Source organism: Acanthochromis polyacanthus, chromosome 20 (genome assembly GCF_021347895.1).
Source record: "Acanthochromis polyacanthus isolate Apoly-LR-REF ecotype Palm Island chromosome 20, KAUST_Apoly_ChrSc, whole genome shotgun sequence".
NCBI lineage: Eukaryota > Metazoa > Chordata > Actinopteri > Pomacentridae > Acanthochromis > Acanthochromis polyacanthus.
Window position 1 is genome coordinate 12,197,181 of NC_067132.1, and position 243,793 is coordinate 12,440,973.

The 243,793-nt window shown below is 40.3% G+C and overlaps 2 protein-coding genes across 13 annotated transcripts; both read left to right on the forward strand.

Moving 5' to 3' along the window:
- The first annotated feature begins 108,391 nt into the window (after window positions 1-108,391).
- Window positions 108,392-109,757, forward strand: prmt6 (protein arginine methyltransferase 6). Its single transcript, XM_022220491.2, has one exon. It carries the CDS (start codon window positions 108,490-108,492, stop codon window positions 109,537-109,539), a length of 1,050 nt encoding a protein of 349 aa, XP_022076183.1. The 5' UTR covers window positions 108,392-108,489; the 3' UTR covers window positions 109,540-109,757.
- An 11,161-nt stretch (window positions 109,758-120,918) lies between these two features.
- ntng1a (netrin g1a) lies at window positions 120,919-243,143 on the forward strand. Of its 12 annotated transcripts, XM_051940755.1 has the most exons (10): window positions 120,919-121,304; window positions 134,618-135,279; window positions 179,982-180,625; window positions 210,051-210,223; window positions 223,205-223,231; window positions 228,001-228,045; window positions 229,102-229,161; window positions 230,736-230,903; window positions 233,235-233,369; window positions 241,432-243,143. In XM_051940755.1, exons 2-10 carry the CDS (start codon window positions 135,031-135,033, stop codon window positions 241,686-241,688), a joined length of 1,758 nt encoding a protein of 585 aa, XP_051796715.1. In that variant the 5' UTR covers window positions 120,919-121,304; window positions 134,618-135,030; the 3' UTR covers window positions 241,689-243,143. The 12 variants fall into 12 exon arrangements, with proteins under 12 accessions (XP_051796715.1, XP_051796706.1, XP_051796707.1 ...); XM_051940746.1 differs by lacking the exon at window positions 230,736-230,903 and having other exon boundaries at window positions 120,929-121,304; XM_051940747.1 differs by lacking the exon at window positions 230,736-230,903 and having other exon boundaries at window positions 120,929-121,304; window positions 229,105-229,161.
- Window positions 243,144-243,793: the final 650 nt, after the last annotated feature.

The window sequence follows — 243,793 nt, forward strand, 5'->3', positions numbered from 1 at the left end:
TGCATTCTTTATTACACTGAGTGTGAAATGTCTTTATGGTGCCCTCCTGAAAACCCACTTTCTGATTGTCAGTTTCCCTGACAAAAATGAGGCCACAGTGGTTACTAATGGTAACTATTGTTGCCATTAATAACTACTGTTGCCTCATTAATGGTTACTAATGGTAACTCCAGATCGCTGAGTGGAGAAGCAGAGGTGAAGCTCTAGCAATGAACAGCACACCGCAAGAGAGCAGCTTATTCTTTGTGAACATGTCACACTGGCCATTAGGCAGGCATTATTTAGATGTGCTATGTGGTGATGCAGATGAGTAACAGAAGAAAAAGCCTATACGTAGACATTAGACTTAGAAAACATTGTGAAGGAACAGCAAAAATCAATAAACACAGCATAGGCGCTTGTAAAATTTTGAAAATCAGCAATGACGTTCCTTTCTGGTTATTGATTAAACCCCTAAAACCCCATTTCAGTGTATGGAATTACATATTTAGACGTTTTTCCATGAAAACAATCCCTTTCTAGTTTATAAGTTAGATGGAACTTTAGCCTGTTGCTTCCTTTAGACTGTGTTCCTCTGTGAAGTACAGGCCTCAACCTCAGTTGAGGTCCTCCCTCATTGCAACTCCAGCACACCAGCTCACCTGCGACTCTGCTCATACCACTCTGTGCTACACAATGCAGAGTTTGAACTCAAAAGCGGTTCTAAAGAAGAATAATGATAAAGGAAGACCCACCCTGCCAGTTGAAGGAATTGGTTCTAAAGGTTTGTTATGAAGAAAAGTCCAGAATTCTGTCATCTGTGCACCACAGTTTCAAGGGGAAAATGCTTAGCCATGGTGTTTACTGTGTATGTCAATTAAAATGTCTTCCAGCATATTAAAAAGCCATATGGACATGTTAACAAGGTAAAAAAAAAATAAAAAATTCACTGGAGGGGGTCTTTAAAGAGATGAGCTATCGCTATTTGATGTTTGCATCGTTGCCACCAAGATTAGCAGTCTGTCGGCAGATTGAAGCTGTCAATAGTAACCGTATTGTGAGAGGCTAAACTTAATGTTGCCATATGTGGAGACTGAAAAGCCTGTCAAAATGACCAATCACTGAACCAAAAGAGCACAGCATCTTTTACAGTTCTGTGGAGAATTCAAGAGCACTAAAATCTGCAGTATCAGCCGTTCTGACTGTTATATGAGGTTTCTGGACAGATGAGTGTTTAAGACGGAGTCAGCAGCTCCTCTTAAGTGTGGAACTCACATCAACAGTTGTGAGTTCATCTTCGGCATTTTTTGCTCTGAAACCTAAAAGCATTATCAAATATATCACCCTGGGAATCCGATGTCAGGTAGGATTTGTTTTTCTTTGAGATGTTTGATTATTACAAGCCTACTTGTCTCCGTGGAATCAGAGACAACGACTAAGAAGAAGCCAGAAACAAGACTGCCTGACAGCAGGGGGTTTGAGGACACGCATTGTAGACATACAGCATGTAGAACTTGCAAACAAAAGTATTACAAATGCGAAAGGACAGGAACCCTTGGGGAAAAAATAGAGCTGTAAGGCCTAATATTATGACCCCCTACCTAATATTTTGTTTGTCCCCATTTTGCTGCCAAAACAACCCTGACCCATTGAGGCATGGACTCCCCTAAACCCCTGAAGGTGTGCTGTGGTATCTGGCACCACGATGCTAGCAGCAGATCCCTTAAGTCCTGGAAGTTGGGAGGTGGGGCCTCCATGGATCAGACTTGTTTCTCCAGCACATCCCACAGATGCAGGATTGGATTGAGATATGAGGAATTTGGAGGCCAAGGCAACAATTCAAACTCATTGTTGTGCTCCTCAAACCATTCCTGAACTATTTTTGCTTTGTGGCACGACGCATTTTCCTACTGAAAGAGGCCACAGCCATTAGGGAATACCGTTTCAATGAAAGGGTGTACATGGTCTGCAAATGCTTAGGTAGGTGGTACATGTCAAAGTAACATCCACATGGATGGCAGAACCAAAGGTTTCCCAGCAGAACATTGCTTAAAACATCACACTTCCTTTGCCGATTTGCTTTCTTCTCATAGTGCATCCTGGTGCCATGTGTTCCCAGGTAAGCGATGCACCCCGCCGTCCACGTGATGTTTAAAAAAAACATTCATCAGAGCAGGCCACCTTCTTCCATTGCTCCATGGTGCAGTTCTGATGCTCAAATACCCGTTGTTGGCACTTTTGGAGGTGCTCAAAGGTCAGCATGGGCATCCTGACTGGTCTGTGGCTATGTAGCCCCATACGCCAGCCTGTCCTCGAACTAAAAGCGACCACATAGGTCGTCTGTACACGCCCGTATTACGACCGAGTGTTACGTTTTGACTATGCGACCTCTGGCGGTTGAGTAAATATCGACACTCCGGTGTCGCAGGTGAAACGTCACCATGAACAAAGTTTTATCTAACACTATCCCTATCCCTTACCCTAACCCTAACCCTAAACCCGTGCTGAGAAAGTGAGGAAAAAGACGTTTCGCAAGGGAAAAGCTGTTTCTCGAATTAAATCCCATAATGCGTTCCTTTTCCCCGTAGGGGCGCTAACGTAAATACGCTCTCATGGGTCGTATTCCGGTGCACGTTACATACGACCGATGTGGTCGTATGAATTTGAGGACTTGTTGCCATACGCAGCAAACTGTGATGCACTGTGCATTCTGACATCTTTCTATCAGAACCAGCATTAACGTCTTCACCAATCTGAGCAACAGTAGCTCGTCTGTTGGATCAGCACAGCCTTCCCTCCCCTCGTGCATCAATGAGCATTGGCCGCCCATGACCCTGTCTAGGTTCACCACTGTTACTTCATTGGACTACTTTTGATAGATGCTGACCACTGCAGTCCAGGAACACCCCACAAGAGGTTTTGGAGATGCTATGACCCAGTTATGTAACGGCACAATTTGGTCCTTGTTAACCTCACTCAAATCCTTGCCGACTTTTCCTGCTTCTAACACATCAACTTTGAGGACGAAATGTTCACTTGCTGCCTCATATATCTACTTACAAGTGCCATGAAGAAGAGATAATCAGTGTTATTCACTTCACCTGTCAGCGGTCATAATGTTATGCCTGATTGGTATATGTCTAACTTTAATGCGCACCCAGTTATCCTTCCATGTCAGAGACCTGTAAGTTTAAGGTTGTGCAACCATCTCATAAAGTATTTTTAACATTTGATGTCATTGTTAATGTCCATTGTCTTTTATCAGCTTAACCAGTAGAGAAGATAAAGGTCACACAGACCTCTGTGGGTGTTGGCAGGCGATGATTATGAGATGTGTGTGTGTGTGTTTCCATGTGCAAAATGTATGGTGTGAGGATTAAAAGCACAGTCTGTGTAAAAGTCAGGAGTAGAGACAATCCCTCCCTTCTGCTAATCCAGTCATGTGATGTGACCAGATGATGCAGTGTTGCAAAGTCACTTTAATCAGTTATAATGAAGTTTGAATAGAAAGGATGCAGCCCGAGCACCGACCGCCTCTCCAGCTGTGTCTCTCAGCTTACATCAATAGGAACGCGACCGTCTGTGCTGCTGATTCATCCAATGAGCGATTTAACTTTCACTTTGGTCACTCGGGTTAGTTTCAGCGTACGAATAGAAGTAATTAACGCTGTTTCTCCACAAGAGGATGGGGGTATCCTACCTTGAGCAGATATGTTGCCTCTGGCTGTCTTCACCTAACACCTTCAACCGGATTAGGAGGAAATCATGATCAAAGGTGGAGGGATTATATTAGACGTTTGGGGCTGAAGGGTAGGGGCAACATTTGGGCCTCGGCGTGCCTATCATTCACAGTACGGCATTGACCTAATTATTGAATGTCAGGCAGGGAGAGAGACACCAGAGGAAGTCAGAGAAAGGTGGCAATAATTGTGCTTAAAAACATGAGAACATCCTCTGCCATGGCTTCTCCAAGATACCTGGGTGTGTAAGTATGACACAAACAGGTCATTAATCAAATTATTGCAAATATACAGCTTCAAGCCTTTGACGCCAAACCTTCAGATCCAAACAATAATTGAAGTTTGGCCTTGACACACCTCCAGGGTTGTGCCAGGTTCCTTTTAAATAATGTGAGTGGGTGACATGTCATATCAGCATGACAAAATTTAATCGTCTTCCATGCGGGATGCAGGAAGAAAGCTTTTACTGTAATTCAAAATCAAAGGAATAGCTTTGTTGTGTGGCCGAAGCTTAGAGAAAGATTTTCCTGTAAAGCTCTGAAAACATTAAAACAATGTTGCTACTGTACCATCTCCAAATTAAAATGTTTCTGTCCTGACTATCCTCTCATCCCCGAGTACGAAGAGGGATTAACTTGGCAGAGAGGAGAAGAAATCTGACCATAACTCACCTCAGCCAAATCCCATCCCATCACTGAAGGACACAACATGATTTATCAGAGATAATAATACCAATGTTGATTTGAATTATATAACGTACTTTTGGGGGGGGGTTTGTTGTTTTTTTGCAATTGATTAGCAATTACCTAAATAAAATGAATATGATCATCCAGTTGATTGTGTAAATGAGGATAGTGCGGACAGAAATGAGCAAAAATCAGTTTCACAATGACAGCAAAATCAGTAAATGAGCAGAATGGGTGCTTTCTGCACTGAGAATGAAAGGTTGTGATGTTGCTTTTTTGCTGTATGAATACATTTTATTAGCTGCAATAAAACCCCAAGTACAGAAGCACTTAACATGAAAAATGGCAAAGCAGAATTTACATTAGAGCTACTTTACTAGGCTATCCTCTTTTCTTACTGCTTTATATTTGTGCTACAGTACTTTTTAGAGGAAAATATTGTACTCAACAGAAGTTGCTTTACACATTGAGGCATTAGCACAAAAATTTAGAAAGATACTGTGAAGTAAGACGTTAGCTAATTGGGATTGACGGACATGTTTTTCAGAGCCGGTATCAATTATTATAAATCAATAAGGCTAATATTTTGAACGCAAAAACTGAAAGCTAAATATAGAATACCACTCCAACAGAAAACTTATTTCAAATGCCTTTGTTTGTGTGTTTTTGTTATGCATGATGAAGATAATTTTTTAGCATGTGTCCTTCAGTGTTGATAGACTAGTAGTTGTTATGTGTGACCAATCAAATAGGACTGTGGGTGGGACATTGCTCAAGACAGATTGATGACTATGGATAGAGAGGGGTAGCTGCACAGAGCCGATGTTGAATATTTTATAATTCTGATTATTTTTAGTCAGGAATAGTTTGAAAAATAACAATACAAATGACCTGCCAAGTCTGTAATCAAACGACCCCTTGTAGCTTACAAGAAATACTAATAGAAGCTTTTTTTTTTAAATGCAAAAGCATGCATTTGATTTTGTTTTTAAATATTTAAAACAATAAGCTCATTCAACTACAGCAATAACGTGCTGCTCACACACTCATGCAAAGTAATAATTTTGAAATGATCTAATCTGTAATGGTATCACAGTCACAGGTACTTCCAGCACCACTGCATTTAGCTAAATATCAAATATGTAACTAAGAATGTTTGTTTTTTAAATGTCAGCCGTGAAATTGAATCCCTAAAAGCAATAGTTTGACACTATGGAAAATCCCCTTTTTGCTTAAGTATTTGGTTTTGAAACACCTACATAGTTTGAGTAAAGGATGTGGAAGGATCCAGATGAAATGCAAGGATCCCATATTGGATTTAAATGAAATTCTATTTGACCTCGTTCTTATTTTGGCACATGTGCCTCCCACGACCACAGTAAAAAGAGATAGAAAGTCCACTTCACACACTGCTGGGAGTCTCCATTCATGCCTGAGGGCAGCAGAATAGATTAATTCAGAAGTTAACCACAATCGCGGCTGCTCCCTTGAATCATAGTGGATGAGAGCTGGTTCATCACAATGCAATATTTAACTGTCAACTGAAGACTGAGGCCGTTGTGTATCCAGAGAACTCGCACAGGGCATTTGCAGCAAAGTGCAACACCACAACATCAATAAAATATGAGCTGTGCACGACACAGTAGCTGACGTCTCCTGGAGTTTGCACCAGTATTGTCAGATGATTTCCTTTATCTTAAATCAATTTCAATAATGGAATATGAAGATTGGCTGCATGCTTCACGTTATTGCTAAATCTGAAGCCACGTCTGCTCTGGAAAATGTTTTCTTTGAGGATTTTACTGTATTTGGCAGCATTTCTGAAACTCTGACCAGCCTTCTAGTCCATGTACTGACACCGTACCTCCACCATGCTTCCCCTTAAGGATGGTATTACCTTGATGGTTTGCCAGAATTCACATTTTCATCCAGGCCACAGAGTTCACTTCCTTTGTCCTCATGCCAAACAACCTTTTTCTGCCATTTTGCAAACTTCAGACAGACTGACATATGCATACTCTTTTTTTTTGTCCTTCTTTTTTTCCCTCCTTTTTTAAAGCGTTGTTTCTGTCTGGCCACAACACAATAAAGGCCAGATTGATGGATTGCTGCCGTGATGCTTGTTTTTGTGAAAGGTTTTCTCATCTCTGCAGAGGAACGAGGCTCTCAGTTCTAAGTCACCTCCTTGACCATGGCTCTTGTTGCCTGGTTACGGAGTTTGACCAAACGGACAACTTTTTAAAGTCTTGCTGGCTCTTAACATCAAATGTTTTCACAAAGATGTAGCTTGCTACACCCCAAACACCTGGAGCGTATTAGCAAAACTGGTAACTCAATACAGACAATTTATAGTGTAATTCTGAACATTTAGCATGTAAATCCTACAACATAAATGTGATTTCATCTTTAATTAATCAGTACATATCAAGTAGTTACATACTCTGACTTGAACTTAAAGGTAGGTACAATTTAAAATGGGAATAAGAACTGGATATTTTATTGAAAATGAGAAATAAGGTATAATTTCAGTATTTTATACTGGGTTTGTGCATGGTAGGCTTGGGCGGTATTACGGTAATACTATATACCGTGTGTGTGTGGCTGATGGGTTAGCGTGACTGTATGGTTCAGCCGCTGTTAATTTCCAATAAAGGCTGCAGTATTCTTCAATAAGGCTGGGCTCCTGTGTCTTTGCCTTCTATGACTGCTGAGGAAGTGAAGGGGGTCAACCCCGAAGTAACAACAATAACTTCGGCCCTGGAGAACTGTCCTCTCCTGGGCTTCCTGACCACGGTCGAGAGCTGAGCAGGAAAGGTTACCATAAGGATTAAATATTAAATAAAAGTCATTTCATGCCTAAAAATGATTCTATGTCCAGTAGCACTTATGTGCGGTTGAATTTTCAGTTTTTACTTAAACAGTTGTGTTGCAGGCCAAGCCTGCCCCTTTAACCTAGGCACGTAGCGGTGGGCGTGTGTGTGAGAGTGTGTGTATGTGTGCAAGTGAAGAGTATGTAATGGGGCCCGCGGCGGGTGTGTGTCGGTAGCAGAGATGGAGATATGTTGAGCTGCACATGATGAGACAGAAGTTATTGAAAAGAAGTGTGAGAAGTCGATGTATGCTCCAAGCAGTAAGTGTGGACAGTCGCTGCCGTTAAATAAAGTGCCCTGTTGTTCCCAACTGCAAAGTTTTTGTTGGACTATATATTGGCTGTTACCACCAACGAGCCGTGCTAAGCTAGGCGGGCTAGCACTACCCGAGACCGCCCAACCACGGTTTGGCGTCTGAAAAAAAAGGGGTCGGTAACATATGTTTTAGCCTACTTTCGGAGACTTTCCATAAAGTTTATGAACGTGACGTCGAGATGGAAACACCTCTAATCTAAGCACGCATCTCCAAATCAACCACCCACTCACTGCTGCGAGAATTCAATTTCCGCAACGTGAAGGCACAAGCCAGTAACAGTAATAGTCACGGTAATACCGTATACCCTGGTAAAATATGAAGGAAGTTTGACGGTATCAAAATTTGGATACCGCTCAAGCCTAGAACATGGTACAGTTATTTTAAACAGAACTGAACAAGTGACAACGACCTCTGCTAATGTCTCTTCAGTAATTCTGGTAAAGTATTTCCCAGTTGTTATGTAATAGATGAAGAACAATAAAAACAAATGCTTTCGCCCTTTTGTCATGACAGTCGTTACAATTATTTTCTACAGGTGTGCCTTAGGCAGGCCAGCTACACCTACAATACAGAGATTTATCATACGTACACGGCCATTCAAATGTTTGGGGTCAATCAGACAATTTCATGTTTTCCATGAAAACTCACACTTTTATTCATGTGCTAACATAACTGTACAAGGGTTTTCTAATCATCAATTAGCCTTTCAACACCATTAGCTAACACAATGTAGCATTAGAACACAGGAGTGATGGTTGCTGGAAATGTTCCTCTGTACCTCTATGGAGATATTCCATTAAAAATCAGCCGTTTCCACCTAGAATAGTCATTTACCACATTAACAATGTCTGGACTATATTTCTGATTAATGTTATCTTCACTGACAAAAATTGCTTTTCTTTCAAAAATAAGGACATTTCTAAGGAGCCCCAAGCTTTTGAAAGGGAGTGTATGTTTTCTACTTCATGGTATGAGAGAGAAGTGAGGTTCCACATCCCCAGAACACGTCTACGATGCCAGAATGCCAAACCCCTCTGCCTATCCCTGCAGGTGGTTGGCCCACTTGTCGGCGGCTCTCTGTCATTTCTTCCGGCTGTGCCCAGCGTGGCCTGATCCAGATGAGGTACAGAAGCTCCAACTGATTCATAGCACTCTTAGTCTGACCTCTCCCCTACTACCAGTTTGCTTTGGAAGACCCTACCAGGGACTATTTTAGAATCAACACTTGTACACAGTCCAGTGCACAGTGAAATGTTTTATGTACCCGGTCCAGCTTTTGCACACAATAGCAAATACGATAGGGAATGGTCAAAGAAAGACATGTAACAATATTTCCAACCTGTAGGATAAAGTATTACCCTGGCAACAAGGCTCCCAAAAATTAAGGGGACACATGACCCCCTCCAATGTAATAAGGAGGCAACTGTCTGAATCATTTTCTGCAGATGTGCAGTTAGATCACAGACATGTCTAATGTACTGGGGTCTGAGGGGGGTCCTGATACACTTTAAGTGTTGTGATCCATTTTTAGCGCATTGATTTTAAGATGTAACTAATAGTAATAAGTAAAAAGACATTTTCCTAATAGGTTTTTGAGGCATTTAATGGGGAATAAGACAATTGTCAAGCTTTGACCAATGAAGTCCACCTATGACTATAACCTGTTGGTACCCAGTATTAAATACCTGCACTATGATGTTTTTGCTCTTGCTTTTAAAATGTCCCATAAGCAGGAGTACTGATGCACACACTTCTGTTCTGCTGTATTTCCATTTATGTACTTGTGAGCACCATTTGACACCTTATAAAAACTGATCCTGACATTCTAATTACACTGTAAATCACAAATGGTATCATGCAGTGTTTCCACAACACCTGTCCCCAGATCTACAGAATTCCCTTCTGGTTCTATTTCACTTTATGTATGATAAATGAGCATGAATACTTTCTGAAGTTCTTTATCTGCAGAAAAAAATAAATATGAAAAAAGTGCAAATGTCATTAAGTGATGGCTCATTTAGTTCTGATTCTGATAAATCCACATTTATGTGTAGAAAAATATCAAGAAAATGCTTTTCTTTCCTCGTTATCTCATCCCATTCTTGTATCTACTTGAACTGTGTTGACCTGTAGTTAAGTGTTTTTGAGTTCTAATTGATAAAGTGTTTAAAAATGCTTTTAATTAAAAATGTTTTTAAATTCTGAACTAAAATCTACAAAAAATTGCTTCTCAGTAGGATCCACACTCTGAAGGATAAGTGGATGAATAGTACAGAAAACGTCACTTCTCTTCATCCGTCGCGCGTCTTCTGCGTGGTTGCTTTGTGACTGGCGTGTGCTGTGATGCTACACGCGTGAAGAAAAATGTCATTGGAGAGTCTGTTCTTCACCTCTCTGTTTACCAGCCTGCTGTCATTAGGACACTGCACATAAAAGGCATGACAGATATGAAGGGAAAAAAAAACCTTCTGAAATGGAAGATTGAGTTTGCCTTCCTCCCCCGTTACCCTTTTGTTTGCCTTCCATTCCTCAAAAGTCAGCGTAATATCCATCTGGCTCTCTCCCACCTCTGCTGCACCTTCTTCCATCTCACAGCTTAAAAGACAGAACAAGAAATGATTATCTTTGCCCAGAGATATCAGGCCCTGACTCCAGTGTAAACTCATTTGGAAAGCAGATGCTCATACATCATATTTCACTCACCAGAATACAAAACTGATTACCATGACACCAGCTGAACCATGAGTGGCAAACTTAGTTTGAGGACTTCCTACTTTGTTGATGAACCGTCACACTGTAGTGTTTTCTACCTCCACTATTGTGAAATCTCAGCCTATCCATAAGGACAGGACATTACCCTGACATTCATATATTCCATAGAAGTATGACTTTCTCAATTCAAATAGTCGCTTAAAGAAGCGGCTGTTTCCACAGACTAATATCATTCAGATTGTCCCCGAGGCTAGTTCATGAAGCCGTCGCTGGAGGCCTCTCTGTAGTATTTTATGCACTCAGGAACCACTTATCACTTATTAAAGCAATTGGAATATGTGGTAAATTTAAATAGCGGAAAAGTGCTTGTATCTTTGATTAATACTTGAGGATGAAATTGTCCTATTAAGGATGAAGGCCTACTGTTTGTTTTTGTGCTGCTTTTTCAGTTTCCTTCATTTTTTTGTTTTTGCACCTAACTTTGATGTTATTTTTAAACAATTTTTATTCGTCAGTCTGCAAAAATCAACATAATACATTACAATGCACAAATTATGTTGTTCCAGATTCATGTTTTTTCTTTAATTTTTATGAACAGCAGTTGCCCTTCCCTCCCCCTCGCCTTTCCCTCAACCATTCCTTCCTTACTCATACTTTGATATTTTTGCATGATGGGAGTAAGCTAAACCCAGTGACATATAATATAAGCAACAAGATCTTACATTGGAAAATACAAGAACTGGTATTGCATTATTTATGTACACTGTAGCTAACAATACAAGCTTCTAATATTGCAAATAAGGAGAATACACTACAAAGATCCTGCTTTACATAATGAGATAGACAGGTTGACTTTCTGAAAGTTATCTTTAATGTATCCATTTAATGTTTGTCTGCAAAGATTTTCTAAGTGACTTGTTTTAAATGACCCATTTTGTGTTTTTAAACTAACAAAAAAAGCTTGCACCTAAGCACTGCCACCATTCTCCAGTGATTTAATGTCTTTACACTATTCCAACAAGCCTGCAATTCTGAGCTTTAAATAATAAGGCCTGAGGTTATGTCGTAATAAGTGGGCACACGCTAACAGGCAGTAAACATGATATAACAAAGCCTGAGTACGCTCACTGCACTTCTACACTGGAATTACAATCATACGCCAAATCAAAAGTAATCACATCAGGAAGCTTTTGTATATCTTCACCATTACCTTTTCAGTTACATGATACAATCTTTTTTAAACATTGCAGCCAAACAATATCTAAATCTGTACCTAATGTGGTTAAATATGTTTTTATTCACTGGATTATTAAGACAAAATGATATATACTTATTTGCTATTAATTTGACTTAATTGCTGCTTGTGGGGATGTTGCATCTTAATTTGGATCCTGTCACACTGTTGCTGTGAGGGTATTTCTGAGAGACAAGAAGAGCTCTCTTATCCCTGGGAAATATGCATCCACAGAAGGGACTTGTATGCAAAAGGCCAAACATGGATTTGTTGGCAAATACAATGTTGTATTTTAGTTTTGTGAAATGCAATGGAATGTCATTCATGGATGCCGTAGGATACACAATCTAGCTACACTGTATGAAGAATCAAGGAAGTGGTCCAAGCCTTAGGCTGGACTCCAACTTAATTAGGTGACCATGTCCAAAGTCTACATGGAAGCCATCACTCATAAAGGTCAAACTACACTGGAAAACAAAATATAACCAAAAATATTTCTGAATAAAAGAAAAGAGATGAAAAGATGGTGAAAATATTTTATCTGTTCATGGTGATGGGATTACATAGATATTCTCACAGGGGAAATCTTTAAAGTCAAACTGAAATTTGGATTTCTGTCACATTTTATGTAAGGACATACAAACTATGATAATCATGAAGGTATAGTGCTTTTTTGATATGGTGGAGGTGGGGGTTTCCGTGGCAGCAGTGGACTGATACTTGCAAACATTGCAGATATGTTCTTCTATGTTTCATTACTGATGGATCATAGCAAGTACAGCTAAAGAACGTGACACACAACACTTTCTCCCATTTTTCAACAAGTATGCAACGCACATTTTCAGTGAGTGCAGTCAGCATTCCTGATGTAGCCGTGGGTTATTTCTGTACCAATCACAGCACACACAGTTGATAAGGTTTGTTCATGATTTAACCAGACAACAATATGATTTCTCTGGAATTCATGGTCATTTTATAAACTACCGCACCCTCTGATTGCTCCAACCTACAGTGCATGGACAACTTGTTGTAGTACTTGCTTTAATTAGCAGAATTTCCGTTATGTTTAACATTTGAGATGCTAATTAGCTTACACTAGAAAAGTGAAAGCTTTGCTTGCTAACATTAGCAATAGCTCCCACTAGATGATACATTTAGTCAAGTTATATCACCACCTATTGAGTCATCAGCAGCCTCTGCAGACTCAGTACTGTGTTCGATTATGTAAAGGAGAAGGTTTAAGCTGGCATACGCTGTCTTTCTTTTGCATGTTCAGTTGTGGTGATTGCTGAAGGCCAGGCTGTCAAAACAAACATCACTGGGTAGTTATCCAAGTGACATGGAATTATCTGTGGAGTCATGGAATAATGGAATTAGCAGCAGGGACTAACAACATTGGTGCAACCAGCCCTGACTGCTTGTTTGTGAACTGTAAAAACTCAAGTGATATAATAAACAATTTTTAGTGGCCACCTACACAGATTATGTCCGATATGATTACTCCTACCTTCAGTCGAGCACTTACGTAGGGGTAGCAGTGTGCATTAACAAAACAAATAGAAATTGTCTACCCCCCCCCCCCAAAAAAAAAAAAAAAAAAAACCCCGAGGATATACAGCATTTGTTTTCCTCAGTTCAACTGAGGAAAAACTAATTTTTCTTGTTGTTTGTGTATGTTTTTTGGTATTTTTATGACAACAGTAAACAGTAGCTCAAACAGCAACGCAAGCCAAAGCACCAATGATATAGAGTTTGATAAAGATATGAAGAAGTTCTAAATACTGTATCAGCTTTCTATTTATTCAGTGCAGCACACCATAACTGACAGTAAAAGGAGGGAAGAAGAGTGCACAATTAATTACACAAATCATTCATGTTTGTTAAGTCGGTGTGTCATTGCCACAAATGTGCTATGGAACAGTGCAGGAATTGGACTTCCTCTTGGCTTGCTAGTAAATCATTATCAGGATGCTTCTGAGCTACCAGTTTCTTCCCGTGATATATTTCTTCACTAATTGCAGTGTATTCCAAGATGACAACACTTTTATCTGTAAGATGTAAGTGCAGTGAACTGAACAGCATGATAATGATGTCGAAAATATACCAATTTATTCTCTATTCCAGGGATCCACACTGAGTATCAGGGGAGATTTTTCATTGGCGTTTAAAGGAGCTTTTATAATATTATCACACTTTTACTGACAATGGGCAACAAAGGTAAAGTGGCCTGACTCTTGTTTTGGCTTTGATAGGAAGTAAAAAGCTGAAAGAGTTCAAGGAAGGAAAACGGTGTGTTGTTGGTCGCCTTAGAAAATGTTCTTCTTGATCAGAAATCATGTATGAACTGCAAAGCTGCTGTTGGTAAAGATATAAATTTAACAAGAATCTCTAAAAAGCTAGATGTTGAGACCACCAGATTCCATTATCATCACGCATCATTACCATACATATGGGCCTGTAGGACCACCTTTATCTTATATTAGGCTCAGTTTGCATCCATTTTGATCACTGATAAAGAGAAAGAATTCCTTATAAGTGTATGTAAAATCACTGTTGGAGTCATCACCTTGGCAACACACATAATGGTGATTTGTAACATGTGATTATTGAACCAAAAGGATACATTTTAACCCAAATTACGATAACATTGTAAACCTAATCAAGTAGTTTTGGTGCCACAACTTAGCTAAACACCGACTTAAAAATGAAAGTCAAAACAGGAGCATGTTCTAAGAGTAGCTTGAACTTGTGGCTGCTAGTGAAGTGATCGCAGAGCTCTGTAATGGGGCGATAATGGCCTACTGAACCTGGCCTCTACTGGCTTATACATATGGAAACGATGTGTGATGATAACAGCCGTTTAGCGGTGGCTAACATTTAAAATGGAAGTTGAAACAGAGCGAGATGAGCTCAGTGACAAACTGCAAAGCACACTACCCTAATTCTGGTTACACTTTCACACATTAAAGTCAGAAGTAATTGGATGTGTAAATATACTTTAATTACCAGTGTGTTCAACTCGCCACACATTCTTCTCTCAAAACAATGATCCTTTCCAGATGCCTAGAGATGTTTAAAGAGGCTGTAAAGTTTAAATAGAAATACACTGTTTGAAAGTACCTCAGTGGTTAGTTGTTTTTGCCTTTAACTTATAAAATGCAGTTCAATATTTTACCCCTTGCACATTCAGAATCTTTAATGACAAGAAGGAATTGGCCACTGCGCCTCGTATTGGAAAAGGCAAACTCCCAGACAGTAAGATAGTACTTCAGCCGTCTAAAGGCAAAGTTTAGAAAACTTTGCTCAGGCCTCTGTTCAGCTGCCCTTGTCTCTTTCTCTCAGGCTCTGTTAAAGGGTATTAAGGGGAATCAGGTATTCTTTGGTGCCTTTGTAGTCGTAGACCAACTTCCATCTAATTCCAGGACCAAAGCTCAAATTCACCCCTGCCTGCCCCACGCTTCCACCAGCTGAGGTAGGCTGCTAAACCCTGCAGAACAGTACACCAAAAGGATGCCGTTGTTTATATTGTTTACTTTATCTCCCCATTTTGAATGTGGAGATCACATTTCTACTGGCCAGAGACTGTGTGAGCATATTTGTTTTTGGAGTTTATCGCTTTCTTTCTTGCTGTAGACTTGTACTGCGTGCAGCATAAATTCTCTGCAAAGCCGAGGGTTTCTTTGCGATGTCGACACACAGAAAGAAAGACTGGGTAGCAAAGTGTACAAGATAGGCATTGTGGAGATCTTTGGCCCCTGTTGTCTTTGGCTAGACGCTTAACTCTAAGACACTGAATCAATTTATTGACCCTTGAGTGACAGAGCAAGATGCGCAAAACAAAGACAGTAGGAAACCAAATGTACGGAAAGACAAGTGAATGATTGAGAGGACAGTGAAACTTGCAAAGTATTGACAGTACAGTGCAATGATACAGAAACATTTAAACTCAGTGGCCTTGAAAATATTGTGAAACCGCTCGATAGAAATCACCTGAAAGGTCACAGATTCACTGACAAACCGTGATATGATGAAATTGGTATTAAAAAAAGGTAATGTGCTCGACCAGTCCCCTGTGCCGAGCCCACGGACAAATCATTTAAGCGATAGTCACTTATCTAATCTGTATTTATATTTTTTATGCATGGCTAACTGCTATTAAACAGTGTGGCATACTGCAGGACGGCCAGTCACAACAGTTTCCACTAGTCATGTTCTGAATAAGCTCTGCACTTTCTAACTTTAACTGCAGCGCAAGGTCACACACCAAGGACCTCTGTGTCAGTCGCAGATCGGTTTAAAAAAAAAAAAGAAATTGTGGATAGAGAGTTGTTATGAATAAGAAATGATAAATTCATGAAACGATTTAGCCCTGTCTATACTTGAGATTTTAGATCTGACTTTGTGTCACTTGCAATGTACCGTAGCCTCAGTGATGACTTCAGGGTGGTGGCCGAGGAGCTGAGACTTCCTTCTTTCTGCGCCGTAAGCAAAATGTCGTGGTACATCAGTGGGCAAGCAGGACAAGATGACGAGGTGAAGGTGTGTCTCTGACTCATAGCTGCACCGTCACTGTGAAAGAAAGCCTGTTTCTCAGAACGCCTGTGCCTTATTTCTGAATTCTGACAGCAGTGTACAGTCTCAAATTGACATTTTGGAAAATTCAGTTGTAACTCATGAAGATATGACAAGCACTGAAATCTGTCCAGTGGGAAAAACTAGTCCTCACATCAAACAGTCAACATGGCCAGGGCTTTGTCAAATCCTGATTGAAGTGCTCTTAGTTAAAAGAATGACTCTACATCAAGCCAAGGTTAATTTATACAGCTCTTTAAAAGTTAGAATATGATAAGGTTTGTGTTGTCAGTGAAACTTAACCCTATGAGCCCGAGGTAATTTTCAGGGAAATTTCTCTACTTTTACTTTTAGGCCTTTATCTTCATCAATACAATGATGAGCCATGCATGCTGTCTTGTTTTTTTTTCAAGACTGTCTAGATATGATGATACTTAGCAATAAACCAAGGAAAAAATACTTAATAGTATGAAATTATGTTTTTACCCCACAAAATGCAGCAGTATAGATATCTATATAGGGAGGAGTATGGAAATGGATGAATAATTTAGTCGAGATGTTTCTCTGTGGAAGTTTGGTGTGTTGAATAGAGAGCGCAGTACTCCGCTAAGGCTGCTCAGTCATTGTATCATTTCTGATGGATAACATTTTCAGAAAAAAAAAAAAAGACCTGCGCTGACACAGGCGTGTGTTATGCATGTACGGATACTGAATCGTGTGACCTAAATATGTAGCAGGCAGCAAATGATGGAACTTTGAAAACTCCCCTGCAATTTAATCATTGTTCTTGTATGATTTCTGGCAGATAAGTTCAGATAAGCCAACAACGGTTGATTTGTAGAATGATCACATCATGTGATCATCAGCAGGCAGCTGACACAGTGTGCACTTGTTACAGTGACGCAGTGCCACCATCTCGCAATGATACAGAAATCTTTACCAAATCCGTGGATACACACTATAAGCCACATCACTGCCAAGCTCTAATCATTTGGTCCTTGTGTCATTTCTAACCTTCCCTGAAAATTTCATCCCACTCTGTTTTTGCGTAATGTTGCTAACAGACAGACAGACAAACTTAAGCTGATCATCATATAATCCATCACGTTCCTTGGCAAAATAAGAATGTGTTTACAGTTTGTAATCACCATGATTACAAAGCTCAAGTTCTGCTCTTTCTGGTGATACAGTTGCAACATCCATTCATCCATTATCTACATACTGCTTAATCCTATTATGATCACGGGGGCTGGAGTCTATCCCAGCTGACTTGGTGTGAAGGCAGGAAACACCCTCACAGGTCACAGGTCTATACAGACAGACAAAAAGTCACATTCACATCTATGGAGAATTTAGAATCACCAGTTAACCTCAGCATGTTTTGAACTGTGGGAAGAAGCTGGAGAACCCGAAGAAAAGTGACGTACAGGAGAGCATGCTAACTCCATGCAGAAAGACCCAGACCAGAATGTGAACCAGGGATCTTCTAGCTGCAAGGTGACAATGCTCGCCATCATGTAGCCCCACAATATCAACATATGCTTGCATAAATGTTGGCATATCTACACAGTATCTATGCTATGATGAGCATATGATCAATTCAAATAGTCATGTGTGTGGAGGTGGCCACACAGCTGTGTGTAGGTTGCAACATACACTACATTTGGTTCAAGTTCTTTTTCTCACCAACACTTTGTCACATCGACAAGCAACTAGCATTGTTGGAAAGGTCAGGTTGTGTGGTTTTATTTGATATTTGTCACAACTGGCTGCAGTCAAGGAACGCCTTGTTTTCACACAATTTGGTCTCTCTGTAATTCATACTTGAGGCGAATGCCAGAAAAACATAGGCGGAGTTGTGCTCATCGGAGATCACCGAGGCTTCCATAGGAATGATTCATGTTCTGCTTATTGTATACATACACAGAGTTATGTGGAAACAAGGCAGTAAGGGTTCAGATCTCACATCTCAATAAAACATAATCTTTTCTTGGATATATGGGTTTAGTAGCAAGATCTGGCAACCTTTAAGGGGTATTTGGCAACTGTTTCTTTAAAAGATGCCAAGCCAAAAGTTTAGTGACTTTAACTCTGTTGCCTTGAGAAGTTTCTCAGTGAATGTGCTTTCATGTGAACCAGGAATGTGCCCACCTAACAGTCACCAATGACTTTTTCTTTCTGTCTTTCTTTCTTTCTTTCTTTTTTTTTGTCCTATAAAAGTTAGGTCAATGCTTATTTATTTTGGTGTCTGGATCTTGTCTACAGTCCACAGTCCGTGAAACTGTCTGCGTCCATTCTTTTGAAATTAGGGGTAGATTTAGATGCATATTTATGTAACAGCAGCAGCTTTTAAAAGAATCACTCATGATAAAGTTGTAGTAAATCACATTAAGTTTGACTTTGTTTTCCCCCTAACATTCTATAAATATTTTATGTAAATTATGTGGTTCCTTTCCAATGTCACTATTGGCAAATTAGTGTGTGACAGCATTTTGCGATATCTAGTGACTTTTCTGACTAGTTTCCATTAAAAATGCTCCACGGCAGTGCCTTGGGCACAATAATGGCAACAGCATCCAAGCTGGTGGGCATTTCCAAAGGCAGCCGTTGATAGATGTTGGCATTTGCTCCCACAAGATGATACTCTTAGTTCATGTTCAAATGCCTAAAAACATGTCTAGCATTCTGACAGACAGAACCATTGCCTTTATGACTTAATAATCTGCTTACCAAAATTTCGCAACCCTAAAGCTTTGTCTAGACAGAAGGCATTTTCAGCTGCATTTTTCAGTAGTCCTTCTCACACGTGTTTGACTGCGGCTTATTTTTTTACGCTTTCAGTCAATTTCCTGGCATTTTACGCAATTGTGGGTGACCTACAGGTCTATACTGTGCCTGTACGCCTCTTTATGCAGACACAGATGGAGCACTGGAGCTGCAGCTGCTCTGCTAATGTGCTGCCCATGCCTTCTGTAAAGATAGAGTAAATGTTTATAGGTGAATAATCATTACGGAGACCAGCAGAAAATAACAGCTCCGGTGTCTACATTCTATTAAGTTGTTGCATGCATGAAAATCCATTCATTATTGAATATCTATTTCAGGATGTGTATTTACAAGATTAAAACAGTTCCCAGAATGCTTTGAGAAATGTATTAACACTCTTTTGTAATTAAGATAATGCATTTCCCTTTATAGCCTCTCCCAGTTAGCAGTTCCATAAATGCTGCTTTATATTTGTCAAAGTTGACATACTGGTGCAGACCTACATGTGGTAGGAGTGACACATGTTGACACACGTTTATGAACCTTCATCTTCTAAGCAGGTGTTTATTTTCTTTAATTATAATCATGCGGATATGAAGTGAATAGAATTGAATAAACAAAGCCTTGAGCCAAAGCGTGGATTCTATTTACAGTGGATAATTGGTATGGGTATGTCTAGACTCTAGCCTATTAGACACAGCTTAGCCGACCACGCCGCCGCCGATACCATTGCTCGTATTAATCTGAGCAAATAATGAAACGGAGAATGAAAAATGCACCTGAGGCAAATCTGTGGATTCTCTCTGAGAATAATAAGCGAAAAACAAAGATGACAAGCACACTGCAGTGATGCATCAAGGAAGGAGCGTGGGTCATGCACTGATATTCATCACATCTGTTAAAAGATAGATGGATCTCTCTTCTTCCTCTCTCGGCTCTGTCTGTGTTTGTGAGGAGGACATACGGAGCGTGGCGTACATACACAGTGCTTTGTGTGCAGTTATGTAAGTGAAGCTTTGTGATTGGGCGTATCTGTTCTGTTTACACCCACATCTGCCCGTAATCTTCCCATATGTTCTCCAGATTTTTTTGTCTTGTTTTGCACCAAGCCAGAAAACTAGATGGGTGCAACAGTGCTGAAAACTCTCAACTGAAAAACCCAGATATGTACAAGCTTCTCTGCCTCCAGTATCAGAGATTACCTATCCTATACGAGATGAAAAAAGTGTGACAACCTTGGTCTTATGAAACTCTTACAGAGTCATTAGCATAAACTCATAGATGCATGGTGGCCGAGCTGAAAGCTCATGTTTTTAAGTGGCATTGACAGGAGGTTCAGCTTTTTCCTTGTCGATGTGAAACATGAACATTAACATTCTCTGTATCAAAGCTGATGACTAGAGAACCAACCAAGCACAAATTTTGGCAATCTGCAGATACTGATGCATTTGCTTGCACTTGCAAACACAACCTGTGTAAAGACAGTTCCAAAAGAGAGTTCTCATCTGTCTCCCTGCATGCATCTTTTATTTATTTATGATTTGTTTGACTGGATTACGCCAAACAGAAGTGATCCAATCACAGTCTTAGCGACCATCCTGTCATGGCAGACCCATCAGGCTTTTAATTTTTCTCCTGATTAAGGGATGTTCACATGGTTGTTGCAGAGAGAGATAGTTGAAATTTAAAGTGTTGGGGATGGAGTTTTTTTGTCTTTTAGGTTTTGCAAAACCGCAAAAGACTAAGGAATGGCAGAAACTGTGTACATGTGCAGAACAAGTTGCAATTGTTAGCATGTTCAGCTTAGCTTTCTATTTACAGTCGTTACCAAGGTGGGCCAAGGAGCCATATCCTAACTTCACGCATCACTTTCTGGAATCTCAGATTATGTGAACTCTGAGCCCTTGACTATTTTCAAGTTAATTTCTAACTACTGTTACTTTTATCTTTTATCTTATCTTGCTCATTATGAGAGCTAATTACACATGCTGTATCTATTTTAGAACGGTCTATCCAGATCTTCCATCATTCTATCAATAATAAATTGTTACATTTTTGCATGTATCTTACAATGAAATGTTGGCATTAGAGACATTTTTTCATATTTGTGGAGGCGTGATTGTCACAATAATGACGGTGGATACTGTATGACTAATAATTAAATTCTCTGAAGTGTTTGCAGGTCTCCTGATATTTTGGTTGCTTTGGAAGCCTAGTGTTATTCTTGCTTCAGTTCAACTAGGTGTCTTTTTGTAAAACTTGCTGGCTGTGGATAGTTTTTATTTGGATTTTAATGCACAGATTAGTTTGGTCCCATTGTGAACCTTTTTCACCCATTCAGTAGCTATATAACCTCAATTGGAAATCAAGGTAATTTCACTCACACATAGGGCTGGGTATAAATCTAAAAGTTTCAATAACGGTACCAATACTGATACCTTCACTTCGATACCGGTTCCTAAACGATACTTTTTTTGATACCAGTTTTACAATATATACTCCAACAGAATGAAAATTGCATTACACATTACTTTTCACATCTTGAGTTTAATTTTTCAGTGATTTCCAGTGCAAAAGAACATTTGCAAGCAATGTACAGTTCAGTACATACTGAGCCACCTTCGCCCCCGGACCCTTCCTGGCCGACCCGGAGCCGGTCGCGGCTCACCGCCGCAGAGGAAATGCGCCCGGTGGGGGACGGCCCAGGGGACCCTCCCGCACCGAGCGGCCGCCCCTGGCCCGCCGAGTTGAATCCACCCGCGCAGTCTGCGCAGCTTAACGGTTTCACGCCCTCTTGAACTCTTTCTTAAAAGTTCTTTTCAACTTTCCCTTAAGGTACTTGTCGACTATCGGTCTCGTGCCGGTATTTAGCCTTAGATGGAGTTTACCACCCGCTTTGGCATATACTGCACCGCGCACTATTGGCGTCCATTTTACAAAGTAGAGCCACATTTTAGACCTCAGAGGCATCTTTTCCCACTTCGACGACACGCTACACAACTGCAGTAAAGTCAATGTACCTAACATGAAAACTGTCTGTGAATGTGGGAGGCATGCCACAGCATGTTTTTTTTTTCCAGCTTGCTGCAATCATGTGCAGTGTTACAGCTAATCACAGGTTTGCTTTATCATAATCACGTGATAAGTACCGGAACATGGAATCGAAAGATGAGGCTTATTTTGATACTCATTACTACCGAAACATTTCGGTCGGTGCCATTAAAGAACCAAAGTTCGGTACTCAGCCCTACTCACACAGCCACATAAAACACAATGGTAAGGTTGGCCTTAGAAGTAAACTAAATAAAAAAATGTTGCCAGAAATAATATGTTGTACCTTGATCTATAATAATACACAATACTCAATCATCGCCAACAGCCATGATGGTGGAATGCTGTAAGACTGTTAATAACTCTACTATATTGTTGTATAATGTAAGCAATCCTACATGTTTTACCACATTGCATTGGAGGTAGACTCTACTGATCCATACTGGATATATAGATACAGACTCGCAGCCAGGAAGGGTACAGCTGCTGCCAGATAGCCTGGAAGTGCAGATGCTGTCTCTCAGAAGTTGGATACAGTCAGCAGAAATACAGATGAACCAACAGCTTGGAAGACAAACCAAGATCTGGGAGTCCAAGTGTTTCTTCAGCAGGAAATGACCGTGTCCTGATCCACATGTGCAGAGAAAACCACTGAATGACATCACAGGAGCTTCAGCAGCAGTGGTCAAACCAAACTGGTGTCCAGTGTTCCCCCTGAACTATACGGGGCCGGGGGCTGAAGGTCCTACAAGGCTGTCAAGAAGCCCCTGATCAATGAGAGACAGAGGTTAGCCCGGCGTTGTTGAGTCCAAGCACACGAGCTGGACAGCCAGGAATTAGAAGAAGATTCTGTGGTCAGATGAGTCCAGTTTCCAGCTTTATCTTCCTGCTGCTAATGTGAGGGTACGCAGAAGGACAGGAGAAGTATTATCTCCAGCATATACAGTATCTACTGTTAAGCATGGTGGAGGCGGTATGATTGTTTGGAGATGTTAATGAGTGCTGCTAGTGTTGGTCATCTCACTGTCTGTGATGACACAGTGAACTCTGCCAAATATTGTGCCATTCTCCAAACCCACATGCTACCTTCTGCACGTACTGTTTCGTTGAGGTCAAACTGGATGTTTCTAAAGATAATTGAACACATCCAGGACCAGCAGAACTTGACTGCAGGAGTTCAGTATTCAGATCTTAGAGTGGCTAGCTCAATCCCTGGACATGAGGCCCACTGAAAATCTGTAGTGGATTATCAAAAGGTCTGTTTCAAAGTGTAAACCAAAGAATTTAAAGCAGTAATTCAAGAAGAACGGGACAAGATTAAGATCATCAGTGCGAAAGGCCCGTGGGGAACATGCTTGCCATGATTAGAGCTCTACTGCTGCTAATGACAGGACTACTAAATATTAATTTGATGATTTGATAGTTTGTTTGTTTTTTGTTGAGTTTTGAAGACATTCTCTGTTATTTGTTGACTTTGATACCAACAATGTTGAGAACTAACATATTGAAACTGCCAAAAATTTAGTGTTTGTCTAATGCAACCACACCTTTTGATAAACAAAAGATATTTTCCCAAAAATATTTCATGATAATATTTGAGATTGTGTAACATTTCAAGAGTGTCCGAAAACTTTTTTCCACTACTGTAGATACATTTTGGCCAAATCCATACACACTGCTATTATTGTAGGCAGTTTTCAAACACAATCAGATTCTCACAGTTAACATTAATTTATTTGAATTAATGAGAAACAATGATAAGTTAGCAAAGGAATTAATGGAACTGCTGTTAACTAAATGCAACTAAAAATAAACAGTGGCTGTCTAAAATCAAGAGAACTAAAAGCAAGTCCTAGCAAACTGTCAGTGAAATCTTTTGGAATCATTTGCAAAATAGTTTGAATATGTTTTTTTTGTTTTTTTACTTTTATCCTGTAAAAGTGTTATCTCTGCCTGGATTCATGTTTAATTGGTCTTGTGTTTAAACCTCAAATGCTCGCTGAAAACAGCTTTCTGATCTCACCTTTCATTCTTCTCTGTCTGATGTCAAAGCCTTTGCAACAGTTTCTTTGCTGAAGGTGAGAAGTGTGTGAAAGCTTGAAGGCTGTCACAGCCTCGGCGTGGACGTCCCAGAGGGTAAACCCTGCTGCTCGGTGACGTGGCTTCACTGCCATCACAGTGAGTGTGGGAGTCCGCTTATTGACCCTGTATATCTCAGTGGGCTTTAGCATGTTGGTTTTGAATAGTGTGGCTTAAAGTCTTGGCTGCCGTCAGACTGGCTGAGTAAACACACAGCTTGTTCATTTGCTCATGGGAAAGGTTTATAATGGATTGACTGTTAAAGAGCTATAATTAGCTGTAGATGGACTGAAAGGATGGCTCGAAATTATTATAAATTATCTCTTTCATCTTGTATTTTTCTCATGAGTAATGACAGATACATCAGAACCATACAAATACACTGATGTAATTTAGGGAGGAATGTCAAAATTATGGACATTTTCTAAAATTTGTAATGGCACTGCACTTCTGAATAGTCTTGCAATATTTACCGATACTAGAAAAGTACCGCGATACCTTGCTGTTAAACGCAATATGAAATTCTTTTTTATTACATGCTTAAGCTGATCAGCAGTATTTGCTTCGAGCAACATTTCTGGTCATTATCGTCGATGTGTAACAGCAGGGCAGTGAGCGTTTGCAGCTCTGCTTCCCTGCAGGCAAAGTGGGCGTGACAACTGCTTCTTTTTTCTCTGGCAGCTTTGGGGTCCAAAAACATGGCTGCAAATACAAAACGCTGCTGCTGATGGTCCACAGCTTGTGTATAAGGCAGACACATGAAGCCTGTCGGCAGAATAGGTTTTAAAATACCATGGTCTATGCACAGTGGCTCGATGGTTAGCATCGTCGCTGTTGCGAGAAGATCCGGTTTGCGTCCCAGCCTGGGATGGAGTTTGTATAATCTCCTTGTGCATGTGTGGGTTTTCTCCAGGTACTCCAGCTTCCTCCCACAGTCCAAAAACATGCTGAGGTTAATTGATAATTTCAAAATGCCCCGAAGTGTGAATTTGAAAGTGCTTGTTTGTCCCGATGTGTGACCCTGTAGTAGACAGGGTTCCCTTGCCTTCACCCTAAGTCAGCTGGGATAGACTTCAGCCCCCCGCGACACTAATGAAGATTAAGGGAGCCAACTCATCCAAATAAGTGAAGCATCTGGGGGTGCCCAGATAGCTCAACTGGTTGAGCGGGTGACCCACAAACATGGGTTATAGTCCTCAGGTCTTCCCCCCCATTCTGCTCCCCTGCTTTCCTTTCTGCCTCTCAACTTAACCTGTCAACAAAAGCCAAAAATGACCTAAAAAAATTAGTAAAAGTAAAGCATCTTGACATGCCAACTTCTACGAAGAATTCAAAGAGTAACTAGTTGGTGAATGTGATAGATAACATGGTCAAACATAATTTTATAACATCCAAACGTTTTTTCGCCGTCAGAAATTGACAAGATAATTAGCTACAAACATTGATGACTGTTAAACCTGGCTTTATCTTTATGGTAAAGCCCAAACCAATGTGGTCTGTATGAGCAAACACCGCCTTCGCTCTGGTAACAACTTCATCAGAGCTCACGAGCAGCTAAAAGTCTGATATTCATAGAGAGTAGATCAGCAACACCTTTTTAATGATCAATTTATACTGATGACCATTTTAGTCAGTAATTTCAATTACTAGAAAATGCTGTCAGTAGAGCACAAACCTGAAAAGAAACTGTGTTCGACCTATTTAACACTGTTTATTAAGTGATACCGGGTAGAAAATATGAAGTCAAGTACGAAATAAATTCTGTATGGGAAACATTAGATCAAGTCAGGACTGTCAGATTGAACATAAATGGCTGAAGTCAGTACATGTTCACTGCAGAGGTGGGTCCTCTGTGAAAATTTTGAACTCAGTCAAATTACATTCAGAAATTAAAATGAATGAGAGCAGGCTCTCGCAAAGCTAGTTTACAATCTACATTGATCTAATAAATATTTATTGCTCTAATAGCTGTATTAATGTGAGTTGGTCGAAGCACTAAAAGCAACACACTGGTCAAGTGGAAGAGGCTCTCCTGGAATCAGAAACAGCCAACAGACCTTTAAGCAACTTCAGTTCCTGCAAAAGAGTCGAAATAGGTGATTAAAATGTGCACTAAGATTCTTTTCGATTTGGTCCAGAAAAAGAACTTTAAGTTTCGTGTTCCGTCATATAATATTTCATTACTTTCCCTGATGTTTAAGGTTTTTGCTGTGGCATCTTTTCAGTGTCGAGTAGTGTTCTTTTTAGGCTGGTGTCATTTCGAAGTCGGAGTTTTGATTTCGTGACACTATTTCTGAATTAGTATTTTGCTGAAGTGAGACAAGCTGCAGTATTTTGCAGTTATTAAAATTCTGCATGGTTGGGTCTAAGTCTGACTTTGTGGTATTTTTCATTTTGACTCTTGTTCTTTTTCCTGAATATTTAACACTTTAAAACAGCATACTTAACATAGCACAGACAGGACACTTAAGAACTGCACGGGCCTAATGGAAATCTGTCCTTTGATACGCCACACACTCCATTTCCCTCTAAAATGATAGCGGCGGTGGCTGGTTTTGCTTTGCCTCCAAGGGTCCAGTAACATAAGCAGTCACTTGGAGGGGATGAGGAAGCTGTTTTTAACGATCCCCAGAGACGGCCAGTATATTTACCATAATCCCAAGCCTGAGGGAGCATCAACTGCTAATCACCTCCATCTTCCCTCCTCACTGCAGATAGAGATCAGTGGCCATTATAAACCTCATAAAGTACCAGGCTTTAAAATGATTGTCTCCCCGTACAGAATGCCTTATACATTCTGTAGCAAACACTGCTTTGTAACTAAGTGTATTCAACATTTTTCACACCATTTGTTTCCAGAGACGTATGATGGTAATGATCCCTTCAAGCATTGCCGCATGATCGGTACATGCTTCAAAATATCATGCCTTTCTGTTTTGCGGCTTCATGTTGGAAAAAACAACAGTGCATCATGCGGGATGACTAATCTGTATTTGCAAATAACTTTGGAAAGAAACTTATTTTCTCCCAGTAAGGTACCACTGTGATGTAATAGGAACTATTTGCACTTCCAAAGAGTCACAATGTCCACATTGTGGGCTGATGGCCTTAAAGCAGTACAATAATTGGCAAATACATGCTGGCTAGAACTTTATTTGTGATATGTCACAAATACAGTCCTGGAGAATGTATGTTTCCCTCAAAGCGTGATTGAAAATTCACTTTTGTTGTTCAAAAATGTCATTTTTGGGAGACACATCTCACCCTCCTGCTGTGCACTAGTGCATTATGGGTACTGCCACAGTTAGAAGTGTTTAAATTATACAATAGTGGGATTAAATCATTCAATGTGAGGTGATTTTATATTCACAAAATATGTCGAGACATTGTTTAAACTTCTGCTTGACACGCCAGAATAAGCAAAACTACCGTATATAATATTATTCTTCCTGACATTAGCCATTCTATTTCTGAAATTTTTTTGCCACCGTTCAGCCAATCAGTCAATACTAAGTGATGTATCGGTACTCTGACATCATTTTCAGTTCACATGGAAGCTGCTGCCAGAAGCAGTTAACCTCATTTTTGCTATGCTCAAGCATAAAACCTTGTTGACAGCCTGTATGGATCAGTCTGTTCTATTAACACTTCATATATCACCATTTTCATGACGATTTTTCTGTTTTACGTTGGCACTCTACCTTACTCCTACAAGGCTCTGAGTGGCTTTGATTTGTTTTCTAAGCATGGGAGCAGCCACTAAGTAGAAATATTTGAGACAAGGCTAGCAACGTTAGTAATGAGTTGTGTGATGCAAGGTTTAGCTCAAAATGTCTGCCGAGATAAGGTCTATTGTTCCATTAAGGGGCTATTAAGGAGACCTTTAAGCATAGATTTGGATTTAGGACAGCATCCTGATTTATACTTCTTATATCGAAACAACAAAACTTGCTTAGTTATGGGCTCAAAAGTCAGGCTTTAGGTACCATGGAAGATGATAAGGGTCAATATATATAATTACAGGATTTTTTGTAACATAGTTGACAGGTATCATAGTTGGCATTTTGCTGATTCAGGCCTAAAATCAACATGGCCGCCTATAACCAAACCCCACATGGAATTTTAACAAAGATTCTTCTAAAATATTATATATACAGTTGAGTAAAATTGAAATTGAAATTTATTTATAAAGATGTTGCAGTAAACCTGTTGGCATGCCATAAATCCACACTTGACTCACAGACTACTTTATATTAAATAAGTCAGAAAGCCTTGGAGTCGTCCAGGCTTTTCTTCAGGAGGAAATGACATCATGTGCAGCAGGTCATGTGATCTGGAATTAACACACTTCTTTGAGAGGAGTTTTTGTAATGGGGAACTTAATTGAAAGTGATTTCTCGGACGCAGATACAATTTGTTATTTTCCATCTAAAATTTGATATATTGTCAAAAAAGAAATATCTTATCTCAACTTAATAAAAAGCATACAATCAAAATTGTTTTTGAATTAGCTTTTGTTATTGTTTACATAATCATGAAGTGGCTGTTATTAAATTCGGACGGTTATTTAGTTGACATTTTAGTGATATTCGGTCATTTTTTTATAAATAAGTGATTGTTTCCATAATAAATAATTACAGAATTTGTAAAGACATGATTATAAAGAACATAAAAAGCATTTTTTTACTTTTAATAAAAATGTATGCAAGATATATCCCATGGACTTCAGAAGTCCCTCATTTACACACGTGGACAAAATTGTTGGTACCCCTCAGTTAAAGAAGGAAAAACCCACAATTCTCACTGAAATCACTTGAAACTCACAAAAGTAACAATAAATAAAAATTTATTGAAAATTAAATAATCAAAAACAGCCATTACTTTTGAATTGTTGATTAACATAATTATTTAAAAAAACAAACTAATGAAACAGGCCTGGACAAAAATGATGGTACCTCTATAAAAGATTGAAAACTATTTGACCAGAGTGACATGATTAACTCAGGTGTGTCATTTAATTGACATCACAGGTGTTTCCAAACTCATAATCAGTCAGTCTGCCTATTTAAAGGGAGACAAGTAGTCACCCTGCTGTTTGGTGAAAAGGTGTGTACCACACTGAACATAGACAACAGAAAGCGAAGGAGAGAATTGTCCCAGGACATCCGAAAAAAAATGATAGACAAACATCTTAAAGGTAAAGGCTATAAGACCATCTCTAAACAGCTTGAAGTTCCTGTGACAACAGTGGCTCATATTATTCAGAAGTTCAAGACCCACGGGACAGTAGCCAACCTCCCTGGACGTGGCCGCAAGAGGAAAACTGATGACAAATTGAAGAGACGGATCGTTGGAATTGTATCCAAAGAGCCCAGAGCAACCTCCAAAGAAATTAAAGGTGAACTCCAAGGCCAAGGTACATCAGTGTCAGATCGCACCATTCGTCGTTGTTTGAGCCAAAGTGGACTTCATGGGAGACGACCAAGGAGGACACCACTGCTGAAAAAAACTCATAAAAAAGCCAGACTGGAATTTGCAAAAATGCATGTTGACAAGCCACAAAGCTTCTGGGAGAATGTCCTTTGGACAGATGAGACCAAACTGGAGCTTTTTGGTAAGGCACATCAACTCTATGTTCATAGACTCAAAAACCAAGCATACGAAGAAAAGAACACTGTCCCTACGGTGAAACATGGAGGAGGCTCAGTAATGTTTTGGGGCTGCTTTGCTGCATCTGGCACAGGGTGTCTTGAAAGTGTGCAAGGTACGATGAAATCTGAAGACTATCAAGGCATTCTGGAGAGAAATGTGCTGCCGAGTGTCAGAAAGCTTGGTCTCAGTCGCAGGTCATGGGTCTTCCAACAGGACAACGATCCAAAACACACAGCCAAAAACACCCAAGAATGGCTGAGAGAAAAGCGTTGGACTATTCTAAAGTGGCCTTCTATGAGCCCAGATCTGAATCCCATTGAACATATGTGGAAGGAGCTGAAACATGCCGTTTGGAGAAGACACCCATCAAACCTGAGACAACTGGAGCTGTTTGCTCATGAGGAGTGGGCCAAAATACCTGTTGACAGCTGCAGAACGCTCATTGACAAATACAGAAATCGTTTAATTGCAGTGATTGCCTCAAAAGGTTGTGCAACAAAATATTGTTATGGGTACCATCATTTTTGTCCAGCCCTATTTCATTAGTTTGTTTTTTTAAATAATTATGTTAACCAACAATTCAAAAGTGATGGCTGATTTTGATTATTTAATTTTCAATAAATTTTTATTTATTGTTACTTTTGTGAGTTTCAAGTGATTTCAGTGAGAATTGTGGGTTTTTCCTTCTTTAACTGAGGGGTACCAACAATTTTGTCCACGTGTGTATGTATTGACCCACATGTCCATGGTTCTCTTTATGTTTTCTTTTTCTTTTTAAAGGAACCAATTGGCATAAATTAGATCCAACAGAAGGTGCAGCAGGCTATTATTGTGTGTGACACTCTGTTTATGGTTTCTTGATGCAGATACGTACACTCATCTTCAAAAATTGATATGAAAGACTTTCCAATGATGAAATGCTCCACGTAGTACCTTTTTAATAAAACCACAGTGTCTCTCAAACACAGTTCGACTCAGTGGTCCATTTTGACTTTGGGAACTACACTTTCTTGATATTATCATCTATCTTTTTTTCCCCATCCACTTTTCTGCATTCTACTATTTTTACATTCAGGACTTCACCTTCACTTGTGGTGCGAGTCATTAATCATAAGTCTGAGGCCCTCCATGTCATTTCCATCGCCTTACATCAGTGAATGAATGCCAGCCATTTTAGTGTCTGTTCTGCTGGGCCACATGGTTTTACTTGTGCTGTCATTTCCCTGTTCAATTAGTGCGACCTCACTTTACATTATTACAGATCTAGGTAATGACTCCATCACACGTGTGTCATTTTGATCATCCAGATGATAACAAGTGTTCTTGATTTTGTGTTGTACATACATTTGGAAAAATGTTACATATCATGTGACCGGGGCCTTTCAACAGGTGACAGACTGTGTAAGGATGTGGAATATCACCAGGTCAGGGCCACTCATCAGAACATGATGTGGCCAAATTAAGTTTCTTCAGAGAATAGTAATTGGGTTATACTTAGGTTTGTACAAGGAGGAGAACATATCACTTCCTGGGGGGAAAATTGTTGGTCCACCATATTGGCAGATCAAGCGAATTAATCCCTTCTTTATTCTTAATCCCTTTCCTTATCATAAGATTATGAAAATCCAGATCCCTCCCTCCTCTCAGATATTAAATTGCACCCATAATATAACTCCTGGCTTAAAGAGAAAAAGAGGACGGGGGGGAAAAAAAACAGAAAAAAGAATCAAAACAACTCAGGCCTACAGCCCTTGCAGATCGTGGCTCAAGTGCTCTTTGTTTTGAATTTCTTTCTCTATTTTCTAATTCCTCCAGCCTGTGAGCTTGGTCCACTGCTCCGCGAATAATGTCGGGGGGGAAGCCGGGCTTTGGTATTCAGTAGTTGACAATCTGCTTAAACAGAAGCAAATTGGGAAAAAATAGCTTTCAAATGCACTTTCATTCCTGTGTGCGGGGGAGAGGTTGAGGCAGGGTTATTTTCTCAGCAGAGGGCGTTTTGCTCTGACAACACGTCAGCCTCTCCCACTCTCACCCCTGTGTGTGAGCGTGTGTCTTTCTGTGTGTGTGCTTTGGTTTTTTTTAGCCATTGCAGCTTCATTCAGACGTTGAAAATGTTTACTTTTTGTCACGCATACATCCTGTGTTTTTGTCATGCTACACTGGTCGTATTTATGCAGCTTTTTCTTTCTGGAGGTTCTGTTGATGAAACTGGGACTTTTGTATCATTGCAGTAATGTTGAATTGTAGGACACGGGCAATTATTTTCATCATTATTTTCACATTTAAGTGATGAATCACTTTGTCTGTTTTCTACCTGGCCAAGTTCTACTATCACACAGGACAACAAGGACTAGCACATCTTCACGTTTGAGGGACCTTGAGACAAAATATATTTAGCTTTTTTTCCTTGAAAATCATCCAAAAGTATTCAACTATTAACAGAATAGTTACATTTGTTACTTGCATTTGGTCAGCTAATTAACTAAGCTTTTAGGGCATGACTTTACCAACTTCTGGCATCCTTGGCTTGTTTCTTGTCACCTACAATTACAAAATGCTGCATTTTTATTACTTCACCATGACTACAACTGTTCTCTTATCTTTATCAAACTTTTTTTTTTCTTTCCAGCACCGCCCCAAGTCAACACTTTGAACTCTTTGTCATGTTCCTCAAACCATTCCTGAACAAGCAGTGTGACAGGGGGTGTTATCCTGCTGAAAGAGGCCACCACCATGAGGAAGTACTGCTGTCATGGAAGAGTGGAAATGAACGGCAACCATGTTTAGGTAGGTGAGTTTCTGCTTCGTTTATGCCTATCGTCACACTTCTGTAGATTTTTAGGACTCTTAAACCCTGTGGAATCCCTCCTTACTCTGTTTTAGATTGAAAACTCTCAGGGTTGTATTACTACATTGGTCAGGATGGGCAGAAAGTGAGACAGATTCCCTGATTCATCACGCTCCTGTTGCATTATCATTTTCCCGAAGAAAACAGACACATGTTTTGACCACCAGCCATTAATTCAAAGGAGAAGACAAATTAGGCTACATGTTTAGCTTATCTTTCTGTTTCTGCTAGCGGCCCTTGTGCACCTCTTAGCTCTCTCTTTTTGTCATTGCCGTTTCTCATTTTCACTTTGAAAAAGAAAGAAAAATACAATGAACGATGGCAAACATCCCACTTGTGGATCTGTGACTGCACAAGCAATGAAATCCAAAACAAAAGAGCCAATGATAGATATTGATTCATAAATAAATAGCACAAATAAATATATAATAGCAATGTTGAAATCATGAACTTATAAAGGAATATATATATGACTGTCCAGATATACATTCTTAATCAAATACAACAGCTTTAACAGATCAAAAATATTACAAAACAAATACAAAAAGTATCAAAGCGAACTGAGTTAGAAAATAGACCCAAAAATGTTAGGACCAACATAATTAGCAATTAATACAACAAAGCAGGGCTAGTTATAAAAAAATTATATACTTGAGGAAATACTGCTAGTAATTAAAAATATATAAAATTTAAAAACAAAACAAACACACAAAACTACTAAAACCTTCATTCACTCTTACATAGGTTTTCATTTTAGTTCAGTCCACCAAGTTTATGCTGTAAATGATGACTGTATTTTCTACAACTAAGCAGCAAACCTGCTGCTTCAGGTAAAGGCCCAATGTACACAATGTGCCAGGCTTTTTTAAGCATGCCAATGTGCATGGTGGTTATTTCTGAAAAGGACCTGAAACATTTACGTGGCTAGAGCTGCTGTTTTTTTAAATATCATTTGAAAATGAAAGCTATTAATGGGGATGCAGCTAAAGTCACACCCACATGACTGTTAGGACTTTGGTAATAATAATACTTTGCCTTTATTCGTCACAAATACATTGCAGCACTGTGAAATGTTTCTTTTCACATTTCCCAATCAGAGTCAGCCATAGTACAGCACCCTTGGAGCAGGAAGGGTTAAGGGCCTTGCTCAGGGGTCCAACAGGGGCCACATCGGGGTTTGAACCTCTGACCTTCCAATCAGTAGTCTAGAAACTCAACCGCTGCACCACCTGACCCCATCGTCTTTCCATTGTAATTTAGCCCCTGTCAAAATTGCTTAGATTTTTCCTTCCTGCTAATAACTTATCAGTCTCAACAACCGGCAGATCTGTGTAAATGCACTATATGTACAACATTCAATTTCTATCCGAGAAGCTGAATAGAATAGAGATTGAGTGTATTTCCCTCTAGACTAAAATAGCTAATTCAGATCATTTAAATATCAACATAGTGTGCTTTGTCTGTGCCAACGCTGGAGTCCCTGTTGTGTTCTAACAGTCAGGGATAGAGAGCAGCAAAGAGCCGCATTCTCACTGTGTGCCTCGGTTTCAGTTCACAAGGAAAATGCTGCTGACGAACCACTTTTGGGATAGTGAAGGACAAATCTGTGCTTAATGCACAGTTCTGCATAACATACACTAACCAAATAACATTCAAAGCACTCAAGTACATATGTAAATTCTATTTCTGCGCTGTAGAATACAGATTACGACTCAGTCTGACTAAAGAAGGGTTTCAGATTTTTGAGGGTAAAAGTGTTTCTCTAGATTTTTTTTGAAAATGCATGAACACAAGCTTCAAATTCACAGCACTATCTTTAAATAGAAAAGCAAAAATGATCTCTTAAACCAAAATTGATCTCACCATCAGTTGCTTTTAACGCTTGGCAGCCAGTTGGCACCGAAGTGACAAGAAGACCTGACTATATTTCAGATCATATGAACCCATCCTCTGCCACCTTTTGTCTCGGGTTAAGTTGGACATTAATTAAGCGTTTGACTCTTTACAGAGGGCAAACACGAGAAAGCAGCACTACCTGCCATTGGTGGCATGAGGCGGCTCTATGAAAATACTGCATCATTAGCACATTATTAGTGTTTCTAAATGTCACGCAGCCACGAAGGGGATGATGAACTATTGGGGGAACAGCCTTCATGTACAAGCCAAACTCTTATTTTGTGTCGGAGTCCACCGTGACCTCTCAAAGTCACACCGGAGATCATTATTAACCTTCTGCAGAGGGTGGCAGGCGGTGGAGTCTGCGTTTTTCTGTGTGCGTGTGCGTGCTCATATTTCTGTTTTTGTTGTACTCATGTGCATGCACAATGATGCAGGGGAGGGAGAGGGGAAACACCCAGAAAGAGAGAGAGAGAGAGAGAGAGAGAGAGAGAGAGGGAGAAATAAAAAGAAATGGAGTGCACTCATAAATCAAGTCAAGGTCCAAGCCAGTTGCCAGTGCCACTGCAATTTCCCCCCCCCCCACCGTGTTTCCCGACATTTGACGCTTCCATCTTCTGCTCTTTTAATCTCATCAACCTCAACAAGTGCAGGAGGAGGGGGCAGCGTGGCTCTGCGGCGGGCTGTCCGCTGTGTCAGATGAGGTCTGTCGATATCTCTCATCAAACAGGAGCTGATCAAAGGCCCGCCTGTGCCCATGCAGGCAGAAGGATTAAGCCACATCATGCACAACCTCCTTGACAAAAAAAAAAAAAGCCTCTCTGCACGAATAAAGAGATTAAGTCAAGAGTGAAATCTAATTCAAGGGAATTGTGGAAACGGGGGCCTCCGCATTGTGCGCTACACCTGACAAGATCTGTGTATGAGCGCGATGCATTTGTAAGCTTTGTTGCACATTAATAGTAACAAGCTGATGTTTTCTCAATGAGCGTACACGGGAGATTCAACCAGATAAATCTGATTTGTTTTCAACTGTTGTAGTGGTTTAACAATGCATTGTGGCGAGGCACAAGGCAAAGTCTGCTCTTTTTTCTTCAATTTGGAATACAACAGACTTAATAGTACAAGTGCATGTGATCTAAATGCTGTATCAGAGGCTTTAGTCTGGAAAACCTGCATTGATGCCATATGTTTACAATTACAAGTTCTATTACCTTTTGAGAGACGATAGCGAAATAACCACACTGATGCAGAATTTGTTATCACCTCATGGCAGACATGCAACGCAAAACTACAACTTTGTCCTGCATTAACAAGGTTTAAAGAGCCTGCATGCATATTTAAGTTGCAATGCAGGCAGTTATCCTTGAAACCCTTCCAGCAATGGCAGACCACGACTCTCTCCGGGCCAGTCAAAACATTATCATTACAGGGCCAATCAGCAGGTGGGATTAGTGAGGCTTTGATCCGAGGTCTGGGCTTTGCTTCTTCTGATCCACTCCTCACAAAGCATTTACAGGCTTTGAATTGCCAATCATGTTCCTGTACAATATCACCCTCGTGTTGTAGTACGTCGTCTTTCATGGGAGAGCTTAATTGCAACATGTGAGTTTTGCAGTCACCCAAACCAGTGCACTGGAGAGGCCTCTGACTGTTGAACTGGATCGGTTCTCATTTGTTCCGTGGCTATAATATTCTCTTTAAGTGTGATAGATAAACATGGGCTACTGTCAGCGATGGAGTGAGGGAGGTATTTTACTACAATGCACTCACCTTATTGATTTGTTAAATACACTTTACACACTTCTAGCTCAGTTCTAAATATTAAGAGTGTATATTCATGGCAACGGTTGCTCCATTTCTGAATTAGATTCATGCTCTCTGTCAAAATGTAAGTGGTTGTTTATACTATGACAATCACCTGGTCATAGTCAAATAATCAAATTTAATTTTGAGACATCTGGGAGATAATTAAAAGACATGATCAGAGTTTTTCCAGTAAACTGGATGTGACTTTGAAGCTGTCCCTCTTTGATGTGAACAAAATGTACAACAAGTCAAAAGCATGCTGGTTAAATTAGCTTAATGGAGAGCAGATGACCCTAATTTTGCTTTGCTATGTGATATGATGCACATTGCCATCCTTTTGACTCAGGTAATGAACATTACAGCTTTTATACAGGTTTCAACATTTTGTTATACATTATATCCATAGATATAATATTGCTGTAGCAAACAAGATCCTAAAATTTGCCCTCAGCCCATTTAGGAACTAAACTCGTTTATTAACTAAGTTTCCAAACATTAACAGAAGGGAACTGTTTGGATTCTGTTCAAAAAATGTGCCATTTGTCATTTTTGCCTTCTTTATTTATTTATTTTTTTAAATTGTTCAGAATATACTCTTTAGTCTTTTTCTGCTTATGCAATTAAAAATCAACTGCTGTTTACTGAATCGGCAAATGCACTAAGGACAGTTGTTTCTCTAAGACGCTGGCAGATTCCAGTAGAACGACATTTTTTAAATATTTCACAACTTCACAGACATTAGTCAAATAGTAAACTGCATGACAAACTGAACTGTATAAATGACAACTCAGCAGAGTTAAGTCTACAGCTGGCATCTCAGTGGGGTTGTACACAACAGCACTTGGAGCTAAATGTTATTTTTTGTGACGTGTACATCACAAGAAAATAAATTAAATATATAAAATAAAATAAAGAGAAATGCAGATTAGTCTTGTTCCAGTGAACTGCCTTAGAGAGAATAAACTGGGTTGGTTGTCAGAAGGTGGTGGTAAAGGAGGCTGTGTTGCATATAGCTGCATTAAACAGAATAGAAAAATAGAAAAAAAATATGTTATTGAAGAAGAAATAAACTCATCTGGGAAAGAAAAATGCACAGACGTCTTTAGGAATTGTTTTAAGATGGTCGGTGTAACTATTCATTAATATGAGCTGGTGATTGTGGTGTTTCATGCCATCCAAAGACGCATACAATGAAAGAAGCTGCAACAGCTGATCTGTCATGTGAGTTAAATGTTCACTACATCAGAACTTATTCTATAAAGCTACATTAAGTGGTCACCCAGTCATTAGGATATGGAAATATGTGTCTGTACCAAATGTTTAAATCCATCCACTCATTGTTGATCATTTGTTCAAAATCACAGATCAGTCACTTTAGTGTGGCTCTTTGAAAACTTACAATCCATCCTTTGGGAACAGTGAATGGCTGCTACCATATTCAGCGCCCATTCATCAATTAGATGCAGTGATGTTTTACTTGATTCATTAAAACTTACAGAAATGCCCAAGAATCTCCAACAGTGTTAGGATTCATCCTCTGGGCACCATGAATATGACAACCAATGGCATGAGTAAAATCGGATTCTACACTGCCTGTCAAAAAAAAGTCACCACCTGGATTTAACTCAGCAAATAGGTAAGAGCCTTCCATTGAATAATTACTGCAGTGAACACATATGTTCCATATGTTTCAGCTACAACAACTTATTTAACTCTAGCTGATGCAGTGAGGAGTTTCTCATTTCTTAAACAACCATGTTGGAAAACAAATCCTGTAGTCGTGGAAAGGATGTTAATCTGTTTCAGAAAGTGAAATTATTGGCCTGCATCAAGCAAAGAAAACGGCTAAGGAGATTTCTAAAAACTACTAAAAGTTGTATTAAGAACCGTCTAACGTCCTTTAAACTTGGAAGGATAGTGGAAAACCATCATCTCTGAGGAAGAAATTTGGTTGGTGATGTGATGTGATGAGTTCAAATTTACCCTATTCTGAAGTGATGGGGATCATCAGGGTAAGAAGAGAAGTAGATGAAGTGATGCACTCATCATCCCTAGTGCCTACCAGCCTGTGGGGGTTAGGGTTATGATCTGGGGTTGGTCAGATTCAGCAACGTTATGTTCTCAAAGAATGAGGTCAGCTGATACCTGAATATACTGAATGACCAGGTCTTTAGATCAAAGGAATTTTTCTTCCCTGATGGCATGGACATGTTCCAAGGTGATGATACCGCGATTCATGGGGCTCACATTGTAAATGAGTGGATCAGGGAGCATGAGACGTCATTTTCACACATGGATTGTCCTCCACAGAGTCCAGACCTCAGACCCATTGAGAATCTTTGGGATGTTCTGGAGAAGACTTTGCACAGCGGTCCGACTCTCCCATCATCAATAGAAGATCTTGACAGAAAATTAATGCATCTCTGGACAGAAATAAATGCTGTGACTATACACAAGCTTATCGAAACGATGCCACAGTGAATGTCTGCTGTCCTCAAAGCTAAAGGTGATACACTGGCCATGGTTACATGAAGTTTTTTTTAAATTCGGAATTAACTCATTCGGAATTAAAGTTTTGTGCTTCGCGTTTACATGGAAATATCAATTCCAAATTAAGGTTTACATGGACCGCATATTTATTCCCCTTCCTTAATTCCGCTTTAACGCTTAGGCGTTAAAGGATTTTGATTGGACAGAGAGTGGACATGACATATCCCTGTTTACCAGAAGAAAACAAACTCCATTTGCCGCGGCATTTCTTTTCCCCAACAACATGGGGGAACAACTGATAAGCACGCTTTTCGCTTTGCTTTTTGTTGTCGTTTTGAAGCAGCAACTCAACAATGGCGTACTACTTCTGTTGCAGAACATGTACGTCGCTACATCGCTACATGAGGAGCCAAGCATGCGCAGAATGACCGCAATTAACTAAAGCAGAATTAACTGTATACATGAATAGAACGTACACACACAGGAATTAGTTTATTCAGAATTAACATCAGAATAAACCCGGTAGTTTATTCGGAATTAACTTTTTAATTCGGAATGAAGTGTTTACAAGGAGATTTTAAAGCGGAATTAACTTTCTGAATTAAAGAGGAATTAAAGGTCTCATGTAAATGTGGCAACTGAAATATTAGAGCATGCAACTTATTTTTTCCAACGGTGAGTGCATACTGGGGCTTTTTGCAGACATGAAATGCGTTTTTGAAGCTACTAGATCCTCCTACCAACAGATAATGTACAAACTGCAAACATTCCAACCATGCTGAAGTCTTATCAAAGAAGAGTACACAACAAACCATACTGTGACTAATAGTCAACACAAGAAGTATGTCATCTTGGCTGGGGAAAAGTAAAATCTCATGTGTATAATGGAAAGTGTGCACAGAACTTATTCCCCCCCCAAAATGTTGGCTTGATCATGGCTGCTATTTGTCAAACAGTTGTGCAGAGATGTATTCAGATTCTTCTCTGGTATCTTTTACAGCAGCACTTCACTGCATTTTTTTTTCTTTTTCAGATTTTTATCTTTTTTTGCACTCATCTTTCTATTTTGGCCTTGCCATGCAATTATAGCACCCATTAATGTCTCCATTCTCTCCCCTGCCCCCGATAAAATGCCCCAGATCAGTGTCAGATGGGGAGGAGGACTGAAATAATCTTCATATGACATGCGTGTAATATACCAGCCTTGAAGGATGATTCAATATTTATTCACAGATGTTGGAAAGAAAATGACTTTAGAACTAATAGTGTTTCACTTGTGTTCTTTGGTTACATACAGGCCAAGGTTAGCTGCACTTTATAGGAGTCAACATATTGTTCCATAGAAATCAGCAACATTCAGGCAGTTAGATATCTGGCAGACAGGTCAAATATTTTGTCAGCGGAGGTACAAGTGAACATCTTTTATTTATCTGTCATTAACTGCAAAGAGGAGAAAATATTTCAGATGCAACAGAAGGAAGCTTGACTTTGAAGGACCGTTTTGCGGTTTTATTCTTTGCCGTTGCAAGATATTGTCTGGCAATCCTTTTTCGCTCAGTATCATCATGCTTCGTTTTTGTGACCTTCAAAGGCGTCTTGACATAAAGAATGTGTTCATGAAGGGATGTTTACTGGAGATGACGGAACATGCTGAGGTGTTTGCGTGATATTGCCATGGAAGGAAACTGAGTGATCATGCTGTGGTGATGTGTGGGCGACAAAACATGGGCAGGCAGTTGCCAAAGGAACCGGAGTCTGTGATATAATGATGCATCGCGCCAATACAAGACATGGGATATAAAAAGGCTTTTGCACCTCTGGCTATATGTCAAACTTGCACCTGAAGAGACAATCTGGGGTTTTGATCCATTCAGACCACAGTACAGAGTGGTCTGTCCTCAGCTAAGTGGATTTAGCAGATGCTGTCACATAAGGCTGTGATCATGTTCTTTCATGTCAGCCCAAGAGAGAATCGTGTGAAAATGTAATGCTAAAGAGAAGACACCTTAAAGAACCAAAATAACTTGAAAAAAGAACTACTTTTACCTTAGTACGGATGCTTTTTCCTCTTGGCAGTGCAGAGTGCGAAACAATCAGATCACTCAATACACTGTCCACAGAAGCCTCAATACATTAAGACAGCAGATCCACACGAATACCAATCAAGATTTTAGAGTGCAGGAATAAAAATACTACAGGGAGAGAAAATATCAGCCCATGAGCTATAATGACCTCAGAAGCCACAGGATCAGAGATGATTAAACATACAGATGACTACAGCCTGACACATGATTATCACACGTGCACTGCCAGCTAAACAACAGTTGTATGCAAAAGTTTGAGCGACCCTGAATAAACGATGTGACAAGAGAACCATGTTCTACTAGTTCAGGAACATAGCAGACAAGAGCATCAAGAAAAATCCTGGAATCTAATGTTCATCCGGTTGTCAGAAGGCTTCGTCTGAATGGAAGAGACTCATCATGCGAGCCCTACCTTTTAGAGGGTGGCTGACACTAATGAGCAGTCATTCATCATTGTAATAAAACCAGCAGGAAGATTATTCCTGCGAGTTGCCGTACTGCTGGTGAATGACCAGTCATCAGTATGAGGCATGGATGAATCTCGGGTGGCGCTATGGGCTGAATTTTTCTCATGATTGCACATCAATCACCAGGTCCATTGACTTGGTCTTCATTTCCTGACAGTAAATTGTTGATTCTATTTATAAAGAAGTGTTTCTTTATATGAGACATCCCTTGTTTTCTGTTGCGTATAGTGTGTGTTAATCAGTGCTACTCTTTGCATTTTCATATGTATTTACACTACCAGTCAAAAACTTTGGACACACCTTCTCATTCAACCCTTTTTATGTATTTGTATTATTTTCTACATTGTAGATTAATACTGAAGATTAACACTTTTTTGTTTACGACATAATTCCACGTGTATTCTTTTATAGTTTGGATGTCTTCAGTATTAATTTACAATGTACAAAATGATTAAATAAACACCATTGAAATAGGTGTGTCCAAACTTTGGACTGGTTGTGTATATTCACAAAAATATCTTCAGTATTTAGATGTGCGGTGATCCCTCGTCTATCTCGGGGGATACGTTTCAGACCCCCCCATGCCATAAACAAAAATATATGAAGTAACGACTATATTTTATTATTTCTGTATATTTTAAGGCTTTATAAACCCCCCACACACACTGCAGAGCAACACTATGTGCAGCGATCAGACATCTATGTGAAATGGACAAGGCGAGACGCTGAATGCTGCTCCACATGGGAGAAATGCACGCCATAGATGAATTTTTTTTCTCTCAGAAACTGTATTCCTTACCTCGCTGAAACACTTAGTGTAAATTCCAGCTTGTTTCATTACTTATCTACATCACTATGTATCATATTTGCATAACGGCTGTTTGGCACCTGGTTTTACACTGCATTAAAGAATGACTAACTGCCTTACAGTCCACAATTGTGTCCTCACGAGAGCCTCTTCTGTGGGAGCTGTGTTTATACATTTAGAGATTTGGGGTCGCGACATATTGACAATGTAGCCTCACCTCAGAGCAGACTGGCTTTTTGAAAGAACGGCCTTAAAGAAATGGGAGGTAAAATGGAGCGTCTTTGACAGAGCAAGAGAAAAGGTGCTACATTTAAGTGCAACATAAGAAAAATAAGGAGCTTTTTGAACATAGAAGCATGTAAACCCATTCCAATAAACCCTAGAAATACAATTATACACCTTTACATGTGAACAATATGGGCTCTTTTTAATTGATTGTATTGACACAGATCTGACTGCATTTTATCAAAAGAAATCGTAAACATTTCTGAAAAGTGAAGAAGTTAAAAAAAGGTCAAGTCTGGTTTATTTATTTAAGATACAGAGGTGACTGAACACATTTTTCTTTCATTGCTCCAAATTTTTCAAAATGAAATGGAGAAGAGTCACAGAAAGCAGCCTGTGGGTGGGGCGCTGGTTGGGCTTTCAGTCTTTCTGGAAAGAGTTGGAGATGGTGGGCTGCAGAAAAATTCATCCACTGATATAAAACAGATAAATGTGTACATACGGCGAGAGGCCTTGAGAGGAACCTAAATTCATCAACTAAATAAGCGTGATTTGTATTTGAACCCCAACTAAAAAGTTAGAAAAAAGCTGTGTAACTGTTAAATGGAAATGTTGAAACAGAATTGTAGAATTTACCATCAGATGTCAGCAGGGCTCATCTGGCCGTATTACCTCACACTCCTCTGAAAACAGGAGGCTGTATATAACATGGGAGGGGCCTAAAATGGTGTGAGGTACCCGTGATGATATAAAGAGAAACTGGCCATAGAAGCTCATTAGACGGCATGGTATGCAAAGGGAGGAGGTGCAGATGAAAATACAGTTTGAAGTTTGGTGAATATAAAGAGCTTTTTAGGCTATTTTACATCCACGTTACCTTGTCAGTACCTGATACCATTGCCTGGCTTCAATATCTGATCATGAGGCAAAATTAACAGCCCTGAAAGCTCAATGAACTTAAAAATGTCCATCCAGGAATTGGCTTTGCCCATTTGATCCTGCAGAGGGTCGCAGGGGGCTGGAGTCAGTCCTAGCTGATGCTGAGTAAGGAGTGGAGGAGAGGCTGCTAGTTAACAGGAAGCAGGTTAACACAGAGACACACAACCATACTCAAACTTACAGTCAGCTTAGAGTCACCAATTATGGCACCATGCATGTGTTTGGACTGGAGGAGGAGTCCAGCAATCTGGTTCACTATAAAACATGACAACATTTAGTTTGCATCCATCCATTATCTATATAGAACCATTCAGAGGCCTAAGGTCATCTTAGCCGACCCACATCACCCTCTGTATGCTGAGTTCGGAATTTTGCCGTCTGGAAAGAGTTATGCCTTCATTAAGAGGGCCAAATCAAACAGATACCTCAGATCATTTGTTCCCTCAGCTGTAGGGTTTCAAAATAAGCTTTAGGTTTGTGTTCTTGCACTGTAGGCTACATGCTCATGATCTCACCTGACATTTATTACATATATCTGTTTCTATGTATTGTACTGTTGTATGGTATGAATTTCATTATCAACTGCTGTTGCAATTCAAATTGCCCAAACTCGGACAAGAAACACTTTCTAAACTAATCTATACACCGCTTAATCCTCATTCGAATCGTGGGAGTCCTGGACTCTGTCCCAGTTGACTTAGGGTGAAGACAAGGGACACCCTGGACAGGTCACCAGTCTGTCACAGGGCTGCATATAGAGATAAATAATCACACTCCCGTTCAAACCTACGGACAATTCAGAGTGACCAATAAAGGAAGCCGGAGTGCCCAGAGACAATCCATGGCATGCACAGGGAGAACATGCAAACTCCATGCAGAAAGATCCCATGCCAGGATGTAAACCAGAGATCTTCTAGCTGCAAGGCGAAAGAGCTAACCACCAAAAACCAAAATTTATCTAATTTATGTAAATAATTCAGTTTTACTTATCTCTACTTAATTAAACTTAACATGTCTTTTTATGTTTTTATTTCGATACCATTTTAAAACCTAAAACCATAAGTTCTTATAACTTTAGGCATTTGACTTAAAATGAAGAGTTGAATGAATTAGTTATAATTCATTTGTAAGAAACAAAAGCTAACATATAGGCAGCCTTCTGAAGATACATGGCTAGAGAACAAAAATTTGTGTTTTTTGTAGTTTGAGAAAACATTCATGGTGGAAGCTTGCTGTGTGTGTTTGATACACATGAAACACTACATGGGTGAGTAAATTGTTTTTTTTTTTCTCATAATAAAACAAGACTTTTGGAAACAATAATGCAGATAACACATACATTTTTTTCTTTGGTTGTTAATTACACCCCTAAAAACTCATCTCAAGTTATCAGATTTTGCATTCGTATCTTAAAATGGCTCAAATGTAACACCATTGCTTTCTTTATAACACGCAGGTCTGTTAAGTTCTTGCCTTTCTTGCCCTCGGGGCAACTCAAACACACCAGCTCACCTACAAATCTGCTTGAATACTGAAAAATACTTTGAACAATGCCACATTGTAAAATTGGAGTAACTCACTCACACATGTTCCAGTGTGACAGGGGAACAGTTACAGTGGTTAGTTTTAAATTGAGTCTCTACACCTGTAGACTCCATATTTATCTCAATGTAACCGGGAGCAGCCTCACAGATTGTATTTGTACTGACTCAAGTTTTCCGTGTTAAATGAAGAAGAAAGACATTGATTCAATTTCAAATCTTGCATTTATTGGACTTGTTTATACACCATCAATTAATTTCAGTTTTTGTTTTTTACTAGCTTTACACTTTCACAGCTTTTCAGATGACGTGGCACTGTTGAACTAACTGAAGTGCAGTTATCTCACATCTTGAAGCAGCAGCGTTTCTAGGTTCATACACCTAAAATTATTGACAGTGTAGTTGGGTATTTCCTGACCTTGACGCTCCCTTTGCCCATCTGCATGGTATTTTGATGCTCAGTGTGCTGGACAGGGGAGAGGTGAGGTGAGTTGATGGTATTTTGATAGAAATTGGATTTTAGCGCAGACCCCTGAGATTAATTAAACATTCCACATCCAGAAGATGCATCAAGAAGTAAAGTTTAATGTGATTAAAGCAAGAAGTTGGTTGATTTAGACAGAATTTGCAATAAATGTGTTTGTAGCCCAGCTGTATTTTTGTAAACTCACTAATTGGACTACAGGTAAATATTAATCAGATCAGTAGGGATGCTCTAGATTTTTAACATTTTCATCATCAATGTATATAAAAATCCTCACTAACCTGTTGATGTAAGTGGAGAGATTTTTTATCAGCATTCTTGCGCACCGCCATACAAACATCAGAAAGTACAGATGGTTAGAATTCATGACAGAACCAATTTTTCAAAGATAGCCTGCTCAGAAATGTGCATCCTAACGCCAGAGAACTGTACATGCATGTGCATAAACAGTCTGCTGAGTTTCTGCTCCCTCTGAACATTTACACAGAGGGGAAAACATTTCCTCATCAAAGCCACTTCTCTCTTTACTTCTGTCAAGCAAACCCAGTGGGATCCTGTGGAGGAGCAATGCTCTAAAGTGAAGGTTCATGCTGCCGTCTGGCTTTCACAATGAAAAGCAAATTGTTCATATTTTCTGGACGCTGCTTTCCTCGCTGTTGTATGGAAATGCCATTGTGTTTTAAGTTCTTTGTTTTGGATAAACAAAAAGGACTGCGATGGAAATGAGAGTTTAAGATAAATGCTGCAATGCCTCAGGGAATGCTTTCAAAAGCCAGCCCATTGAAATAAACGCCTTTTTTTTTTTCTGCTTTTATTGTAGAACAAACTGTTCCCTCATGAGCCCATTAAAGTATCTATTTTCACATGTACAGTTGAACAAAATATTTTTTTGATGCTAAAGGCTCATTGTTGTCAATACTTTTTGTTCTGTTGTCTCTGCTGCCTTCCTTTTGAAGTTTAAAAACTCAACCAAGTAGTGGGAGCTATATTTTTAATGTTTTCTGTAATAAATCCAGTGGGGGGTAAAGTCTTGTTTTTCTTTTATCAATCTGCTTGCTGATCTTTTTGTGCCCGGGCCAGTGAATCCAATCAGGATGCAACCCTTAAGCTCTTTGATTCAGCCAACAGAAGTTGATGGTCTCCCACCTCGTAAGCTGCCTATCAGATAATAAGGGGGGCTTGAATACTTGCTGGTGTGCCACAATGCGGGTGGTCCTGGTGTTTTCACCTGACGTCCAACGTGTCTTTGCCGGCCCTGTCTTGCTGTTCTCTCCAGGGAAATCTCCCAAGAGCAGCTGTCCTTATCAATGTACCGGCTCTCCCTTCACTGCCTGCCTGTGCCGCATTCTCCATGACAGCAGCACTGAGGTAGCGGTAATCTGCCAAGACTTCAACAAAATTAAACCGCCAACCAGGCCACCGGGGGAGAGGCAATGGGGAAAGATTTCCTGCTCACCGTGATATGGCAACAGAGGCCGCAGACATTAATATGGCATTGCATCTGCAAGAAACAAGCACTGCTAAGCGTACAAATCTGGAGTGCTTTTTTACCGCAGCTTTCCTCTTAAAGATAGTTCATCCAAAATACGATTAAAACATTATTTTTTTTCACATGACTATGGACTGCCTCTCTAGATAATGTTGCTATGATTTGACTTGCTTTGTCAGCTGTCACCTCATGATGGCTCTTAATGGAATTTGGTAACTGTAAGGCCGGTGTCACTTGCATTTACCAACACAATCTGCTAAGAACACTTCGAATGAAAACTGCTTTTGGCTAAGGGTTCCTTAATTGATAGTCAACCGCATCTACAAACAGCAGATTAATAATTCAGAATTAGCCTTCGCTGTTAGAGTTCATCACATTTGTTTTAACTTTGTTGGAAGCATGTGTAATTAGAGTCCCGCTGGTCCTGAATGTTAGCCCTGCAGCTCCACTGCTGCTCTCTGAAAATGCTAGGTTGGCATAGCATGAGCCGCACATAGCTATTAAACCAGAAAGCTGCCAGACAGCAACTCAGAGGGATCTTCACAACTTCATGTTGCTGTGTTCATCAACAGGACTGTCACGGTTTGTGAAGGAGTTGTGCTTGTTTTACAATTTGTTTGGCTCTTACGGGCAGTCAGCAAACACACCAATAACTCTGAGTCATCAAACTGTAAGACGTATGGAGAACTGGTGCTACAGCAAATCTACAGTATTAAATACACATCAAAAATACAATTTTCATCATTTAAAAAATGTTTTTTTCATGTCAATACTCAATATTTTAGATAGATGTAAGTGAAATAAAACAAGAAAAGCACTCAGAGAGCACAGTACGCCCCCAAGGCTGCTCAGTCGTCGTATCATTTCCAACAGCTGAAATCTTGAAAAAATTAGTGTCAGAAATCACAGCACAATAGAATGTGGTCGTTTAGTAGAGATGTACCCACAAACAAAATGACCTTGTACTGAGCACAGGCGTGTGTTATGCATGTGTATGTTATGTATGGATACCGATTCACATGACCTAAATATGTAGCGAGTGGCAGGAATTGATGGGACTCGAAAACACCCTCAGAATTTAATCAATTGTGCATTGTATAATTTCAGACAGATCAGTCCCGATATGTCTGCAATGGTCGATTTGTAGTAGGTTCACAATCGTCAGCGGGCAACTGACGTAGTGTTCATTTGTTGTCATAGTTAGTGACACCATGCTATCTTACAATGATATAGAAATCTTAAACAAATCCGTAGATCCAGACTATAAGCTGTGTCACTGCCAAAATCTAATCAGGTGGTGCTTGTGTCATTTCTGACCTCCTCTGCCAAAATCTAATCAGGTGGTGCTTGTGTCATTTCTGACCTCCTCTGAAAATTTCATCCAAATTCATTAGTTCGTTTTTGAGTAATGTTGCTAACAGACAGACAAACAGACGAACCAATACCTATCGTCACATAGCTCTGCCGAGGCTCCACCTCCCTGGCGGAATAATAAATAGATTCAGACAGCTGGAGCTTTACACATAACAAATCTAATGACCAATCTCATCAACTTGCAACTCAGTCTTTATAAAATGACATTTTATTACAACTAATGTGCATTCTCAGTTACATTTGGGGGAAAAAAAGCTATTTATATGTTTCAATGTTTGAAAAATAGGTTTCTAATCGACATATCTTTGCCATGTTTTTTTTTTTTTTTTTTTTACCACTTCCCAGTTGCTCCTTTTAAGCCATGTATTCCATAGGGTGGGACTTTTCACCGTGGAAAACCAGAAAATAAAGAAGATGCTTCAGAAATGTACTGCAAGGGTCATATTTTAACCTTAGCCTCATAGTTTTGGTGCCTGACACTCACCAAGCTTCTCAAATGTAAAGGTGTCTGTCAAAGCTGATATTTAGCCAACCACAAATTGAGTAAAAACTGAAAGCAAACAACAACAGAAAGTTAAACTTAATCCTTAGCCTGATGGTCTTGATGCAAACTCTGATCTTCTGGATAAAAGTCTGTCAAGTTTCTTTCTAAATATTTAACTTTGATACACAGGGAGTAGTTGAGAAGTTAAGTTTTTGAAGTTAAGTGAATAACTGATGTGGGACTTCAACAGCATTTATGAGATAAACAGTGAATCATTAATGTCCTTATTTTGCTGATTCAAATACAGTGTTTTGGCACCTTTAAGCGCCACCAAACTTCAGTTCATTCCCTTACACTGGTGTGTTGGCAGAGACTTCTACAGCTTCAAAGTTCAAAAAGAAGAAATCTGAAACAAAGAAAGCATACACAGACACAGTCAAAGTATTTGGACAGCGATATAGACATATACATTATGGAATTAAATTTCTATTTAATCTAAAATAATCCTTTAGGGTTTAAGAGAAAAGCTGAGCAAGAGGAAACCTTGGTGCAGCAGTTTAGCAAAATGTTACTATTGGATGCACAAATTTCTAAATGTGACAAATAAATCTCAGAAATACAAGATGTTTGAGAACAACTATTGAATATAAAATAACAACTAAGGAAAACAGTATAAAATTCATCACATAAACCAGCATGTAATGATTAGCTATTGAAATAAAAAATATTAGTAAATCTGCATCTAGACCACTTTCCAAATCAATCATTTCTGATGCAGAGTGAATTAAAGGCAAAACAACAAAGAAGAGCATTCAATTATTTGTTCCCAACTATCTACATGACATTTGTTGTTTTTGTTTTACGTGTAATTTTCCTTACATTTAGCCCCTTACATTTTTGTATTAATGAATCCATGTCAGATTCAATTCCCCGACTTACAGGGGAGGTTGTGCTTCATTTTTTATTTGTTTTGAGTGAAGTGTCGAGCTGTGCAGTCGACAAAGAAAAGAGCTCCACCTGCAGAAACAAATGCTTTAAAATCAGTACATTCGTAGTATAATCACTGCTGTTTGGCTGGAGAAAAAAGGAGAAAAAGATGCATTTTGAAAAAAATTACTTTCCATAGATTATGATTTAATAAAATACTTTTAGTAATGTATTGAACCACAGGACTGCATGGCTTCCTGCAGACTGTCGTCTGCATGAGCTTCTTGTCATCCTACTACCGGCCTACTTCAAAGTAATAGTCCCCTACACTTTTAATTGAATCACATTAAAACAATCAATACCATTAACCTTACACACTGAAGACAGGAAAATTGAAATGATTCTTGTTTTATCAGAAAAAAACAGTCCCAAAAACTAGTTTTACATTATTTATGTTACTATTAAAGCAACACTGTCTCCCAAGAATGCCGTATATTCAGCTTAACTGTGTTCTCATTTACATTTTAAATGTATCTTCTCACATCAAGGTAAGACTGGGACAAAGCAGGAAAAGCTACTAGTTTGAAAGACCCAAAAAGTGGAAAGATGGAGGCATAAGTCAACAACAGGACCCTCACCCAGGAGAGTGTGGCTTACATCCCACGTGGGATTATCACTTGTAGATTTAAGTTTTGCTTTTTCGCTCGTTTACTTTAGGTTTTCACTTTATATATGCATTCTATAGATGAGTGGTTGGCTGAGAAGGAGCAACAGTAAGCAAGAAAGTAAATGGCAAAGACGTGTTGATTTATATTTGTGAAATGTCTCACACCAGCAGGAAATAGATTCCCCTCAAAACATAATTTAAAAATCCAATTTCAGTGAATGGGTACAGAATTTTTGTAAAACAGGGCTGATTAAAGGCATATGAAGAAGAAACTTAGCAGTCAGGAAGGTATTATTTATCGATCATATATAGAACCAGTCTCATATTTGATATGTTTTCCTTCTTCATAACAGTAGCTGATACATTAACACAAATGGATTCACTTCCACAGCAACCAGTCTACCAAAATGTGGTAACACAGGATTGTGTATAAATAGCACACTACTTCAGGCACATTTCATGCCATGTCTACATATTTTAAGTGTAAGTGAGTGTATTCTCATGTGTCAAAACGACAGATTATGGTTGCGACAGGGGTGTTTGTCATTGAGACTGTATGGTGTGAAACGGTATGGGAAATAACCAAAAATCACTGTGATAACTCCTGAAGTGACTTGTCGTGTTATTCATACTCTACTCCATCACACCAGGACGCTCACCAATTTTTAAAATCCATCCGTATTTTAAAAATTAAATCAAAAGCTATCAGAAACATCAACGCATTGGTGGACTAATGTATCAGTCCCACTAGAGATGGTGACATTTCTCTGCTGATGGATGTAAAACTCATAATGTTTTCATAATGTGCTCCCAATGACACTTGTGTGGTGCGATTGGAAGTAGCCACGTTTCATGGTTTGTCATTGCTGCAGAACCAGAGGCAATTTCCAAGTTCTTCCAGTAGCCTTTAGTTAGACCCCTATACCGTTAAACCTCCTTGGGATGCCATAAACATTATGAGTGGTTTATGGTAAAATATAGCCAGTTATTGCATATGAAACCAAATTCTCCTTCTCCTTATTTGAAGTATCTTGGGAAAGCAGCGCAGCTCATTGAGGGCTAAAACAAGGAGAGGGAATAGAGGCATGAGGATTAGATAAAGTCTGGCACATACTGAGACGATAATAAGCAAGGCAGGAAAGTGAGGGGAAAGAGAGGGAAATGGCGCGAGAGAGAGAAAAAGAGAGAAAGACAGGGAGAGACACAAAACAGATGAAAACAGAGAGGGGGTGGTTATAAAATGATTAAGGGGCATGCTATATAGAATTTCATGATTTGAAGAACACAAACAGGTCTGTCAGATGGCTCTGCCTCACCATCTGTTCTCTGCTGCCAAAATGTACAGCGGGGAAAGATTGGTGATGCTTTGCCGTTTTAAACTCTAAACGTAAATAGCTCTCTGATCCAGCATTATTGAAATAATATTGGCCTCAGAAAGTTAATCATGTTGGTACATGTGCAAACAAGCATATACAGGGATGCGCAGTAAAGTGAATGTGTGGAAATATGAGGTAAGCAACGTATTAGGGCTGGGACTTTAGTGCACTAATTTTGATTAATTAATTAAAAATAGCCCCCCCCGCATTAAATTGTACCTTTCTTAATTCCGTAATTTCTGGCACACCGGTTACGCTGATGAACACTCCAGCCCGCTACGTGGCAGTAATGCACCTAAAGTCTGTTTGCCAGCCGTGAAGAAGGTGTACAGGAGTGCTGTCAGCGTACAAGAAAGTTTGTGGAACAGTGAAGGAAAACGAGACCACATTGAGCTTGTTGGGCGGAGGAAAGTTTTCTTTTAAAAGATCTCCCCGTTGGCAGCTTGGATGAAAGTGTGGTTGTGTGCAAATTATGCAACAAAGACTTTTATTACCGCAGCACTTCAAGCTGATGGTATCACCTCAATGTAAAACATGTTGCTGTTAGCACCAGAGCTAACTTTAGCTATGACAGTCCTGGGACTGGCTAGCAGTATAGCCATCCCATAATAGACCACTTTAGAAGACACTGAAAGTGCTTGAGTTTACAGAAAGTCTTAAAATGTTCAATATAATCACTATATTTGCACTTTGAGTTTGCAGTAATCTGTGAATATAGTAGAAAGATGAAAAATGCAGATAAATCAAAAAACAAACATTTTTGTTGTTTAAATTCTACCAAGGAGGCACAGTGATATTGGTTTGTCTGTCTTTGAGTAACTTAATTCTAAACGTTTAGTTTATAAATAAAAAGTTTATATTCCTAATCGAAGAACCATCCCATCAAGATTACACCTTTTATCAGAAACAGAAACGATGACAACAAAATCTACGGATATTCAACTTTTTGAAGGTCCTAGAACTGCTGCTTATGTTAAATGTTATACAGTGGATAACATAACTAAATCCAGGCTTTTCTATTTGTCCCATTCTAAATTTGTTTATAATTTTTAAATTATAAACACGTCAAATATCTCTGTTTGACAAAAATGTGATTAATCGCAAAGCCTTAAATTAATTAATTAAATTGTTTTTTTCAATCGTTTCCCACCTCTAAAATGTATTTAGATATCCAGATTTTTATTCAAACATTTTGACTAAATGAACTAAATGAAGCTGTAGATTGTGTTGCAGCCTGGAACTGTTGTCATGTCGCTGAGTAAAGGGTTAACAGTGTCCATTCTGTAAATACTCTGCTGGTATTTTTGCTTCATGGAGCCTCTGGCCCCTTCTTGTCCGGAGCCTGAGAGTCTGGACACACAGACTGAGGGCCAAAGTGCTATTGGCTGGCTAATGCTGCGTGGACACACACACACACACACACACACACACACACACACACACACACACACACACACACACACACACACACACACACACACACTCTCTCACTAAAAGAGGGACATTTCTTTTACAAAACCCTGTGGCATGTAAAGTGCACTTGGTTTTGATCACATATAATGCATACAGGACAATAGGAGAACCCGATATCGCCTCACAGCGTCTTTCAAAAACTATTGATTTTTAACTTTTCATAAGAGGACGGTACATTATTGTAATATGATGCCTGCTCATTTCTGTGCTATGATGAATGGTTGTGGAAAACTCTTCAATCACTGGAGCTTCTGCTTGCTCCTAATGTGCACAGCCTTGAAGGTAATTATCTGAAATGTGTTTATTTAAAGCTCCACGTGTGGCGTTTTACCATGAATGAATTATTGCCATAGTTATTGTGATCCATGGCTCACTCTGTCCCTGACTCAGTGCGTGACATTAAGTCAGATTTGTCAGAAAATGTACTCAACAGCTTTACAACGCAAAACATGACGGAGGTTTCAGATTTGCTGGCAGTGGCAGAAGGGGAGGGAGAGAATGACAGAAGGATCATTTTCAGCAAAGCAAAAATCCTTAAATGCACCTTTGACCACTAGTGGTGCTGTGGAGCAGTGTTTGTTTATGGAGGGTTCCCTATTTTATAGTATTGTACATGTGTAGAATCCACATGTTCACATGTGAGTGGGGAAAGTAATAAAGCATTATAAATCTAAACAAAGTACAGGGAATGGAAAATGGCAAGGTAAAGTAATGGACTGCCTCAAAAGTGCATTGAAATTGGCAAAAGTGCTTTTCAGATTTTGGTCAATAAATGTTTGCCTTTTTCAAAGGCACTTAAAACCATCTTTACATTCATTGTGCCTGCTCATTGCATACAAAACCTCCTGTCTTTAAAGAAAAACACCTGCAATGTGGCTGAAAGTAGATGCTTGTCGCCACATAGTGCTTATTGGAGCTCAGTTTCAAATAGGATTTAAACACCAGAAAACATTTTAACAGCATTAAAGCACTACAGATAATTTTAATATCCCTTGGTATAAATCACACCCACTTCTGGTGCAGATCAAATCAAAGCAGAAACATTAAGACTCAATCTGTGTTGCATGTTATGGACACGTCAACGTCTGTAGCTGTTCGTCAGGCTCACTGAGTGTTTACTCAACCAGTCAGGTTAAACAGTCCTGCCACAGGGGAGTTGTCTTCAATTAATTTCAGTTTGTTTGTCTGTCTGTCAGCAAGATTACACAAAGACTAGCAGGCCAGATTACATGGAATTTGGTGGAGAGGTGGAGCATAGGCAAAGGAGGAACACATTAAAGACTCCCTCTGATGAAAATGTTTTTTTTTAATTTTTTAATTTTGTGTGTTTTTTTTAATATACTGAAGAAAATAAATGGTTAATGTCATGACTTATTATTTCCACCTTAAAACTGCTGTGTACCATTTTCTGTCTTATAAACACAGATTCAGACTTTGGGGGTTTCATATGTAACAAACCTAAAGAACCAATCCTGCCAGCTTGAAGAATGGGGATTTCTGTATCATGCATGGCTGAATTACTCTTCGATGTTACAACTTGTTGTTACCAATGTTACCATTGTGTGAAATGGTAGAGTAGTACTACAGTGTTTTAGCAGAGGGTGGATGAACAAAATGATTGGGACTTCATAGATTTACACATTCCCGAAGAAGTGATGGTGTTACATGTAAGTCATTTTAAGACATGAATGGATTATTTTCATGGAAAACAATACTTCTAAATGTGTAACTTTGATTCACACAGATGATTTTCTATGCTTTAAATCCATTAACAAAAAGGGAATCAATTTTGGTGTAGACGAAAACATTTTCTCTGAAATTGCGAGAAGAGTCATTGACCTTGGTGGAGGCATGTGCAGTCCAAGCTTCCTTCGAGTCAAACATATTGTTCCTCAGTAAAACTTAATGAATTATTGTGCACATTTTCCAAAAATAATTCAGAAACAAATCTGCATTCTAAGCAGTACTGCAAGCCAGTACAATCTGTGCATAGTCACTTGCATCTGCATAATCAGAGCGATTTTAAATAAAAGGCTCTTACTAAGCAGTATTAGTTTATAAGACATTACAATGGCTGACATAAAAAGAGAAAGGGAATGACTATCCCCATCATATTACAAGGGCTATTCTGATGCTGTTTTACCTTCATAGTCCTCCTGGATGATTACAATGGTGGCACAGTGGGAGGTGAAATAAAGCTGTACGGCTGGCTCTATAGCTAGCATCAGATGACTTAATCAGGCCATAAAGAAAGCCTCACTTACAGATGCTGTGTTGCCCCTCTGCTCCGCATTTCATCAGCCCGGGGGAAGGGTGAAATATGCTTCCTCTGAAGGTAATGTGCCCTATCTCTGTCCAAGCGGTGACAAATTTATCGCCCCCTCGACTATTTACAATCCATCCGAGCCGTGATGATCTGGCTTGTGTTATTTAAGCTGCAGAGGTACAGCCATGTTACTGCTGTTGTGAGGTGCCAACAAGGGGGCACAGCAAAAAAAAAGAAGAGGGGGGAGTAAAAATATATTTGTTTCATGTGTGAGGGTTTGTCGTCCCCACGTGAGCCACCTTAGCTGGTTTACCATGGCGTGATAAAAATACACCAAAAATGGCATGCATTAAGGAGATGAATTCAAACAAGTATTGTAGCTTGAATCAGAAAAGCAAATGTATTCCAGGCAGACTACCTTATATAAAGTATTCAAGGTGGGATAATCTCATGTTTCTGCCACATTTCCATGATCTTCTGGAGCCAAATGGTGCCGAGGTAACGCTGCAAAGATGTTAGTGTTTCATAGGAGGACACTATCAGAACTCAAGGTTTGGTGAAGATCATCTACAAGCCCTTTTTTTAAAAATTTGAGCCGTATTCAAGTATTCACAGAATGAATTAAAGGTTATTTTGAAAAAAAAACCATATTTTGCCTGCAGTATAAATCAACAAACTTAATCTACAATTCTGTCGAAGCTGACCATTTAACATACATACATGTTTCCAAAATCTTGTATTTGATCTGAAAAACTAAGTGCTAAGTGTGTGACTACACTGGTCAAATAGGGCTTCTTGAAAGCAATTAAAATCAAACCAGAGGGAGGTGATATTTCTCTCAAACACAACAAATTTCTCTCAGAAAGCTAATTAGCTGGTCACATTTAATGAACCTAATTAGCCACCTTCAAAACCACTGCTCACAACAGAATTAAGATATTGATTAACTAATATGTCCAAGATGTATACAACCGTAATCGATAAAAGCTCATTTGCACATGCTAAAATATGAATGGCCTCAATGAATATCCAACAGTATTTTTGTATAATGAAATGCATCTTATAAGGCTGAACTACACGGGGCACTTTAAATGTGAGTGTGTTCAATCTGCCTAATTTATTTTAGTCCAATTTGTTTTCAAAAATGTGTAGAAAACAGTGAGACATGTAGGTTTTTAAATTTGACAGGCCGGCGTGAAATTAGCTTTGTATGTCCATGCTGCGAAGAAGTAGAACAACCCAAAGTGACTTAGCTATTCGATGCACACATACTGGACTACTTACACATATACACTCAATGCATTCTTTGCAAACCATCAAATTATCCACCTCGGCTGGTGTGCAGACATGTCATCACTTATATGTGCTCCATTATGCTGAACAAGTCCAGTTTGCATGTTAGCACTGCATGACCCAACCTGCTGGATAGACAGTAAAGAGGAACTCTAGGGATGGCCTGAATGGCTGTTTGAGCAATTCTGCTGGGCATTTACCGTGAACTCAGTGTCGTGAGATGGTGTAATCACAACACCCACCCATTCTCTCACACATGCTGTCATGCTTACATTTTTAGAGAGGCTACTTCTTTTTTTTTTTAAATTTGTTTTGCTCTCTGGTTTTTGTGTAATTGACTTGTCGGACACGTGGATCCAAACTATGCTAGTATAATGCAAACCATAGCATCACAAAGTCATCAGATCCCCTCAATGTCAAGGTCAAGGATTTAGTTTCTTTTAATTTGTCACCAATCTGTAAGTCTCATCTGCCATGCTAGCTGTTTTCCTTGGACTACATGCTAATACCATCATGATCCATATGATCCATATGAAGTCACTGGGATTCATTCTCTCATCTGTACCAGGTTTAGTAGCAATCCGCCCAACAAATCTTGAGATTTTAGTTTGTACCAAATTATTGAACTCACCAGCTGACCAGCATTGTATTAACTCTGTTCAGTTGCTTTTCATGCTAATGCCAGGGGCACTTTTTGAAATGCACTGCACAACAATGTCCTGTTGGTTTGACAAAGGATGTACAGTAATGGAAGGAAATCAACTTATTTCTTAATTGTAGTCATATGCAAAATGAAGCCTGAGGAGCACTTTAGAAAAGAAGCTTGATTTGTAATTGATGGCTCAGATCTTTATCATGGCTTCCAGATCTCTTGTCATGCTGAGCCTCTGGAAGATGATAGGGTCAAGGAGTATACCAGCTGCCTACACGCTCCCTTCCTAATCTTTTCTCCTCTAGCTGATTGAACTGTTCATGAGATCAATTTAATTAGGAAAAATCTGGTCCTTTGCATCAATGACCAGAAGAAGTGACTGAAGTCTAAACTGACAACAAACCTTGTATGAGACCCTGCAGAGACTGTAGAGACTGCTTCCTTCACACTGCTCTTTTTGTCTGTTCTTGTAGATGCTGTGATCAGATCAGTATTTGCTAAACTGTACTCCCATTTCTTTAATGCTGTCTTATCTCAAAGCCTTCGTTCCTTTGATGTAACAGGATGCCAGCTGGATATCAGCCATGGGCTCATATTGTTGTATTTGAGTGTGAGAACATTGCAGAGTTAGCGTAACTAGAAGCAATAATATTCCTCTTCTAAAGGGCAATACAGAAATGATGAAAAACTCATACCTTCATGGTAAAAAAAACCCAAAAACAATAACAAAACAAAATGAAAGCGTTGGTATCCTTAAATACTTTTTCAACATATGTTGAAACTAGTTTTAAATCAGCCAACATGATAATATGTCTGAATATATGTTGGATGGACGCGAGTCTGCACATCATTAGTTATTGACTGTCTCCATTCTATATCTGAATGTTTGCTGGAAACACTTAACTTACACTATTCACATTATTACAGCTTTTAAAATATATGTTGCAGGTGTGATGGTCATTGTGATTACGCGATGCTATGTTTCAGTCATTTTAACCCTTAGAGCCTGATGGATGCAGTTCACATTGATATTCACGTCCCTTCTTCTTGGTTGAAGTATTTATTGTGGTGTGGTGCGGTGCTTATCGAATGAAAGTGCCTTGTCTTTTTGAAAAATGTGAGTTGCTTGTTGATATCAATAAGAAAGATATTTGGATTTACATTAAGTTTAATCTTAGCCTACAACTTGCAGAGGGTTTGGGGTAGGGTTAGGCTAGCCCTAACTCCACACCCATTGCCTTTGTTAGAATGACTCATGAACTCATCATTGCATAGATACATTAAGATCTCCATATGTTACTATCTGTCCAATGCTATGCAGCAAACGTGTGTCTGGTGTGGGATCTCGGCATCTAGACTACTGTATGTTCACACTTCAGAGAATAAAATGGCATTTATTTACATGAGACACTCAGCAACTTTTTTTCAGTTTCTAAGCTATCCCTAACCCTTTATCAAGTTTCTATTGCCAGACAGTCTGCTGGACAGTTCCTCCTGCTATACAGTTCTAAGCAGATGTCTGTACTCATAGTATTTATGGTGAAATACATTTAAAGGTATACCAATGTCATAACACTTCTTTTTAATATAAAGGCTAGCATAAAAAAATCTGCAATTCATATTGTATTAGATGGTCAAGATCTGGATCGTCTAGACTGGTCTAGAAAGAACAAGATTCCGCATGTATGGTTACCCCAACCAAGAGTTCAAAAGTGAAGGTAGTGAAATTACCCTCAAATAGCTTACAGCTAACAGGGCTAACCCTTGACACTTTGCTAAGTGCTATCTGTGTTGTAATATTTTATTATTCATTGCCCTGAGTCATTATCGTCCCTAATTTTACATATCAGACCAGCTTAAGAATCAGCTCGGATTGAAACTCTATTCAGATTCATTACTCTCATTTGGACGCTACAGTCACTCGAGTGTACTTCAGATTGCTTGTTAAGTGTGTCTGAAATCACTCCCTTGTTAATTCACACACGACTACTCCCTATATAATGGACACTCAAACGTTTACTCAGTAGTGAGCAGGAAATTTAGATTCCAAACGTGTTTTACTGTCAGTTTGTGTTAATCAGTCTCAGCTGCTGGGTCAGAAAATGCTTACATCTTTTTGGCATCTGTAAAATGCAGCACATTGCATTGTGGGATTTCAGAAAGTGTTGTTTATGCCGTTGAGTAGGGATGCTCTGCTCCAATCTCGATCAAGATCGGGGCCGATTGTTAACTGATCTTATCCTTTGTTAACTTCCACTGCCACACAGTTGTCATGAAAAGGGAGCACAATTTGTGGCAGGTGGCAACTGATGCATATTTTGAATAGTTTTCAAAATGAATGATAAGCAGCATTATCAGTTATGATGGGATTAATATATAATGCAAACTGAACACATTTGTCTGATATAATATTTAGTCAACAGACACATGAAATAGTCTGCTAAGTTAGTTCTGTTACGTATGCCACAAGGATGCAGAAAAACTGTCCTAGTCAACCCCAGCTTGGATGTAGAGAATGCAGATTTTCACCCTCTTTAAGAATTTACTGAGCCATGGTACAATTTACCCTGTTGACTCAACTGGACCTTTATGATAGGGTTGGTCACCACATATGTAACAATAAGGAACAGCTTGGATACATGGATTGGAACAATTCAGTCATCAAACACATATACTGAATTTACTTTTGGTCCTACTGAAAGCAATTTGTCAGTTTAGTAAACTGGATCAAAATCTCACATCTTGTAGTCTGACCCCTAGTGAGTCTACAGAACATTTTACAGAAATGTTGATAAAGCTGGTTGAAATTATAGACGTCCCACTTCTATTAGACTATAATTAACATAATCATACACAGTACTATTTACTGTAGATTGGATAATCCAAATCGGAGTCTCTTATAACTTCTTATTACACATCCATGTACCTTCTGATAAAGATGACCTTATGGGGTGTGTGCTGGCATTTGAGAGACATTTCCATCCACCATCCCAGACATCTGCAGTTTTGATTCTCCACAGTGGTTCCAACTAACACGCTTGGCCATGTTTGTGGGAGGGAACAGAATGAGGATCTTGTCCTTGTCGATGCACCAACAAGTCCGACTGGATGGTTGAGTCGCCTGCACAGTGGGATTAGAACTGAGGTGATAACGTGAATCTCCGTCACATATCACACTCTCCCAGTGACGGTCCTCTCTGGTAGATAAAAAAAGGAGCCGCTCACAACGTCTTATCTGATGGAGGCACACAGCTGCCTCACCCTCAACAGTGGAGTTAACTATGACAGAGTCTTGGCAATTCAAAGTGAATTGTGCTTTTTAAATTGGACAGAAGGTGGGATAAAGAAACAATATTACCTCAAGTGGGACGACATTTTCCTCCGATTTCATAGTACATGATAGACACGAGAACAGCCAAGATTGTTCACTGTGTCACCCGTCAAAAAGGCACAAAGAAATAAAATAAATAAATGTTAAAAAAAATCAATGACTGGACCTCAGTTGAATTTTCCAGTGTTTTAACATCCCTTCTTGGTTTCTCAGCCTCTCTAAACACGTGGGTTCCCAACATCCTTTGCCTCATCCCTGTGTCAATACGATTCCCTTCCACTTGTCCTGCTCGCCAACTTCTCTCGGCAGTGGCTTAGAAATTATGATTGCTTGTTGTACTGTGACTTTCCCAGCCACTGCCTCTCAGCCACCTACACACACTTTCTCTATTGTAGCCTCAGGTCCCTTGCCTCCCTTGCTTTCTCCGTCTAACCCCCCAATTCTCTGCTTCCTCTTGCTCTTCCTCTCTATCCTCCACTCACTTCAGTGCCTTTGTGATCAGAGTGACAGGCTTTACAATATGTCGGTGCAGATCTGCCTCACCTTTAATATTTCAATATAATGTCAATGCAGGGTGGTGTAGGACCCGGGGGACTGACTGGTGGAAGCCTGTTCTGTCTTTTCTCCCTTCCTGGCTCTCATTCTCTCTCATCTACCCTTTTCAGTCAAGACAAAAGGCTAAACAAACAGCTGCAACTAGTAATTATCATAGACAATAAAGGAGGAAGATGGATCCGTGTTCAGTCATAGCTGAGGACAAAAAGTCATGGAGCCCACTGTGTGAGTTGTTGTTTAGGAAGCTAATAAAGAAAGGCAATAAAAATAATAATTATAACCAGCTCCAAGGACCTTTAAGGAGCTCTTTAAAGGTTGAGTCTCAAGAAGCGTGTAATTGGAGGTGGGAAATTAAATATGAAAGCCACATTTTGACTAATAGGAAAAAGCACATTTCTGCAAATTATCAAATGAAGTAAATGCATCTACAGTCTATAATTATTACTTAGTAGTGAATCTGTAATAAGTAAAATGCAATGTTACGTTCACTCACATCACTCTTTTAGCCACTCTAGTTTGGCTTGAAGGATGACATTATCTGCTGGTTGGTCTCTCAACAATTATTGGACATTTTATCATGAAATTGCCAAAAAGGAATGGATTTCATTTACTTTGACAACCACAAAATTAAACTGACTGTATTTAATATTGATAACCACCTAGATTCATGGTTTCCAAAAATGAATACAAGTTACTTGGGTGATCCACAAAGTAATTCTATCGCACAACCAGCAGGTTTACATTTTTGATTGAGAGTGAAAGGGCTATGAAGTGAAGCAAGCATTGAAGCCATTGATTGATGATACGGATAGGAACCGGATTTTGACTTTTAAAATATGCTTTCTGTGGAGCAAAGGTTGCTGCTTCTATGTAGAGATGAATGTAAAAGCAGATATTTGTTTGGATGTGCTTTCAGACAAACGTCAGTACGATACGACCTCTTCAGGTTTTGCTGGTATGGAAGTATCTCTTTGTACACGTCTATACTTTTACACCTGACTGTTAGTCACTTGACCACCTCCATCACAGGTCACATTGCAAAAAAAAAACAAACAACTCACCTGTATCATGTTTAGGACACTTCTGGTAGTGGCTCACATCAGAATTGAAAAGATTAGTTTTAATGTGACTTCTGCTGTTCATGCTGTCACCAGATCTTAGTCGCAGATGAGCCAAAAAAAATACTAATTACATTTGGGCCCCTTTTGCCTGCAGTGACTGTATTCTTTGTGTTGCGCAGCCAGGAATTCCCTTGGATATTGGCCTCACTGTATTGCACCAAATGAAAATTGCAACCTGAAAAACAATCAAGGTACCTCCAAGTGCCAAGTCGTGATTTGTTATCAATAACCTCAAAAGGCAGCAGTTCAGTAGCGGAGCAACTTTTTGTCCCAGCTTTCACTTCTACCGCCAGCAAATGAAACCAATCCACCTCCACACTACACAGATCTTTGAATTAATGCCTATTATACAGGAAAATTAATATTTATCAGGGACTTATCTGAGGCATCTTTTAAGCTAAATATGGGTAAATCTCCTTGAGGAAACTCCTGATAACAGATGATATCTACAATAGATGACTAAGCACCGTGACTAAAGAGCATATTTTCTTTTCCGTCATTATCTTCTATCAGCATGTCTCATTATTGAGTTACTGTAAAAATCTTTATTTGGCTAACATGTGATCTTATATTTTTATCAAAGAAGATAATTTAAGATCTTCAGTTATTTTTTATAGTGGATTTACCTTCAATGCAAAGGGATGATGGCTGTCAGAATTCCCATGTCTCCTGTATAGTAACCACATTGAAACAAGGCTTTAGAATGAGTCCACAGGCAACATTAGGACACAGTATCCTGACACAGATGCAGCAAGTGTGTGTGTGTGCATGTGTGTGTAAAAGAGTAAGAGAGAGAGAGAGAGAGAGAGGCAGGATATGTGAGCGAGACAATGCTCCAATCTCCAATATTAGAACATGGCCTGGGGATAATGGTTAGCACTGAGGCCTTTGAATTCTTAATCCAGAAGACAAGAGACACTGATTAATCACAGAGAGAATCTATCTTAGCTACAGGTCAAGTATGTTTGCTAGACATTAGCAGGGGGCAGGCTGTTAATATGCAAGGTTAAAGAAAGTAGCGATTTGTGATCACTTTAGCGGACGTTTTTGAAAATGCTTTCAGTCGGCTTTAATAGTTGTGGAGTGATAAGGGCATTTTAAAGTGTCCATTGGACATTTTGTACTGGACCATAGTCAGGAAAGACAAGGTGAAGAAGATGCAGAAAAGCAACAAAAATAGTTATGGGTCAATGGCAGACACCTCTGAAAATACCAATAAAATAAAATATAATCAGAGGTGATATTAAAAGATCAGGTTAGAGTGAACAATCATGTATAAAAGACCCACTTCTGCTGTCGTTTTTACACAAAATATTTATTTACAGAAAATGCATCATGTAATTCAGTGTTTTTCATCGTCTTTGCAGATTTATTTCACCGATATCAGCGGGTTTACTGCTGACAGCATGTAAGAGCCTTATAAAGTTCCTGTTAATGCCAACTCAACATTTCCTGCTGCTGTTAGTTCATATTAAAGTTCCAGCCCTGTCTTCCAAAAATTTATGTTCCTATACAGCTAAACTGCTTTTCTCAATTTCGTTTTCAGGGAAGCATATTTTCTGTCACATTATGCTTGTTTATGACGCATCACACATATCCATCAATCAATCAAAGTCTATTTATATGGCCCTTTACAACAGCCTAAAGGATGACCAAAGAGCTTCCGAGTAAAAAACCTTGAACACAAATCCATGGATCCAGACTATAAGCCGCATCACTGCCGAAATCTAATCACTTGGTCCTTGCGTCATTTCTGACCTTCCCTGAAAATTTCATCTGAATCTGTTGGTCCATTTTTAAGTAATGTTGCTAACAGACAGAAGGACAAACGTACACCAATCATCACATAACTCTGCCCATTCCTTGACGGAGTAACAATACAACAACTTAAACAGGCACAGCAGTAAAATATACAAAAAACCCCCACTAAAAATAAATAGTAATAAAACCACACTAAAAAATACATCTAAAAGTTAGTACATATAAAAAGGAAGAAAAAAAGTCACCATGCTGCTAGGTGTTAAAATCCATTTTAAACAGAAAGGTTTTGAACTTTGATTTAAAAGGGCCAATGTCAGTGATGGTGCACATATTGAGGGGTGAGATTGTTGCAGAGCATGGGTGCAGCTACAGAGAACACCCAGTCACCCCAGTGTTTACATTTTGACCGAGGTAGCCTACTTTAAGCAGACGCTGATCAAATGACCTCAGAGCTCTTTTTTGGGCCACATGTTTCAGATTAACATGTCTTTGCCATTTCTTGTATTTCTGTGCTTACTTTCAGCCATACAATGATATTCTAGAAGGGGTGGGACTCATCACACCGGTAACTTTGAACATGCCTTAGAAGGTGTTGTCATCAGGTTGTATCTTTGCCAGAGCTATGCCACTTTCCTAAACTTAACCACATGATTTAAGCTTAATTAAACTCAACCAAGTATGATATTCCTCAGCCTAGCCACTTATTTTTGGTGCTTAAAGCTAACCAGATGGCCTAATGGGTAATGGGTTCCACCCAATCTCCTGATGAAAGCCATGTTTTTTACTTATGCCACCATATTACCCCTGTACAATTACGTAATTGTAAACTTTGCAGGGGTGTTATGGTACACAAAAGTATTGCTTAAGTATGTACTTTTGTTTTAGGGTTATAATTCTATCTATGTGTTTTCAGTACAGCAAAAACAAGAAAAACAACATTAAACTGCTTCATGTTTCTTTTTTATTTGACACTGATTTAATGAACAGACTACAGCTGTATCTTTCTTAGAGAAGCTGTGAATACTGCTGCAGCTGGCTACAACCTACTAATACACAAGTAAAATGTACACAATAAATGAATCAAGATAAATAGTGTTGCTAATAAATAAAAACTAATATCAGTAATCCATTAACGTTCAGCATTTGGAAATTTAACTGTTTAAACTGCTTTCAGCTCCATGTTGTATGTGCTTTACAAGCATCGTCTGAAATAAAAAATACACAAAAATCGAGCAAGTTTGACATACAACTCGTGAAATACTCAATTAGTGCAGGTAACTGAAAAACCGTAGTGTTTTCAAACGGCCATATTTGATGACAGTGGAGAATCTTGGTTTAATCGCCACGACAACAAACTGCACTCATGGATAAGTTCTGTATATGCTCTGGTTGCATTTGTTCAGTGCACCTGCTTGTCAAACAGAAAAGCCCAGACCGAAAGTTTTTGGTACAAATCCACGCGCCGTTGCACTCCTAGGACTTTGTTGCTCCTTTAAACTGGAAGCTTTCCCAACTATCTTAAATTCTTACCACTTGAGGAGATGTTTTATTCAGAATGCAAATGAGAATGCTCTTTAATTGGAAAGAAATGCAGTTTTTAAGACACATGGTTGCAAAGTTCATAGTTAACTGTTAAAAGTGGATTTTATGGTGCAGTAGACACACAGAAACTGTGGTGGGTAGGTTCCTAATGAAATTAACGTGCTGCAGAATTTTAGGGCGGAACTTTCTCTCCCAGCCAGCCGACATTCTGTTCAAACCTTGGTGAAGTAGTGAGTCTAAAGTCTGTGGATAACTCTGGAGGGGAAAGGAGATAGCCCTGTCGCCTTCCCTTCAGTTCATTCAGACGTGAGCTTGATCAATGCTTTGGCTCTGTATAGACTGGAACTGGTGTTTCTAGGCGTCACTGCACTCGTTTGTGTAGACTGCCCCACCCTCCCTCCCATTCTCCACCGGTTCAATCACGCTTCTGAGGCTTTTAAACAGAGAGTTACAGTAGTTAACAGACTCACTGATTCCTGATGACATGCTACCATTTTTTTCTACTGTATCCATGTAGCTGCTTCATCCTTTACCCTCTTTTTTTCCAGCTCCAGCAGTACTTCGTGTTCCACTGCGTGCGACCTTAGTGACAAGATAAGCAGCAGCTAGATCACCAGTCGCAGTCGCTCAATTGTTAAGTGATCAAGCATCGAGATGACATCATTATGCACTGAAATATTAGCCCGCCGCTATCTGCCCAGTCCCACATTCTTGTCACTTCTCCCTGGCCCCTTTTTTGCATATTCACTGACGGTGTAATCTCCTTGACGTGTACCCAAGGGAATCAGGGGGATAACCTGAAGAGTTCATCTGTGCCCGTGTTTATCCGGTCTGCTGCATGGGGGCGGGTGTTAGGGTGCAGTGCGGGTGAGCCAGGGCTCAACTGGGTGTGTGCATACATGATTTATGTGGCTTATACACGGAAGGCGGAGATAGAGACGACCTTCCTCGGTGTCAGAGCCAAAGCCTTGTTCCTGCGTGTCACGATGCACTTGAGTATTGCAGGCATGACGTTACTATACGAGAAATGTCACATTAAAACATACAAGATGGGAGATGCATTGCTTTAAAAATTCAATCAGTGTCTCTCTTTTATAGCTGCCATCTCAGGTAGTATGCCTGGACCTGAAAGTGCTTCAGCTTTAACAAAAAGGTCTAAAACTTTTTTTTATGTAGAAAGATGTGCATTTCGCTGCAGTTTGTTGCTGATTGACAGAAGAGTCATTCAGTTTATAGCCAGTTCATGAAAGGTTTTACTTCTGCCCTTCTAAAGCTCTGCTGCAAAGGTTGCAAGGTATTTGACATCAAGGATGCAACAACATGAAATCTTTGAGAGTAATTATTAAAGCAATGGGAAGCATTAAACGCTGCATCATTGCCGTATGAAGGGCCAGTGCTAAACTGCAACGGAATAAACATTTGCCATTGCGACAGATTTTCTTCAGATCAAGAAAGACAAACAGAATAAATAACAAGTGTTTTCTAAGATTTGTTGGAGGATACCTGCAGGAACAGAACAATAATTATTAGGATTGGGACTTTAATGTGTTAATTTCGATTAATTAATTACAGAAAGAAACACGTTAAAAAAATGACTCAGTTCCCTAATTTCTGAAGCTAAAGTCTGTTTGCCAGCTGCAAAAAAGATACACAAGAGTGATTTCAGCGCACAAGAAAGTTTGGTGAAGAGTGAAGGAAAACGAGGCCGCATAGAGCTTGTTGGGTGGAACGTTTTCTTGCAGCTTGGATAAAAGTATTGTTGTGTGCAAATTGTGCAACAAAGAGTTTTCTCATCACCTCTAAGCAAAACATGTTGCTGTGAGCAGCAGAGCGAATGTTTGCTAGGATGGTCCTGGTTCTGGAAAACGGTGGAGCCACCCCATAATAGACCGCTTGTCAACACACTTAAAGTGCTTGAGTTTACAAAAAGACTTAAAAGTGTTGAATATAATTGCACTTTCAATTTGCAGTAATCTGTGAATGTAGTAGACAGATGAAATATGCTGATAAATAGAAATGAAACAGAAACATTTTTGTTGCTTTAGTTGTTACTCCTCTAAGGAAGCGAAGCCTAGGTGCAGTTATGTGACTATCACCGTTTGTTTGTCTGTCTTTTAATAACTTCATTATTAACTTGTAGTTGATAAAAAAATCTAAATTTTTATAAATTTAAATTTATATTTCTAAAAAAGAGCCATCAAAATGACACAATTTATCAGACCCAGAAACTATGAAAACAGAATGAATCTCTGTATTTTCAACTTTTTGAAGGTCCTTGAACTACTTATGCTTATGTTATGTGCCATTCAGTGAAAAAAAACGACTAAATCCAGGCTTCAAATCATCAAAATCACTTTTTTCTATATGTCCTATTTTTAAATTTTATAAACTTTAACTTGTGCACGCATATGTCTATTAATTTATTAATCTGTCAACCAATACTTATTTGAATTGAAAAACTTGATTGTGTCAAGTATTGCTGTTTGACAAACATACGATTCATTAATCACAGAGCCTCTAATTAATTAGACACATTTTTTAATCATGTCCCACCACCAGTAATTACATGTGTCCATTAATCACTTTAGAATACCCCCTAAACATTGAACCACCAGTGAGCTGCTAATGCATGCAGTGCTCACAGGCGATTTTACAAAATGAACGTAGCTCTGGTTGCTCTCTGTGCCTTTTGGTTCACTTTGACAGCTCACTGCAAAATCAGTTGTGCGCCTGACCATGAGGAGTTTTTAACCCCTGTCAAAACAAGAGAAGCTTTAGTAAATGTTTAGTTCAATTGTTGTGGTTTCACCCTTGTAGACAAGTTCAAAGTGTCATGATTGCAAATAGGACCATTGATTTGTGTTTCCAGTTGTATCTGACATACAGGCCATGAGGATGTGTCTAACCTGTCGCCTAGCTTCCCATTGCTCTCTGCCTCTGAACAGCCAGTATATTGTATGTAAAGCAGCCCTGCATGATCTGTGCCAGAGCTCACTTTGTGTCCTTCCAAATCAGCTATTAATTCCCTTTGCCACCGTCATATTATGTTCCTGTACTCACAATAGCATTTCATTGAACATTATTAAACGTATTATTTGACACCAATGTGGATGACAGCTTGTTAGTGCAGATTAAAGCCCTCCTCCCTGTTGTGTGTACATTTTGGGATAAAGGTGTGGAGAAAAAAAAAGAAACAATTTACCTGTCCTTATTAAGACTGAAGTAATCACCCGCTGCTATAAAACACATTGGCTATGCTGTATTATATGCACTTGTTTATGTGACAGTTCTGTCACAGCTGTCAAATACAGGCTATGTAAAACCTCGACAAAATGAGGACGCAGACAGCATGTTTCCTCAGACGAGATTGCTCTGCGGAGGTGGTAGGTGACATGTTTATCCTTAATTTATGGGTGAAATATGTGGCTGTGTGTGTTCACCTACCCATCCTGCTGGGAAACAGCTGGCGTTAGTAGCGTTAATCTGTACATGGGCAGTGTGGGATTTTACTTCTCCAAAAGCTTAGCATTTCTCGCTTTTTTTTTTTTCGTTCCCTGGGCCAGCGATGTTAGCAGCACGCTAATCTAGCTTGTTAATGACACTGGCACGAGAATCACAGTGACAACAGAAAGCAGCCAGGCCAACAACAGACAGAGAAAAACAATCAGGAGTTGAGATGCGCAATTCTTTGAAGAAGTACTTTGTGGAAAGAAAGAGACATCCAATAAAAAGCTTGTACTGTATCAACAGGTGGACCTCCAGCTATGAGGACGCCACTCACATTTATTGCCCAATGAAAGGTAGACCCAGACTCAATTCAGTTCTTATGTGAGGTTGAACTGCAGCTTCAGTGTCAGGCGTTTGGAGGTGGAGATCAGATTATAACCTACCAAACAATGTCCAGTTACAATCTCAGCTGCATCCACATCACTTCTGAAACCTGAAAGAATCTTCAGCGAGCAGCTTTAATCCGCATCTGTACACTTTTGTGGATAAGTTTTTTTTTCTGACACAAATGTGAGGGAATCTAAATTTAGAAGACTGACGGATGAGCGTTTAAATGCTGTTAAGAGTAAACCTGGAAACACTCCAGCACGTATCTCATTCACCACAGGAAGCACACAATTCATGTGAACTATAAAGAAAAAGAATGGGGATAAGAAAAAAGAAATAATAACAAAATCCTGCAATGTTTTGTCTGAGTCTAATGCGTCGCATTTTGTAAACGTTTTTCTCAGAAATTCACACATGTATTGACATATTTTTGGTACAGAATTAAAGTTTTGGATGTTGACAGATAAAAATGAACCGTATCCAGCTGGTCTGCTTTATAGATCAGTTTGAGTATTTGGGTACAATATGTGTTAAAGTGAGTAATGGAAAGCATCAGTAGTTCTGAATAACACTTGTCAAAGTAGCTGTCAATGACTATTTTACATCCACATTTGTGCCCCATAAATATATATATATATAAGCCTTATTCTGGCTCTATCATACAGGGATACGTGTAACTGTTCCCCCGTTCTTGTGCTTTTCTTCCTCTCCGGTGCACCTGTTCTCTGTATTTTCTGGTTGGTTCTGGTCCACAGACTATTTAAGGGAGTCTGGAGCTAAAAGAGTTCTCTCAGATGAAGCAGCCCTTCTACAAATTCAGTCCCCCTGCCTGTATTTCTTTTGCTTTATGTATTTTGTTGTTGTTGGGTTTTGTTTTGTTTTTTCCTTCCTGTTGAGGATGTTTGTCTAGTTTTTGTAGCTTTTTAATTCGTGCAACTTTTTGGTCAGGTCGGGGAGCAGCTCTGTGGCTCCATAGCTGACCCAGACTCCCTCCATCCTTTTGTGTGTTGTTTAGTTTCTGTTAGAAGCGGGCATTATTTGGAAACTGAATAATTTTGCTTTATACGACCAGTCTTGGGTGTGGCATCCTCAGGTACGCTGCTTGTCACTGGGTTCAGCCAAATGTCTTTTCTGAGTGTGGCACATAAACCTTGTTATTCATATCCCTTATCCAGGTTACTGTATATTTATCTTTATGTCCTGAGGTGCATTGGCATTGTGCCATTTGTGAATTTCCTGATCATATTTTATCATCCACTTTCTATGTGCATTACACAGCTTACACATTACATTCACTCTACAGTGGGCCTGTACTGAAAATAATGTAGAAACAGTTTAGATATGTGAGATAAATTGCTCATCTAGACCAAAACATATAATACCCCACAGCTTTACCTTCATGGCTACCTGCAGTATTTTGTATAGGGTTGTTTAGTAATTTCTGTGTTATACATAATGGATGTTAGAGTTGTTGTGACGTAGTTTGACTTTAAATGATAAAAATGTCATTCCAATTTGAGGTTGCACTCATGCACATAAGTGTAGAGTGTCGTAGTTATGAATCTTATCAAGAGTATGATTTTTGCAAAGAACATTAACATCTTACTCTGGTTATTTATGTCAGTCATTCTTTTGCAGCAGTGTGAGCAAATAAATAGTTTGGATCCCAAAAAAAGCGACAGCCAGCAGTTTAAATTAATGATATGACAGCGAGTGTCATCCCCTGTAGAGTGTCCTGATGTAGAGTCTGTCTGCATTTGTATACTGCAGTGCTGCTGCTGGGTTTCTTTAAGAGTGTAATCCAAACAGTGAAGCAACTTTTGTGTGCCTGAAATTAAATGTAAAAACAAAACAAGTCAAATGACAAGACCAGGTTAACAATTTAGAGTGTAGAAATAAAAGCATTTTCTCAGGTACCTACCAGTGTACCTGTACTTCTAGCACGCATCGCTAGGTGCAACTCTCTTTTGTAAGATGGAAATCCCTAACTGGGGAATTTAACGTGAGGCCAATTCATGTTCCTGAGACCTTTTTGGCATTCTAAATGTCTCCCCTTCCCTATTTATATACCACCATCCCGCTGGCTGCACCTGCCCATGTCCACACACCACGTCAATTTAATAAGGCACGCATAAACAGCCTGCTATTATTCAGCAGCATGAGACTGACTACATGTAAGCATGTTCATGATTTATATTCACGGTCACACTCAGGCCCACAGGCTTCTCTGTAATTTTGGTCAAATGAATTGGCAGTGTGAGCCTGCAGTTAGCGAGGCCGTCGTGTAGCCAAGAGGTCACAGCTTTGATCTCTGCGAGTGTTTCTGCCTGTTGACAATTCACTGTAAGTCATTCTGTGTTAAGTGCATGGAATATAAACATTAGAAGTGTGTTTATGATCATTTATACTTCAGTTGAAATGCATGTCTCTCTGTGTCGTCGTCAGTGTTTGCAGTACTCTTCATTCATTCACTGGTCTCTGCACTTTGGCAGTGGCTGATAGTGGAAGAAGGATTCAGACAAAATTTTCTGAACTGGTTTTCATCTAAAACATTTCCAAGCTGATTCTTTTAGAGATTTTGGATTGACGCTGTTGCTGTTTTTCACCCCAAAAAACTGGCAAATACTTTCAAGGAGCTCTCTCATTTTTATTGTTGGCATTATTGAAAAGCCATGAAGACAGCATGTTGACTAGGATGTGACATTCAAATCCTCCACTGAAACTAATTAAATTCTACTTGAGATGGTTCTTAATGGACAATTCTGCTTGTTTTAAAAAAATAAAATCTCTCTTCCTCTACTCCAGAGCGATGAGCTGTATTCATTGGCCAGAAGTTTGACTCTGTCCAATGCCTGCTGGCTTGCTGGGCCCTTCAGGATCAGATCACAACAAGAGCTTTCAGTGCCTTGGGCACTAATTTGACATGCTCTCTGTCAGAGGCACTTGGCATCTAAGAATTAAATATGGTAAATTTTCAGGCCAAGGTATTACTTTTTCTTGAATGTCCCCAAATGAATTCTGAAGTCTGAAGACTGTTATTATGCAGAGGCGCCTCTAAGCGGGGTCAGGAAGGGCCACGGTGACCTCTGAAATCCCATTGGCTGGCCCTGTGGCCACCCAGAATCTAGTCGGTCAATTTCATTCACTGAATGTCCAATCTAGTTTCAATGAGTGCAACTACAATGTCTGAACACAGGTGAAAGCGCTGATAGATGGCGATTACAGCGATGCCCAGTAGTAACTAGATGGCCTGTGTGGTCGGTCCATAAACATCACTGAGAACACAACGCAGACCTCTGCAAAATTACAAAACATCTTTCATGCATCATGAGTCTTGCCTGCTTCCCTACAGTTTCACATCAACAACAAACCTAAATGTCCTTAAAAATCAACAAGGACAGACTTGAACTGCAAATTATCTTTATTTTGTTGCCTCCAACTGTTTTTAGAAGTCTTTCATTTGAGTTTATTAAATAACTTCAGCATCAGAAAGCAGCAGGATCCAGATGTTTCCAAAACAAGACAATTACACAAGTATCTATGTGACCCGTTGCTATCCGCTATTTGGAATTATTAACTTTTCCCAACGTGGAGACAGGATTCATCACAATCTAACTGTAAATTACAACGTGCACTTCCCTGCATTGTAGACAAAAAGTAGCAGTTACTCAAGAACAGATAAATCATTTGTTACACCCTCCATCCCAGCTGGATGTTCTTTTTCATCAAAGTTCAACTAATTTTCTTTTAGGGACATTTTTCTGTTCCACAACAGGATATTTGCAGCAGTGACATTGTTCATATGGATGCAGTACAGAACAGGACCTCTACAGTCAATAAAGTAACTAGCATAGTGTGACAAAAGATCTCCTTGTAACAATACAATAGGTTGCTGTAGTTTGATAAATTATCATCACTCATGGACAGAATGTTTAGAATGTGGTAAACCATAAATACACTGAGGATGTCTTGCCAAAGGGTGAACCTTTCTCCTTAAACACACCCCAGCATCTCTTCTACTGAGCTATTTTGAAATGATGGTCACCCTAATAACCAAAACACCAACTGTACCGCTACTCGTCTACCCATGTCAGATAAATCATTTCTTATTTTACAGGTATATAAATATATGATTCCTGACTCATACTTGAATAGTTTTCAACTTGCCTGTATGCCACACCAGCATAACAGAATTCCAAAAATTCAGATGTGGCTTTTCCAGCATTTTTCAGTGCCCCCATCTTGACACCCTGGTAAAGAATTTGTGGAGCTGCTACTGGTATTATGTCTGGTTCTGTTAATTTAAAAATGATTGTTGAGGGTGAGAGGTTCCTGCACTTAGCTGTCCGCACAAGCATGGCATCGAAATATCAGTTAAATAGAGAATAATTACAGTCTTGCAGTGTAAGTGCTTTTGATGAGGAAGTAAAGGCGTATACTGTAGTTATGAGATCATGAGGATGGAACGTCAGCTCCTGGTCTGCTCTCCTATGGTTTCACATGTTAGATTTTATTTTGCTTGACTGTGAAGGAGAGCATCAGAGCACCATCAGAGGTAGTCAGGTCCTCCGTGTGACCTGCCTCAGCTGGATGCTGCTGTTCATGCTGTGGCTGAGACTTTTTGCCTGTAATCACAGCATTCCCCAAGGGGATAGACTGCGACGTGTTTACTATTGACAACCCTGGAGCTATTAAGGAAAATCGGAAACTCTCCTTCATCATATCTGGGGATCACTGACTGATCTCATATTTTTATTTAAAGGTCAACATCAGCAAACCTGCAGATATTTCTTCTCTCGCCTTTCCAACACTAAGTAATCACGTGCATGCATGCATCCATTAAAGGAGTATGCTGACTTCTCCAGCACCTCTGATGAAATGAATATATCAGCTCCAATACTCCATCATTAACAGAGAAATATTCACACTAAACCCAGCTTTTCTGTTAAACTACACTGTTGATTCCTGCAGAATCCCATCCCCCTAGGAGCTGAGTGAATAGAGAACAGGCGCATAAAGAATACTGAGAGGCTGTTGATGTGAGCGAGGGAGGATTATCCATACAGACCCGCTTTCTTCAGGCCATATTAAATCACCTGGCATTCTGTGGCTAGTGGTTGAAGCGGCTCACAGGGCCATGGGCAACTCATAATGGTATGAGCTCTCTGGCTGAAACCTCCAGCCTGACGGTGCTTTAATAGGCTGTAGGCTGACACTCAGAAGAACTCCAGTGCTCTCTTTGGGAAAGACGCCTCACTCTCACTGACGAGTGAATGTGTGCAGTGGTTATGAAGAAGGCTGCAGAAACATCCCGGCTGAGGTGAAACCAGAAGATTTTAAATGAGATGTCAACATTCATGCCGATGACAGCCGAGTTTAGAGAGCCACTGTTCTGTGGTTTGTAATATGTAATAGCATACTTACACACAATAACCGTAGATTGTGGAATAACAGCTCTGTTCTATTGTAAATGGTTCGGCTGTGTGGTAAATCTTAAACTAGTTTGTTTGAGTGAAGTAGTGCCTCCTCATTTTATGTTGGTGTTCCCACACAGTGATCAGAGCCTCAAGCAAAACCAATCTCATGATGGAGGGATAAATAAAGTAGTAAATTTACATTCAAGTCACCTGAAAGTATCAGAAAGCCCTTTATTACTCGAGTCAGGGCAATAAGAATGCAGAAGAACTGTTAAAGGCGCTGCGAATAACATTAAAGAAATGGAACAAATGAAGCCGCTGCTCATCTAATTGCATGCGGAGATAGGCTGCCTGTTTAGGAGCACAGACTGCAAATCCTGCAAGGAAATTACCTGACTGTATGCATTTCATGAGCAGGACATTTTTAAATCCTCTCCTAGAGAGAGTATTTGAAACAATCTGAGGTTTATCAACAACTGCTTTTGTTCTTTGGACTTCTACATCCTATTTCCATTTTGGATTGTGTAGGAATCTCTCACCAAGGCCATCCCACAGAGCACTGGAGGGAACTTACTGTACATCGATGAAAAATCCAACTGTTACTGCATCAGGTTTTTTTAAATGTAGTGGTTTGATATGATGGGTGTCAAGGTTAGTGGTGTCCTGAGACTTCAAGTCCTGTCATGCAAAGGGACCTTATGCTCCGCAGAGCTTTATTGGAGCACAGATATTGTTTCCAGTTTGCCTTTCCTTGCCCCTGTGTCTAAAAACGCACCCCTGCACGACCCTCTAAAATTGACTCGCCACCCCTTGCTGCTGCCTTTTTATCCCCATCCAGATGAACGACTGCTACGGCTGTGGCCAGTGGAGCTCAGAAATAAATGCCCCCCATTTAAAGATTATTGCTATCAGCTGTCCCTGCATTGACTCAGCTACTCGCCATGTAAAAGAATGCCACTGCCTGTCCGCGATTAGAGCCCTATCGCACCACGTTTCCATTGCCGGGCAATAAAATGTAATATACTTGGCTGTCACTCACAGGTCATATCCTGCTAAGAGAATATGGAACTGGCTGTAGAAAGGTGGATAGATAAACAGGCTGTAATATTGCAGGTGTGGCTGATTTGGTAGCAGGTGTTGGAGAATATGTGGCAAACCCGTTCCTTGTAAACGATTAATGTTGTCAGTGTTGCACATGGTCTTTCTGGACTATACACACTAAACTACAGGTAAAGTAAAGCAATCAAGTCCTTGCATCTTTGGGAACGATGATAAATATGTCAGGGTCACACATTTTACTGTGTTCAACCAGTTCACCCTGATGCTCAGTGTTTATACTGACACCTTGTACCCTGACACAGATGACCGGTTAGATCCAGAGGCAGTGTGAGACTGAGTGGAGCTATGCTGGAAATTACACAGTACCACTAAATTCTAGCAAGCAATTACAGTGTGTTTAGTTACATTTTGCCTGGGCACTTCTGTAAACAGGTCTCCATCCATCCATCCATTACCTATACCTGCTTTATCCTGAGTTGCCTATCTCAGCTGATATTTGGCAAGAGTTGGGGTAATCACAGGGCTAACACAAAACAAACAGACACGCTTTGACCACATATGGCCAATTTAGGAGAAAATCCGTACAGCCAGCCAACAGGTTTGAACTCAGAGCCCCACTATACCGCAGAATGTAAACCAAAAACTTGAACATATCTTCTCTAAATTATGTTTCAAGCCAATATTTTATATGAATGCATGCACCAGATGAAGACATTTAGACAGCAGAGCGACCAGATGAAACGATATATACAATTATACATAGCAGTGCATTCTTATATGTCAGATAATTCAATTGAAAGCCCGACTAAAATTTAACCCCTTAAGCTTCAGTGTACCGCCGGCGGTACACCTACTAATTTGCATAGGAATTTCAAGAATGTCCGACGGCTGCAAACACGATTATACAAACACTATACGCCGATGGAAAGCTTAGATTCTCATGAATCCGCCGGTATAAACCACTTTCAGATGTGATTACCACAGCGGGTGAGAAAAACACATTTGTCCGACAAAAACAAATATTCATCCATCCGTTCTCTATACACGGCTTCAACACACACAGCGCGACTCACATTTCCGGGTTTATTATTACACACACAAAAAAAGATTCCACAAAAAACGGCCATAATCCAACCTTTTACATCCAGATGACACAAGCCAGTAAACTATTTTATCCAAAACATGTCCTGAAGTCGGTATAAAATCCCCGAATCGGTCATTTTCAAGGAAATGCACCTTGCGATGCCCGTCCAATATTCCTTGTATTTTTCGTAATTTTTTTTATTTAAAAATAGAATATTAGCGATTTTTTTGTACTGAAAACGGCTGGAATTGACTGAAGCTTAAAGGGTTAAACACAAAATTGCATTTATAAGTCTTACTAAATAAGTTTCAGCAGGGCTGAGCGTTTGATATTTTGTTAATCTGAGACACTTTCAGTGGCGTCACCTGGTTGCAGTCCGTGTGAAAGCATTCTCTGATTACCTGTGTAACCTGATTTCTGTGAGTAGCCTGGTTTACTGAGTGCACGTAAATGTGCTGAATGACACAGGAGTCTGGGTGCTATCGCGGCTGTAAACACCCACATGAGAAGAGAAGAGCCAGCTTCTGCTCCAATAATAAAACTAACCCCACGGCTTTCCCTGCCAGAAACCGGTGCATTGCTCCTTTTGGGTTTACTGCCAGTTGCTTCTCTAAGCAAAGAAGCATCCCGAGATCTTGTTTATGAGTGACATGAAAATGCTGAGATGAAGAGACACATTGGGGTAGTATCAGAAATAATGTGGACCTTGTGCCGGACCATTTTGATGACCAGGGAACTGATCCAGAACGCGGCGTACTCGGCTGATGGTTGTGGGTAGTGAATGAAAGAATTAGATGTTGGGTACAAGAAGTTGAAACAGGTTTCCTCCATAGGGTGGTCTGGAACAGACTTACATATCATTAGACATCTGGAGTGAGCTTCAAGTGGATTCTTCCTCATGTTTTAAAGAGCCAGCTGAGGTGGTTTGTGCATCTGATTAGGATGCCTCCTGGGTGCCTACTTTTAGAGGTTTTCCGGGAGGAGAGTCTACGAGGGTAGACCCATAACTCACTGGAGGGATTAGATATCTCATCTGGCCTGGGAACCTCTCAGGATTCTCCTAAAGGAGCTGGAAAGGTTTGTGGGGAGCAGAATTTCTGGAATGCTGTGCTCAGTCTGCTGTGACATGACGCTGGATAAGTGACAGATGGATGGATGAATAAAACTAGAATATCTGATTATTTTACTCCGATGACCTAGTGATTTTCAGGACAAATACTTACATGGGATAAATATATATAACAGTGCAAACAGATTCATCAACAGGAAAAAGTCACTTCATACCTTTTTTTATTACCTGGAGCTTTTGTCAGGTACAAGACATAGGAACATCTTCTGCCAAAGGTACTGTGTCACCCGAAATCTATTTTTTACCATCGTATGTTCACCCCTGTGGGCTTGAAAGGTGGCTGTTAAAAGTTGACAGTTTCATTCTTCACAGAGAACAGCGGCTGTGGTCAGCTTGAATTCATGTCAGCTGGATTATTGCTGCAGCTACATTTAAAGCCTACAGGGGTTGAGCATTTGATACTGAAAAAGAACACTTTAAGGCACCAGAAGCACAAAGAGTAAGTCGGAGGAGAAGGTTCATTAGTGTTGTGCCCTAGAACCCAGGAAACAATGCATACTACAATAATGAAGACATCTAACAGCTGAAACTAAGACATGACAGCGTCTTCTTGTGTGGTCTTAGTCCGATTCAGATTCTTGACAGTAAACGATAGATTCCACCCAATTAAATAGGTTGCCAACTCAGCTAAGTTGGCTGTGCATAACTGTAATTGGTCACAATTCAGTAGATGAAGTAAGAAAAATGATTTAAACATCCTACTGAAGCGTCTTGTGCATTTTATCCTTCTTCTTTCCACAAATCATGCAAAAATATCTGGTCCAAATAATTATCCACATCAGCTACATACTGTCAAAACAAATGGGCCATTAGCTGTGACACACCGACTAATGCAAAATATGATTTTAGCTTTAGACACAGAAGTACTATTTAAAACTAAGTAATCATCTGTGCAAAGGTTAAAATACAAATGCTTCTTGGCAATGTGTGCCTCATCTTAAAGATTCTCCATTTGTGCAGTTTAAAAGAAGTCTCAAAATAATATTGGTTTAATAGGAGAAATATTATACTGTGCTAAATGTTTTAGCGTCAATCCCCACAGAAATGTAGCCTTGAAAATGTTACCTACAACCCACTAACGCTGCATATGCTACACATACGGACTGATGATGACAGACGAGGCGTTGTGAAGGATGAACAGAGAAACTGTGGAGCTGAAGCTAACTGATGCCTGTGAGCTACAGTGCAGCACACATCTTGCTAGTAGCATTAATTTTATGTCAGTAGAAAGGCAGATTGTTATCTGGTGTGTGTTCAGATCAGTAAAACAGACAGATTCAAATACATTTGGATGTAGTTCAGCATTTGCTGTGCAGGCTGCCAGACATGAAACTCCCAGTGCTTTTCAAATGCAAAGACACAAAAACCCTTGCCTGCCATGCAGGTCATTGTCATAGACAGGCCTTTTGTTAAAGACACTCTTCCCGTGGGTAGCACACTATACATGGCCCACAGTAATCTCACAGAATGCAAAGGAGAGCGGAACAAAGAACTATAAGCTGGCATTTTCCTTTGTTAATAAGGTGCCTTTTTGGGGGGAGATAGCGAAAAAGTTACTGCTTTGGGGAATTGAATATTACATTTGTGGGTGATCATGTGCTCACTGTTCTAGGACAGAGTTAAAACTGTGACACTGTCAACCTTTGTTCACCATCAGGAGCATCTTTAACATTAGCTGTAGATGGTTGGTATCATCATGTCCGTTCATCCATTATCTATTACGCCGCTTGATATTCATTTGGGTCGTTTGGGGCTGGTGTCTATCCCAGCTGACTTACGTTGAAGCAGGGGACACCATGGACAGGTCACCAGTCTATCACAGGGCTACACATAGAGACAAACAATCACACTTTCGGACAATTTAGAATCACTGATTAACCTCAGCATGTTTATAGACTTTGGGAGGAAGTTAGAGAACCCAGAGAAAACCCATGCATGCACAGGGAGAACATGCAAACTCCGTGCAGAAAGATCCTGGGACATGAAGTGGTGATCTTCTAGCTGCAAGGCAAAAGTGCTAACCACTATGCCACCGTGCAGCCCCAGTATCATCATGTGTATTTTTCATTAAAGGGAATTATTCTGAAAGAAAAGGGACAAACAAAAGTTCTGGGCTGAAAGTAAAAACCTTGTGAGTGACATTTATCACAAACTTCTTAAGTTTGAGTGCAACCTTTAGAACCACTGGTTGTCCCCAGAGCATGAGCATCTCAGACCAAAACAAACTGGCACTTCAGCCACAGCTCCTTTTTCTTTCATTTTATGTTATAACCAGAAAGGCTGTGAACACCGGAACCAACAAAAAATAGTCCAGCCACAGCACTTTATCCATGTTAGCAGTGTGAAGAACATGGCTTTAAGAAAATTGTTGTCAACACAAATAACATTATCTTCATTTCACATGTTTTCTCTCATTCTCTCGTTTCTGCTCCGCTCCATGTATGTCTGTTTCCATGGTCGTTTGGACTGGAGTGGACCCATGTATGGACCAGAATAACCATCCGTTCGTCCATTATCAATGCACAGCTTAATCCTCATTAGAGTGACGGTGGGGCTGGAGTCTATCCCAACTGACTATCACAGGGCTACATATAGAGACAAACAAGTACACTCACATTCACACCTACTGACAATTTAGAATCACCAATTGACCACAGCATGTTTTTGAACTGTGGGAGGAAACTGCAGTACCCAGAATATGTGAAAATAAATACAGAAAGAGCAGCAGTAATAGAAACTGTCACACTGAGTTTAAATGAGTTCAGAGAAATTTAAAAAAAAAAACATAAAGAAAACTGACTTAATGCTTAATTACACATTTGTTTTTCCAGTGTGGCGTGAGAGGTCACTTTTAGTCTTTGGATAAGTGCAGAGATGGCCAGCAGTTTTAAAGAGACTGATTCACATGCATGGCTGGATCAGCTACCGAAGCATATAACAGAGAAACTCAGATCACAATGCACACAGCGGAATGTGACTTTATTCTTTGTTTATGATGCCGTTACTGCACTGTAACTTTACACAACCAATTGTAGTTTGCAGCTATATTAATGCTATGTTTGTTTTATTCTTGCACAATACACCTTTAATAAATAAGCAATGCTGAAATCAAGTAGGCAAAGGACTCATAGAAAAGAACGCATGCATGCATTTCATCTTAAATTTATCTCTTTGCAAACAGCCTGACTCTTTACATCGTATCAGATCTTTGATGGAATGAAGAAAGCAAGAGGGAAAAATGGCAATAAGATGTAGCAAACAAGCAAACATGAATTTGCTTGTCTGTACTGTAAACAGAAAAACCAGTTGTATTCCTGATGAATCAGATGGAATTAAGAATTACAACTTCATACCACTCTGAAGATAGTATGATTTAATTTCTACTATATATTATGTGGATGAGAATGTTCTTAAAGCTTTTCAGAAATTCAAAGAACCACCTCCTGTGGCTATTTAGAGCCACCAGTGTGAAGCTGCTGGAAGGTGGATTCTGTGATTCTGGAGAAAGATTGCTGATGTTTTCCTTGTTAGCATGTTTATTCATTTCATCCTCCCTTTCCCCCACCCTGTGCATGAACACCAGCATGCCCAGGACACACTGGAATAGTGCTGTTTGGATCGGTGTAAACCGCTTTGTTCCCTCATACACAGAGCCAGGGTTTTGAACACAAACAGGATTTTTTTTGTTGCTGTTGTTAGCGCCCACATGGAACAGACAGTTATTGAATCATGAGGAGATACTGAATTTGACGAATAGTAAATGGGATTCGAATCAGTGACTTTACCCTTAATGCAGCTATTAAACAACTGCTCAGTGCAGGAATATGTGGTCATGTGATGTGTAAAATCATTTCTGCACTAAACTTCATGTTCTTTAAGCTATTCCTTTTTTGTGTTAGTTAAGTTTTGAACATGATAGAACTTTATTAATCCTAAAGGAAATCCTTGACTCAGATATTGCTCTGTAAACAAAATTACATAACATGAAAATAAATAGTGGCTAATAGAAAAGCATCAAGATACAAGTGTGCAAGAGAAGATTCATTAGATGAAGGCTGCAGTAAATGTAGTACATTAGTGTTGATTTCATTAGAGCAGGGGTGTCAAACATGCGGCCCGCAGGCCAAAACCGGTCCGCCAGAAGGTCCAATCCGGCCTTCAAAGGGTAAAAATTACAGAGAAGACATTAACTTCAAATTGTAAATTTGTAAAACTATAAATTTAAAATCATTTCAAGAACATGACAAGTTGTTTTGATCATAAAGTGAAATACTAGATTGCTCATGGTTCTTTTGTCATTTTGTCTCATTTTTGAAATAATTTGTCTTGTTTTTTTGTCTGACCTTGTTGTTTCTCATGTTTTTGTTGTTTTGTTCATCATTTTTGTCATTTTCTGTATCCTTTTAGTCTCGTTTGTGTTTATTGCCTTATTTTTTCCGTTTTGTGTTTCGCTTTATTTGCTGTTTTGTGTGTCGTTTTTGTCATTTGTAGGGGGTTTTGTCTCCCTTGTGTTGTCTGTTTTTTTCTTATTTTGTTTCTTTTTTGTCATTTTTTTGTCGCTTTGTAACTTTTTTATTATTTTTTTGTTTCTTTTGTTTGTTTCATGTCAGTTGTTTCTTTTTATGTCATTTTGTTTCTCGCTTTTGTCATTTTGTGTCTCATTTTTGTACCATTTTGTCTTGTCTTTGTTGGTTTTTTGTCATTTTGTGTCTCATTTTTGTACCATTTTGTCTTGTCTTTGTTGGTTTTTTGTCATTTTGTGTCTCATTTTTGTACCATTTTGTCTTGTCTTTGTTGGTTTTTTTGTCATTTTTTGTCTGACTTTTGTAGTTTTGATCATAAAGTTAAATACTGTATCACCCAGATACTTGTGACTAAAAATGTTGTTCCTTTGAAGACACTCTGTGATCTTGTTAAGTGTAAATGACAAACTGAGGCTGCTGTAATTTCACGGGTCTGGCCCACTTGAGATCAAATTGGGCTGAATGTGGCTCCTGAACTAGAGTGAGATTGTCATGCAGAAGTCCTAATCAAACTCTCACATATCCTCTATTCGTGGTTGGCTCTGGTGTCTTCAGTCATACAGGACAAAATCGGGAGTGACCCTTTGATGTAGCTCATAAAACTTGTTAATATCTGTTTAAAGTTTCAGGGGACTCCCAAACCCTCGGCCACGAGCGTTTTACACAACTGCAATATATTGTCTCGTAAGGCTCCTTCATCCGTTCCCTCCATGGTGACCCTCAGCCACACGCGAGGATCTCTTTACAGCTCACTTCACATTTCATCTGAGAGCCGGGAACATAAACCAGACCGCTACACTTGCTCTGTTTGCTGCAGCAAGTGAAGCAAAGGGACAGGAAATCATTGGCATCAAAACAACTCTGGCAAAGGTCAGTCAAATCAGGGAAATTAAATTAGTCACCTTGAAGAAAAGCAGAGACTCTGTAACAGATGTGGTGTATAAGAGCGGAGGAGGAGTCGCTCTGTAAACGTCGCATAGAGGAATGGACTTGTTTGTGGTTGACTGTGTGTGTATGTATGCGTGTGTGTTTACTTGTTAATTAAGGTGTGTAATTGGGCCGTTCCCGTTTCTTAATTAACATGAAAATAAAAAGGATTAAAATGATTAATACAGCTGATCGCTTACATTTGGAAGTAGATGACACAACAGCGGGGAACTTGTAAAAAAAAAGAAAAATCAACCCATCTACTCTTTTGTTGCATTACACAAATCACTACCGAGCACTGTAGGGAATACTGTAGAGCCTGTTTATTGTCGTTTAATGCTCTGATCCAGCCTTTCCTGGCAAAGCTTCATGCTTTTCCGCACCAGTTCCAAAGAGATGAGAATGTAAAACGAGAGTTTGGAGCTGGAAGCGGAGTTATTTTGTGCATAGGGACATCTTTTAATAGCAGTTGCATTTAATTTACAGTCAAGCCAGCGCAATCTCATCTACCAGAAAGGTCTCGTCCGTGCTATCACAGGGAAATATAGGAAAGGTTGAAAAGGTCACTACTGGCAAATTTGTTCCTATTGTGGAAGACGCAGAGGAGCTGCTGGGTCTTTTCAGCAAGGGGATTCATTAGACGAGCAATTCATTTGGTTGTTAGCGAGGTCTCATTATGTCAGGTAACAAAGGCTGCAGCTGCATTCAGCGAGTCATCCAGCGTGTTTGCACTTGTCACACACCCCAGCACACAACACGGTGGACCTATAGAGAATCTGATCAGGCATAGAATAGTCATATATTTAACTTTGCCTGAAAACTGAGCCTCTTTCATTTTTTTTAGTGAGTGTGAACAAAGTATAATAAGTGATGCTGAAGTGATAAAAACAGAGCTGTCTTCAATAGTTGTCATAAAGCTCATGTAATTGTCACAGTTGTCACAAGTTATTGAAGGAAGAATTATCTTGAGATACAATGTTTTGCATCACGGAAAAATGTAGTTTCAAACTCTTCTGTAGTTTACTGAAATGAGATACCTGCTATGAATCCAAGGCAAAATTCAAGCTATACGTTTGATGTAGATTTGGCCTTTTACGTTGGATTGAGAGGCAAAGAGCAAAAATCAGCTCAGCAGAGCCCAAAATATTTGAATGAATGTGTTAATTCACAGCTAAAAATGCAAAACTGTCACAAAGCAGGTGGTTAAATTGTAGTGTTCTTAGATTTTTTGGGGGTTATTCATGTGACAGAACTTACCACCACAGAAATGTAGTGACCACAGCATTGTTGTTAGCAAGGATGGAAGCCAGGACCTTTTCCGAAACTTTGCCAAGTAGCTTTGGTGGCTAAGCTTAAGCAAGTATTTCTGTTGTGTAAAGAAAAGCAAACTGTCAGATGACAGACAGCAGGGACTGAAAATAAAAGTAAACCGCAACCAAAAAGCACTGGAACAGGTGTACGTATATTAATCCAAACCATGGTCTTTTCCTAAATCTTACCAGCGCTTTTGGTGCCTAAATGTAACCAAATATTTCTATTCCTTTGCTGACATAATTACACACTTAGCCTTTCAACAGCATTAGCTAACACAATGTAGCATTAGAACACAGGAGTGATGGTTGCTGGAAATGTTCCTCTGTACTCCTATGGAGATATTCTATTAGAAATCAGCTGTTTCCAGCTAGAATAGTTATTTATCACATTGACAATTCATTTATTGTTATCTTCATTGAAAATAAATGTTTTTCTTTAAAAAATAAAGACATTTCTAAGCAACCCTGAACTTTAAAATGGTGGTGTATAACTGTGAAATTCACTTTTTAAATTGTATTTTGTTTCTTTTCTTGCTCAAAATATGAATGTAGGGAGGTGGAGAGAGTCTGTGAGAGTCTTCATGTAAGAGTTTAATATTTTACATATTGTGGTTATGTCCAATACCAGTAGTTCACAACACACTAAATCATGATGTGCATGATGAACATTTCACACGAAAAAGTCTCACAAAAACATCATCACCAGTGTTAGGTAATTAAAATGTCAACACTTACTTTGTACTACTATTACTAATTATACTGGCTTACTTCAGTGTTGTAGTTAATGTAATTTCAATAGGACTAAATGCTCTTCAAAATAAAATATTATAATGCGACAGATTTCTTACCTGTCTAACAGCTGTGGACGTGAGTGAATCATGAACAGTGAGTACCTCTGTTTCTAAAAGCACCGTTGTTGTTGTAAACATGATTTTTCTACCTTTTGAACATAGTTTTTGTCTAATTTATGTCATGGAATCTAATGTAAAAGCAAGATATTCTCAGTGCAACACAAGAAGCAGAACAATATTTTGACAAAGTTGTTATTAAATGTAAGCATTTTAAGCGTTTCAGCTTGGGTTGTAGTTCACAAATATGATATTTATGGTGTGTGTGTGTGCAGGTCAATATATCAAAAGAATATGATTTTTAAAAATTTCCCACTTCAGTGTTTAGAAGAGATTGAATTATTTCACATGAGAGAATGCATTTACATTTGGGTTTTAGTAAGTCTGGTGTATTGAAAAAAGAAAACTTGAGCTTTCCTCATTAAAAATAAATGATTCGCAGGCCAAACCTTCAAGTGCTTAATCATCAGTATGTACTCAGAGACAGTTCTGTGCTGGATACAATGACGTTTTCATTAATGCAGGCGCCGAAAGCTGCATATGACCCAGAGTGTGAAATTAAATTCTACCGGTCTGATCCAACTTTACATGACATAAACAGGACGCTGAGTGCAGCATTCTGTGTTTCTTAAAAATGAAAAGCCTCCTCCTCCTACATCAAGAGCCATTAACAGCTGCTGATAAAAGCCAATATGCGATTGACAAGATAAGCTGATGTCAAGTGGAAACCATGCAGTTAAATTAGTGCAACTGTGAGAAAGTCACATATTATCTAAAGCAAGGACGTTTAGTTTCCCTTATATGTGATGTATGCCTGAACAAACACATTGATCTGTGGTGTGTTGCTCCAGCTATAGCCCCTCCCTCCTTCTCTGTGCTGGATCGGGGAACTTACACATCTTAAAAGCTGTTGCCCTCCTCAGAAACCCTCTCAGCACCATCTTCTGGGAATAGTGATGCTATTTTTAAGAGAATTGATTGGTCAGAAGGCAATGTTTTAATTAATTAACACGTGTTTGTCTGTTATCTCAAGTATTGCCTGCTGTATTTGAGATGTCTTTATATATCTGAGACAGCTACGTATGTGCCCCTGTGAGAACCGAATCACCAACGTTGTCCTGCAAACCCAGAGTTAAACCTGAAGCTGCAGCGCCAAACCCCAAATCCTGTTTCATAGTTCAGGCCTCTGGAGAGACTCACTTCCCGCACTGAGCTGAGTCTACGTCAGCACCTTCCTTAAAGGGGATCTACAGTCAGGCTTCAGCTGTCCTGACCTCACTGGTTAAAAAATCTAGATACTTTATTAGTTAATTTAATTATTTGTTAACTCTTTGTTTGCCTTGGTGGACAGAGATGGGTAATGTTGATTCAGCCAACACTTGGATCTTTTTTGAACGCGATCTCCGTTTATTACAGCCCTTTGCAGTCGATAGAAAAAACACACAATCCTACAGAAATTAAATATTGCATAACCATATTAGAATGGGAAAGTAAACTCAAGTAGAATTATAATACATTAAAACACAAACATTACAACAGCACAAACTCGCTTACCTCTCAAAACACAAACAAAATGGCAGCTGCGTAAGGCGGGAAACATTCAATGCATGTACAGTAGATGTACAGTACATGATGAAGCACATACCTTTACAGTCAATAAAAAAGACACACAAAATCTTCCGTCACACAGAGTTGTACTCTTAAAGAAATGAAATAATGCATAACCATTACAATGGGAAAGTAAACTTATAAGAAGAATTTTATTACATTAAAACACACACATTACACCTCTCTTAGAACACATAAACAAAAGGGGAGAGGTAAGGCGGAAAAAACTCATTTATAGGACAGCGTGGAGCAGCTAAAAGTGTATGTAATGGTAGATGGAAACCCCCCAGCAAAGGTTCCAGACAACAACGAGAGACAGACCAAACTTTGTGTAATTATAGCAAAAAAAGAACAATCAAATATATATGGTATAATACTAATACAATATTACATATATATTTAACCCACAACCAGCAGTTGCTGCACCACTGACCCTGTTCCACTGGGATAACATCAAAGATAATGAAAGAAATGATAGTTACCCGCTGCTTTGTGTTGCTGTTTCCCCTTTTGTCATTGTTCTGATTGGAAGTCCTGACCCCCTGCTTCTTCTTAGCTCTGTTTTGGTCTTGACCAACTCCTGAGGGAAATACCTGGGTTTGTAGCATTAAAATACTGCCCTGTGTTTTGCATTTGATTCTGGGAAGACAATGCTGGTGTTTCTGAGAACTGTTGTAGCTAAACCAAAGTGTAATGCTTCCACCTGTAAAACCAACACTGAGAAATACAGTTAGGTTGAGCTACATATAAGGGGGAACATTTTCTGAGGCTTTGTCACCAACATTGCTGTGTTGGTTGATCAGAAATGCCACCCTCTGCTTCACCTCTCTTCACAGCGATGCACTGAGAACCATATACCAGCCTGTCCAAACACTGAATGACTTCACTCTGCCCTTCTAAATTGCCAGATCATCGGTGCAGAGATGCACTTCTCGCTGTGTGCCTACACCACAGAGCATCCAGTCTTTAGTCTCTAATGGAGCCTGTTTCCCTTAATGGTCTAGCTGGCATTGATCTAGGCTATATAAAGTGAAGAGCACTGAAGCTAGTAGCCTGGTGTTTATCCGACCACTTAAATGTTTATGTGTCACACCAACCCTGTTGGTTGTTGTATTTACAGCATGCAGCTTAAATGAGCCGACAAAGAAAAAACATAAGTTGGCTTGAACAGCTGTTGTTTCCCTCCATTTCTGATTTAAGTTTATCAGTGTTTAGCTTCATCTGCTGAAGATACTGGCTTCAGGTAGTGGAGTATGACAAACGGTTAAAGCACAGTCATCAGGAATAAGACCTTTTAAATCACAGTATTCAACTTTTGATCTGTTTTTAATCCAGATGTGACAAAATAGATGTGGCGGTATTTAATGTGAAAATTACAACATGGAGGTATGCTGAATCTAATAAGAGTAAGAATAAAACAACACAAGCATCATATTCCAGTTTCTCTGTTCAGCTGATGTCTGACTTTTCCTTCCCACGTACATGCATAGAAAGTGACTCCTGCACACACCTTTTAAGAGCAAAACTATCCAGCAGTTTCATGATTTCAGAGGAGAATTTGTGTTTATGGCAAATAGCTACCTTTACTATGCAGTTCATTAGTGCTGACAGATGACCTGTAGCCTTTTATAATAATAATAATAATAATCGAGGTATTATTAGACCACAGAAGTCCCAAGCTGTAGGTTACAGTAGACTAATGATAATGAATTAACAGCAGAGACAACCCGAGGCAGCATCAGCTTCACAGTAAAAGCATTACTGAGGGGGAATGAGAGTTTTTCTTTGTGTACAGCCTCTGTGTGAAGTTTTTTTTCATTTCTTTACTAACTCGTAATATTTAAATAGTCCTACAAGACTTCCTTTCAGAAATAATTCCCATACAAGCCACTACCTTATTTAACTCACATAATCTCTCTATGTGGTCATGATGCTGCCTGTTTGTTCAGATTTACCGATAAAAGTGAGAATGACTCATACAAAGGTTTAAGTCGTGAGATCAGGAACTCTTTGTGTCACAAATAGAGAGCCCGAAAAGTTAATCGGCTTGGAAAGACTCTCACCTTAAGTCATCCAATCATAGCCTAAATTCTACAGGTATTAACTCTTTTAATGACATAGGCCACAAGATGATGCTTAATAGCACATCAAATCACAGAGCTGGTTTCCAAGAGTCATTGTCTCTTCTCAAAGTGTTTTTAGTATAAATTGGACAAATCCTCACCGCAGTGCACCGCAGGATAATTGTCTAACCTTTAAAAAAAGCAACAGAAGCTTTAACCTGAGGTGTTTAATTCAGGAAACTCAAATCTCTATTTGCAGGAAATGCTCAGTCGCGTTCATAACAGGCTGCAGTCCTCCTGTCATACTGATGAAATACTTTTTCAAGCCTACCAGAGATGAAAAACAACATTTTTTTTTGTCTTTTTCTTTTTTGATTCCACATTGAATAAAACAAGTAAATGATCAGACTCGACATGGACCCACATCACAGATATGGCAGACAATTCTGACATCCCTCATCCTGCTCAATTTGAGTTAAAATATTTTTGAAAAGGAAATTGCCAGCAGGAGCTCTCATTGATTTACTGCAAAAACAAAGGTTCACTTAGAGTGTGTTGAAGTCTTGTCTGTAATTTACATCCATGTTGTGCCAAGGTAATTCTGGAAAACAAGGGATGCACCAAGGGGGACCCATTCCCCATGCCGTTCAACAAAAAAAAAAAACGTTGATCCAAGTGAATGTTTTCTTATTATGCTAGAAAGAATAAAGAGGAAAAAGAGGGGAGTGGAGCTCAGATGCTTATTTACAGCTTATTAGCCAGATACAGTGGGGCATTACTTAGCTCCACGCTGTGCGGCCTGCCATCTTGACTGCATCCTGGGACCTCACAGCGGAATCCTGTCATCTACAGCACATTGTATGTCTTTGCACTTTTCTTCCAGGCAATGTGGCAAACTCTTTACTGGCTCTCCGGGGATGGAGAATGACCAACTTTAACTAAATGTCCTGTTCAGTGGCCCAGAGTAGCCATTTAGGAATGCAGTGTAATGTTCCCCCGGGCACATGCTGCCTCGCCAATTAGAGGTCAGAATGGAGGTAGTTGAGCAGCGCACCGCTGTAGATAGATGATGTCATTGTTTGGGGATGAACACAAAGCAAAACGAAGAGGCAGGGCTCACTTAAAAGTGCAAAGTCAAAGGCTCTAAGAACGGGTCACTTCTAGAAAGACGCAGCTAAACTACACATTTAGTCTTGGTGTTAAAGAGGTGGAACAGACAGGTAGAGGTTGGACTAAAGAAATCCAGCAAACCCCCCCCTCCTCAGTGGGACAAAGAATACTTCACCTTTACATGCCACAAAACCAAGTGACATGACATTACATGTGTGGCTTTAAGTCAGACAACTGCTGTGAGGCTTCTTTATATGTGAAAACAAATCGTTTTTTTGGGGTGGACAGCAGCCCTTTGTTTATTCTGCCTGAGGACATGGGCTGTATTTTGCCTGGGGCCCACATAGTTGCCATGACAGGTTTAAATAAGGACATCAAAACCACCCAAGGCAAGAGTGTACACTTTACTTAGTGTCAACTTTGTCTGACAACAAGCTCACACGCTCCAATGTGACAAAGAGTGATCGTTAGGTTTCACCTTCATTTGATTGGTTGATAGTCGCACTTACAATTCTTCACTTGTATGGGGTCGTATCATTGTTTAGGATTTGGCAGTCTTTTATTATTTCACAGAAAAAAAATCCAATCGAGTGTCTAATATTTCAAAGCATAGGTTCCTTGTCTGATTCTCACTTCATAAAAAATAATGTAGTTTAGTCATTTTTTATTCATCAAGATTTTAAAATTTTAGTCATCTGTTTGACATGCTAGCTGTTCCAGTGCAGAGATATTAATCCTAAAAAAAAACACTTTAATTCATGAGGAGGCTTTGATTGAAAGGTCCATAACTTTTTAAAGCCCAACCAATGACCACTTGCCTATCCTAACTCATGTAAATCTGATTCAAATTTGAAATTCTCTGGCACTTTGTGGAAACATGGCTAATTTTACAGACAGAGTTTAAAGTGAAACTTCATCAAAACGAAAATAAAAAGACAGAACAGAACTGGACACACTGATTGAGACTTCTCTTAGCACCAAAGTTGATCACAGACACCAGACATTTTTATTGGCTTTAACTTGAAAAATGTCTGTATCTATGCTTCCTTTTATCCAACTATTACTGACAGAGCTCTTTTTATAGCAACTCTCTCACATTATGCCATTACCACCCTCATATGTACCTGTCGGATGTGTCTGCCAAAGCTCAGCATGATCTCGCTCACTGTCTGGTCTGGAGTGTTGTAGCACTTTACCTGAATTATTAAAATCTGAAAGAAAAATGCCATTGTAAATAGCATTTTCTGATGAAAGGTAAAACTACTATTTACAATGGCATGTACCTTATAATGTATACTTTTTCAGTTTAACACCTGTAATCACTGCAATTATAGATGTCTCACTGAATCATCAACTTCCATCTTTTGCTGTAAAAACTGCACAAACACAGCTGAAGACTTAAGTGTAGTTGGCTGATTTTTCATGGGTGTGAGGCTAACAGTGAATTGACTCTTGGTGAAGCCCGGTTTTCTTTGCAAAATATGTGCAAATTGGATACAGAACAATTACCAAGTGTAATGCAAGCATAGTAATTTTTTTCTAGCCTTGCCATCCCATATCTCATAGCAGCTATTAGAAGTATTTAACTTGATGACGTGGCTCTCCAACACACTCTTCAGAAAAGCTTTCTCTTTCACATTACATGATAAATAGGACTAAATTATAGTACTATTCACAGATACAACGTATTGTGCATTAATCCAGATCAAAATATTTGTTATTAGTTAATTACTAGCTTTCTTCCAAAAAAAATGCTTCTGATAAAAAAAAGGCCTTGCATTGAGCACAGGTGTGTGTTATGCATGTGTTTGTTACATACGGATACCAAATCGTGCAGCCTTAAATATGCAGCAAGGACAATTTAATCAATTGTCCTTTGTGTCATTGCCGATAAATCCGCAACGGTCGATTTGTCGTAGGATTGCAATAATGTGATCGTCAGTAAGCAGCTGATGTAGTGTTCACTTGTTGTCATAGTTACAGTGATGCCGTGCCACAGTCCCGCTATGATACAGACATCCTTAACTAATCTGTGGATCCAGACTACAAGCCCCATCACTGCTAAAATCTTATCAGGTGGTCCTTGTGTCATTTCTGACCTTCCCTGAAAATATCATCCAAATCCGTTATTCCATTTTTGAGTAATGTTGCGCACAGACAGAAAGACAGATAAACACACACCAATTGTCACATTACACCACCACGTTCTTTGGAGGAGTAATTATGCAGGAAATAGTTGTTTGAAGTCTCTGTCGTAGCGCTTCTGGATGCTGGCAGCTGGTTGTCTGATGCAGCTTAGTTGCCTCCTTCAGTTCATCTTTCATCACAGCCTAATGGGCTCGACACACGGGGAGCGACAGTTGAGGGGGAAATGCGAAAGTCATTGCAACAGGAGATAAATTCAACACACGGCGCGCTGTGCAAAAGCACAGATCGCTTGTCTCCCTCACTTCTGATTGGCTGCGAAATTGGAGGGATTTTTTATGTTTTCAAAGAGTTTCATGACAGAAAAGCATAAAGATGATGAGCCAGAAGATATTGCTTGATTTAACTGAAATTTTACTATTGACATTGGCTTATAAAAGAAAGAAACGACCCTGGGTCCATGCCATATTGCAAACTAGGAAAGAGCATGGAGAATACCACCATTTGATGCCAGATCTCAAAAAAGATCCAGAAAAATTCTGGGGCTGAAAACAATGGTTGAAAACCGGAGCCGACCATTAATGTTAGGAGCAGACTGCACTGTGTAACATGCTGTAAGCTCATTGGTCAGTGAGTGAAACCCTCGCTGATTGGTTGAAGCTCCAGGGGACAAACGTTGAACATTTTTCAACTTTCTTGTATTGTGTCGCAAGCCAGCGGGTGCACTTCTACGTGAACGCAATTTCACATGTACGAATGTCGCCGTCGTGTTGTTGAGAGGGGGGAAAGCGATGTTCGTCTCGTCGCACAACAGCCATAGAAAATGAGTGGAGCGTGACTGTTGTCGCCTCCCGTGTGCCAAGCCCATCAGTGTTGGCCAGTGAGCTAGCTAAGTTTGGCTCACAGAATAGCGTACAATCAGGCAGTACTGCACAATGTGATGCAAACGAGTTTTTTATTCACAGAAAATCCCATTGGTGCATATGGTATCATTTCCACAGATTTTACCCTTACAGGGCATTGTTTCTGGAGAAGTACATATACTAAAACCACCTAATCCATAAAAACATCTTCGTAATTGCGGCTTCGTTATAACGGCTCATACGGCTTTATCGTCTGAAATAAGCAAATTTGGGGCCAATGTTTATATCGACTTAAACATACAGGTGTGTGCATATTTTATGTTCATTAGCAATCATAAACAAGTCACACGTTGTTGAGCTGAGAATGTTCGGTTTCGGCTGTGTGTACGAGTAAGCGGGAACAAGTATACTCGGTCCCGGCTTTAAGGGTTAAAAGAGACCCCAGGAGCGCTCATACAACCTCAACAATACCAAGGTTGGATGTTACAGTGTCACATGAAAGGGGGCATTTTATCTTTTTGCATTGCTAGGCCACCTTATCAAGGCATTCCTATTAAAAAGTAATGAAAATTTGGATGATGTGGTGATTTAATGTGGTCTAACTTTAGCAGTTATGGGCTGTTTTGTATTGAAAACGAGCTGTTTCTGGGGCATCTTCAGCTGGGCCTTGTGCACGTCCTTGATCACATTACTATAAACAGTATAGCAACGTTGCATCATGTTGTTCCGAACACTTTATGCTGAATCTGTCATGCTAATGAGAAATGAGATCACTGAGGCTGGATTAACAAATCCGTTCCACCCTATTTTTGGCTTGTGGACAGTGGCTTTCACTTTTTTGTTGAAGGTTAGAGAACAGGATGTTTAAATGAACACATGCATACTATAGCACTGATAAGATTATGCTGACTTTAGCACAGAGGGCATATTCATGTTCCTGGACTTGAATTATTCATGCAGAATTTAAATAACATGTGTCATTCTAAGCTAAAGAGACCCAATAGAGGATGTAGCTGATCAAACCCACCACTGCACTCCACATTCAGGTTCTATAGCGAAGGCTTTTATTCATTATTTCCAAATCCTGTGGCTGAATGTGGCACAAAATCCTTTATCTGTCCACTTAAGGTCTTTAATTTCACAATTCCATTTCAACTCGGGGAGGTTGTGGACAGATCAATGTGTGCAATTAGACACACAGACCCTAGCAATTAGCAGTTGTGCTAATGTGCTTGAATGGATTTTCTGATTTGGTTGGAGGAAAGCAATACTGTACAGCTAAATCTCTCCTCATCGGTCCTCAGTCAGCGTCTGTCTGACAGTACAGTCAGAGAAGAGCAAAGCACCTCTGCATCACCCACACACTACATCAGTATACCTCCATCCAAAAATGTTTATTCCGAGGCAGAGCATTTAAACGGTCATGTATTGCAGTTTCACAGCTTTTTAATGGACAAACTGTTTTGCCAATGAAGGCTTGGAAAATGCTGAATTCTTCAACGAGTCACAGTTTCAGAGGTTCTTATATTGTTTGTCTGTCTGTCATTAAGGTGCATATAGCACACTTGTGTCTACTAACCCTGACAGTCTGTGATTTGCACAGAATACAAAAGGCACAATAGAGACAAATACAGTGCTGGGTTGGGAACATTGTTTAACTCATCACTTTCTGCAGGTGGAGATGTGGCGATACTACTCAATAGAATTTCATTTGAGCGAACAAATTCAATCAGAGGGATCTGACAGAGGCACACCGGATGCACCGTATTATAACTTCGGACTGATATAATGGGGCAAGTGAATTCTGTGTAAAACACCTGTTCAGTTTTCGAATGGCAAACATCTATGCAGCATTTTTTATTTATTAGATGCTGGTGCATTTCAGGAGAGTGTCCACGTCTTCATTGTAAATCTAGTGAAACTCTTTTTTAAATATTGCTAAATCCCTATGTGACCTTTTAAGGCTGATGTTTTTCAAATGTAGAACATTATGAGACACTTTTTTTTTTTTTTTTTTTTTTTTGCTTCAGGGCAACAGACATGAGCTGTAAACATATTTTCCTCTGAACTATGCCTCTTCGCAAACAGTGTATTTAATTATTCAGTAGATACAGAGCAATATTGTCACTCATTTTGACTTGGCCACCTGATGGTGAGGTTAACACGAAATACACTTTCAATTTGGCTTCGAAATATGTGGCTCTTTAGTGCTACATGCTAAAGCAGCCATGTTTTATTTTCAACTTCTTACATAGAGCCATTTTGTCAGGTCAGATTTGAACACACCGGTACACTTTAGCGTCATTTTTTAATGTGGAGGATAGTTCGATATACAATAAAAAAATTATCACAAATGGACACCATGAATCGGTAATGAAATATTCTACTAGTGTTGTCACTTTCTGTCCTTCAAGTGGTTAGATGTTTGCCTGTTAAATGAGGTTAATGTGAATCGAGTAATTACTTTCCTATACATGCAAACTCTATTGTAATCAGATTTTTTGAATAAGTGTCATTTAATTTACACACACATTTTTTATTTGACTGTGACTTAAAAGGAAAGGTTTCCACTGACAGTACTTGGGTTCACATCCTGTGTGCGACCTTTATTCTTGGATTGAGTTTTTTTTAAATTGTTTGCTTGTAGTTTCCACTCATTGTTTCGTTCAGTGTACCACCTGAGCAAAACCATACTGTAATGACTTGGTTAGGTTTAGAAAAACAGCCTGGTTTCTATTAAAATACAACATACATGCCATGAAATAAATACAAAAGATGCACTACCAGTCAAATGTTTGGACACACCTTCTCATTAGTTGCTTTTAATTAATTGTTTTGTGCATTGTAGGTTAATACTGAAGACATCAAAACTATAAAATAATATATATGGAATTGTATATCTTTGAAAAGTGTGAATCTTCAGTATTAATCTACAGTGTAGAAGATAATACAAATAAATAAAAAGCATTGAATGAGACGGTGTGTCCGAACATTTTGACTGGTAGTGTATGTTCATTTGATTTATTAGAGACATATCATACCATTTCACTCAAAATGCCGCTGAGATTGCAGCGTAGTTTTAAAGACACATCATTTTGGGAGACATGGCTGGTGTCACATCTGTACTTTAACCCAAACCTTGATGTCTTCCTAACCTTTAAGGAGGAATTTTGTTGCTTGCACGTAACCACACAGTGAGTAAAACAACGATTCAGGTCACAAATTGCAATAAAAATGGACAGAAAAGGACACAAATCGCAGCGTCCTGGGAGAAAGTCTTGTGACTTCCTAAAGGTGGTAGAGCTCCTATATATCTATTGGCATTGAATATTGACACTGAGGCCAAAGCTCCATGCTGTCTTCCTGCTGTCTGGTGCTGGGTCGGTAACGTGTGGTGGTTTGTCAGAGCTCCTTCAAAGACAATCAACCAAATTCCAAAAATTTAAAAAGCTAAAAGAAGTTCTTCAGTTTCGAGAAACTTAAACTTGTTGCTAGTGTCATCACTTTTACATCATGCATTTTGATCTATTACTATTATAAAAATACAGATTCTAGCAGCTTTGAAAATATACTTTTGTAGGCGAGCCAGAGGGAGGTATAAATGAAGCCTATTATGCCATTCACACATGCTGCTAATGGTGAGCTGTATTACATCCTTACATCTTGAATGTAACAGTTTGGTCTGTGTTTCTCTGTTGAGTTAAACCCCCCATTGCCAGGCACTGACTAACAGGTCTTGTCTTCCTCTGTCTTGCCTTGTGTGGAAGATGCACAGTACCTTAACAGAAAGTGAATACTGTCTTCTGTCCTTCTGAAAAAGCATCGATTTTTACTTTGCAGCACCCAAGGTCAGCGTGAAGAACAAGCCGGGAGGATCTTATCACCTTAGAAGTACAGGCCTTCCTCTCAGTCTATTTATTGAAGGGAAAATAAACACAAATGAAGTTGAGAACACAGCTGTCTGACTTACCGTGACCTTGCATACAGCACGGCAACAAATAACTAAATGCTTAAACGCCGAGGCATTTCAAATTAAATTGAACAAAGTGTTATGATGTTACATATCTCTTCTTTTTATGGTTCCCGCTGTAAGCAATGCATATTAGCGCTTTCAGATTGCTCCGTGACTGTTTACCGTCTCTTTCTCAGGCTGAATTTACCTCATAACCCCAGACTTAGCTTTTCCTTGACTGGTTGTGATATCATACTTAGGCTGTAAAAGACAACACACACGCAGCCTCGGAGGCAGAAAACAAGTAATGGGCCTAATCATGGCAGGTGACAGTGATTCCAAATTAATTCTTTCCCGGTGAATGACTTCGCCTTGGTCTAAAGTACATGAGCAGAATTAGTAGTGACAGCAGAACACAGCAGCATTAAAGAAGAAACGAAGAAGATGCAAATTATGTGAACACAAACATTACTCATTACATGGGTGTGTTGTTGGTATGGAAATCTTTCTGACACACACAGAACTGCAGTGTAACGGCAGAAATCACATTTTGAAAACCCCCTGTATTCTTTTATTTTAGTAAGTAAAATTAGTAATGTTCATGGTACATTAAAAAAAGAAATCCTGACAATATATGTGCTCTATTTTTCACACAGAATAAATACGATGGTTTGTAAAATGCAGGAAAACCTGTCAGCTATGCTTCTGTATTTACAGCAAGACATTTCCCAGAATGTTGAACTGAGTTTACTGGTAGTCTGTGTTAATCCATCAGCAGTTTGTCACTTTTTGTTGCCCCCATAGAGAAGAAAAAGGGCTCCAACAACTCAAAGCGCCTCGTCATGAGTGAAAATGTGAAAGCTGCTGGAAGCGTTACACGAAATGTCGTCCTCTTTGACCGAGTGGATTGATCCTGTCATAGCAAACACAGCATGCATTTGCATGTAGTTAGCCATATTTCCCACTCTTCCTCTGCCCTTTGACTCGCGTTGCGTGCTCGCTTTGCATCACAAGTGAATTATGTGCTTCTTGGTAAAAGAGCGGAGACAGAATTGATTTTTTTACTGGTTTGTATATTGGTGGTGATTCACAGTCCTTGTCCTTTTGTTGATGTGAATGAAAACGAGGAGCCGGCGTCTCGTGTCATCCTGTAATCCTACCATGTACAGAACACAGCTGGTGTGCAGGAATGCCAAGACACCTAAGCTACAAACATGTATCTGCAATTCCACCGGGGTTTTACTCATCCATTATTAGGAGTTTACAGTAGAAGAACGACTCTCTGGTGAAATTATGATAGATCTGAAACAAATAAGTCATAAAATTATTTGACATAAACATACTGATGGAAAGTATTGACATATGGATGTAGCAGGTTATGTACACACAGTTGCAGCAGGTTTATATGTGAAGCCCTTCTTGTGCCACGTCTATTTCAGCTCTGGAAAGGAATGCTTTGTGAGAAAAGAGAAGGTATGACTTCAAGGATAGCTTCAGTGCTGTTTCACTTAAGGAGCACATTCTACTTAGTTCATAGAGTTCAGTGCATTATTGTCCATAAAGAAGAACGTTAGGGCCTTTGGACTTTATTAACAATGCTGGTGGATGTCGCTTTGCCAGATAGTGCACAGCTCTGGTTCACAGGACAATATAACAACAGCTATTGGATGGATAGCCATGAAATTTTATACCGGCATTCCTTGTGCCGGGCGGTTTGCACCTTTGCCTTGCAGCTAGAAAATCCCCAGTTCACGTCCCGACCTGGGCCTGGGATCTTTCTGCATGGAGTTAGCATGTTCTCCCTGTACACGCATGGGTTTTCTCCAGGTTCTTCAGCTTCCTCCCAAAGTCCAAAAACATGCTGAGGTTAATTAATAACTCTAAATTGTCTGTAGGTGTGAATGTGAGTGTGATTGTTTGTCTCTATATGTAGTCCTGTGACAGACTGGTGACATGTCCAGGTGTCTCCTACCTTCACCTTAAGTCAGCTGGGATAGACTCTAGCCCTCCATGACCCTAGTGAGGATAAAGTGGTGTAGGACTTGTTTATAAAGGCCACTATCAGGCAGGAAAACAGTATTCTTTCGGACTCATCGCATGCCGTGTTTCTAGAGTGTGTTCTGTTGAATTCAGGCAAAAGGCCCAGAGTCCCGCTGTGCAGACTCAACTAAACATTTTTTTTAATCCGTCTCTCAATCAAGCTCATCAGTGAGCAGTTAGATGCAGATACCAAAAGGAGGCAGCTAAATGCTGTGTACATGCAGAGGTATGTATGTATTTTAAGTTTTTTCTCTACATTATTTTTAACTTATTTATTGTATGTCACATATATGTTTTTAGTGGCATGTGTTCTGTTTTATGTGTTGCAGTGCAGCTTTCTTTTGCTTTTGTCTGAGACTAATTTCTTCCACGCTAGACAATAAAGTGAACCTTGACCTTGAGATAACGGATGGATGGATTCATGGTGCCCAGAAGTTGACCCGTAGTGATTTTCTGAGATTTCCAGACTTTTCATCCAGTACTACCACCAGGCCAGAACTTAAGTTTCAGTCACTTTAACACTGCTGTAGAATGTATAAACAATTGAGAAACTCAAAAATCTAAAAGCAAGCACACATCAAGAAGATATTCCCTGATTGTCTCGTATTTTTGTAATACTCTTTAAAGGAATATTTCGGAATGTTTGGAAATTCACAAATTGTTTTCCCTGCCAAGAATAACATGAGAAGATTGACTGAAATATAAATCAGGGGAACTGCTTGATTGACTTTCTCTGCAAACCGGGAGAAATAGTTAACCAGCACCTCCACATACAGCAGATGTGTATAGACTGACAGTAGAGTAACTTTCTGCACACGTTATTCTACTGAGGCCTCTTAGCCATATCAGTCCAATCTTATCATCTAAGTCTTGGCTAGAAAGAAACTGTGTTCCTAAACTCTTCCACTAAAGACTGATCAATCAACTGATCAGTATAGATAGTGAGTCTTGTCTTGAAATCTTATTTCCAGTTGAACAGCTCCGTCAAACACTTTTATTTTCAAAGTCGAAACAGGACTAATAGAGTACTTCCTCACTCACTTATCAAATATCCTCCATTAACAAACAGACAATATTTCCATTTTGAATACTGCACAGTGGGTTTGTCATGGAGTCAGCATAATACCCCCTCGATGCCGCCATAACGGCTGTCATAGGCAGGTTGTACTTAGTAATTTAATCTAATTGCAGTGTAATGTAACTGATACTGGGGTGGCATAAGGGAAGTGAGTCTGCAGGGAAAGGGGCCTAATTAATAAGCTTATTACCGGTGCTCTGGATTGACGGGCCAAGATCCTGCGACGTGATTGGTTGGAGCTACTGAAAGGAAGCCGGTTTGGGAATAGTGTTTGTATGTGCGATGATTTGTGGACTATACAGACAAGGAGGAAGAAAACGCCCGGGGCTCGAAATTTTTGCTCCTCCCGTTGTTATAAGTTTTCCACTGATAAGTACTGGCACACACTGTGTCCATATAGGGAGATGTCAAAGCCTGAAACTAGATAACACACACTTGGAAAAGGCACCCAGATGGATCCATGCGTGAAACAGTCTTTTGGGTTGAGATGAATTATGTTTGCTGTAAGAAACGGGCGAATAAGGAGTTGAAAAAGAGATGGAAAGTGTGTTATGACACACCAGCGTTTACAGATGCGGGCTCTTTCTCTAGGAGTGAGATATCAAAGTAGCCTGGTATTGATCCCAGGGAACAATCAATACGAAGCCATTGCACCTTAGTATTTGTTGCTCAGCGGTGTGCCTTCCTCTAAAAGGGGGGGGGATCATGACACCAAAACTAATGGCTGTGCCTCTGCATGTATACCTTCTGTAGAGCGTGTGCATGTGTGTTTCGGGGTGTCTTGACGTGACGTCTACATGCAAGTTTTCTATACATGCATGCGGGTCTACATATCTGAGTATGTGAGTTTGTGTCATTGTGTGTGTTTGTTGCTGCAGCTGACAGGTCCTGTAATAGTGACGGGATGCAGGCAACTCCCATGAGGCCGTGCATGCTGACAGCAGCTGGCCAAGAAAACGCACAGCTGCTGATGGGCTTCCAGTACAAAGAGCCCACACAGCGCTTCCCCTTTATCTCTCCATCCCTCTTTAGATATACGTCCACTTTATCCCCCAGTCTTTCACTAATTGTTTATTTAAATTTTATTTGTTGCTGATATGGCCTCCTGCTTTGTCTTTTGCTCTCTTTGCAAGCATTCCTCCCATAACATTGAAGATACACACACACACACGCATGCCATGAATTCTGATTCAGTCTGCACACACAATTTTTTTTTTGAGTGTGAGGGAGGAGAGAAGCAGGGGGAGAAAAAAAAGAAGCTGGTTATCGATTTTTCCACGACACCCCTCATTGTCCAAAGTGATTGTGCTGCCATCAGTCCCACCATGCTTGACCAGCTCAGGCTTCCGCTGCTTTTCCCACCATCTTTCCTGCCCTCAGTATTATGTCTGGATTTACTCGAAATGTTTCAGGCTCAAATGGGGCACTGGCACACATGCAGCACAAAGACACACATACGAACTCATGCACTGCTCTGCACTCCCTTACACCTGATCTCCAGTCAGTTCTATGTGGGACTATGGCTTAGATATGCAAACAGGAACTGGCCAAGTTTAATTAAAGAGGATGAGTTGTGCATGTCTGTGCAAATATGTGGCTTTTTTTCCCCTTTTTTAAAGATCCTGCACTCATTTGAGAGTGGGGAAGCATGCTAAAAGGAGTAGTTCAATGGGTAGTGTTTAAGTAGAGCATTCTGTTAATGTACATAAAAGACATACTGTACAGCAGCAGTGCTGGTATAGTGCCAATACAAAGGCCAGTGAGATTGTCTGTGCAGTATGTTTCCACACAATTTACACCCAATGCAAATGGTCAGTGTGAATGCAGGAAGTGGTACCTACAGGTAGCTACAGTGGTATGAAAAAGTATCTGAACCTTTTGGAACTTCTCACATTTCTGCATAAAATCACCATCAAATGTGATCTGATCTTTATCAAAATCACACAGATGAAAAAACAGTGTCTGCTTTAACTAAAACCACCCAAACATTTATAGGTTTTCATATTTTAATGAGGATAGCATGCAAACAATGACAGAAGGGGGGGAGGAATAAGTAACTGAACCATCACACTTAATATTTTTTCATCTGTGTGATTTTGACAAAGATCAGATCACATTTGATGGTGATTTTATGCAGAAATGTGAGAAATTCCAAAAGGTTCAGATACTTTTTCATACCACTGTAGGCAAATAGTAAAGGTGTGAGGTCTCACAGGTAGATGTGCAAGTTATAAGCCTGAGTTTCATGCAGGAGCATAGATTGTACATAATGGATGAAACCTCCCTGTCTGAAAAGTAAAGCCAATGCAAAAGTGTCTTAAACCTGCCAGCAGGGAAGACTACAAAGACTAATTGTAGAGAAGCACTCAATAGAATGACTCTACTTCTCACTTGATCTGTTACCTCATTAAACATTGTCCTAATGAGTTTATGGTCTCAATTACTAGTTTCAAGTCTCCTTTAATACAGCAGGATGATAATTTTGTAAATTATGATCCCATTTAGAGGAAAATGGACAATATACAGGACATGTTGTAGGGTGTAGCTACTTTGCTTTGTGACTGACAGGCCAGTACCAAATTAGGATGCACAGTGTCCAAGATCTATCCTTTTCTCGTTACAACTTCTTGTCCTGTCACAGAGCTGCAATTACCTTTTGCCTTTTTACTAATTCTTCCCATAATCTGTACCTAGCCATAGTGAATTGATTGCCTTACCATCTTCACCACTGTTTGTTATCAATACTCCGTGAAGGAGTTGGAGCCTCAGCAGAGTTACGTGGCAATAGGCATTGGTTTGTCCGTCTATCTGTTTGTTAGCAACATTACAGAAAAATGGATTAATGGATCTGGATGAAAATTTCAGGGAAGGTCAGAAATGACACAAGGACCAAGTGATTAGATTTTAGCAGTGTTGTAGCTTATAGTGTGGAGCCATGGATTTGCTAAAGATTTCTGTATCATCGTCAGATAGCGGCACAGCGTCACTGTAACTATGACAACAAGTGAACACTACATCAGCTGCCTGCTGACGATCACATGACTGCAATCCTACTACAAATACACGGCTGTGGACTTATTGATTCTTATTTGTCGGAAATGATACAAGGAACAATTGATTAAATTGTGGGTGTGCTTCTGAGTCCCATCAATTTCCGCCGCCCGCTACATATTTAGGTGATGCGATTTGATATCTGTACATAACATACACATGCAAAACACACGCCTGTGCAAGGTCATTTTGTTTGTGGCCATGATGTTTTTTACCATTTCAGCCATCGGAAATGATACGACTGAGCAGTCTTGGCAAAGTACTGCGCTCTCTGAGTGCTTTTTTTGTTATTATTATTATTATTATTTACCATAGCCACAATGTTTTTCTAACCTTAACAACATCTTTCTAAGTGTACAAAGTATGATCCAACATTCACGCCTCCCTAATGCTGTCCTTAGTCAGTTGTTCAGGTATGAGAAAGCAAAGTGGATTTGAATTCTTTCATCTGAATGTTACACAAGTATTTGTGGCACTTTTCACGTGTGCCGCCCAGGAGTGTCATGTGCACCCTTATCCCCATATTTAAACAACATCATGCCCACTTTCCTCGCTGTGCTTTTCACTTCACCTTCAATTCAAATCAGGTATAAACACTTCAGCCTTCTGAAGTTGTACAAATTTCTTCTTCTTGAGCATAAAAATTTGATCGTGAGTGTCCCTGCTGACATGAATAAACCAACTGACGGAATATTTTTCTTGCGTCTTAAAATGTGCATAAAGTGGTTTCTTTGATATAGAAGAAAAAGGTAAAAATTCTGGTAATCTAGGAACACTAAAGTATGTGTTGGTCTCAGCTATTGACTCCTAACTGGGGGTATTTGTACTTCTTAACAGCGGTACACCACTAACTAATAATAAGTAAATAATACTGTAAATACAGATATTCAGCTAAATGCTGCTGGATGCATGAAAACTCGCAAGCCAAGAAAAGAAATGGTTCTATCTTAAAGTAATGTAAATACTTGGTTACCTAAAAGTATGATAGTTGAATAACCAAATATAACAGATAAACCAGACAGATGAAAGTAGTGAAAAAATATTTGAAACAGACAGCTATTCATTTATTCATAAGGTGTAGCACCACTGGTCTAAATCATCCACATGCACCCATAATGCTTTCTGATTACAATGTTAAGCAGAGGGTGGGAGCTGTCCAATTTTTTAAATATGAGGAAAACATTTTAATCTCATTGCAGCATATGATACCAGCTTACCAGTTCATTCTAATACAGGGACGGTGTGACCTTAGCATGTTACCACCCAAACCGCTGTCATTTTGATTTCTCAGTAGATTTCTTTGAGCATTAATGCACTCATATATGGATTTTCTTACTTAACGGATAAAGGTAAACGGTGGCAGCCATCTCCTCTGTAGCTGGGGTTGGCTGTTGGCTTCTCCCTGAAGCTTGAGAGGAGAGGAGGAGAGGACAACATGTCCAACAGCTGCTTGTCTGTCCGTTCTGTCTACCAGCTACAACGTGTGCAAACCCCCTTTTGCCAAGCGCACAGAATCACAATCTGAATTCCTCAGTCTGTATTTCACACTCCAGTAATCTATCCTATTGTATATTTCCATTCCTCTTTTGCTCTTCGTCCAATTTTGAATTTGACCAGTTGGATGTGGGCGGCCGGCTTTGATATTTGCTGCACTTAAGGATTACGCTGCATCTCTAGATAATGTTCGGTGTTATTGTGCTTCTAATTTAACATAAATAAAATACATCCAAACGGGAAAAGTGGAGCTTTTATTTTTGCTTTATTCTCCACTTTTGAAGAATAATTAAATGCACAATTCCCGTGAGGATCAGTGCTTGAAAGGCAGCACTACATACAGATTTGAAAGAATTTAAATGTGCTTGCACGTTCAAACGCCCACCTACCCACCCACACACAAATTCCTGTGTAATATATTTTTTTCTTATGCTGCAATGCCATTATTTCACTTGCACAATATCAGTGCTGTGTTGAAAACAGCCAACTACAAGGCATTGTGCTGTGCTTCTTCTCCCCTCAAACCACCGCTTCCTTCTCTCGCTTCTCCTCTTTATGAAATGGGATACAGCTCCTGCTCATTTGTCCAGCATCTTTTGCCAAAGATCTCTGAAACCGAGTGGAGAGGCTCCCACAGGACTGACTAGAAGAGAGAGGAGCTGAGCCACAAGCAGCTGTGCTCTGCCTGCCATAACTTTGGGGGAAGCTCAGAACTGGTAATGATCACGTTGTGTTGTGCAGTTACATGACGGACACTGTGGACGTGCTGCAGATGATTAGGCTCTGTATTAATTATAGAGTGAGATGCTGCAGACAATTTATTGCTTTGGTTGATTTTCCATGCTTGTATTCTGAATTGCAAAAGCCTGCAATGGCAGTAAGACTAGAAGATACCAAGAATCACAGCATTTACATGGTCACTGTAACCTTAAAAATTACACTTAGTGGAAACGGGTAATCCTAAAACAAAGACTTTCCAGAAAGTTAAACTGTCTCTACTCCTCATAGAAAACGCTTCCGTATTTTTTAACCACGCAGTGAGGACTTGGGGTAATTTATGCTTAATGTCAAAATGACTTTGTTCTTTTAAGACAGAGACACACAGTGGAGCTAATGACAGCTGAGCTACAATTATTACTGCACTTTAATATCAGATCTTTTTTTTTTTTTTTTACCTTGGCGTCAATGTCACCTAAAATGCTCAAAAATCAGCACCTTTAACGCACTTCCCACCTTCTTTTTGGTCTCCTCTCACATTCCAGACATCAGCGTGTGTGAACCCTTCATTAAAGAAAATGTGCTATTCAAAGCAGAAAACACTTGAACACGGAGGAAAATGACTTCCAAAAAATGAAATATCAAGCATCAAAGCATTTAAAGCACTTACTTAAGCAACTGTTTCACATTTTAATTAACTGATGATTACATAAATAAACTCATTATACTCCATATGAGTTCTCATGTACACCCCCTGTCAAAAGTTTTGAGACACTTTCTCATTCAAACAAATTAGAACCCGTCTAAAAACTTTTGACAGGGGGTGTACATCTGCATGGCAGTATTTGCATGCATTAGCAAGTAGGAGGAGCGAAGGACCAAAACGATTTGCTGAAAATTGCTTTAATATAAATAAAATGATGTGATGAGACATTGTTCCACCCAAGTGTGAGTAATGGTCTCAGCTGTAAAATAGTTTGTCTCTGCCACTGCACAAGAGGACATGAATGAAGCAGGTATTAGCAGAGCACACATGGCTTTATTGATTGAATTTACACTTCCCACAGTAGGAAATTGGTTCACACCATTTGCATGTACTTTAACATGCAGAATAAAAACATACAGCTGAAAATCAAATACTTGTAATTGACATTATTTATGCATTTCAAGGAAAGTCCATTTACCACCAACTGGACCTCACTGAAATGGTACACTCCAAAATCTGTCATGTGTGTCATTATGTCAACGTCAATATTTTTAATTGATCCACCATATTTAAACTCTTTTTCTAAAACATTCTTGCAACTTTTTTTCTTGTTTTTCACATAGCAGTTACACTTCAACAGAGACCCGAGGCCTCAAAAGTAGGGAAATACTTCAGATTACCACTGAACAAATGGTAGTTTGTACACTGTGTAAAGCTTTGATGACAACACAGCAGCACTAGGACAATGCACGAACAAACAGGCGCTTCTCCGGAGGATGCACCCCCTGAAAACTACTACAGCTTTCCTCACATAGTACATACTGCTTTATGCAATACACATACCCCTTTGTCATAATAATGCGCCTTAAACTCAGACTGTCACAGTTTGCAAAATACGAGTCACCTGTCTGTGCACTCTCAGTAGCTCAAGCTTGTTTAAACTTGAGCAATCCTCTGTGATTTAACTGCACAGAGGATTGTGGGTCTGAATGACCACAAAAATGAATATTTCTGGCATTCTACACTTGACTTAGTGTGTATTAGCGTGACACTAGTATGGTAGTATGGATACTGGAACACACTCAGTGTTTAAGCTAAAATCTGGGTTTATTATCTTGTCTGTATGTGGGTTTGTGCATGTTGGGCTGTTTTGGGACGTGCTGTTGGTCATCAAAAAAGGATTTAGTTCGGCTAGCAGTTTAAGCCTTTACTTATTCACATTTTGTGCTGTTTCTTGGTATACAGTAGTGGAAAACCTTTTCAGACATTCCATATATTTGCATGTATATTGCATTAAGAATCACTCTTAGGTGCAGTCTTTTAGTGCAATTTTTTTTAGTACAATCACAGCCATAATAGTTAACAAATCTGAAAAAAGTCATTAAAAACTTAAAATGATTGGTTCCATAAAAATAAGATTTTGATAGAATTTAGTTTTATCTTGTAAATAACAAACAAAAAATATCATTTGTTTGTGTTTGTCTAATGCAGCCATACTTTTTGAAACACAAAAAAAGATTTTTCAACAAACATTTCATGATATTTGAGATTGTGTAAAATTTTAAGGGTGTCCAAAAACCTTTAGCCACCACTGTCGTTTACAAAAATAGAATGCACTTAAAATGAATAGTCAGTTTGATTTGTTTTAGAAAAATCACCTCAGTTTATTGAAAAATTGATTTAATAGTCTATGGATTAACAACAAGAAAATGGTAGTTTAAAAAGAATTGGAGAAGGGTCTCTGTCGTTCATCGCTGTTTTACCTAGTAGAAACTCATATGCACCACTTTTCATCTGACAGTGAATACAGCAATCCGACCTCCGCTGCAGCTTGCTTGTGGGAATTGTAGTCCGATTGGCTTTACGTCTTGCTTATCGTGTGTTGAGGAAAACTACAAGTCCCAGATGATAGAACGCGGAAGTATTACAACAAAACACTGCTCGGCTGCAGCACGCTACAGCAGAGAAGATGTCTCATGTTGTCAAAAAGAGAAAATTGGATAAAAGCCGGCAGGACAGACTTTATTTCGACAGCTACTCCGATGTGACTATCCACGAGGAAATGATAGCCGACCACGTCCGAACCAACACGTACCGGACGGCGATACTGAGGAACACTGAGTCAATCCGGGGGAAAGTTGTGCTGGACGTCGGGGCAGGAACCGGCGTTTTGAGCATCTTCTGTGCTCAGGCTGGAGCTAAGAAAGTGTACGCAGTGGAAGCCTGCTCCATAGCCGAGCAGGCGGTGAAAATAGTCAAACACAACAACATGGAGGACAGGGTGGAGGTGATTCGAGGGACGGTGGAGACAGTGGACCTACCGGAGAAGGTGGAGGTGATAGTGAGCGAGTGGATGGGTTATGCCCTCCTCCATGAGTCCATGCTCAACTCGGTCCTCTACGCCCGAGACAAGTGGCTGAAGCCGGGCGGCGTCATTCTGCCGAGCAAAGCCGAGCTCTACATCGCTCCCATCAGCGACCCGGTGGTAGAGGACCGCTTACACTTCTGGTACACCGTCAAGGACCAGTACGGCGTCGATATGTCCTGCATGTCCGACTTCGCCCAGAGGTGTATCATGAACTCGGACATCACGGTGAACTCGGTGACCGTGGAGGACGTGCTGTCCCACCCGGCCCGCTTCGCAGAGCTCGACCTGTCCTCAGTGACCGTGGAGGAGCTGCGCGCTGTGAAGGGCCACTTCAGGTGCTCGTCGTTTGGCTCGGCGGCAGTGAACGCGTTCTGTGTTTACTTCACGGTGACTTTCCCCTGCCCGGACAAACCACTGGTGCTCTCCACGTCCCCGTTCAAACCGGAGACGCACTGGAAGCAAGCTGTGCTGTACCTCGACGCTCCGGTGGAAGTGGTGCAGGACACGCCGGTTACCGGAGAGGTCAGCATGTATCCCTCGGAGGACAGCGCAAGACATATATGTATCCATGTGGACTACAGTATAGGAGAGCAGAAAACACAGTCCAAGACTTTCTCCATCCCTGACTGGAGCTCTGAGGCTCAGTCATAAGGGGACATTAACATTAGGTCTATTTATGAAGCATTACTGTCAAATGCCCAAGACCTTGTCTCATTAAATGGTATTAAAATTCACCAACCTGCTCTTGGGGATTTGGTGCAGTGATTATATTTTTGACCCATGTGGTCACTTAGTTTTTAAAACATGACTCCAGCTTCAACCACAAATAAATGGAGGATCTGCTGCTGATCCACAGATCTCCAAGCCAACTTTTGTGCATTTTCTTAACACAAACAGTGGTTACTGCCCTCTAATGCCAACTACAGTACATGTTTTTATGCATCTCAAAATTAGATTCTACATCTCAAGGGGATATCCTTTCAATACATTTAAATTTATTTCAGTGTTTGTTATGTTCGTGCTTGTTTTCACACCTATAAATAACACCTAATTTGGAAGAGGAAAAATGCAAACCCTGATCAACTGTTTATGCATTAACCTCACTTAACCAAACGCCCATTACATATATTGTTGTGCTGTACATGCATTTTGCAGCATTTTATAACAAAGCGTTGCTGTAGTACTGAGTGAGGCCGCAACTGACAGCTGGTTTTATTATTATTAAAATGCAGACAGTCTTTGAGAAATCACTGGGTTTACAAAAAATGTCAGAAAACTGGAAAGCAAATGCAACACATCTCAAATGTGTTGCTTTCCTTTCTAAAAGGAAAGAAACAGATTCTCACAGCTTCTCAGCTTCTCATAGCTGAGAAGCTGGAGATGGGATTGATTTGGTGTTTTTGACTGAGCAAAATTCCCTCAGAAATAGTTTACTATCATGGTAGGAGAAAAAAAATAACATTATTATTGTAGAAATGCATTTGAAACAACATATGGCTGCCAGTGGAGATTAAAACTGTCCTGAAAATGTGACTAAAGGTGTGATTTTAAGGTTCATCTTTAAAGAGCGTGAGGCTGATTTCCAAAGTGCTGAATAAAGTCGACACCGCGCTGCAGACATGTAATATTCTGATAAATTCAATCATGAATATTGGGTGGAATGGAATGAAAATGCTGCTTTCAGATGAGCGTGAGACCGATATATTGACTTGGACTAGCTGCAGTCAGGCAGGAGGCGGCATCATACAGGAGGTTTTTAATGAAGTTCCAAATTGGCTCATTATTTTGGCTTAAAACTAGGATGAACCGTCATCTGTTGACAGAAAACAGAAAGCTTCTGATTCTGCTTCAGCATTCTGTGAAAAACACAGGCGATCAGAGTTTAAGAGTGATATTAGAGTTTTTCATCACTGTAGCAGGCAACAACAGATTTTATCGTTTGGGAGATAACTCATCGTTTATTGACTGAAAGCGATCTGGTCACTGATCAATCGCTGGTTCACCTGCTATATGTCAGAGCCATTGTCTGCTCAGTGAGTGTGGAGGGTTTGTTGACAGCTATATTGCAGTCTGTGATTAAGGTTAGTTTAAGTGACACCTCTGTGGGTCAAATAGAAATTGTGTACCAGCTGGACTCTTTACTGAGCAAATGGGAACTGGACTCTAATAAATGGGCTGTTTTATGTGCCACAAGTCTTAAGTTGAAAAAAGAGAGTCCTCGAGAAAAAGGATCATGCGTCTACGCTAGTGTAGTTTTTTTTCTGCTACATCTTCACTCATTCATCTATAATCTGCCACGTGGAATCTCCAAGTTTAAGCGCTCATCTTGAATTACAGCCAAGGGACGGGACTGTTCTTTAAATGTGAGTCTGGTGTCTTTTTTCAGGAGAACGGAACTGCACTTCATTTGATTCATTATTCCAGTTTTATTGCAGATTTTAGCATCTATATATTTCTGAGATGGGTGATGCTCTTTCTGTGTTGGAATACAAGCGTTTTTACATTCCTGTTACAAATACCGATACGTTATTTAACCTCTTAAGACATGGTGTCCACATATGTAGACATTTTTTTTTCAAAAAGTGTGTATTATGCATAGTAATATCAACAACAATAGAAATATGTGAATATTTATATATTTAAATATTCATATATTTAAAATAAATATATTAATAACACACTCTCACACAATCTAATATTAGATATCCATTATAATAAGGATTATATCTGATTATTTTATTTATTATACAATAATATAAAATAAATAAGATATTTAAAGTTAATGAAAAAAATATATAATCATTATTATATTATAATCAGATATTAGATATCTGATACAGTAAAGATGATGTTATATCTGATTTTTACATTACTATTAATATGATAATATAAAAGTAACTAAATAATAGATAAAATCTATTTAAAAATGAGTATAAATATATATGATCATTATTGTTATAATAATCACATATTATCCGATTTTTATATATATATTGGTTATTCCTCATCCCCAATAACTAGAAGAAACTAAAATGCAAGCCCAGCAAAAACTCAGGTCTCAGGAGGTTGAAGAGCTACCAAAAATAAAAAATAATGAAATAGCAACAACATTAGAATATTATAAAATGATAAACTTCTGGAAAATATATTGTTGTATTATTTTTTTTCAAGTCACATTTTACTTAAATATCATAATAATAACACATCCATGATTCTGATATTTAAGTTAAATACCATGATGATGATATTTTGCATTAATATCTTAATCATGGATGTATTGTTTCACTTATAAAAGATAATTACGCCTGTCTCATTATAAACTGTTATATTGATCTGACATTATTATCCTGCTCCATGAGTGTCTTCAGAACACAAGATTTAATACCAGCAATGAATCCATTCTGAAATGACAAATTCTGTTGAAACGCATTTTTCTATGGAAATCAATATTTCTGTAGGTGCATTTTTTTCTCTTCTGAAATATTATGTTTCAGCCCAGTCAAACCAAGGACGCCGTGTTGATTAAACCTGTGCTGATTGTATCACTGACTTTAAGCCATTAGTTGTAAATCTTTGAGCAAAAGTTCCCTTTTTCTGCATTTTAAAGGAACAGTAGTTAATAAGTAAACATAGATCCTTGGAGATGTTAACTGATAATTCATCTTCCACACCCCATCATCACCCAGAATATGCTGTTCATTTGTTTTGGTGTCAGCAGTGCAAATGTGGATCCGATCTCTAATGAAGACACTGGAAATTAATCGCAAGCTACAATGTCTGCAAATCAACGATACCGTCTATCAGCTCAGGGAGAAGTGAAAAATGGTTGTGACACATTTTAAACTGCAATTATATTCGTAGTGCTAGTGGTTTCCATTTAGATTCAGAATTTCATTTTTTATGTATATTCATTTCCATGCATTTGTGTTAAAATAGTAGGTGTCATCTAATAACTATCAACTTACAATCATACAAGAATTTCTCCACTTTAATCCATAGGCGCATTGTACTATAGACATACAATCCATCATTAACATGCAGATACAATTACAGTGTTGTTCAAAAGTTTGGGGTCACTCAGAAATGTCCTTATTTTTGAAAGAAAAGCATTTTTTACAGTGACGTTAAATTAATCGGAAATTTAGTCCAGACATTGTTAATGGGGTAAATGACTATTCTGGCTGGAAACGTCTGATTTTTATGGAATATCTCCATAGGGGTACAGAGGAACATTTCCAGCAACCATCACTCCTGTGTTCTAATGCTACATTGTGTTAGCTAATAGTGTTGAAAGGCTCATTGATGATTAGAAAACCCTTGTGCACTTATGTTAGCACATTAAATTGTCTGGGTGACCCCAAACTTTTGAACAGTAGTGTGCATTAAAATGATATGTAATAAAATATAGTTGTAGGAACATTTTGAGCCTATGATGGGGAGAACTAATAATAACGCTCATGCAAAGACTGAGTGTGAACCAATAGAAAGCTGACATAATACACAAATTTGCCTTTCCTCAGTGACATAAACCAAACTATTGGACACAGACACAAGCAAATCCCACTTCAAAGGATCTTGGAACAATCTGAAGTGTAACGCTGACTTTGACCCACAATTTTCTCTCGGTCTAGACAAAATTGTGTGATTGTGGTAGATTCCTGCTCCTTATATAACACTCATCAGTCAGCAGTCAACATGTGAGGCTTTAGAGTACTTGTCATCCCAATTACTACTTAACTACGGTTGATTGTCAACATTTCTAAAATAGATTGAACTTTTTTTAAAATTCTGCTGACAGATTTGTCTTACAAGCACATCCAGACCTAGAGGTACTTTAACGATGTCCGACATACAACAAAAGTGTCATATTTCAAGTCTTGGGTTTATGTAAGATCACAGTGTTTGTCTTGGACATGATGAAGAAGACACTGAATAGGAGCACAGATGTTTGAACATGGGCTCAACCCACTTTGGATCATTTCTACCAGACTTTTGATCATGTACTGTTTGGGCTCCTGGATGTGTAAATGTTATTTCATGTACTTCATCGCAAAGTATGCCACTATGTTATGGAAGGCATCACGGGAGTTGTTTTGTACCAGAGATTCAAAGTGGTGGATTGCGTGGACTTTGGGGTGAAACCTGCACTTTTCCCAAAAAGAAAATCTTGTTCAAGCTTTCCAGTACGGTTTGGAGTGTCAAACATTCCATCCAGTATGTACCGTGTTCTCTCTTATTCTCAAAAGTCAAACTGTCAGACTGTTCTTATCCTAAGTCTAATATCATTTTAGCCTCGAGACACTTTTGGGAAACAAGGCGCTGGTTGTGACCACGTCAGACTGAGGTCATTGTTGTCAAATGTCAAACAGGGTCTTGTTCTTTCATGACGTGTGCGTGAGGCAGTTCTTTCTCCGTCACTTTTATTTGCACAAAATTCCCATTTATGTCACAAAAACTTGCTTTCCCCTTAAAATTAAAGCCTGCACTTGCATCTAGCCTGATGTGCACCCACAGTGACTCAGTCTCTCCTCAGCCTCCACAGGTGTCTGATAAAAAGCCCTGCAGGCAGAACAAAGGAAGGTGTCCCGAGAATGGAAATGTCAAATGCAGCGCAGGCAGCCATCGTCGAGCCCAGAATCACACTCTTGCATGCACGGCCACTCTCTGCCGCTAAATGCTAAACTAATTGTGATCCATTCCATGCCTGACATGATTTGGAAACCATTAGAAACAAGTGTTGAAACTTGGAATGGGATTATTTGTATTGTATCACACAGCAATTTAGGAGCCAATCAATAGACAATGTGCTTAATCTAACTGATTTCAGGACCCATTGTTCACTGGAGGAGTGGTGAACGAGGCAGAGAGACAGCACCCACCAAGACTGGGGTCACAACATCTGCAGCTGCTGTTAGACGTTTTTGACAGTGAAAAAAGACATTGGATAGAAATAAAATTCTGTATTATAAAACATGTTGTGTTGATATAAAAATATTTCCAGTTCACCACCTTTAAGCCCTCTGGTGTGTATGAGACAGGAGGACTGAGAGTCTGGGACCAAATGTCAGATTTCTACAACTTCATATTATGTGAGGGACTAAAGCCATGCTGTGTGCAGAACACATACAATGAAACCATTCACTTCTACATTTTATTTCTTTTTATGAGTGTCGCAGGCTTAAGTTAAAAAGGATTGGAATGAGATTTGCTGCTCTGAGCAAAATACACCATTACAAATATTTCACATTCCTCACGAGGTTTTAACAGATGAAATGAAATAGAAAAATGTAATTGAATCACTCAGCTGCCTACATTATAACAATTTGGCAAAGGAAGTTTTATTTGTGTAGTGTATTTGTTATGAGTAAGCAGTCTGCTATACATTTAAGACAAAATCTAAAAATATTGGGATAAAAATGAGAAAATGCTTAACATAAACAACATAAGCATTAGTTTAATGCAACATCTCACTCACTTAGTACACACCACAATGTAAATGAAGCGTACCACACATTAGAACTGTCAATCTGGCAGCCAAATCAGCAGTTTGGGATTTTTCCACATCCTTATTTTTTGGAGGCTCAAGATCATTTAAGTTGGACAGAAAACATCTGTGATCAACTACAAATGATTACCACTAATCTCCCTGTGAGATTCAAACAAGACCTCCTGCTTCTTGTTTTGTAGCTTTTCCAGTGCCAGACTCTCTGCCAGAGGTCGTGTTCTAACCGCCAGTCTGAGGCTTTTGGCATTCTGCAGAGGGTCCTACTCATTCTTTCCTCTCTTGCCAAAACTCTCCCAGTTCATGCCAGTGAAGATGTCATGGTTTGACACCACCAGCGCCGCAAGTTGCAAGTCTGCTTTTGGTTTTTGATTTTACATATCTTGCAGTGTCTTTTAATGAACTCTGGCTGCATCGGTCAAAAGTTCTTCTGACTCGGTGATCCTTGAATGTGACCTTGTCCATCTCTTATTTGACCAAAGTCCTTGCCGATCTCCTCAATTTGGGGAGAGACCCCCAGTGAATCAGTTATAAATCAAAGTCAACTCCTCCTAAGTGCTGGAGTGTGTATATAATGATGTGCCTCCTCACTGCTCTGCCTTTCTACACGTCTTACTATTTGTGTTTTTTGTTCGTCTGGCTGTTTGTTAGCAGGAATATGCAAAAAATACCAGGCCGATTTTCATTAAACTTAGTGGAGAGTTGGAGCTCGGGCAAAGGAAGAACCCATAACATTTTGGTTTGGGTTGCAAAATCAGATTGGAGTACTGGCCTTGGCAGAGGTCTGCGCTTTCCAAGTAGCCGTCTGATTTTTGGACGGTTCTCTTCAGTACTTCAGATTCTCCTTTGCCCACAGATGGTTTGTGTATGTTAATAAGCCTACCATGTTTGTGATATTACGTCAAAAACTTTGAACCATAGTTTTGGACAGATAATTTGTTGATTTAAATGGCAGCTCATTGAGTTTTAAAAGACCTCAGAGGTCATAGGAGTGGTTTGAAGCAGGACTGCAGCTTCCATTTATTAGTCTGAAGTCCAGCATGTCAGATTCTGTTGTGTTTTTTCTTCAATAGCTTCATATTTTTAACTAAATATTTACAAACCATGTAAAATAGTGAAAAAAGTATTCCATCAGGCAGTGTTTATTTCAAATATTCAAATATCTGTGATTTTCATGTGATGGTAGGGATATCTGTTTGCCCTCCAGTTGTCAGCCTCAGAAAGCTGGGAACACGGCGCACAGCTTTTCGCATCTGTGTTGACCACGATCGGAGCTGTTCAGCTCACTTTACAAGGCTCCTTTTGCGCAGAACATTACACTGACATTTTGTTTGACATAAGACTCAACAGGACTCCATTTATAAATAACAGTGCTAACAATGTAACAACATGACTTTAGGAAAACAATAGATTTTTCACCATATCACATAAATGGAAACATGTAAACCAGTTCGTACATTGTTTGCACTGTAAGTTACATGAAAAGTGATGGATCTCAGGGCATGTCACCTCCACATTCAACGCCTCGCTGTCGCTGTGCTGAAATCAAGCAGTGTCCCCTGTGACTAAAACAATGAAGCATTTCTTCTAAAATGTAATCTTAAAATTTAACTAAATAATCCGATTTGACAGGAGATATCTGTGAACAGTGTTGGGAGTCCATTTCAGTTCCTGCAGCATTGTGTTTGAAGTTTGCAGAGATCTGATGAACATGAATATCTAAAACCATACAGTATGAATCCTCAACTGAAAAATCACGGAATATGTTTCTTCAAAGCTTGTTTTCAGAGCTACTGAAACCCGGCTGGACTCTGGTGGCTGACGGTATCTAATCGTAGCCTCTCATTCATCCTGGTATGCTAATGACACCATGACTGGGCCAATAGGATTCAATTCCCACAGTCGGTTACAGTAACCAATATTCCTGTCAGCATATCCTGTGAGGACAAATTGGGAACATGGTATTGACAAAAGCTAATTTGGTGGACAGCCTCCAGAGTGGTGGACTTCATTTCTCTGGGGCCCAGCAGGCCAGACCATTTGTCATCATTATCATTAGCAACAGGAACTGACCCATGTGCCTACTGCTAAACCTCAAAATAACTCTGTCCTGCTGTTTGCCCTCATATGTTTTTTCCTCAACAGTAATAAAACCATACGCTTATTTAAATGAGAAACAGTATTTATTCTACCCCTGAGCTGCAAATCTCAGCCGAGAAAGCCACAGCCTATCAGGAAAGCATCCAGCTGAAAGCACCGAGGCGTGACTTCATGGACGGACACACACCGTACAACAAGGACAGATCTGGACGCCGCCTGTTAAGAAAGGAAATCCCAAATCACGGGCAGGGGCACACAAATCGGAACGGGATGGCCCCGATTCACAATCAGCCCGAGGCAGATGGCTCTCAGCCTGTGAGCAAAGTACAAATCCACCAAACTGTGTGGCCACATCCTCCTCCCCACTAATCCGTTTTCAATCATGCACTTTTTGGATTATGCCTCTATGTAATTCTTCTCAGGTATTGTTTTATAACTTAATATGATATTTCAATTTGGGCGAGTTGGGTTGTGGGTTTAGGACACCGTGCAGGATTGGATAAGCAGCAGAGGTCTGCAGGCGGCAGATTGGAGCGGAGGGTTAGTGCCAGGCTGAAAGAAGTGTGATAAACCTTTGACACAAAGTCCAAATGGAGCAGGTGCATAAAGGTGGTGAGGCTGACCTGATTCAGTCTTTCCAAGGCGTCTCGCATTGAGATGTGAACACGCTATTTGTCCTGACTCCCACTAAGTGTCTCACCTCTCAGGAGAAGTTTGAATGCTTTGCATAGTCAGACACTTTATGCAATAAGCAGAGAGCAGCTCTGATGTCCTCATCTTCATTCACCTTGTCTATATTATGTTAGACGGCAATCAAAAGCTTCCAAAGTCAAAGTTGCATAAGAAGTGACTGCAAAGAAAATTCCTCATTTTCATTTCTCTTTCTGCCTCTTTGAGCATCTCACCATCCAACAATGTAAACTCGCTAAATCTGCATATCGTGACGTAGGGTGGCTTTCGTCTGAGATTAGATTGAGAAAGCTTATATAGAGAAAATAACCATAATCAAGTGTACTTTCAATGTGCTGTCATGAGGGAAGCATCTGATTGGACCCAAAGTCATTCTGCAGGATGACAACAACCCCAAACTGACAGACTAGAGTCACAAAGAGCTATCTTCAGCAGCAAGAATCCTGCAACAGATGGTATGGCTCACTTAGAGCTCTGATGTCAGCATCATAGAGTCAGTGTGGGATTATGTGAGGAGACAGAAGACACTGAGACAAACCAAATCCACACAAGAACTGTGGCAAGTTCTCAAACATGCTTGGAGCAACTTACCTGCCAAGTACCGTGGTCACACCAAATATTTATTTCATTTAGGTTGTTCTGTTTGCTACGCTTCATATGAAGCAAACTGACAAAAATAGTTATTTTTACAAACGTCCTCATGTTACTGACTGAAATGTCAAAGAACTCATTTTGCCCAACCATATGCATCAATAATAATACCTCATAATACTTAAAGTCTTACTTAATACTTTCATACTTTTACTTAAACTATAGAATAAGTGCAGGACTTGTACTTCTTCTTTTTTTTTCTTGTGCTTTTCTCAAACCCTGTTTTCTTTTCTGGAAGCCACCACTATCCGTCCTACGGATTTGCCGGAATGTGCAGCTTTCTGCCCCGGCCCCGTGCACTCTCGATGACACAGCTGTATTTCCCCCACATAAAGGTCTATCGAACACGGGCTTAAATGCAGCACTTCTTTATGAATAACCTGCCCCCCCTCCTCCCCCCTTCCTCCCCTCCACCTCCTCCACTAACAAACGCACTCCTCCGGATAAAGGCAACATTACCCTCCATTGGACAGGGCGCAAAAAAAATTCAATACCACAGTGCCTGGCGTCCGGCAGACAGGAATGTGCAAAAACAGCTTTACCCATCAATTTTCTAATGACCATCACAAGATATGACAAGAACAGAGGGGGAAAAGGTGAGACACTGGAAGATGGGGCCACGTGATTATGGGTCTGATGGGTAAAGAAGCACCCGCTGAAGCCACTGAAGGATATGAAGGCACATGTTATATTCTTTGTATGACTGTGAATAGTAATAATACTCGCTCACATTCAGACAAATCCTCTTTTCATTCACCTTGTTGACCTCCTACACATTCCATTTGACCCAGCGCTACCTTGACATGTTAATATACTTATCAATTTGAATTCAAGTGCTTTAACCTTTTTTTTGGTGCCCGGCTTCATTTACAGAATCCCTCTGCAAACTCTGTCTGCGCGAGTAGTGTTTTTAGGCCTTGAAGAAAAGACAGAAAAGAGCTTAACTGTCTGCGGATGAGCTTCTGAAATGTATTGTGAGTGAACATTTTATACGGTGTCTTTGTATTGAGTCAATAAGTGGGAATTAAATGTGCTCTTTGGTAGCTTTCCGCTGTGCTCTCCTCTTTCTTGTCGCTGAGTGAATTAGAAAAAGAGGTTCATGTCAGGCAAGTTGCCCTTGGGCTCACAGAGGAGAAGGAAAAAGAGAGAGGCAGCTGCATGAAGGCCTGTCTCCACCGCTCACATAACCGCCACTGTATCCTTAACCTTTCCACTGTGACACGAGTAAAGTTAAAGATGAAGTAAGCGACATCTGAACTGTCCCATAAAACTAAATGTTAGTGTACTTAGGGCCTCCTCGGCTTGTTAGATTTTATCGTTTAATACCAACTTGGCTTGTTGTTGATATTTCTAGGTTAAAAATCTCTTTTTTTCTAGCTCATATTGTCCTATGAAAGCCCATTCTCTCAACTGTAACTGCTGCAGAATGAGCACAAGGGAGCAAATGACATGATATTTCCAGATTTGTAGTTTTTCTCCCCTGATTTGCTTGCATGTGGGGATGTTTTGTCCATTACAGGGTATATGATTCATGTTGCAGCTCTTTTCTTGCACATACATCTCACTAAAAGCCACAGATTTCTTTATGCAACTTTAAAAAGTGCCACGTGTAGCAGTTTTAAACACCACTATATTATTGTCAAGTCAAGCCCGATACTTTTGAATAACAACAAGATTATCATCAGGTTCAGTGGCAACAACTATCTGGCAGCAGTTGCTCCAAATTATGAGCACATTTATCAAAGCCTCCAGAGATTTGAGTGTCCCAGGAAAGTGGGTTTTACATTATTTGGAAGTGATTTTTACCAGCAGCCTCTCCTGTAAGCTTTATCTTTCTTCCTGTGTCCTGCAATAAAATGATCTGCTATAAAGCACTCCAATAGGCTTCCCACTCCGTCCTGCTGCTGCTCTTATCTGATTTTATGTGAGCACATCTTTAGACAATAAAATGTGTCACTGGTCAGTTTGAAAAGCCCTCAGACCCCGTGCCATTCATCAAATAATTAAAGCACGCTTCTCTTCATGGCTGCTCTCAGCTGCTGCTCGCTGCCTTCAGCAAAGAATTAAACTTCAGGTGAAAGTCAGTTGTCAAAGCCTCACAGCTTCATTGTGTCTGAGAGCAGCGAGTCTGGTCACTCTCTGCTGTCTCTCAGGCTCTTTTTAAGGAGACACTTGGAATCTTATTGCTGCTCAGCCGCTTCGGGTTTTTTTTGCCAACTTAAAAAAACCCAACACATTTGGCTTTGGACGATTTTCTCCTGTATAATCTCCACCTGTGTGTCCGGTGACGTTGCGCCGGTTACCGGGAGCTCTCCTCCATTCCCCGGGAGCGGCGGAGACGAGCGGGTCGCTTCCACTCCGCGTCTCCCGTTCCTGCGCCTCGCTAACATGTCCCGTTTTAAAGCGGATTTATTTGGCTGCAACAGGCGACATGACTGGCTGTTCTCGGCGGTATGAAGCACTGAAAACCAAGGTGAGAGGCTCAGACGGCCGATTTCTTTTGATTTCATTAATCTCCAAGTGGATGGTGGGGCGCGTAAACTTTTGAAGCTTCGCTGCGACGCGCGCCGAGTGGGTGGCCAAATTGTGCGTCGTGATTAGAGAAAGTAAGGCGACTATTTTGAGAACAGATGCTATTTTTTAGGTTATCTTTGTGTGCTTTTTCATTCAGCACCGTTAGCTCTACCTTTTCCCGGGCATGGAAATGCACTAATCAACGCAAGCGACACCTTTTAGTGCTGGAGAAGAAATCAGGTGCAGCCTTGATGTTCTCTGTAGACTGTAGGGGGAAGATGCGTTTTGCACTTTCTTCTCCACAAACTGCCTTTCATTCAATTTCGTAATTCAGTTGGTGTTTAAGTGGCACATGGACGCGCGGTGGGCGCACAGAACCACAGCGGTGAGGGTTCTGGATGTCCACATGAAAATCGGAATGAATCAGTCATGCTTCTGTGCTGATATTAACACACATGATTCCATTTGCGGACAACACGGAGACAGCGCTCCTGTCACCAAATAGAATGGATAACCCACCCGTCTGTCTTTATTCCTGCTTTAAAACCAACCTGGTAAAACAAACAAAAAAAAAACCCCCACTCTGACTCTGTGAGCAGGTCTGCCTGACTTTTCTTCTCTTTCTGACAGTAATTCTGAATATTACAGGCACTTTCACAGGTCAGGGTGATATATGCGGGGGTGATTATGGGCCTCTGTGGGCCTCCAGAGGCTGGACACGCACCGTGGACATGGACACACTGAGCTGTGTAGAGGGTTGTCTAGCTGCTGCGAGGTTAACCTGCGCGCCAAGTGTCATGACCTGACTCCTTCCAACACCCCCTCTCCTCCTCCTTTCACTCACTGTGATCATCAATTAAAAGTGCAAGAAGACAGAGCGCGCTAGAAGACATTTGTGCTTTTTAAAAACTGTTTTATTTCTGCAGGCTAAAGGTAAAGCCGGAATTAATTTAAGCCACGCCGCCTCATCCGGTTCATCCACAGCAGATCTGGAAGTCATGCTATTAAATTATGCTGAACTCATGTTCTCCTCCTGCTGCATTTATCTAATTATCAATGATTGATTGGACATTTTATGACAGCTTCACTGACACCTAAATATTTTCATTATTCTAATTAGAATGTGCTCATTTATTAATTTAAACAACTCATTTACTGAGGCAAGGATAGTAATTTTTGGACCAATTGCGCACCATTCTGAATAGTTCCAACAGACTCAGATAGTACATTTGTTTTATTAAGTGCATATAAAGATGACTAATAAATATAATTGCACACTAAATGTTGCATTCCAGCTTGTTCCTAACGGGTTTGGCACGTGTGGAGCCCGAAACACAAATGTAAAAAAGAAAAACACTTTTTCTTCAAATATCCTAGTGTCTGTTCACATTGCTGGCAGGTTTGCCGGTATTAATCGCCCAGAGTGCTTATTTTTCCTCCTCCTGTTTTGCCCGGATGCAATCGCCTAATTCCTGTGGGACTGTATTATTTGTTGGATAATTTAACGCGATGAGGCGAGTCGGCTAAACTCCACCAAAAGAGGCTCAACTGCGGGCGATCCGCCTCCCTCCTGAGTTTCTTAACGGGTCCCGAAAGAGGATGGTGCGCGTCGAGGTCTGCGAGGAGGTGGGGGAGGTGGAGGGGGGCTGAGGGCGAGGTGCAGAAGGGGCTGGAGGGGTGGGGAGAACGACCATAGGTGTGCGTGGTGGTAGTGGAGGGGGGAAACAAGCTGAGTGCGCGTCTCATCTAATAGAGCCTCGGAGCGCATTATCTTCCCCGTCATCTCCGTCTGGGCGGTTGGTGCTGCGCCGTGGCGGGGAAGCGGCCAGGAGAGGACGCGTTGATGCGAGCGGATATTCTCAGCAGCCGAGACTAATTGGTGTGATTCATGTCCCTGTTGAGTGGCTGAAACCTATTCATAGCCGGGGAGAAGGGGAGAGAAAGAGGCGAGTGGGGGACCAAAAAAGAAAAAAAAAAATCGAGATCCACACGCAGGAGTCTTTTGGAAAATGAAGGAATTGTAAACAGGAGGAAGGCACGACAGCAGGTCAAAGTTTTCTTTTCTTTTGCAGTAGTGGGGCTTTTCTTTCCTACGGACATCACTGATTGACGCCGTGATGGAATGACACTTGGAGAGAGCATGATGGACACTTTGGCACCGGAGCTCCTGCTCAGAAATCCTCCCGTTTTCACCAGGCGCGGTGCTGACCGAGCCCTCAGGACGGTGATCAGTCATTTGTTTTGAAGTGGCAGGAAAATCCTCCTCTTGATTGAAACAAGAGTGAGAGATGGTGTGCGCAGCGATTCCTCAGAGACTGACGTGCGCAGTCATCACCTTCCCGTTAAGGAGCGCATCTTAAAGAGCTTCATTCTTCATTCATGTTCATTCTGCTGCTCTGAACTTGTTGAACGGCGTTTAGGAGCAGGGGGGACAGGGAGTACCCGGTCCGAGAGGGGCTTTCCACGAATGTAAGTTGTCCCTTTGCTTGTGAAATTTACTTTTTTGTGCGTTGAATCTTAAATTCTACTCTCCTCCTGAGATAAAGTTGGCTGCACTCATCTCTACCATAAACACACGAGGAGGGGGCAATGTGTTGGGGTGGTTTTAGCATTTGTTAGCAGCATTAACAACTTTTAAACCAACTGGAATCAAAGAACAACTCACTAGTAATTAGAAATGAGGCGACCTTGAATGCATCCAGAAGTTGACACCGTTTCCTCGGGTCATTTTTTAAAGGCGCCCCCTTGTGGAAATTAGCAAATCGTTGTTTATCTATCATGCATAATTGCATTTGTGTCATGCTGCATCCAATTGGCCAGCCTTCAACACGTCATATTACCAGCCTGTTCCAGTGAGGTTGGTTTTGGTACATGGGTTCGGTGTTGTTTAATTCAAACATGCTTGATTTCATTCCAGCTTTGGGCTTCTGCCAGCTCTGATATCGTTTGTAACGGTCAGAATCTGCACAGGATTTCACTCTGGCCTTACATTGTATAATACCAAACAGTTATTCCTTTATGCTTATATCCATAGTCACAGTTACTCATGGGGTCATGATTAAGCCAAATTCTAACTGGATTTGAAGTTTACTGTGTCGAAAATTAGATTGCAGCTGCTCACATGCACATTTAACCACACTTGATCACATTAGATTTTAATTTACAGCTCACACGTTCGCTCTCCAGTAATTTGGTGTGCTTTCTAATTGTCCGTTTTAATATTTTACTCGCTCCATGAAATAATAACAGGTAGTAATGAGTCATCTTTTGTGCGGCTAAAGCAGCTGTCGCTTTAAACCTTGTGACTGCCTCAGCCTTTTCACAATACTGTCAGCTTGAGAGAGCTACCTGGGCGAGCACGGTCTTCGGAGCTAAAGTGAATATTTTGAGTATCCAGACATGTCACTGTGGTTGCAGAATAATGTGCTAGCAGCCTTTTAGGAAAAGTGTCTTTAATAATGCATAAGGTGTTCCTGTGTCGCAAAGAGGAGGCATGCTTGGTGGCGAGGAGAGGCGGAGAGGGAGGGGATGAGGGAGGGAGGGGAGAGGCGTGATCTTGTCTCACTGTCTCATTGGGTGCCCCCGTGCGCCGCTGTGTATGTGGTGCTGGAGTAACTGACGCCCGAGGGTGTTCAGCTCGACTTGGGCCAGCGTGGCCACAGTCACCCTGTCAGAAGTGCTGCTCTCTCACACACAGAGTGCATGAGGCAGCTCAGCGGATGGAGGGAGGGTCGAGGGGATGGGGGTGGAAGGAGGGAGTGATAGAGGATTGTGGCAGATGCAGCTGGTGGAGGCGAGTGAGGCACGTCCTCGGCAGGCAGGGGACTCGCACGCCTTCGGAGGCCTGACCTGTCTGGCTCCAGCTGATGCCGGCTTTGAGAGGAGGCTGCAGCCGCGTCCTGCTACGGGAACCTCAGAGTTCAGGCAGCATCCTTCAGCTTTCACTCCCTCTGTTGTTCTTTTTTTTTTTGTCTACACAAGGGTGGAAAAGCCTCAGAAACATGAGCAACTGAATTCTAAACTGATGAAATTCAGCGAGAGGCCTGTTACGGCTCAGACGCGCAGACGGGTATTTATCACACCAGAGGTGGAAAACAAGCCTGGTTCCTGCCAGCCGAACAGCCAGACTGTTTCTCTAACCCCACAGCAGAACCTCAACTCTGAGCTCCTCTGGAACAGCCCACCCATCCCCAGCGCACTGTCACTTAACCAGCTGTCAGCACTCCACCCATTTGCTAACCTGTCGTCATTATTAAAAGATCATAAGCCTGCCGATTGAAGGTGGTGACATTTTAAGAAGTGGAAAAGAGCGCTAAGTGATGGACCGACTCAGAGACGAGCTCCAGGGATGCATTATAGGCGTGCTCACTGTTCCACGCGAACGCTGGCTGTCATGTTTGCAGGGCCATGCTCCACTCTCCGTATGTTTATTCATGAGGACAGCCGCCCTATTGGCAGGTTGTTAACAGGCAAGATTAGGGATTCTGGAAAGGCAGCCAGAGAAATCTGGTGAGTGGAGCACAGAGAGAAAAGCAGGAGGCTTTTTATTTCTGATGCCAGGCCAGCTTCTATCTTTATCTATCTTTCATCTGTTTCTGACTGTCTGCCCTCCTGTCTTTCTCCCCTTCTCTCTCCTGCTCTTGTTTCTGTTTTGGTAAGGCGCTGGTGGGGAATGTGAAACAGGTGGAGTCAGAAAAGATGAAAGCAGGTAGTGGCAGGACAGAAGCAGGGTCAGAAATTGCCCTTGAAAGTGCATAAAATGCGTGAAATTAAAAATGAAAGGTGGGAAAATCGCCCAGATATCAGTGGTAACCTTGTAATTATTCCACCTCACTCTGGCCTGAGCACAAGCTTTAGAGCTGAAGTTTTTTCTAAGGACATTTATAATTTGTTAAATTGCTAAATAATGTGGCAGTCGTGTAAGCACTGCCCCCTGTGGGCTACCTCAGATGATCTGCTCTTTCCTGTGTGGGCGAACAACCAAAATAAAAGAAAAAAGAGAAGAAAATGCCTTTCTTTTTACAGAGCAACAAAAGAAATGCGATCTGGAGCTGGTGAAAATGTTGGCACCCTACAGCCAACAGCAGGAGGAATGCTGAGCCCACACAAACCACTGGTCAACAAAGAAGAAAGCGATCAATATGGGCAAAAATTGGAAAGTGGAAGGATGGGAAATAAAGCGGTTGAGGGCAGAGGGGAGGAAAAAAACAAACTGAGTGTGTCATTGCTAGATTGAACCATAAACCGCAATAAAACCACCATTAAAACACCTTAAAGGCCTCCTAATAGCATGGGCACGTATATGCATTTTCAGGGTAAAATGAGGAACAAAAGCATGGAAAAGAGGAGGAATATGACAGAAAATGAGGGATTTGTTCTCCATTAGTGGGCTTAATGACATCCATGATTTAACTGCTGGTGGAGAGCGGCTCTGGGGACATGCGTGTAACATTTGCCTCGTGATTTAGAGAAACACGCAGTCATGCTCGAGCGGTCTCGGGGATGAAATGCAAGCGGACGCCGGGGGTTTGTCGGCCCCGGAGACGGTTCGAGCGGTCGGGGGCAAAAGGTGGCTGTTTGGGTGGGAGATGACCTCAACAACCACACAGCCCCGCCCCAGTTCAACCGGGCCTGGTGAAAAATTCATGTATTTCAATATAAAAAGGTTTGCAGCGGTGGCGGCCTGATACCCACGGTCCCCCTGTCGGTTCACCAAGCTGTGAGCTCACAAACTGGTACGCGGTTTACTAGCTCTGTCAAAGGAAGACCTGCACTGATGTATTTAACCTGAAGCTGACAACGGTTCAAGCTGTTTTCATGCAGAAAAACATGCAATATTTCCACCATGAATGTATTCATCTGAGGCCAAAATAGCCCCTAAAAAAACATTCAGACCAATATTACACTCTCCACTGGAATTTTCCATTATGTATTGAAAATAATTTAAAGGCCTTTTGAGATAAAAAGCTTCATAATCCGCACGTATTTGAACACTTTATTCTTTGGGCTCTGTGCATCTCCACGTTCAATTTGAAATAATAATAATAATAATAATGGATACGAAGAACACAGTCTCAGGTTTAGTCACTTTTAGTATTTTGGAGAAAACTCTTCGCAGTTAGCAGCGGTTTCTTCCCCGGTGGTTTTCTCCCAGGTCTCCTTCAGCTCTTGCGTGTTCCAGGGTCTCTCGGTCTTTAGTCTCGGCTGACTGACTCAGCCAGTTATGATATTCCACCTCTTCACCCTGAACAGCTCTTCGGTTGCTGTTTAGGGTCATTGTCTTGCTGGTCTGACTCACTGGATGTAGGATGTGGGTAGAAGCTTGCCATTGGCTGCTCCTGTCAGCCAGCCTTCTGCTCTCCTTCAGCAATCTGCGTGTTGCCATTTTCAAGAATCACTTCACTACAGGAAATGACAGCCTCTGGGCTAGCAATCTACCATGCAAGCATTGGAAATTTGAAAAGTTTGCCAGGTGATTTGAATCATGCAGCAGTGCTAGTTTCTTTTTTTTTTTGCGGATGATTCCTCCCCATCCTTTCCTTAGCTCCGCCCACAACAACTGGTTTGCAGAAATGCAAATGAGCCAGAGTGTTGTTTTCCCCTCCTGCAGAATGCTACTGAGGTGCAGCCAGTCCATTATGTTTTACAGAATGGTCTGGCTAAGAGACACTATTGTCTTTCTAAACATTGTCCAGTGAGTTTTAATGCATTGATTGGGAGCACACACAGTGCTCCTGTGTGTACCTCTGCATTCATCCTCTATGTGCAGTGAAATCTTCAATAGATGTCAGTGTGCCACCTCCATTGGCAGCCATACATGCCCAAACCGTTTCAGAAGCACCACCATGTTCAACAGATGCAGAGGCGTTTTGTGTCATGAACGTCTCCTTTATTTTCTCCACACTTTCCTCTTCTATCATTCAGATAAAGGCCGGTTTTTGTTTCATTATTTCACAAAACTTTTTTCCCTTTTGGATGTTTAGGTGAGCTGCAGGTGGCCTTTCTGCGTTTGAGGCTTACCCGGGGTTTTCATCCCGTGGTGAATCCTCTGAGGCTCTGCTCGTGAAGTCTTCTCTTGCTTGTTGACAAGGAAAAGCGTCCGCCTACATTCTGGAGAGCATTCCTGACTCGCTGTGTAGTCATAAAGAGATTTTTTCTTCGCCATGAAAATGGTTTTCTGCTCATCCTGGAGACTTGTGCTTCTCAGTTTACCAGGTTGTTTACCATTTGTGTTCATGTTCCAGAGCACAGCTGCTTGTTAAAAATATACCCAACAGCTGAGTTTCCCCTTGGATATTTCTCTAATAGATATGTTTTTGTTTGACCCACATTGTTGTGTTCTTCACTTGGACAGTTAGTGCTGTACTCCTCCTACTGACCAACAACTTCACCTAAATGTAAATGAAAGCTTTCAGTCAGCTCTGAGCCACTTGAGAGCTTCTCAGCTGTGATGCTTAATGGTGTACGAATGTGCAGTTTGATGCCTGCTTTCACTTTCACCCATGAAAGTGTCTCCCTGTGCTCATCATTACAATGCAGATGTGTATTTACTCTAAAGGTCAGTTGATGTTTTTTTTTTTTTCAAAGCCAATACTGATACCTATTATTGGTAATTGAAAAATAATGTGTATTTGCAGAAAAATGTCAAAACGAGACAAACTCCAACACAAACTGTTAGTCAATGACTAAAAATATATTTTTCATATGTTTAATTTCTAAAAAACTGTTCTCCAATTATGCAATATTGTTGATAGGCTGTTAATTGTATCATGTAACCAATCAATTGTCAAATAGTTTTTTGTGCGGATAGAAAGAGAAAAAAGTGCACAGTTTTCAATAAATGTATATTTCTTGAGATATGGTTAAAAATAAAGACATTGATAGTTGGGAAAAAATGCTATATATTTGCCCCCATGGGCCAGTAATTGCAAATGATGTATTATGGATTATTTAATGATAGGGAAGGGTAAATGTGGTTTGTGAATTTTTAACAAGGTGATTAGACATTTTGTATCTTTGCTGCTTTTTAATGGTTTTGAAACTCTCTTGCACAGATGAATAACATTTTTACAAAGTAATTGAAACAACTGTATTCCCCTTTCCACTCCCATCCATCCATCCATCCATCCATCCATCCATCCATCCATCCATCCATCCATCCATCCATCCATCCATCATCTCTACACTGCTTAACACTCATTAGGGTCGTAGGGGTCTGGACTCTATCCCAGCTGACACAGGGTGAACCTTAACCCAGGACAGGTCACCATTCTATCACAGGGCTACATATAGAGATAACAATCACCCTCATATTCACACCTACGGACAATTTAGAATCACCAGTTAGCCTCAGCATGTTTTTGGCCTGCTGGAGAAAACCTACACATGCACAAGGAGAACATGCAAACTCCCAGGCTGGGACGGGAAACTGTGTAACTTCTAGCTGCAAGGCGACGGTGCTATCCACCGAGCCACTTTCCACTCCCTTTTTTTTATTTTAACCTATTAATATATTCATTTTTCACATATTTTAAGATGTACCCAGTAGAAGTGCTAGATAAATATACCTGCATAACCATTCAAGTTGATGCATCTCATAAGTGTTTCTAGTCACAATGATTTAGAAGGAAAAATGCAATTTTTAAACTTTTAAATTATACATTTTTCTGAAAGTCACCCTGCCTCACACCCAGCGACCTCCCACTGTTGCTGAAAGTGTTTATCGCTCTGCGATGCAATATACATGGAAGAATTTCAGACTTCCTGCGAGCGCGCCTCCTCTGATGTCTTCAGACCGTGATCGATGGTTGGAGGAAGCGGCCTAGCCCTAAAATAAACCTTTTTCTCACTTAAAATGCGCGTCCACACTTCTTCCATCTGCTCTCCTTTTTCTCTCCCTCACCTCGTCTCCTTGGGGCGACGGAGGGATATAAGCAGGGAGTAATGAGAGGTAGGGGGCTGCTGTGTCCAGGATGCTGGGGTAATAATGACCCGGCTTTTGTGATCTCTATTGCTTGTTATCGAAGCCCTCGCCAGTGCTTGTTGTCTCATTACCCACGACTCTGACTGCTTTTTATCCAGGAGTTGCACGTGAAGCATGCACACACACTTTCACACACACACACACACACTCTCTGGCCCTCTCTTTACTCTCCTTCTAACACGGTAATATTATGTCTCTTAATGGGAACAGGGAGCTCTGTGCCAAGAGTTCCCCTGGATAATTGGCTGCTTCCTCACCTGCTGACATCTTCCCCATTGACATTCTTACATTTTACATTTAAGGTGCTTCATTTCTTCTCTCCACCTTAACCTCTTCCTCCTCTCTCTGTCCTCTGACTTAACAATACTTGCTCTTGCAGTTTTTTTGGACTGATTTTACATTGTCTTTCTCGTTTGCCTGCTGCAAAATTTAATCCCGATTTTCAAAGAAAACCGCGGATAATGCTCGTCTCACTTCAAGGGATGGATTTTTCTTCTGTGCCGAAATGAATGCGATGAAAACTTCTATTTCATTTGAACAGGACATCTGCCACAAGAGGCTGTTTGTGAGATTTTTTTTTTTTCAGTTTGCATTCAATTTTGTAGAATATTTTGCATCCTATTGTGTGATGTGTTGGAATACTTGACCTACATCAAGTTTTTCAGTCGTATGACTTTGCTGCTTTGCATGTATTGTATTCATGTTTTAATGCTATTGCAGCTTTGCCCCTGACCTTGGCAGTGTCTTAAAATGTGGATTTACACTCCGTCAGATTGAAATGACTCTGAATGGCGCAGCATGGAACACAGCAACAGCCTATATATTACAATGCATCCTATTTACATTTTGAGAGGCAAATGCAAATACCATTATCGCCTCACCGCCACATGTACATGTAAAATAGTGTGTAGTGTGCCTTTACATTGCCGCTTTCCAGTACGGCCCCTTCATCTGTACGTCACAGCTTCACCTCGGCACATTTTATCACTGTCTGCGTAGTGAAGTAAATCATCTGGAAGTCACTTTACCACATCTCTAGCCTCAAGTAGAGCACAAAATGTGAATGCAACTCCTATTTTAAATACAGTTTTATACATATGACACACTCTCACCTTCCAAACGCCACGTTATAATTGTGGCACAGCTTTTGCTCAGCTTCACTTTTGCCAGTCCTTTATTTTGTACATGTCCCTGTAAAAATCACATGTATATGGTACGGTAATGTAATCCAATTTTACCAGTATTATTTGCTATTCTTTCTTATTTAATTCTAATCTAATCTAATCATAAATAACAATCTGAAGTAATTACCAGTATTTTTTGCAACAAACAAGAGCTCTGTCTGCCGTGTACAGCAGGTCTAATTGATTACTAATGACTAGAGGGTGTTTTTGGTCAGCACACACATTCTGCCTGATTAAGCAGCATGAAAATGTCCATAAGTCTGTCCTTTCCGTCTCCAGCTCTGGTCTCCATCAATCACTCTCAGTCGAGCTGCTGTTTGAAGGCAGGAAACCTTCACATGGCTGTGTGCACGGCCTTGGCCACCTGGCTCACTGCTGCTCACCGCTCAGATATCACAGCGCATGCAGCCTGTAGACAACCTCGTTTAAAAGACATTTTAGGTCGGTTTCGAAAGCTAAATTTAAAAATGCCAATAATATGAGCAGTGTGAGTTTAAAAAAAGAGGAAAGCCGGAAAATGAAAAGTGATTCCTGGTTGTGTTTAAATAGGCATTTCAAAAGAAACGCTGGAGACAAAAGGAAAAGCGAGGCCACGGCCTGCAATGGTTGGCAGTTATAAATGGATGCTATATGCTCTATGAAGTAAATCACTGTGTATGATATAGTGCTGTGGCTCCTGCAGTAGGCAGACACACCACTTAAGAGACTGTTTTCAGACTTGAAAGCAGTCACAAGGTGATAATACAGGACTGTTTTATGGTAAATTGCAAAGTGGGACAACATCAAGTTAGAGTGGCCACTTTGTTCTAAGGGAAGCTCTCATGTTGCTCACTGAATGGAGAATTAACGCTGCTGTAATTAAAAGTGCTATATTAATTATGGATCAGATAACTGCAGTAGTGCTCATTGTTTTCATTTTATAGCCTGAAAATTTGCCGTTTTGGTTCAACCTCACTGATCATATCAGCACAGAAAGCCAATGTAAAAAATAATTTGTTGCAAAAAAAACCCCCAAAAAACAACTTTAACAGCTTCTATGTACACCACCTGTCTGGCACCAAACAGCAGACAGTTAGCTGCTCACATGTGAGCATATTGAAACATTAGCTGCTAAAGGGCCTTTTAGATATTTCTTTATTAGATTTTTATAGATCAGGTAGATACAAAATGTATGACGGTGGTATTCCATACCTGTTGGATGTGTAAATAGGAGAAATATTTTGTGATTCTGGGGCAAAAACATCTGTAATTTCAGGTTTAAATACAGTTACTCAAGTACTAATTCAGGTTCAAGTTTAATGTTTGTTATTTCTGTGGTTTGACTGAAAAAATATCCAGTATATTATTAATGTCAGCACAACACCAGAGCCTCCCCTGATCCCCTGCTGGTGCATCACTGACTGCAGGGCTCAATGGGAGCCATTCCAGTATCAGTGGAATACACCTGATATTGTTAACTTTTGTTATTCAACTACTTAAAGCACAGCTATGTTCACTAAGTGCACAATTGATTGCAACTATGCAATTCAATTCAATTCAATATCTTTATTGTCATTGGAACCAATGCAATGAAATGAAGTGCAATCTTAAAAGAAAACAATGCAAGTTGAAATAGGATTTGAAAAAAAATGGTAATAAATATCACATATTATAAAATATATCCTAAAAAACACACTTTTCAGACACCCCCAACCAAACATCTGCATTCAACAAATGCTCCAAAACCCCTAATAGTGCAGTTGTAAATGCATATTCAGGATGGCTGACAATTTACAGACTTCATAGCAGTGTTTAAAGCATTAAGCGCCCCTTTCCTGTCCCATGAAAGTTGTCTTTACTAATAGAACATTCAGTGCCAGTGCATCTAAAAACACAACAGTGTAAGCCTGGACTTTAGGCTTTCATTGACCAGAGCATCACTGTCTTCCAGTAGCAAACTAGAAACCTTTAGATTCAGTCGAACATTTTCTTAATCAGATGTTCTGTAGGCCTTAAAATTGTGATTTTTATACATGAATGTATGCATTTCAATATCTATATGAATATGCGTGTGTGTTAGATAATGTGTATGAATAAGGGTGATATGTGTGTGCACGTCTCAACTCAAACACAAGACATTATTTACAAGACATGCAGCTTGTTGACGTGCATGCTCCACGTATGCACAGCAAAATGAGAGCGGGACAAGACAGAAACGCTGAAAGGGAAGACTTGGTTGCAAAAAGAAGCACCAGTTTTGTGGAAATGGTTTGGCTCCAGAAGGGATGACGTTGACCAAAAACAGATATTCTCTCAGCAGTACAACTAGTTTGCCGTACTATTTTAAATCAGCACCACAAAGCTCTGTATGCAAAGCCAGATCTGAATGCCATCCAAAGCAGAAAAACAACGTTGGATGTCTGTGCCAGCGTTACATCATCTAAGACAGGTTTCAAATAGCTTTTTTTTTTTTAAATTTTAGCTTCATTTAAATTCTCTTTTTATTGTGATAAAGATGCACTACAAAACCAACCCACTCATAGAAATAGAGATTATTCCAGCCATGTGGTGGCTATTGCTATATCCACTGTAGGAATGCATTGTATCGATATGTGTAAGTACGCTTTGCCACTCACTGCCTCTATATAAAAAGATGCTATACAAATAAATCTGATTTGATTCAATATACCAGTACAGCAGTGTCATATTTCCCATTATATACCTTCTAGATTGACTCCTCCTTTTTTATTTTTGTATCTAGTATGCTCTTTATCATCCCGGGCCGTATGTGGTGGGGTGCTCGGGTTGTGTGAAGTGTGAGGACAGTGTAAGGGTTGCGGGGGGGCTGGTGAAAGCTGTAGACTTGATACCGCTGAGTGTGATGAGGATGTGGTGTGAAAGCAGCAGGATCCAGTTTACTCTGATGGCCTCACCTACTGATTTTCTGTGTTTTGATGGACAACAAACACCAATGTGGCACCCTATTCTCACACCCATCCAACTTTCTATTCTCACATACACCTTTTACCCGTGCTGTGGCCCCAGCTAATGTTCTCTGACTGTCAAATTCTATTCCCATAAGGGAGATATATTCAACACCCCCCCTCTTCTTCTGTTTCTCCGCAGTGCCAGATCGTCACGCAGGACGAGGGCCATGACTGACAGCTGGGCGAGCTGAGGAGACCTGTCACTCATCTTCCTATCAGCGTGTCAGAGGGCTATCTCCTTCTCGCCTCCCCCCTCTTCCTCCTCCTTCTCCTCCACCGTCCTCCTCCCTCCCTCAGTCCTCTCCTCTTATCTTCTCAATGGGCTGGTAGCCTCACCGTCCATCATAGACATCCAGCGCTCCAGAAGCCCAAAAGGGACAGAAATCAGAAACGCTTTCAAACCAACCCGTGCTCCACCTAAAGGGAGTCTGGCATGCCTCCTCACTCCAGCTGAGTAAGCTGCAGTAAGTGGAAGTAGAAGTGTCATCCCTTGTTTGTCCCCCCTCAGAAGGAGATACGGCTCCTCCAGAAGGAGCTGAGAGAGGATCAGTCATGCGTTTCCATTTTGCGTTGACACTGCAGGCGCTATGGACTGGTGTTTGCCAGGCGGCCATGCAGCACTACCCTGCAGCCTGGGGCCACTACGATGTGTGCAAGTCCCAGGTTTACTCAGACGAAGGCTTAACCTGGGACTACATGGCGTGCCAGCCGGAGGCCGCAGACATGACCCAGTACCTGAAGGTCACTCTGGATCCTCCCAACATCACCTGTGGCGACCCTCCAGAAACATACTGTGCCCTGGTGAGTAAAAGTAAAGTCATCTTTGAGAAAGTTTTCCACCTTGTAAAAAAAAACTAGCAAACAAACAAGGAAGCTTTCTTATCTGTTGCTGTGTATCATGTATCTACTCAGCTTGTTCTGACCCCGCAGCCGTGACAGACACTTTTAAAAGCCTGTGTGCCTCAGATACATTGCGGTGGCTGAAGAAATGGAGGCTTGTGCCCATTGACGTCATGTTCTGCTGTTTAGAAGGCTGCTTCTCGGTGTGCTCTGCAAACACCGTCTGATGTGCTGTTGACGGTGCAGAAAACACTGTGTCTTCAATGTGACTTATCACTGAATACACACACACTCACCTCACTCCCCTCCCTCCCTCCAAGCGCACACCAGAGTCACATAAAAGTATAGTTTATTCAGTTGTTCTGAATTCAAAGGGAAAAAGACGTCCCAGTACAGCTTTACTGTAGCGCCAATGTTTGTCTGCGAGCAACGTTGACTGAGCGAGTGGCCTAAAAATTCAAACAATCTCTGGGTGAAATAGTGCACACAGGTGGACTAAAAATACAACAGCCTGTGTGAGAACTTAAGTGGAGCATTATTTTCGGTGCAAATGCACAAGGGCATTGTCCCCCTTGCACTGAGCAGCACCTTTATCCAAGTGTTCACTGCTTTGGTTTTGTAAGTAAACATTGGGGCCAGCATAATAATTGCCACTGGTCACCCTTAAAATGTTCATTTGTGGAATCTAGCACTGCATTTTGAGACTAGACGCAGCTGTTTTGAAGTGAAGCATATATGCCGTCCTGTGAAAAATGAATCTGCAAGTTTCCTGATACTGTACAGCGCACCTGCTGACCACCACCTCCATTTTTTAGACTAGCTGTGTGGTGACACATTGTATCATCATCCAGTTGGTCAGACGGATACTTACACTGCAAAATCCTCTTCCAGGAAATGTAGAGCATCAAACACTTAATTTATAACATTCTTGCAAATTTTGCTGCATATATATATATATATATATATATATATATATATATATATATAATGCAAAGAGGCTTTCAGTAGTATGTTCTGCTTTCAAATACTTTATTATTTTTGTAGATCAGCTTTTCTCATTTAATATTATCCCTGCTGAGCCAACACACACATAAGCTGGATTTACTCATCTGTCCTCTTATGTGTCTTTTGTTTGGTCTTTAAATGTGCATATGGCACCTTTTTACATCAATGATGAAGTAATTGAATTCAGTAAATTCATTTTAAACAAGAAAAGCACTTCACCAAGGCTGCTCAGTTGTGTCATTTCTGACGGCAGAAATCACGGCACTGTAGAATGTGACCATTTAATGTAGATGTACCCACAAACAAAATGACCTCGAGCTGAGTACAGGCGTGTCTTAAGCATGTGTACGTTATGTACGGATACCGAATTGGGTGACCTAAATATGTAGCGGGTGTCAGGAATTGATGGGACTCAGAAACACCCCCACAATTGAATCAATTGTTCCTGTTATGATTTCCGATGGATAAGTCCCGATGAGTCCGCAGTGGTCGATTTGTAGTAGGATCACAATCATATGATCATCAGCAGGCAGTCAACGTAGCATTCACTTATTGTCGTAGTTACAGTGACACCGTGCCGCAATCTTGCAATAATACAAAAATTCTTAACAAATCCAGACTATAAGCCTCATCACTGCCAAAATCTAATTAGTTGGTCCTTGTGTCATTTGTGACCTTCCCTGAAAATGTTGTATAAATCTGTTGGTCCGTTTTTGAGTAATGTTGCTAACAGACAGACAGACCAACAGGCAGACAAACAAATGTATGCTGGTTGGGGTTCTAAATATTGATGAGTCCCTATATGCATTATAAGGTTCAAGTTTTAACAGTTTTATTTACTGTTAAACATCCTTGCCTCTTCAAGCTGTACCTAGTAATGAGTATTTTTTAGATTGTCAACATGTCCAGCTGAGATGATGAACATGTTCGACATTATCCGTACACATTGCAGCCTCACAGTGATTGTGATACAGTCATGTTTTCAGCACAGATTTCATGGAGAGGTTAAATCATCATTGCACTGTTCTATTTAGAGAGAGAAAGGATGTTAATATCTTTTTTTGGAGACAAAATAGCACCAATTAGCTCACTCAACTCGGCTTTCCTCAAAGTTGTTCTCTGACCAAAAACACTTAACTTCAAGGGGTAGTTTTAGAAGAAAATTTACCAATTAGCTTGTTTCTCTTTAATTTTAGAAAAATGGCACACATGGGCTGCTGAATCACAGAAGAAATGTGACACATAAAATTACTGCTCACTGGTGAAATTATGATGATTTTAAAGTGTAGGATGAGCTGCATTTTCTATGTAAACAGCACAAGAAAAAGCAGTGATTAGTTAATTGGTTTACCCTTTTAAGTTTCCTGTGACGCTGTTGATTCTGCAAATGATATTGCAATCATGAAAATCGCAAATTCCTGGTGGAGTTGGAAAGAAAACGAGCAAAAGTTGCATATTAGGTTAAGTATTTAATTAGCGAAGCACCCTCCTTCTTATTTTGGGTCTTTTTCGCTTTGAAACTCACAGCTGGTCGCCTCGGATTAACGCTAAATGATGAATCCATTTTGGGCCGGCGTGTATTTCCAAGTCATCAAAGATTCTCTCAGAACAAATGCACTCTTCAACGGCTTCAAGAGCTCTTTAGATAAATAGTGAGATGTTCCAGGAAAAGTAGTAACTTGAGGGGTATAAATAGACAGTCACCATCAGCAGAAAGTCAGCTGAGAGGAGAGACAGCGGAACAGAGAGGGATTAACAAAACACAGATGACAAAGACAGTGAGAGAATGATCAAGAGAGAAGCAGGAAGGAGCGAACATGAGGGAGACACAGACTCAGAGGACTATGTGCAAAGCATATGATGACTGAAGAACTAATATCTGCAGCGCAGGGAGGGATGGGGGCTCTGAAATGTGAATAATTCAACATGTTTTGTAGCTAATGTGTTTTATTCATAGGACACAGTATTCAGCCCAATGTCTCTTAGGCACTTTTGAAAAATGCTGACTCCCGTGATCAGCTCACTCCAAGGTTGGTTGAAGGCAAAGTGAGTTAGAAGGTGTGGGAAGCCTTTGTGGGCGGTCGCCGTCAACATGCAGCCGCCCTCCATTTTCCCCGCAGGCGGCTCCGTGACCTCCGACTGATCCACATTTGAACCTGAAGTGTTTCTGATTTGCTTTGTAGCAGCTGTGTTGTGGATAAATCGTCTGAATCCTCAACAAACAGCGGTCATCTGTGTCGGATGCTTCAGCGGAGCTGTTCTATTTCTGGACACACAGTTGAAATCGAGTTTATAATTATTATTGCCAGCCTTTTAACAGTCTGATGATCGCTTATTGAATTAGCAGGAGTTTGCGCCACGCTGTCGCCCTCATGTCTCCGGCAGTCAGTGTGATAGGAGTGCTTCAATTAAACAGGCAGTGGTTAGCTCCCACATAACCGTTTCCTCCCTCTGCTGTACTGTACTAATCACAAATCACACAAGCATCAGTGAAACATGACCCCTGCCGCTTACCATAGAGTCCAATTCTCTGCAATTGGTTTATGTTTACCCCAGGCAGTAACGTGGCTCCAAATCAACATCAGAACAATTATCATTGATATTTCAGCTACTCCGGCTGCCAATACGCTGCTGCAAAGCCAATAGTGGTTGTATCATAAGTCAGATCATTGCAGATTCGGGGCAATTATCATTAGGGCGCGTTATCGGAGAATTTCATCTCTCTGGTAATTGATTTTGCGCTCGTAGAGGCGGGTGTATTTTAAAGCCTCGTGTCTGCTTCCTGGAGTGCTGAAGGTAACAGACACCAAAGCCTGACAAGAGCAGAGAGAGACGGGGAGAGATGCAGCAGCTCGAGGGCGTGGTGCTTATATGAGCATGGTTATCTCAGGTTGCGGCCTTCATCCCAGGGTCACAGATAAAGAAAGACGGCATCACACACAGCACACTAACGCAGACACACACCACTCTCCCCAGTAAAGACTTTTTATTCTCCTTCTAGCCCAGTGACCTTTTCAATAGCAATAAGCTGGCATTCACTGAACTCTGGCACATGAATCTGCCATCATATAAGATTTCACTGTCCCCTCCAGTTAGACTCAGACTGGCCTTTAAAAGCCTGGACAGCTCTCACAGCTTCAAACAGCTGATGATTGAGTTAGTGAAGGATTCAAGAGAGCAGCTTTAAGTTCATACAAAACTGATGCATCATTGCCAAAGACGCTGGTTTTTGTTAACCAACTTGTATAAAAAGATGCATTTAAAGCTCTGATTATTGTGTTTATTCAGAAAATCCTAAACCCTGAAAACATAAAAAAAAGTCACATAATCACAAAACCAGTGCAACAAAGATGCATTTTTGTTGTCAAGATAAAATATGAAGTAGTTGTGCCTCTTCTTTGCTAAGCCCTCATGTCATACTCAAGGACACTCAAGGGAATTGCGTGTGTTTGATTTACTTGTCTGCAGAGATTTTGAGGCTTAAAAATGACCGTTCAAAACATAAACATAAAGGAATCTCCAATATTGGTGTTGCTCCATAATTTAAACCACATGCTTGTGTGTGTGTGTGTGTGTGTGTGTGTGTGTGTGTGTGTGTGTGTGTGTGTGTGTGTGTGTGTGTGTGTGTGTGTGTGTGTGTGTGTGTGTGTGTGTGTGTGTGTGTGTGTGTGTGTGTGTTCTTCTGCATTCCCGTGCAAGTACTGTATGTCTCTATCTGTGCCATCAATTTACAACCAGGAAGTGCTGATGAATGCTGAAACCTGAGTCCCGACAGACTGGTGCATTTCATAGCCAATCAAATCTAAATGAGGAAACGAAGGGGGATTGTTAAGAGGTGCTGCAGCCTGTGACTTTTTGCCACAATGCTTTGCCGTAATAAGAGGAGGTAGATCACAAATAGTGTCTTAATTAATCTGCTAGGCTAATGAGAAAACTGATTTAGGCTTTTAAAAGTGGACTTTTCTACCAAGCTGCTAGATGAGGCAGCCCTGGTGGAGTATGTGCTATTTTTTTTCTCAATGAAGTATTGAACATATTTTTGTTTTTAGGAAGCTGTGTGCACATGCTTGAATCCCTGCATTTGATGGGATGATGGGAATGTTTTGGTTCGTTCTCTACTTTTTTCTTTTGATATTACTTCATGCTAAAGTATATGAAGGCCCTAAATTTTCACATTGTCTTAAGTGTCTTATGCTTATTTTCAGCCTTGTGCTTTGCTCATTAAACAGTTTATCAGTTAACTTTAATGAACAAAACACTAGCTTGTTTAACAGGTGTGGTCTTTTAAAAAGGTTCAATATATGAAGGACTTTTATCCTTTAACTCACCCCTGTTTTTACCAGAGTGGATGGTACGCTCCAGTGTGCAGGACTGACTGCACAGGACTACTCACGTCTCTGTAATGGTAATAGAAGTTATAGGCCACTGAATAATTCTGCCTGTTGTTTGTGGTTTTAGCTTCAGCTTAAATATGGTTTACTTGGCTTTGCCACAGTTTAAGGTTCGTCTAGAGGTCTGCTGTTGTGCTTTTTAATAAAATGTCCCCCTTTTTGCACGAACATCTGTTATTAAAAATTAACATTCCCTCATCTCTTTGAAAGACTCCCAAACTGCCATCTAATTAAAAAGCATCATATAAAAATATCAGAAATTAAATACAGGCTTTAGTCAGGGGATTAAGATTCACAAGGTGTGTTTAAAGTTGGGCTCCTTTTACAGGAGTTTTACAGATTTCGAAATCTAGTTGCATCAAGCATATTAGAAAAACTTCACAGATTTTCTTCTCTTTAATCTTAGACATGCATGTGGCTACAAGGTGAGATTTCAGCTTTAACATCTGTAGGTAGCGTTAGCCTCCCTCAAGGGCTCGACTGTTTAGGTTGCTAGTGTAGTTCTCAACCATCCACATTTTCACTCTTGAATCTCAAACATGGTTGATGTTATCAGGGCATCCTCAATGAGTCAGCGAACAGTGCAGGAGGGGGAAAACTGGAACTATAAATCTATGATTTTAGGAAATAATGTGGGCTAAAGATCAGTTCAGACCAATATCCCAGACTGGATGTCTTTTCATGGTATTATTCGGAGGGGTGAAGCCAAGATAAAGATGCTTACATATTAGATATGATTGCTCTATACTGTGCCTGAGTAGGATTTGTCTTCTCTCTGACTCCACCACTGGTCAGTGTCTTTATCTACATACCTGCTGCTGTTTTTGGTTTAGCTGCATGGACAAGGAGGGCTCTCGATATACAGTATATGCATAAGCAGATTTCTGGGGAGAAGGCACACTTCCCAATTTGGTACCACTAGCTTTCAGGCATGATTTTCAACTGCACTCGACTATACCTCTTCCATACCATGCAGGGTTACACTTGTCAACTTTCTTCTCAAGTTTATTCAAGTATAATGCCAAGTGTGAAAAAAATGCCCCTTCAACAAGCAACAGTCATGATGCCACTTTTCATGGGAAGCTTAATATCCCACCGAAACCTCTTCCAGGAGCTTTTCTAGGTGTGTTAGCCAATGAATGCAAGTCAGGAGTGCTGTGGGCTCCCATGGATTTACATTGCGGTATACAAATCTGACCTTTCCCTAAGCTGATCCTGATTAGAGGTTTCACATAGACGAAGCGTTTCAACTCCCCCCGTACCTCCCCCCTCCCATTCTGACACACTGTGCCGCTTCGCGACAGTCTCCACGCTGACATTTCCTTGAGAAACGAGTGCGCTGTCAGCAGCAATATGTCTCATTTCATAGCGCGACACTCAGTCAATGAAAGGGTTAGAGGGGGATGAGATTGAGAGAAAAGAGACGGCGGCTTTTTAGCTGGGCTACAGCGTTGTCACATTTTCTCTCAAAAACTTGTTTATATTGGCATTTTTGTGAGGGGATGAGATTGCAAGAACAAGCACAAATGTGGCTTTTTCACTTCTGCTGATTAGTCTAAAAAGGTTCAGATTCCAGGAATGGAGCAATTAAACAGCGCTGAATAAGTAATCAGTCATTCAATAGAACTGTTTAACATCAGACGATTAAGTATCTGCTTTCATTCCAATCCAAACAAAATCAAAGGTTTACTGAAAATTGTGTGAGAGGCACGCGACATGCACCAAACCAAGCAAAAAGGAAAAAGTCATTGTTCCTGTGTTTGATCAGTGATGGTTATCTGGAGTGCCAAATAAAACTGGAGTTATTATTTTTGCATAATTCACTACCAGGCAGCATTTGAGACTTTGTTGGATTTTCACACGCGATTTTAATCTGAGCTCAAGGGAATTCTGCCTCTTTTATATCATTAATTAGTCTAATCAGCACTCAACAAACAACTTGAAGTTAAGGTAGCACACACTACAGTGTACATTCATGATTGTGCTCGACTTGATTGTACTCTTCATGAGCAGAGCGGTTTTCATCATCTAAGAGCCACAAAATACACAAGCTGAAAGCTGCCGTCACTGATGGAGCTAGTAGATGTAGTAAACGCTCCAATGATCAGTTAATATCAGTTTCATTGTGATGTGAAGATGTGATGCATAATAGCATACTGAATATTTTTGGATTCAGGAGAAAACAAGACATTTGAAGTAATCATTTTGGACTGAGGCAAATAACAAAGGGTATTCATCACTCCTTTCTACAATGACTGATTAATTTATATGGATAATAAACACATTAATCAATAATATTAATTGTTAGCTGCAGGCCTGCTGCCATGGGAACTGGAGCTTCCAAATAACTCTAAAAATATAAGGTGCTGATGACTTTAGGCTGCATTATACTGACAAATAATAGTGAAATGTCTGGAAAATTGGAAATTAAGGTTTTAAAGTGCATAAACACATCTTTCTAGAAAGGTTATCAAGCAACAAAGAAATGAGTTGATCTGTCCTTTCTCAAACTTTGTGAGCCCTGAAGCCCGTTGGACTTCTGCTCCCCGTGTCACTGTTGTCCTTTCAATGTCCCTGCGCTGTGCTTAACTAAATGGAAAAAAAGGGCTCAAAATTGCTCATTGTGTCATGACTTTCTGACAGTTCTGACTGTGACTGCAATGCCAAATCACTGCACAGACCAGGACTTTTGCATAAGATGATATAACATAGAGGCAGATGTGTCTTTAAAAACTCTGCCACTAAAGGGCCCGTTGCTTCTTAGTCCCACAATAATTAAAGCTGCAGTTTGCAAAAATATAGTTTATTCTAAACCCCTCCCACCACATGAAGACGCACTTAAAACACGCAAAGATAGTCAAGCACATTGTCATGACTATTTTGAGGCTACCCCCAGTATTCAAACACAACTCTCCAAATTGCAAGTTCTCCATCTAATCATTTGCGCCACCACATGATGATTGAACCATGCATTTGAATTCACTGGTTAACTTGATCTGTGTGAAAAGACCTGTGATTGGCTAAAATCTCCTGTCAATGGCTGGAAAGCAAGGCCAAGAGGAGATATAGAAGTCTAGTTTCCTCTCAGACCAATTCAGTTACAATATGCTGAAAGTTGGCATGGAATTATTGTAGAATGATGCCAAGATTCAAAGCATTTTTAACAACTTTTTGAACATTGCCATTCATACGACTAATCTGTAGAGTCTGACTCTGAGCAGAGTTAAAAATGTTTTGTTGTCCTTTGTGAAATGTGTTTAAATTGAAGCAGGGATAAAAAAAAATATATGTTTTTCTATGTTAAATATACACTACATATCATTAAACAGATTACCACTATTGGATTTCTACTGTTGGTGCTCCAGATTTAACCACCAAATCACTGTGTTTAAACCGACACTTTTCCCCTCAATGTTCCCCTCATCTGAACCCAGCAGTATTAACATTTCATTTTGTAGCTTGATACATTCACCTGAAACTCTACCAGGGCAGAGAGAATAGGTCGGACAGCATCCAACCCAGCAGAGAACTGTCAGACAGTCAGGCTGTATCTACCTGACCAATGTGAAGGTTATAGACACCGCGGTCACAGGAGGAACTCATCATATTCTCTCCGACACTTCCTGTGCCATAAACTTTGCATGAGCGTCGAGCACTGTCTGAATTTTTATCATTTTCTTATTTCCTCCAACCGCTCGTTCTTCCAGGCCTTCGAGCGCCAACACAAACAGGCTTGTCAGCCGGCCCGGGCCGACCTCAAGAGAAGTCCATTAAACAGGTGTTGGCAGAAAATCCCACACTTTCTGTTTTGGGCATGTTGTGGCCCAGCCTTGCATAGACGGAGCAAGACTGAGTAAAGAAACATCCTGCCACACTTATTCTTCTATCTAATTTCGGTTTGTGATCTGATTTCATTCAAGGTTTTCATTTGTCTGTGTGTGTGTTGTATCTGCTCTGTTGAGTATTCGATGGTGTTTTCTTTTGTCAGCTTTGTAAGTTATGATACTTTGGATGACATTATTAGTGACAAAATGAATTGATAGAATGTATAAATGCATTGCTTTGCTGCTCTCTTGTTTTGCCATGTTTCCAGAGTGTCTTTTCTTCGATTTTCTAAAACCGAAAACGCAAGAACAAAAGTGTGTGTCTGCTCTAACTGCACTCATTAGGATGCTCTTCTAACTAGCTTGGTACACAACATGAAAAATAAAATCCCTTATTCCAACTTCAGAGTCTCGATGTCGTATTGCAAGATACAATAGTGTTACCCTTCTTGTCCCATCAGATGAACAGCCTGAATTAATTGCTTTTGTTGTGTTTTTGTTGAAGTTGGCTGCGAAGTGGAACCACAAGTAAAATACAATAGCTGCTATAAATGTAGTCCAATCAGTTGCATTTTAATGGTACTGGATTTTTCAGTGAGTTGACTTGCCATTAGTGCGTTTCTGCAATTAAATGGGAGATGTTGTCAACTCTGAATTACCGTTAGACAGTTGATGTGAAGCCTTTTTCCATACTCAGTTGTGTGTATTCATAACCTAAATGGCATGATGTCAAAGTGGCATATTCTTGGACTAACAAAAGTTACACTAAATTACACTTATTTATGTCTGTGGCTATGTCTGATACCACAACTGGGTTTACTCATTGGCTCTTCCCTTTGTAATCTACATCAATAATCAGCTGGTGAGGATGCAGGTTTTCCCGAGGAATGTGCACTTTACACATTTTCAGAATATCATATGCAACCATTAAAGACATCATCTGATTAAAATCAAGATATTCACCTTGTTAACATGTCCATATGGTGTTTCTTACATGCTGTAAGACATATAAGTGAGAGGTGGATCTGATTAAGAACTTGAGAACACTGTACCTGCTGACACAGTAGTGTCCTGTCAATCACAAGGCAGCCCTGCCTTAAAAAAATATGCTGCTTTACCATCTGTTGTACCCTAAATAGGATCAAAACTTTCTAAATGAACATGAACATGTACTGAAGGTGATGTGAAACTAGAGTTCGAGATCATTAACTCATTTGGAAAATGTTTGCTGAGGTAATAAATCAGGTTAGTAGTAGGGCCATTTTCTCATTGACTTCTATAGAATCTGACCATTTTTTACCACTAGACTAGTCGCCCCCTACTGTCCACTAGAAAGAATGCAGGTTTATGCCACTCTCACATTGGCTTTTTTCAGACCCCGATGCTGCATCCTTCTTTTATATATCATTTACAAACGTAAGAAACCAGTGCTGCCAACTTTCATGATGGGGTTTTCTTTATCAGAATAATTTTTCAGTTTCAACATGTATGGCTGAATTCCCCAAATGTTGCAGCTTGTTATTCTGCTGTGTAAAGTAATTTCACAGTGTTTAAGCAGAGATGAGCCTGTGCTGTATGTGCATCCATCTATTATCTATACACCACTTAATCCTCATTGGGATCATGGGAGGGCTGGAATCACAGTCACAGAGGTGAGTTATTAGGGGGTTAATCTGTGACCAGAGAGGGACTTTAAATGCATATTCAAGACCACATTTTCATTTTCAGAAAGCTTTTGTTTCACAACTAACCATCCACACCTATTAAGCAGTTTACAGAAGACTGTGTGGTTAGCTACCTTATGAAACTATTGCAGGCTAATTATTTAGCTAGGTAGCTAAAGCTTATGAAGTCTGTCATTTCAGCAGGCGGAATCCGTGGTCCTTCACTAGATATGAAAAACCTTTATTTGTTTACCCTTGCTTGAAATTATAGACCTGTTTAGAAAATTAACAAGAATGCAAGTAGTGCATCTGCCAGTGTTGTCATTACAAACGATCTGCGCTCGCTTTTTTTGGGCGCTAGTTGCTGCTGTGATTACTGCTTTTTAGCCTTCCCTGTTTTCAATATCATCACTTCGCCACCATTATCACCTCCACAATTATCAGCACAGCGTTATTATGTGATTGTTTTTGGTTTAGGTATGAATGGAAATGAGAGCATTTTTCGAAAAGTGCAAACAGGAGGAAATGTTTACTCCCAGAGAGAGAAAAGTTTGTAAAAGTGAAGTTAGTGAAAAGTTGGTATGCAGACAACATCAGGTGTTGCTCTGTGATGTTGTGCTGTGTGAGTGTGTGACTTGTCTATCTGGGCTCCATCAAGGCGTGCAGTGTTGCCTCACCGTTTACACTCCCATAACAAGATAACAGGGGGCCCCCTTGACTCCAGCCTCCCACAGGGTTTTCTGTTGACTTTTTTTTTTCAAAGTTAGGAGCAAAACATTTCCTCCTTTGCCATAAACTATGGAGAGGAAAGCTCGGAGAAGCCGAGGAATCTCAGTATCTTTATAGTGTTTCGATGTGAAACTACATGTTAGATTGTAAAAGTGCAACTTGGAAAATATTCTCTTGCATGTACGAGGACGAAGTCAGTCGGAGAAGGGCTAATGTTTCATCTTGGGAAGGAAAACATATTCCTCTGTCATTCAGCTTTGGTTTCCAGATACTGAAATGATGAATTCCCAGAAAATTAGTATTGAATATAAGTCAAGGGAGGAATGATCTCTCATAGCTCAGATTTAGCCTCAGAATATCTTAAAGGCTCTTGCTATTGACTAGAAGTCACCCAGAAATATCACATTGTCTCCTTGTTAAATGCTCAATGCACTCACAGGATCTGAGCACTCACACACAATATGAACTAACCATATGGGCCTTCACAGTCTGAATTCGGTGACACAGGGGTTTTTCTTCTCCCATGTACTTTATTTGACGAAGGCATTTTTACCCTCTTTTCTCTTCTTTTGCTCTGTGGGCTCAAAATCCCTTTCACAGTAATGGGAGCTTTTGTTGCATTTCACAGTTCATCACTCGTGGCAAATTATGCCCTGGACCCCCACCCCGCACCCCCCATTACCACCCTGTTCTGCTTCCACCTCTGTGCACGAGGCTCGGTGAATAGATGGAGATCCAGCAGAGGGCTGTTTGACTTTTAATTGCTCTTTTAACCTCTGGGGTGCATTCCCCTCAGAGCTCACTTGGTTGTACACTGATTTTCACAATACTCCCCTTCCCTCTTTGGGACATGGGTAACAGCCAGCACAGACAGGCTTACAGGGCCCAAAGCATGGCATATGGTAGCATTCATATTTCTAGGTACTCATGTTTTCATTTATTTGTGTTAGGGGCTTCTAATGTTAATTGCGGCAGATAAGAGGGAGTGCTCTGAATGAAGCGGTCCCAGTGATCCCATCCCTCATTTTTATCCATGGTGGGGGGTCAGATGCTCCCACAGCCATGGCAGACGCTCTCCCTCTTCTACTCAGCATTTCAAAGCAGCAGGGCCTCCCATCCCTTATCAGCACAACAAATACCTTTTTTTTTTTTTTGCAGTGACTGGTGTATGCGGCGTGTGTGAGTGTGTGCCACCCCGTCTGCTTCTATTTGTGTCTGTATCTGCAGCCACACCACAGCCTTTCATGAATCCTGAACTGCGGTTCACATCTTACTGCTTCTGATGACTGTTCACATCTATTTTAAGATGTAAGCTACTGTATGTGCCGTACTCTGTGAGCCACTATGATGTGTTATAAAAAGACGCACACAAATACAACATGTCGCCAACATGTCCACATTGATTTATTTTCACCTATCCTGCTTTCTTAACACCACTTGGCCCATCAGGGGAGCTGGCTGTGCTGCTGTTGCACCAGTCTCATGAGAGTCCCCTCAGATGAGACTGCCTGTCATAGAAATGTTTAAATACATAACCTGTCTCCGAGAAAACATGCTTCTGTGCAACAAAATTTCTTCCCAATTATGTTGAGGTGCAATGTAATTACTGACTGGATTGGGTTCATTGGAAAAATACCAAAGAGTCCAACACTGTCTTTAAAAAATGTGTTTCTATTCGACTAAAATACATTCTTTTACATTTTGAAACAAGCTATTTTCTCCTGGTAAAGTAGCAGCATGACACATGGGCACATCTTTATTAAATGGACACATTCTATGGTGCCGTGATTTCTGCCACGACATTTTTCAACATTTCAGCCGTCGAACATGATACACGACTGAGCAGCCTTGGCGGAGTACTGCGCTCTCTGAGTGCTTTTCTTGCCTGTTTTTTTGTCAGCACCCCATTTAATCAGTGGTTAATTGGCAGAAAGCATGTAACAACTGAAGCACCATCAAGTAAATGGCAAATGTGGGTTTAAAAAGTATTTGTTGTAAGTCACAAACAAGCGTAATCCGGGAGTCATTGTGCTTCTCTCAAAGCACAAATAAAAATGCAGTTTTCCCGTATATGGTTGAATCTTTAGGATATAGGGAGGTGGATACAGTTGGAGGTTGTTGGGATGGATGCAGGGCACAAAAAGTGCTTGACTCTCAAAGACCAGAGAACAAGGTTTGAGTCCAGATATTTGCCTGTTTAAGCAGCAACAGCAATCTGTTTGGGTTAATAAAAGATTGTCATTTTAGTTAAACATAAAAAGATGTTACCCATCAATTCATTGTGAACTATTTAACTAGCCAAGCACTATGATTGCATAATCAAGACACATTTCCTCATTGGGTTAGTCGAAAACAGAATCTAATTGCAGTTTGCTGTATCTCCTGTTTTAGATTAATTGTGTGGAAATGTAACTCTGAGGATAAAATACAAGTCAAATGTTGGCCACATGCCTTAATGACTCATCTATGTCATTTATATTGCTTTCTGTAACGTCAGAAACCCTGGAAATAATGAGGTCTTCATCAGATAAAAAGAGGAACCTTAAGAAGCGTTGCATCTGTAGTTGCTGAATAAACATATACATTAAGAGATTTAATTCTTGGACAATTTCTTGAAGTCAAAACAAGCCATCTGCAAACACAAGAGGACAAAAAATAGACCAAAAATATGAAATAATTAACAGTTTGATAGTCAAAATGATGTATGATCTGATGGCGAGCACCATTTGCTGTTGCTGGCTACAAGCATTGATGAATTTAACTTTGAAAAAGAAGAGGGGATATTTTAAGCATTTGCACAGCATTTTAATGTTTTATTTGGTTGCCTGGTCTCACTGACATCCCCCGTGGAGCATTTTTCTCCTCTCAGACAGCTTTTAGGCCCATTCTGTCATCCTCTTTGTTTGAGGGAAATGTGAGTCTGCGTGTTTCACCCTGACAGGCTTCGGAAAAGACTCCTGGATTACCTTGACTGACAGCTCCCAAACCATAAGATCTGTTATGTCTGGCCTGCGCTGAGCATAGGGCAAACTCTGAATCAATAGCAACGCTATCAGCGATGGAAATTGAATGCGGAATCTGAACGATGAGTACCCCCTCATGAACTCTGTAAGAGCATTTTTCCGCTGATCAACACGGCTATTTTTCTCCCTGGTAGATATGAGTAGAACTGCAGCTAAGAGAAAGTGTAAAGTTTGTTGGGACGTGCATAAAAAATGGAGCACAAAAAATAGAACTCGGGGAGATGAGAGGCCACAGATGGAATTGTCTTCAAAGTACAGAGTCGGCAGTCTTTTAAGGTGATATTACGCTCATAGAACATTTTTTTTATTTTCCTGTGCGCTCAGCTTGATCTGACTGTCAGAAGTAATTTGACATTTGCTGCCATGTATCATCTTGGATGACTACTCATTGATAGTTGCAAACAGGCTGGATTACTAGTTCAAAAAGACAGCAGAATACAAAACGGGTGAAATGAAGCTCTGCTTTGAACTCTTCCATCAAACCCACACACAGATATACATTCCTGAAATCACAAAAATATAAGAGATGTCACAGAAGTTGGTTTTTTTTTAGCCATTTGAACTTGTGGGAGCACATTAAAATGGCTCCTCTTTGCTCTGTCCTACACATGGCTGAGTTGCTTTGTGAGCTACTATCTGTCCCGCTGAGGGAACAGGAGTGGTCAGCGAACAAGACAAAGGCCTGGAAAATGTGCTTGCTTAATTAAAGAAGGGGAATAACCAGTGCAGCTATTTACACCTAATTCTGACATAAATCTACAGTTATCGCACTGGCGAGACGGTCCTCTCCCCAATTTAGGAAACACCCAAGAGCTTTTCCTTAATAAGCAATCCTCCTGATTAAGCCGAGGCAGGAGTTACAGTCTCTTTCTGTAGCAGGGAAAAGGACAAGAGAAGCTGAATCTAACTAGAGGGGAGGTAGTTAGCAAAAGGCCGTCATGGATATTGAGATGGTTAGCATTTTATTAACCCGAGTCAGGACGGAGAGCGTAATTGGTAAATTGGGTGTAGACTTGCTGTGTCTGTAGGACTTTGACCTGAGGGGCTTGGATATAGACACTTGGCATTTCAACCTATCCATCTCCGAAGCCATCCACTCAGGCAATACTGTCTGCCTCAGTCCATTGCTCCTCTAATTAGCAAGTTGTCTTATTTCCTGTGGCAGCTAAACTAGTTTCCAGTCTTTTTCTTTCCAGGCCTCACTGTTGGAAATGTGAGGGCATGCATTGAAAACCTCTCCCACAAGGTGCCAGGCACTTGTCAGAGAAGCATGATGTGACAAGGGTGCAAACGGTAATCTGTTCAGTTTGTTCGCAAGGACAGCGAGCGATTGAGAGGCTTGGCATGGAAATGCATTTTTCATCCCCTCTGTCTGCACATCAGAGGCTCTAAATGAAATGATTTAGTTAGAGGTGCCAGGCATTAGCTGTTACTCTGGGACACACATTGTTGTCGCGTTGAAGGCTCTCTTTCAACGACATTCAGCGTGGCTTCCGACTATTTCCCCGCTGTAAACATGAGGGCGATACGCCAAGCTGCAAACACTGTGGCAGGGAGCGTTGGCGTTTGATATGAGTCTGCTACTCCCTCCTCGCCTGAATTCCCTTGGATCTCATCACGGGCTTTCTTCTTCCCATATTATTAGCTGGCTTGCTGTCTTGCCATCACCCTTACTGCTTTAGAGAATACGAGAGAAACACGGAAATGCTAGACAATTACAGATCAGTTGTCAATTACATGAATATCAGATTTTTGTATGGCTGATACATTTCTCTCTGGCATACCTTGTGCAGTGAGATGTTTTTTATCCTGCCTATCAGCACATGTTCAGCTTTTCATCCTCCTGGTATGAAAAGTATGAATTGTGTCTGCCAGCACCTCCACGCTGTTTATGGTGATCTCTGAGATTCCTCTATTGTTGCAGTGAATTATAATTGTTCAGTTTAGTTTCAACTGTGAGAATGTCATCATCAACCATCTGAGCTAAAACACAACGGCACATAACTTTGATTAAAAGCTCCACGTTTTGAAGAATGCATTTATTTGAATTACTGCAGCATTAGATGAGAGCAATTTGTGCTTTTAATATACAGACATCTGCTGCCTAGCTTAGCTTGACAGTAAGACAGAGAAGAGTTCTGTTTTTTTATGCTAAGGTAAGCTACATTCATATTTAGCAGGGAGATGAGAGGAGTGTTAATGAGTAGCATTAATCTTCTCATCTATTTCTCAGCAAAGAACGCATATTTCCAAAAATGACAAACTGTTAATTTTGAAACAAATATATATATATATATATATATATATATGTATGTATACACACACACATACATACAGTGCCTTGTGAAAGTATTCGGCCCCCTTGAACTTTTCAACCTTTCGCCACATTTCAGGCTTCAAACATATAGATATAAAATTTTAATTTTTTGTCAAGAATCAACAACAATTGGGACACAATCGTGAAGTGGAATGAAATTTATTGGATATTTTAAACTTTTTTAACAAATAAAAACCTGAAAAGTGGGGTGTGCAATATTATTCGGCCCCTTTACTTTCAGTGCAGCAAACTCACTCCGGAAGTTCAGTGAGGGATTTGTGGCGGAGACGGCGCGAATATTCGGATCCTCTTGTCTTGTGTTTATGCAACAAAGTGAAGTGTGACGTCATCGTCGGCAGCAACCTGGCCATTCAGGTGGTGGTAACAAACACGAATGGATGAGCCGGGATGAGCCGAAGTGGGCTGAAGGCGAAGGTCGAACTCCGAATATTTTCGTCTGGGGGGAGTAAGTTGTGATCACATCGACATATGTGTATATGTCGATGTGATCACAGGACAGGATGAGCCGATCTGAGCCGATGTGGCGGAGGGAAGACAACAACGCCGCACATTCTCCTGTGTTCTAATGCTACATTGTGTTAGCTAATGGTGTTGAAAGGCTCATTGATGATTAGAAAACCCTTGTGCAGTTATGTTAGCACATGAATGGTTGTGCATATATCTATATGTATGTAAATGTTCAGGCTGTAGTATGCAGATGCCACACTGTCATGCTTCTAAAGACAGAGTATGTCAACATATTTCTTAAGGCGCTGTCACTTGTTCTGTGATGTACCATGATGTAGCTGTGTTAATCATGGAAGACCATCGTTGGTCATGTTTGAGACTTTAAATAGACTTCACAACATGATCATTTTGAATCCCACGTGCAGCACTACCGCTGCTGTAGCAACGCTGCGGCTCACAAGCGCACAGTGGTTCAAAAAGTGTGACTGCACTTTGGTTGTCTGTAATTCTGCAGTCATTTCCAATTTTGCTCTGCAATGACCGAACAATTTGTTTTAGTCCCAGCTGAATAAAATACGTCCTGCTAATAATCCTAATTAGCTTCCCTAATGTACTCCCTCCTCCTCCTCTAAATACTCCCTCTGGTGTGCAATTGAGGTTGGAACCCATTCAGCCCTGCCACTACCTCTCAGCTGCCTGTCTGACTGATTTCAGCCTCTGTAAAGGGTGAAAGTGGTGTTGTTGCTGTTGTAAGCTGTAGTTAACTCACGAACAGCTGTTTTTTTTTTCATCTAGAAGGTCACCAGAGGACCTCACAAAGCACAGACCTGATATTACACTAAGTTTCTCTGCCCTGGGTTATTTTTAAACACAGATATTGCCAAAATTATGACCAAAAATAATTGCTCGATATATACATGCAGGTCACAAATACAAGGAAAAACCAATATAACATATCTTAGTAAGGTGTTGTGCTACTGCATGCCACCAGAAAACCCTCAGTGGACCTTGCTGTTGATTCAAGAAGCCTCTGGAACTCTACTGGAAATGGAACAACAGTTTTTTCTGCACACATTCCCTCATTTGATGTTTTGATGATGGTGGTGGGGAGCACAGAGGTGTTCAACTGGGTTAAGATCTGGTGACTGTGAAGGCCCTCTTTTTCATCTAGCCATTCAGTGACTCCTGGTCCCCTATAGATAGTGTCTTTTCGATCATCTCCATCTGGAAGGAAATGCTTCTTTGTAGGATCCAAGTGATCACTCAGATCAGCTCTGTATTAACTTGCAGTGATTCCTCTATCCCAGAATGCAAAAAGATCCAAACCATGGCAGCAAAATGTCTCTCACAGCATAGCAAAACGTCTGGATCCCTTCAGGGTCAAAGGGGTCAGGGTTTTCAAATGAATCTGTTTCCAGTCTGTATGTTTGTAGCAACCCTAGATGTGTGGCTCTACAGATGGAAATTCTAGTCTGGATGAGTTTCCAATATACTTTAAGCAATCATTTATCATGATTTCCACAAGGTGAACCTTAATGTTATTGGTGAACCCCAGACTTTCCCTCTTGTGCCACCAGCAGGTTTTGAGGTTTGTCGTATTGAGGGCATCGTCCTAATGATTATTAGATGGATTGACTTGGCATGACCTGCCCACAGTTAATTTTGATTACTGTAATGAACCCATGACTTCTCATCTTTAACTATCATCAGTTCAAAATGTCAGTTGGTCCAATACTTTGGTATATGTCCAAATACCTGCAAAATGAATGAAATTCCTTTCAGTTGTACTTTTTGTGTCATGACATATTTGCTCTCTTTGTTAGCATTTAGCTGAAAGCACAGCACTTGTAAATAATTTAACTAACTGTCTAACTAGTTTAGGATCAAGAAGATTTTGCGCTTTAAATACATCAATTATTAGCAGCTGTTAATATTGAGGTCATTAATGTTTCAGTTTTCTACCATATATATGCCAGACGTCTGTTGTAAAACTTCATTAAACTTATTTTTAATTAATCTTTTGTACTTAAATGTTGCTGATCACATAAAGTGGGTAAGATCAGTTCTATTTTCTGTTACTGAGGTTCTTGGTATAAAATGTTTAGAGTTCGTTTCAAATCTTTCCCTATTTTACCAGCCGTCCTGAGAACTTAAATTCACCACATGCTCTCCTCCTTCTAAATATGAGCTCCCACTGTCATTAAATTTTTCCTTTAATTTAGTTCTTTGTATTCTTATATTATCTTTAAAAAGATGACGCACTGCTGAATTTAGATCAGATGACAAAACAAGTGAAGACATCCATGTTTTCAGCTTTTAGCCTCATGATAATGATAAAATGTAGCCAAACCTGGCCCAAGCCCATGATTCATTGCTACCGACTCCTTTGAACCTGCGGAAGTGCTTTGGGGGAATAGATCATAAAAGCCAACGTGTGTCAGTGTGTTTGTTGGTGTGTGTGACTGTGTCTCGCTGTGTATCCGGGTGCCATGTGGCACCGAGCGACTCGGCTTTGCTCTGCCAAGAGATAAGAACACAGGGTAAGCCGCTCGCTGCGCCAGCCTACTGGATTTCACCTCTGAATCTTCTTTGTTGGAAGTTGTAGGGCTGCTCTATTTCTAATGTGACAATTCTTGCAGCGCACCGTATTGACTTTATATGCTGTACATGCTCACTGTGAGAAGCCATTTGAGATACATTATCAATGACAAAGCACTTGAGAGCAGTTAAAAAAGCAGTTAAATCCTGCAAGGGCAGGGAATTTGTAGGGTTGTTAAAGCATTGTTAATAGAGGACAGTTCCTCGTGGTGATTAGGGATATTATCATGTAATAGGCAGGTGTAATTGTTTTTATTATGTAAGTACTTTAATCCTAAACACTTCATATCATTACGGCACAATTATGTGAGAGTTCCTGTTTAATCAAAGGGAGACTGGCTCTTGAAGTAAAGGTGTTAGACTGTTGTGCTGACTGGATGCATCCCTTGCAGAAGACTTCTGCCAGTGAAATGTTGGCAGCAGTCAGCAAACAGGTCTGCAACAAGAGGGCAGTGCCTGCTGGGAAGTGTAGGTGGAGGCTGGCATATGGCTGCTGGTGCTCACAGGCTTTTGCCTCACCAGTGCTTACCCTTGTTAGGCTGCCTTTTTAGCTTGTTTCAAGTGTGCAGAACTCAGATAATTAAGTCCCATAACCCAGGCTCATATACTGTTGGTCAAAAAGGTCAGCGAGCATGCAGTATCATGCCAGCTTTTTTTTTTTTACCAGATTCCACCTGTAGATGTAGCACACCTATATTAAAGATCAAAAGCGTCTGAATGTTTGTATCTGGTGGATGGCAGGAGAAGAGGAGCAGCCTAACTAAAGAGATAATGTGGTTGGCTTTAATTTACTACCATCTTGTCGGGTTTTTGGTGTCTTTGCATTATTAATGGATTGGTCTGTTTTAACTGTGAAACTTTTCACCATATCTATCTTACAGACTCTACTTCCACTTGTGTATTCAAGATGTCATTTTCACTGAGCTTGGGAGATTCAAAATCCTAATTTTTGTCCCCCTCTGTAGTTGTAGTTTATCCTAAATTATCGGAAGGCTTGTATAAAGCCTGAGGGTAACACATGCTGACACTACTCGCCATCGACAGGCTGAAAAGACGTGTAATATCTAAAAAAAAATGCCAAAATGACACCATTTAATAGAGCCAGAAACTGCAAAAACAGGAAGCATAATCAGATTTTCAATTTCTCAATGGTCCGTTAACAAAACACATGACTAAAATCATAATGTTTAATCAAAATGACTTCATTCTGCATATCTAAATTTTTAAAAATGTTATAAAACAAATCTTTTTCAGCAAAGAAATCATGTAAAAACACAAAATCTGCGCTTCTTAGCACAACCGGGAAGTCATGAGTGACTCAGCTGTTACCAACAATCATTCAACAAAAATTTGAAGTTTTCAGCTGAACTGCAGTCTGTGTTTACATAGAGCACATAGGAGACTAGTTTCATATATTAATGAAGATATATTTTTATACTTATATGATTTATGGTATAATAACTGTGTCATGCTGCACATACATTTCCTGTACTTCTAGCCATGGTTGTGCTGTTTCGATGGAAGCGCAGCACTTTTATCATATATTGCAGTGAAAAATTAGTCCACAGTTTAGTTTAGTTTATTAGTTTAGTTAACAGGGACAATGTACAAACACATTCATCTTAAAAAGAAAAGATGCTTGGCACCAGATTATAGCTATTGCTAATTTCCATCTGCAGTCCCTGGGCAGATACAACATATAAAATGAATATAAAACATTATATTAAACAAATTCTAAAAATTAACCTTGGTGGCAGTGGCAGGAACATAAACAACACACACACAGAAACTGCATGAGGTTCAGAGGGTTGATATTGACGAGACAGCAAATGAAGACACACGGTTAAAATGTAGATTAATATCTGTTTTGTTCCGTAGCTCCTATACCTGACTTACATGCACATTAGAGGTGGGATAAGTAATTATCAACTCATTTGAGAGATCGTGTATCTCTTAGCAACGACTCTTAGCAACGATCTTTTTTAATTGTGTGAGCTGATGTTTGTGATTGAGGAAGGATATTTTGAGACCGCTAACAAATAGGGTGGTCACGCTTTGGTGCAGCTCGCCTTTCACTCCTTTGACAGAACTACTCTGCTGAGATGTGATGTGAGGCTGTGGTTTAGGGCAGCTGAAAAATCTGAGGTTAATACTGCAGCTTCATGCTAGATACATGGAAGAGTGTTAAGACTAATTTCACCCTACAGTTTTTTTTCCCCAAGATAATTATGTCGGTTAGTTTGTGTTCTGTAGCTGTGGCACATTGTCTTATAGCTCACCCAGGTGATAAAACCTCAATATAAAATGTAGCATAAGAGCATCAGGTTTTGTTTTTCCCTCTTGCTATAATACATTCCTGCAGCTACGGCACGTCGTACAAACCACTGTTTCCACTTAAAAACAAATCTATGTTAATTGTGTGCCAGCCAGGTACCTAGTAAACTAGGTAAAAATATTCTTGCTTCAGGGGGTGGATCCCCGTTGTTACTCCTATGCTTTGGCATGTCAAATTTAAAGCATTTGTCTAATCACAACAAACCCAGCTATTCCTCTCTAACCACCATAGTTACTCCCTGAAGCAATTACTGCACAAATAAAAATTAAACAAGCTCTGTTTTTGGCTTACTGTACTCCAATCCAGCACTTGCTTTTGTTATCTAATTGCTTGTGGCATAATTCTGTTTTATTTTTTAAAAGATGTTGTCAGTATAAAAATATGAATATTCAACACTCAAACTTTTACATAAAGGCCTGGTGGAAGTGCGATATATGTCTGAGTGACAGACACTAAACACCTCCCTCCCCCACCTCAAATCCCTTCTGGACACTGCCTGGCTGCCTCCAGCATAACAATTTAAATCCCACCTGATAATACCTCTTGTCACGCTGACAGCTGTCATCAAATCAGCCGTGTTCGCTGTTTAGTTTGCTTTTCAAATTAGCAAGTGGATATTCTCACAATGGTCTTTGTTTTTCCTCTGAAAAAGGAAAATATATACCCTGAGGGAATACAGCCAGGCATCGAGCGAGTTTTGTTCACGTTGCTGAAAATTGACAAGCAGTTTGAGTTGACATTTGCTGCAGTTTGGTGCCACAATTATGGATGTTCTTAGTGTTTCAGTTTAGATTTGCCTGGAAGATACTGATGATACATAATCTAGTTTGTTGTAGACTGTACACAGTGCAAACTGCCTTCTGCCGCATATGCATTGATCCAGTACATTATAAATCTTTCAGTTTGATTCAGAAAAAAAAAAAAGCCCTCTTAATTGTTGAGAAAAACAGCACTGGGCAAGAACAGATTACACAAAATTTTATTACATACTGCGAAAGTTTTATTCCTGAATTGTTGACACCTTAATAAAATGTCCAATATATGTCTAGTCTGTAGCCCTGCTTTGATTTAAGTCTGTGGAACGGGTGTAACTGCGTATTCCCAGTTTTTTTTTTTTTAAAACAACCTCTAAATAGTATTTTAGTCTAAGCTGTGCTGCCAGCCGAGCTACTAGATGTCATATCATTGTCTGCTCAGCATCAAAATGCTTGCAGACCTCAGCTGCATGTAAAATAGCAAAACAATCATTACATTAAATTAGAGCAGCATTATGGCAGTGATTTAGGTTTATCGTTGGCCATAAAACACTGGGAAGTGGAGTCTGTGGAGTAATCAGCTAATGTTCTGAAACCTACAAACAATAATATTTAAACGGCTGACAGAGCTGGAGGGCTGAGGCATGCCAACCCTCTGATTACCCCCAGTAGCTGAAACAGCATCCGTCACCTGTGACTCCGGTTGTTGATGTGTGCAAAGGTGCTGGCAGAGGCTAAATGGATGTACAGTATGTCACTGCGTCTCTAGATGGTACAGTACACGAGCCAAAGCTGAAATCTGGAAGCGAGTAGGTTTGTGTGAAGCAGGCTGAGGTGAGGAGCAGACCAGACTGAATTATTGAAAAACCAGCCTGGCTGCTGATCACACCCTCCCCTCTCCCCCGGTGCAGAGATCCTGCTGCGAGGAGCTTCAGGTTTAGGTAAAAACACCAGGCTTTCACAGGCACACTGCTGTTCATCTCTCTCTTTCTGAGCATCATTTTTATTCAGTTTCCGTTTTGAAAAATCGATTAAATTCTGAGATTTTTATGCAGTTGTGTATACCCGAAAAGGTTAATTTCTGTTTAAACCGGCTTCCCAGTGAGGTCGCGGTGCTTCTTCTGCATATACAGTCTATGCAGCCTCACACAGGTCTAAATAAAGGCTGCTGTGTACACACCAACTACACACACACACTAACACTGTGCACAAAATCAAACAACTCAAGTCGGTCTCCTTTTTTCTCTATCCCAACTTTTATCAGGGGTTTTTTTTCTTCACATCTGATTTTCTCCTGAGCACACAACACAGCAGCCCTCGCTGAAGTTCTGAGGCTTCAGAATCCTCTCAGGTCATCTCTGCAACCTCTTTCAATACTGTACACAAAGAGAAAAATGGAAACTAAGTAACTCCTCTATAATATACCAGTTTGCTTTTGCAATATGTAAATTAAATGGCATCGTGTATTTCTAGTGGTATATTAACTGTAGACATCTGAACCATGCATATTTGGAATTAATTAGTCTGGATATCTTTTGGAGAATAAATGCATACAAAGACTTGTGAATAGAAAAGCAGAATTTGTGATTCTACTTCATCCCAGTGAATCATCTTCAAAGAGCTACTGTAAATGTTAAGGACCAATGAGCATTTGTTCCAGTGCTGTTGCAAGGTAGATCAAGTTTTATGTTGATGATATAACGCTCTATAAACACATAGCAAAGCATTGACTTTTCACCTGCTTTCATAATAGGCTTACTGGGCTGTACAAAGTGCAAAACATAGCTCTTTACATGTACCATAAAGGCCTTGACACCACACTGAATATGGACAAAACAACTTTTGTACTCGGTGATCTTCCCTTCTTGGAAATGTAAATAAAAGTGCACTTTGTTACATGACTGCTTTCATGTTGTAGACAGCTCAGACCCACAGATTCACGTCCTCTAATCTGAAAAGCTTCTGAAGAAACTCCAATATGAAATTTGTAAACCTGCAGAGAATAAAAACTGTCTCCGCTTGCTTGAAACTACAGAATGCAAAAATCCAAAACTGTTTAGTTTGCAAAGCTTCAGCTTCCATAATGATTTGCATGTTTACTGTTTGTTTACTCTGTCTTAAGAGTTTCATTGTTGGAGAAGATAGTGGATACATGGAGTTCTGCTTTCAGAGCTCGGCTGTTTGACTGTCCTGCCGCCGCTTGAACACAACTTGAACATTCATTCCATACTAGAAAACAACTTGTCAGACTGAGCATCACGAAATGTATTGCTGGGAGTTTGTTACAGTGCTACTAGAACCTAATGTACACCACTCACTGTCTCCAAGTTACATTTACATTTAAAATGTCCATTTATATTTCATTTTCACTCAGCACCATAGCTTGTTATGAAGGGATTCTTGATGTTTAGTTTTATTATTTCAGGTAGATTGGCTGCCATGTCCCCATTAAGAAGTTAAAATTGGGAGGAGATTTGGCAAGGCAGTTTTGTCTTGCTGCCAACAGACTCTCTCCAAGGGCTTCAGTCTGGAACTGCAGGCAGACACACACACACACACACACACACACACACACACACACACACACTGACAGTGAAACAAGACAGCTTTCACTGTGTGTGTCAGCGCAAGAGGCCTCATGTGCCGAGGCATAATTTTGTGGATTAGAGTAATATTACAGCCCAACAATTTCAGTAAATTGTCAATGATTGTCCATTTAGCTTTTTATATCCCCAACTGCTCTTGGTGCTCTTCAACATTTACCGGTTTCAGCATCCAGTGCTGAAAGCTTTATATTTCAAACATGCTCACATACACTCTAAATGGTCAAAAGTGTGTGGACAAGTGAACATGAAATTATTCCAAAACCATGGACCAGCATTTTCTGGAAACACTTTTGACAATATGTTCTAAACTGACTGCAGATTTCCCCAGTAAAGACATCTCTGTATGTTCATTAATAGGTTTTTTGAAGACCTTACAGACAGACTCAAGCCTGCGTTTCCTACTTCGAAAACTTCAGCTTCCTCCTGCAGAATTGCAACCCGGTTCACCCTTGTTCAACTTTGACTGAGTACATGGGTTTGTTCTACTAAACTGATACCCTGTTTGTTTTTGTCCCCCAACATGTATCATAATGTAGATTACATCCCACTGCTACACATCAGCATTTATTTATTACCCACATCTAAACCTTAGTGTCTGTACTTTTAGACATGAATCTGGATTTGCCAGTTGAATTCTTCTGAACCACATTCAAAGAGAAATGTCTTTATGAGCCTGACTGGTAGCAATGGTGGCATGGTCATCTGGAAAAAAGGAAACTTTTGCCACAAAACTGGATAACACTATTGTAGAAATATCAGTCGTCACTCTATCATTCCATAAGGTTTTACCGAAGTGGACGCGGTCCAAAGAGTAAAAAACTGCACCAGACCAAAGATATAAAACATGTGGACTGTGAGGAATATTGAAGATATTTCTTCTGGTGCAGTGAAGACTAGGCTTTTGTGTTATTTCTGTTTTTGACTCGGGAGAAAAGGTGAATCTTTCAAGATCAAAAGCTCACAATGGAGACAGAATCTTTCAAGGTGATGGACAATGGAAAGATGGAAAGTTTCCAGCTAAAATACACCCAAGTCCTAACTAGATTTTCATTGCATTTTTAATTCTCTCCAAATGGTCTTTGAGATGATTTTATGCATAAAGGACCATGTGGACATTAACTCTCATGAAACCATCATCTGAACCACGCACTCAGAGGCATTAAAGCTGGAATTCATTTCTGCGCTGCCCCTCGTACATCAGACTAACTTTGTTCATCATCGCCACCAAAAGTTGAATCGCAGTTGATCTGAACAAACATGCTACATAAATTTACACACACGTATGCACACGCACACATCTTTTCTGATCCAGGCAGTGGACTGTTAATGCCTCAGAGATTAAATCCATAAGGAAGGCTGAATTACAGCCAGTCTGTATTCCTGTCGATACTGTTGAGTCAGAGGAAAGGTGGAAGTTTGATACTTCTCAGTGATATGCATTAACTTCTGTTTTTTCCGCCGCTCGGGTGACACCTTATTTACGTTGAAATGAAATGCCAGTTTGAGTGGTATTGACATTGTTGATCCCCGTAGCATCCAAAGAAAAAAAAAAAAAAAAAGCTGCTGCTCTGTGTTTTGCAGTGCTTCTGATACTGTAAATGAGGTTTTCGTGTTTAATGTCAAACCTGCAGATGGTCTGTTAAGTCTGTTTACCTTTTCTGTGCATCATTTAAACCAGGAATTTCTCCCTTCGGCATCCATCGCTTCCTTTTCCTCACCTTTCCTCTCCTTTTTCCTTCCCCGCCAGCACGTTCTCCCTCACCAGTATCAAAACTAGGCCAGCTGAACAGAGCAGGCACAGAGCAGTTTGCCGGTGAAGTTGAAATGAGAGATAAAGGCTGAAGTCAAACAGGCGGTGGCAAGGCAGAACATCGTCACCGGTTTCCCAAGTTGCATCCGAGAGCTGTCGAGGCGTTCGCTTCCTGCCATGTTTAGCATTGTGACAGAGCATTTGTAACACCTCCGCCCATGGTTTCCACAACTCTGTCACGTCAAATGAAATCAACTTTCAGCGAGGAGAAGAAAAAGAGGAGGTGGTAGAGGGGAGACAGGGAGAGGCACGTACAGGAGTAAGAGTGAGATCTTCTTCTGTTTATCGAGGAGGGTTTTGAGATGTTGCTGGGGCTGAAAACACAGGCACTGCACCCTAGTTTCACTATGTATTGTTATTGTTGTCAATCACAGGCAAAAAAAAGAAAAGAAGTCGAGCCTTGGCGTGGGGTGTGTGGATGCAGGGGTGGTACAGAATACCTCAGCAAAAGTCAAAAGGGTGAAAATAAACAGAAAAAGTACCTTGAAAGGAGAAACAGTAAACCTCGATCTAGTGTCTGGGAGTTAAACAACCGTGGTGCTTATAGATATTGTCCAGAATGAAAACAGTTGACCACTAAAAAGTTTGTTTTGTTGCAACAGAAGGCTGTGTATGTACTGCAAAGGTGCAGTTATTTTTTAAAAATGGTGTGCAGAGAAAACAGGGGAAAAGGGCAGCGTTAGTCTCTATTGCCGGAAAGGGAAAAACAACCAGAATGCTTTGCAGGCTGTTCCTTTCGACGCTGTTAGCAAGGCCACAGGTATTAGACCGGCTTGATCCCGGCTTCTGTGGAGGCTGGCCTATGAAAAACAAAGAGGAAGAGTCTGTACTTTTAAGTAGAAAACGAAATCTGCAAAACTTCTTCAGATGATGTGAGGCCAGTGAAAAGAGATTTTAATGAAGTGAACATGGACGAAAATACGATAACACACATATTCTGTCAATTATGCATATACAGAACACCCCCGTATCTACATAATTGGTAATATATGGTCAAAAGGTAACAATTGCAGATCACTATGGTACTAAATTTAATTTAGCCAAACCCAACCTTATTTTTGAGTAGGTGCAAAAACAAACAAAAAAAGAGATCATATGAGGATGCATAATAAATTCTGTTTTTCTACATGACTGTCAAATAATTACAGAACACAAAATAGACACTAAAAAGGCACACTACCTCTCAAGTGCCACTCATGAATCATACATTAGCCTTTGGATTTTTAATGCAGTAAATCCGCATGTCGCTGTTAAATCAATAGGACAATAATAGCACCAGCACATAAAAGTAAATCGTCAATACCATTGAATGTAGACGGCAGATCCTCAGGATCTTCTACACGGAGCCACACATGTTCAGTCAAGCAGTACTAGAGAAACAGTAGACAAACTAAACGGAGGAACTAATGGTATAAATTCACTCGAGAGACACAATTTTCTTTTATTTTTCTTTTTATTGTTTGCCTGTAATTCAGGATTTTTACATGTACCTACAGGGGTTTGTTGGTTGGTTACAAGTAATTGAGCTAATGGTTCATATGTAAGTTTCATGCAATTGCATTTGATTACATGAATTAATGACTCCCTCTGTGGTTTTACCTCCTAATTTATGGCTCTGTTGCATGCGTATCTGCCCGCACGCTTGAACGTGTTTCATGGCACTTATCCAGGTTGCTTGTGTTGGATCTACTCTCAGATGTACGTCGCTTTGGATAAAAGCGTCTGCTAAATGAAACTGTAGACTTGTGTAATTGTGCACATGGTTCCTGATGCCGCACCAACAAATATACAAAAATGCTCCTCTGGCACAAAGATTTCCCAGCATCTTCCTTAATGAGCGAACCTTCCTTAGAATTTCAGAATGTAAGGTGAAATCTCTCTACGGTAGCACAAATTCAGTTTCAATTGCAATATATCTCAGTAGAGGTTCATAAATAGTCAAGCACCAAAATAGGACTTGGGAACCTGAAGTCAGCACTGTTCTTTCATGTTGCAAACCCAGTCTACTAAAACCTACTTCTAACACCTCTACAAACAAGAAAAGGGAATATTACTCCATTTTGTGTGCCAGATCATAGTGTACACTGTAAGAAGACAATTTAGCAGTTAGTGGATTTGTATTAAGAGCTGATGAAAAAGCCTAAGTGCGCATGGTGTTATATTCCCAGGACAGCTCCCTTTAAAGGAGAAAGTCCTTAAATGTGATAATTCTTATTGTTTCTATTGATTTTCGTACTTTGAGCTCTGAAACAGAGGAGAGCTGAATGATCTTCATCCCACAGTTTCCCCAGAGTCACTGACTATAAAAAAAACACACTTGAATTAGTCATTTTGATTTTGTACTAGTGTCTGTCAAGACAGCAGACCCGTCTAAGTCTACCAATCAGTTCTAACTTAGTGTGACTCTCCCCTTGTAGGGCTGCCAATCAGAGACGCAGCTCATTAGCGGAGAAGCTGCATGCATTTCACTCATACTGTAAGGAAAGGAAAAGGCCATTAGTGGAAGCTCCATGAATACAGCTTCTAATGAAATACTAGTCCGCTTTCAGTTTTAATTTTCAGATTTATAAAGGATTATGTTATTTAGATATGAACAAATACAAGCAGTAAATATTATTTTAGTGTTATTGTTAAATAGAAACCAACAGCACAGAGTTATAAATTGCTTTAAGTTGTGTGACGTTCACCACTTTTCTTGCATTTCCTCCAGATTTGTTGGACACTGCAGGTATGAGCTTGACTCATGTTGCACAGGTGTTACCTCACAATCCCATATTGTAGAGACTTTGCAGTAAATTAGAAAGTTGAAGCGCTGGGCTGTCTCAGAAATAGGGGTTGACTCATGTTGCTTTTTCACTGCTGATATTGATACCAGTTTGTAGAAATCAATGAGACCAATTCCAGTAAAAATTCAAATCTGTGTCAGAATTTAGAAGTACACAGACTCCCACAAAACATTAGGGAAAGGCCTTTTAAAAAATGTTTTACACAGTTCATTTAGAAAAGGGAGCTTTTCAACATTTATTCTTCACTGTTGATTGGCTGATTCTCGTGAAGTGTAACCAATCAGATAGTGGTGTGGGCGGGGCTTGGAGAGAGGTAGGAGCATCAAGATAAAAATTAATCTGTTTTATCAGGAATATCTGAGCTATGCAGAATGTCAGATCTGATAATTAGCTCAAAAGTCAATGCAAAATAGCCATTATAGACTTTATTTTCTTTTTCATTTACCTTTTTTTTAAGGCTAATTCCAGTACACAGCTAGTAGCACTGCATTACAGCCCTATATGTAAATTTACACTATAGAATACATGAAATAAAATGAGCATGAAAGCTTCCACATGAAAGTCCATAAAATATTTGCTCCTTTTTGTTTCTCTGCCCCCTGCAGCAGACAGCAACACCCTCAAACCGCTTTCATCACAACACACGAACACCTGCTGCTCCCGTCATGACCAACCGCCCGAGGAGTCCGTTGCAATATGAACATTAAATATTTACATTTACGTCAAGTCTGCCATTAAAATGCAGTTTACTTGAGGGAGGAGAAACTTTCTGTTTACACTCGGAGAACATTAAAATATGAAAACCAAAGAGCGTGTGCAGATATCCCTTTATCGCGGCTATTTTAAGCCTATTTTTTGGCTACTTAATGAGCTCAGCTTGTGTGCAGCGATCACAAGATCAACCACTGCATCTAATCCCTCTTTAAAGTGGGTTGCAGCCTGAAACCGGTGTGTTGCTGCAGTTTTTGGTGCCAGAAATGTACACAAGAAATTTTACAGGCCACCCCCTCAGCACACACACACACTCACACACACACGTTGCTCTGTGTGGTCTCATTAGTTTGAATCTCTTGGTTTAATTAATCACTAGTAGAGAGCTTAATTCATCTATAATTTCAGCAGAGTGGAGTTGATTAGTGTAGTATTTCCCTGTGGCCCTGTTAAAGTTTTTGATTTCCTTTTCTCTATTTTTTTTTCTTAGCCCTCCCACCCTCCTCCCACTGTGGCTTCTCTCTCATCTTTTATAATGGCGGCTCATCAGGAGGCCACAGACAATCAGCTGGCAAAGCACCCTTGACTCCTTTTTGAGGCCTGTGATTACAGTGACGGCAGATGCTTGAAGTTATTGTCGTGGAATCAAGTGGATCCACTTGTGCTTCGTTGTTGCTGGCTGCGCACTATGAGAATCCTCCTCTGGTTTTCATTTTATGGACTGCTGCCTTTGTTTAGCTCCTAGCAGGCAGAGAAGGGAAGGAGTGCAACAAGTTTTCAGAGAACCGATGTATCAAGTGCATCTTCTTGCGTTGTTGCTGGCGGTATTGAAGAATTCTCAAACCTTGATTTATGATGTATGATGCTGGAGAATTCCACATTTCAGTATATTTGATTTGTTATTCCTGCGATTTGTGATGGCTTCCTTTTCAGTAGTGGCACTTCTTAAATGTTTTCCAGCAGCTCTGAAGTAGGAACTTGTCATCCTGTTGCACTGATCGCACATTTAAAGGAAAAGTCCCTGGCGAATGTTGAAAGCAGTGATGGCAAAGAGGCGCTGCCCTCATGTGTTGTTGCAAATGCCCATAATACTGTATTATTGAGCTTTTTTAAATGTTGAATTTTTAAGTAAGATATCTGAAAAGGCCATTCCTGGCCAAATTTAAGGCTTTCTTTCCTTTTTGTAAATATACTAAGCTGTCAAAGATCGTAGGAATAGTGCCAAGTCGATCCCTGTGTGTGTTTGTGTGTGTCCCTATTTTTGCCTCAGTGTTCTGTGTGACTTGCCTTTAAAAAGAGCCCCATGTGTGTGCGTGAGAGTGTGTGTGTGTGTGTGTGCGTGCAGCCACTTTGCCTGTCAGTGTGTTTGAGTGTCATGATCCTCAGAGCTGTGAGAGAGGAAAAGGCCCAAGCTCTTTTTCCCAGGAGTCATCTGCCAATCATTTTCTCAGATTCAGTGGTAAGAAAAAAAATGGCGGGGAGGGAAGGAGACAGAAAAAGAAGAATAAAGGGGAAAAGAAAAAGAAGAAAGTCTCCCTGTAGAATGACTAAATAGACCTTCAGTGATCTGACAGAGAGGCCTGGAGCTGCATCCCAACTACGCTCTCCACCGTTAAATATCCACTCCGGGAATGCTGAGCTTTACCACACTATTGATTTTAATCTTCCTTTTAAAAGCTCAGACTTTTAAGAAATGAATAAAATTAGAGACCCTAAAGACTGGAATAAAGAAAATAGAAATCTTGTGAAACTGAAAGAGCCCTTTTGAGATAATTATAAGCTTCTAAATTTACCCCCCGTTCTGGCCGCTGCTGACCAAGTCACAGTGGCCCTCATTATCACGAATAGATCCCTGACGTTTTCCTAGTGCTCTGTAGAGCCACTAATGAGGGGTGAAGCTTGATGATGAGAGCTTGATTGAGAAGACTTCACTCGGCGTGAACTGCGATAATGTAAAGAGCTTTCAGAGCAAAAATCACATGACGGGCACTCCGCTGCTCTGCTTATTCTTTATTGGCAGCAGGCTGGATGTAAAACTATTTCTCCTGACAGCATTTATTTTCATCACTGCTAAGTTTTGCATGGTTTAGAACTTTAAAAAAAAAAAGAGTATCTTTCTCTACACATTTCTCCATTTGCCTGAAAGTCTCCGTAACACTTGCTGTGAATGAGTGTAACCTGAAAAAACATGTCACTCACCGGATGTAGAATGTGGGTATAGTCCTCACAACAACCTCCAAGCCAGCATTCTACACTTTGACAAGTTTTGACACAGGCTTAAATCAATTATTAAGACAGGCCTGGATCTTTCAGTGAATGGTTTTAAGGATCTACAAAGAATGTTTACAACATTTGCCGTCAAGCAGTGACACTCTAGCATGTTTGCCCAACGGTTATGGAAAAAGTTTTGTTTTTCCAACATGTTCCACTAAAATAAATTCCCACTACACTATTTTTGCAGTGACACCATCGCTGCTTTTGGGGGAAATAAAAACAAGAATGACAATGAGGTGGAGCCAGACTGTTGACAAAGAAGTGTGGAGATCAGTTCTATTCCAGAAAAGGAAAAACTAGCAATAGTAAGTACTGGCAAAACTACTACTAAGAAACTGTACTTTCAAATTAGCACTAAACACAAAGTGTGAATTGTAAATTTCACCTGATGATGGTGCTGGATGGAAAATTATCACTAAGGTTATCCTAAGGAATACATTAATGTCTGTGCCAAACTTTATGACAATTCATTCAGTATTTTTTTTCTGTTTAGCCATTTTAAAACCACATAGAGAGAAATCAGAAGTCTCACCAAAGCCATCATCTGTAAACCATAGAAAGATGCTAGAAAAGTCAGGTAGTCATCTTCTGGGGACCACAAATACCTGTAAAAGATGTTATGGTACATCATTCAGCCCTGGTAGAGATGTTTCAGTCTGGACTAAAGGGTTGGACTGACAGTACTGCCATTCATAGCACCATTGATAAGATCAGTAAAGGCAAACACAAACATGGAGTTGAAAAGAACAGTAATTGTTGACTGAATAATTACTATTTTTGGTCAGTCCGTTTAAAAAAAAAAAAAAAAAGTCCTTCCTTTGTCCTTCCGTAACTGTAGCTGTTTGCAAAAGGGAGAGGTCATACTGAGTATATACTAAAAACCATTTGACACTGTAGTAAGTAAAAACAAAGACTTGCCATATTCGTAGAGGTAGATTGAATGAAAGCAAATGAAAATATGATACTATAAGAATAAAATTATTTTGTGCTAACACCCAAGTTAGCATTTCCATAAAATGAATGACACTGAAGATGTGTGAAAAGCATTCATGATTAAGTCTGCAAAACAAAGCAGTAGCGTCAGTCTCTTCACTAAAAGAGCGTACGAATTTTACCTTACGCTTTTCACAAGTTCTGTAAGAGTATGAAGTCAACCCGTAACTTCAAGAGGGCACCTTGTTTGCGCAAACACTCCCACAGTCAGAGCTTTGGCAGGGAATATTGCACAATTACACAGTGAATAAATACAGCGGGAAACTTCCGCACCAGCCTCTTTACCTTTAAGCCATTTCTGAGGGCATACTCAACACCACAGCAGGGGCGCACACAGCAGCATTGGTCTGAAATGTGTTTAAAACTTAGCAGCCTAAATGAGCAAACAAAGCAGCAGCGTTATGCTACAGCCCACGCGACACAACACACCTCGACCAGGGAATGAGCAGGAATGCCACAGCAGCGGTAGTGGAGGAAGATCAGAGCCTCCATGAGGTTTTTATTTCCTGTCTCGGTGCGCCAGTTAATTGAATTGGCTGCATTGCGCACATGAGGCACCGGAGTGGCGTGTGTGTGTATATTTAACTCGCTGGTTACAAGTGTATTCCAGCTAAAGACATTCTGTTTCTTGCTACATTTTGCCATTAGGATGAAAATATTGTTTTATCTTATGCAGAGTTGGTATGTGTGGCTCACAAAGATCTTGTTATATTCTGTTATTTTAAAATTTCATGGTAACATTTTACGCATTTACATTTATCAAAGTATTGACTGGCTGCAGAGGCTGAGTCGCTGTAGAAATCAAAAATCTCACGCTTTGCTTTGCCATACCAACAATAATTATCGACCTTGCGCTTCGTTATATATTCCTTTGTGGTTTCAACTTTTTCCCCTCTGGCGTCAGGAAAACCAATGATCTAGCACTAATTTGTAAAGTAGGCTTATTGTTGCAGGCAGGTTGGGGTTTGCATCCATGGGGAAGAAGCCAGGGCAGCTCCCTGCGCGAGGGTTATGCTCTTAGCTTGGTCAAGGTGACAGTGATCCATGTCTCTCTAGAGGGCTTCTATGTAGGATATGTAGTGCTATTATACCATTAAAAATACCAGCGGATTGAGAGATGGCCATAGAGAAAGGAGCGGCGATGGGGGATGGAGTGCGAGTGAGAGTTTGATGTAGCCTCAGCTTCTAGATGTCAACCCCTGAGGGATTTCTCAGCTAAAAGATAAGGGGTGATCATGTCTGCAGGCTAGTCTTGTTTTCAGTTCCTAATATATAGTGAAAAATTCCCAAGTCTTCATTTTATCTGACAGGACAGTTTGATTGAGAGATGTAGCACTGCAGCAGCCAGCAGATCGATCATGCCCCAGTGTATTAGTGCGCTGCAGAAATGTCATCTTAATAAAAGATGAATGACACTTGTCTCGGAAGCGGTGGAAAATAACACTGATCCATTCCTGATTTGATGCGGGCAGGACCTACAGCGTATTTTGTTTGTGAAACTACAAAATCCCAAGTCTACTGTACACACGGAAGTGGAGCAGTGGAGTTCTTACTGTCTGAGTCACAGTTTTATATAACCCATAATGCATTATCTATAATGTCTGTGACCACACCAGACAGCACTTAAACAGAAAAGTTTGAAAAGTTTTGGTTCAGTTACTTGTAAATTAATAATGTTCCACTTCTCTTTTGTAGATTTAAATAAAGAATTAGCCCTTGATTTGAAATGAAACTTCTTCTTTTTTGCACTGTAGCACACAGCCACCACCACCGGATCGTCCTTAAATACTCCTCACAGATATGTCATTATTGTTAGCTATGTTGGGAGGAAATACCGTATATTTTTCTACATAATAGGGAAAAGAAAGAAAGAACTTACAGTTAATTAAACTTATATCCACATTCTGAGCTATCTGCAACAGCTCGATGTGGACATGGCTGTGTGAAAAGTAATCTAAACAGTTTATCTGTGTTAAAGGTGCACTTACAGCCATCAAACAACCCTCGTCTGTTGCTCTTGATGGGTGTACTTACCTCGCTCTCACAAATATACCATCTCTTCAACGAGGGATATCGCCCTGTCCTCCAAACCATATCGCAGTGGCACCCGGTGGGGCCCACATTGCCATATAAAAGATAATGGAATATAAAATTGTTTTTATATCCGCTGAATGTGCAGAGGCTGCGTGCTGAAGGCTTTCCCTGCTATTGTTTTAAGGCTCATGAATCTTCTAAATCGCTGCCAGCGATCGCTCTGAACGCAACACGAGGACATTTACACACCGTCTCACCTCATAACCTCTCCTCAATCGACCGGACAGCCCACACTGAGGTGCTTAAGATGGCTGAACGGTGCAGGTCACTGCTTTAGATCACCGTTGGATTTCCCCCAGTAGTGCTACAAACCAGCATATTTCATCTGTTGGATCCTTTGAGCTGCTGGTCGACAGTCCACTTCAAGCTGCGGCGTTTTGGCAGAGCACCAGTGCTCCTGTAATTTGTATTTGTGTGTGCAGTTACAACAAATGTCATGCTGAGACCAACTTTGCTGATAAAACTTTTATTTCATTATTTTTTCTGATTATATTTCTAGTTTTATGACTATAGTCAGTTATACTACCAGTCAAAAGTTTGGACTCTTATTTAATCTTTATTTTCATTACTGTTTACAATGTAGATTCTCGCTGAAGGCATCAAAACTATGAATGAACACATATGGAATTATGTAGTAAACAAAACAGTGTGAAATAAGCCAAAGCATGTGTTATATTTTAGATTATTCAAAATAGCCACCCTTTGCTTTGATTACTCTTTGCGCACTCTTGACATTCTATCCATGAGCTCTCACTCCACCGGTGTGCCTGGTCAAGGTTAAATTGTGGAATTTCTTGCCTTCTTAATAGGATTGGAATCATCAGTTGTGTTGTGCCGAATTCAGGTTGGTACACAGTTGACAGTCCTATTTGACAACAGTTAGAATCCATATTATGACAAGAACCAGTCACATTCAGTGAGAATCTACAATGTAAATAGTCATGAAAATAAGAAAAACGATTTAATGAGAACCTTTGATTGGTAATGTACATGTAAAGGAGCAGGTGGGTAGATTTCATTAGGTTGGCAGTGCCGGTTTCCATTTTTATGTTTCATTAAGCTAATCAATTGCTGGCTTTAGTTACATATTTAGGATGTGCAAGTAGTATTGACCTCCCCATATAAGCCCATAAAGACAACAAATCTGCATGTTTCTCAAACTGTTATTGCTTTGATATGCTATTACAAACCCCAAGGATCATGTTGCATCATTATAACATCACTAAGGCTGAGCATTTCACATGTATTTCATGAATGTTTTACAGTTTAAAACCTTCATCTTTCCCCTGTTTATTTCACCATTCAATTATCATATCATTTTAAGCACTGGGAAAATGTGTTTGTTTTATTAAAAGGCCGTCATAAAACCTGTGAGCATGCATGCTAAAACCAGGCCTGAGCTCTCACACAGTTGGCAGGAGGATGTGTTTTGGGGAGTGTGAGCGAGTGTGTGTCAGGGCCCCCTTTGCCTTGTTGACCACGGTCCAGGCTGGACGACCTCCGGCCGACCCTGAGCCATTTGAAAATATGATTGTAATCCTTGTGAGGATTTGGCCTGGGTGTCTATTACCACTGTAATCTGTCACACTGGCATCCAATATTCATTCCACGTCCAGGTTAAGCTCCTCTTTCTGTCTGCACCACCCATCACCATGGGAGAGGGAGAGGGAGATGGGGAGGTGGGATCCAGTAAGGTTGTTGGCATGACTGGAGAGTGAGAGAAAGAGAGAGAGAGAGAGGGGTTTTGAAATTGAGAGAGCACTGCTTCAATCAAGCCCCTGGGTCGGGGTGAAGAAATCTATTGTGGAACACAAGGTCTCATTAATACATCAGGGATAGCTTTAACCCACAACCCCCCTACCGTCTTCCACACATGCACATATACACACATTCACACACCTTGCAGAGCATAGAGAGGTAGAAACATGGAAGAGAAATGGATAGATTTTAAAAAAAAAAATCAGAGAGAGAGAGATGATGCGTTTCTGAGGAGAAGGTGGAAGAAATTCTGCTCTGCTGATGCAATGAAATGTTCACACACGTGGGACAAAGTTGTAACAGAAGTTCAGCAAACAGAAATGACAGTGGTTACCTGCTTTGTGACTCCATGTGATGCTGAGCTTTAAATATACTGCATGTGGTGTTTTTTGCTCAGCAGTAATTTAGGTTTATTGTCAGATCATCGCTGAAATGATGATTTATTATAGTCAGCCCTGTACGAGACGGCGGATCCAGGATGAATGATAGACAGTATCTTAGCCAGTAATGGTCACCGTTTCCACTCGACCTTGGACAGGATATGCAGAGCAATGAATGGATGGATTGAAAAGTGAACCGATAAGATCTTAGTGTCCTGAGATAGTGTTTATATTCCATTATTTTAACCAATATTGTCTTTTAATAACATTGTTGTGATGATTTATGGACAGCAATGTGCAGCGGGTTGTCTTCAATCTTGATGGTTTTTTTTTCTCTGTGGCAGAATACAACAATTAGATGCAAAGAGAGGGAGGATGGCTAAAAGCATGACTTTAAAATGTTTTCAAGTGGTCATTAGTGAAGTGTTTTGTGGAGGTTGGAATGTGTGACGAGGAACCAAGCAGGAGTTCCTGAGCTGTGGTGTTGTGTGTTTTCTGATGAACTCCTCTAATCGCTCTCCATCTATCTTAGTCTATCTCTTGTGTTACCAGGACACTGAAGTAAGGATTGTATATATGCTTTTGTTGGATGGATATTGGTCTGCCGGCTGCAGCATTGTGTGCCTAAACACGTATCCCGCCCTCACATGATTTGTAATGTCTGTCCCACAGTATTCAGACCGCTGCATGATTGTTAAGTGAAGCTTTGTAGTTGGGAGTTTATTCGATAATATAGTCTGTACTGACCAAAATATTGCTCTAAGTGACTCTTAGGAAGTCATTTAATTAAGTGCTGGCATTATGCAAATGAATTAACTTTATCTGATGAAATATCTTAAGCAAGACGGAGCAGTATTAGTGGCAGAGAAAGCGTCTTTTTTTCTTTTTTATAGAACAGCTTTCATAGACGGTGCATGGACTAAAAATGGTTTCGCTTCATTTAACAGTAGCCACGCTTGACACAGAAATAATTGACAACTGATTATATGTTGTAATGACAATCTCACTGTCACTGTAGGGGACATAATGTACAAAATGTAGGACTGGAGTTGCACCTAGTGACTATCATATTTGTTAAATGTAAAAATCATTGTAAATATCAAACACCGGGTTAAATACTTAGCATCCTAGTGCTGTGATGACATTCTAAACACAGTTTTTCTTGTTTGTCAGAGATGAGAACAGGCGTTTCTTCTTTTTTTGTGCTATAAAAACTGGACTGGTGTGTTCTATCATAAATAACTAACCACATTTGACATATTTCCATCTGTGGGAGCCATTGAAGCTCAATGTAAATCTCACAGCAATTACATGAGCGTTGGTCAGACTGTTCAAAATAGTTTTTAGCTTTAATTAATTTTCACTTTGCCTCTTGTTTTATATTGACAGAATAATAAAACTTACATGATGTAGTTAAGCTGCGAAAAGGGCCAGTATTGATTTCAAGCACTTTGACGCTCAGAATCCTGATCTCAGAGCTCTTTTATCCAAATTGCACTACAGGTCCTGCTCCAGCGTTTTCTGGCAGGAAGTCTGTGGAGTGGATAGAAATGTCTTTATAAATAGAGTAGCTATAAAAAACTTGTTGTTTAAATCAAAGTGTTTGTTCTTCTCCGTGTCAATCCTTTAAAGAACCTCCTTTTTAAAAAAAAAAAAAAAAAAAAAAGAGGGTTTCAAGTAAAAGAACAAGATCAAATCACATGTTAAAACTAATTTATTTCTCTTAGATGGTGATCACTTTTGAAATGAAATGTGTTAGAACAAGAAACAAAGAGCTGGAGGCAGAAGACAAGAGGGTAAGGTAGAAAATGGAGTGTGGATTCAATTTGCTATCTGGGTTCCAAGTCCAAGACATCTGTCACACAAGCGGATTGGTTTGATTGGTGTGAGCACATCTATCTAGATGGCTTGTCTGCAGTTAGTAAATTTATATTCCCCCAAGTCCCATCCTCCATCAGTGGTCACTGTGTGGCCGCGCCAAGGCTGTCAGCCGCCATGGTCATATCTTATTTTAAAACTAGACCCAGTCAAAACCTCACAAACTTATCTGCTCTTCCCTTCTTTTGTGTATGTGTGTCCTCTGCTCGTCATGGGCCCAAACTGCAGCCTCTGTATGCCACTGCAAATAAAATAACCACAGGACAAAAATTCCTTTTTTTAAATAAACGTTAAACACCTCTTCTTGTCTTGTATGTAGAGTCACAATGAGAAAATGCATGTACGAAGGGCATGATGCAGCACGGTATGTTTCCCAGGAATGCACAGTTTTTATTCACATCTACGAGCCAAGCAATAAATCATCATAAAGGTGAGAATTTGCATAAAGGAAAGAATAACTTTTTTGAAAAGGATAATGCTCAGGAGCCTGTTTTGATTTCATTCAAGAGGAGAATATTTTTAACTTCACTGTTGTAATTGCAGCAGTTACGTGGTCACAGTAAACAGCCAAAATAGTGCCTTGTTTGAAAGTTAAATTGTTTCACACCACTGATATCAAGTGTTACCTCTCTGAGTGCATCAAGCAAATTACTCTAACATGTCTAAAAGCCTTGGATAGCAAAACAAGAGAAAAACACTTTCCATGACCTAAACACTACAAATACTGCTGGTCTGTAGAGTGCAGCTGAATTAGATTAGTCTAATTCATTATCCTCTACGTTGCAGCCCTGCTGATTTTTATTCCTCTAGTCAGTTGGTTAAATTAGCCTGAACAGTTTGACAATAATGGGGACAACGCCAAAGGAATTTAGAGCAGCTTCCTGATCATTTGTGGAATCCACCCACAACCGTGTACTTGCTGGTATATGAACACCCACACCTGCACACACACACTCACTCTTGTTCTCCCACACTATCTCACTGCATCACAATACTAATAATCGGATTAAGCCGGTGTGTTTTGGGTGGGACGACGGCATCTCTATTAGCGGCAATTTGGCGTGACCTATCCGCTCCAGCGAGCTCAGCGCTGGCTTTGTAGTCAGCGCTGGCTGCCCCCCATCCTGCCCACTTATCATCACACTGGGATTAATAGAAACATCTTTTGTAATTACAGAAATGGTGCTGTTGTCATGCCGGCTGCTGTCAATTGTTTTAATATGTGCCAAACCATTAATTCGCTAGCGGAGGCCTCAATGGTGCCCTACAGTAAAATACAGAAATCTGTCATTGATTTTCATGAGGCCGTATACTCAGCGTTTTATCTCCTTGCTCTTCTCTGGCAGACTGGTGAGGTTATTGATCTCCATAAAGGCAGTATTTTGTCGTTAGGCGAGAAGCGGTGGAGACAGTAATGAAAGGTTTTTAACCTGTGTGTTCGGGGGATCGCTGGACCACTGGCCAGGGCTGCCAGGTGCTACACGCAGCAGATTTTCAGCTGCTCGACCACAGGGATCGATAGGGATACATCTTTGTCTGATTACAGAGATGTGCTGGGGAGGACAGCAGTGTGTGTGTGTGTGTGTGTGTGTGTGTGTGTAGCCTGTGTGTGTATCTGTGGGTGTTACAGTAATAGCTGACCACTGGATCTGCCTTTTTTAGACATAAAGGAACAAATAGGTTGAACTCGGAGATGATTCAATTGCTTCCACGAAGATGCCTGCAGAACTGTTTGTTTCCTTTTACTCTTCAGGCTAAACATAAGTTACAGCTGGGGTTTTGGAGTAGAGGTGTTTGGCAGTTTGTTTAAACTCACAATGCCATACTGTAGCCTGCTGGGCAGTTCACTGCAGTCTTGTGGTACTTGTGCTTTGTCCTGTGATATTAACAAATACAAATAAATTAATAGATGCAATTAAAACTCTAATAAACAGTAAGAAAATGACATTACATAAAAGCAAGTTGGTCAAAATGGTTTTAAGAAATAATGGAGCCTTATCTCCTCAGGCAGGTCATCCCAAAGCTGAAACATCACCTTTAAATTGAAACCATGACTTTGAAACAGCCAGAAGAGCCCCAGCTGAGTATCTAAGGCTGCGAGGTGGCTCATCTAGGGTCCACATTTCTGCTATTGCTCAGGGCCAGACCTAGATGTCCTTTAAAGGTGATCAGTAAAATCTTAAAATTAATTCTAAAATGAGTCTGGAGCCAGTGAAAAGAAGCCAGGATTGTGGGATGTTGTCTCAAACCAATAAGATAGCATATGCAATATACTGTATATTTTAAATGCTTTTGCTTTTGATACTAAATTCTGCTGAACATGTCTGTGCTTAACTGAGGTTTTGAATGGAGGACATTCATTTCTATTGAAGCATATTTATACTGAGTATGTATAAAAGCAAAATCTGTATATATATGAGAGGCAGGTCATAATTACTCTTTGAAATAACACAGTATCAGAAATCCTCATTTCAAGGCAAAGTATTCATCAAAATATGAATGTCTTAGCAATACTAAAAAAAAGTAAAAACATCTAAGGGCATCTTTTGAAAAGGCAAACCCTGATCAAAAAATGCACCTTACTGAAAGTAGTCCAGTTATTATGGTATGATATAAACAAATAATAAACATGTTCTCTCTCCTCTCAGGTCTATACATGCATCAAAGCAGAGCCTTTCACTGCCACTAAATAATCATTTTAGCCCCCCCCCCCCCCCCCCCCTAAATGAATGCACATTCCCAACAAGCCACAGCAACACAGTTAAGCATCCTGCCTGCCAAGTGTATTTTTTAGAGACTGCCCACGTCCCCTCAGCACGCATAACTGTCGCCTATGAGTTATTACACATCTGTCTGTGGATACACGGTGCACCAGATGCTGCAGTTAATGGCACACCTAACCTCCCACCATGAGATGGTATACTAAAACCCAAGTGGAATTTTCCACTGCCAGTCTGCCTTCTTCCTCCGCTATCACTGTCCAGTGCTGAGAGAAGCCTGTAGGGGATGGTCCAGACAGGATATTAATGGGGCCCTCCAACAGTCAGAAGGCCTGACAGAACCCTGTTTCATTGTCACCTTGCCTTGGAGGACGACAAAAAACTTGCAAAGCTTATTAGCCGAATGGAGCTGTTTCTCCCTCTAACTTACTCGATCTCTGCCTCATCGCTTCATTAGACTGCCTTACATCAGTGGCCTGCTCCTGTCCCTGTTTCTTCACCACATCATCACCACACTCACTTCTACACACACACACACACACACACACACACACATATACACGGACACAGTGTGACATCTTCCACCTAATCAAGTAGTGGATTATCTTGTCCTGATAAATTGGAGCTTGTAGCACTTGAAAGGTCCTCTTGGAGGAGTGCCTCCTCCCCCTGACAGTGAGATCGAGCCCCCAGGGAGCAAGGAGAGAGAACATTGCCTGGTAATGATTTGTGGTAAATCGGACAAATGTTTTTGGAAAGACCTCTCAAGCAAGGGGCTTGATGAATTTAAAGCTTGTGAGGAAACTCAAAAAAAACACAATAAAGGCATCTGCTTTTCAGATTGAAGTTGATGAAAATAATTAAATCCTCAAAAAGATTTGGGTGCATGTTTTGCAGAGTGAATATAATGTGTTAATGAAGCAATTCAATCTGGAACGAGTAGTTCAAGGTAACTGCACATACTTGAAGAGCAAAAGAGGCTGAAAGAGGCTGCTTTCTGCTGCTCTTTTGAAAGTTATTCATTTTATCAAACAATTTCTCGAATGAATTTGTGTTCACACCGGGCAGACTCTTCTAATGATTCCAACACTGGTGAGAAAGGGAACTTAGACATCCTATTTTCCTGACTGAGAATGGCATGACATGAAATTTGTAGTTACATGGTGTAGCAATGCAGCAGAGACAGGAAAAGGTGCTGTAGTGACAAGAGTTAACAGAGATGTTGGCAGACTCTTAAAAGATAAATGTGTAACGTAAAGCTAAGTTTCTTCAGATATTCATAATGCACACTGCAGAGCATGTGTATGCACATGAAACGATCACCGAGATTCAGTTTTGGCTTTCATGCAAAGTGCAAAGCTTCAAAAATCCCTGAATTCTTTTCTAATGACATGGTGGTATATGAGACATAATGATGCCATCCTTGCACAGAGTTCTCTAAATGATCAACCCTGAAAATGTCATGATTTGTTCTTGTTATTTAATGCTATAGCTAACTTTCCTGTTCTGCCTCTGTTTGTTTCCTCTGCTTCCTCCCTATGTAGGAGAACCCTTACATGTGTAATAATGAATGTGACGCCAGCACTGAGGAGCTCGCCCACCCACCAGAGCTCATGTTTGACATCGAGGGCCGCAACCCCACGACCTTCTGGCAGTCCACATCCTGGAAGAAGTACCCGAAGGCCCTCCTGGTCAACATCACGCTATCTTGGAACAAGACCATTGAGCTGACTGACGACATCGTTCTCACCTTTGAGTCAGGCCGGCCCGAACAGATGGTCCTAGAAAAGTCGCTAGACTACGGGCGAACCTGGCAGCCCTACCAGTTCTATGCCACTGACTGCCTGGACGCCTTCACCATGGAGCCCAAGACGGTGCAGGACCTGACCCAGCACACCCTCCTGGACATCATCTGCACTGAGGAGTACTCAAGAGGCTATGTGTGGAAGTATGACAAAACTGTGCGCTTTGAGATCAAGGACCGATTTGCGCTGTTTGCTGGGCCCCGGCTCCACAATATGGCTTCGCTTTATGGACAGCTGGACACAACCAAGAACCTGAGGGACTTCTTTACCATTACCGACCTGAGAATCCGCCTGCTCCGGCCGGCCACAGGAGCCACGATGGTAGACGAGAACAACCTGTCCAGATACTTCTATGCCATTTCTGACATCAAAGTTCAGGGCAGGTAAGACATAAATCCATCAAAATGACAGCTGTGTGCTGGATTTAATACTGGATACCCAAATAGGAAAAGTGGTCACCTACCCTATACCCTTACAACATGTTCATGTCCATCGTATATGCCATGAATTGATGATTAGTTTGGCTTAAATCCTCCTATAAATTTAAACAAATCAACCAAAGCAGGGTCAGTGGTAATATAAAACCTTTAGTTGGTGTCCTTATAGATTCATCCAGCCATGATTGGGCTATTTCTCTGAAGGGACTCTTTTCTCAACCCCCGTGTTGTCCTGCAGGTCAAATTTGCCCGTTTTAAAGTTTGAAAATTTGGGGAAAAAAAACATATTTTCACAGTAAAAACTTTCGAGGTCCACATTTTCAATATTTTTGGGAAAATTTTGAACATTTTTTGATTGATAAAAACAAATGTTTAAAATGTTTCTTAAGAACATTCACCAAAAAATCAACCAAAATCCAGCGAATTTTGCTGGATTTTGGTTGATTTTTTTAATTTTGATTTTTTTTGTAAATGTTCAAATATTTGGAAATTTACTGATATATATATGGAATCACTTTAGATATTTTTACAATTTTTTTGGAAATTTTTTACTCATTTTTTTGAAAATATTTACAAGAATTTTCTTGCCAAATTTGGGGATTTTTTTAAATATAACTTTTAAGGAAAACTCTTAAGGCATTGTTGGAATTTTCTTCCTGAAGGTTTTGCAAATTTTCAGAAATTTGGGGATTTTTTTGGCTGAATTTTTGGATTTTTTTCAGACAAGGGTACAATATTTTTCGGTGCCCGTAAATGAAGACAACAGGAGGGCTAATGTAAGACTATTCTATGGATTGATACGTCAGTAGTTTTTTTCCTTGATTTTCTTGAAGCTACTGTGCAGCTACCTATAGTGAAGAAAAATGTGTTTACCATTAACCATTCTTTCCAATTAGGCTCTGGATCCATAAAGATGTGCAGAGTTCGCCAGTTGTCAGCGTGTCTTAATTAACCAAGCTGCTTACGGTTTGCTGAAGCGCTCTGTTTCGGACATCAGATTCACTCAGCTGTCTGTTAGCCTGTGGAAGACATTAGATGTAGCGTTTCAGCCGTCAGGTCACTGCACCTTGTAATTAGTGTTTGATTTACAGAGTCCACAGGGGGTCATATAACATGAAAACAACACGGCATTATTCTGTTAGCAGGAATACCGACAAAAGCTTCCCCTGCTTCTTGACGCTACTACAAGAGTCACAGGGGCATAGACTTAAGTGGATCTGTTTTACACTGTGTGGGTTTTCAATTTAACAGATGTGAATATGGTTGTTGGGGTGAAGGAATGAAGATTTAATTGCTCTTGTTTTGCTCTTCACACATGAGAGGCTCGCTGTACATAAGCGCAGAGTCGCGGAATGTCACAACGATTCGACAAAATGGGTGAAAGTGTTGAAGCCAGCCTGCCAGACCGCGGCTCACGAGTGTGGTTGTGTCACAGCGCGCCTGAAGATAGACTTGGAAAGATGACTACAAATAGAAACATCAGCGGTGTCCTCTTCGGTCTTCAGCAAACATCAGTGTAGCTGTGTGGAAAACTAGATCAGAGTTTTCGAGTTAGCATCAGGGGGATAATAAAAAAAATTACTTCACTGCTTGTCACACACTGGCTAAAACATAGAGTTTTTGTATTGCCATAATATGTTTGCTGCTGTGACATTATTTACTTTAATAGTGTCAAATGCCTCAAAGCCATTTAATGAATCTGTAATTTGTGTATTTCTTTAGTGTGCCGTTAAATTCGGGTGCAACCATACAACACAGCGCTCTAATGCTCCATAAATGGGCAGGTACCCTTGAGCGCAAGGGGCTATGATAATGAATGCCTCGTTCAGAAATTGAATTTTTGACTTTTCTTGTGATTGAGAAGGTCATTCAGCAAAAATAACTGGAGGGAATTTACTAACACAAAAGAGTTGGACGGGGCATCCATTCAACACACACAGAAATGAAGAGGGCTGTCATAAGCGCAGATTATTTATTCTATCTGACTAATCATGACTGAACTCATACATCCCTGTGGGGCTGTAGATTTGAGCAATGGCTTTGCGGCACCATCGGGCCGCGGTCGTTTACCAGCCTGCTGCTTTTAGAGTGACGCTCGCCTGAGAAATGTTCCCCACTGTTTACCAAAGGTAACACACAGTTCAGACATAATGAGATACACTCTACACGGAGAGGCTTCACTCTTCTTTCCCCCCCTCCCATGGCGAATCACTGCTCAGCCTCTTTCTCCATGCGTCGTATACGAGACATAAGCTCCTTAACCCCCGGAATACAGTTCTGTGAGACTCGCCGGGAGAGATTTTGCAGGGGCAGTGAGGTTGAGTCGGGCATATTTCACTGCGCTGGACTCAGCTACCATCCGCCTGGATCAGGAGTGAGAGTGGGTGTGGAGGGAACTACAGTAGGAAAGCTTGCAGATTTTGTGCCCTTGCCACAACAGAGCGAGAAACAAAGAAAGGAACCTAAGCTCCTTGCCAAAGTAGGTCAACCTAGAAAAGAGAGAAGAAGCACAATTTTGCAGACGTAGCCCCCTTTGCATCTGTGACATGTAGCTGAAGTTGTTACGGGGAAGCCTGCGGTGTCATGCATGACCATTCTATTATGGTTGATTACAAGGGAGGAGCGGACCAAAGGCAAAAGGGGGGAAAAAATCGATGCTGAGAATTTCAAATCAAACCAGGCGTGGAGCTGGGAGATGGATGTGAACAATGCATACTGACGGGTGACTTTAATGAATTTGACACCCTCACTGTTTCATTGTATCAGCAGCGCTAAATGGATGTGTGAGAGAAAGCATGGAGAGTCGGGAGGATTTTCTAATTATCTACTGTATGACTTTGGTATAATTGCTCTGTCTTTCCTTTTTTTTTTTTACATGCTTTACAGTAACTATAGCCTACAATTTCACTAACCGTTTCTCCCTCTTCACTCGATCTCAGCCTCCCTTTCCTCCCTCCCCCCTATGATCAATATAGTGTAATTAAAGCTGGAGAAGATTCAGGCTACTAAAGGATATCTTTCTGGCTCTCAGTTTCTCCCCTTCAGGGGTCTGTCCCCCTTGCCTGTCTCGCTCTATTTCTCTTTTTACCTTAATATATATACAAAAGACCCTTCCCCATTCCATTCCTGTAGCACTACTAGAGGGATAAACACCAACCACACATCTGCAAAAAAAAATAAAAAACACTACCCACCACCAAAAACAAAAAATAGGAATAACTGTAGGTGGGATTTTTGGCACTTCTTCTTCTCTTTTTTTTTGTTTTGTTAATCACCGTCATGGTTTTTAATTGCCAAAATCCAGCAGAACAATCGTTTTAGTCCAGAGATTTAAATAACCTTCCAGTCTGGCAACAGATTTTTGTGCTGTTAGTCCCAAACCTGTTCACAGGATCAGCGGATACATTACCAGTCAAAAGTTTGGACACACCTTCTCATTCAGTGGTTTTTATCTAATTTTCTACATCGTAGATTAATACTGAAGACAAGAATACATTATGTTGTAAATGAAAACACATGAATCTTTAGTATTAATCTACAATGTACAAAACAATAGAAACAATTAAAAAGCATTGAATGAGAAGGCGTGTCCAAACTTTTGACTGGTAGTGTACGTCAGCCTCATATTATGAACTAAAGTTCCAGCTTTTTTTCTGTTCTGTTTGTGTGCCTGTGGGAGGTGTGATTCAATTTCCAAAACATACGTGTGCTGAGGGGCATTAGCAGGGAAGGTCGGAAACAACCTCAGAGTTCACAGTCACCTTGACTGCAGGGGTAGACAGGTAATTCACTTGAAGCGGCAAATTGGTTATTAGATGTGCCAAACCTTTTTTTCTGGTTTAGATTCCCTTCAGCTTCATGGAAAGAAGGACTTGTTCATTGACTGTGAATCCCCCACTCTGATAAACCAACATCTCAGGATACTGCTGGGGATAACTCACTGTCTCATTTTGAACTCTCTTGGGGTCTTGAAATGCCATACAGTAATGTCACCAGTTCAAAACTCTTAGAAAGGTTATTTGGATCTTATAGAAAAGGGTCGCCGCTTGTTGCCTTTTACATTTATTCCCTTGACATCCCATAGTGCCTGGCATCGAGGGGCAAAAGTTCACTGAATTAAGGGATTAGACAAGCATATTCTCTTCATACATTCTGTTTCTTTATCAACTTCAGATTACTTAAAATTCCTCTCCGGTCGTTGATGAAACTCCTAAAACTCAAATTACGTATTTATTATGCAGGTATGCCCTCTCTTTCCACCCAGTTTCTCACCACTTGTTGCATGTTGAGCACACCAGCTCATCTGCAACTCTGCTCAAACCCTGCAGAACTACTCTATGCCATCACAATACCAAGGTGTAATGCTGGGCTTTATTTGTCCAAGTGTAGTCAGAATAATGATTCAGAAAGTCCCAGCCAGCGAGTTGACAGGATGGGCTCCTTGGGTTTGTCACATGTGAAACCCTGGAGGTCTGCATCTATGAGACTGTTAACAAAACACGTCAGGTTTAAGGGGGAAATGCTCAGCCATGTGTGTAGTGCTAATTTTGCTCATGATGTGCCTCCCAGCATATAAAAAACACCATATGGACATTTTAACAAGCTGAAAAAAAAACTTGATTTCCACTGGAGAGGATCTTTAATGACACTATCGTGAAATAGAGCTGATTTGGTCTCAGCTGTTGTTGGTGAATATGTATCACCAAATGTCACAGTCGCAGGTTCTTTTAGAAGGTTTTTGCATTAGTTTGACTGTCAAAACAATTCTTAAGTAATGTATCTGACCATATGGAAGACACCTTTAATGAATTCTAAGATTGTCAGAGGGGTAAACTTTTGTTTGTAATGTTTTGCCAATGATAGACATTTACAATGCAATTTTAATGTTGAGGATAAATATTACTTACAGTCACAAAGAACAGCTGGGTCAATATATAAGTGAGGGATATATCTTGCATACATTTTCATTAAAAGTAAAAAAAAACTAATGTTTTTATGCTCATTATGTTCATGTCTTTACAAATTCCAAAATTATTTATTATGGAAACAATCCCTTATTAATAAAAAAAAAATGACTGAATATCACTAAAATGTCAACTAAATAACGTCCAAATTTAATAACAACCACCTTCTAATTAGCTAAACAATAATAAAATGAGCTTATTCAAAAATTGTTTTGATTGTGTTCTTTTTATTAAGTTGAGATAAACATGACAGATATATCAAATTTTAGATGGGAAATAACAAATTGTGTCTGTGTCCGAGAAATCACTTTCAACTAAGTTCCCCATTACAAAAACTCCTCTCAAGGAAGTGTGTTAATTCCAGATCACATGACCTGCTCCACATGACGTCATTTCCTCCTGAAGAAAAGACTGGAAGACTCCAAGGCTTTCTGAGTTATTTAATGTAAAGTAGTGTGTGAGTCAGGTGTAGATTTATGGCATGGCAAAAGGTTTACTGCAACATCTTTTTAAATAAGTTTCAATTTCAATTTGACTCAATTGTATATCTAATATTTAGAAGAATATTTCTCTAAAAAGGCCATGTGGTGTTTGGTTATAGGCGGCCATGTTGATTTTAGGCCTGAAAACAGCAAAAATGTCAACTATGATACAAAAAAATCCCACAACTATACATTGACCAAACTTCTGACTTCTGACAATTTGCATTGTGGGTAATGTAGATGCCAGATCTAGACAAGGATGGGGAATTTGTTGAATAAAAAGGTGCAGCCTCGATTTGCATCCTTTTACTTAAAGCTGTCCACTGTAAATCAGATAACTGTGATAATACGGTGGTGGAGGACTCTGAAGTTACATAGTCCAGTAAAAAAATTTGTGTGCTCACTAACTGTGTTTGGATGTTTGCTCAGAAAAAAAATGTGTTTTTAAAGGGCTTTTGCATTATTGTGTTAAATCTTCTGTGAAAATTTAGTGAAATTTTCTCTAAAACTGGCGTGAAATTCACCCGTAGCAGTCATATTTCTGTGCCCATTCTAACAGCCCACAGAATGTAAACACGCCACCATGCTTTTACACTTCAGTCTTCATTCCCACCCACTTAACGGAATATTTATTTGCTTTATGGCACTTTGTACATTTGATTAATTGCGTGTTGTGCAATAAAACCACTCCGAGTCTGCGCTGGAGTGTGTATTGCAACGCTGTGCATTATTGAGGATGAGTCGTCATTAATTTAGCATTGTCACTACTGTAGTATAAATTTGGATCAAATCTACATGACAACAATACATTATTATCCGAAAGTGCGATAAAGGCAAGCTTTTCGTCTGAGGCTTGCAAAAAAATCTACCATCTGTAAGGGATTAAGCTCCTCTTCTCTCCCACAGTGCATGGGTCACACTATTGGTGCATTCGAATTGCCATGTAGTTCCGTGCATGTGTGCTTTGGATACAGCTGTTCCAACTACAGATCAGCAATTTGGTGAGTGATGGCTCCATCGGAACTCCCCTAAGGGAGGAACAAACAAGAAGTCGATCTGCTTTTTTTTTCTCCCCTTCTCCCTCCACAGTGCTTGGCTTGCTCTTCGGCCTGCCTGTAGTCGACAGATAATCTATTTGTGCTAATTTCATGTTTCTTGCTGCCCACATCCCCCTTGAATAAGTCATTCCACTTGTCTACCCTCCTTAGTCTCTCTCTGCCTCTCTCTCTCGTCTCTCTGCCTCTCTCTCAGTGCCACCATAAGCATCTACTTACCTCGCGCTGTGCTCTGCATTTCAGCATTATTTCTTTGAATCAGCAGTCTGCATTAGTCATTGTGTGGGAGAATGCTGCGTTTGTGGGACCGGCTAAGCGACCGGTCCAGATAACTTGGGCCATCTGTTAACGTTCACGCCACATGTTAGTTTAATAGCTGTAATCAAATGACCCCGCAGCCTTTTGTTAGTCCAGCAAAAATGAGTGAAGTGAGGCATTTCAGGAGTCAATGAGGCTGTGAGTCAAAATGTGTAATGTACGTTTTCGTCAATGACAGTGGAGGGTCCAGAGGTGACTCATCAAAGAGGAAGCGCAGCAAGCAGTGATGTGGCTGCTGTTCAAAGGCCAAAGCTGCAAAATGTTTGCAGTAGTAGACCCTTTTCATTCACAATTGTTAAAGTGTGACTTTGCCGAAAACATTTCAGCTATTTCCATGACTCATGCAAAGATGGCGCCCAACATCAATGATTATTTTCATCATCAATCACTTTTCAGCTCTTATTATTATACTCTAACGCATAACAGAACCTGTAAGTCGGGATGGAATAGGTACTCAGCTCCTTTACTTCAGCTAAAGTAGCAATGCTAAAATGGAAAAATACTCCATTACAGTGTACAATAATATATTGTGCTCCTTTCTTAGTAAAGAAGTACAGAAAAAGCCACAAGTTAACGTACCAATTCTGAAGATAAATGCCTCATGTGAATGATATACTATTATGTATCCCATTTCTGCATTGTCAACACTACATCATGGTAAAAACAGCATTTTACTGTTGTAGCAGTTTATGATACAGCTGGTTTTAACTATTTACCTTTATAGTTTAGTCCAGACATCACAGTTTAGAACTGTTTAAAGTGTCCTAGTAGGTATGTTAATGATTAATGATCAATCAGTTTATTTCTATTAATAATTTGACAGAATAAAAATATATTAACCAATGAGGCAGAAGAAGAAAATGTATTGAGCATTATGGGTGTTACCTAGTTACATTATATTTGTGTTTCTGACTGCCTGTAAGGGTCGAAATGTTGGGTTGATGAACTCCCCAGCATCAAGTTGTGAAAAAGATGTCAACCATTGTCTGCTTTAGCTAGTCAACATTATATGGCTTTAATACTGCACAGACCCAAGGAAGTAGTCACCACTGCAGATAGTTCTGTGTGGGCAGGCACAGAGAATAATGGGAATGTAAATGTTCAAATCCAAATCATTAAATGTTTTGTGATCGTTATTTCAGTTGCGTTTGAATTTTGATTGTTGGGTGAGGTAGTTATCTGTATTTTTGTGGCCAAGAGAATTGTAAAGGTTGAGTTATCAAGGGGCCACCATGACAGAGACTTCTGGAGTGGTTAATGGCTTCCTGAACAATATCAACCCAAGGATCCATGGCTAATGAAATTGAGACTGTTTTGTAGCAAACATAAAATATCTCTGGTGAAAAATTACTTCATCAACATATGGAAAAACTATTTAGGCTCATTTATAAGCTCATTTATTTTAATAATTAATCATTTATGATTGTTAACATGGCTGACAATCAAGAATGCATAACTTTACTCATCGCAAGGTAAATTTGATTTAAACAAAGAAACTTTGTAGTTTCTCCTTTTTGGAAAGTATCAGACAATTTTAACTCCTTGCACCGTGAACTGTTTAATTTTAAACCATATGAAGCTTCAGACAGGTATTGATTATTGGGTGCAGCTGCTACGATCCTACAGGCAGTATAGGAACACCGTAACTAGACCCTGCTTATGTAGAGAAGTTTTGAAAGAGAAGTTTTATTTTTAGCTTTTGCAGCGCGATGGAGTTTTTTTTAAGCTTGTTGTGTTTTTTTTCCTCACAAATGAAGTTTAGCAGAAATATAAAATAGATTGAAACTGAAATACACAAGTGGCTTATGTAGTGTACGTGAGCACACATAGTGTTCCATAAACTGTATTTTCAGGGTTGTTTATTTTGAGCAGTTGCTTTATGCTATATGTAATTATATGTAATGAAGCTCATTCTCTGTGTTGTGGCTTTCTGTGAATGGCGTCATTATAAACACAAACTGTAAAATTAACTTTAGTCTAGCTGAGTGTGTCCTCTGACCTGGACCTGCCTTTCCCCCTCACTGGTCTTGTTTACTCTCTCTCACTTCAAAGTGCGAAGGGATTTTTTAAAATCTATTTCTTTGTTTTGCTTTGAATCAGTTTATTTTGAAGATGTGAGCTGCCTTCCTACACTTGTGGGTCCACGGAGAGAAGAAGTTCAGGATTCTTTATTAGCTGGTGACCCCAAATTTTCTCCTGAAATCACACCTCGTCTCTTTGAAGGTGCATGGGTACCTCTAAAGTTTTTGTTTCAAGACTTCACCCAGCTTTCAGGGGCTTTAAATGAGCCAACAGTAGAATGGGTTTGCTTCTGATGTGAGAACTGAGATCCGCTTGGCAGCTGAAGGGATACTAGCTATAGTCCTGGGTTGACATTTCAGACCTTGGCTGACATCAGTGAGGGAGTATTCTGCTTTTGACCTGCTATTGACCTTCATTTATATCAGGATGCCTCTGTACCCCACTTTATCTCCTCGCATCTGTGTTTCCTGGCAGAAGTCAGCCAGCTACCAAACAGCCCCAGCTGCCTCTCTATTCCCTTTGTCTCTTTCTTCCTCCTTCCATCAACACCTACATCACCTGTCATTTCTGACTTCTGTCCAGGCCATTTCTCCACCTCCCTGCCTTTGATCCTCCTCTCTTAGTTTGTCTCTAGCTGACGCCCTCCCTGTTTGAGTCTGCCAGTTTGAGGAGCTCAAAAGAAATTTTTATCAGTCGGAGCAGAAACTTTTCGCTCGCCTTGCTCTTGTGTGCTGGAAGAGCCTGCTTCATAAGACTATCAGATCTTTGAAGAGTGTGCATACTGGATGCGAGGCTGTTTGGACAACAGCATCTTCAAGGTTTTTGGAAGCAAGCTCCAGCTGCAAAGGAGCAGGGACAAGGTGGCAAACAGAGACATACGCCTGCAAGAAATAAATCCTAATGTGATTTATTATCTCCACCTGTCCTCCTGGAGTTTTTAACCAGTCTCAACGCGAAGCCACCTGCAGTTCCTTTCTCACATTCCTGACTTCTCACTTTAAAAAACACTTGTTAATGTTAACAATGAGAAACCTAATGTTGAACTTGTTTACAGTGTTTTCCATTCATAGCCATTTAGTCCAGAGTGTACCCATCTCAAGCCAGCTGTCGTGGGTGTGTTCCTATGTGAGCAGTATTAATATAGAAGCTGCCCCCTCTATCCAATTAATTGCATATTCCCAGCTGGAAAAACCTCCCCAAGCAATACACATGTGAACCGTGAAGGTAAAAAAAACAAATGAGGAGACAGGATTTGAATGACGCAACAGTGCACAGGCACAGACAGAATGTGAGGTACATTGTGATGGCAGCACTAGAGTGTTGTGCGGCGCATTTAGAGGCCACAGCTGCCAGTACGGAGACATCCAAATACAGCTGCTGGCAACGTCAGACCACTGTCGCCACATCTTTGTCCTCTATGGCTATGGACAAAAATGGGGCGTATTCCTAGATGGCAGGACGGAAATATTGTGCATGGTGATGTTTCACTTGTCAATCAGGCCTCGGTTCAGACGTTTAATTAGCCCCCATTAAGGAGAGCGAACACATTTTCAGCCACGCTGGGGGCATTAATCTGCCAACGACATTGTCATTGTCTTGTTTTTGCTTTCCAGAGTGAAATATCCCAACAACTGTTGAATAGATGCCAGCAAATTTATTTCAGATTTGCATGTTCCACACACCCCACACAGAATGACATGTCATATCAGCTTTTCATCACCAAGTCTATTTTATTTTTTTATTTGTCTACTACTTGACATTCTTATCCTCAGCTGTACTTTGTGTTTTGAATTAATGATGAAATGCTAACATTCTATAATGATTAAGATGCTGCTAGAATCTGAGTCTTGCTTTTTCCACACCTTGAGAAAGATGTACCGGCGTATTTAACCCGCATTTAAAAAGTGAGAACATGAAGTCATTGCACAGACGTCCGTTGGCCAGATTGTCCACTTACAAAACAAATCGTTTGTATTCTCCTTTGTTACCACAGTATTTTTATACTATCGTATGTGGTGAGGCTGAGAGTGACTCATATTAGCTGTTGGCCACAGTTAGAAATGCTTAAGCCTACATGAAATGTATTATTTGCTCCAATTTTTTTAATTAGGCACTTGTAGCTTTGCTTTTTAACCACTGACAAGGTTCTTACTCCCACAGGATAGCAGCAAAGCCAAACACGCATCAAAGGGTCTTTTTAATTTCAGTGATTTAATATTATAAGAGCACATGATTTCATAAAACGTGTTTGGCATGTACCTGCCAAAGCAATCACTTTGCTTTGAAATGGAGCACAATGTATTGTATTGTCATCTAATTTGTACACATATTTGTTTAATTTTAAAGTCTTCACAGTGGAAGATAGACAATGAAAATAGAGTTCAAGAGGGGATTTTTTTCAAAAAGACATAAACAACTTACATAATGATGGTAATCTGAAGACATTAAGATTGTACCATGTCTCACAGACAGAAGTGAATATATTATAAGTGATATTTACTCCGCCAAAAAATGCGGCAAAGTTATGTGACAATCGGTGTACGTTTGTCTGTCTGTTTATCTGTTAGCAACATTACTCAAAAACAGATGAACGTATTTGGATGAGATTTTCAGTGAAGGTCAGAAATGTCACAAGGACCACCTGATTAGATTTTGGCAGTGATGCAGTTTAGGGTCTGGATGCATAGATTTGGAAATATTTCTGTATCATTGTGAGATAGCAGCACAGCGTCACTGTAACTATGACAAGTCAAACACTACGTTAGCTGCCTGTTGACGATCACATGATTGTGATCCTACTACAAATCAACCACTGAGGACTTATCAGGACTTATCCATCCGAAATCATACAATGACTGAGCAGCCTTGACGGAGTGCTGCACTCTCTGAGTGCTTTTCTTGTTATCTATTAATTTGGAAAATGTAGTATGCACAAACTTTAAATAAATAAGAGCCAGAGAACTCTTATTACTGCACTTTCTGCCATATTCGTGGGCTTTTATACATTTATTTATGCAACTTCCAGATATTCAGAAGGTGTGATTTATGCAATGTACAGATGTTACAAAGTTTGAAGAGGAAATGTTTTTTGTAAAGCAAAACTGGTTGTGCGTCTGGGTTGGTAGCAGATTTTATCCGTCTTTTTTGTCTTTAGCAGGTGCTCAGTTCCACACTGAGTCCATGTATAAACTACCTTTTCCAAGCACATATTCTTCTCACTGCCTTTTGAAACTTCCTCTGTCTTTCCCCACACTGCTTACCACTCTCACATACAAATGATAGGATGAAAGAAGGATGGATTTTGACTGCTTAGTCTCTGTTTGCTGAATTGCCCCTTTCCAAAGACAATCCAGCTTAAATCTATTGTACTGTACTTTCATAAGGCCATTGCTGTTTCATTTATATATATATATATATATATATATATATATATATATATATATATATTCATAACACAAACAACAAAGTGTTTGCTTTCTGTTGTTCCCTGTTTGAATGAAGTCGTTGCAGCAGGCGCAGTGTTTATAAAGAAGGCTGCATATAGAAATCTCTGTAGGCGTATCTTGTGTGAGGAAAAGCAGCCAGGTGAAAGTGGCAATATTTGCTTTTGAGATGAATATTACTTCAAAATTACTGCTGATTTTTCAAGCACGTTGCTTAGGGTAAAAATGGCAATTTTTCTCAGATCTGTTGGTTGTGACTTTGCTTCTCAAAATACACGAGTACAAGATCGTTTCAAACGGCTTCAAATATATAATGGTTATTTATTTTTAATGATACTGTCAGTAGCTACTTCTCAAGACTTGAACATTTGTTAGTCATAAAAAGAACTGATTAATGTAAAGGTGATATTATCCACCATCACCGTACATGCTCTGTTGAGGGAGTCAGATCTGTGTTTACATGGAGTGGACATGGTTTCTTTTCACGTATTACATCTTTAATAGATAAACTGATTCCATCCATGATCATATGAAACTAAAGTGAGACTCACAATGTCATAGGGTAACTTTTATAACTAAATATGTATAGTAGTAAAGCTACTGACACATATTGGATTTAATAAATGCTCATTCTTTCCTATTGAAGTGCTCATAATGAAAGCAACTAGTGCTGGTGCTTCCCAGTGACGACAAACATAAAAATAAATCCTGTGACCATTGTAGGAATAGCAGAGCGCAGTTCAGTCCTAAGATAAAATGAAGCACACTGAAAGCTTTATGTACAAATAAAATCAAGTGATAAGCCACCATGTCACTGACATTGAACCCACAGAAGGTGTATGAGCCAATCCCTTCCTATTTATCACAGGCCAGAGGAATCAACCGAGTCCAGAGATATGAGGTGCAAAGCGACAAGTGACATGAAAGATTTTATCAGCAGAGCAGAGGACAGGCGGCGCCTCGCCTCAACAAATCCTTTTCTAGTTCTCAGGAATGAAGCAACATTCATTTTTCACTTCACAAGACGAAGTTTGCACTCTAACTTGATACAAAATTGCTTGTTTTCTTGAGTGCTGCGTTGCCGATAATGCAGAGCTTGTATTTTGTGCGCTGATTTCTCTCCCAATGGGTTTGCCATTATTAGTAGCCAGCACAGACAACAAATTGAATTTATGTCTTGGACCGGAAGACTGCACCTCTGATGTGGCCCGCATGACGAAACAATTCATGCTCTACTGGTGTACTGTATACAGTATTTCCATGAATAAGGCAAAGTGTCTGTGTGTGTGTGTGTGTCATCTTTAATGTGTGTGTGCATTTTTGAAAACGTATCCTCCAGGCAATATCTATCCCATATTGTGTTCCATAAATCCAAATATACTTCAACAGGAATTTAATCTAAAATTCCCAGTACACACACACACACACACACACACACACACACAGATAATGCAGTCAGCATTTTCGATTCCCTTCATGATAAATATACAAACCAAATGATTAACTACTAAGTGTTTACTTGTGCTACATTAAAACCATGACACCCTCAATGGGTGCAATGAGCCATTTTTCCATCTGATTTCTCATAAAGCCTTTTTATCTTCAAGCTAGGGTAGCCAATTTCCTCCATTGTGCTAGAAAAGAGGTCTTGAGCGCAGAAACCAGGCATATCGGGCATTTTCTCTTCCTCGCTGTCGACAGAACACATTCAACATTCATGTGGTGACCCATTTCATTAATGGAGAGGCCTTTTTCGACTTGTCTCCTCCCCGGCTGCAGCCGCCCTCGTAATGGGCCCTCCTGTCAGGGTTTCATGAGTAATCCCCTCATTGACCTCTCCTTCACTTACAGCCCCCACTGCCACACTGATGATTCAGTAACTGGTTCGAAGGTGGGGGAGACGCTGGCAACACTTGCGTTAGTGAATGGCATCTGGAAAAACATAAACCAATCCCTTCTTAGGGTTCTGCATGTTAGTATAAATGAAGATGTACTGTAGGTAAATATGGTTGTAGCAGCAGGTTTTAGAATGTAAGTCAGATTAAGTCAGGATGTGATTTTATGTGTGATAAATAGAAAGGTGATTTGGAGCCACTCCAGTGCTATTGTTTTTTAAAAACTAAAACCACATCCTTGACCCTTTTTGTTTCATGATGGATTATACTCATTGTGTTGCTTTAACATTAATGTGTGAGATTTCCTTTACTCTTTGCTTCGTCTGCCAGGAAATCTGCAAAACTTAGTCTTATGTGCACTGAATTAAATTCATCCCCATCTTATTTTAGCCTTCTAAGAATTACATCCATGTAGAATGTCTCTACATATTACCTCATGGCTCTATTGTTGATATTCAGTGGCTTATTGGTAACTGGAGCAGGGAGTTTGATGTATAAAAAGGCAAGTGCATGCCCACAGGGTTGCCATAACAACTTAAAGTCCCTCTATGGTTGTTGATTTAACCCCTAAAAACTCATCCCTGTGTTTTACAGGCATGCATTTAGAAATATTTAATGACTTAGATTCCACAGCTTCCCCGATGATACGTCAGTAATTCTTATTCTTCATTTATTCTGACACATTAGGCATTTGGTGGACAGCAGAGTAAGAGTTTCATTCTACAGGGAAACATGTTTCCATACTGTGCACATGGCAATAAACACAGTAATGACTAAAGCACACCAGCTTACCTACAACTCTACTCAAACACTACTACGCTACACTTTGCAATTGTAATATTGTAGTAATTCAGCCATACGTGTCGAAACAGTAATGAAACCGAACACTCCACCCAGCAAGTTGACAGGATCGTTTCCTTTGGTTTATGATGTATACAATCCTGGAAGTTCTAAATCCATGTTTTAAGACTGTCATCAGTAAACTGCAATATTATAGTGGAAATGTCATGATGTTAACTGCTTATTACTCCACAAAGGAGGCGGAGCTTCGGTGGACTTGTGTAACGATCGGCATTAGTTTGTCTGTTAGCAACATTACTCAAAAATGGAGCAACGGATTTAGATGAAATTTTCAGGGAAGGTCATAAATGACACAAGGACCAAGTGATTAGATTTTGACAGTGATGCGGCTTATAGTCTGGATGCATGGGTTTGTAAAAGATTTCTGTGTCATTGCGAGATAGCAGCATGACGTCACTGTAACTATGACAACAAATGAAAACTACGTCTGCTGCCTGCTGACCATCTCATGATTGTGATCCTACTACCAATCCACTGCTGCGGACTTATGGGACCTGTCCATCGGAAATGATACAAGGAACAACTGATTAAATTGTGGGGGTGTTTCTGAGTCCTATCTATTCCCACCGCCCGCTGCATATTTAGGTCCTGCAATTCAGCAATTCCATACATAACGTACACATGCATAACACATGCCTGTGCTCAGGTCATTTTGTTTGTGGGTACATCTATAATAAATGGGCACATTCTATGGTGTGATTTCTGCCACAATATTTTTTCTAGATTTCATCCATCAGAAATGATAAAACCACTGAGCGGCCTTGGCGGAGTACTGCGCTCTGAGTATTTATAGTGTATCTCATAATATGATCCCCAACAGTTTAAAACACCAGATCAACATGTTAAGAACGTAAAAATCTTTATTTCAGCTCCTTAAAAGGAGATAATACCACTGGTGTTGGTACTTAATACGGTATTCACAACATTTTTGCATAACCCAAAAATACAATTCCTATGATACCTATAATTTCATATTCTTAGCTATTATAGGATACACTGTGGGAATTAATACAATTTTGACAGTGAACATAACAAACTTAGATTTAGCTATGTTCTCATAATGGTATTTTGTATTTGTCTTGCAAAATTAATGTGATAACGACTTATTGATGTAAAAAAAATAGGACATGTGAGACCCTACAACACGTGCTAATGAACTGAGAATTTAAAGGAGACTATAGCGCTCATTTTGACCCAAGTAAAAGAAAGTGATGATTAGTTCTCCAGTAGAACACAATCTGAAGTACCAAAAAGAGTTGCCATCCTCTCATCAGTCAGACCTCCCGCTCAGCTAGCCATATCGGCACAAACAACATGAGAAGAGAGTCTCATCAGAGAAGAAAACATCCATATGCAGTATTTCCCCCTCACAAGCTGAAGCAAATACAGCATTTCTAACAGAGGGAGAAGTGTCGACAGCATCATCATACTGTTTCTGTTTGTCTAATTCGCCTCGTGAATTCGCACAAACACACACACACACACACACACAGTGACAGCGCCGATGTGGTAAGATCCTAAACCTCCCCAAGCGAGATATTTTGATTCTGATCTGAAGACGACAGGGAGTGATGAATAAAAACTGCCTAATAATGGATCATTGAATCATGAGAAGCGAGTTATCTTTTGCGGAGGCCAGTGAATGCCGACGCTCATTATGTATGGCCATCTGATTGGTGCTTTAAGCCTTCAAGCAGAACCGGATTTGTACAATAGAAGCTGCAACTGACAAAAGAGGAGAAGAATACAATCAAACAAAGAAAAAGTGCTGTATAGAATTTTCCAGCACGATGTCTCAGTGATGGAAGCTGATGGCTGCGAAGGGCAGTGGATTGTGATATTAGGGGATGGTGATTAGAAGGTCAGGGCAAAGTTCAGTACTCTTGACTTACTAAACAATTAAACCAAGGCAGCACAAATATGCATCACCACAAATGTTGCAGTTAGTTGGAGTATTAACAGAAACAAAATGGTGAAAACTTTAAGATTTTGGTTCTACTTGAGGTTGGGCATCTGAACCACCAGTAGTTACGCGAAGATTAGTCCTAATAACAAGAGGCTCAAGAGCAGGGTTGATTACCCCAATGCCAAAGAAGTGTTAAGATAAATAGCTTCTATTTCATTTACATCGTGAACAAATGCTGATTTTATTTGCTGTCCTTGCCTACTTAGAAACACCAGGGAATATAACGTGTGCATCTTGTTTGCTCATCCATTGGCGGGACAGTCTTTCCAGTCCCACCTAACCAGGTAGGGGTATGGCTCCGATTCGAATGGCATGTCAGTAGAGAGGCAAACAGTAGGCTGGAGTTTCAGATCAGAATTTCCAACTGTGTAGGCAGAACTTTAAAAAGTGGGTTTTTGGAAAACTAAGCTCTGAAAAAAACTGTTTGCATATGAGTTGAAAATGTACATCAGCAAACACAAAGATTTGCTCTTCAGAACTGAGGATTTAAGCACTAATTTTAAGATTCATTATTTGCAGAATTTTAAATTTGGATAACAATGAACACAGAGAACAGTGACAAATGTGGAACAGTGACAAATGTGAAAACTCTGAAAATGTGATGTAGAAGTAAAAAGTAGCAAGCAAAAAATTAAATGCTACAGTGGGAATAATTGAATTTAAAATACAACATAATGACTGCAGAGATTATAGTTTTTTTATCAAAACATTGTACAATCCTTTCAAACTTAGTCTCTCTTTTTTTAGTTTTCTTAGATTTTAAATTTGTAAACAACAGAGTTTCAACCTTTCAAAACTTTTCAGCTTCTAAATATGCACAATGTTTAGCCCATCATAGCTCTGCTAATGCTAGTGCTTAAGGGTAGAACAGGACGAATAAAAAGAGTGTGTTTGGAAATCATAAGATTAACTGTGTCACTGCGGAGCAAAGAGATATGGACACTGAACCTTTTCCATTAACCCCGTGAAAGACTAGAGTAACCATGGTAACTGCAAACAAAGATGGCGACAGCTGTGACCTAAAAAAGCCTAAAAAGATATTACAATTATAAACACAAAAATGAGAATGACGTGATTGAATGACTTAAGCTAATACATATTTTCATCAAAAGAGCAAAACTAAACCAATGTCAAGAGTCTAAATGACACATTTATCATTCAGTTCCTTTATTTTATTTGGATCCTCATTAGTACCAGTCTCTGATTTGCCATTTCTTCCTCAAGTCCACTTCAAAACATACAGGACAGGTTGGGTTTTTTTCACTTTCAATTTCGCAAATTGTGCTATAAAAGTAAGTAAATGACATTTACTTTAGTACAAAGAGAGGTATCCAATGAGTGTTTACACATTGCCAGCTATAAATGGTGTTCAGGAACTGAGGGTGCATTGTTGATGAAAATGTGAATGATATTTAACTCGGTCTTAAGAATGTCCGAAAGATGCCAAATTTAGCAAAGAAGACTGCAGCCAGAACACATATCCTGTCCTTTCTATTTCCTTACTTAGCTATTAATGTTGACTGTATTTGTACATTGAGCAAATTGACATTTTTATTACCTTCATTTCATCTTCTTTGCTGACTATGACCTGATTCATTTTCCCTCCTTTTTTAGCTGCGATTGTTTTAAAAATTTCCCATCAGAAATCTGCCAAAAGGCTTGCTAGAGCTACTAAAACAATTATGGATAGATGCTTGTGATTGTAAAACTTTTTAAACATGGTCCTGACTTGATATATCTGCTGTCAAAAGACAGATCACACTTCTGCGAACACTCTGTTGTTTCTTTTAGCTTGTGTTGGGATTCTGCGGTGCTGAAACGGATAGCTCCCCATCTTCATACATCTTTTACTTTGCTGCTGAATGTTGGTTTCTGTCGCTCAATGTTTTTGTTTTTTCTTTGGTTGTTGTTGTTTCTGTTTTTGGAGTGATCTTTTGCGATACAGCTGATACTCAAGTGTTGATGGGTGAAAAGGGATTTTTGGTTTGTCTGCTATATCCTATTTCCCAGTAAAGCTATATGCTGCAAAATTACCACTTTGTCTCTAGGAGTTCATTAAACCATCCATCCAATATCTATAACACCACTTTACCCTCATTAGGGCCATGGGAGGGCTGAGGTCTATCCCGGCTGACTTAGGATGAAGGCAGGGGACACCGTGGACAGGTCACCAGACTATCACAGGGCTACATATAGAGACCCTAGAGACTTACAAGTGCGCTCACACTCACACTTATGGACAATATAGAATCATCAGTTGACCTCAGCATGTTATTGGACGGTGGGAGGAAGCCGGAGTAGCAGTAGAAAACCCACATATACACAGGGAGAACATGCAGAAAGATCCCAGGCCCCGAGGATCTTGGAGCTACAAGGCAACAGTGCCAACCACCGACCCACTGTGCAGCCTTCCCTAGAAGTTAAATCACAAATACATTTTGCTCTGCTTCACCTGGAATGATACAGAACCTTAAATTTAATTGTTTCGGTCTTAAATGATGGTAAATGGGACCATGAGATGGACAGGTATTAATGTGGGTGTTGTATCAGACCATTGTGGTAAAGAGGAAGCAGAGTCGGAAGGTAGAGCTTTTGATTTATCAGCAACTCTACATTCCATTCCTTACCTATCATCAGGATCTCTGGGTAGTGACCAAAAGAATGAGCTCATGGATACAAGCAGCCTAAATAAGTTTCTTCTGCATTGTAGTTGAGCTCCAACCTTAGAGAAAAGAGTGAGGAGCTGGACATCCAGTGGGAGCTCAAAATCGAGTTGCTGCTCCTTTGCGTCGAAAGGAGCCAGCTGAGGTGGTTCGGGCATCTGATTCGGATGCCTCCTGGGTGTAATTTGAAGGTAACCTGGGCATATCCAACTGGGAGGAGACCCTGCATTAGACCCAAAACTCACTGGAGGGAGTGCATATCTCATCTGGCCTAGGAATGCCTTCGGATCCCCAGGAGGAACGGGAAGAGGAATGTCTGGAATGTCCTGTGTAGTCTGCTTTCGCTGCAATCCAACTGTGGTAGAAGGAAATAGATGGCTAAAAGGATGAATAATTAAGAAATGAATTGATAAAACCAAAGATGTTAGTTGCAGCCACATTGTGCAGAATGGAGGAGGTAAGAAGAAACAGGCGATTTCTTTGTGTGTGTGTTTATTAAGTAAGTTTTACTGAAATAATAACAACATTAAATGTTCTCTTTTGGTTCCTCTCTGTTCTCTTAAAGACATCACCATTATCTGTCTGCTTCTCTGGTTTTCTTTCTCACTTTCCGCCTCTCTCTCTTTGTGCTCTAAAAAACAACTGACTAAATAAATAAATATGTTAAGTTTTACACCTGCTTTTCCCAGATGTTAAATCCCAGCTACGCCACCACCCCCTGCTGTAGCATTAAATCTGCAATAATAAATCAGTTTCAGGAACCATTTTTTCCCCCCAACATTCTGCAGGCTTAGGTACAGAAAATCCTTTTAATACATAATCCGCAAAACCTGTCAGCTTTTGTAAGCCTTTGTTTTTGCAGGCACACAATTGAGATCAGAGGTCAGTTAAATAGTGACAAAAGCTATGGCCCATATGTAAACACTCACAAACCGTATGCAGCTCTCCAGATCTGGATGTTCTCTCACACACACCTGCACACGCTCCTTCAAGCATTTTTTTCCCCTACATCTTGTGCTGCTCATTAATCACCAGGATGTCATGCATCTCCTCATTTTCAACATTTGCCTCCCTGGTCTACCACTGACTTTTGTTTTCAACACAACAATGAACACAGTAACCACCTGAGCTGCTAATGACCCTCACCCGAGGTTTAAGCAGAGTAAAGAGATGCTAAGTATGCTATGAGCTAACCCCTCTGTTAGCTGGGAAGCTGCCAGCATTTTCTGTAATTACACCTGCTCTTTGGGCCCTACTCTGGTTTCAGATTATGGCCCCTGGTGGGTGTAGCCATGGGAAATGTCTACTCCAGACACTGGGATTAAGTAACAAAGAAGAGGGCTGCCAAAGTTTAATGGCTAGTGACATTAGTAAGAAGCAACAAGATAACAGATTACAACTAAAAAGTATTGGCTTTCATTATTTTCTATCTTTAATTCTGTTAAATTGATGCTGTAGTTGTTTATCCCTGAGATCGCTAATTGTTAAAACAGTGACACCAGTATTAATAATAGTCCATCAGTTTTTTATTTTACTTTTTAATGAATCAAATTATTATACTGAAGTAAACAACATTTTATTAATTGATGTCTTTGCTCAAAAACATAAGAATAATGAAGCAAAATTGGTGTGCTACAGATAAGCAGCACACATGCTCACTCACACATGTACACCCCCCTCTTCTCACACACACACACACACACACACACACCCGCTGGGTCAAATGCAGTGTAACCTCTCGCAGTCTGAAGACTAGCTACCGACCCAAACTGATCGATTGTGCAGCATTTTGGGATACTTCCGTTCAGGCCTCTGAGTAGTGATGTTGCTTATGAAATGACAAGATCAGTTAATGTCCCTTCTCCACCCGGCTCGCCTCAGCTCTGCATGGCACTATGCTCCAAGCGATGGAGCTTTCTCACGCCTCCGCAGTGCATTTTCTGCCGCCGGGTCCACAGCCAGTCTTTAGCTGAAAGCAGTATCAGTGGGGCCCAGCATGGTCGATTATATTGAACTGGCCTTGGCATGTCACTGCAGTAAAGACCTCTTGATTGACTCCTGCTTGGATAGCATGTCCAACTCCATACATTAGTAATGCTCAAGATTCAATAGATGGATGGCTCGACGGATTGATGCAGGCAGGCAGCACATTTACCTCAATACATCGAACAACAGAGGAACTTGCGGAGCCGATGACAAGGATGTTACTGGTAATTTTCTTGACATCGTGCGGCTGCTTATGTCGCTGAGGGACTAAAACTAAATATTTATTATCTAAGCGTGTTAGTTTTGGAAGATCTTGTAATCCTTCAGACTGATAATGAGCTCATACAACAGAAAGCAAGAACCACCCAATCGTTCATGAAAACAGTTTCATTATTTTGAAAAAATTCTAAATCCTCAGATTTTTAAGCATTAACCATGTTTAAAAAAAGACGGAGCCTTTGGGTTTGAAAAAATGCAAGTGAGACAAGCTGTTTGTGTTTATTCAAGACCAAGTCATGATAAAACCAGAGTGTACGAGACAAACCTTTAGAAAAGACTGTTGGACATTGAGAGCATGGAATGGTATAATGATGGACCTGTCCACTGGTTTAAAAGCATGAAATGTGAACCTGCACTCTGTCATGAACCACTGGAGGGCGACACCTAGTTACAAAAGAGTCTGATTATATAGGAGTCCTTTGGAAAATACACTCGAAAATACCTCAAAAAACATTTTCCTAAGACGTTTATGGTCCCAATCATTAGTTTCAAGATTTCTTTATACATTATAATGTTGATTCTTTTTAATTGTGATCCCATTTAGAATAATTCTAGACAATAAAATAGGATATGTATTAGGGCTGGGCTACCTCGTGTTGACAGGTCATGAAGGTGTCACTGTCAATAGTGTCCTAAACTTCTTCAGATCCATCCTTCCCTTATTATTTCCACTTTCAGAAGACCAAAATAATGACAGTTGATTGCAGATCTCAAGCGTTAAATTAAACATTCATCCATAATCCAATGGGTCACGTCATAGTGGATATGGCCGTCTTTTCTTTACAATCCAAGTTTTTGAGTTGCCTGCCATTAGCTATCGTACAGTGGTGCGGGTTTTTGCCCATTCATTTCAACTGCATCACATGACTCGCAAGTGTTACTTCATATGTATAGCAATAAAGTCTGTGTAAGGAGGCCGGAGGCATATGTTACAGGACTTTTGCCCATTTGAATCCCATTGGTCCAGTTTTGTGTCGCTCTTTAGTTTCATTTGCTGTTCTCGGTCGCTGCTTCCTTTTGTTTGCTTGGTTAACTTTAGGCACAAAACTGATTAAGTTATAGAAAAGATTATAGTTAGGGTTAAAATACGCCTGTGCAAATGCTAAATAAAACGTTCAGTTTTTGTCTCTGTGTTGCTATGATAACAAATGCCAACCCTGTGATTACCCTTTTTTCTGTAATTTTCTGTAATTTTTTTCTGTTTTGTGCTGTTGACCATCATAGCCATCGCACATTTTTTGGTGAGACTGAACAGCCTAATTTTGTGTGCCAAAGGCTTATTTGGCTACTCCTAAGTATACGCTTCCAATATTCCCACTGAACAGTTTTGACTGTAGGTTCTGCAGAGAATTAACCCCCGGACATGAAGTTCTTCATGCACGCAACATCTTTAGAAATAATGAAAATTGTGTTTGCTAGCAATGCCTCTCTGGGCCTCAAATCATTTCTTGCAACACCTTGTTTCCTGCATACTCTCTGTAGCTGCCTGCTGTCCAAATACATCAAACAAAATGAAAGGTTATAAGGCTGAATATGCACCTGTTTACAATGTAATTATTAAAAAACCCATATACCTCATTTTATTCGATCTAAAGGTGGTTGCCACACATTTATGGCAATGTACCGTGGCTAAATACTCCAGTAGTCAGCATGTGTAAATGTTGTGTTTCACGTTGAGGAGTTCTCAAGGGGTCTTAATGTTATAGATGTTTCGTGTTTATCATCAGCATTGCTCTTAGGTTAAACTGTACATATACTGTATTGACTGATCACATCACTGGCTCTGTAAATGTATTTTTACTCACGCCATATCAGCTCACAAATTGAACCAAATATTGATGTTTAAGAGAAATAACACAGGAAAGCTGTCATGATTTTTTCTCACAGCCTCCATTTTTCTCTTACTGCCTATTTTCTAGTGAGAGGAGGAGGGAGGTGGGGGGGCTGAGGTCCCTCCCAGGAGAGCTTGTGCTGAGATCTCACTCTTTCCACTTCCCATAATGCACCGTGGGCCAGGGGACAGAGGTAGAGGAGGCAATTAGCAGGTAACGCGTTAGCAGGCAGGTTGATCCGTTTAAAGTCAATTCAGACAGCAGCTGCAAGCGGCACAACGGGGAAGGACCCAGTAGTCTGTATCACTTTAAGAGGTGTGAGTTGGGGAAGATCAGGTGGAACAAATATATTGTACAGTGGATCTCATTCTGTGTGCGCAATTAACCATTACACCGACAACAAATCACTTTTGCACACACCTCAAGACCTTCTTTTCCCAGCCTCTCCTGTTTGCTATTTCATTTCATCACACATAATTAAGCCGTAGCGCTCTCTGAACCAGCTGCCCCTCGCCACTCCCCCACCCCACCGCCTGCCCCTTGCAACCCCCGGTGTGTTGTCGCTCATTTGCAGCCGACACCGAATGCAGACAAGCGCTAAAAAAGCGTTTATTAACCGAGCATTTGACCCAGTTGGCTTGCGTATGAAAACACCTGGGCGTTAGATTGAAATTTAATTGCTTCACTTAGTTAACCCACTTAAGGACCATGTTGAGTTTAGTCGGCTCAATTTGTTGGGATCAGCAGCTTTGTGCATCGGGGATGTTGTAGGCTTGGATTGTGGATAATTACTATTAATTAGTGGTTGATACTTTTGGCTTTGATGCCACATATGAGCGAAATAGAACGATGGCTGAGAACGAACTTGGCTGAGCAGCGTTATGTAGATAGAGGCTGAAGTGATAGAAAGGAAACTGGTGTTTTTCTGAGAACCAGGGCCTTTATCTTCCCTTGTTTTTGTTTGTTGTTGCCGGCATCATCAGTGGGAAGGCGCAATATGTCGTCGGCACCCATGGTGTCAATCAGAATCCTATACTGCAGAGGTCATAGACAAACTGCTCCAGGTAAGTTAAGTCTCAGCGTGCAGCTCTGCACCACCAGAGCAAAGAAAAATAATAAATTTGCGGCCAACAGTATCTACTGTCTCCAGCATTTTTAAGGAGAACTTTAAACCCTTGTCAGATATAGAATATGTTTGCTGCTTTCTTTGTGACAAAATGAAATCAGAACTTCGGTGACAGTTTCTTCCTCCCTCCTTTTTTTTTTTTTTTCTTTTGCCAGTGTAGCAATTTGAGCTCACAGCCTCATGGGTAATTTTATGAATACATATCAGGACCTTTAGCTCACAGGCGGTGGCTGGCACACTCAATAATGCCTTGAGCAATATCACTTTGAGAGCACCACACAAAAACAAAGACGCCTTAGCTCCATGAATATTTATTAATGGGAGATGCTGGAGCAGAGTTAAAAATGACAGACCAATAGGTGGATGGAGAAGAGAGATATGAAGAGAATGATGCAAAGACTGATAGAAAGCCAGGAGAAGACAACCCGCAGAGCTTTCAAAGTGAAGCAGGGCCAATAGGAAATGAAGACACTGCATCGCATGGGAAGCCCTGGAGGAAATTTGCTATTGAAATGCTGTTAAATACTAGTTTACTTTGCTCTTTCTCTGAAGATGTTGTTGCTGCTCCAGCAGTGAATGAGCCTCCCTGGTATCCACATCCAGGAGCCAATGTTGATTGGAAGCACAACAGAGCTGGTGGGTATGAGACCCTGTGGGCCTCACTGGCGGTCTCCATCATTATGCCGACGGCGCTATCATTTCTGGACGCTGATTAAAATGTTGCCGATGTTAAAAGAAGCTGAAGGTTAAACCACAAAGGGCTCCATGTGAAGTCGTTTCACAAAACATCGCCTACCTCGCTCCACACACATATATGCTGTCTGAAAATCAAACTTATACAACAGAAAAGTGAGAAAACACACCGAGCAGAGCTGCATCAGATGTGTTCTGATCTTGTCTTGGTTTTAACTATACATTGACTTAACTGCAGCATCTTTTCTCAATCAATCTCACTACATCTCACTGTTGACTGGACATTATTATGATTGTTGCGGAAGCTTTAATCCACTGTAACTAAAGGATGTCACAGTCAGGCTGCTTAATTTGAACTCCTAAAGTTGCATCCAAATGATGTCTGTGAAGCAAAAGAATTTCTGCACTTATTTCTTTATTTCTTCATTGTTTTTTGAACATTGGTACCAGAGAAATACCGTAACCAGGGTGAAAATTCAAACAAACATGAAAAATGTGAGCTCTGCTTTATCTGGACGTGCCCAGATATAAATCGCTGCCTGTAGTGTCAGTGCAACCAGACTAATGTGAGCAGTTGAAATAAATTGTTCATTGTGCATTCTTTCTGTTTCCCTTTATGCCACTGCTTTAGTTTGTGGATTGGACAAAGATTTTTGAACTGAGAGGAGAGTGGCGGTAATGTTTGTATTACTGAGAACGTCCGTGACCAAATAGAATTTCATCGTCCTGGCTGCATTTGGCTGGATTGTATTTGATCAAAATCTTTCAGCTCCCCTGTCAAATCCATTTAGGGCCAGCTGTCACATTTATAGCTAAAGTTCAAAATAAAACTCAGACATTGTACTTAGATCAGTGATGTTTGCTTCTCTTGGTTTCATTGGTTAGAAAATTTGGGGTGCCCTCTGATTTCCATTAACAACCTCTTACTACAGGACAACCCACAAATGAGACGAGGTAGAGACTATAAATCTAATATTGAAGACTGACTGAGCCATTAAGATTAAAGAAAGTCAAACCAATGCCAAATTAAACCTGCATTATTTGTAATCACCCACAGGGGGCGACTCCTCTGGTGGTAAAATAAGTCTGATTATATACACGTCTGTGAGAAAATGACCTTACTTCTCACTAGATTTGTTTCCTCAGTAAACATTTTCCTAATGAATTTATGGTCTCAATTGATTGTTTCAAGTCTCGTTTAATAGAACATAATGTTTATTTTGGAGATTATGGTCCCATTTAGAGGAAAATCGACGATAAAGCAGGGTGTTCTTTTTGCATACCTGGTGATTGAAAAGGTGCTACAGAGTCTCTGCCAGATCTACCACTTGCTTGTTATATTCAGTTTTAAAAATCTAAATGGCATCCATCAAATTTTCATCGTGGTAATCCTCAAACCAATCAGTGATGTCACAGTGGCTATATCCATCTTATATCTATAGGCTATGGTTGGGATCAAGTAAATATTAAGGTACTAGAGGAGCAAATGGAGACCGAGACCAGACCAGTGCAGGTTCCATACTGCATAACAGATGATAAAATGTGGAACTTGCAGACCATTGCATTTCACCACCAAAGCTAGTATGTACCTAATATGTATAGCTTATATTCAATGAATCTCTTTGGGAGAGTTCTGAGAGGATTTCTAAAGAGTTTTGATGCAGAGGCAGATTGATATTTAAAAGTTTGACTTGTCACTCAGTAAGCTTTGCATTGCTGAATTCACCTACAGATGTGTGTTTTCCTTTGGAAACTCTTTTCAGATGAACTCTTTGTGGTTTAAATCAAGAATCGTCTCTGTCTGACAAGACATGACAAGACAGAGTAAAAATGTGGTAAATTCCAAGACTAGACCAAGAGTGTCAAAAAGTGTTTTTGAGACCGAGCAGCATAAGATATTAAAATACTGATTAAAAATATATCCGGCGTGATGAAAAATAAAAGGTGTAGACTATTTACTTTTGCACTTCTAATATTTTATGAGCTACAAGTGCTAACTCCAAACACTGGGTGTCCCAGACCAGACTATTATGCTTATAAGCGTGATATGACATGATTTAAAAGAATATAATATGAATACTTAAAATTATTGTAACTGAGTTGGTGTTGTTAAATTGTATGAGCACATAGCATGCTCATGATGACAGAATGATGTCAAAAAGCCAAAAGCCATATTAGCAACCTTATTTAAAGAATTTATGTTGGTTAGCTACAACTGCAAACATTTGCTACTGGTGACATTTCTTGTGTTCATCCCTTCATTCAGCAGAGCCCTGAAGTTTGTGGCAAACAGCAGACTGGTGGTTTAGTATCAAGGTCAAGGACCAGTGAGCGGTTTAAGACTGTGCCTTTCCTTGGAATTATTATATTTATTCAAAAATCCAGCTGTGGTGAGGCTGAATGTGTGGGGTGAAAGAGACCAGCTGGTACTGGAATTTCTCACTAATACTTTATCTGTTTTAATCTGTGCCATCTCTTTGCTCCTGCAACACCTTTACCTCCATGTCCCTGCTGATGCCTTGAGAATGAATGGAAAGAGAAGAAAAAATAGATGAGTGAAAAGTACTGGGGTAAAAAAAAAGTTTGAATACGTAGTGCCATTTTACCCGACTCTTGCCTGCCTTTTATATATTTTTATATCTTCAAAAAAAAAAAAACAAAGACAGACACAGAACTATTTATCTGTAATCAGACATGACTGTTGCAGGTATTGGCACTTTGGAAATAGTGGCATTAGAGCATCAACCTGTGAGAGATTCCACACAGTGAACAGAAAAACAATGAAAACATTCGGTGTTTGATGTAGCTTAATTACATCGACAAAGACAGACAGTCGCTACATATAAAAGATTGAGAAATGCAATGCTTCTGCTTACAGGCTCAGAATTTTCACCTACTTCTAACATAAAAATGTTTAATAGCTCAAGGTGCTATCTCAAAATGTGTTGTCCCTGTTCACCATGTTTGTGTGGAACATTTCACAGCACACGTTGTTGTCTGCCGCAAAGGTCTAGAAATTCTAAGTTTTCTACATCCCTCCAAGTACTTCATGCTGCAAGAGGCTCATAAATTAATTTAACAGATAGATATCCCCTCAATACTCATCCAGCCACGGCAGAAAATGAATTTATTGTTAAATGGCGGTTCTGGTGAGCAGGATGTGAGTGAGGATTTAGTGTACCTTAAGGGAGTCCCTCTTTCCAAACTGAAAATATGCTTCTGAGATCTCATCTCATATTAATTTGTCATAGAGGAGGTAGTCGTGCTGTTGCTCCATGCTGCCCTCTGGCTAACTCTGAGCTATTCATCGTCTTGCACAGCTACAAGCCTTTCAATTCCTTCATTCTCCAAGTGCTTGTTCCACAATTTAACTCGGCTTGCTTTCCTCGGCGTCCCCCTCGCACCTCTTTGTCCCTCTCCCTCCCGATCTCCCCTCGCCCGTCGACTGTGACCTTACTACAATTATGCATCCTCCAGTGGGACAATTAAAACTGGGCTACCTTCGCGGGTGGAGAGGAGGGAGAAGAAAAGAGAGGAAATAATGATGCCAGATTTGCTTGTGCAGTCACTTGCCTCCTTTGAACTAGCGCCTCTTGAAGTTGAGGAAGCAACTGTTTTAACTGTTCCGACTGTGTTCCGATGCCACCGCCAGTCAAGGACGCTCTGCCCTTCAGCCGCATTGTCCGACAAAATAAAAGCCGTCTGTTTTTCCATTCACCGCCGGAAAATTCACTCATGTTAGCTGTCCTCTGCCTACCCCCGCCCCCTCCTCCCCCTCTTTGACAGGTGCAAGTGCAATCTTCATGCCAACAGCTGCGTCTATGACAAAGAGAAGTTGAGCTGCGAGTGTGAACACAACACGACCGGGCCCGACTGCGGTCGCTGTAAGAGGAACTACCAGGGGCGAGCGTGGAGCGCTGGCTCCTACCTGCCCATCCCCAAGGGCACGGCTAATATCTGTGAGTACAAAAACACACAAACACTCGCCGCTGACATGCTGACTAATTACAGCAGTAGGTGACATGACAGCGCAGGAATTAGTATACATCATATACACAAACATATGCACGCTATAATAATGAAGAATTTGTCGAATTAATTAAACTAAATTTCAAGTTGTATCCCAATTAGCAGTATCGCATGTGTCATCTTGGACTGTCACCACATTAGGAGTGAGACGTTTCAAAGCAAAGTGAGAGAATTAACAGAGTTTCAACAAAGCAAAAGAGGTGAAAAGAAAAGACGGTGGTGAGACAAACTTATTCAATATGTGATGTGGAAACAAACACGACCAAAATCAAGAACAGGGTGCAGTAAAGCAAAAAAAAAAAAAAGGATGTATTTCTCTATTCTGTTGTCTGGTCTGGTAGCACTATGTTGTGATGTAATGAAGTGTATTTTGAGTAGCTGGAATTATACTTAGCCCTTTCAAAAATCATGTCAAATTAGGCTACATTTGGGTAAACTGAATCTGCAAAGAGAACATGAGCACTGAAGATATTTTTAAAAAGCAGAATTGTCAAAGCAAGTTTAGAACTTGTACTGCAGCAATAAATGAGGATACATACAAGAGAAGTGTTTGCTCTATATTAACAACTTGGTATGCACAGAACATTCTGCATTTTTTAGCTTCTCAGTAGTTGCAGAAGGATTATCTCAGAGTCCTCCTTCCTGACCCCATGTTAACACAAGTGTAAGAAAACACTGCCCAAAAGCAGCAGCAGTAGCAGATGCCCTGTGTCTGACTTCACTCTTCGTTACCGTCTGCCTATCCTTTACAAAACACCCACAGCATCAAGTCAGCGCTTTGATTGAAAAGGTCACACATGCTCACACCTCAGTATGTGAACAAACTGAGTGTGCAGTATCAGGGTTTCACTTCTCACTGCCTTTCAGTTTCAAGTTATTTCTTTTAAACTGTGTTCAACGGTGGAAGTGACTCGCAGACCTTATGAAATAAACACTACTGTGGTGAATATTCTGGCTCAGTAGCACCAACAGAACAAAAAATAAAGGGGTGGTAATAAGACAGAGAGATGATTACTGCATGTGTGGCTGAGCAGCACCTCTAGTCCTAGTGATTTTTTATTTTTTTTTACCTTCTGGTGGGAAAAACAAAAATGAAAATCTTTATTACCGCCACGTCAATATCCCACAGGGAACATAAATCCTGAGTGATTCCGCCTTGCTTTGTGATGCAAATACAAGTGTTTCCACCCTGGACTGTTAACCATGTGCTGCCTTCCTGTTCACACTTTTGAAAAAGTAGAAGGGAATGTTTCATTCACCAATTATTTCTGATTTGACATGATCCTGGGAAAAATAAGAATATTTAAGTCGCTACTACGTGCAATTCTCTCAATCCTGCACACAAGACGTGATTTACAAATGCATACTGTCAAAAGGCTTCCCCAGTTTATTCAGTTTTTAAGATCTACTTGTGAGCGCATCTTTACCTAACAGGTTAATATCGGTCACTATGGCTACAATTTGCCGTCACGTCTTCATGATCTGGCATTACTATATTTTAAAGTCCTGCTGATGTAGGAGTCGAAGCCTTTACACCAATGCAGGGTATGGATTACAGTTAATAAATAATGGTGTCCAGCTACAGCTGCAATGCTAATGTAGAGTAGAGGCAATTATTTACCCCTGCTTGAGATGAAATAAGTGGGCCAACCTCTTAAAGTCTTCTAGTAACATCGCATCATATGAGGAGCTTTTTTCTGTTTGCTTTCTTCGTACAGAACTTGAGCAACTTTGGTTAATGTAGTCCTATATTTGATATTTGGCCCTTTCCTCTTTAAAAAAAATCTTGTTGTTTTTACTCTTGAAATACAGTTTTTTGAATAAAATGAGCAGATATAACTAGAGGAATTGTGTAGTAATGTAGGCTAATTTTTTATACAGATGATCAAACAGTAGAAGCAAAGAAATTAAGCTAAAGTGAGTGAATATTGGAGAAAGTGGCCAGAGTCATGTCTTCAAATGAGTGATCACATTGCACCATAAATGCCATGTAAACTGAAAAGGTGGTGATATGTGAATCCAGTGTTTCCACCTCATCTCCACTGCCCCAAGCAGCCAAAAAATAAATGCTGCTCAGGTTGAAATGAGTTTGTTGAATGCTATGTATGAGCAAACTGCAGTGAGAGAGTTAGGAAAGATTCTTTCTGAGAGTAAAAAGAAATAATTCTAGCATGAAGGCCATTGTTTGTGATATCAGGCTCGACAGTGAAACTTTCCTTGACAAGAGGGAAGAATGCAAAGCTTTTTACCAGCAAGACAAATTTTGGAATATATTAGAATTTCCATTTCCCTAAACTCTGGCTTCTTCTTATTTATTTTGCTCCCTGACAGAAAAGCAACATCTGCTCTTGCTGGGGCACAAAGAAAGCAAGGACACGGTGTCGGACAGCGCTCAGTACATACAGTAGTTTAGTGTTACGGATGTGATGAGCTGTGAGATGATCCGGGTCCAGCATCTCACCTGGAGACTCTACAGTGCCAGGAACGAATGAATGAATCAATGGATATAGCATTTACATTTAACATTAAAAGTCAGCATTATCCCATTCTTGTTGTCCTCTCCTTACGAACTCACATTAACACACGGCTCCACAGCAGCCAGTGTTCCTCATATGTATCAGCTAAAACAGAGTGATGGGCAGCAGGAACCTGTACAGCCAATAAGTTCAAGTGTGTAGGTATTAATTGAAAGCCCAACTTTTATCCCTGCCCTGTCTCCTTATTGCATCCACTGTGGTTTCTGCCTTTCTCACCGCCACTGGAGAACTCTCGGCCACCGGCCACTGATGACTTATTCTCCCTCCCAGAGGATCGGAGTTATGAGACTTAGGGAGGGTTAGTGAAATGGCCGTTCCCAGAGCCCAGATTGACAGCACATTATTAAAAAAGGTGACACACACACAGGTGCTCATCTAGACCTGCGCTCCTCAAAGCTTTCACACACACATTCGTAGCTACACAAGGACACACACACACACACTCTCCTTTGCCCTGCGAGTGATGAAAAACAGTCCTAGTATAAAGTGCATTATTATATTTTGTCTTGGAGGTGGAAAAATCCATAATGTAATAACGCTGTGAAAAATCTATAGGAATGCAAGGTTATCCCTCCTGAATAGAAAAGAATGTGCACAAGGCTGACAGAAAAACACACCTTGTGCTGTTTTGTAATCTTCAAGACCCATTCAACACTGATTCCAAAAGTCTCCTTCCCTCTCAGTGTTTTCCCCCAAACCCAGCGAGCATATGGCAGCTCTGCAGAGACAAATTTGTCAAAGATGAAAATTTAATTAAGATTTAATTTCTTTTTACTATGCCCATCAAGTCGTCTGATGCGATAAGGAGGTCGATGAATCATCATTCGGAGGGGGTGTGGATGGGGCTGGGGCGTGATGTGTCGTCCTACAATGGCGCTGTGTTGGGAGCGCAGAAGAAGAACGGGATTTAAGAAGTGATGAAGAAAGAAAAGGATGGCAGAGATAGAAGGAGGGGAAGTGGGTATCACTCTCTGTCACAGCTAACTCAGCCTTCTGGGGTGGCTCTGCCTCTCTCGCTTTCCCTCTCTCCGTCTAGGTCTCTCACTCCCCCCAACACACTCCCCACCCCGCCCAGCCTTCTCTCATCCTCACTCATTCTCGCTTCCTTCCTCTGTGGAGACAGAAGGAGAGGGATCAGTTCGAGAATTAACCATGGCAGTTCATTTCACTGTAGGGCTGAGGATACAGAGGGAAATAGAAGCCGTCGGTGGAGGGGGGCAGTTCCTGGTGGCCTCTGAAAAGTTGATTTCAAATAGGAAAAATGTATCCTGAATGTTATATTAAAGCCAGGGTTCTTATTTGCACATTAAACAGAAAACTTGATTTGGAGAAAAAATCGTTCCTGTCTGCATGCAGTGTGAAGGTAGGTTGGAGGAAGAGATTAGCCTCGTTAGCTCAAGTCCAGAAAGCTTCTTGAACTTACTTCACATCTGACTGACACCCGACAGAACACAGTGAGAAAGTTGACTTCAGTTAAGGCAGCACAATGCATTAGATTTGATATTTCGACAGGAGGAAATGATACAAAATTCTCCATCTGCTTCTGGATCTGCATCAGAAGCTGATTTTATGAATGAGTATGTGTTTGCGCCTTCTGCACCAAAAGCTGATTAATTGATTCTTCTTCAGTTTATGACCTTCCTAATTTTCTAAAAGTATGGCTATATCATGGTGGGACAGTCTGCTGAAGCAATAGTTTTGCTGGAGGTAATACATTATCATTCAAAAGTTTGGGGTCTCTCAGGCAATTCCATGCTTTCCATGCGAACTCACACTTTTATCCACGTGCTAACATAATTGCACAAGGGTTTTCTAATCATCAATGAGTCTTTAAACACCATTAGCTAACACAATGTAGCATTAGAACACAGGAGTGATGGTTGCTGGAGATGTTCCTCTGCACCCCTATGGAGATATTCCATTAAAAATCAGCTGTTTCCATCCAGAATAGTCATTTACCACATTAACAATGTCTAGACTGTATTTATGATTCACTGAAAAAATCTGTTTTCTTTCAAAAAATAAGGACATTTCTGAGTGTTTCTAACCCTAAACTTTTGAATGGTAGTGTACATTTGGAAACATTTACAAATGCTTGTGGAGCATAGATCTGGTGATTTTTCTGATTAACAAAAACAGTAAAGAAAATGATGATGTGATCCCACCAGAGAGTCTTGCCTGTGTGCCCAAACCCTGCTCTGTCCTCTGTGCCATTGCTGCCACTAGTGAACTACCACCAGGCTCCCCTTCATGCTGCCAAAACTGCTCTGACTCAGTGGGTCATGGCTTCTTGACCCTCTGGGGGTGTCTTAAGATGCCCAGGACCAGGACATTAGCTGTAAATCCTGTGGGTCCTGTAGGTTGCAGGGTGGGGCCACTGTGGATTTGACTTCTTCCAGTACAAGCCTGGTCATATTAACCTGCTGGAGGAGGTGGGTATTGTTGCCAGGGAGAGTTGTGCTTAGTGTGGTCTAGGTGGGTGTCAAAATACCATCCACATGAATGCAGGGCCCACAGTGCATTGTAATGAGATGATCAGTGGTACACACTCCAGCTGTCGATGGTTTTAATGCTGCAACTGACAGGTGTACGCACATAACAAATGAGACACTTAGTAATGGCTGAGTAACGTTTGTTTACACTACAGTGCCGACCAAAAAATGAAATCATGCGTCCATAACCTATTTTAAAGATCTTACAGGAGCAAATGGGCTTGGGCTGAAATCCACACACAGCAGAGCGAATTTAAAAAATAGTGAAAGACATATGAATGCGTGTGGAGAAATGCAAAGTAGTGCTGCTTTCCTTTACCTTAAGGATAGAAGGGCATCTGGATGATTTATCGCTGTAAAAGTTGCTAGAATAAACTTGAATCTGCACACAAAAAATAATTTCGAACCCACCTGCAGACTACTTTCATGTAATTATGTAGTTATTCACCCATGGATAGAGACAGTCTGTCTTCATCCAGGGCAAATGGCACCAGTGAAAGACAAGCTTGCGAGGATGAATAGAGAGAGGCTGTTGAAGGTTGTGACCTGTGTCTACATGGTGACATAAGCGGTGAAGTTACGTAAGCCGAGTGCGGCCTTGCTGCACGGTGACAGCCTTGTAAATGTTCAGCCGTTGAGTTGGATGATAGCTGTTATGACAGCCATAATAAGATATCCTACTCATCCCCTGCAGCCATTTCCTTTTTATGATGATCACACAGTTGTACATAATACATCCTTTAGTCTGTTGAGGGACTAGCAGAGGAGTTATTTGTTGTGTGATGTTTTGACTGACACCACTAATTGAAAGTCTTTGGTGCCAGCGTCTAGACTTTTTAAATGGTCGCACACAGGAAGTAGTGAAACAGGCTGCTGGGTTTTTTTCAGATTTTTTGCAAATAATCTTTTTTCCTTTAATGATGCATAACATTTCCAAAAATTAGGTCTTCATTTGTTCCTTGTGCATCTTGATCAAATGTGTATCACTGAATCAGCACAGGATTAAGAGACACTTGTTCAGATTTAGCTGAAGCGAGCCTCAGAGTTTGTGGATCTCCTTTGATCAAAGCGGTGAAAGGCGTGGACTTGCAGTGGATTTCTCTGGCATGATTCCTCACACTGAGCATTTAGCATATACCGCATCCCAGATTAGCTTGATAGTAAGCACTTGTTCTATCTGGAGGTGACGGTCACAATAGAAACAATTATTATTTCTTACAAATTGCATTTTCTGCCGTTGTTTTCTAAGTTGTGCACATTAAGCGCAGAGCTTCCAGAAACTCCAGTCTGATTATCGGTTTCCTCGTCCTACCGGGAGGTGTTGATTGTGGCTTGTGGAAACCTAACACACACACACACAGACACACACACACATATAACATCACACTCCTTCGCATAGACACACAAATATAGATTGTCTGATTGATCTTCCCTCTTGTGCAGGGGAAGTATTTCAATGGCAAATCCCACAGGAACTGATAATGCCACTGAAAAATAAATCTCATTGTTTGTGCTTGAACACAGTTACTGTATATGGATCGCTATATATGGATTCCTTTCCTCAGATTTGATTTTAACTTACATGGTTCGCACAAACACATAAAAAATGTCTTTTAAAAAAATGCTGTTTCTTAGCTATATATTTATAGGCATTAAAAAGGGTTTAATGAGCCCTGGGGAGCAGAGCCCTAAGTAGCGCATTAGTCTAATTACTTCACCAATGAGGCACTATTAAAGTACTAATGTAATAGCATTACACATATGCCAATACATGTGTTCAACTCATAAGAAATGAATACTTTAGGCTTTTTTGCAAGAAAAAATGAATGACCTTTTGCTAATCTTACATTTCACTTGAGTGTCAGTTCTCCTTAAATTTTGCTGTTAAACTGACTGCTCAGTGTTTTGCATCAGGCTCACAGCACCACTGTGGATTCAATTAGCAGCATATGTTAATGCATCCAGACACACAGCTTTGCTCCCCCTCTTCCCTCTCTGTCACATACAACACCCACCCATTTGTGCCTTTACTCCTTTTTCCTAAGTTATTTGAATTTCATTTTACCCTCATTCTCTTCTCTCTTTCTTCTCTGTAAAACTTATCGGCTGTCGTTTTTATCCTCTCATTCATTCCCTTCTGCTCCTCTTCTCTTCTAGTTTTTCTTTCCCCTTTCTTTTCTTTTTCTTCTTCTGCCTCTGCCTGTTCTCGCACCATCTTTTGGTTTTGTTTCATGCAAGCATTCTCTCTCTCTCTCCACCACAACACCCCCAACCACCCCAGAGACCAGGCTTGTTTACTCTGTCTTTTCCACATCTCAGCTCTGTGCAGCTGTGACGGTAATCTTTCTTTCAAATATTTGTTTCTTCCATCTCCAGATTTTTTTTTCTTCCTCTTTCCCCCATCGCTGCCACCACCGACGTACACCTCATTCCATCCCTGAAATCTTAAACTGTGCTTCTTCCAACTTGGCTCCTGGGCACTTTAAGACTTGCCACTTTCAATTCAAATCTACACTTTGAGACAGAGCAGGTGAAGCCGGGCACTCCGGCGAGAAAAGCTGTAATTTTGCTCCTGAGGAATTCGATCAACTCGCTCGCCGCATGCTTGTGTTTTGGCAGCCTTTCCGCTGCTAACCAGTTAGCAATGCCTGTCACCATCAGCAGGCTCTATATCACTAAAGAGCTCCAGATTATGATGGATTGCTGTAAAATGATGGAAGCCTGGGAAAGTAATTACCAACTTTGCCTGCGGTGGAAATTTGCAGATAAGCCCCTTTTCAGGGAAGTCCAGGTAGCGCCAAAGCAAACAGGTGAGACACACTGAAGGTCAGAGCGGAATGGATACTGACAGAAACAATGTACCACACAGTCATACATGCACAAACAAGTATTCAGACTTCCACAAGAACAACTGAATGCTTCTGACAGTCGAATGAGTAGAAGGATGCATATGGAAAATTGGGCAGAGATGTCCGTTCTTTCTGTTCTGAGCAGACACACTGAGGGAGAATAAGTGACAGACGAGCTTGTCTAGTGATAAAATAGGATGTGTGCCAAAGATTTGAAGCCTGATTATCCACGGGAGAACATTTTATTATGGGTTTCTGATAATCCATTAGCGAGGTCTTGGATTGTTGACAGCATAACTGGAACCGATCCGGTAAAGAATAAACATCTCTGAGACTTCTAACCGCGCTGCTCTGTGAAGTGAGATTTATTGCAAGTCTGTTGATGCCGCACACAACGGAGGCTGTACTGTATTTTAATGCTTGCATTTGTGTGCGTGTCACATGGGTTGACCCCACATGTGCACAGATCGTGTTCGGTGAATCACACAGCCCCTCGGAGATCATGTTCACCGCCCAGCAGCTCGCAACCGTGATCCCTGCATAGCGCATAAAAATCAATGGCGCGCGCCGTCAACATAAGCAGCTCCTAATGCTGTTCCTGTGCGATAGCACAAAATTAGATTGCAGCCGTGGCCCATAATGGCGTGGCCAGGCAGGTGAAGGGGATTGAAAATGACGGTGATTGAAAATTAATCGAATGACCCGACATGGGATCCCTGGATCTGCTGGAACCCCACAGGTTGTTCTTAAAGTAGTGAGTAATTGCACTGGCAGGCCACTGGTGTTTGAGATCAGGACCTGGAAGAAAAGGTTGCCTGACCCTGAACTCAACTAAGTGGCAAAGTGTAATTTGGCAAATGAGTTGTTATTTGAATTAACATTTAAATATATTACATGAGGGCAGCTGGGGAAATAACTCAAAATACTGTAATGCACAATGAATACAACGTATCAGGTGTATAGATACAAAACATCTGGTACATGACACATCGACATTATATTACTTTAAGTGGTGTAATGGGTTTAAAACATGTCATAAGTGTACAGCCTGTTATCTGTGTAGGTTCTCATTCATCCAGGTCATGGTTATCCAAAGTAGTTTAAATCAATCCACTGGACTTTAAGAAAGCTCCTTGAAGACGTTTCACCTCTCATCCAAGAGGCTTCTTCAGGCTCTTGGATGAGAGGTGAAACGTCTTCAAGGAGCTTTCTTAAAGTCCAGTGGATTGATTTAAACTACTTTGGATGTACAGCCTGTTAGTTCATCAGCCTACTGCTGCTGTATCTATCTCTGAAAACAACCAGCATTCATGTACAGCTGGTACAGTGCGCTACATTGTAAATGTTTTCTCCACATAAGCTGTGAACAGTTACACACTAATGGAAGCCTGCACCATACTCACAAGAGCAAGTCACCCACTCTCAGTCTCTAATTTTCTGTTCCAACCACTCTCTATTTAATGTAGTGGGTCCACTGCTGATCTTCCAGACTAGATGGAGATAGTGCTCATCTGGTATTGCTCTCTCAGCTACTTAATCAAGCCGTTTTTAGCACAACATTACTGTTTTAACAGTTACAGACCTAAAACATGTCTAGTATCACATTTGCAATTCTGTGAACATGTCTAATTGAGTTCATGCACCTACAAGCAGATAATGATAGTGTTAATGTTTGACATGATAGAGCACAATAATTATTATAGAAGCTGCATATTACGCAAATACACATGTGAGATTGTTAAACCCTCAGTTACTGCTGCTCTTCTCTGCGCTGTCTGGCTTCCTGCTCACGCATAGCAGAGCTGCAATTTACAGAAACAACAGGGACAGATTTGCCACTCAAAATTCTTCTTAGTTATTTTTGAAAAGGATGGGGTTCAGTTTGTTTTTCAAACAGAACCAGGCTTCTCATTTCTAGCTTGCAACTGTAAGGAAATAAATTGGTTGAAATTATAGCTGGGAGTATATCTGCGGTACGGCAAACAAACAAACAAAATGAAAAATAGAAACAAACTAAACTGAAAGTGTTCCTTGTTGTCCTTTTATATTTGACTCCTTTAAACTTCTAAACTCAAACACATATTTTTACTCATTTTGTGCTCATTTTTCACTGCAATATGAAGTCCTGCACCTCTGTAAAAACAGCACCACCATGACTAGAAGTAAAGAGAAGTCAAACATTTAATCTGTGCAATGTGACAGTTATAATGCCATAAATCATTAAACAAATAAAATCATTAAATGTGTTACATTTACAAACGTGGATTTTAAGAAATATATTTAAAAAATTGAGTCTACATGTACAATATCACCCCTAGGTTTCAAAGTGCCCCCTGGTGTTACCAACACTGAAAAACAAACTGGACCTACTTATCTTTCAAGTCCCAGAGTTGTTTTTTTTATTTGACTGTTAGCTGCAGATTTTTTTGTTCTTTAGCAAATCTAGTTAGAGCAAAGAATTTGTTGTTAAAGAATTTGAAACAAGGCATGTAAAATCAAATTTTATTTTGCAGAAATATCTCAACAGCACAAATGAGCATTTCAAGGACCTTCAATTTTCCCGCAGTTCTTGCTGTTTTAACAGTTTCTTTCTCTGATATCAGGTGTCATTTTTGCGATTTCTTAAAGACAACTTGCCGTTCAAACCTGCCGTTGGGTTTTGGGATTAAGAGGGTGACAATAAAAACCCTGTGAAGCAGATTTCTATAAATGCTATTATTCTAAAATCCTGTAACTACAACCATAACATCAGAATTTAATATTCAATTACAGCTATTATTATATTATATAGTGAAATACTGTGCACTGTACATTGAGGTAAACTGAGATTTAGTTTCCATTTTGTGGCTTTTACTGTCCTTTTATCTCAATATAGACTCTATAGTGAACCAGAGCTGCCAAATGAAACAGTAGTTGGCAGTAGTTGACTGTCCTTGCCCCGTCCTTTCTGCCCTCTGCTTCACATCTGCCCTGCCCCTTGAGGTCTGACATCTATTAGGCTCTGTCTCCATGTGTCAGGATAGCCTCCTGCACTTCACAGTCCTCTGACAGGTCACAGCTTTGCCTCCTAAATACAACCTGCAGGCAGAGATCAGAGGAAAAGTGACTGAATGACAGCAGTTTGATCAAAGTCCGTGTACACAAACACATGCACGCTCTCAGGAAATCCTCATGTTTTCCCTGAGTGCTTGGAGACGCTCGGTGTCGGCTCCATTAGATGAAAGGCCCCACCAAAAAATCCTGCGCATATGCCTCCTCAGCTTCCTCAGCTGTAGGTGTGATCGTGAGCAGATGATGCGGGCTAGAAAGGAAGAGAGAAGCCTTTTTATTTTGTTTCTTCCTCCTCAGTTTAGAAGAAATGTGGGCGCATGTCTCCTATTGCCCAGCATGCTTCCCTTCCCGTAGTGAGGGGGTTGTTTGTTTTTGCGGGCAGACTGCCTTATTGGGGGCAGGGGGTAGAGCGAATGGGAGGGAGGGCCTCCGTTCAAAGGGATGATTAGAAAAAGTGGAGTTGGCGTCGATGTCCTGAAAACAAATTCCTCTGAAGTTGAATGCTGACCAAAAATACACAGCCAGTGTGTCGGTGTGCCTTTGAGGAATACAGATTCAAACGGAGAAAAATGGCAAAGTGCTTTCTAACATTGTCTTCTTCTTGTCTGGTGCCACCACAAATGTGAACACGTGTGCCATTCACATTTCCAGTCCTAATTAATACACAAACCAAGATGTCGGCAGTTGGTTCAGATGGGCGGAATGACGGGCGTCAGAAGTCTGTGAACGTCTCAGTCTCCTCAGATCCTCAGCCAGCCAACGTCCTGGTATGGGAGAGATCTGGTCACCATGGGGATGAGACAGACTGTATTATCTGCTCAGTGGCTGCCTGGCTCAAGAGATTGCTCGATGGAGGGACGGATAGGCAGACAGCAGGATAACACATGTCCTCCTTTGGTGTCAGAAGCAGAGTTTGCCATCTGATGCCATTGGATATGCATGTGTGATTGTGTCTGTGCTCATGAGATTTCCGTCTTATGTGTGTTTCACAGCAGATTTCCTTTACACCGATGTGCACTAATTACTAAAATATTCTAGTCTGAGCGCCAAAAGCCTGTTGTTTTCACTGAAATTGTTTTTAATGACATTTTGGGGTGTGTACCTTTTAGGGCTGCACAATATTTGAAGAAACGGCATTGCAATATTTTGGGGTTTCGGATACATGTTGCAATGAAAGAAAATGTAGCAATTTTCTCCAGACGACTTGAATAACTCTATTTGAAAAAGAATTCGTGACTCTAGAGTGATTTGGATGATTTGTGAGCGAGCACATCTGCATCAAAAATAAAAGATAATTTAAAACAGCTGGAAAAAAAACGGTTGGGAGCCTTTCTCATATGGTGTAACACTGGCAAAAGCGTCTGGAATAGTCTTTTGCTTTGCATGCCGTTCAGATCTGGCTTTGCACTCAGTGGTGCTGGTTTAAATGGTCAAACAAACCAGTTGTGTTGCCTCATGTGGTGACAACAATTGCACGACACCGCCGACAGATTACCTGTTTCTGCTCAACATCTGTCTTTCTGTAGCTGAAATAATTCCATACAACTAACTTTGCACTTCTTTTCAACCAGATCTTCTTTTGGAGTCTGTGTTTTGTTCAGCTTTTTTTTCCAGAATCCACTGACAGAACTGTGAAAGTTTTTGTTTTGTAAGTTGCCTTGCTTCACATTTTTTTCTTGCCATGAGACTTTTACACGTGACATGTGCAGCCCTGATACCTTTTGCTGCAGCAGAGGGAAGCGACTGGCATTTTCTGGCTCTATCAACCAATGTGGCAACACTTTAAAATCACAGGAACAGGACTAACATGGACACAGTCTCACTGTCATTTCAAATGTATACAGCTCATCAGGATGATTCACATGTGTTAGTCTGAAAAGTCAGTCAGCTATGAGGTATACAGAACTGTCAATAAGCAAAGAGAAATGTTGCAATTATCATTTATTCTTCATTGAAATTCTTCTTCTCTTCCTCTCTTGCAGGTATTCCTAATAACATTGGTCCAGTTAGTAAGTAAACACTTAAAAAAGGAATTCTACGAATGCTTGATGCTTTTTGCTTTGCCTATTGTTCCACCCTTCTCTGTATATCCCCGAACTTGGTGCCAAATGTTCATTTCTGATTCCAGTCTTACCACAAAGGATCACTCAACAATTGTGGACTAACCTGCTTTTTTTGGGTGGGGAGGGGGCACTGGAGGGTACATATAAGCAATAGCTGGAGGCTATGTTGTCATGATGTGGGCATATTAATTTACTTTATCCAGACTCAAGTGAACCAGATAACACTTGCCTGGCTCTGCATGCTGAATGTCATTTGTTTTTTTTTCCTCTCTCCCATGCATTATAAATAAATGGCATCTAGACTTTATTAAAGTGCCAAGACCTCTCTGGCAGTATAATGTCACAGGAGGTCATTTTAATATAAGCCGCAAGCGCCTCGGCTGGTATTATCTTCGTCAACCAGTAGCCCCTGAGGAGGAGAGGAAAGAAGAGAGGTGCCATGTCTCAAGTTACCGCTGCCTGGAAGGCGGTGTGATGCAGGAACCATAGGACTGTATTGAACAAGTCAAAGTGCATTCACGGCCCGGCTCAATTCTCCTTAATCTTTTCTTTCATTGCCCTGTTCATAGCGAGTATCCTTTATTCTCTGGGCAGTGGATTGATTAGTAAATAGCTCCCTCTCCGCCTGATCATGATCCTACATTGACTGGCTGGTTAAAGAGGCATGCAAGTTTTTCATAAAGCAGATCAGCTAATCACGAGTTAAATGATGATAAACAGCAGCAGATACTACAGTCATTTAGACATGCAGCTCCATGCATACACTGGAGAAATGGAAGTCCATCAGTGCTTGATGTCTGTACATCAGTAAGTTTATATTTTTAAAAAGATACTTCCATATCCAGTGGCCTTTTTTGTTACGTTCTGCGTCAGTTTCACCAAACACCCACACCAGGCATTGCTATACTCATATTTTAAATTCCAATTTGGCTTAAGAAATAGTTCAGCATTTTGAGAATTAAATAAGCCAGGAGTTAGATGAGAAGATCGATACCATTCTTATATTAGCTTAGTTTTATCCAGTGCTACGCAGATGACACTCAATGATATGTCCTGAAAAAGCCTGATAGTTACCCCGGATGGATTCTGTTTTATGCTCTGCTTTACTGAAATTAAAAATTGGATGTCCAAACATTTCCTGCAGCTCAATGCCTCCAAATCAGAAGTAATTAAGTACCCCCTGTGGTCCCAGCACTAGCAGCAGTGGTAATCTCCCCTCTGGTCTGGGTGTCTTTCTAATAATGTTTGAAAAGGAGCCCACAGTTTGTGTTATTTTTGACACAGTTGTCCTTAATGCTCAGGTGACCAAAGTAGTGCAGCCCTTCTTTGCCCTACTGAGACGGCTAACCAAGATCAGGTCGTTCCTTTTCTCTGCAAACTGAGAAAAGGTCATTCATGCTCTTATCTCATCCAGACTCCACTTTTGCGATGCACTTTGCCCTGGTGCCAGCAAGCGCAGCATTCAAAGACTATAGTTAATACAAAATGCCCCTGCCAGGCTTTTAACAAATACTAAGAGAAGCAAGCACATTACACCACACCTTGCTGCCCTTTGCTGGCTACTGGGGGAGTTTTAGACTTGATTTCAGCATTGTTTTTAAGGCCTGCCTTTATCTGCTAACTCGCTATGAGCCTGATCGCTGCTTGAGACCCACGGCAGGGCTCTGCTAATGGTTCCTAATTCTCGTCATGTAACCAAAGGTGACCTGGCCTTTGCTGTCTGGGCTCCCTGCCTGAAGATGTTAGTCATGCAAACTGAGTATCCTCCTTCAAATCTCTTCCTAAAACTCACTTTTGTTGTATATATTTTTCTAAACTGAGGGTCAATAGTAATGATGTCTTAATGCTTATGGTATTGTTATTATTAGTACCAGTAGTCATAGTTTTAGAAGTAGTAGTACTTGTAGTAGTAATAGTATTAATGGGATTTAGAGCAGACAGAATGGCAATCTTCTCACCTAACACCCAGCAAAATATCAAACTATTTTCTCATTATATGGATATAAGTTCTGATTTTCAATTTAATTCTCATGCTTTACTCTCACTCAGCATCCAATTTATGCTGAAATGTGGCCAAGCCAAAGTTTCCCAAAGGACACGTGCATGACACACGCCAACTTGTCTTGTTTTCATCATTTTAAGGGCTAAGATGACTGCTGGGCAAGTTTCCCAAAACATGCTGTGGGCGACATAGGGTGGAAACAGATTGTTCCCAGGTGGTTTTTAATCAGGCTTTAGCGCGGTGGCTTGCACAGAAGGTGATCGCTGTTTGTAAAGTCTGATGCTATGTCATGAGTCAGAAATGGACATGTGGCCAAAAGAACCAAACCCCTCACCTTTCCCCTGAAATTCTTCCACTGCTTGGCTCCGTCACCACAAATTACGCTCCTTCTCCACGCATGGCATGACTTAGTATGTGTCTGCATGCTCTTCATACATGCTGTATACATACATACATATTCACTGCTGCACATCACTCCTCTCCATCCAAAATGCCAGGCCAGACCAGACCATGTCCAACGGCTGTCCTCAAATCCTTTACAGGGCGAGTGTGCATGCCGATAAGTGTGTGGTTGAGTGTGTGTCTGTCTGAGTGTGTGTTTTGAGAGGGGGGGGGGGGGGGGGGGGTGATGTAGAAAGGACACTCTGACAAACCAAAGTCTTCACTTCTCATCCAGATTGGCCCACAGGGATTTAGGTTTCTCACGAGTGGCTGTCTAGTCGCAGCAGCCTCCCACAGAAGCAGCACAACACTAAAAACTAAACATACTGACTGGTTTTTAAAGCACGCTGAAGAGGATGAGGCTGTTTTCGGTGCAAACACAAATCAAATTTATTTCGGCGCAGTATTAAACAAGGAACAGAGTGGGGGGAAAATGGTTATGATGTCCTTGAGGTTGCTAAAAGGACTGGAAGCAAAGCTGTTGTGTGGAGAAAAAAAAAAGAAAGCCCTGCACTTTTCATGTTGTTGTTTGAAGGTAATTGAATTCCTTATTGACTTTTCTCAATTCTATTTCAAGTTTATTAAGCCAGGCAGAATTGCCTAATGCGGACCATTAAAGTGAAATTAATATTTTAAAAAACAATTCTGGCTCTGCAAGATTGCATTTCATTAGAAGTATGGCATTGATTAAAATCCGTCACCACTCATTTAGCTCACCTTACCTGAATATTCCCCATAACAAAATAATTATTGGAACCCAGATGTGTATTACATCCAATCAATTGCCAACACAGAATAATTAAAAATTAACTTACTTCCCCAATTAGACATTTGAGATCAGGACAGTGCAGTTTTCTCATGTGTGTTTCCATTTTCCCCAAATAATGCATTCTTTGTGTATTTGTCACACGGTAATTGTTTGTGTCCTTGCAAGTCAGATTTGTTTTTGAGCTAACAGCCCCATCTCTAAATGCCTATCAGAGCCACAAAGGGTATAAATGCAGATTTTCTTTTTTTTTTTTAACAGGCACTTGACAATTTCTAAGATATATAAGAGCTGAGCTTGAGTGGTGATGTGGTGTGCTCCTTTTCTGAAACTCTTTATTTGTTAATCTGTCATTTTCAAAGAGCCTCTCATCCAGTGACTCATATGACTATAACCCACTGGAGATGCCGCAGTCATCATAGATGCCAGAATCCCCACGCAGGATCAGTTGTGAAACATTTTTTGGGAAGATGAAAAAATAAATAAATGAAAGAGCCGGATGAGACAGGAGATACTGCATGATAGTGTTTTGTTCAAACAGTTTTGAAAACCATGGCTGGTAATGCTAAGAGTGTTTTAAAAGTGATTGTCACTGTGTGTAGACACGCCAAGCTCCAAGCTAATATATTATTTAATCCCAGACCAGTAGAAAAGCACAGAAACAATTATTCAATGGGAGAAAGTCATTCCCAAAAAACGATTTCGCCTTATGAACAGCAGTTTTATTCTCTATTCACACGTAGGGTAATAGGCTTCTTGCCAAGGCACCAGAGGATGTTAATTGCCCAAGATTGCATGATTCATGGAGTCAATAGCAAAAGGACAGAAAGATCAAGTGAAGAGATGAAGGGGCACAATGAGGAAACTTATCCGTATTCCTCCCTTTGCTTGAGTCCTCTCCATTTCCAACCGCAAAGTATTTCCCTGACACGGAAATACTGACTTGTATGTAATTATGAGGTTATGCTACCCACAGCAGTCCGTCATTCCAAGTCCCAACACCTGCCATTATTTATTCATTGTTATTCCTCCGCCAGAAATACACTGTAATTAGATATTGATTACATAGTCAATGTGATGAATTAAACAAAATGCCCCCCTAACGTCTTCATTTGCTATACATAGTTGAGACTCTCTTGCATAAATCATGACTTAAATACTAAGTTGAACAGGGTTTTATCTTTTTTCTTCCGTTTTTCACTCATCATTGCCATTGCCATCCACATAGACATACACAGCCAGATCATGGAAGTCACACAAATTACATACAACGTCTCTCCAATGTCCTCTAAATGGGTCTTTGGATGCATTCTCTCTGCTCGTCCATGTCAGCCCTGCCCCATTGTATTTGCTGTTTCCTGATTTTACTGATTTGAGTCATGCTGGACATGTTCGTGTCTCCAGTTGTGTGTGTCAACTACCACGTAGTCCCCCCTCTAGACGGTCTGTTAAGTGCATCACGCAAGGACACATGAATAACTCCTGGTTTCTCTCAATTGCACGCAGTTCGGCCGAATGTGTCATCCCTAGGTGTCGCTAACCGAAAAGAAGGTAGGCATCTAAGATTATGCAACAATTCTGTTTTTTCACAGATTCATTTAACCCCAGTGTTTGCATAGTAATAAAAGAAATGACTCTTTGGTCGCTGAGGGTATTTTGGGGGTAGTATCGTACCCTTTCCCAGCCTTCCTGACAGAACCAAACATTGTCAGTCTGCTTGTCTTGCTCTTGATGACTGCCCAAGAGGAGGCTCGTGTGTTCACGGGGCACTTGTGTTGCAACACATTGCAGGGTCGCTCTTTATCCTCTCGAACACTCAATGTGTGCACTGAACATTTACACATAAACTTTTTAATTAGGTGCAGAGCTTGCAGGGCCACTCAGCTGTGTATTAGCTCTTTAAGATGAAAAGCAGGAGAGGTTGGTTTTATGCAGATGTTGCCCTCATCTCAGTCTAATCCATCATGCCGATGCGATGCGCAGCCACCTCGAAAGCAACTAGCACACAAACACTCAGCTCTGTGTTTCCATGACTGCAGCCAAGCGCACACAGTGTATGTGTCAGGGCCTTATGTCACCAAGGACAATAGCAGAGGCTGGCCCTATTATTTCTTTTTCCCACTGTTTGTTTTATGACCGGAAAAGAATGGAGGGATTGATGTGTTCACTGCTACCCAGTTTCCTTACCCACGCTCCTGTGCACAAATTTATAGGGTGAAAATTCTTGGCTGGCCTCCGCTGAGGTGCAGAGTAGTTTGTCAGGGGATAGTTTCTGTCTAGGGAAACATACACAGAGGCTTGAATTATACAAAGCGCTTGTTAATGAAATGAAGCGTAAAAGAGGGACCATAACATTTGAATTGTTCAGCATCTAAGGCATTTGTAACAGATGCTGCTACATGCAGCCAGCTTCACTTGGCAATGTCACTCCTTATTTCTCAATGCCATCACTCATCATTATTGCGTATGTTTCTTTCTTTTTTTACTGTTCTATTTTTACTAGGCATGATGCTTGGTGTTCTTAATTCTCTGACATTACATGTGTTATGTTTAATTGCAATATCATGTTTTTTTTTGTTTGTTTGTTTCTTCTTTTAATTTGTCTAGTAGCTCCTCAAGTTGCATTGTCCACTGCCCCTTCTGTCCACGTTGCAAACAGCAAGCGAGGTAGGAGCTCTGGAATTCATACATTGCCCCCCCCAGATGACACCTAAGCCCTTTCACTGTATGATGTTTCTGTTTACCTATAAGCCCCCTAACCCTCTGTAGCACTAACCCAGTGCACTCTGTGTCCAAACCTCCGGCTCAGTACTGGACCGATGGCTTTCACTGTACAGGGCACGTTGAGGACTCATTCGTCTATGGAATCGTTTCTAAACACTCTAAAAGTCCCTTGGAATCATTTTACTTTTCAGTGCAAATAAAGAGGGTGTTTGAGACTACAACTATTTTTGGGGTGACGTATTTCCAAGACTTTTTATTCCCCGTCCGTGCATGATTTATGACCTTAGCCTATTTCTAGAAAGGAGAGATTATTTGTCTTCTGAGAGTATGTCTGCGAGAGTGAGGCATCTAATGTGGAGGATCTAAGCTTACACTCAGATAAGACTTGCTGATTTAGGTGAAAGGTAGAGTGAACTGGGCTTACTGTTCCTTCGTGTCCAAGCCTTGTCGGGTTGTTAGTGGCCGGACAGAGAGAACTGACCTCAATACGGATTCTTAATAACCACAATCCCTTGGATGAAAGCCCCATCGGCTAACCCCCCTATTCTGGAGCCGTGAGTGGGCTTTCTGTCCGAGCGGCTGCCAGTGAGGCTTAAGGGTCACATCTGTCTGCACTGTGACACATGGTGTCAGTGGTCACTCAGCGTGGCAGACTGATCCTCCGTCGGTGAGAGCTGAGCCGAGGCTGCACCCTCCTATCCTGCACGCCTTGAGGGCAGGGCTGCCAGTGACTATCATAGACTGTAGCAGAATTTTTGCAGTCCAGCTTCAACTCCATATATCTAATTAAGCATGACATAACTCTGGATAGCAGGCAATAACACACTCTCTCCCAGCTGCAAGTCACCAGAAGCTCACATGCCTGACTGATTACTGTTTGAAGACGGTATCCTCTAAGTTGGGTTGGAGAAAGACAAACCACCCAGCTACTCCATAAATATTTGTCAGGTAAATTAGGGGTTACAGCCATTCATTACAGTGGGTCATGATATTAAGTTCCATCTCATCCTCTCACTTCAAATCAGGTAAACCATGATATTAAGAGCTCAAATACACTATAATGCTCAGAATCCCCCTATACCATTCCCAGTGGTTGAAAGGTCCATTTCATTCATGGTTTGAGCTGCCTCACGCTGTGTGGTGTTCCCGATGTGATCGTGTCTCTGTGCCATCATTTCGGAGCCTCGTGTTGTGGTGTGCTTGAAGTAATGTGACCTCTTCTAACGCCGTGCTTTTTTGTGTGATGTCTTTTTCTACCTCTGGCTGTGTCCATGCCAGACTAATCATGAAAGACCTTACCGCTCATCACTTCCTCAACATCTTCTCCTCCTCCTCCTACCACCACGCGGTGTCTCCATTTTTAACCTCGCATGCCATGGCGCCTCACTCAGACTTTTGCTAACCCCACCGCCGTAGCACTCGCAGCAACAGCAACAATTCCAACACTCCCTATCGCGTCTCTCTGTCCCTCTTCCTTTTCTCTCCTTCTCTTGCCTCCACACTTCTTTCTTTGCAAGACTGCGAATGCTTCGGCCACTCCAACCGATGCAGCTACATCGAGCTGCTAAACACCGTCATTTGCGTGAGCTGTAAGCACAACACTAGGGGCCAGCACTGCCAGCTATGCAAGCTGGGCTACTACCGCAATGCCTCAGCAGAACTGGACGATGAAAATGTGTGCATAGGTCAGTCCCCCATCCGGCCCCCTTCACTGCCACCATGCTTTCACCACAAACACTTTCTTTGCCTCACCCTCCTGTCTTTGACTCCTCACCAGAGAAAGTGTCACCTTTCATCCCTCACCACTTCATCGTCACTACACCTTCCTCTCTCCATCAGTGGTCTTCCTCTTTTGCTTCTTCTGCTTTCACACAATGGTGTTTCAGTGTCAGAATAAGTATTTAACAGAATGCAGGATGGCAGTCACTCAGCTTTACTCAGACACACATTTGGACTCTGTGCTTAAGTGATATTTTGTCTTTCTCTAAGTCGTGGTATTAACACCTGCACACTGATTCAGGGTTAATGCAGTACAGCGTAATTATGCTGCTAAAATATACATTGAGAGAGCACATTGCATTTTTTTTAGCTGCTGCCTACGTTGTATTTCTTTTTGGAGCAATTTGCAGTTGTTTCCAGCTGAGCCAAGTATTGATATGAAGCTATAGCTATCTGATTTTCGCATACAATCCAATGGAAACACCAGAAATTGGGTCAAAATAGCTAAAAAAAAAAAAAAATCTATTAAAGGTAAATTAAAATTTTTTACCATCCTCTCGCTTTGCCACTGTTGTTTAAGTCACAATTTTATTCCAAAATTCCTTCCATGTTAAAGAAATAGAAAGTACAAAGCTGTATTCAGCAGCTAGTTAGCTTAGCTTAGCACAAATACTTTGGATAGAAGGAAACAGCTTGCTCTACTGTGTCTAAGTGTAACCAAAATTGGCTCGTTAAAGAGCTCACTAATTAACATTTGTTTAATGTGAAGCAAAACCAAGCTTTAAAAATGTCTCAGCCTCAGTTTTCCATGTTTATGGAAATTGTATCATTTGGGAATAAAGCATATTAAATATTATTCTTTTGCTTATAGGCCATTCTTTCTTAAAATCTGATACACGTGGAATTGGTCATTAAACTGACAACTAACTCGATACGATCCAACATGATTTCCCTATTTAATTGTAGCTACAATGTCACCTGGTGTTTCGATTATTCTGTTCATGACTTCTATGCAGACATTCTTAAACTGGATCATCTAGGCTGGTTATGTGTAAAAATTGCATTTCACATAGTTCCTACAGCAATGGTTTGGCTCCCTAATGAATTCTTCAGCCAGCACGTGTTGTCCGAATTCACAATGCTCAGCGCCAGGTGCACTTGTGAGTCCTGAGGGGGGAGTCTGACAAGCGACAAGAGTTCTGCGTGAAATGTTGCAGGGGAGTCACACTGCCAGTCAGAGGTGCCACACAAGTGCATATGTCATATACATGAAATGGCCTCAGGAGTAGCAGCTGAAACCCGTCACAAGGCGTTAAGAGTCACCGAGGCGTTGCTGCGTGCCAAACTCGCCGTCACCCTGCCTCTCTCTCACTGACCCCCCAGTTTGTCACTTGCAGTCACCTCTCTCCTCTTGCCTTACCCCTGGATGTCACTCGGGTGCAGCCACGTGCAGCTAGCACAGCCACAGAAGGTGCAATGTGATGGTCAGGGACTGTCAAAATAGGTGTCACTTTGACTGCAGAGTGCTCCAGTTGCTGTGGAAAGTCGGGAGCTCAGTCAAGTGTAGGACACTAGAGACTTGACAGGTTATTTTTTGCAAACCATTTTTTATTAATTGAGCCGAATGACTATTCCTTTCTGTTAAAGAGACATTTAAAGACTATGCTGAAGCTTTGTCATAGGATAACTAAGTATTTACAGTTGTTAGAATTAAAGAACTTATTACAACAATGCCCATTTCAATGTACCGCACCCTCATCCCTCTAAAAACTCCACATTTGCTCTTTATCTCTGTTTCATGCCATCAACCATCTGATACCAGCGCATCGCACTTTCTGTCTTCTCTTTCCATCTTTTTCTATCTCTAACTGTATGAATGACTCAGATTTTATAAGAGCATGTTCAGATAAGCTCACTTTTGTCCATTTGAAATCCAAGCTACTGATAATGCTTTGCATAATTGCTCATTGCACGCTCTGTACTTGTATAGCAGAAAAAATAATTATATTTTAATTACAAATATGTTGTAATGAATATAAAATGATCATGCATCTAGAGCCAGCTTCATTTCTTTCTCATTCTGTCTCCATTACAGTTGAAATGGTAGCATTTTTTTACTGTATGAGTCTTTAAGTCTATTCGCATTTTTTAAGATAATAATCAAACGCCTTGTTGAGCTTTAATAGAGCTCCAGGACTGTGGTCCACGCTGTGAAAAGTCCTAGATGTGTGCCGGGAAGTCAAAGCACCACCCTGTTCTCCAGCCTGTGTGTGTATGTGTGTGTCTTGTTTTTCCAGAGTGTAATTGTAATCCCTTTGGCTCAGTCAGTGATCGCTGTAATGGCACAGGATTTTGTATATGTAAGGAGGGCACAACAGGGCCTAAGTGTCAGGAGTGTCTACCCGGCTATTTGTGGGACGATGGCTGCAAATGTAAGTAGAACCACAACCCTCCCACCACGCAGCTCCAGACTGCTCTCCCCCTCCGCTCTGTCTCTCTGTTCTCTCTCTGATGTCTTTTCTCTGTGTGATTCCTGAGCTTTGGCTGGAAGAATGCGCGGCCCATGCGCAGCTGCCTCGACAAATACAGACCTAACACAAAACACGAGCTAACCCAGTGTACTAAGCCATTTACCTGAACCTGCATTTCACACTTGCTGTGGCTAGCGTAATGTCAGTAGGTGCCCTTTATGGCTCAAACAGAGAACAAAGCAATGGCATGGCAGGATGCATGCTGCTCAGTAACTCAGTTATCCAGCCGTGTCGCACACCAACAACACAACAGCTGAGTCAATATTGTCTGCTTGACAGGCTGCCTGTGATCTGTTTGGGTAGCCATCACTCCCTTGCCAATCCACAACAGGACAATGTCATCCAACACCAACATTTTTTAAAGGAGAATGCAGGTCATTTTGAGTTCCAGCCCATTTATTACTGTCTATCACTTGTATTTTCCCCCGGCCATTTTGCAATGCATGACCTATGTCGTGTTTTGTTGTTGTTTTTTAAATGTCACAAATTTTTCACCGGTTCTTTCGAGACAAACTTCACCAGCAAAACGACATGAAGGCGACAAAAATAAACACTTCAGGATGATGGATTTAACTATTTCATGAAGAACTAAGCCTCTTTGGATCTGCTAATTTATGAATTTTATTTAGTTATTTTGCTTATTGGGGGACTCTCAAAATTTATTGTCTGATCAGATAATAGTTGCTGCTAATTGACACTTTTCATCTTTGTATCAAGTTACTTCAGATTTGTAGACCTTTTCCACGGGGCAGTGGCGTCTATTTGGTAAGGTGTGGTGTTATCATCATGGGGAAAAGTTTTGTCTGCTTTCTGTGAAGTATTTGTCTAATCACAAAACTTGAAATGTTGATCCAATAAGACATTTGTTAATGCAGTGCAAAGGATAAGGGAAGACTTACACATCTTTATTTTTATGCTAGTTAAGCTCCAGATAGGACATCAATGTGGAAAAGCCTGTAAAGGAGCAGTAAGGAGAAAGCTGGAAAGAAACTACATAAAATAAAAATAATCCACACGCTGAAGCTAAAAGTACACGCTTAAAAGTCCTCTGTTTATCCCATTGTGTCACCACAACCATCCCCTCTGACTGGAAGCTGGATTAAAAGTCCTGTGATTGGTTGAAGAAGCTTTTGCGTAGCTTGAAAACGATGCCACATGGAGGCGCAGGAGACCAGTCGCCTCTCAGACAACTATAATTGCAATATGTTGAATGGTTATTAAAGGAATTTGACATCAAATAAATACTGCCTACCCTAGCTTTAATGTCAGCGCAGTATTCAATGTATAATTAAATGTGTGTTGCTGAACAATCTACGGTCTAAATTGGTAATGTCAGGTTTTGATGTTGTCAGGCTCACAGGAACATCTGCTTGTAGTACTGTTCAAGGGAGAATATGTTATGTCAAAGTCAAAAAGACTGAATTTTTCTCTTTCATGGCAGCAGACTCAGTCGACCATAATGCAATGCAGCACGCAACTTTGTTTCATCTGTGGAGCTGCTGTGGAGGTGGATGAGGCTGATTGAAAACCAAAAGAACTAAATTATGACTTTCAAAGTCAACTGTCATTCCAGCTGAATGTTGAGTATATTTAATGGCATGTTTTCAGCAGCTTGACACCACATTGTTAGAAATAACCCTGTTGGATTTAGCTATTGTCAGTCTGCGACATGAGAGTGCTTTAAAGCCTGGTGCATTCCTGTTTGAATTCAGTGATTTGTCAGTGATTTATTTTAGCGGCTCGTGAGAGAAATGGATGTTCATTAAAATGCACTGTTTCTGTTTGGACTAAAATATTCAGTGTGTATTACTTAAATACACACTTTCAACATGCACATCTGTTTCTACACAAAAGGTGGGTATGAAGGCAAACACTGATATGGCCCACATCCCATAGCATCTCAGGATGAATACATGTGCAAATCCGGCATTACAGACAGAAATATTGAGAATGCTGAGCTGTAGAACAGCAGCAATTAAATGTTTACAAGTAACAAGAGAAAGTGGAGGGGGGGGAAAGTGAGAGAAAATATATTTTTGTTGTTATGCAGTGCCAAGTTAAGCAGATGGGAAGTCACATACAGCGCGAGAGAGCACAGAATGGATCAGTAGTTTTATTTGTCAGATTAGTCATGAAGCAGTGATCAGAAAATCAAACAAACAGCACTGAGTGAAGTATTTGTATGTGCTCAAAACTTCTGCATCAGTATGCCTCAAACTTTTCCTCCCCCTACCAGATCTAAGAGCTTTAAGCAATACTGCGACACGTAAAAAGGCTGAGAATCCAGTACTGTGGAAGGATGTATAAAAATACTCAGCTTTGCAACGCAGTTTCACTCTGATATGGTTTTCCATAAAGAATTGTAATTACCTGGTTAAAAATTTTATAAAAACTCCTCCCTCACAGAAAATACAGAATCTATAAATATTAAAATATTTTTCATTTCAGAAGTTTAACTTCTGGGTACAAGATATCTCCTACATAGGACTTTATTGATGCATGTGCAATTCTCATAGAAACCTTCAGCAGATGAGTCTTTTAGTGTTGAACTCTTTGCATACAATGTTCTGTACAGAGAAGGTCAAATGTGCAAGAGAAATAACAAAGAGCAAAACACATTTGTGAGGTTAATTTTAAAATGTGGTGCTTTATGCCTCCTTAGTTATACACGTTTCTGTGTTCTGAGGCTGTAACCGACTTTTCTCAAACTAGTTTTATCATGTAGTGAAACATTTCCCACAATGAAGCATCATTCAACACGATGAGAAAAATACAGAATCCTTACAGCCATAGGGATCCATACAATAGTATTAGGTGTGTTCGTTTTAGTGCAGGTGAAGAGCACATTGTTTTACACTCTGTTGTCCTGACAGTTTTCAATAACGAGGCCTTGACTCCATTGCATTGTGGTCTACTGAGGCCTTGGTGGAGACATCCTTACTCCATTATGGATATTTTTCCCCTTTTTTTGTGGTTATGTTTTAGCATCCAAAAAAATCCTTCACTGCTCTGGCTGTAACTTAAAAAGCCACTTTTTCATGGGAATTAGAAAAATTACCTGAACAACCAATGGTCACAAAAGTGGAGAATACACTCAGCTGAGAATTTGTCATCACATCAGCTGCACAAAATGTTCTACAAAAAATGCTTAAAATGGGAATGACCTGGAACATTCCATGCCCAAGAAGATCTGCCAATGATTCTCCAGCTGGAAAAGTTTGAAAACTTTTCAGTCTTGACCTTACTTTGCATCCCTGCTGCTGCAGTATTTATGTGCATGGACCAGACCCCATCTGCATGCAGACTGAAAAATGCAATTAAAACTTAAATCTCTCGTCAAACACATCACTTTCCCAGTCAGGCTCACCTAGTTCATTGGTCCCCTCTCTAAATATTATCACTCATATCAAAAGCAAACGCAACAAATCTTGTCATTTACTGCCTGTGCCGGCTCTGTTTACATGCGGTAATGCAAAATGGTTAATGTGAGAAATTGAGAGCAGATAAAGGTGCAGAGCTCTAAAAAGAATTCTCACCCCATGTGAGTTTTCACGCAAGCAGACAGTAAAAGGAGAGTTTATGAACCATTATACCCTCCGCTGTTACTTTATGTGCCCTCAGGTGGTCATCCCTTCAAAGTGCTATAGTACCTTTAATCTTACTGACCCTACATCTTTGGCAACAACTTGTTATTGATGCTTCTTTTTAAATAATCAATATTTCTGCTTCATTTTGGACTTTTGCTTAGCTTAATTGGCACCCGATAAAGCACTCTGCCTGCAGGGGTTTGCCATTACCTGAACATTCCTTTGAAATCCACTTAACTGGCGATGCAGTTTGGAGCATCATGCAGCATTTAATGGGATGATTCTTGAAGCAAACATTCACTCGCAATACCTTTATGTACACATAATGCACATCAACTAATAGGAGTCAACATTTTAATCACAGAGGATTCATGCCCTAAACGATTTCTCCCCGTCTTTCCGAAAGAATCAAGCTATTTTCCTTAATTCATATGTTGTCATATTTGACCTTAGCCTATTTTCTGGAAGACGATGAACTACTTCTGAAAGCTATGCTGCTCAAGATAGCTGTTAGCTGTAAGCCATCCCATGCAGCTATTAGTTAACATTTATTTATAACCAACACAGCTGAACTGGATGCTGTACACTTGTTTGCCACTTCAGTCTTATCATTGGGTTGCAGTGGTTGAATTTAACTGGTTACAACTGCCTAAAAACGATTTTTTTAGCTGAAGTTTTGACAAATAAAACCAATTCAATTTGGAAATGACTGATTAAAAAGTGCATCATTGACTGCGTTTACTTTGGCACCAATATCGTAGTTGTGAGGATGATCCTGGTTTGGATGACATTCAGGAGGTGGTGTTAACATGAAGCACAGAGAAATCAGGTTATTTATATCTACATGACACAGATATTATATACATGATAAATACTAGGACCACATTTACTGGTTACTGCATGCTGTTTGTGCAAAAACCTGTGATGTTTACAACAAAAACTGGCAATTTAATCTGGCATTCCTGTAACTGTTAACCTTCATGGAAGCCCACATTGGCTTATTACAAGTTTCACACTATCAAATGCCAGCGTTGCTGTGTGGATTTGGCTTCTTCACCTTATGACCAGCAGTGGGAGACAAGAGTGACGGGGAGCAAACAGTGAACATACACAGCAGTGAATGAGTGGGATAAGGTTGTGCCAATGGAGATACACACTACCGTTGAAAAGTTTGGGGTCACCCAGACAATTCCATGTTTTCCATCAAAGCTCACACTTTTATTCATGTACTAACATAACTGCACAAGGGTTTTCTAATCTTTAATTAGCCTTTCAACACCATTATCTAACACAATGTAGCATTAGACCACAGGAGTGATGGTTGCTGGAAATGTTCCTCTGTACTCCTATGGAGATATTCCATTAAAAATCAGCTGTTTCCAGCTAGAATAGTCATTTACCACATTAACGTCTAGACTGTATTTCTGATTCATTTAATGTTATCTTCATTTTCTTTAAAAAATAAAGACATTTCGAAGTGACCCCTAAATGTTTGAATGGTAGTGTATGTTCTTCATTTGATGAAGGTCCTAAGACAGGAGGAATACCTTTCAGGTAGTTTGTGTTTCTGTTACTTTCACTTGGCTGAAGCATCGCCTGCACAGAGAGTCAGCAGCGGTCAGAAACTAAGATACGATCTATACAAGTAACAGTGTCCTGTTTTCTTTCCAAGTCCTCCAGCTAGCATAACCGAGCTTCTCAAAACTATGTCAAAGGCTCCAGGTTTCTGAAATCGGGATTTGATGTTTACATGTGATACTACAGAAATGGAATGCCTCAAAAACTGGACGATAACAAGGATACTGGAGTTCATGTAAACACAATCATCATCAAAATCTGTCAGCACCCAGGAACATGGACCACTGACTCTCTTTCATTCAACAAGACAGGGTTGTGTTGTCTTTTCAGTGAGGTTTCCCTCCTGAACATAGTTGAAACCAAAGATTATTCACATCAGGTTACATGCTGTCGTCATAAAAATCTATTAGGAATAAATTCTCAGTTATTGTGAGGTGCTGCACGTTGTAAAGCTGCCATCGTCTTATGAAGCCAGCATTGCTTGAGCATTGCTTCCTAGTCTCTCATGCTGTTGGCTGTCACAGCAGCTTGACCTTGAGCTGGGTTTTATTTGGAACTGCTGGCCATACAATGTGGTGTCTTGCAACTCATTTCAAGTATTTTTTGAGAAATTTCGACTACAGGAGGAATACAAACCATTAAGAAATGCATATTAGCATTCTATCACGACATCAAGGAGGAAGAAGATGGACAAGATGAAAGGTCATTGTCTAATTAAAGGAGTCTCTCCTGTGTACTGATCATATCAAGCCCTCACGATTCTTTAATTAATGCTTTTGGCTCTTCCTTGTCATCCTGGAGGAGACAGTCTAATTACCAAGTTCAACTGTTGCTTCTTCATGAGCAGAAAACCAAGAGAACAAAGGCTGGCCATGTTTTGCAGCAGTTGTATGTATTGACTCATTACTGCAGTTTCCTCTGAGTGGTTGAATTGGTCATGAAATTGATATGTCAGCTGGAAAAAAAGGCAAAGATGGAGTTCAGATGTCTTATTTGGATCTAGTTGTGCATGGTAATTGGTGAGCTGTGGCCTGAAGCAAAACTTACTGAGCCAAACAGCAGCTCTCTTTTCTCCAACAAAACAGACGTGGCACAAATAGGATTCACACAGTCAATGTTTCTTAACAAGCCTCCCATCAAAGCCCTATTTGGCTATTCCTGGGAGACAGCATGCATCCAATCCGGAGTATTAGGAGAGAGGCCTTATATTTGTTATTGTGATATTTATGTCCCATAGAGTTCATAGATTGCTCACCACATTGTTTTCCACTCCCATAAAGGACTGAAATGGGCAGAAGTGGCCCCTGTGTTTATCACTGTTTATTTGTCTCTGTTGGTTTATTAGTTTGTGCAGCGCTGCTTTGTTTGCCTCCAGCTTGCTTGACAGCTTGCCTCCGCTGGGAATAGAGTGGCCTCGGTGTCCCAGCTCTAAATATACACCAATTTTCACCTGACGTTCAGTTTGTCTAAAGTCAGTGCTGTTTGGGGAAAGCCGTGCAGGCTTTGAGGAAAGTGTGGATTTCTGTGCTGCAACATGGCTCATTTGATGGAGCTTTAATAAGGTTTGTTATTAGACCGACGGACAGGAGTCTTGTTAGAGACAGAATTGTGTTATAACCGCAGACCATAAAAGCTTTAAAATCCTCACTATTGTCATGGTTAAATGTCAGATGTTGTAATGTTTAACTGCATGTCATATTATTATAGGAGGATGTGAAGTTTTACAGAGCTTACATTTTAAAAAGAATGATGAAAAATCTGCTCACTATAAAAATGTGAACGGTGGCATTAAATTCTTTAAAGGGTGTTAAAACTATGGAGGAAGTGTCACCGGTTTAAATCACAAGTGTGATGGTTTTTTAAAAAGGACCTTTAAAGCAACTATGTGTCAAGTTTTTTGGTATTTTATTAAATGCCACCACTAGGGGGCACCAGAAGCATCTTTTTCTCTTAGTTTTTACATTGCACACATGGTGGCTTTAACGTGTTTGCTTTCTCTTAAGCTTACACTAACATTACTAACTTTATTTGTCCGAATTTTCAAGGATTTAATCACAATGCATGCACTGCTGAGTCTTAGAAATGAATCTAAATTACATGCATTTTATGTGTATGTATCCTAATTTTGCTCCACTACCGAAATGTTTAAGTGCTAGTTCAACATTTTGTTTTCTTGCAAAATTTTTGATGAGACGATTCGTGGACATTTCAGTGCAGTAAACATGCAGATGGAGTAAATTAGCTTAGCATAAAACCCAAAATCAGGGACATTGAAATCAGCATATTTAAATTTCACTGATTAAGATATGCTTTGTTTTTTAGTCCATAGTGAAATGTATAAAATGACATGTTTTCCATGAGGTTGTGTGGTCATTTGTGGTAGTTTTTTGTGTTTTTTCTTGTAAAACAAACTGTAACTTATGGGTAGAGCTACACATGTTATCTAGTCTTAATGCTACGCTAAACTCTCCATCTCCATATTTGCTGCACAGTTAGTAGTCTGGTACTGATCTAGCTTCATCTAACTACAGGCAAGATGCTGAATAAGTATATTTCCTGAAATGTATTCAGTAACAAACTGGAGAAAATGTGGTAACACTTTACTTGAAGAAAAGCTTTTGTGAGTTTCTTAAGTACTACAAGAACATCAAAGAATGTTTAATTTATCTCCAATATTGAATGCATCTCTGTGATTTGATAATGTGCTTTTAATGCTCTTCAAGTAAAGTGTCGCCCAGCTCTTGTGTGTGCGTGTTGGATTCTCACTGCTGTCTCTTTTTACATTGCTCCCACCGCAGCCCGGGTGTGTGACAACGAACTCCTGCGCTGTCAAAATGGCGGGGTGTGTGTCAACAACGTCCGCTGCAACTGTCCTTCAGCCTACACGGGCCTGCTGTGCGAGAAGCCCCGCTGCGAGTCGGAGCTGGGCGGCTGCGGGGGCCCCGATTCGGGCCAGGCCCCCCTGACGCCTCCGTCCACCTCCAGGCTGCTGATGCTGCTGATGCTGGGCTCGGCACTGCTGAGAGAGGCCTCCTGCTGGCCCGCCGTGCTCTAAAGAGACCCATTACCTGGTGGGAGTGACACACTTCCCACCGCCTCCACCTTAACCCTCCCATCCCTTCCTTTCAAATAATCAACACCCATTAAAAAAGAACAACCATGAGCTTTCTGGACTGTAATGTACTGAGCTTCACCGCCGCCAGACTCAATGGACACTCGCGCTGACAATAAAGGGAATGTGCCAGACAAATGAGTGCAAAAAACTTTTCATCTAATTTCAAAGAATATATAGAAATGAAAAAACATATACTTCTAAAAAAGCCAGATATTATTAAAAATATGAGCGTTTGCCTATTAAGAGTAAAATGAGCAAAGAACAGTGAGTCCCCCCCTCCCCCTCTAAGCCATACCAGGTACACGAGCTCCTTCCAGTTTGAGAAGGGATAACTGAAGATGACAGACTTGTTCACTTCCTCTCTTATTGCCACGGCAACAACAGCTGCGACCAATCAGCTCTCGCACGAGCCGACAGTGGCCGCCGATCCCCCCGGGATGCTTTCTGCGAGTTAATGTTGGCTGGACTGACGCCGAAGAAATCTCAAAAAAACAAACTATCCCTGCTGAACGGCAAAGACTGGCCTCAGAAACTAAAGCGTTACACTTCAATGCGACGACAAACAGAAAGAGGTGAAAAAACCCAAGAAGCATTCTTTGCTGTCAGTGCATTGTGGATAGAAGGAAATCTGTCCGGACTGCCACTTTGTGACACTAAACCTTGCCCACGTTGATCCCTCTCGATCTTTCTGTCTCTCCTTCGAGCTCTATCTCATCCTCCCTCCTGTTCATCCCCCTCCTCCCGACCCTCCGATCCCGAGTCCCTCGCCATGCTGCCACTGACCTGTGCTTTCGTGAACGTTACTCTGTAAACCCTTGTTGGTTGAAAGATTCTTTTGTCCGATGTTAGTGATGCACATGTGTAAGAAGCCCCCGTCCCCTCCCCTCCTTTCCCCCTCCTCCAAAAAGATACTCCAGTAAAGCTGTCTGATTCTTTTTCTATCTTAGAGCCACCACGCTCGCTACGATCATGGTCAGAGGATAGTTTTCACCTGAGCAGACGAGAAGTGCATAGAAAACCATCAGTGTATTTGCAAGTTCTTTTCTTGACAGAGCAAACAAAAAAAAAAAGAGTCATGTAGTCCTTTTGTATCTTTGCCGAACTGTGATTGAAAAAAGGCAACCTTTAATGTATCTATTTAAGACATCCAAATACAGAAGCAATTGTTTTTTTTTCTCCGTTTAATTCCATTTCTTTCATTCACTTCTTTTATTTACTACTTTTAGTTGTGCAGTTGATTTTCCTTTGTATTGGCAACGTGCTGGCATCAAAGAATATCAGTTTACATATACAGTATTAATAAAGTGTAATAAAATCCCACCAAAGGACATTATAAATGTTTTGTTCTTGCTTTAACACTTGAGAATTTAAGTGAATAAAAGTTTAAAAATTAAACTGTGTCAGTCATTTGTTGAACTTAGATGTCAAATTGACCTTTTCTGTATCAAGAATCATCCAAATCCAGTATTTGCGTTGTTAACATTTTAATTCGGGGGTGCTAATTTCAAAGGCACGTCCAAAAAAAAGAACTATGTAATTTAGTAACGCATTATATTAAAATTAACGACAGTGTTCAGTTGGTTCGTTTTAAAAATGTATTCAAATGAAGTGCCAGAGTCCCCTGGAGAGTGATTTAATTGGTGCACAGCAGGTCAGTTGAGCGTGAAACAAATGTGACACTGTTCAATTCAGTGAGTGTAGAAAATAACATTTCTAATAATTTAGAAGAAAACTTATTTACTTTGTAGAGGAAATGTAGCTCTATCAGTAAGAATTAAAGCAACACCACGGTGCAGAAATACCCCCTCACAATATAGAGCCGCCATTCAGTACACTCCTTTGTACTGAATGCTGTTTGTGTGTAAAGCACCAAAAGAAAAGAATTTATGACAGATTTCAGAAGGATGAATATGATATTACAGAATTAAAATTATTGTTGCATTAATGTGATCATTACTTAAGTTTTGCAGCTTTTAAAGGCAAGACTGGTTTGAAATACTTCATATTTTGCTGACTAATTTGTGAATCCCCTGTTTATTTTTTCT

Coding starts and splice junctions, on each gene's coding strand:
- prmt6 (XM_022220491.2), top strand. CDS start 108,490: ATGTCTCATGTTGTCAAAAAGAGAAAATTGGATAAAAGCCGGCAGGAC.
- ntng1a (XM_051940755.1), top strand. CDS start 135,031: ATGCGTTTCCATTTTGCGTTGACACTGCAGGCGCTATGGACTGGTGTT. Junction 135,280..179,981: donor CAGAAACATACTGTGCCCTG/GTGAGTAAAAGT, acceptor CTCCCTATGTAG/GAGAACCCTTACATGTGTAA. Junction 229,162..230,735: donor CGTTGCAAACAGCAAGCGAG/GTAGGAGCTCTG, acceptor TTTCTTTGCAAG/ACTGCGAATGCTTCGGCCAC.